The sequence below is a fragment of the Calonectris borealis genome, chromosome 1 (assembly GCF_964195595.1).
Source record: "Calonectris borealis chromosome 1, bCalBor7.hap1.2, whole genome shotgun sequence".
NCBI classification, from domain to species: Eukaryota; Metazoa; Chordata; class Aves; order Procellariiformes; family Procellariidae; genus Calonectris; species Calonectris borealis.
In genome coordinates this window covers 81,608,562-81,896,919 of record NC_134312.1, presented here as the reverse complement: position 1 = coordinate 81,896,919, position 288,358 = coordinate 81,608,562, and the positions used below count along the sequence as shown (strand labels likewise).

General features: G+C 38.2%; 1 protein-coding gene and 1 pseudogene across 5 annotated transcripts; one reads left to right on the top strand and one right to left on the bottom strand.

Annotated features, from left to right (window-relative positions):
* Positions 1 to 89,248: 89,248 nt before the first annotated feature.
* Positions 89,249 to 260,709, bottom strand: CCDC91 (coiled-coil domain containing 91). 5 transcript variants are annotated; one of them, XM_075162664.1, is made up of 13 exons: positions 260,061 to 260,709; positions 231,366 to 231,426; positions 231,178 to 231,256; positions 220,944 to 221,101; positions 214,648 to 214,836; positions 212,548 to 212,652; positions 174,869 to 174,946; positions 162,053 to 162,160; positions 145,508 to 145,600; positions 145,259 to 145,327; positions 144,775 to 144,945; positions 126,299 to 126,412; positions 89,249 to 90,442 (listed from the first exon to the last, which is right to left on the bottom strand). In XM_075162664.1, the coding sequence occupies exons 2-13, from the start codon at positions 231,393 to 231,395 to the stop codon at positions 90,290 to 90,292; spliced, it is 1,347 nt and encodes a 448-aa protein (XP_075018765.1). In that variant the 5' UTR covers positions 231,396 to 231,426; positions 260,061 to 260,709; the 3' UTR covers positions 89,249 to 90,289. The 5 variants fall into 5 exon arrangements, with proteins under 5 accessions (XP_075018765.1, XP_075018774.1, XP_075018791.1 ...); XM_075162673.1 differs by lacking the exons at positions 144,775 to 144,945; positions 260,061 to 260,709 and having other exon boundaries at positions 231,366 to 232,515; XM_075162690.1 differs by lacking the exons at positions 220,944 to 221,101; positions 231,178 to 231,256; positions 231,366 to 231,426; positions 260,061 to 260,709 and adding exons at positions 215,155 to 215,309; positions 216,208 to 216,341.
* A 21,837-nt stretch (positions 260,710 to 282,546) lies between these two features.
* Positions 282,547 to 283,270, top strand: LOC142089355 (NFU1 iron-sulfur cluster scaffold homolog, mitochondrial pseudogene; annotated as a pseudogene).
* The last annotated feature ends 5,088 nt before the right edge of the window (positions 283,271 to 288,358 follow it).

The window sequence follows — 288,358 nt, the reverse complement described above, 5'->3', positions numbered from 1 at the left end:
TTTCACTGATACCAACACCAGCCAACACAAAAATACTGAATTTATTAGGAATGCTTCATAAATAAAAATAAAATACTTCCCCACAACAACAATGAAATGGAAATGAACATTTAATTCTACCTTTCACACTCATAAAATGCCATCCTTCTATCAATCATTCTTCCTGCCTCTGTTTTGTACTTTGCTATGCCTAGATATGAGGCCACACCCTCACAAATGTGGCTCCAGAAAAAACTGGAAGTAAAAAGGGGTAAGGAAGAGGAGAGGGAAGATAGACTGCAAGGAAATAAAGTACCAAAACCTACATTTTTACTGAACATACTTATTTGCAAAGAGTTTTTCACACCAACGTAGTATTTAAGGAGACAGGGCAGGAATCTTGGTCATGAAGCCTGTTCATAAATCACCGCAAGCAAAGCAGTGAATGGCTAATCCGATTTGCTAAACCCATTTTGTCCTGTACAGCTCTTACAGCATTCATTCTTCCCCTTATCCAGATGGAGTTCAATGAAAACAAAGGATGAAGGTGAGCATCTACACTTTGAGATTGCTTTTTTGTTTAAGCTTCGGTTTGTGATTCTTATTCTCTCCTCCTCATCAGATGGACGGCTTGCCTGGATCCTCTATCCTCTATTCTCTGCCCTATCCCACCCCCGAAGTTTTCACTTTATTTAATTTCTATAACAACTTCCTTGTCCGTCTCCTCTACCATTCTCCGGCTCCTGCCTTCCTGAGGGTACGTCTCCTCTGGCTTATGCTTCAGGCAGGCCAGAAACTACTTTGGAAATATCCTCCCAGCCCCTCTCCCACAAGGAGTTAAACATAATGCTAAAGGGAACACTTCAATTTTAAATTTAAAATTCTGTGGCATTCTGCCTGCTTCAGCCAAAGTGCCTGAAAGAAAAAGTTTGTTCAGAGGATGAGAGGTAACATGTGATAGTTTTTGATTTCTTGCTGGGGAATGCATAAACTAGGGCTGAAATGGGAAGCTGCAAAAATGTGGCAGCAAAAATGCACCCCTGCGAAAATCTTGTGTTCACTGAAGAGGAACTGAAGGGATTGCCAGGAGGTCCCAACAGCCTATTGATATGCCGTCAAACTTTTCACCCTCGCCGTTCCACCACACCCTATTTTAAATCCCAGCTCAGATTATTTTTATTTTTTTAAAAATAGCTCATGATTTCGTTGGGCCTACAGTTCACGGAGATTGTGTTGCCACTAAAAACACATAGCTAAACACAAGCGGGTAGAATTTAAAGGAATGAAGCAGATATATTTATTTATAACTTATTAAAAAGCTCTGAATACAGATTAATGTTCCTTACTCAATACTTTTTTTATTGTTTCACCTGTTATACAGTAATAATTGAAAAGACTGACCGGTCATCTAATCTGGCTGTAGCTGCTTGAAGTGTCTGAGGATCCTCTGAGGAAATATGAACTAAGAAACCACCCACAGTAATACCTCCCAGCTGCCTTCTGAAGGTTAAGGCTCCCTGTGAGAGACTCCAAGCTCTCCCAAGTCACAAGTAAGCACCTTCCCGTGCACCCAATCTCATTCACCCCTTCTGCTAGCTTTTGCCTGGTTTGATCAGAGAAAGAGGCACAGATGTGTCCTGCCATTCGTGCAATGAGCCAGAAGTCTTACTCCACACTCCCCATAACTGCCCTTCAAAGTACTCACAGCATTTTTATACACAGGTTTAGTGTTGGATGCTCTAATGAATCTTCTTGCCATTCTCTGTGCCGTGAACCTGCCCTCAGAACTGACCATCTGGAGGCCAGAAGCAGCAAGCTCAAATATGGCATTTTCACTTGTCCTAGCAGGCACATGCAGCACACAGTGCAATGTTTACTGAATCCCAAGAAGTGGGCTTCGTTTGGAGTTCTTTGTTAATTATCCTGTGTTATGTTCTTGCATCTTTTCTCCAGGCTCTCTTTCTTTTTTTTAGGTCTGTCTCATGTAGTTAGATGATGGTGGCTCCTCTACGGCTTCTTTCTTTTTCTAAGACTGTGGTGAACCTTATTTTTGTTTTTTTCTGGGCCTTCTCTTTATTATCAAAGCTGTATTCCTAAAACCAAAGTACCCAGAATGAGATATACTGTGTTTGGTAGGGGAATCTTAGTATAATATTAAAAAGCACTGCATGCAGCGATTGTTTTGCTTCTGTGAACTCAGGCTGTCAGATTAATATTTCACTCCACAGTGATCTCCTTATTTCCCCCACCAAAAACATCCTGCAAACTCATTGCCCATTGTGCACACATGAAGACTGTATACTATTTTTGTCTCCTGGTTTCAAGTGCCAGCTGTCACCTAGTAGCTGACCTTGAGGTTGGCTGAACATTCTTGGCTTTGTCTGGAGAAGAATCATTCATGTCATGATCAGGCTTCCAATGGTGAAGAATATTTCTTAATTAGAGTAAGGAAATGTCAGCAATTAAAATCATTAAACCTCATTCCACTGAAGAAAAAGAATGGCTAGTAGAATTACACGTTGCATACCTCATGCTAGCAAAGCCAGAATTTTTGTTAGAAGCAAGCAGTTCCCCTTTTCCTTTTGCACTGGGGCTATAGACTCTTATATCAGGCAAATGAGTCATACAGAAAAAGATTTAAAACTATAGCACAAAAACTAATGAAATGTCACTTTTGGGTTCAACATGTTCTGTAACAACAAATTAATCTATGGACTGTCCTGCCTAAGTAGGAAATTTTTTTTTTTTTAATACAACAGAAAAAAATCTCTTGTGAACTTTTGAACCTTTAAACTTTTTTTTCAACAAAATATCTAAGTTAACAGGGGAAAAATAAAGTTTCTAAATAAAGTCTTCCCCTAGGACGGCATTTTTGTCTTGCCAAATTAAACTAACCAAAACTTTTGTTTCTCTAGCAATTTAGCTTCCCAAGAAAAATACACCTGCAGCTATCAGGAGCTTTGCTTGAGCATGCAGACCTTCTATTTCATGAACAACATTAGAGGGCACTTCTGCATTGTGGTAGGCTTAAGGCAAAGAAAGGGACAAGCCTGACCTTACCAGCTGAATTGCACTTGAATTCAAAGGCAACCTGAGACCTGCTCCAGCCTTACCCGGATTAATAACTTATTCTGCAGGCAGCCTCTTTGATCTCATCAAAGCTGATCCTGCAGTAAGGCATGACCTGCTGTGAGGGAAGGTGGGACCTGGTGCTTTATAAGTAGGTCAGTGGCTGGGGAGGTGAGATTGAGACGTGGGCTCCCATCCTGCCCCACATTCCTGTGTTCCTGCACCAAAGTGCCTCTGCCCTTGCGAGCTCCCACCCAGGGCTGGGGGTGCTGGATCAAAGGCAGGTGTGAGATCTGCAATGCCGGGTGCAACAGGCAGATGTTACAGTTTTGACAGCTTCACCGATTTTGTTTTGAGTCTTTCTACATTTGATGCTTTTACAGTTTCAGTTGACAAAGGCATGTGATTACGTTATCATCTCTGCTTTCACTGAAAACAACCCACCAAAAAACCCTTTCCAACCTGTGTAATTATTGAGGAAATCTTGAAAAGGAGATCTAAAAACTTAAAAATCAGAAGGTCGTTGGGAGGGAAATTAAAACTCAAACTATTTTTTTTTTTTTTTTAGAAATGCCATGACTTTTAAACTAATTTCCTTATTTTGAGGGTGCTGACTCACATTTTATAAAAGTTTCAGGTTAGCAATGCTGACATAAGCAAACAAAAGTCATCAAAGTAATTAAATAGCTCTAGTTTATCCGAAAGCCTCTAAGCAGCCTTTTCAATATGTGTTTTTCTTTAAGGACATGATGTCTTCAAAAGAGTCGCACAAGATTATCAGCACATGCACAGAGGGCTCACTGGGCTTATTTTCCTGTTTACCATTTTTCAAGCCTGATCTATGGAACTGAGCTCCTGAACCCAGACTACCAGTGAAATGTCATTACAATTTATCCTAAGCCTCTATCCCCATTAGGAGGCAGGATTTTTCAATACGCCTCAAGAGCAATCTTCAGTGTTTATTATTGTACAGAATAACTAGGCAAAGCCTGCTTGGTTTAGGCATCAAATTCCCCTGTTTGCTTTGAACCTCCCATCTCTCACTCATAAGGTTGTAGGAACTGTTTTGATTGTTTTCTCCCGATCTCACCTCAGGGGCAAGGAAGAGAAAAAAGACAGAGCATCGGCAGGGCGTTATGAAGACGTCACTCATTCCTTTCTGGAGTGACTGACCATGACCTCTCCCTGGACAACTCAAAATTTAGACCTAAAATTCAGTTTGCACAGTCCTATCCAAGAATAAGCAGCTTCTTACTGGAAATTACTTGTTCATCGTTCAAGCCAAACTTAATGCTTAGCCTTCTCTCCAACACTGCAGGTATGCCTAGAAATCAGGAGCCTGCAAAGACTCCCAGGTAGGCTGTGTTTTCTTGTGTGCTGCCCCATTTGCTGTTGGGGGCTGCATCCCACCTTGCATTACTCGTGCCGCATCTATTGCATAAACAGAGAGCGCAACTTGGTGTGACAGCTATCTGAGTCTGTGACTTTTCCTGGGAAGAGGTACAAGCTTCACTATGGCAAGAGTGATTCAGATTTAAGATTTTTCCTGTCCTGGTCTTGAAGCTATCATTCCATATTTAGCAAAATTTGGAAAGCACAGTGAAGGGGAAATATGAAATCTCTCATAGAAACAGGTCAGCTCTGATGACCTTGCTGTCTAGCTGATGCCCACATTCACCCACGAGACATGAGCAGCAATCCTACCCAAGAAAGAGGAGCAGCAGTCCTACAGAAGAATGGGGATCTGTTTTGGCCAAGCTCAGAAGTGAACAACAGTCTTGTAATTGTGTCATTAAAGTTGCCTGGTACAATGCTCCCTTCCTCTGAGGGATCGTGAACACTTGTACATTTGTTCATCTCCTCCCCCCGTTCAGGAACATGTCTGCCCCTCGTCTTGGCAGCCACTCTCTTCAAGTTTCAACCATCTGATTCATGCAGCAAAAAGTCTCCCCACAGAAAACATACTGGCTGAACCGCTTTGTTTTTCCTAGAGCAGTGCAAACAGTTATTGCAAGGGGAATTTTAGGAAGATTGTGCCTGGCAAGGAAAGCTCACTAAATAAATAAGTGATGTTAATTATCCTTTGCCTATTTCAAGTGAGCATTTCAAAGTGCTTTGCAAACCATTAATTAAGCTGCAATTTAGTACCATGAGGTAGTTAAATATTATTAACACTGTTTTCTGCAGGTGGGAGACTATGACACAGAGGGTGAAATGACCTGGATGAAGTCTGTCAGCAGCAGACTTGAGCCCCAAACCTACAAATTTTAGCTCACCAGCTCCCTGCTTCATTAGACCTTTATATCATGAAAAGACATGTTTACCTCACAGAGTATGATGAAAGCACATGAAAATTTGAACAGCAGATCCAGAAACCGTGTAGCGTGTCACCCCCGTGACAGAAGCGTGGCTGGCAGGAGGACTGTGCTGCTAACACAGCCTTGTGCCGTGTGTCCCCCAGACCCTGGAGCAGCTCTTGACTAATTGCAGCCTCTGAAGTTAACTACAGCCCTGATTCTAGTTTGCCCAAGTACTCTATTGCTAACACCTCTGGTGCCAGATTTCACAAACAAGCCAGGCATTTAAGCCAGCTCTGTGCTTTTGACAATTTTTTGGGTCTAGTGTTTCTTTGAAAATGCTCTATGTTTCAAGTGCCTCACACGGCCTTTCCTCTCCTGCTTCCAGTTAACTCCTTCTTCCAAATAAGCGGCCGTGGTGATGTGTCTTAGCTGAAATGCTCGCTGAGTGCCAGAAGCCAAGGCACCGAGGGCTGGCACTGAGAGATGCTCCCAAGATTGCCTGCATTGGCCAGCGAGTCCCAACCAAAGGAGGTGAAGTCTGAAGCTGAAGACGACTCTTCAGAAAGAGGTGCTAAGCATCGTTTCCCAAAAGCAGGACTTGGGTAGCAGGGCTGTTTCACCAGCTTCTCATAAGACCTGTGTTTCATTATCTGTTTTTAAGTCCTGCCTTAGACACCACATCTCCCATAGATGCCCCACCAGTTCCTATATTCTCCTGCCATCTTAGCTGACCATCTTCCTTTGTTTAATCACCTTAAGCCTATTCTCAATGGAAACTCTAAATTAATGAAAGAATAAAAGAACAAGAAAAGTTAAGAGAGAAGCATTCAGCTTTGAGTGTTCATCTTTGGGATGGACATTTACAGCAAAGAAAAGTCAAAGTGCAAAAGCTGGGGAGCTACTTCCATATTCAACCGTCCCTCTTTTCCCCTGCTGGTATGTGTTATACTGTTTTGGTACGTATTAACTTTCACTCCTTTTAAGATATATATAACCTCTGTGGCACCTTGGAGCCACTCATGATCTACTGGGCATGAGCTTTCTGAAAAGTCAGCTCCTTTTTGAGATGAGTCCATGCAGCAGTGGTGCAGATGGCCCCTGAGCTGCCAGCCTCGCTGGCCAGCTCTGAGGCAGCCCCAGGGGGTGACAGCACTTCCCGAGCAGCCTGGAGCTGTGCCCGGTACGTACACCCAGGGGATGGCATTTTCCATGTATGTTATAGACTATGCTACCTCAGCTATAACCCTCCCTACCACTGCAGGGCAAGTTTGTTGTCTATGCATGGCAGCAGCCAGTCATCCAAATGATGCCCAAGTGATGCTAAACACCTTTTGAAATCTGCCCCATACTGTATGCATGCGGGTGAAGATATGCATTTGCTTACACGTATTTCTACACTTCTATACGTGTACCTCTATTTACGCATTTCTCGTTCACATACATATGTAGAAAGGCAATGTGGCAGATGTACAGATGTAGCGAGCCGCTAGATGGGGCTACAGGAGGAAGAAGATAGATGTGGGATTATAGGCAATCCATCAGGATCAAGCCGAGATGCGTGTTTAGTATCCTGGCCTGTGTGGGATCTTTCTTGAAAAAGATCAACCATAATAGCAGCGTGCAGCACCTGTAATCTCACCACGGGAAGGGAAGCAAGCATGCTTTTCAAGCCAAAATGCACAGTACTTTACCAGGAAAAAAAAACATTGTATCCCTTCAATTGTAAACTCTTGGTGAATGTGCTTATACATTCAGAACATGAGGCAGATGGTAACAAACCACATGCTTGTGGATTATCCCACTTTTTCCACATTTGCATTCTCAAAACCACTTTTGGTGCCCGTGGTTTAACCTCTGTTTCCCTAACTCCTGTTTATGAGTTGAGTGGTCACATGTCATCATGTTGAGTGGGAAAGTGTGTACAGGGGATAAGGAGGTAGAAGTGGTTCCATATGGTGAAAGAACTGACTATGCCAAAGTATTAAAAAAATATAGAAAGAGGGAAAAGCAAGAGTAAAATCTTTCGAGGAGATTGGGAATCTCAAATGCTTGTGACCTCATATGAGGGAAACTGTCTGCATGTGAAAGGGAAACTTACGATTTCAAATGCTAATAATATAGGTTTTGGTGTTTGGAGCAGGGGTGAAGGTTAGACAGATTTACCTTCCTCTGCTCTACGCACGATTCAGGCTGAAGGCTGAAAGATTCCAGTCGGAGGACGGGAGGCTGCTGAGAGACTGTGAAACTGCCAGCTTCAGTTCTTCTTACAATTTTAAACTGTTGATCAGAATGAAAAAAAAATGCATCAAAACACATTTTAGCTCTGCTCACAATGTATTATGAAGTTGCTGGCACAGTACTAAGTACATGCTTGTGGTTTCTTGAGACAATTCATCTAGCAAAGTCAGAGTCCTTATGCTTGATGGAAAGGCGAACAAAACACAACAGATGCCCTTTATTCAGAGTGATTAGCAAGGGTCAAATTTATTATAATAGTAGATAATAAATGAAATACCACAAAATTTGGAAAAAAAAAAAAACAATGAGAAATGGTCTTTTGTATCCCAGGTTTGAATAAAAAGCAGACAATAATGACAAAAATCCATTATTGCTGGATGGGGATATAGTGTTCTCTGTGCTGGCAAAACCAGCTTACAGAACTGCTTTTGCTACCATAACCAGTTATCAGTCCTGGTAGTTTTATTTAGAAAGATCAACCAAAGAAAGATGAACGGGAATTCAACCCCAAAGCATGCTTGTACAGTTTAAGCATTCATTGGTGTTGTGTGCTGTAAAAATTTGATAAATAAAAGGATGTTTCAGCTACCTAAAGTGTCTGAGGTATCCAAATTTTTATTATATACCATGAAGCAATTTGAGAAGTCAAGATTTTTAGATGCAGGGACCCTTCTGAAAATCAGATGTCTCTGACAGATTTCTATCTGGGCACCCAAAATGTAATATATTTCTGAATATTTAGGTCAAAGGTCTTGGGTTTTGAGAGTCAATTATGTAATCATAAACCAGTCCCAAAATGGGGTTCAAAGACAAGCTTACTGGCATTCATACCGTTCATTATTGGTGGTCCTGAGGATTGCAAACTCGAGCTGGGACTGGTTTCAGAAGTGAGACTAAGAAAAGCTGCATGTGGTTCAAAAGCACTTAGCTTTGCCTTCAAGGGGAAGCGGACTTTGTGATAATCTTTGCCAATACAGCAGATAATGCATAGACACTGGGGTGAAATTCTAATTTCTCTTTGCCGTCAGCTTCAGTGTGGCCAGGATTTAAACCCAGTTGTTTTAGGGACACATCCAATACTCATTTTATCAACTCAAAGACTTCCATTGACTTAAATGGGAGATGGATCGTTCCCTCGGAAGTCAGTTTACACATAGTCACAGCTCAGGAAAAAGTGCTCCACTTCATTATTTCAGAAGTGGAAGTAGAACGGATTGGACTGCAGGGGGGAGAAAGCAGAATGACAGTCACAGGTCAAGACTACTCCAGCTAGCACCAGGGTGGCAAAACCAAACCTGTTTCATCCTTGTGAAGGAGAATTGGATTTCTCATAGCAGGTCTGAAACTTTCCCTGAGGCAGGTTTAAACCTGCAAATTGTACAAAAACACTTTCCATCCGGCTAGACATCCTATTACAAACCTGTTCTATATTCTGTAAAGCTGGCGGTGGGTGGCTTTCAGCTGACTTCCTCCCCACACACACACTCACTGCCCTTTGCTGCCAAGTCAGAAAGACGAAAAATCATATATACTTGCATTCACCAAGTGATCTCCAAAGCAACTTAATACTGGTTCAAGTCTTCCTTGTCTTATAAATCGGATTCTTTCTGTAGATTGTTTACCTACCACTTCTAGTGTGTCTCCAATAAATTAAAATCTGCTGAAGTGGTAAAATGTACGAAAGATATAGTGAATGGTCTGCAGGCTGTACAGTGGAGCCATTATTCTAAGAGGAAGTAGGAAAGGCAATCATAAAATTTTGAAAAATTATGCAATAACTTTGTAGTTATTGCCCATCTGTATTCATTACAATGATCTACTTCACAGGCATATAAATAGAACTGGCAAGTAAAAGATGTGCTGTTTGCCTCCAGACGTGGCACTGGGCTTCAGCAAATGAAATTCAATTAAAGACTTTAGAAAAAGTGTTTTAAGTGTTCACCAACAGATGGAATCTAATCACCTCTCTCTCCCACCCCCCATTTTACATCCCCCAATGCTTGCTCTTACCCCTGCTCAGGATATCTTTGGAAGAAAGATGACAAAGTTTAATTACTTCGTTTGCAGGGCAACCCTGATACACTACATGACTTCATTCTCACAAGGCAACAGGTCCCATAAATCACACCTACTGAGTGCACCCATTAGAGCTCCAGTATGACAACTTTATGCCTAATACTCTCCAAACAAGGACCACACAAAACTAAGACTGTAAAATTGCTGTTGACTCACAGCGGCTTTTATAACATGCACTCAGCTCAAAAAGACTTAACTTATATGTTTTTTAATCATGTTTGGGCATGGGAGACCTCTCACTGATTCAAGACAACATACGTTAAAAAAAGAAGAAAAAGCAGAATATATTTGGCAGAGCTCTTTCCCTTGCAGTTTCCACAGAGAAATATGTCAGTATAATGGAAAAATGATTGTTTCATTTTGTAAAGAAAGGGGATCCTGAGAAGTGCTTCTTCCTAAAATTAAAAAAAAAAAGGTATTTTTTCTGTCACCATGGGGAGGGAAAGGGGTAGGAATGGTGGTATTTCTTGGTTAGAACCTCAACTCTTGTACGTCTGCACAAAGCCATGGAAGCAGCTGGAGCTACACACACTTGCTTGGGAGTCCCAATGCTGTAGGGGGACATCGTGCCTCCAAGAATATTTGCACCATCAGGCCAGTGAGCAACCTACTCGTGCAGAATGGAAACACAGGCACAATTGCATTGTGAAGCTGCAGCAGTGTGCTGACACCGAGGGGTGCAAGCCCCAGCTGATGAGCTGACTGGTGCTATTCACAGAGTTAGATGTGGATGAAGTGTATTCAAAAATATCCTGGCCGAACTGCCCCACGATCCTGGGAGCCTCCGGTGCAGAGGCTGCCATTGCAGGTTCCTGCATGAACAAAGGGTGCAGAAGGGACTCGCGAGTGGATCCAAAGATTTTCATGTGCTTCAGACCAGGGCTCCCATTGCTTCGCTCCAACAATGTGACATGCATCACCACATTTCACTGAGAATCTCTTATTTCTTCGCACAATAGCTTTTTTTTCCCCACCCTCCCTACGGCTACAAATGAGACCGAGGGGGTGAACCTTACATGCTGTCTAATGGACTTCCTTGCCTTTGGAAGGCAAAAACAAGGGGTTTATATAATCAGGCTAACATGCAAACCAATTGAAATTACAATGGTATGTTAGAGTATATTCCTTAAGTACTCAAACCACAGCAAAAAAAAATCCTCTCCACTAAACTACAAGGGGCTGACTGAAACCCACAAAAGCTGGGAAACACGGTAAGGTCTGACTGAAAGCCTGTCCTTACTTCACCCCTGAGGAAAAGAGTAGAGTGTATAGATAATATTGGCTGCTCTTCGGTGGGCCCCAAATACACAGCAGAGCTATTAAGTCCCACAAACTAAATAGGAGGCTTGCAACCGTATCCTCTCTCCCATTCCCACACAACCAGACCTCTAACTCATATGCTTGCAGGGCAGCTGCTTTCTTTCTGTCCAGAACCTTCATGGCCACAGGCACCAGCCTTGGCTCTGCTTTCCTGTTTTATAAGCTTTAAGTTAGCACCTGCCATGCTTTTCTCTCTCCTTGCCCTTGCCCTTACAGAAAGAGGTTTTGATAGCACCAACACAAGAGAAAACAACACAAAAAAAGTAAGCAGAACAGCTCTGGATGCCTGGTTTTTGTGCCCTGTCCCCTGTTCTCATATTCCCCATTCCCACCATCTTTATCACATCCACAACATCTCCCCCCCTTCCCCTCTCCACAGTGGCATGCCGTACGCCTTAGCAGTCGGCTGGGGCAGTGGTCCCAGCTGTTTTAGGGCAATGCATGTGGTGCTGCCTGCTCAGCTGGTTGCTACTTTTTCAGGTTGATAAGGAACTAAGCTATAATTGCCTTTTCCTCAGTGAAAGCACTAATCTGAATCTTCTTCCTCTACCCAGATACCCCTTTTAATGAAAACTCACAGGCACTTCTACCCTGCTGCCAAATTGAGCTGAAACGGACTAGTGAGTTCAAAAGTTATTAGGAAGCTTGGATGGACAGACTGTATGTTCACAGAAATGTTATTTCTTTAGAAAATTAGCCTAAAAATAACCTTATCACAGAAGCCTTTAAGACCGAATCAAAGTTACGGTTATCCACAGATGCACTAATGAGTCAACTGTGCAGATCCAGTGGGTTTCATTTTCACCTAAGAGTCACATAACTGAAGTTACTAGCCTGTGTAAGGCTCATCTAAGTTTCTCTGAGTCTTCTGAGGTGGCTGCCAGGGTGATCAGTGAAGAAGGATTTAGATTCCTCTAAATATCTAAAAATACGTTAACCTGTACACACATATTCCTCATATAGGTGTGTATGTAGAACCTTCCATCCCTATTTCTGCATAATTGCAGGTTCCAAGCTCTTCACCATCTTTCATGTGTTTTCTACAAACCATATTATCTACTCCGTAAGGTAGGAAAGTAATTTTATTTCTGTTTTTCTGGTGAAGAGCTGAAGACTCTTGAAGATCAGGATCCTAGTAAAGTATCCAGTTTCTGTGGTTTTCAGGAGTATTTAATTACTTATGTACCTCTGAGAAACTGGGATCACAGGTCTCAAGCAAGGACTTACCAGAAGTTCACGGAAAAGAAAGGAGCTGACTGTAGTTCCAAATCCCAGATTAATGACCTAGTTCCATCCTTTTCCATCCATCCCTTAATGACCTATAATATAAGTAGCTGAGGGTGAAAAAAAAAAACCAAACCCAAATATATAGGGAAAAGAGTTAAAATGAAGAAAGATTTCAATTTTACTTGTACAGTTTTCCAGTCCTGTGTTACCTATAATCTAGACTCAACCGTATGCTGAGGACACTTTAAATTGCAGTAGTAAATTAGAGACGTCTTGAAGAAGGCAAAATCTCTTTTTGCCTCCCAACCCCTCCCTAGCTACTACTGCTTAAAAGATAGTTTTCTCTAATGAGAATCATCTTTTAAGTCTCAAATACCCCACAGATTAACACTATTAGAATATAGGTTTTTTCCATAATTCTATCTTCTGGAGGAGAAGCAGCATGCTGTAAGGATGGAAGCAGCTTCAAACTCTGCTTGAAGCTGGAGAACAAAAGTTTCTCTGCAAACAAAGAAACATAAATTAAATTTTAAAAGCAGTGTTTCACATTCTTTATGGGTTGGCATGAGCCTGCATTCTGATGGTTTGGGACATTAAAGCCATGGGTGCACCCCATGAAAGACAACCCAAAAATTCTGACACTGAAGCATAATGGTTAGGGCTATTCAAATATTCCATCTGCTTTGCTCTGTTTTTAAATAAGTACATGTGAAATACTTGGGGGTTTGGGGTTTTTTTTTCCCTCAAAGCAAGAGAGGGTATTGTTCAGCTGTTAGACAACAGAGCTGGGCAACCTGAGGACACATGGAATAAATAATGCAGAAATTGGTATAAAGCCACTTATATCACATGTGGTCTTACCTATAATCTGCTTTGCTTCAGCAAAGATATCAGATAGTTTCCAGGTTTGGAAAATTAGTGCAAAAGAAAGGACTTCTGCACTTTAGAGAAGAAGTAAATAACAAGGGACAAGAGAAGAGTATACAATATCACAGATTATCTGAAAAGGGAGAATAGCCACATTCAGGGAAGTTAAAAGGTAAGTCACTTAAATATGGTGAAAGTAAACACTTTTTAGCAGAACATATAAGTGGTCATTGCTACAGGATGTGCTTGAAACAAAGAATTTAGCAAGATGGTGTCGTGGTTTAACCCCAGCCAGCAAATAAACCCCACGCAGTTGCTCGCTCACACACACACACACACACCCCCCTGGTGGGATGGGGGAGAGAATCGGGAGGGCACAAGTAGGAAAACTCCCAGGTTGAGATAAAAACAGTTTAATAATTGAAATAAAACGAAGTAGAACAGAAATAATAACAATGAGAACAACAACAATAACAGAATATACAAAGCAGGGATGCACAATGCAACTGCTCACTGACCGCCAACCATGTGTCACGAATGGGGGCGAGCCCCCCCACACACCTGGTTTTTATACTGAGCAAGACGTCACATGGTATAGAATACCCCATTGGCCAGCTGGGTCCACCACATTTAGAAAATTTAAAAGCCACAAGAGACCACTGAGTCATCTCCTGTATAGTGTTGCTTATTAAGTGTCACCCAAATCCCCTCTTATTAAACCCAGACACTTGAGCTGAAAAGTTTCTGTTCCCAAGAGATCAGTCTGAATACCGCGAGTGGAGACCAGGAGAGATTGAATTGTCACCAGTGCCTGAGGCCCTTGCAAAGACAAGGAGCTGAGGAGTGAAACTGTATAAAGGCACAGCTGAAGCTCTAAACCACAAGACAGGAGCGAGTCAGTGGGTACCTTCTCTTTAGGTGTTTGCCCTTCAAAAATATTCAAGTAAAGTGGGGAAAGAGATGTATCAGGAATATGCTCTTTTCTAAAAACTCAGCATTGATTCGAGACAGCCAGCATGGCTTCACCAAGGGCAAGTCCTGCCTGACCAACCTAGTGGCCTTGTATGATGGAGTGACTACATCAGTGGACATGGGAAGGGCTACAGATGTTGTCTATCTGGACCTCTGTAAGGCCTTTGACACAGTCTCCCACGCATCCTTCTCTCTAAACTGGAAAGGTATGGATTTGATGGGTGGACTGTCCGGTGGATGAAGAATTGGTTGGACGGATGCATCCAGAGGGTAGTGGTCAATGGCTCAATGTCCAGATGGAGATCGGTGACGAGCAGTGTCCCGTAAGGGTCCGTACTGCGACCGGTACTGTTTAATATCTTCATCAATGACATAGACAGTGGGATCGAGTGCACCCTCAGCAAGTTTGCACATGACACCAAGCTGAGTGGTACGGTCAACACACCCGAGGGACGGGATGCCTTCCAGAGGGACCTGGACAAGCTTGAGAAGTGGGCCCATGTGAACCTCCTGAAGTTCAACAAGGCCAAGTGCAGGGTCCTGCACCTGGGTTGGGGCAACCCCTGGTATCAATAGAGGCTGGGGGATGAAGGGATTGAGAGCAGCCCTGCTGAGAAGGACTTGGGGGTACTGGTGGGTGAAAAGCTGGGCATGAGCCAGCAATGTGCACTCATAGCCCAGAAGGCCAACCGTACCCTGGGCTGCATCAAAAGAAGCGTGGCCAGCAGGTTGAGGGAGGTGATTCTGCCCCTCTGCTCTGCTCTCATGAGACCCCACCTGGAGTACTGCGTCCAGCTCTGGACCCCTCAGCACAAGAAAGACATGGACCTGTTGGAGCGGGTCCAAAGGAGGGCCATAAAAATGATCAGGGGGATGGAACGCCTCTCCTGTGAAGAAAGGCTGAGAGAGTTGGGGTTATTAAGCCTGGAGAAGAGAAGGCTTTGGGCACATCTTGTTGCAGCCTATCAGTACTTAAAGGGGGCTTATAAGAAAGATGGCAACAAACTTTTTAGTAAGGCCTGTAGCGATAGGACAAGGGGGAATGGTTTTAAACTAAAAGAGGGTAGATTTAGACTAGATATAAGGAATAAATTTTTTACTGTGAGGGTGGTGAAACACTGAAACAGGTTGCCCAGAGAGGTGGTAAATGCCCCATCCCTGGAAACATTCAAGGTCAGGTTGGACGGGGCTCTGAGCAACCTGATCTAGTTGAGGATGTCCCTGACCACAGCAGGGGTTTGGACTAGATGACCTTTAAAGGTCCCTTCTAACCCAAACTATTCTATGATTCTATGATTAGGATCTTAGGAGAGTTCTCAAGATAAACACATTCTGCAGGCATTTGATGCTGACTATTGTTTGTGTACTGTACCCATAACTTCTGGAAGATGAGAAACAGGGCTTTATGTGAAGCTTGCTTAAGACCCTGCTTCTAACCCCCACCCTGCCCCACTCTATGTTCCCCTGCAGCCTCAGCTGCTGTTTTTAACTCTGCCATTAAGAGCTGCATTCTTTAGCAACTCTTACATGTGAACTGGGAAAAAAGAAGGAAAGGGAACACCACTGTTAATCCAGCACACTTATCTAGAGAGGAGGAAGCACCCCAGCATGCTTGCTATGTAACAGTGGATAACACAGGTCTACAATGACAACTCTTGGCTACTGAAGAACTTCCTATCAAAAAGAAAGCAATTTGAGCACTCTCTTTAAGTCAGTCTTCATTGCTTCTTCTTCTACTGTACTGGTGCAAAAGGGGCTTAGTGAGGACTCAAAACTGAGCTCCACTCATGCTGGATGCCTTTACCACTACCTTACAGCATATCAGTGCAAAGACTGACTTGCATGCCTATGTTCATTTACTGTACTAGGGCAAATTTCTGCCTAAGAGCCATGAAAGAGGTGATGTACCTCCATGCATTGATTTATGCCAGTTCAGCTATATCACCTGTAAAACTTCTGTCTCAACTGAATCAGGGATGTTCTTACAATCAAGCAAGTATGCAAGACCTAGATCCAATAAAGAACAAAGTGTTTATGTTACAGCACCTTGACTCCTAAAGGGAAAAACAGGGGTTTCTGTTAGCCACCTAGGCCTCCACAAGACTGAATGAAGAGAATTAGGCACCTCCACATAAGAAGAGAAGATTGCTGGTGGGGAGCTACCTAGAGATTCTAGACAAGAAATGCTGAATATGGGCTGTGTATCAAAGTTTGTCTCTTACCAGAGCTTAGATGTGTGACTTTGCAGCCTAGATTTAAAGTCCTCACCTTAAGAAATAAATATCCTAGGTTCCGCAGGCCACTTGTCTACTCTTTATTTTAAAAAAGATAAAAACAACAAAAAAAATCCATAATTTTTAGTTAAAGTAATAAAAGAAAGAGAGAAAGAGACTGAAGAAGCTCTCCTTTCCACAGTTTTATTACTCAAGCAATTCTAAGCTTTGGTCAAATTGCAGTGCCTCTGCATGTGTCACCAGAGGAATTCCAGGAAGAAACCTTATCTGAATAAAGTGCTCTCTGTGGCTGTTCTTCTCCTTTGCCACTGGTTTATGAGTGCAAAGATTTTGTTTTTTCTTTCTAGAACTTCATGGCACAGGGTTGCAAATACTTAAGATGACATTAACATGATTAAATTCAGTCAGGAAGAAACGCCTTTCCTAGAGGATTTTAGAGTTCTCAGCCTTCTCACTTTTATACTGAATTTCATAATAAAATATTTCTCTCACTCATAGTCTTGGGGACACTTGCCATTTTCTGACTTTTACTTTTTTTTGTAGAGAAACTTTGATATGGTTCAAAACTCAAGAGACGTAAAAAAGGGACAAGCCTTTACCACACAAGAAAACTTGATTTGAAAAAAAACTTCAATGCTTTAAGGAGACTTGACTTACTATATGGAAATATTTAAGGGTAGCAATACCAAGACCTCATTACATATAACTCTTTGAATACCACTTAGTCTCTTGAGATTCCTAACAAGAATGCCTGCAGGGGAAATAATTTTATATGAAGGACTCAGGCCCTCTGAGCCCTTCCTCATAAAGGAAATGTCTATACATACACCTTGATTTGTTCTCTGCATGTGCCTTACAACTGGCATGCATGCACATGTAAAGGTCTCTAGTTCCCTTAAAAGTCCAGTACAGTGTGTAAATTCTCATTTATCCATAAAATAGCGGGTGCTAGAGTCCCAGCACTTCACCATTTATCGGTGACTTAGAGGAGAAGAGGGAATGCAGCCTCACCAAGCTGGTTGAGGACAGTCGATATAGTCCTCATGCAGAGCTGTAATTCAGCTGGAGAATGGGCTGGAGAAGCTGGAGGAATGGGCTGACAGGAACTTTAGGAAATTCAAGAAGGGCAATTGCAAAGTCCTGCACATGGGATGGACAAACCCCATGTAATTGTACAGTCAGGGGACTGATTGGATGAGTAGAAGTTCTGCTGAAAAGGACCCAGAAGTCCTGGGGTTCAGAAGGGTGGACAGCAGGCTGGACAGGAGTCAGCATTGCACTCTGGCAGCAATGAAGGCTAACAGTGTCCTGACTGATAGCAACAGGGATTGAGGGAAGTGATTATTTCCCTGTACTCAGCACTCAACTCCCTATCTCCTCAAACAAGAAAGATAGTTATAAACTTGAGCAGGTCCAGTTGAAGGCCACCAAGATAGTCACAGAGCTGAGACCCATCAACTATGAGGGGAGGCTGAGGGAGCATGGCTTATTTAACCTGGAGAAGAGAAGGCTTGGTGGGAGGAGGGGAGACCTAATAACTTCCCACATCTACAAGGAAGTTATTCAGAAAATGGAGCCAAGACTTTAGGAAGGTGCACAGCAGGAGAATAAGCAACAGTGATCATAAACTGAAACAACTGAGGTTTAAGTTGTGTATAAGGAAAAAAAAAAAGGTAAGGACAACTAATCACTGAAACAGCCAGATATGTTGTGGAATATTTGTCCTTGGCAGTTTTCAAGATCCAATCAGACAAAATCTTAAGCAGCCTCACCTGAATTCAGTGTTGATTTCGCTTTGAGCAGGAGGTTGGATCAGGTGACCTCCCGATTCCTTTCCAGTCTGAACGATTCTGGGATGTCGTGGTTTAACCTGGCAGGCAGCCAAATACCACGCAGCCACTCGCTCACTCCCCCCTTTCCCCCGCCCCCGGTGGGACGGGGAGAGAATCGGAAGTGTGAGAGTGAGAAAAACTCGTGGGTTGAGATAAAAATAGTTTAATAGAACAGAAAAGAGAAAATAATAATAATAATAATAGAATATACAAAATGAGTGATGCACAATGCAATTGCTCACCACCCGCGCTGACCGATAACCAAGTAGCGATCGCTACTTCCTGGAACACACCTACCATTCATATACTGAGCATTACGTCACATGGTATGGAATACCCCATTGGCCAGCTGGGCTAGCTGTCCTGACTATGTTCCCTCCCATCTTGTGCACCTAGGTCAGTCGGGAGAACATGGGAGCTGTCCTAGATTAGGAGAGTACTTAGCAACAACTGAAAACATCAATGTGTTATCAACATTCTTCTCATACTAAATCCAAAACACAGCACTAGGAAGAAATTTAACTCTATCCCAGCTGAAACCAGAACATGGGATTATGACTGCAATGCACAAATGAAACAGGAAAAGGCAAAGGTTGTAAGCAGAAACATCTAATCAGTCTGTGTTCATGAGAAAGATGGCCATGGGAGCCAACATCTGGAAAAGAAGCTATTCCAACAGTTTTCCAACATACATTGTCCAAATTCTTGACTCAAACTTCCACTTAAATTTCCAGTTTTTCAGACCACTTCTGGTTCTTGTTGCTTTCTGAAGTAGAGCACCTATCCCTGGAGTAGAAGGTGAAATGGTACTTTTGCTGGAAACAAAGCTGAAGCCAGAGAAGAAACTCTCCAAAGCTTTTCACTCACAGAAAGGGAAGAAAGGAAAAAATCTAGTGCCAGGCTGGGAAAAAGGGAAAACAACATTCTTTTTTCTTATTCTGTAGTTCTGTCATTTCATGTCCACAGAAATTAAAGCATTTGCATATAGTAGTTTCCCATCCCTCTTTCCCTCCCAGGCTTAGCATAAGTGGGAAATTCAAGTTCTTCAAAATAGCAACCCCTGCCCCCCTTACCCCCCTGGCTAGAACTGACACTTGAAATACTGTTGGGCAGCCTAGTAATGAGCTGTGGATAGGTCCCCTTAGCAAGTCTGTCTTCTAGACAGCCTGAAAATGTCCCTTATTTCTGACACACTCCACCCTGCCTGCCCTAGCTTTGTCAACTCTTCCATCTGGCACAGAAAAGTCATCTCACTTTGGTGATCACTAGAGAGTTAGAGAGTCATAAGATCAGGACTGAGCCACATCTCAGAAGTGCGTACTAGAAAGCTAGGAACTACATCTGCTTCTAGAAAGTTTTGCCTTGTTGACAGGTACAGAGATATGTGTGTCCCTTGGAGCAACATAACCTCTCACTCTTCTTGCAAGTGGTCGCAGGACAATGAGAGAAGTAACTAGGGAATTGACTCCAGTACTGTGAGAACCATCCTTCGAAATCTAAAAGGGAGTGCCTGAAGAAGGGAAGCAGTTCTGGCAGACAAGGTTCAGGTATGAGTGAGTTTGTAAAACCTCATGAATGGCCCTGAGATATTTTATGCCCTTTGGCAATGAACATGAACCTTCTGCATGTTAGATGATAGAAGATCCTTCAGAACCTGGGATGAGGCCCAACTATCTCTCACAGGCAGGGAGAATGCACAAAGATCTTATAAACAGGAAGGAGAAAATAATGAAACCAGATGATTTGCAGGCTGACTCAATGAACTGTGCAGAATATGTGCCTCCTGAAGAGAATGGCATGCTTTTAACTACACTGCCTAGACCAGTTTTCTCCTAGCATTTGTCTTCACAGCTATCAATACAATGAATTAGGTGAGAGCCAAAATTTATTAGCAGATGAGAGTTAAAAAGTGTCAGTTTCAGCCATAGAGACATGATTTTCACATTTGAACCATTTTCTCTCTGTTTGCAACATTCCTAATGTGATGGTCAGAGCCATGTCACAGTGTGCGAAGGGGTATTATTACCCCATTGTATACAATAAAAGATTTGCAGCAAGATTTACCCATTTTTCCCCTTGGCATACATTAGGACTTCATGACACTCTGGAATGATCCTTCCCTGAGACTTTGCCTAACCACTTTTGCAGTGTACAAGGGTTGTGTTTTTCCCATTGAAATACTGTTGGGCAGCCTAGTAATGAGCTGTGGATAGGTCCCCTTAGCAAGTCTGTCTTCTAGACAGCTTGAAAATGTCCCTTATTTCTGACACACTCCACCCTGCCTGCCCTAGCTTTGTCAACTCTTCCATCTGGCACAGAAAAGTCATCTCACTTTGGTGATCACTAGAGAGTTAGAGAGTCATAAGATCAGGACTGAGCCACATCTCAGAAGTGCGTACTAGAAAGCTAGGAACTACATCTGCTTCTAGAAAGTTTTGCCTTGTTGACAGGTACAGAGATATGTGTGTCCCTTGGAGCAACATAACCTCTCACTCTTCTTGCAAGTGGTCGCAGGACAATGAGAGAAGTAACTAGGGAATTGACTCCAGTACTGTGAGAACCATCCTTCGAAATCTAAAAGGGAGCGCCTGAAGAAGGGAAGCAGTTCTGGCAGACAAGGTTCAAGTGTGGGTGAGTTTGTAAAACCACATGAATGGCCCTGAGATATTTTATGCCCTTTGGCAATGAACATGAACCTTCTGCATGTTAGATGATAGAAGATCCTCACAGACATCTGTCACCTCCTGTTTAATACCATGCTGAGATACCGCCCTTCCTTTCTGTGGGATACTGGAACAACAGATGAAAAAACCCTACCTGTTTAAATCCTAGTCCATTCAGTTTGTTATAGGGATACTTTCTGATACCTCTAACTGCATTCCACCTTGCATAGTAAGGGTAGGATTCTTTTAATCAGGTTTTAAAAGCAAGGTGCCTAGTCAAAACATCATGCCTTTGTGTCAACAGACACGTACGTCCCAGAGCCCTCTTATCCCAGACATGTATTCTACGAACCTCTCAAGAGTGACCATTTCTCTTCAATGAGCATAGGAGAACTTTAGACAACTACTCTAGAAAAGATTCCTAAAATAAAAATGGCAAAAGTTAGGTCATACGAACCACATCTTTAATGTGTAGTGTTGTTTGTGCATTATATATTACAATGCATCTCATCTCCTGGTGGAAGAAGCTGTGGCATTTTTTGCACAACCATCATTTCTTTCTAGGTGGATTTTATGTTGCCAGGAGAGCACTATTAAGATCTGTACTGCCTTCTGCCAGAGCACGTCTGACCAGTGGGTAGAAGGACCAGCTGTAGTGGCACAGCATGAGAACAGTCACCAAAGTTAATTATTCAATACTGCCTGAGAAGTATTCCCTCGCCTCTGATGCAGCAAAGGTCCCTCCCACAGGAGGAGGAAACTAATGGGTGGAAATAGCAACCTTGCTACAGCCTCTAGAAGGTATTTACCAGTGCCCCTGATTTAAGGTGACAGGCTTTCTAAGCGTGTGGATTTGGTGGGCATCAGCACCCTTACCATGCTCTGCGCAGTCGTGCTGATTTGAGGACTGGTGCAGAGTGCAGGGAGAGCCCCACTGGGAACTCTGGGGACTTTTCGTCGAATAAGCCAACTTCTTAAGGTACAAGTCAGTTCAACGTGCCTGCTGTCAAAGTAACCAGCTCAGTAGCCAGACTGATGAAGGATTAAAAAGAGCACTGGTAACTGAAAAAACATTTGGAGCAAACAGTTATCAAAGTTTGAAAAAATCCAAATATTTATGAGACTGGTAGTCTTCTTTTCTTCTCAGTCACGTCAGTGGGAGTAAGGGCTGCAGGATCTGGCCCTACACAGGTAATAGCCTTTTTAATTTCCAAAATTTTTTTAGGAGGATTAAATAGGTTGGTCTTTCTCTCCCTATGTAAAACCACGTCAATAGCATCATATTCATAAATATACCACCGTGTCTGGTGTTTTCCACCGAAATTGGCAAATGTACTTAGAAAGAAGTGAAATGAAAATTTCAGGAATTTCCAATTGGGCTTAGCAAGTTGTGAAAGAAGAGTGATGACTGCTATCGATGTAAAGAGTTATGAGCTGCCTGGTTCTTCTGTTTTACGGAACAGCTTAGCCATAGAGCATACCTACTTCACTGCCACTGTGGCCTGGTCCTGGCTATGGCCTTAATTTTTCTGAGGATGTTATTCATAAATGTTCTCTTAATCAAGCTCAGGCCCAGAATTTTACTGTAGAGGCCAGACTAATTGCCAGGATACATGAGATGCCAAACCCTAGAAGGTAAAGCTAAAATTTGTGTGTCCTGGCTCAGAGAACCACTATGTTTCAAACCTGAAATAAAAAGTGGTTTTTTACATTTCTTAAATAGTTGATTTTTCCACTCCAACAATTAGATCTCTGTGCTTCTCAGAGAATTTACACTGTGAATAAGTACATCTTCTCCATTTTTTAATTTGACCAAAACAAAAATCTATCTCTCTTTTTAGAGGATTTTTTTTTTTTTAAAGAGAAAGAAGTAATGATTTATTCCAAAATTATCCCTGGCTAGTGTGCATGGTTACCACACTGAAAGACACAGCAGTTTTCTGGGTGAAATGGCATTGCCCCCGGTGCCAAGATCCACATGGAATGTAAGCCAAGGACTGTGAAGATTTTTATGTCTCTCCTGCCATCATAAACAGGAACGTTATATCTTTCAACTGGGCAACTGGCATGTTCCCCATTGATTACACCCTTTTATTGAGAAAGGGAGAAATGAATGATTTTCTTTATTCTTTTCACATGTAAAAGCTTCTACAGGGTTAACAATCTCTTGGTTCTTGATCAAAGCACGGGCTCCAACACAAAATGTTGTGAGATCTCATAATATCTTAATATTATGTTCATAATATCATAATAATCTCATACTGGAATAATCTCACTCATTGTTAAGGAACTGAAATGCTATTCAATAAGCAACATAACAACAATGCTGGGGCATTTAAGTTCAAAGTCTGCTAGCCCTCACTTCTGTGATTGTGGGAAACGTTTCACTTTACCATTCTCAATCACATGAGTAGGAAGAAGTGAAATGAGGTGATGTGAGATGCAGTGTGTGGACAGAAAAGCTGATGAATCCGAAAACCTGTACACTTTTTAGCTTTGTATCACCACTTTGTTTGATAAAAGAAGGCCACAGTTCCCAGCAAATCATGCATCGGGTCCCTGAGTGCATGTCCCCGTCCCAAAGAGTTTTGCTGCCTGGGCCCACAGCCTGCTCTCTGATATGGCACAGCCACGCTATCCACTGGTTCAGACGGTTGTGAAAGAGCCGCTTTGGAGAAAGAGCTGTCTGCCTTTGTGCGGCTCTGCCCCTCCTTCGCTCGGGGGCCACTTTTATGCTCAGGCCCTTGCCACTCACCTGAGTTATGTTGCTGGTGCACCTGTGCCTGGTTTAAGACCTTTCTAATTTTGGACCTTATCCCAGCCCACTGATTTGACTTTCTGGCTTGATCTCAGACCCGCCTCGTCACCATGGACTTTTTGATCAGTACTGTTGGCTGGCTGTGGTTACTGTCACTGGACCGGTTTGGGTATGGTGGCGCACCTCCCTTGTTCGCGAGGTCTGTGCCCCTGCCTACCTTGCTGTGACTCCTTAAAGAGCGGCCTGTCTTTGCTGCTCCATGATGCTTTGCAACACTTCATCCTTTGGTCACCATGGTTATAAAATACTGCTATGAGAGTGTATGGAATTCTGTGACCTTGAATAAATGAATATTACTGATTCAGTAGGAATTCCATCCTATCATCAGGAAAGATTCACAACCCAGCAATCTACTAGGCAGTTGCATTAGATAGACATCTTCAACCTGAAGGAATTACTCCTACTCATCCCATTCCCCCACAAGGTAAACTTGAAATATTTCACTTGTCCTCTGGAGCCCTGAAGAAGACTCTTTTGTGCTGGGCAGATAGTTCAAGACTCTGAAGGCTGGGTCAGATGAGGAAAAGCTGGAAGAGCTTAGTCAATGAAGGAAAAATTTGTAAAAAAAACCTTACCAAAACCCAGCAGAAAACAACAAAAAACACTAATTCTATTTCCATTAATATCAAAGCCAAAAGGAATTTTGCCATAGACTTGACTAAGAACTGTTGAATGTAGAAGTATGTTCTCGTCAGCAATTCTTAATTTATCCTTGCCTGTGTTCCAGAGTAGTCATCTAACATTTTGACACTAGGTGCAGGACTGGATATGACTGAGTATCATGAGCCATTTGCAGCAGGCATGAGTTAGACTTACTGTGTGTCAGAAGCAGGCCATGTCTGAGTTAGATTCAAAGCACTCATAGTGAAAGTTATGTTCTTCTACAAAAAAGTCCACTCAATGCAGCATTGCTTTTCACTGCCCTCTATCTTGAGAAGTGTCCAAACCTAAAATATAAGTTTAGCGGTGATTTTATATAAATGAATATTAAAATTGCACCTACCCTTCCCACAAAGGGTCTAGAAATGACCAAAGGTTAGTTCTAGTGCCTTAAACCAGTGTCACATCACACTTGTACTCAGCAGCAAAGCCAGGCTCTTGCTCAGCTCTACTTCACTCTTTTTCTTTCTGCCCTTATTCTGCCACCTCAAACCCCCCCTCCCACTGCTGCAGGGTCATAATTAAACAGAGGAACTAAATTACGGAAAGCTGCAGATTGAAAATAATCCATCAGGGAAAAAAAAGAGTTGACTAAAAAGCAATCAAGAAAGTCCACAAATAATTGTGCCACAACAATTGAGAGGGCAGTCAGGGAGTGGAAATGAGCAGCTGGTGTTGGAAGGAAGGGCGAGGAACAGCTTAAATTGGTTTTGTCACTGAGAAAAATACCCATGGAACTGTGACACAAGAGCCTAAGCATCGTTGACTTCTTCAGGGTTTGCAACTTCAGCCACTGTTTTCAAGATAAAGCTACAGCTCCTTGTTTTCTTAAAGGGGCCAGAAATGTTTCCCTCTCGTCACAGAAGTAAAGGTATACATTTGAGCTCACTATGCAAACTGCAATAAACCGTTTAAACAGTCAATTTTCCTCTTTCCATTTTTCAAGATGCCTGAAAACAGCTTACAAAAATCCTCATTTCTGCTTTAATTCAAAACACTTGTGAATATCATCAGTAGACTGTTACCGCTATGGAGTATTGCATGCAATATACATCATTTCCATGCGCATTTACACAGCTAATTAGTGACAGCAGACACTACAAACTGCATGGCTGAATGGAAAATTTAAAAGTCACGTTGCTTTTGGCTATGCAGTTAAAGATTCTGGTGGACAGTTCAAAATACAAACTATGATACAAAGAATGCATTTTCCATGAGGATTCTGCTAGGAAAGCTCAAACATAAAAGTACATGAAGTGTCCAGTGAAGGAACTGAAATACTCTTTTGAAGTTAAAAGAATAGCTATATGACAGATACCAGTTTATTCACTCAAGTCTGTAAACATACATGATATTATAATAATGGATGAATATAAAAAACACTGTCTTGTGATTCTGGATAAGCACTCAGAACTGTCAGTTCTTGTCCAAGTTAGCTGGATCATTTGGGCATGGAAAAACTGGGTGGGGAATTGCATGACATCAGGGAAGAAAAAAGGAAATCTCATGAGAATAGAGCTACAAGGAGTGCTGCTTATGGTATTTTGGCAGTTTCTCAACCCAGAAGCACACAGCAAATGAAAAACAGCAATAACAAACTCCAGATACTGTTGGGAATTAACTGAACCTCCAGGAACATGGCAGTTTCTGGGATCCTACGCACAGATAGAGAGGGCTTGTGGCATGCCACCCTCCAGTCAGCTGCTTACAAAATTGTACAGGGATGGTGTTTACTGCTGACTCACGCTGGCAGACAGGCCTTATTTATTCCAAGCATGATATAAGAGGATTTGAAGTGTGTTGTTGGAACAGTGGAAACTTGCAGCTGCAACAGAGGAATCCCCCAGAGAAAGCTCCAAGAACAGTTAAGCTTGAGAAGAATAGTTGGGCTCTGTCCTTACTGTGGTTATTGAAAAGCCAGAAGCCAGTAAGGGGGTATGCCTCAACCTGCAGCATGTAGAGTCTGTTCAGAAAAGGGTGGTAGTTTTAGCTGCTTACACACTTTCCTGACCCATATCACTCATGTCTAACAAACAGATGAATAAGAAAGAAGAGTCTGCTTGTTTGTTGTCTACTCTAACCTTCTGCATCATGCCAGCACTGATTTTATTAGCTTCAGTTGCTCTCTCTCTGATGCAACCTTTTATAATGCTGGAAAGGCAACTTTGAATACACACACACACACACACACGCACACCCCATATTCTCATGTTAATATTGTTTTACACTTGTCCTGCATTGAGTACAAATTATGAAGAACTACAGGTCAAGGAGACTCAGAGTCCGAAGGTCTCCCCTGGCAATCTACTAACCTTCCACATCTGGTCTTCAGGATCTGCTGTGGATCCCTTGATAAGTATCCTTTGCAGAAGGAGCTGGCATAAAAGGAATTTGTCCTTACATTGGGTCATATTCTTAAGTGGCACAGGTTGGCACAGCCCCATAACTCTGATGGAGCTACCGGATTTACACCAAGTGTGCAGGAACCCAATGGGTTTTCAAGGAGTACGTTAAAAGAAACCCTCCTACTAACAAGGTGAGATCATATGTTGGCATAGTCTCAGAACATAAAAGATCTAGAAGACCAAGCTGACATGTTACACCATGTTACAATGAATAATAGAACTCTTGTAGCACACAGCTAGTAAATCCATACTAAAAAAAATGGACAGACCTCCACCAGCCAGCTGTGTGCTCTTCTGCCTCTACCACCAAACATCGCCAGCAGAATCAGAGTTCTTGGTTTCAGGGATCAGCAAGACTGGGGCTGCTCCGCAAGGGAGAACAAGCCCAAAACGAGGGACAACCCCAGCACAGGCACGGCACTGTTCCAGAGTATCTGAACAACCAAGTCAGGGTGCTGATAACACGGTCCATCAACAGCCTAAGGCAAGGCAAGACAAGACAAGGTGATGAGTCAGGTCCGTCCATTTATCCACAGTCAAAAATAGCAAGATAAGGCCAGAAGCAGGAGTGGAGATGAAGCTACCTACAACATTCATCTAGAGTCCTTCAAGAAAGTCCCATGAGTAAGCAAGCACAGACAGGACTGGACACACAATGGGACTAGGAGTTTAAATGGAGCTGCTGGGGCAATGGGCAGCAGGAAGGTAGGTGGAAGTCCCAGGTGAGGAATTGGTGCCCTCAGAGCATGGACAATTGGTTACAACAGTAGACAAATCTTTATATGAAACTGTGACACAAACCTAAAGCAAGCCAGCAAAAATATGCTTCTAAAAATTTGTCTCTCTCCAGAAAGGGCAAGATGTTCTGCTCCTAATTTTATTGAAAGATTCACAGTTCAGAAAAACTTAACACAAAAAAAATTGTTAATTTGAAAATTGTAGGCACAGCTAAAACCACATTAGTTTTAGGCTATGCACCACATTCCCAAGTCAATCAGCACATAAATGGCATGGAGCAGCAGACAGGGACTGTATGCATTTAGTCTAAGCTTATAGTGTTTGGTACTTTTTTCCCCTTTATAAAACTAAAATCAAGTACAGCTTAATGAAATAGTCATTTGATGAAACTTGACAACCATTTCTATTATTTGGATCTAAAATGAAGTTTTTCTCGTGCTTATGAAGAGGCATTACAGTTTCTTTGGATGACAGAACAATGGGCTGCATCTTCATTATCACTATTCTTAGACGCACAGTAAATTAATTTATTATTAAATAAAACTTGAATGCTATCTCATGATATACCTATCAACTTTAAGAGTCGCTTGGATTTGAATGAGAAAGATTCTCTTCCTTGTCCTTCAAAGACAAAATTATCACAACATGTATTTCAAGCAAATGGAGACTGTCATATAAGCTCCTGCTGGCAGGTGATTGCAGTACTTTCAAATAAAGACATCTAAATCAAAGGAGCAAGGAGAGGGAGAGGAATAATCTCTTAACCATTGTTGCTATATAATATTGATATAAAATTATTGAAGGCATAACTCAGAAGAGCTAAATTAAAGAATACATACTGCCTTCAAGAATGCATTGTGTCAGAAGCAAAGCTGAAGACAAGCTTGATCAAGAATAGCAGGTTTTACTTCCATTTGTAGCTCCTGGAAAGGATTATATAAACCAGGACAGACGATCTAAGGACTTGAATAGAGTTCTATGCAGCTGGAGCCTGGCCGTCATGTAAAATGCCCCTGAAATATTTATTTTAGGTTGGATGGAAGGAACTATGCTTCACCTTGCTGAAGTGGATCATAGTTTGTCTACATCATCTGGAAACATCATATTGTAACCAGATTTAATAGCAGCACAAGACGTGTGACCCTTGATTGAACTCATGACTACAAGGCAAAAGACAAAGAGCTGCTCTTGGAAAGGGACAGGCCCCCAAAATCTCCTCTCAGAGATACCTGAACAGAAGTAGCAAGGAATTTAACAATTAAGTACTTTTTTTGTTGACAAATATCTACACATTGAAACCATATCAGCTTTCGTGAAAATTTTCACAGACATTCTAGAATAGAATTTCTGCCCAAAATAAGTAAATGAACAAAACCAGCCAGTATTTAGGAGACACAAGCCCAGATTCAGGTTCTGTTTTCAGGCAAGGACATAATACCAGACTCCAATGTCAAACAAGATCCTCCAAATAACAGCGGAGCAGGGAATCAACTGGGGTCTACTGCATCTTGTGTGAAATCATTCTCTCCAACAAACTACAAAGTCATCCTCTCAATCGTAGTAATCTCAATGTTTACTCAGCTGTCTGTTACTCAGGGGTCTCTCTTTGTAAAAAAATTAAAATTCAAAAGATTTTCAGTCTCTTCTGGCATGAAACTAAATCAAATGCCAAAAGACTGACTAATTTTCAAAATGAAAATAACTGTTTATCAACAAGTACTGTTACAGGAGAAAGTCTGTTGCTTCTGCTTAAGACAGAGAGGTGTAAGGGCCGAGAGAGCTTCTCTCCTGCCGGAGGGTGGGCTGCCTGGGCTCAGGGCTAGCCTAGAGACAGCACAGCTGAGGGCGGCCACCTTCCTTGGGTGATGTTGGGGAGCAGCTCCCAGACTACTTTGCTGGGAGGCGGCAATCGGGACTGGTCCCCTTCCCATGGGAAACGCTTTTAAGCTGAAGCTCTAAATGCCTGGACCCTGCCTGAACTACTGCTCCAGCTTAGGCATCTTCTTTTCCAAGCTCATTTTTAGACACCCAATTTGTGAAAAACTACCATCCCTCTGCCTGAATTTAAGACCCTCTAGGAACTGACTACAGACAAAATGCTAACATAGATTTTCATTTCCAAAGTGATTCTACCTACCAAGCATTTATATAACTCTGAGATGATTTGGCATATCTCTTCTGATATCAACATATTGATATGGTGTGGGGAAAAAAATGGCATTGCTGCTTTGTTCGTTAATTTAATGAATTAATAAATTAATTTAATTGAATAGCAATTTTTCTAATGAACTGTCGCAGCTGGTGTCATTTCAAATAAAATTGTGATACTCAACATGTTTATCGTTTTGGAGACAGAGTAAAGCCGTAGAAGCTGTTCTGTACAGGACATTAAGGAGATATCTCCTGCTCTGTCCAGCGCTGGTGTGTCTCTAGGAATACTCACAAATCCAGCTGTGGCTGTTTCCAGAGGAAAGACTGATGGACCTCTTGTGCTGTTTCTAAGCCATCATCAAACTGTGACTTTAACCATTGTGTTTCCCCTGAGGTGAGACAGGTACATTTGCTTCAAAGAAACAACATGTGGGGTTTTTTTCCCCCTTGGAATAGGTCTGCCCAAACAAATTCTATCTTGATTCAATAAAAAAAGCCACATATACCAACAATTTAGGGGAGAAGAATAAAAAACATAACACTATTGGTTTTTACACTTTCTTACAGCAAATCACAGCAAAAAAACACTGCAGAATTAGTGACTGTAACTAGTGATTAGTTACAGCAGTTCAGCGCTCAGCCAGTTATGTATGTGATACCTTGTGCTTGTAGATGGATATAATCATCCCTTTGACAGGACCAGAATACAATTATTTCAAATATTGCAAATATATTGTGGCACTCTCCACCCATGATAGCTGAGACTATGACAGGTCAAGATGCCTGCCATGCAGATGCTTTTAAAGTGGAATTGACATTTGATCTGAATTCTCCTACCTCCTGGTAGATTTCTTTCTCCCTTTGATTACTATGCTTTTGTGCTCTCACATCTATTGAAAGAAAAATTGATTTTGTCTCTCTTAGGAATACTTTGGAAATCTCGAGCATTTTGCCAGGACAGGAATACCACTTTCTACCTAGCTTTACATTTACCTCTTTCAGTTTTACTTCCCCATCTTTTTTTGAAACTGGCATGTTTTGCTTAAAGCATTGATATGGCCTTCCCAGACATGATGACCAAGACTGCTTTGCCCTCTTTCATTGCCAGTTGCTGCACCTGGTTGAATTTTGTGCTTCTACTGAATGCCTGGCCTAGAGCCAAAAGACCCACTGTTATCCCTCCCCTGAGTGGAATAGAGTTAATTACTAGTCCTGCAGAATAACAGGAAACCCACAGAATTTCTTACAATGAGAAATCATAATAATTTTACCATCTGAGGAAGTTTTTTGAGCCACAGCAGTCCAAATGCAAGATTTCTGATGTAAGTCCACCAGGTATTCACAGTTTTTATTTAATTAAAAACCGTAAAAGCTTTTACTCCACTGGGTCTGGGCATGAGAAAAGCGAAATTATCCATGCTTTCAAAACATAGAAAGATCAAATGAATTTCAAGTTGTCATGGAAGCAGATTGTTGTGCCAATAGCAGACCTCTGTAGTTGCAGATAATTAACCTTAATTACCCTGACGTACTGTTACTGAAAATATTTCGTTACCTATGATGCTTGTAGTGCATAAGATTCACAATTGCGCTCACTTTAGGCTGTGTGGTTTGATAGCAAAACATATTTCACTAGTAGAGTTGACACAGAAATTTGGTTGTGTAGCATGATAGCATTTTAGCAGCAGCTCAGTCTAACTGTCCACCTTCTAATATCCCTGCATCTGAACAAACTGAGGTCTACATGCTGAGGCAAAATATTCAGAAAAAAACTGGTAGTTTCATTTAATATTCTTGAGATACTTTGCCAACAAATATACAGTACTCATCACCTAATTCTTCTTCTTTACTAGCCTGGCAGAATGAGGAGGAAAATAAATTTTCCAAGTTCCAAATACCAACATGAAAAGCCTGACAGTCAAAACGCTTTTTTCTTCAATATGAAAAAAATCAATTTTACATTTAGATAATAGTGGAATAGTGACACAAGAACAACAAAAGCCGCAGAGCTCCCAGCTATGGTCAACAGCTTGCCTACAGCCATTCTGAAGATCTCATTCTTTTATTTTTCCTTTTTCTCCCTTTGCATAATACTGCATTTCAAAGGCTGGCATGTCAGTCTTGACCCCAAATTTTTCTGGCTTATGCAGAATTGTAACACAACTTTTATGTGAAATAAAGAGGTTTGGGAGAATAGAGTTAAAGCTACTTTTTTAGTATTTAATTTCCTTCTTTTTCTTGGGATGGGAGGGATCCAGTAATAGAAATACCAAGCTTGGGATTCATTCCTGATATTGACTTTAGACAAAAGATGGAGCACCTACTGATGTTAGTGGGGTATTTTGGGTGTTTGGTCTCTGTTTATGTTTTCCTCTGCTTTCTAAAGAGTTCTGAGCAGCGACTGAGATTATTCTTTGTGCTGCATTCTGTAATTTGACCTGAGGTTATTACACCCCAGGTCATGCTCCCCTCTCTGCTTGAGGACATTTATTAAAACTTTTTGTCTTTTCTTGCAAAATAAGCAGTTCTGAGCCCCTCCTGGTGGGTGCCGAGATAACTTATTCCTTCTCATGACCACAACACAATTGTCAATTGTAACATTCAGGCCCCCAAAATACCAAAACTAATCTACATCTTTAATCTTAATGAGAGGAGGATCAGCCTTGTCTTAGAGTGCCTATCAATCTTTTAATGCATTTCAGGACATTCCTCAGATAGTTCTGATGAATTTGTAAAGAATATAGTAAGTCTCTGTCGTGGTTTAACCTGGCAGGCAGCCAAACACCATGCAGCCACTCACTCACATCTCCCCCCCCAGTGGGACAGGGAGAGAATCGGAAGGGTGAGAGGGAGAAAAACTCGTGGGTTGAGATAAAGATAGTTTAATAGAACAGAAAAGGGAAAATAATAATAATAATAATAATAATAATAATAATAATAATAATAATAATAATAATAATAATGATATACAAAATGAGTGATGCACAATGCAATGCTCACCACCTGCGGTGACCGATAACCAAGTAGCGATCGCTACTTCCTGGAACACGCCTACCATTCATATACTGAGCATGGCATCACGTGGTATGGAATACCCCGTTGGCCAGCTGGGCCAGCTGTCCTGATTATGCTCCCTCCCAGCCTCTTCCAGAGCATGGAAACTGAGTGTCCTTGGCTAGCAGGGTACTTAGCAACAACTGAAAACATCAGTGTGTTATCAACATTCTTCTCATACTAAATCGAAAACACGGCACTAGGAAGAAATTTAACCCTATCCCAGCCGAAACCAGGACAGTCTCAGAAATGGATTAACTCAGAACTTTCTTTTAAAAGTTGAGTTTTTAATATGCTATTAGTTTTATGACATTATGGTAAACCCTAGTTAAAGGTTTCAAGTTCTGAAATCAAATCAGAATATGGGAAGAATGTTAGAAAGATTCTAGTAAAAGCCTTGTCTTAGAGCAGAAAAGTTATCTGCCACTCGCTATTGGCATGAAAATGAACACAGCTGACAGCTGGCTGCTGTTTAGATAAAAGTGTTGATGAGACTAAAACATATTTACAACTGTGCTCTGGGATAAATATTGAATATGGCTTGCGTTTGTCTATGCTTGCAGTGAAATTGTCTTCAGTGTTGGTTGCGATGTAATTTTCAAATCCAGGCAAAATTGAGAAAGATAGATAGTAAATAATGGTGTGAAAAACCTGAAATACATCCAAGAAACTACACTAAAGCAGTACTCATGCCATTTTCATTTTGACCTTTGATACTTTCATGGGAAGGTAACACAGAGTATTGTAGCCAACCACTTCTGTGGTTACATCAAGTATTTTATATGAGGAAGGATCATTAGGTCACTAGGACCAAATCTTTTAATCCATTTCTCACATATTTCTTCCACAGAAACAAATGGAGTTAGAGTATGAAGAACTGGCTGTAGAATTTGACCCTTATTTAGGTCTTCTCCCTCCTTGTTCACCAAATTTCCAACGCTCTAATCCACAAGACAGCTCTTCAAGGAAGATTTTCAATGATGAACTACAACTACAGATTATTTACAGAAAGAGGAAAAACTGAATGGTTTAAAGTCTTAAGGCTGAGTTCTGACATAAACAAAGACGTCTCATTTAGAGAGGAAAATTAGTCAACTATTGTGACGTAAATTATCTGTAATACCAGAATATCTTAAAGTAGATATCATTCTGAAATGAATGCCCCAGAATAATTGATATACTTCTAAAACAGAATAATTATTTGAAAGAAAAGACCTCTAAGCCAGAATGGCTCAGAAATGGTCTTTGAAGAAGCATTTTTTCTTCTGTAGTTATTCCAGCCAATGTCCTATGAAAATAAACTCTTCAGTAAATTAGAGTAGTGTTTCCAGTATTCAATATAAGCAGAGATCTTTGTTTCTAACTTTCTCAGACATATTCTTTGTTCTGTTACAACAGTGTGGTTGTAGAGACTCAGGGTTCCTGTGGTCTAAAAGCAATAAAACAGATTGACAGACATATGTCAGAGAATGTAACATCTTTGAGGCAAGAATCTTGTCATTGTCTAACGTCGCTCAGTATTGGGCAAAAGAAGTTTTTGGATTGTAATAAAACAGTGTTATAATTGAAACCTGAAGCAAGTAGTATTTATGCAGATAAAATGATTTGTGTTGGGTGTGGTGCTGCCCATTTTTGTTCCTTTCACATGAGTATCCATATGAACATAATTTGCTGCCAGGAACATTCTCAATAAATTATAAGGAACTCTAAAAGAGTATTGATGAGAAACAAACTCCTAATTCAGACAGGCTGAATGAATTCAGAATGAATTCAAAATGCTCATTCAGTACACACCTACCTGAGACCAAACGATGCCATGTGACTCATGCATCCAATTAAAACTGGACAATAAAGATCAAATTTCAGTTTTTAACAGGGAGCAGCTATCTAAGCAATTTATGGATGTGGCTTTACAAAACAACTAAGTAACAAATGGAAGAATGTCCAAAGTTTCTCATGGATGTGCCACAAACATTAAAAGAGACTAAATTAGGTTATTAGGGATTGTTCACAAAGGAATAACAAAACACTTTACAGCAAGCTGTTGATTCAGACAAATAGGAGAATTGGAGGCTGATAAAAAGGTAGATTTGGGCAGAGTGATACAAAGAAAGCCTGGTTTCCAGCAACCTTGCATCTCATGGTTGAATACCTTGGTATTTAAAGAGGGAGGAGCTCATAATGCATCCCTTTCTTCAGAGAGGCTTTTCCTAACCATTGTCAGGAACTTAGTGCAAAATTCATGTGGTTAAGACTGCTACTCCATGTCTATGTTCAGCTCATGATTTTTTCTCTGAATTAAAAGAGCACTGGGAATGCAATGGATGAAAAAAAACACACACTTTTGAAGCTGTACTCGGATGCACCAATGAATAGTGCACAGCATAGGAGAGACCCGGTTTAAATTATATTCCTCCCAGGGATGCTTAGGGCCAAGGCAGACTTCAGCTGCTCTGCATTTGCTTGACCCAGTTCTCATTTGTGCTGACATACAGTCATCCATGAACCCTCCACATGTTTGTTAGATTTCTTTTTGAGAAGTACAACTCATTCTAAGAAAGAGCTGAATTAAGGTGTAAAAAATGTGTGTTTCAAACAGATAAATTTATGGATCTGAACTCTGAACTGGCATGACCACAAGCCTGGGAAAGAGATATTACTGCTCTTGGGAAAGAGAGAGAGTGTGTTGATTTTCTGTTGGGTATTTCTAAGCATTGATGTTCCAGGCAGGAGAGTCTTTCATAGTTATTCATTAGGTTGGTTGCTTCTTGGGAGGGCAGTTAATCCCTCCCTCACCTCCACATTCCCTCACTTCCTCTCAGCCTCCCGTAGAGCTGTCTCCAGCCAGCCAGAATGCTCTGCCTGGGTGTTACCAGATGAAAAGGCATGGAATTCATCCACACACTTTCCTGTAAAAGTGTAGAGAAGAGCAGGCATGATGGAAAGGTTGCAAGATTACAGCTCTAGAAAGGGAGAGGCGTGCTGGAGCAGTTTTGCTCATGGAGGTGGTTAGAAGCATGTTTTCTACCACCTACCAGAGTCATGCCGGGTATCCTGTCGGACAGGTTCCATGTTCTTTAATATGTGCTTCCATAACAAATTTATAAGGCCACCAGAGGCCTGTTAGCTAGAAACAAATCTCATATCACTATGATGCTACAGCTATTTGCTCTTTATTATGGAAATAAATCAAAAGCAGGTTTTCAGCAAAAAAACCCATGGCTGGAGTAACCACTGCCAGGTTCCTGAAAATGCCAATGCCCCGATGTCTTTAGCATTTCAGTGTATATTTTGGCCACTGGAGGCTCAGTTTTTCAATTAAGGATCAAAAAAACAGCTTTGGGTTTATTATTATTTTTTCCCAACCTAGACAATGGGATTCTTGTTCTTCACGAAAAATTGTATTTATTTAAGCTTTAAATTTGTGTTCATATTTACTTTTAAAGAGCACAGTGGTGCTGGAACTGGGCCGTATCATGTTTAAAAAAAAATTATGGGAACCTGATTGAAAACGGAGCCAGAGACTCACATGAAGATGCTGACGATTATGTATCATAGGACAAGTAGCCCCAGGGAGAGGGGAAGTTCAGCTCAGCTGGAAGTGAGGGCTTTTTTGCTTTTCTGCTGTCTTGTTTGCTGGGTTAAGGAAACACATTCCTTGATCTACTCCAATCACTAGCTCTTACAGCCTATGGGGAACGCTTTGTCTCCCTGTCATTGGAAAATAGAGAAAATAATGGGAGGTGGGTTTTTTTGCAGCAGGTAATGGGGCAACAGGAAGAGTCATCCTATCAGTCAGAAAAGTAAGTATCTTCAGAAATCCACATTAGAACAGCTCTTCATGCTCATATGCTGCATTCAGGAATAGAAAGGCTTCACTGTAGTATATGTAGCTTTTAGTGAAGCAAACCAGGTTTTAGTTACCTCTGCTGTAATGAATGCAGGCCACCTCCCTTCATAGGAATGTTAATAACGCACTATGAACTGCAAACCATTTAGCTGATTTTGACGCATTTTCAGGATGGCTTTTCCAGTTTACAGAGAAACCTCTGGTTCCCTCCCAAGCCTTTACCAATCTGCAGCAGAAAAGCTGAACCAATCATCTCCCTTTTTTCACTTTTTGTGCAAAAGTATTTTTCCAGTCATTTTCCAGCAAGAACTGGAAAACTGCAGTGCCAAGAGAACACTGTCTTACACAGTGGTCAAAAGTGGAAAAGACAGAAGCTAATTTATTTACAAATATATGGGAGTCCATGATATCAGCAGAATAAGGAAAGAATATTTTCACCTCCACTTTAAACTCAAGAAATCCGAGTATGCAGATGCCTACCAGAACCAAATAAAAACACACAAAAAATTGTGTACTGGTTAACCCTAAGATTTATCAAAGCCCATTAACCCTTTCCAATCTTCAAGTATTCAGCCTGCTTATAAACAAAATGCTTTGCTCAGCTTTGGTAACAAATATTGTGAGACTCCACTTACATGGGATTTCAAGCCCTGCTTCTTTGAAGCAATTACAGATATCTCAAATGTCTTAACATATAAAATATAGTTCTGATTTGTAGCCACTCAGGAATTCCAGGTTCTTTACATACTTTCCACTATCCATGTGAAATGTTCCCGTATTCATATGAAATAAAGCAAGAGATTGGTGCTGTGGAGAAATTGGTGTTGAGTGACTAGAAGTAGATAGTTAGCCTATATTTAATACCTGACACCAAAAGAAAATATCTGATTATCTGTGTCATTGATTGCACATTGTCTAACTACTATAGTTAATGAGGTGGGCAGGTTAATGGGTACCTTGCTACACTTTAAGAAACAAGAGCCTTGTAAAGAGATGTTAATGAACATCGAAGATGCTAAAACATAAACAAGAAAGGTCAGAGTTTGGACTATACAGACAAGCTTCCTTTCGTTTCAGATTTTTTCAAGGGGGAGGAAGCTTGCTGAAGTTTTTTATTCTTTAGAATAAAAGTTCTTCAGTAGAATACTGAACATGCTGAAAAATACTTTTTTCAGCATACTGAAAGAAAGTTGTGCCTTTCAAAACTGTCTGCTAAACAGAAGCAGAATACTCAGATCTGTACAATACACTTATTCAATGATGAGGTAATTCCCTTCTCTACGTACAGTGTCCTCTCACTTTCCAAATCATCCTAATTTTCTCAGCTTTTTCAGAACAGCAGATCATTTGCTAGAAAAAAGAAAAGATCTATACAAAGGATGTACAGTATCCATAGTGTGACTTTAAATGTAAAAACTGAGCAAGGTCAAAGAAATATTTTCATTATGTTACAGTGTAATTGCCTGCATTAAAAAAGCCTACACCCATAGTTTCAATACAGCTTTGATGGATCTTCTTAACAAAAGCGATGGCAAGCATGAATTTGCAGTCAATGTGGATAGGAAAGCTAGCATTAAACAGACTCTTAGTTTCTATAGTAGTTTAGGTTTTCTTGATATAGTCTGCTTCAGTTTTTTCAAAGTTTTCTACAGGGTTTAGATTCCGAATATTTCAACCTTATTTTTGAAATTTGTAAGTCTTATTTATATAGTATGTACTGTAAAGAATTATCACACGCTGACTATTTTATCCTCTTTTGCTCTCATTTCCTAAATACAAACCCAAGTAATTTTTTTTACTAACCTGATCTTATATTGACTTATATTGACTTATACTGACTTATACTGACTAACCTGATCTCCTTCTATGACAAAGTGACCTTCTTAGTGGATGGGGGAAGGGTTGTGGATGTTGTCTACCTAGACTTTAGTAAAACCTTTGACACTGTTTCCCACAGCATTCTCCTGGAGAAACTGGCTGCTCGTGGCTTGGGTGGGCGTACTCTTCGCTGATTAAAAAACTGGCTGGATGGCCGGGACCAAAGAGTTGTGGTGAATGGAGTTAAATCCAGTTGGCGGCCGGTCACAAGCGGTGTTCCCCAGGGCTCAGTATCGGAGCCAGTTCTGTTTAACATCTTTATCAATGATCTGGATGAGGGGATCGAGTGCACCCTCAGTAAGTTTGCAGACGACACCAAGTTGGGTGGGAGTGTTGATCTGCTTGAGGGTAAGAAGGCTCTTCACAGGGATCTGGACAGGCTGGATCGATGGGCTGAGGCCAACTGTATGAGGTTCAACAAGGCCAAGTGCCGGGTCCTGCACTTGGGTCACAACAACCCCATGCAACGCTACAGGCTTGGGGAAGAGCGGCTGGAAAGCTGCCCAAAGGAAAAGGACCTGGGGGTGTTGGTCGACAGCCACCTGAATATGAGCCAGCAGTGTGCCCAGGTGGCCAAGAAGGCCAATAGCATCCTGGCTTGTATCAGAAATAGTGTGGCCAGCAGGACTAGGGTAGTGATCGTCCTCCTGTACTCGGCACTGTTGAGGCCACACCTTGAATACTGTGTTCAGTTTTGGGCCCCTCACTACAAGAAAGACATTGAGGTGCTGGAGGGTGTCCAGAGAAGAGCAACGAAGCTGGTGAAGGGCCTGGAGCACAAGTCTTATGAGGAGCATCTGAGGGAACTGGGGTTGTTTAGCCTGGAGAAAAGGGGAGACCTTATTGCTCTGTACAACCACCTGAAAGGAGGTTGTAGCGAGGTGGGTGTCAGTCTCTTTTCCCAAGTAACAAGAGATAGGACAAGAGGAAATGGCCTCAAATTGCGCCAGGGGAGGTTTAGATTGGATATTAGGAAAAATTTCTTTACCAAAAAGCCTTGGAACAGGCTGCCCAGGGAAGTGGTGGAGTCACCATCCCTGGAGGTATTTAGAAGATGTGTAGACGTGGTGCTTAGGGACATGGTTTAGTGGAGGACTTGGCAGTGCTGGGTTAACGGTTGGACTTGATGATCTTAAAGGTCTTTTCCAGCCTAAACAATTCTATGATTCTACTTAGATATAATTCTTATTTCCATCATAGTCTCTTGATTCTTGATGATTTAAATCCCACCACTTTTAAAGATGCTTAATATTCTTACTCATTGGTATAAATCACCATTTTGTTGGTTAAGTTGAGTAAACTGAATATGTTCTGTACATTGAATGTTTATTGGTTATTTATAATTTAACAGTAATTCAAATTGAATGAGAAGAAGCCTCAAGGAAACAGATACGTTTTCTTTTTGAGGGGTAAATAATTTAAGAATGAGTTCAATGTTAGGTCATTTTCTAGTCATTAGAAAATTTGATGATTTAAATATGTAAACATTCTGATTGTGAAAAGCTTTATAAGACTTGCTGTCAAGTTGTTTTTTTTTTTTTTCCCCTCCCTCTGAATCATGTAACTACATATTATTTAGATATCTTGGAAATAAGGAAGAAAAGATGAGAAAAGTAATGAAATACCTGACATATTCTTAAAATAAGGAGGTAGTGGTAAATGTAACATTAGATGTAAGGTATATGCAAACACTACAACTGTTTGTATTTGCTTTGTTCTTTAGCAACTTTCACAGAAGGGTGATTGGCAAAGAAGCAAACCACAAAAAAGAAAGCATATTTTATACACTTCATTATAAAATTTACAGCTCTGTTCCTCAGATATGACAAGTCTCTAACAGCTCTGCTACCAACCAGGATGCCTAAGAGGTTGGAGCAATGCTGTTATTTGCTTGGAATCTCATGGATTCAGTTTGTGGTTCCCATCACTTCTCCAATCTCTCCATTTGACAGGATAGAGAAATAAATCAGAAAGGCTTGAAAGACAAGTTAGCTGAAAATTTACAGTTTAACACTGGAGTCCAGCAAATCACTAGTCAAAATTTCAGTTTCTTTAAACAAACAAACAAACAAATTACAACATAAAATAAACCTATGAATATTAAAAAGGTTGGAATTGAACAGCTAGGTGATATAGTTCACAATATAATACTTTTCTGTTTATTGTGCTTATTCGTGGTAATAATAGTAGAAGCAGTGGTAGTATTTTGATGGTGTGTTATAAAAAGGGGCTAACCAGTATGAGAATGCCATTGTGTAACATACTGTACAAACAGGGAGGGACACAATAACCTATTGCCTCATGCTACTTACACTGCTCAACAAAAATTATTTCTATGCTTTTCTTTCTTCTGAAAAAGTGCTGCTGAAGACAAATGGCTGATACCATGTGCTGGCTCTTCAAACTGAGGCACAGATTTCCAAAGCAGTATAATCCTGAGCCCACTAAATTATGAGAGTCCAAATTTACATATTTTCTCAGTATAATGTGTTGACAGAGCATTGAAATAGATTTTAAGAATAAAAATGAAGTGATTGTGTTGCTAGGTTTTACACACGTTCATTTTGTGTCATAGGCATGGATAAATAGGTCCTTAGTGTTCTTATTTTTGACTTGTGGCTGAAGCTGATGAGCATACAGTGGTGCCTGATTTTATGATGCACTTTAGCTCCTGCAGCCATGGGATATTTTTTGTGTTTATTGCATTCCAAGCCCTGCTCCCCTGCCCTGTTATTTGAAGGTATTAATAATAAAGGTCAAAGAGCCAAAAGACAAATAAAAGAATGGTAAAATATTTCTTTAATCTCATGATTCATAACTCCATCCTATGATTCTGGGAGGATAGACTTCTAATTTTTTGGACATTTAGATTTGGCCATACCAAGAATAAGAAAGAGTGTCTGTATGTTGCCATATGGAATTACATTATGTTGGGATGGGACACTGCATCTTTCTGCAGGCTGGAACTTATGCTGCTAAAATGCCACAGGCTGCCTGAAGGGAATCTGCACCTCTTGATCAGTGCCTAGAGCTAGCTAGTTATGAGAAAGAAAAAAAGCATGCATGTGTGTGTAATTTTAGTGGTGTGTGCTGAAGCAAGTAGGTGCATAGAGTATGAAAGGGAAATCCATTGGTCACCCAATTTCTTTTCAGAATGTGCCTGGAGGAAAGTAGTAGAGGTAACTGGGTTATTTGACTAAATAAATGTGAATGGAAGACCCTATAATCTGGAAGGAGCGGAAGGCTTTCTGGCTTTCTGTTATACAGTGGTTTGCAGCTATGGAAGTCAGGACTCGGTGTCCTCCTGGGGGTTCCTCCAGATGTTCTGTGGAGAGTCCGATCCCATCTGTCTGTGGAGTTGGGTGCTTTCGCCCACCAAGTTATAGCTGACAGAAGGCTTGCCAAATACATCTGATGAGCAGCCCGAGTTCTGCTTCTTCCAATCATTAAGGTTTTTGTCTGGGGAGCTGTACTAACACCAGACTGAGAGCCAAGTGACTGAGCTTTTAAGAACTAGGGCTGTGTTTCAGTCTGAACATCTGAGATGAACTATGGACTCTCTTGGTTAGCCTGGTGGTCTGGCAAGTCATGGTTATAGAAGCAGCTTCTTTCCAAAGAAGGCAGTTCATCCTCTGTGTGTTTCTGGTACTGCTCCATGTATTGCTAAAAATGTTTGAGGCCCAAAACCCTCTTAAAGCCTTTTTGGGGGAAGAAGAGTGATAACACATCAGGGACTATTAATCCAGCTATTAAATACATGATCAATTTTGTTTGAACCAATTCAATGTCCATTCATTCAGGTTTCATTGTGGATTGACAACTGACTGCACAGTGACCAACTGGAAGCTGTTGGCCTCAAAACATGACCAAAAATAGAAGTTTTTTTAAAGAAGATTTATTTCCACAAAGGTAATGGAGTATTTTCGTGATTTCGTGATTTAATAGTTGTTAAAAAAAAAATTGCTTCCCAGTATCTGAAATCCAGACCTTGTAGCATTGAGAAATCAAAGCGAAATGGCCTCAAGCTACTACAAAACTAATTGGGTTGAATTTTTCACTCAAATCTATGCAGACACAAAAACAAAGAAAAATCTCAGTAAAAAAAAAAAAAAAGCAGCCTTTTAGATGGTCATGTTGGCTAATTTAAGTAGTTACTGTGATAAACACAGATGCCTTTTAGTTGTTTTCTTGTATGGCTTTGAACATGTAAGAATGTATGGGTTGAGCCACAGTGACACATGGACCCCGCTCCATATGTGTTCTGCTCAATGTAAGATCAGTGCCTATGACTTATACCTATAATACCTCTCACTCATTTGCATTGTAAACAGGATCTAAATTCTAGCTTTGGTAACAAAAAAATGAAATTAACTCTGAGCATTTGCATGATTTTTTAACTAAAATCATTACTTTTCTATTTAGCCTGACACCAGGCCAAGTGCTACATGAAGATGCCTGTTTTGTGCTCCTAAGCAGGGGTGGGTTAGCTTGGATCAGGGATGTTCAAATTTCATGTCTCTGAGAAAAAGAAAATAATTGTTTACTGAAAATGAGAGATATTTGTAATTCAGAAGAGCTACCATTCATTTCTCCCAATAGTTTAGGGTCAGGCAAGCAACAGTGTACCTCACCAAGTGGGCCATAATATGAACATCAGTTCAAGCACACTTTTCTAACTTTTCCTTGTATGTATAGGTTATCAGCTCAAATAATGAAACGGTCAACAAGAGATAGTACATTAACAAAATAAGCCTCTATATTTCTCTGCTAATAGCCCCCCACCTATGCCTCTTCATGCAAAATAACATCCTCTCCAGCCAAAGGATTCTACAGCACACATGTGAAGACATCTGTTCCGTGCCCTAAGTAGTTCTGTATATTGAGTTTGCACAACTATGGAGCAATACAAAGCATTCTGCCTCACTCCTAGCAAGCATCAAGTACTATGCATCACAAGTCACATTTGCATGAGGTTGCTTGAGTACTCACATATAGGAATGATATCCTTGTTACAGGGGCTATAAAATTCCCAGACAAAAAGTTTCCTTATCCCAACTAGCAACTATGCAATAATTACTTGTCTATTGAAATGAAACAGCTTCTGGGGTGGGAAGGCAACAAATAAGCAAACAAAGAGATGACAGATTATCTGTATTAGCTGATAAGATTTTTGACACAGACACTGTGGCAAAATTGTTGGTGTACCAAGATTTTTAATCCTTGTATAGATTACTATTGGATATTTGCTCTCTGTACTTCAGTTAAAAAAAAATTATTCGGACTATGTGGCCAACTGAATGGATTACTTCTTTTCCCTCACTTTCTCTCTCACTCTTTAAAAGATGAAAGGTTGAGACAACCCTGGTGGGATTGGCACCTATTTCTTCCAAGTAACCTTTTGTTTTGCAGGGGATGCTTAGAGAACTGAAGTCAACTCTTTAAGTGTGCGGTTTGGGATAACTTACATGATCTCCTAGGAAATCGACTCTCATTCTACAACCATCGGCATGCAGCCTCAAAATTTTACTTACATGCTTGGAAACATGTGGATTGTTCCTGGAACCATCCTTCTCAATCTCCCTTGCTCCCCCTTTCGGTATAATTGCTTTTGAGAAACAGAATAGTTTTTAAAATGACCCAATCCTTTGCTCAACTACTAGCCAATTCTGTCTGGTAGCAAGATGCATACTTCAAGTCAGAATTGTCCAAATGTAAATAATTAATTCAGGAGTGTTTTGTTTGTTTTGTTTCAGAGGTGATTTTTCAGTTGTGTATATTAAAAAAAAAAATCTTGACTCTGAACCCAATCAATAATTTCTTTAGAGTTTTTCTAAACTAATCATTTTTATAGACAAAAGAGTCAGCCCTGCAGACATTCAGGGCTGTATAGCTAGATGTTCCTGCTCATAGAACATACTGTAATGGGTCTCTTTCCTTGGCCACAGAGCCACAGCATGACACAAAGCAGACCTTCTTTTTGCAACCTAGAGGGACATGTTAATTATTTATATCTTTCTTTAGTGGACCACCACCGTGGTCAAGCTATGAACCAAGCTGTGAAAACAGCATTGACTCATATTAAACTCATGTTTAGACAGTGGAAGATGTAATTTTTAATAAGCCTTACCCTGTCTGTGTTTTTTATTTATTAATGTCACTTTAGTACCCATAAGTCTATCACTTGGAGCTGTAGAAGCTGTGCTCTGTGTAACTTCAAGTGAAACACTGCCTCCACTATCTGCATTTCTTAAACTCAATTTTTAAAAATAATGAAGTATTTCCGAGAAAATACAAAACACAGTTGGTTATCATCTAAAAAAGGCTTCCCCTCTGGATTTATGGCTTATTCTGAGCATGAAATTGTGCTGGCACAGGCAGCCTGTAAGAGGAGGACAGGATGTGAAAGATCTCCTTTCATTACAAATGGACTTGTCTGTCTTCTAGCTGTGGAATGCCAACAATGAGAACAATTGGGGTCCCTCTGGCCAGTTTTCAGGCAGGGACAGATGAATGGAAGCAGCAAAGAATTTCCTGAGTGAGGAGGAATGAAGAAAGAGGGACCCTGAATTTGGAAGTTGGAAGTATGACCTAAACACCTGTTTTCAAGCCCAAATCTCATTAAGAAAGGAAGCTGCAGGGAAGAGATGCAATAAATGGAGAGAAATTCCCATTCACTGCAACACTTTCAAAGACAAGTCTAGGATGGCAAAACTCTCTAAGTAAAACTTTGGCTCATATGAGGTCAAACAGTAAAAATCCCCTTACCTTCACTCCTGGAATATTGCCCCTCTTGGACAATTCTAGGACTGTAAGAGCTGGAACAGAGCAAGCTGAGTAAAACTTGTGCGAAAGCCTCAAAAATTTCACTATAATAAAATATTAGCTTCGTGACTCTAGCAGACCTACCTCAAAGGAATTTTAAATGAATTTGCCTTCCCTACAGTAAAACCAATGGATAGCAGTGGAGAATTCCCTGCCCTTCCTGCAGCTGGTGTGACAAAGCAACTTTTTAAAATGGGGTATGTGCCATAAAGGCCTGGATGCCAGAGGTTAGGCAGAGCGAGACTGCTGCCTACTGGCCCTTGGATTTGGTTAAAAGAAAGCCATCTTGTTTTATTCACTGTCGCTGGGAATGAGTGCATCAGTTTGGTTAATAAAAGTATAGGCCTGAACCTTAGCCTAAATGTCAGCCTCCATATCACTGTCATATCTCTGAATTTCCAGGCTGAAGCAAGAAGCCAAGGTCCAAAGCTCCCAGACAAAGCCCTTCTTTGGAAAGCTCTTCATGTTGAAAGCCCAGTGAGAGTGAGCAATACCATAAATTTGCCACTCAGTTAGGGTGCTCTCGAGTGATCTCTGGACATATTTTTAGAAATGTGTACTGGGTCTGGTTGGGATGGAGTTAATTTTCTTCAGAGCAGCCCGAATGGTGCTGTGTTTTAGATTGGTGACAAAAACAGTATTGATAACACACGAGTGCTTTAGCTGTTGCTGAACAGCCCTTGCACAGCCTGAAGGACCATCTCTCTTTCTCACTCTCCACCCCCAGTGAGGAGGATGGGGGTGGGCAAGAGCGTGGGAGGGGACACAGCCAGGACAGGTGACTCAAATTGAACAAAGGGATAGTCCATACTATATGACACCATGCTCAGCAATAAAACGGGGGGGGGGAGGGGGAGTTTTTTCAAAGTAGGCATTGCTCCGAGGATAGCTGGGCATCAGTCTGCTGGTGGTCAGTGACTGCTTTTGCACCACTTGTTTCCTTTTCCCCTTTTCTCCCCTCTTCACTTATTAAACTGTTTTTCTCTCAGCCCACAAGGTTTTTTTCTCACTTTTGCCCTTCCGATTCTCTCCCCCATCCTGCTGTGGAGGAATGAGAGAGCGACTGGATGGGGACTTACCTGCCAGCTGGGATCAACCCACCACAAAACGGAAAGTTTATAAAAGCTTCTCTTAATGATACTGAATGAGTTGGGTGTATAAAACCTTGTTTATCTGGCCTCTTATTGATTTAAGGTTAGGTTAGGCAGTGAGCTAAACTGTACAGACCATAAGGTGAGAAGTGCTTTAATAGGACCTGGACTCATTTCATCAGAAGTTCATCTGCCTATGGATTTTTGAGGATGACTGGGAATTATTTCCATAGATGTTGTTAATGTTGTTATTGCTATGCAGCTAGATGACCTCCAGGGCTGACTCATGAATGACAATATTCAGTGCAGAAATCTTCCTTTCATCATAAGTTTAAAACAGTGACAACTCCAGTGCTGAGTTCAGAAAAGGTCTTTCAATTTGAATATACATCTTGCTGAACTGGACAACCAAGTCCTTCTCTTACCTACAGAACTGACAAAGCAGGGATAACACTTGTGCAAGTCATCTCTTGTTTCAGTACATTTTACTGAATGGAGATGTTTCAAAGACGGTAGGCCAACCCCATGCATCAGACGGAAGCAACTTTCAGTTGCTCTCACCTGAACCAGAATAAAACCAGGCACCTAGAGTTCCTTACCTCATAGCCAGTCTCATGACTTGTGTGATCCCATTTAGTTTTCACCCCTTTGATATTAGCAACATCAACAACAATCTCCCCTCTTTAAATCAGAATTAAAACTTTTTTTTTTTTTTTAATTTTAAGAACAACAAAGAACATGTGCCAGCAGTGGATAAGACACGGGCCAAAGTCTACAGGCTTCTGGCACTGCGGCTCTGTTTCTTCCAGCTGAGGAGTAATAATTTGACACCTCTGAAGCAGCAGGACCTCATACCCTGACAACTGCAGCCTTGTTCTACAGCTCTAAGCCATTCGAACACATGACAAAAATCACAGTCAGCAACATCCATAGTGGATTTTTTTCCCACCTTAGCAGTTCTTTCTCTCCTCTGATGTGGGCTTGGAGATATACTCTGTGGTATCACTGTTAAGCTTTTCATTTATTTTTCCACGCTTACCTACACAGAATGAAACACTCCCTTTTAGACGCCAGTCCAAATTATTCAAGAATACTTTTGACAGCTGCCAAGTAATTTAGAACGATACCTCCTTAACACCTTCTCAAAACAGACCTGACAACCCAGAAGAGTGAAGCTTCCCCCCCCTTTTAACCATTCTGTGCATGCTGAATTTACCAAGGCTATTAATTTCATTGAAGCACAGTTTTTTATTTCTTAGTTGGGTGAAAGGACTTCATGGTACTCTGGGCTAGAATGCACATCGCCATTTACAAATTACTATAGTTTTCCTTGCATCAGTCCAGAATAATCTACCAGAAAATAAGGTGTGATGCTGGCTGACTCATTTTGCAACACTGAGAAGCGGTCCATGGGCAGAACAGGAAAAACCTGGTACATGTTTAGACTGAAGGCTCTACAAAGGGATCTGGACAGGCTGGATCGATGGACCGAGGTCAATTGTATGAGGTTCAACAAGGGTAAGTGCTGGGTCCTGCACTTGGGTCACAACAACCCCATGCAACGCTACAGGCTTGGGGAAGAGTGGCTGGAAAACTGCCCAAAGGAAAAGGACCTGGGGGTGTTGGTCGACAGCTGGCTGAACATGAGCCTGCAGTGTGCCCAGGTGGCCAAGAAGGCCAACAGCATCCTGGCTTGTATCAGAAATAGTGTGGCCAGCAGGAGTAGGGAGGTGATCATCCCCCTGTACTCGGCACTGGTGAGGCCGCACCTCGAATCCTGTGTTCGGTTTTGGGCCCCTCATTACAAGAAGGACATGGAGGTGCTGGAGCGTGTCCAGAGAAGGGCAATGAAGCTGGTGAAGGGCCTGGAGCACAAGTCTTATGAGGAGCGGCTGAGGGAACTGGGGTTGTTTAGCCTGGAGAAGAGGAGGCTGAGGAGAGACCTCATCGCGCTCTACAACTACCTGAAAGGAGGTTGTAGCGAGGTGGGTGTTGGTCTCTTCTCCCAAGTAACAAGCGACAGGACAAGAGGAAACAGCCTCAAATTGTGCCAGGGGAGGTTTAGATTGGATATTAGGAAAAATTTCTTTACCAAAAGGATTGTCAGGGCTGCCCAGGGAAGTGGTTGAGATATATATCCCTGGAGATATTTAAAAGACGTGTAGATGTGGTGCTTAGGGACATGGTTTAGTGGTGGACTTGGCAGTGCTAGGTTAATGGTTGGACCTGATGATTTTAAAGGTCTTTTCCAGCCTAAACAATTCTATGATTCTATGATTCTGAGGCTGTCAAAGAGGGTGGCTCACTGTCATTAAATATTAATAAGACACGTGACTTCAAATGGAACTCTCACAAGGGTCCAGTTAAAGGGCATATAGCCAGGAACACTTTTAGATATGTGGCCTTCTTTTAGTGCATCTGGCCATGAGCAGAAACCCTTGGTGATATGGGTATTTGATTCAGGATACTCCCCCAAACATAAAAAAAAAAAAAAAGCTGCATGACTTACCTAAAACAATATATCCCTGTGAAATACATGGATATATAATACCTAGGCAGCATAAACCATGTGTTCATCATTATGGATAAATGCATCTCTCAGCACTAGACATTTTAGAAAGTAGATTAAAAAAGAAAGCCCCAAGCAGTGTTAAAAAAAAAAGCTAAAACAAAACAAAACAAAAAGCAGGAAGGACCTGTCATTGCTGAAACAATTAACCCTTCTACCTTCTCCCTCACTCCTAAGCCCCTGCTGACTATGAGTCCAAGAAGTAACAAAAAAAAAAACAAAGAGAGAGAGAGTAATGAGGAGCAGAACCAGGCAGGCTTAGGTTTAATTTTTAGCATAGTCGTTGCTTACCGAATAGGCCTCTTCCCTGAAGGAAGCTGACAGCTGACATGGAGGTGTTGGAAGAGTGAGGCAGTAGCTTGCACTTCAGGCGAGGTTTCGAGAGTCTCCCATTCTCAGATAGGAACACAAGTCTTCATTGTTGCAAAGGGTGTTACAACCAGAAACGCGCTCCAAATTGACCAGTACTCCCACACTACTAGTAATGACAGCTACAGAAAGACCAGAGACAGATAGGAAACTTTGATTGCTCCATTTGAACAGATGTGACAGGTCTCTGGGATCTGCTGATGACCTGTCCCTCTTCCCTGCTCTCTATGTTGTGTAGCTGTTAGAACTTATGGGGTTTCTTTTGTTTCAAGCATGTAGTGTGGCACAGGGATCTTTTTAAGAGCTTTGCAGCATAGTTGGACAAGGCTGGTACTTGACCTTCGCAAAAAGATGAGTCAAGATGAGGCAAGGAGTAGGGTCAGCCACAGCAGGTGGCAGCCTTCCCTTCCTTATTCGGTCCTCAACCACCGTTTCAGCATGGCACTTGGAGGCATGGTGTTGTCAGCCTACAAGGCATGGTTTAAAGGCATGTAGAGATCATGAATATTAGCAAGTGGGAATTTGCCTCCCTTTCTAATCTCACTCACAGGTAAAGTCGTAATACCTAATTAGATTGCTCCTCTCATTCAAGAACCCAGAGAACGTGACTGAAGAGGCTCTTCACCATCACAGTCTCCCAGGAACATTGCCTGCTTTTCCAGTAACTACTGGAGTGACAAAAGCCAATCCAGGCCTCTTATTCTTTCATTATGTCAAATATTTTTTGTTTCTTTAATTTTCAAACTGTGAATACGAAACCTCGAGAGTACACTCTTTGGAAAAGCAAAATTTTTGTTGTTGTTGCCTTTGGCCAACGGTAGCTCACTCTCCCTATCTACAGACACATGTCCTAGTCTATGGCTACAAGCCTTTAGAGGTTGCAGCTAGGTGTACTTGCCCTGACATCTTGGTTGCATCACAAGTTGCCTTAAACTGGGTAAGACGTTCTTTGCTATATGCTTCCATATGTTGCATTCACATTGGCTCTTCATGAAAACCCACTGATTTCAGTAATATAATGAATCAATTATTTTTTACATATATTCTTATTCTTCCTATAGCAGCAATCCGTCACTACTGCCACACACAGACACACCAAAACCTGACACAAGGTGGTAGTGGAGAGAAGGGAAAGAGGAGGGCGAAAGTATTTACAAGTATTGTAGATATCAAATATGTCATGTGTTTTCCCTGTGGAAGGCTCACAGCAGGATGGAATTTAAGAGTCCAGCAATAGGAAGAGTGAAAGTGATATATGACTTTTAAATTACGGTGAAAATCCTGAAGAGGTTGAACCAGAAAGAATGCATTGATTAAGCAATAGAATGGGAGTCCATGTTCTGGACATTCCCAAGAAGTGACTTCGGGGTAGGATGAGAAGCATGATCACAGAGAACTAGGAAATGAAAACTGAATCCTTACAGCTACAATTGGTATAAGAACTCCATGATCCTAAAGCTGGAATCCCTTTGTTAAAAGATCATGAAGGGGAAAAGGGGAACGAGAGGTGAAAGGATATGCCATCCCCAGCAGAAGAAGGGCAGTATCTCAGCAATACTCTAAGTAGCTTTCCCAAAATAGTCAGCACCTTGGAACAGCTACATGCTGCCTAGAACTGGGAACCAGTGCAAATGTGACAAGTCAAAACACACTATCTTCACAGAAATCCAGGTAAATTGGTGTGAAAGAGTAACCTCTTGTATTTATGCAACCAAAGAATGAATTAGGGAATAGGGATACCTGAGGCTGAGGGTACAGGCTTTAGACTTTAAAAAAAAAAAAAAGTGATGGGACTGACATCATCCTGTGCAAGGTAATGGGGAAGAAGTCCTCCTGAAGGGCATTATCCAGTGCTCCTCCAGCAAGGAACAGGCAAATAACTTATGGACTTTCTATCCTTTTGTTTTCAATACAGTGCTGTTATAGAAGAAAGATGAAAGCTGGGGACTTTGCACTTGAACTAGGATACAATGAAGTTAACCATGTTCTTTGGTTCATCTGATGATTAATTTACTGGCTTGGGGTAGGTTCCAAGAAAACTCTACCTCCTGCTTAAACCAGCTATTTCACAGCAGAACTGCTGAGCAGGTGCTACCAGAATGACTTCTGATATAGCTGTAAGCTAGCTTAAACTAGTTAACTTGAGAACAGCTAGTCATGTAGCTCTGGCATGCCAGAGCTCCTGATGAGCTATCAGCAGATTATTTAAACAAAGTGGGGTTTGTTTGTCTTTTAACTTTTCCCAGCCAGTGCTACAATCCTTGCCATTGCAGATGCCCTGGTAGCAGCATGCATGCTGACTATTTAAAGGCAATTAAAGTGCATTTACAATAGGTACATTCTTTGAAGTGAATTTGTTTAAGTGTTCCCTTAGATACTCACTTTTTTTTTTTTTTTAAATATGACTGGAAATGTACAGGAAACCTCAAGAATAGGCAACAGGCTTGAGCAACTCACCGTAGCCAGTTGCTGTGGAGCATCAGCAGTGCTTTCTGTGCAAGTCCTTATTCAGGGAGTGATAGACATGTGGAACTCCTTGTCAAAGAGGATTGTTGATGCAAAGAGTTCAAATGAACTCAAAGTTCATGGGTTCAGAACAAGACTGGACAAATGTACAGAGAAGAAGTCTGTTACTAACTGGACAAAGTGCATCAGACTCAGGAGCTATCTTAAGCTGGAAATAGTCAGAGACTGGGAGAGCATTTGGAGAAAGTATAGTACAATTTGATCTTGGCTTGGCTACAGTTTGGCACCTGTTATGGCCACTGTTGGAGACTAGGACCTTGCTAGACTGTCTCAGATGACCTTCAGCACAGCCATTCTTAAGTGCTCAGGCAAACTTGAAAAGCAACTTGGATTCTCTGGGAAGGAAGTTGTGAAATTACTGTATAGACAATGCTCAGGGATATGGGATTTGGCTTGAGACTGAATGGAGTTCATGCAGGAACAGTCCTCAGATTGTGTAAATCTACAGGATCTCACTGGCATCAAGGAGCTTCACTAGTTTACGACAGCCCTGTGCAAAACAGATAAAAGTATGCTCTTAAAACACTAAATGTTCTGAACTACACTAAGTAGATGAATACATTTAATAAATTATTTGATTCATGGCTTTGGCATCCCCAATAAACATTTATAATGGTTAATGGAAGTGCTCTTTACTTCTGGATAAAAACTACTAAAAGGGCTGACTCTGAAATATTTGAGAAGCTTGGTTTGTATTAATGTTTAAAGGTTGGATTCTTATCCCAAACTTTTTGGATATTTTTGGGCAGTGAATTATATGTGAACAAGCTTTCCCGTGTGGTTTGTAGGCCTTATGCTTGGCAGTGTTAAAATTACCACAGGAAGAGCTTTTTCTCATGGCATTTTGGCTTCCGGTCACAAGCATAGCCTGGAAGTCAAGAGGCGTGGGAAATTAAAATAAGAGGGGAAACAGTTAACCAGGATTCTGTGAAAAGGCTTTAGATTCACTGGAAATTATGGGAAGGTCAATCCTTACTGTATCCAGATCCATTCTCCCATGCCTAATAAATTACAGGATTAGGTCAATAAAGTTAGACATATAAAGAGACACTAAAATGTCTCAGGTTTTCTGTTTGCCAGCTGAGGACTTTTCTCCCACTCTGTAGCCTCTAAACTAGGTGAGACGAACTGTTAATTCCCCATTAATAGAATCCTGATTGCTTCTCTTGGGAAACCACGTCATAGTGGTTATATTAATAGTAACAGTTCATAGTGACTCAATGCTTTTTTCCTGGTATTTAGCAATATTAGTTAATTTCATTATTGTTTAATCTAATTACTCCTATGAAACCTTTCTGATTTTATGGATTTATCCTATTTCATGTCTCTAAAGTAGGATAACATAACTAATGCCCCTTTACAAAATGGCATAAAGTGAACATATGACATGCCACAGACTATACACAGAACCTGAGCCAAATCAGGCAACAGAACACAGTTTCCCAGGTTTTGGACAAGTATTTTAACTCCAAGTTTACCCACGTTCTGTTGGAAGTGGAGTGGTCCAGTGTCGCCAAACAGTCATTCAACGTCTGATTTGGAAATCAGTGGCCTGGAAATGAGGTGTTCTGCTCCATCCCTAGTGTAGCCTCAGCCCAGTAGCAGTTCTTTCCACCGTGCTGCACCTTCAGGCCCTGACCCGTCTGTGTGGAGATACACAGCCCCTGATGCTTCATCAACCCTGTCCCACTCCCGCCCTCCTCTAACCAGTTGATAGTCCCTTGAGAGTGTACCCTTCAATTCTACACATTTTCCTGAGAAAAGATTCACTTTATCCTTAGTGTCGATTCTCTTGGTAAATTCAAAGGTTGCTGCAGAGTACCTTTTCCATCAGGGCTCAGATCTTTCTGGGTCTTTCCTCTGCCTTTTATTGAGAAGGAGAACAATCTCATGCTAGAAAGAGAGAGACAGAGGTAGCTCAACCATCAAGTTTAATTGAAACTTGAAATAAAATGTGTGAAAGTTTCAGTCACATAATCCAGGTCATTTGACAAGCCTGAGTTTTCAGTCTGAGGTAGGAGGCCATATCAGAAGGGATTTGTATGTTAGTCTGTGTGTATGTGATTATCTGTTCTTCAGCACCCCTGGCCTCAATGGCATGGTCCTACTTGTTTCAATAAAATCAATCACCTGAATGAAGCGAGATAGCTCTTTTTGTATGGAGGGAGTTAATTTTAGAGAAGTGGATTTTAGGTTTGGAAAAGCATACCTTTGATTTAGATTCACATTTACTGCCACAAATATGTAATCTGAAAGCCCAGCAAAGAACAGCTGATTTCACCTTTTATCATCGATTTTATTCTGTAGAGGGTAATGCTTTAATAGTATTTGGAAAAAGAAAAAACCAACTGAGTAAGCGATAAAGTCACTATTTTTCTCTTCTGCAAAAAAAAAAAATTATTGTGTGTTATGTTAGGGAGAGCTAACTGATGTGAAATATTCAAATGCCATAAAATGGGTTCAAATATAGTGAGTCCACCTCCTATATGAGTCGAAAGAGAGTGAAATCTAAAGGAACATTTCAGTAGAGCTGACCGGATTTTGGGCTGCATCCAAGGGTTTCTGTTCAGTATAATGAGCTAATCAGATCCTATTCAGCCCTGTACTTCCCCACATGAGAGGCAGCATCTTTCTGTTATGTCCCCAAGCTACTGAAATCAGCATAAGTTCCTGCCTGCGAGCTTCATTGGCCCAGAAGAAAAGGAAGTGGTGGTACAGTATCATGCAATGACTATTTTGCTTGGGAAATATTTAGTCCTTTTGATTCAGACTAGTTAGCATTTGTCTGTCTCCTGGATTTATTGCAACAGCCATCTTTTAAGAAAGATTTTCAGGGTGATGGGATATTGCTCACAGAATACAGGTGAGATAAGTGGGTGTTGGGGAGAATGTGAGGGAGAGGGAGGGTTTGCTATATGGTTTGTTTCATTCCAGTGACCCACAGCAGCTGGAACTATTGGTGTGCGGGGAGCACTGTTTAAGTGAGATTTTAATCTTTGACATGGCATTGGCTGTTTGGGGCAGGCATCCTTTTAAATTGATTTATTATAAATCAAATATCTGTATATGGAAATCGCATTTGATTGGAAACTGTCTACTTTTCTTCAGCAGACATATGGGCTCTGGTTTCAGAGCATCTGTCTTAATCTGTTTATCTTCACAGACATCCAGAAAGTTTTACCACAGGAAACTGATACAAAGAGATTAAATGACTTTCCCAAACCCGTGTAGGAAGTCTGTGGCAGAGCAAGGAAATGAATCTCCTGAATCCTTGGCTACTATCTTAGCCACTTTTTTTCCCTGCAAAACAAATCTTATGTTAGAATTTAAATTGCTGGGTATACCTCAAGTGTCACTGGGAGTCCAGATCCATACATTTAGTAGGGCCACTGTAAATTTTCTCCAAAGTTCTTCTGACTCAGAAAGTGGAAAAATAAAGTAGGTCTTTTATGTAACTGTGTCAAGAGGCAACTTAGACAGCAGCCAAGCCTTTCAAGGAAAGTGGATTTCCCTTGTGTGTTCTGGCTTATAAATCCTGTCTCTTTTATTTTAGGAATATAATTGTTGCACCTTCCAAAACAACACACAAGAAGCCAACTGCAACAGTCAGTGTCTTCTGTGCCTGTGAATGACCTCGGCCAATGCAAGGAAACAGGAGTTGGTATCAAATTAATGAAAAGGAAAGACAGAAAAAAGCAAAACAAATGGGTTTAATCACTACAGATAACTCACTTTTGGCAAGAAATCATCTGTTGGGTATACATAAATGAGTCATTTTGTCTCCATGATCTCTCTAATCAAAGGGGAGAATTGGACCCTTCCAGATGCTGATTCAGTCCTCCTGAGATAGGTTTCTAAAGTAAGTGTGATGACTCATTTTCTAGCAGCTCCTGTCTCCCTTCACTGACTATAGAGGAGCTTACAGTAGATACATGACTTAGACACACGAGAAAACCCAAATATTATTTCTCTTATGCATGTGCCAGTGACAAAGCTTTTCCTAAGACATAGGTAGAGAAGTTAAGGCATCTTCCTATTTATTTGCTCTGATTTGCTCCAATCACATGTTCCTCTGTGTGTATTGCCTAAGGTTTGCAAAAGAAAAGCTCGTGAAGGACCTTCCAAAAACTTTAACATATGCAGGAGACATTTTCCTATACATAAATATCACTTCTTGTATCTACGTACAGTTAAAATTCCTCATAAAAATAAAATCTTTTGAATCACTTAGTTGTAGTTCTTCTTCAGTCAGCTAATGAAGGAAACTGACAAAGTAAAATCAGAATCTTCCCTGAAAAGACACTGTGTTGTAGAATCTTTTCCTTCTCCAGAAGTTCCTGTTTGTCACTTGTCAATACAGAAAAAGAACAACAAAACTCTTAAATAGATGAAGTGTTACATCTTTTTACCAGGACATCAGTGTCCAACTGCTTCTGCTGCCTAATGTAAAAGAGTTCTTTTAGGTCACATGATCTGCAAATGAAAGGAAGCAGTTGCCTCTAATTTCCTTTTGCTTTCCAATAATTTCTTTTATCCTCAGGTCAGCTTTCAGCCAACATAATCTTTTTTAAGGTGTTCATTTAGCACATTTTTCACTTCAGAATCTTTTTTCAGCTGCGTGATTAGAGAAGGAATATTTTACCATTATTCTGTCTAACATCTAGCACAACAGCACCTGGATATTTCTGAGTGCCACCTTTACATAATTTATTAAAATAAAAACAGCAAAATAAAAGATCTACTTCTGCTTTGAGTTAGAGTTTCTGCCTAATTTAGAAATCCTTCCAATCAAATGATCAGCATTACATTGGTACACATATGATGCAGGAGAACCAGGCTATGAGTATACAAGGTTCATGCATCAACGCATGTGCACATGTAGCAAAAGAATAAACAATGTCTACAAACATAAAGTAAATGACAAACCTAACTGATAACAGTACCTGCAATGCAAAAACCTAACTGTTGCAACACCAAAAAACAATACCAGGACTCTCATTCCTGCTTTGAAAGTCTGCATGTTTTTGTAGGGATCTAATATTAAATTAATCTTTGAGGAAACTTCTGCAGAAATGCACTAAGAAAGAATTCCAGTTTTAATTCTAGAAAGAACTGAAAAAAATCATACTTTTTCCACAACGAGTGTATAACTGTAGAATAATCACATTGTTCTTTGCTCCTAGTTATTTCTTTTGCAATAACCCTATTCTCCTACAGAGCTCTTTCTGCCTATTTTTTTACATTGCTTACATTTTTTTACTTCCTTTCTTAACTGTTCTACTGGGTTGGTGCAGGTTCTTGCACATGAGCAACACTGGGAGCCATTGGGCTATCCACACTGCCTCTGATGAACTCACCAGTCAAACTGTTGACCAGAAAACATTCTCCAGCCTCAGGATTCCCTTCTGGCAGGGCAAGAGCTGAGCTCATATCATTGGGCAAAGACAAAACAGGAACCCTGCTTAAAACGGTAGATGATTACATTTAGATTGTCTGGATTTTATTTTTAACTAGGTCAACCTTGTGTCAGTGAAAGTGTTGGCCGAGATGTCCAGTTAAAGTCATAAAGTGATTTGGGCTTGCTGATGAGGATCATCTCCTTCCAGGCTGTGCCAGGGTAACCCAGTCCAGAGCTACTTCAGACTCTGACCTTCCATTCATTCTCTAATACCTCTCCATAGGTTACTTTCACCATGTCTGCTATTGCCTTTGCAGCATACCTCAGTCCCAGCTCATCTCTTCTGCCTGCTGTTCCTGTCCTGGCTGTCTCCCATATCCCATCTATCTCCTGCTAATTCAGCTCATGTAGTTCTCTTTTTCAATGAAAATATAGTATGTGCCATTTCTTCACACAACAGACATTAAACTGTGGCGACTAAAGCAAACCATATTTTTTTACTTGCAGGAACAGATCATTTGCACCTAAGAATATTAAAACGATTGTCCAAGGAGATCTCAGAAACCTTAATAATATTGATTTTTAAGAAAGACTAGAACAGCAAGAAATTCTAGAGGCTTGATAAGAAACAACCACTGATACTATTTAAGAAGTCAGTTGGAGGAATCAGGGCAATTACAAGATGAGCCTGACACTGATCTTAGGCAAAATCACAGAGAGGCTGCTACGCGACACTATCCAAAAGGAATGAAGAAATTGTAACATCAAGATGAAAGATATGTTGTCATAAAAGGCTTGGATTTATTTTCTGATTATTTCCTTTCTTTTCAAGACTACAGGGTTGATGGTTAGAGATAGTTGTGTAGACATAATGTTTTTAGCACTCTATAAAGCACTTGATACAGTCCTGTGTGACTTATTTTTTCATCTGAAAAGCAAATAAATAATGCTAGCAAAAGTGAACGTCAGTGTAGCTCATGTTAAATATAGCCAAGGTTAACAGATTACAGTTTTTCTGAAAAAGAGGATCATCATACAGTACTGTTTCTACTGGTATCCTTTTCCTGGCTGAATGCTACTCAGTGTCTTTATCAGAGATCTCAAAGACTGGCAGCAAAATTAAAAAATAGGTACATTAAAAGCTATTGGAACTGCAAGTGATATCAGAAAGAGATCATATTAACCTGGACAAAAATTAACACAGATCATATGGTAAAATGGGCTTACTTAAGACGTGCGTTTTAAAACCCGTGAATGAAGAATGGAGATAATGCCTTTAAAATAGGCAAGTGAGAACTGCAAATTAGTAGCTCTGAAAAACATGAGGGTTCTAGCAAATGATCATTTGTGAGTTCTGGTGAGACGTTAAGACTGTCTTTGTAGAAATAATTTTTGGTTACAAAAGGAGGAGTCTACTGAGTAGAAAAAGAAAAGGAATATTACCCCTCTATCTGGTACCAGGGAGAGCTTTTGGGGAGTCATCTACCCAGTTTGATGTCTACCCTGCCAAAAGAATGTAGAAAAATTGGAAAGCGTTTAGAAAGCGCTATGAGAATGACCTGAGATTACAAATACGTGTCTCACAGTGTGAGACTGGTTTGGAAATATCACAGTCTGAATTAATTTCAGATAATAGATAGCTTTCTAATCTAGCAAAAGAAGATGCAAATAAGATTCAGTGACTAGAAGCTGCAGTTAGACATAATCCAGGCTAGGAGTTTGCCTTTTTTAACAGGGTGACAAATCAGCCATTGGGATTATGGTGTTTTCTCTCTCTGCTAAGAACTTAAAATCCAACCCAGACCTGGACAGATGGGATCAGTCAGCCAGAGCTCTGGGCTTGAAATTTCTGGGTGAGATGCTGTAGCCTGCACTATGTAAGAGCCAGAGTAGTTTATAATTTTCCCATGCGGTTTTTGAAACCTCTGAAAAACTCAGTTTTCTTGTTGTGGAAAACAGGACCAGAGTTCTTATGTCTCCAGAAGAGATACGGCCATCCACTGAAGTGCAGTCTGCAGAGTAAGAAATGTGGAATAATTAGACAGGGAAGGTGCCCCACTGGATTGTTTATACTCACTATATCTGTGGCAGACCTGAATGAGGTTTTAATGTACATTAAAATTATTCCGTAGGCAGTTATATACTGTGAAGCCAAAACATTTCCTTTCCGCCACCTCCCCCCTCCCAAGCCCTAAGGCTTTCATTTACGGTAGAAAAATGGAGCCAGTAAATCTATACTGTTCTATAAACAGGGCAGCACAATGTCTGTTAAAATTCTGGGCAATTTCTTGTAATCATATATACTTAAGTAAAATTTACATGATCATTACGAGCTGCTCTTGGGCAATGGCTCTTTGTCAGCCTATAGTGATTAGCACATCAGTGCTGCCAGGACAAAATTCTGTCAGCACCACAAGAAGCAATTTCATCAGGTTTCTTTTTACACAGACTTGCAGCTCGCACTGGCCCTGCAGCCTAGTAGACTTCCCCCCCCCCCCCAGCCATGCAGTCTGACTCTTCAGATGGAAATTAAAACAATTTCAAGAATGAAGAGTTCTAGCCTGTTTCTAAAAATAGCCCGGATCTTCAGCAGGGGATGTGATTCCTTAGCCATGTGCAACAAAGATGACCTCTTTGTCAGGTCTAGCCTGCAGCAGGAGGTGTCTGCTCCTGGTCTACTTTTACATTGGTTCAAAAATAAACAGCAAGTTCCTCTGGCTGGTCTCCCTCGCCAAAGGCAGGAAAGGAACATTCTGTACAAGGAAGCACTCACAATCATTTGAGGGGCTAAGTCTAATGAAGTCAATTGGTGCATCAACGGCATGTGTTAAGCATTAATGCTTTATTAATACATTCATGGGTTGCACACCTACATACTATATCAGTGCACAGTAAACATAGTACCATACATTTGGGATATCCTACGGACGTGAGTTGAAAGAGAATGCATTTATTTTTGCAAAATGGAGTCTTTGTGCTCAGATCTGAAACTTATGTAACATGCCAGGGACACCAGAATATATCACCTACTTTTCTAAAAACAGTTGAATAAACCAGAAATGTGTGTGATATTTTACAGAAAAAAAAATCCCAATAAACAAAAGGTCACTTGAGTCCTGTATGAATTACATCTTTTAGAAAAACAAAACAGAGAAGGGAAAAATTTAAAGTTAAAGCAACATGAGAGTCATTGCAATGTGAGCATGATTGAAAATTAACCCCTGTTTTAACAGTCTTTAGTATCCAGGAATTAGAATACTACACTACAGTGCAGGCACATTGGGAGAGTGAAATTTTAGGTAAAGAACAGGGTCCCAGTGCCCCATTCCAGCAATGCGAAAAACTTAGATGGGATAAAATGTATACCAAAATATGTTTTGATCGTGAGAGAGACGCGCAGTGCTGTTAGGACAAGAATCTGGACCTCTATCTTTGACCTTGAAGCAGCACATACGCCAGGGAAGCGAGTGAAGTGCAAACACCGCACACGCTTCACCCTGTCCCAGCTGTACCGCCGTGTTGTGATTAACGAATTCGGAGACATGGAATAACACTGCTGATAATGTCTGGGCTGGAAAGCCAGCGTTTGGGTTTAGGAAAGAAACATCAGAAGAAAGACAGTCTGTCTCTGATGGCCTTCCCCTGACACAAGTTATCAGCAGTTTAGCTATGTACAGTATGATGATAGCCTCCATAACACTGGGCAAAGAGACAAAGTTGCTCGAGAGACAGAGCAGGATCTAAAGTCAGGGAAGTATTTCACACACTGGAGCCGTTAGCTGCTTTAAAGTGAATGGTAACATTATAAATGTTTTATTCCTGTTGTTGGCTTATGTGATAAAAGCTTATCTCCACACACTCAAAGGTGCACAAAGAGGCAAAGGCAGGTAGGGGAAACCAACTTATACCCTGATATGGCTACTATCCCAGGAGTCATCAGCCCACCAGTGGCTTATCTCCACACTCATGAAGGAGCAGAGAGGCACGATGGCAAGTGGGGGCACCCCAAAAACCTAGTCAGAGGAATGAGTCCCCCATCCTGGCCCCCTCCCAGGGCTGCCACAGGGGAGCATCAGCCCCATGGTCCACCAGTGACACCCATTAAGATGAATCACCCAGAACATCTCTCCAGGTCCCTCGCAGACTGAGGGGGTCACTGCCTGGGGGTATGGAACACTTTACAGGATGCAGGGGAAGAGCATCTTGGGATTGTAGAAAATTTGCTATGGGATGTTTAGTGGAGGAAACAAAAGCTGGAAAAGGGAGAGATCAAGGTGGTTTGGGAAGGAGGAAGTGTGGAAAATAGGGAGAAAAGGGGACAAAAGGGGCTGGTCATGTGTAAGCAGTTGCTCATCAGTACACTTGTCTGGTCATGCCCTATGCCTGATCAGCACAACCTGTCCCGTCTTCTTAATAAATACCACTTCTGGGTGACAGACGACTCTGTGTGCACGTGTATGTATGGATGTCCAAGTGCCAGTTGCTGGAGAGAAGACCATGGGTCGGAGGGCCTATGTATCCATGGTGCTGGCAAACTCAGCAAGAGAGGGTGTGCTTGTCAGTGTGTGATCGCTAAGGAGTATCACAAGCCAGATTAGGCATCGAGTGGGTGAAGTGGCCTGGGAGCTGGGGGGGAGGGGGTGTCTGAGTGGAGGAGGAGGAGGCACCTCGAGGAATTGTCTATCAGAGCATCACTTTTGTGTGTGTGCGTGCCTCTGAGCAGAAAACAACAGGGGAGATGGAGGATCCAGGACCAGCTGCCGGGTGGACTGTGAGAGAAGCTGGTCTAGTGAGAAAGTCTGTAAAGATAGGGTAGGCACACATATACACAATCAAAAACTGAACAGGCAAGAATAATGTTGATCTATTCTCAGAATACATGGACAAGAAGACATCCATTGAATATGAAATGAAACCTTTTGCTGTTAAATACAACACATTTCCTTGGGGAGCTCAGAGTCACAGTATATTATTGAGAAAAAGCAGTTACCAAAGAGCCAAAAATAAAAAAGAACAAGGTATTAAGACTACAGATTCAGTCCTCAAGGTTAAAAGCTAACCTTTAACTACCTAAAGTCAGAAAAAATATTTTCTCTTTCAGTGTGGTACACTATAATTCTCCATATGGACTTGACTAGCTCTCAGGACTGCTTGGTACTTCTTCTGGTGAGAAGCAAGGTCTACTCTCCCTGTGAGTAGCGGGGTATGTCTCAGATGCCAATAAAGGTTGGCGTCACCATTCAGACATTTGTACAGAGAGACAGGGGTAGTGAGTCTCTCCTTTGCCACAGTCTTCTAGTGTGACCTTAGGTCTGTTGTCTAATTTCTCCACACTGTGGTTTTCCCATTTGTAAAGGGGAGATGTTACAGCCCTTCCTTAACTCACAGGCATTTTTTTTGAGCCTAAAAAATGGCACGGTGAGTTGTTAAAATGTATGCCACATTAAGAATGACCCAAGTGGGTAGGTAAAATGACAGTCTACACAGAAAGCAAATTCCTTACTAAGGAACTTTGCAGAGGGAGGTGCTTGGACAGATTGGACAGATAGAAAACTAGCTCCTTCATTGTTGATTGTTATTTCATAGATTTTCTTACCACTTTTTCCATTTAGGGGTTCTATTTATCTCCATGTTTCCTGTCTTCTCCTTCCCATTTGTTCTGGCATTGAAGCCACCATTAGACATGCATTTGAGCCAGAGAATCCCAGATCTAAACTTCTTCAAAGACTGGAAGATGGAGGATGAAAACAGAGTTTTGGCTCCCAAAATGTAAGTTCAGCTGGGGATTCAAATTCCACCTAGTTTGGGGTTGTGTGATTGTGAGATTCCAGTTCAAGCCCATCTCTCCAGTAACAAGGAATTCATGACATATTAAAATTCTTTCCACAGCACGAAACGGATGTCATCATAAACATTGCATTATGACTTCCCTACAGGTTGCTGCAGAAGAAGAAACTAACCCAGGAACAGCAAAGACCTTTAAAAAACTTCATGACCTTTCAGTAACAGAAAACATGGGAAAATCTAAGTCTTAAAGAAACTCATTCGATTCTGGCTTGGCACTCCGTGCAAATGTTGTTCTATATTCCTTAACTGCAGGCACAGTTTTGCACAAAAGTATTCTAAGCCTGAGATCTTGATGTATCCTAAACCAGGCACTGATGCTTCTAAAGCGTGGAGATTAATTATGAGAGTGTCATTGTGAGAAAGGCAACCACAGCAACATCTAAGCTCTGAATCTGGACATGGAAAAAATAACAAAGTAGAAACAAAAACAAAGTAAAGAAACAGAGTCTGTTTTGGAGTCTTTCTAAAAATCATATGCAAGAATCCAGATGGAGAAAGCTCTGGATGCTGTTCATGCCTAACATGATCAGCAGATAGATGAGTGGCTTGGAGACATGAGAAGTGAGCTAGAGAAAGTGCCAGACTGCTAGTTGGGATTTCAAGGAGTGTTTGTGGTAAGCCACACTTCAGATCTTTTTTTGCTGTGGCCTGAGAGCTGTCTTAGAGACTGTGAATGGAAACTTAAGGACCAAATATTTTGGGGCTGGTCATGATTTCATGATAGTGATCCCATTTTCCAACCTGTAAGCCATTTCCCTCTTAAGGCTTGTGAGAACTATTGGATCAAAAAACCAAGCCAGTCTCACTTCACCAAAAGGTTCATAGCATGCAGACCACAGTATTAATAAAGGAAAGGGTTATACAGGTATCTTCCTCTCCCTAAGCTTTAAACTAGCCTTGCAATTCCCCTTCAATTCTCCTCAGCCTTAACCACTCCACTTTTTGGTCTGGGGAAACTCTCTTTCTCTTTGCATCTCCCTCCCTTTCCCCCCTCCCTGCTGCTACCGACAACACCCTGAGCCTCCCATCTTCTTCTCTTTGAAAGAAGTGGACATTTTATGTTTCAATGGTCACTGTCAGTCTGTGAGATTCAGCCCAGGCTTGTCCAAGTGGTTTAGACTCATTCCTTTTCCCTTTCACCACTGCTGTTATGTAAGGAGGCAGCGCTTGCTGCTTCCCTGAAAGACAAACCCTGTAAAATTCCTGCTGTGAGCATGTGTGGTCAGGCTTTTGTGGACAAAAGTGGTGGTTTCCTATTCTCAGACTTATTGGAGTGCAGAGTAAAAAAGACGAAAGCCCAAGACGACATGCAGTGTTTATGCTAGGCAAACCATCTCAACCCTTTTGTTGGTGTCAGGTGCAATTGACTCAGCAACAGACATTTTTTTCTTATTTGCTCAAAGGGATAAGATGCAATTACCCTTTCAAAGATAATAATGATATCTCCCTTTCTTTCTCTATTCTCTGGAATATCCAATACTGCTCCCTTCAACCATAAAAGACCTGACTTACCCATCCCTTGCTACACAGTCTGTCCCAGTTTCTCAGCACAAGAGTAAGGTCTGGAAATAATTATTTGACGTTCTGATTTTCAGCAGAACCTGAACTATCCCAGCAAGTAAGGATCCAATTGGCCTGCAGCTTATGCTTTTTAATCTGTTAAAAAACATATATCAAATGGGAAACACCAGGAAAGGGAAGGTTCCCAGATGTTGGAATGGTGTTCCGGAGCCCTAGGGAAAAAGGGTCATTAAGGCCCGAGTAAGTACTGCAGATGTCAGGTTGTTTTATAGGCTTGATTCAAAGCCCATTAAAGTCAAAGAGAATCTTTACATTGTCTTTGATGGGTTTTGGATGAGGCCTATGGATATGGAGGGGTCTTAAGTGACAATATTAGCCTGAGCAGGACTGATAGAAAGTCATTGGAAAGTGACTATCATGTAAAGGGATTTTCAAGCAAAATACCCACAGAGTATTTCTGTCTCTATACTCACGCTGCATGTTAATATATAAGCTACTCCAGAAGAGTGCCCGGCATGCTGTGCCTCTTACTGCTCCAGCACAAGCTACAAGCTGGATAGGGAGAAAAGCCCTTTTCCAGTTGGATTTCCCCTTTAGCACAGCTTTATATGCTTGTATAATATGAAACAGCCTTTTCTATTTCTGTTCAAGCTCTGGAGGCTTGGATTTCCCCCAGACTTTTTGATTAACAGCTGAGCCTAAATCAGAGCTGCCTGGGGTCTCCTTTGCCTTACTGACACATCGTAATATCCTTTCATCTGCTATTCCAAGCCAGTTCCTTGTTCTGTCAAGCAGCTCACTCCCTCCAAGAAAGAATATGTCGATCCCTCTCCCTTTCTAAGATCTTACTGAGCTGTTTCATCCCTCTCCTTTTCTAAGACCTTACTGAGTTCTTTCAAAGCAGGACATCCACCACAGCAGGGCAAACCTCTCTGTTTGACTGACTCGGAACCAGACTGCAGACAACACTGGCTTATGGACTGCAGGCCAGGAGATGGAGTTCATGCCCGCTCCAGGCTTTACCCGGATGATTCAGGGACCAAACCAGTAAAGCCACACTTTTCACAGCATCTCATGTAAATTAAAGCACTCTGACAGCACCAGATAGGATCTGCATGTTACTCCTTGCCACCAGTCATACGGAGAAAAGCCCTCCATGTGGCTTGACTCATGAATAGATTCAATTCCTGGAGGTGGAGGAGATGAAACTAAAACCAACAAAACTAATTTACAGTCTTAAATGGACTGTCATTTAACCATCCCTGAATTAACTGAATCACAACAGGCTTTTTTCTTCTATTTCTGGAGACTCAGTGTGGCTTGATAGCACTGGTAATGTAAACAGCAAAAACTGTAAATGGTAAATGGCAAAATGGTAAGATTACACATGCCGTGTCTGCATGAGCTGCATGAGTAGGAACGCAGTCAGGCCAAAGCCAAAGCTCAGCTAGAGTTGAAACTAGCAAGGAAGGTAAAAATCAGCAGATTCTATATGTACATTGATAGAAGAAAGGCCAAAGACCATGTCGATCCATTACTCAGTGGGTTAAGGGACCCTGTGACAAGCTATAGGGAAAAAGATGTGTTTTGTAGCTCATATTTCACATGTAAGGCTTGTCCTTAGGCCTCCCAGGTTTCTCAGCCTCCTAATGCAGTCTGTGGGTATGAAGCAGTACCCACAGGAAAAAGAGTTGGGGATCACTCCACCTAACTGGATGTGCACAAGTCCATCAGACCAGATAGGGGGCATCTGAGGGTGCTAAAGGAGCTGGCTGATGTCATTGAAGGGCTAATTTCTATCACCTTTGAAAAGTTATGGCAATTGGGGAAGATTCCTAATACCTGGAAAAAGGCAGATGTTGCACCAACCCCAAAAAGGGTAAGAAGGATCCAGGGAACTTGTGGCTGGCCATCATAATCTCAGTCCTTGGGAAGGTTGGGGAGCAAATGGTCTTAGAATCCACTTCTAAACACATGAAGGATGAGAAGGGGACTAGAGGGAACCAGCATGGATTTACCAAGGGAAGATGATGCCTGGCGAACTTCATTGCTTTCCATGATGAGGTGCCTGACATTGTGGACAAGGGGAGGGAGAGGGATGTTGAATGCCTTGATTTTTGTAAGGCCTTTGACACAGTCTCCTGTAGTCTCCTAATCATCATCATTGGTGAAAAATCCAGATGGATGAGTGGGGTGAAAAATTAGCTGAATTGTCAGGCTCAAAGAGTTGTGATCAGTGATGCATAGTCCAGCTGGTGGTCAGTAACTAAGGCCATCCCTCAGGGATCATTACCAGGAGCATATTGTTTAGTGTCTTCATTAATGACCTGGATGACGGGATGGAGTGTTCTCTCAGCAAGTTTGCAGATGACACCAAATTGGGAAGAGTAGTCCATATCCTGGAGGGCAGGACCACTATTCAAAGGGACTGGAATAGCAGGAACAGTCTGAAGAAATGGGCTGATAAGAAGCTGATGAGGTTCAGCAAGAACAAGCACAAGGCCTTGCATCTTGAATGGAATAGCTTCATGCAATGATGCAGGCTGGTGGCTGACTGGTGGTATGAAACAGCTCTGCAGAAAAGCATCTGGGGGTCATAGCAGAGAGCAGGTTGAACATGAAGGAGCACTGTTCCCTTGAGGCAAAGAAAGCCAGCAGCATCCTGGGCTTTATTAGGAGGAATGTAGCCAGCAGGTCCAGAGAAATCCTTTCCCTCTATTTGACACTTGTAAGACCATATCTGGACTATTGTGTCCACTTTTGGCATCCCCGCTACAAGAAGGATATTGACATATGAGCTCAAGTTCAGTGGGGGCCCACAAAGCTGGCAAAAGGGCTGGAGCACATGGTGTACAAGGAGAGGCTGAGAGAGCCGTGTCTGTCCAGCCTGGAGAAGAAAAAGTGAAGGGGAGACCTTATGGCTGTCTGCAACTATCTGATCACAGGGTTTAGAGAAGATGGAGACAGACTTTTCTTGGAGGTGCACAGTGATAGGATGAGGGCAAAGGGCACAAGCTGGAATGTGGGGAATTCCAAACAGACATTAGAAAACAATGTTTTTACCATAAGAGTGGTCAAATAGTGGCATGCAATTTTCCAGTTTCAGGCAAAATGGAAAGAAGGTTTTGAAATCTAAGTGCCAGGGTTTACCTCACATTAATTTTTGAGTAAGTGTGTGTAATGCTGTAACTGGATGTTTACACTCTGCTGATGTTCTTAGGAGATTCTCAATCCTTTCAGTAATAGCAGTGTTTAATCAGATGAAGCAAAGACTCAAGCCCTCTGTAAAAAAGAGAAAAATTTGCAAGCTTCATACTCCCTTCACTATTGCTATGGTAAATTTATGATTCTTCCTCAACATGACCCAGCAACGTGCGCTCGCAGCCCAGAAAGCCAACCGTATCCTGGGCTGCATCAAAAGAAGCATGACCAGCAGGTCGAGGGAGGTGATTCTCCCCCTCTACTCAGCTCTGGTGAAACCCCACCTGGAGTTCTGTGTCCAGCTCTGGGGCCCCCAGCATAAGAAGGACATGGGCCTGTTGGAGCGAGTCCAGAGGAGGGCCACAAACATGATCAGAGGGCTGAAGCACCTCTCCTATGAAGACATGCTGAGAGAGTTGGGGTTGTTTTGCCTGAAGAAGAGAAGGCTCCGGGGAGACCTTATAGTAGCCTTCCGGTACCTAAAGGGGGCCTACAAGAAAGCTGGAGAGGGACTTTTTACAAGGCATGTAGTGATAGGACAAAGGGTAATGGCTTTAAACTGAAAGAGGGTAGATTTAGGTTAGATATAAAGAAGAAATTCTTCACTATGAGGGTGGTGAGGCACTGGAACAGGTTGCCCAGAGAAGTTGCGGATGCCCCATCCCTGGAACTTTTCAAGGCCAGGTTGGATGGAGCTTTGAGCAACCTGGTCTAGTGGAAGGTGTCCCTGTCATGGCAGGGGGGGTGAAACTAGATGATCTTGAAGGCCCCTTCCAACCCAAAACATTCTATGATTCTATGATTCTATGATAACATTCACTCCCTCTTTAAAAAAAAAACCACAACATTAGAATATCTCTCCATAACAATTGCTGAGAAACATCTACTGGATTTAGGAGATGCAATGGAGCAGGGACTGCCTTTAGAAATTGTTTCATACCTTGTAATTGTGTTCACCACTGAAAATTTCAGCTGAAAGCTGAAGCTGAAAACACGTTTTTACAAAGCAGGCAGATGTTTTGGTAGGCAGTTTTTGGGCACCATTTCATAATATAATCCATAGCCTGTCATATTTGCACTCTCTGTCTTTGTTTGGCCAATTGTATTAATTTTTAAACTGGGTAAAACTCCATGCACTGGAGCAAAGGTCCTTAGAATCAAACTTTTTCTTAAATTATTCCCTATAAGTGGGAGTATATTTTGTCTAATTTTAAATTCTCCTAATTTCTTCTAATGCTGAGAAGATCAGAGGTTAAAGCCAGTTCCCTGGAAGTGAATGGGAGTTCCACCATTGCCTTCAGTTTTTCTCTACCTCTCTATCTTGCATGCTAAGCGTTTTCTCTCTGCTTCCAACAGGGGTTTTCTACCTTGCCCGTGCAACTCCCTCAACCATTTTATCTCTTGCTGAGATTTTTAGACAACTGTCAGCTCTTAATTTGTTTCCTTATTTTCTACAGCATAAGGGCAAGGAGTTTTCATGCACTTTCTATGGCTCTTTGAAACAGTTTGGGAACCATTACTCAAAGACATCTGAATTCATCTCTGGACATGAGATCATTCTTTAGATTCCCATCTTAAAACCCAGAGATAGCAATACAAATGTCAAAATGAGTTACAGAGGTATTAGTGAGATACCACTGAGTAAGAAAAATAAGTAAGCTTTTACTATCGCTCTTTACCCTTGCTGATTTCAAACTCAAGCATATCAGACCCTGAACCATTCCCTAAATGACATACCAGAACTGTGCCTTTTCACTGTTGAGAAACGGAAGAGTGCTAAAGCACATTGCCCTCTGATCATCCTTAGTGAAGACATCAGTTCAAAACAGCATTTGGGCCAGAATAATTTAGCAAAGCATTTATTTAAGCTGCTGTAAATGTCACCCAAACTCATTCCTACCTCCAAGTAAGCACCAGTTAAAGCTGGAGGGACATAACGATGAAGGAGAGCCACCTTCTTCCCACTCCAACATCTCAAGCTCAGCCTTGAGTATAGCTCAGCCAACTCCCAAGCTGTTATCTCCATTGCGTATTTTTCCAGAATGTCAGATTTATGCTTTAAATGACACTGCCCACATTTTCTGACGTTTTTTCCTAAGTGTACAGAAAATGGTAAGTAATCCTGCAGCATGCGTAGGATACATCTTTCCACCCTGCCTGCTAATGATTCTGGGAAGCTTCAGATCTTTCATTAATAAATCTGTAATTTACAATTATACTACTGCTTTTACACAAAAAGGACAATGAGGTAATTGACTTCAACCATCAGCTAGCTCAGATTAACTGGAATGTAAACAACAGAGACATGGAACAAAACTATGGAAAGGAAAAGAGGAGTAGGGCTTTACTGTAGTGTTAAATTTTGTCTGGGTATGTAAACATAAATAGGGGGTTTTAAGAAAAAAATCTGACTTCTCACTTCCTATTTAACAATTCCATTACATAATGTAAATATGTCAAAACATCTCTAGATTCCTTCATGCTGAAAATCAGGTTATATTTAAACAAAATTTGTGTGTGTCCTTCTCTGGCAGCTACCAATTAAATGTCACTGGTTTAAACACCATTTTTAGAACCGGCTTTTATATGTTGCCAGATGAGGTCACAACTGCTTCCTGTTAATTGCTAGACGTTTTACTAAAACGCAGAATTGACAGCACACATGTTTTCTGTTGTTTGCTTGATTGTTTGATTTAAAAAGAGGTGGGGAGAGGGGGAGCCAGGGGGACGTTGATCAAGAGATTGGGAAATGTTCATCCTCTAAGCAGTCCCTCCAACACAAGACAACTTCAGCCACTCCATCCTCCCAAGCAGACAACCCTTTCACGTCAGGTGTGGATTTTCCAGGATGCCAGGGTGCTTTATCACCGATGACAGCCCTTGCCACAGCACAGGCTTCACACAAGTTCTTCATCCAGTTTCAGACTCCTCTATAATTCCCAACTTTATGCCCGGAGGCGCAGTACCAGAGGAAGGTTGTAGTCCTGTGCTGCAAGTATGGCCTCGCGGCGTGACCCTGGGATGCTGCCAGGGGACGCGTATCTCCCCTTCCTGGCAAGGCTGCTCATTACTCTCGGAGCGGACAGCAGGAGAGATCCCGGCATTTTCCCACTGATACTTTCCAGGATCTTTTCACGTCAGGACCTTCTGTTTATTCTCCAGAGTCCTTGTGTAAACCGACACTAACTCATGATCTCCTGTAACACAGGCAGCTCATAACTCTAACAGGCCTCCGAGCGAACAGCATGAGAGCCTGTGCCAGCTGAACCAGCTGATATCCCCCATCAAGCCCACGCTGTAACTCTGACTAGGCTAAGTGTGATATTGGCATCCGCTACACCTGCAAAGGTTGACACAGTGCTTTAAATTATCTGAGCCATCAAGATTAGATCCTAGTCAACAGCATAAAGAAATAGCATTTTTAAAAGACACAAGAAAAATGAATCCCTTAGAGCAATTTACATTGTTTTCACTGGGAGAGGGACTATTTCTTTCCCCAAAACTTTACTACCTGAAAAAGACAGTTAATCAAACACACCTCCTGGAATAAAGCACAAATCAAAGCTTCTCTGAAAGCAGTGACTATCAGATCGATTCTGTACGCAGAATAACCTGAAGTAACCTCTCAGAAGCAGAAAACTGCTTAAGCCAGTAAGTGAATGGAAATAGCACAAACTAATTTGGTGACCACCTGATCCAAATCAATCCAACCAGATGAGATTTTGTGGGATGCTATTGCGGAGACAGAGGGTTTCCTATCTGGTCTCTTTGCAGGTGTAGCATATAATCTTGAAAAAATCTTTGCAGTGTAATTGCTCAGCATCAGCATCTGCCTTCGGGCAGGAAAGCTTAGGCCACATTCTCCTTCGTTCCTTCTATAATGGTGGTCTTTGCAAGAATGAAGCTGAGGAGCTTTCTAAGAAATCAGAAGAATCAATTTATGCCATGAGGGATAGCAATGCAGTACATTCCCTCAGAGTCCCCTGCACACAATTAATCTTGTTCCCGAAACAGCTACCAGACCCAGTTCCATACATTGAAGAGGAGATCATAAATCCAACCTCGCTCTGAAGGCAGAAATAACAGAGGCCTGGTGGGACTACAACAGCCAGCTCTTCAGTCCTAACGCCTGTCCAGCAGGCAGCGAGCCGTGTACGTTAGCCTTTATAGGAGGATTCTGAGTCTCAGAGGCTGCCAGCTAACTCAGGACGATACCTACCTCTGTGTAAGTCAAAGAACATCCCAGGTCTCGATGCTGGAGCTCTTCTCTTCCTCAGTTCAAACAGGCACCGTGCAGCAGCACAAGCTCCAGCTCACCAGCACTTACCAAAAGGATTTGGCAGTGCAGGCACTCTGAAGTTTTAGGTCAAACACACCAGCCCCATGTTCCTTCCAAATCCCCTTCGGTTTCAGACTGCATGGAGTGTGTGGCAGGAGTACATCGGCTGTTTAAGGACCACAAGTGGATGGCTGTGTGAAGATTTAGCAACTGATAAATCACATAGAGCTTCCTTTGCCTCAGACACATACCAGGCTTTTCCAAAACCCCACTGAAACATGTTTACACCTCGTGAATCTGGGATTTTGGGAATATCAGAGATATTGTTATGTCAAGGCTCTTTACTCACTGACTTCCATGAGAACATCTCCTACAATAGACCTGGACCTCTCGCTGACCCCTTCCTGTGACCAGTCATCAGAAGCATTGATCCCTTCATTTTTTTGCAGGGCTTTTGGTTGTACTGGAAATAATACTTTTTTATTCTGAATATACTTGACTCTGTCTTTCACTTAGGTCACTTTTAAATCTGGCCCTGAATTCACCTTGGAAGCATACGCAGTGACAGGGTGACTGAAGGAAACACCCCTGCTTGTCTGAACATCTGCGAGATGTAGGCAAAAAAACAGAGCGAGTTCAAATTACCCCTCCTAAAAAAGTAACAGATATGAGTAAGAGGTACCGCTCATGAGACACCTCTATGGAGTAAACATTTTGGAATAATATTCCAGGCAACAACTACAGAGGCTCTAACAACAGATTGACCAGCCATCTACTACATTTCAAACAAAGTGACTCAAAGGAAAATGTTCCAAACAGGCACCACTGGGCATTTGACTCAGCCCAAGCAATGTTTTAACTATTGCTTTGCCACAAAGCATACACATGATTTCCGTAAACCATGCCCTGGTAGCCACTTCTGTATAAATGCATAGCACATCTGACTGTTTTTTCCACTAACTTTCTAAAGCGAGTAGCCATCACAGCATGCTGTTGTTTCCTCTCAGTGTGTGATGCCAGGTTCAAATTAATTATAAAGCTATTTTAAACCTTTTTTTTTTTTTTTTTTTTTTAATTTTTTCCTTCCCTTCCTTAAATAACGTTAGCGTTCTGGGTTAGCTGAAGGCCTAAAAGCTGGTTTTAATTTAAATATAAATAATACCCAGAGTGACTGTGTGATTGTACTAAAAATAGATTGTTTTCTGTTCTAAATGTTTCACTGATGCTAAAATCGGGGGCGGGGGGAAATGGGACAGGATGTCCAGGTCTTTTTCAGTTTGAGGGTGCCTCAAATCCATGGCATTCTGTCTCTAGAGAAGTGGGTCATTTCTGAGATACCATTAGTTTATCTGGAAATGTATTTACCACAATTTACCAGCACATCTATTCAGTATGTCGTTCAGAAATCACGAGGGGAAATCACACACTGTTAAGACTAAACATTCTTGAGTGAGCCTCAGTTATGGCAAGTTCAGCAGCAGAAAAAGAAGCTGTGGTGAGTGCAGTTACTGAAATTTTCCAAATAAATAAAGCAAACAAGTTGCTCCAGGAAGAAACTCATACCTATATGATTTATAATAGTGGGAGCTAGTCCATGAAGGCAAGATGAACCCAGTGAACCAGCAGTCAAGGCCACCCGTGGGCTGCAGTGGTGCCTGCAGTGCCTTCGCTCCTTGTAACCCGGTCTGTGACAACTGGTACGGACCTCATCTGTTCCGAGGTGTGTGTGGCTTCTAGCAATGCTCAGCAACTTCTATTGGCTTAAAGGTTGCTGATGAGCTCCAATGTGGGTTAGTATCAACAGGGAAAAATATAGGGATCCTATTTACAGCCCGCTGGCAGCAGACAGGTAAAAAAAATAAAAAACCCTTTCTCCAAAATCAATGTTTGCTTTACTGAGGGCCTCCTTAGGTGTACATTGGAAACAATTCTGTCTGTCTTCCACCACAGTTAAGTCACCCTACAGTTTGGTGTGCCAGCCAGTAGTAGTTAGCAGTCCAGAATCAACAGGTTTCTGCTGTTGAGCAGTACCAGACCATATTGGCCAAAAGCAGATGGAAACTATTAAATGTGACATGGCACCTGATGAACGGTGATAAGAACAAAAAGTAAAGTGAGGACTGGTGGCCATCTTGGCTCCTTTCCATCCTTGTGACATGACATAATGGCCTGCACCACTGACGTGCGGAGTGTTTTTAGCAGCAGGACTCCTCCCATCCAGCATGAGCCAGCCCCTCCTCTCGCGCCTTCTCATCACCCACTCACAGCTCAAAGGAGGTCATGTCCTGGGCCTATTCTCTAGTCTAGTCACCGGCACCCTGTACAATCATTTCATCCTGGGCAAAGTCACTAAAACAAAATAAAACAAAATCAATGAGAACTCTCAATTCCTTTGATAGGAGGAACATTATCCCTGCTGTTCAAAACCATGGCTGGCCATCCAATGCACAAAGCAATGAGAAAGAAGTGCAGCCTCTGAAGGCAGGCTGAAAGCAAGAACCACGTGCTTTGACCGCTTTCTGATTATCCTGTCTACACGTAGTTCTCTACGGCTTCATCTCTGCACATGAATTTTTCACTATGGGGGGCTTCCAGGTCCAGAAACGGGGTGTTACTAACTCTTGACATTTTGATTTAAGACTAAAATCATTCCTTTTCTCTTTACCTCTTTATGTCAAGTGATGGGATTCAGGTCTTACTTATTCCATGTCCCTTCTGACCCTTATGGATCTTAGGTGCTAATGGAAAGGTATTAATAAAGCCCTTGCTATGGGGTATCTGGTTTTTCTCATCAAGTCAGTGGAGTGACACTTTCAGAATCATGAACTCTGTTGTGTTGGATTCACCACCTGGCTTTCGAAGCCGCGGATAGATAATGTTCCTCAGACATTGTAGTCCGTAACAAAGCGTTTCAGGCAGGCACAGCAAGGTCAGTGGCTAACACAACACTAGACCAGCAAAGCGCCTGAGAACCAAACAGCTCTGACACCGCTGGAGATGGTGTATTCTCCCTTCTGCTGCACAGTTCGGTGAGGCTACCTGTTATTACTAGCTAGACGTATACAAGAGACAAAACAGATGATGGATTTCTGTAGCAGATCATGAAGCCAAGCAGCACTGGGCAGTGAAGGCAAGTATGGATTTTGATTGACGTGATTTCATTAAAAGCAGAAGGAAAAACATTTACTTGCTACCTAAAAGCTATTTGCCAGTATTAGCTCCCCAGCCCTACTGCCTTCTCTGGGGCTAGTGAATATACGTGCCATCTTAGAGACTGAGTGAAGTCAAAGGGATTCTACTTCAGCACAAATCCGTCCTCAGGCAGAGCCAATTGCAAGATCGGGCCAAAAGCGTGGTAGGTTGTTTATGCCAGTGGGCTTTCAGTGCAGGAGGTTGGAACTTAAGTCCCTCAAGCAAGGAACAACCCATGCAATGCAAGGTGTCTATTAGGAGTAGATTCCTCCTCTGTACTTGGAAAAACTCCTCCCTTACAATGCACCACCAAAGAAGCAAAAACGCACTCCTGGGGACAGAGATGCTGTATTGCTTAAATAGTTATTTCATCTTCAGCTAACTGGTGGCACTGCACCCACCAGTCCCTTGATGTTCTGCTAGAGCTTTTGCTAACAAACAACATGCACTTCAGGGCTTGACCTTCTGCAGGCTTGCCAGTTCTGCCAGGGTTTCGTTTACACACTTGGCACATACTTCAATGAGCCATACCGGAGCAGACAGCTAAAGTAGGCTTTTTTGGTCCTCAAAAACAGAAGAAAGGGTTTGTTGCAAATCATTCCAGTACTATCAGAACCCCTTCTCCCACCCACCCCCACATCTTATTAAAAAGAATGTGCATAATTATTATAGCGATTCCATGTTGTCATAATTATATCCTGAAACGAGTGTGAAATGTGCTTTTCCACATAATTTACTGTTTTCCTGTGATTCATGAAGCCTCTTTTCACATGAATAATTGGTCACTTCTTGTTTATGTATCACCATGGTACATAGCTCCTAGCAGGCCAAAAAAAAAGACACAAAGCTAACATTTAATCATTACATCCACATACAACCTACTCACCCCCCAAAACTCCCTGCTTTTTACCTCTCCCCATAATAAGAAGGCACAGATTTTTTCGATGGAGGAAATGTTTCCTAAAAAAGATCCTGACAGTTTTACCTTTCTTAGCACTCATTAGCAATTTTTTTTTGCCTCATGCTTGTTTTGTGCTTCACATTTTCCAGTGTGAAGAAAACAACCAAAAAGTCCCTTACAAAAAACCTGAGATGATGGAGGAGGAATGTTGTGAGTGCAGGGCTGCTGGGAATGGCAGCTTTCCAAACACCAATTTGTTTATTTCTCAGGGGAGATACAGTCAAAATGATGCTTATCGATTGTCACCTGAATTAGAAAGCACCACAGTATGTTCTCAGAATAGTGTTTCAACTTCTAAACACTTCAGCGACACTTTGCTTTTACAGTGCAGTAAACTGAGGCACAAATTCATTTGTTTACAATGACTACTCACTGAGTCACTGCTCAAGCAACTCTGCAGTCAAGCTTTGATTTGCAAAATTCCTCCTCTGCCTTCAAGCTTCCTAAATGGACTGCATGATTAGCTCAATGTGACATCTGTGACAGATGGGTGTGTATATTTGTGCTTCCTGCCTTTAAAGCTGAGGGCCACCTTGTGAAGTATTTTGACAGTAGATGAAAAAAAGTCACACAGACAATTACATTTCTGCTTGACAGCGTCGTACCATGGCAATCCAAAACCACGTCAGAAAACAGAAGTCAGCAGGAACACTTAAGAACATAGGAAAAAACATGTTGGCTTAAGACCAGCTATCAATCTAGCCCAGTAGGCTGTGTGATTCTGCAGGATCAATGCAAAAACTGAATGCAAAAGAAAAAGAAAAGAAAATGCTTGTTATTGGGAATACACGAGGACATTAATCTCCTTTTTACCACAAACCCAAAGCAACATCAGGTTTTAAGACTGGGGAAAAAAAAAAAGCTGAGTGGTTTTTACCTCATATAGACATGAGTCAAAACCAAAGCCTCAAAATCTGATCTTATTAAAAAAAGGAGGGTGAACTGTGAGGTTTTTGTTTTCCTTTTTTTTGGCAGCAAGGTAGAGACAGGAGGCAGTGAAACTTTGGCGAGTGGTGGGGGTTAGGACATGAGAGGAGAGAAGAGGACAAAGGAGAGAGAAAAACAACTGCTTGGAGTCTAATCTTCTGATGCAAATACACCTTAGCAGCACTGGCTGGAAAGCAGACTCAGAAGTGGAAAGAATTTCTGGATCCAGATTAAGACAGCAGAAATATCTTAATCTTTGCAGGGCCATAATCTCCTGAGAAGGCTTTGTGAGAATTTGATCCTGTCATTCCCAAACTAGAATCTTAAAACTCATTTGGACCAGAACTACAGTTGGTTTGAAAATGTTATTACTTCTTCCTGTGGAAAAAAAAAAAGGAACAAAAATGGAAAAAAATTCAGCCAAACCCAAAGTGCATGGACTCATTACAAGCTCAGGAAATCAACTCTATTTAAATCTCTTTCAGCACCACTCTCCAACTTTAATAGTGCGTGTGTGGAAGCAAATATCACACAGAAGTTCATTCTCCCCTCCTGGTCCCCCGCCTCCCTGCCCCCACCCCAACCCTAGCTCTACATCTGAATGGTCACTATTTGTTTTTTCTTTCTGATTAGTCTTGCCAAGACTTTCTCTCACTAACCACCATGTTCATTCTTTTCAGAATACTCACTCCTATATCTGTTTGTGATCTTCATTATCGCAACCTTGCACTCTTGTGTTTAGTTCAGTCCCTGCTTTGTCGACTTCTCTGGTGCCAGCTCCCAATGCTACTCGTTCCTTTCTTATCAGCTGCTTTGCTGTTCCCTTATTTTATCTTCTCTCATCCAGTATTCTAACCTTCAGGATGGAGTATCTCAATGCTAGTTGAGTTCACCCAAGTTTGTTTGCTATTCTCTCGCAAATGCGTGCTTAGGAAGGAAGGACTTCCTCCGTCCTGAGAGCAGTCTCTTCTCACCACTGGCACTGCACACCAACACCTTCCTCTAGACTATGTTCCTTCTCCCTCTTTCCCCCGTTCTTATGCTTCTAGTTCTTGCTGACAATGTAACAACGTTGTGAGATGAGGAAAGACCTATTGGAGACTTGCATTGGTTTTCCGTCCCCGTTGACATGACTGGAGAAGGTATCCACTTAAACAAGTTGTCACTGAGGCTCCAATGTCAGTGCATGTCTGGTGGGTTGACCTTGGCCAGCTGCCAGATACCCAGCCGCTCGCTCACTCTCCTTCTTTAACAGCACGGGGGAAGAAAAATAAGATGAAAAAGCTCATGGGTCAAGGTAAATACAGGGAGATCATTTTACCGTCAACAGGCAAAACAGACTCGACTTGGGGAAAATAAATTTAATTTATCATCAATTAAAATCAAGTTGGATGGTGAGAAAAAAAGATAAAAATTAAAACAACTTCTTCCCCCCCTCCCCACCTTTCTTCCCCAGGTTCAACGTCACCCCTTCCTACCACGCACTGCAGGAGGATGGGGAATGGCAGGTTATGGGGTCAGTCCATAAGAGCTCCTCTCTGCTGCTCCTTCCCCCTCACACTGTTCCCCTGCTCCATTGTGGGTCCTCTCCATGGGCTGCAGTCCTTCAGGAAAAATCTGCTCCAGTGTGGACTCTCCACAGGCCTCAGTTCCTTCAGGAAATATCCATCTGCTCCAGCATGGGGTCCTCCAAGGGCTGCAGTGTGGGTATCTGCTCCTGTGTGGGCCTCTCCATAGGCTGCAAGGGAATCTCTGCTCTGGTGCGTAGAGCTCCTCCTCCCCCTCTTTCTTCTGACCTTGGTGCCTGCAGGGCTATTTCTCACACTTTTCCTTACTCCTCACTGCCCCATGCAGCATTTTGCCCTACCTTAAATATGTTTTTGTCGTGGTTTAACCTGGCAGGCAGCCAAATACCACACAGCCGCTCGCTCACTCCCCACCCCTCCTTGGCGGGGCGGGGAGAGAATCGGAAGGGTGAGAGTGAGAAAAAACTCGTGGGTTGAGATAAAGATAGTTTAATAGAACAGAAAAGAGAAAATAATAATAATAATAATAGAATATACAAAATGAGTGATGCACAATGCAATTGCTCACCACCCGCGCTGACCGATAACCAAGTAGCGATCGCTACTTCCTGGATGACGCCTACCATTCATATACTGAGCATGATGTCACATGGTATGGAATACCTCGTTGGCCAGCTGGGCCAGCTGTCCTGGCTGTGTTCCCTCCTCCCAGTCCAGCTTGGTAGCAGAGGGTAGTTGTCCTTGACAAGATTCTTAGCAACAACTGAAAATATCAGTGTGTTATCAACATTCTTCTTATACTAAATCCAAAACACAGCACGAGGAAGAAATTTAACTCTATCCCAGCCGAAACTAGGACAGTTTTCCAAGACACACCACCATCTTAGCTGAGGGGCTCAGCTGTGCCCTGCAGTGGGTCCATTGGAGCTGGCTGGAACCGGCTGTGTACAACATGGGGCAGCCCCTGCACAGCCCCCTCCTCACAGAGGCCACCCCTGCAGCCCCCTTCACCAAAACCTTAAGCCCTAAGTTCCAGCATCTGGAAGTTCACCTTTTTTCTGAGTCACCAACTATATCTTCTGCAGGTGGATTCACTGATCTAGTTCTCTGTATGTTGCCAAAAGAATTGAGGAGAATTTGCAGAATTGCAAAAATATTGAGTTGAGGGCCTTTTTTTTTTTTTTTTTTGGAAGCCTAGCGGCATGTTTCTTATCTTGGCTACAATTGTCTAACCTTGCTATTTTTATTTCACATTTATTGCAAACAGTTTTGGCCTGTGCCATTTGTTCAGTCTTGGATTGTCTTTATGTCTAGGCAGATTTTTTCTTGGAAGCTTTTCATTTCTCTTTACTGCTTGGTATTACTTTCTTGTGGGAAATAAATAGAGTTTTCACCAGCCCTGAAAGTGCACCCTGTACATTGACAACTCAAGACCACTCTTTGCAATCATCGCTTTTTGCCTTGCTTAGGTAGGTAACCCTAGGCACTAAATTCACTTTGAAATGAGTGGACCTCATACGTGTGCAGAATTCACATGGCTCAGAATTACGACACCTGTCCATAGTCTGATCTGGAAGTAGTGAAGACAGGCCTTTCCCAGGGGACACTGAAAGCCTGGTTGTTCTGAGCAAGTTTACCTATTTTTTTTTAATGTCCCTGTAGGATCACTAATGATGATGGGCCATTTGCTCCACCTTCCTTCTGCTCGCTGCAATGCTGCTGCCCTTGGGAAATGCATAGCAGCAGAGCTTTTTGACATGACAATAAAAATGACTCTCCAACAAGGCCATTTATTCATTTGCAATGCCTTACATGTCAAACATCATAGGGTGGGACAAAAGAGTCTCCGTACTTAATATTATTAACTCAGTCTTATTTCAGTATTAAATAATTATTTGTTTACAGTATTAAATAAGAACTTCTTACAATGCATCCCACGCATGGCTGCTCCCCTGGTGATTTTATCATAGGTTTTACAATGTTTTCCTTAACACCTTACCTCCTGGGATCCTGTAAATCTTAGACCTCATAAAGGGGAAAAAAGGCTTTCTAGAACTTGCATTTCTAGGGGAAAGCTTGAATGTTAAGCATTTCAAAACAGTAAGGCACACTAAAAGAACGTAACTATTTATTATTAAAATGACTAAAAAACACTCTATGACTTTCAAAAATATCTGAAGATCTTGGGATATGTTATGATAATATTTGATTATTTAGGATTTTATAGCATTGTCAAGCACGTACATATTGGGGCACTAGTTTACTGGCCATTTAACGAGAGGCAAACACAAGGGTTGAAAGTAGTCAATCCCTCAAACATGTCGAAAGAACTGCATGCATCACCTCTCTACCAAAGCTGAACCTAAAGCTGAATGATACGTGATGTCGTTTCTGCAAGATATGCTGATACATGCTGGAAAAAAGTGACCAAAGCTTGGTAGTAATGACAACAACTATCATTTAGCTCATTTGCAGGTATATGTGAGTATCTTGTTAGCATCCTGCTCCCTATTCGTAGGAGTCTGGGACAACATGGTATGGGAAAGCATGAAGGGAGAACTGAGTTATATAGGGATTGCATTATATCTGCCTATGCAAAGGTAAGCAAAGGCCCTTGTTTTGCTTACTCTTATGGGTCAGGCTAAAACCGATCCTCAGGACTTCCATAAGGAAAGGAACGAGAGTACTTCACTATCTTCTCTGTGTGAACCTGGAAGTGGTTGTGTTATTTGTTCTTTTTAACGGGTACTTGTTTCACATGCTTTAGAGGTAGTCAAACTTGTCTTTGAAATGAAACAAATCCCTAAATTGAGGAGGAGGATGAAAACCAATCTTCTGAGTAATTCCGTCTCATCAGCCAATTTTAAGTGCTAAGGGCATTGGACTCGCTTGAAGACACACAGTAAGATACACATACAATACTTTTCATTAAAAGAATGCTGAAAGTCTTTCTGTAATAGCAATCTCCTCTATGTAAACACGTATCAGCAGTTTTCACTAGTGAAACAGAAAACAAAATTCAAGATCTCTTCATACAGTCAGTTTCCTTTCAGTATAGTATCTGAAGTGTCTTTAATACACTGCGTAACAGGCAGCTATGTGAAATTCAACATTAAAAGGCCAATACCGTAGCACAGCATGTCAGGTACCACTGCTGAGTACAAGACGTATTGTCACTGTGAAAGTGTGATAAAGTATTTCCCACCAAGACTCAGAACACATTATAATCTATAATCTAATAAGTGGGGGAGTTCTCCCTGCAAATTTTGAGTAGGCTGGTAGATTTGGTGAGAGAAATTGGCAGGATGACGTCTTTGGAGATGGAAGCACCATGTTCCCAGCTGGACTCCAGACTGGAATGCTTTTTAGTGTTTTTCTCTTTCCTTGTCAGAGAGTCCTTTTTGAGGGTGATACAGCTGATTTTCCCTCAAAGCTCCATTGTCAAGAAGGCAAGGCATTAGCTAGAAACCATGAGAAAATCCTGGTCTTGTTGATTAAGAGCAGGAGTAATACCCACTAACAAATTTTGACTTGCAAGTCAGCAAAGAATACGTCTGTTCTGGTTGATTTCTGGACTCTCTCATAATAATACATATTTTTCAGGGCACTATAAAAAACATTACTGACCAACAGGCTTTCTTAATTAATAAAACCAAGCAAACTGGCACCCCAGTTTTGTCTTCTTTAAAGGAAAACAGTATCTATTTCACTGAGCTCAACAACAGAAAGTCTAGAAAGTGTGAATCAACTCTCACTATAATGTAGAACATCTTTTTTAAAGTTTGTAATTGACATTTCTGAGCTTTGTCCTGGAGGCAGCCATAATTAAATTATTCATGACACCAACAGTATACAAAGCCATAAAAGACTTTAATCCACTTACCAGCTTGATTTATTGAAGCTTAACCAACAGGAAAAATATGACTAAAACATTTAATTGGTACAGACAATTGTGCTATATGATTACTCTGTGAAAATCAGCACGCACTTCTGGATGCTTGAGCATCAGAATAGGTATTAACATTTGGCCCCAACATACAATAAACCTATCAACCATCTATTTGTATCCTTCTTAAATACAGTGGAGGATGACCTCGTCACCCCCTCCTTCAACTCGATTGTTCTTTGAAGAATTTATTGAAGAAAAATTGTCTTGAAAACTATGCATACACATTATGACTATGATATTTATATTGCATAGTGATATAATCAAATCAAGTGCAATTTGATGCTGATCCTGCTTGTAGTTATTTGTATTCTTCTGAGTAGTCTTGTCATTCATGAACTGTGTAACTATCAGTCTTTTGTAGACCTTCTCTGCTGCTGTCTTGAGCTTATAGGAATTTTTATTCCAATCTCTGCAAATGAAAAATTATTTAGTCCGAGACGTAAACAGATTTCTTATTCCCAAGAAGATGAATAGATGATATATTATCTTTGAACACATCTGGATCCCTTTCCATTTTATTTGGCAGACATTTAAAGACATCTCCATTGTGTATATAACTTTGTTTTTAATATTAGCGTAACAATCAACCAAGAATATGTTCATCACCCTGATACAGTATTACCCCCAGCGAGCACCATTTCTCCAGAGAAGCTCCCAAAACATTCTGTCCAGGATGCCCAGGAATCTCTATTGACATTCGTCAGACTAACATATTTGGGTCTCAACATGTCAGCCTTGCAATGCTTTTAAGCTTTACAAAGCATAAACTTTTATTTTATTTTATTTTGAAGTTTTGGATGCCGTTTTGAAGTACAGATTCTCATGTAGTAGTATTTTCTGAGAGATGAAACCTTCTGGTTAAATTGTCGAGGTCCTGACAGAAACCACTGTTAAGCTTGAGAAGTTCTGAGTCCTGAAACCAATTACTCTTTAAACCGCACAGGAAGTATGTGAATCTTCACCTTTCTTTTTTCTTGACTCATTTTGCTGTTTACATCTGAGAAGTTTGTAGGTTTAGATGAGTACTTTCTAAAGGATTCAGAACCTCCTGTCTGAACTTCTCATTTGAACCTGTCACCCCTCTCTGTTCTGTGAAATCACATCTTTTCTTTCACTTAATATACCACAAAGTTCATATTATAAAAAAATACCTTTTTGTCTCTTGTTCCTCACCAAGTCCCTCTCAATTCATAAACCACAATACTATCATTCTGTTTTTTTTGCATCTAGAGAACTTCTGTTCTTTCAAATATCCTTGCCCTCACTATCGAAAGAGTATGGAGGAAATAAATTCCACCTAGCTTACAAGTGCTCCTTTTGTTTCACCATCATGCTCATAAACATTTATGAAAACACTGTTCCTTTTGCCCTAGGGCAAGGAACATGTGAAAAACACGCAAAAAAACCTTAAAGACACAAGAGTTGGAAAATTGCATACGGACAGTTTTCTGAAATAATCATGCTTTCCAATGTCAATGTTATTGTTTCAAACAGACCAAATGCAGTTCTGTTGTATTCAGGCAACCGCTGAAATTCTTGGCCGCTGACACTCCAGGACAGATTTTGACTCACTCTAACAATAATCCATAAAAAATCCCAAGATGCTCTCATTTGTATGACTCTCTGACCCTGACAAACTTATTAAGATTCATCCAGCTTTTTATCAAACTACTATCCAGCTGTAAACTTAGTCAGTCAGTTGAATTTGCAGGAGATAGAGCACTTCATAATGACCCCATTTTCTTTGTCAAGTAAAACTAGTAGTCAAAGGGATATATGACCAATAGTAGTACCTTATATTCACCTTGATGTTTCCACTACTGTCAAGCCCGATACTAAAATGGACTGATTTGTATCTTTGTGATAGTGATTTTGTTGATATAACTGAACGTGTTTTTTCTAGGCGTTTCAGTAGAGAATACTACAGAGTCACTATCAGTTCTGATGTACCATGGGAGAAACAACATATTTCAATGAGAGTATTAAAAGACATTCTTCTTAGCAGTAGTATAGTAATAATGAGACACACGTATCCCCTCACCAAGGTCTCAGCCAACAGCTTATCCCCCTTCCCCACTATACCATGAACAGAAAAAATGCTGACATTTTCTTCAAAGAACTGATCATGAAATCTGCTTTTGAAATAATTTCTTGGTACATTTTCAGAACCATACAAAGACAAAGCTGTGTGCATTATATTCATTGTAGTCATAATTGCAAAAAATGTGAGGAAGGATGAAATTTTGAGCTGGAAATAACAAACAGCAGAATTCCTGCTGACTTCCTAGGAGCCAGAACTTCACAATCACTCTCTAAATATGTAATCTATGGTCACACTAAAGGAGCAGGATGTTTAAGTAATGGAATTTTTAAAATTATTGCCACAAAAATAGAGACTGGCCATGTATCATCACGACCAGCTATCTTTCAGAAAATTTATGTAGCGAGATCGATGTGAAGTCTTAATTGATGCCCTAATTTGGTAGTAGTACACGAATTGAAACACCCTTCAAAGTTCACTCAGCAAAACCAATTCTGTTTCTCCCTTGGCTAAAGGACCTCCTACCATTATACTGTAGAGCGGATCAGTTAAGACAAGCTTCTTTTTAAACTCAGAGAGGTCCAAATCCCTTTGGCTTTTGTGAGAAGACAAAATACTTTAACTTGAAGAAAGAGAATGAATGTCAATGACTTGCCATCTAATTGTGATCTATATCTGTTGATACAGATTTATTACCAAATCTGAAAAAAAAATCCAAATAAAAAAGATAAATTTGTAGCATTTTGTTGATAATTGTATTTTTAGGATATGTGTATTAATAAACAACTTATTGTTTTACTAGTGTTCGCTGTCAAACTGTTTCAGAATGCCATCTGAAAAAAATAGAACAGTCTGAGTGTTTATTCAATAATACTTTCTTTGTGTATCATATTATCCATGCCGGACAATGGAAAGCATCTAAAAAATGCTGGTTTTCCAAGTCTGAAATGTGAGGAACTACAGGCAATATAAACAAATGTAAATCTCTGACGCATATTAAAGTCGTTATAATTACACAGCATGTAAGACGTGGATAAAATATTGATACCACATCTATCACAGGAAATTATTGTTATTATTACTGTTATTATCACAGGATAATAATAATTATCAGAGGAATGTTGTATCACACATTCATCACAAGGTGATACAACAAGTTTAAAATACACACTATACAATAAACAAGATAAATCAAAAAACATTAATCATCTTTATTTTGTGTTGCTGAATACTGCACTGCCACCAGCACCTACAGTTGACTCTCACCACTGTCAGGACATTACTATAGGTCTTTATAACATAATGCTAGCAATGCTTCCCATAGAGATGTAAACACCATAACCCACCATGTGCCATGTGGCAAATGGCATAAAGCAAGACTGACCTTTTGCTCCATGTATGAGGGAGCTTGATGAGGGCATTTTTAGCTACTACATCACCATGGCAAGTGAACTGCTTAGGTAATGTCTACAATGAGAAGTCTACACACCTCAGTGCTTTCCTTTAGCTAACGAAGCATACGCTTTCAAAGGCAAATACAAAATGTGAGCCAAAGAGAGTGCAATTCAGATGGTTTCCCCATGATGTTCAACTGTTCAAATGTGACCCTAATTCAGCCACAGTATTATTAGTTTTATGTAGGCTTAAAAATTAATAAAGAAATCTGTGCTTAAGCTATACTTCAGGTAAGCCATCGATTCTTGAAGCCTTAGAAGAATAATATTCTTGGACAGATCACAGAAAACATTTTTTTCATCAATTCCTGCAAGCGCATTGAATTGAATTGAGTTGAATTGAGTTGAATTGAATTGAATTGAATTGAATTGAATTGAATTGAAGGCCCAAATTATACCCATGTAAAAAATGTTTTCCAGACCAATGTTCCTTTGGCACATTTATAATCCATCGCTGAAAAAGGAATGGCACATATGTTATAAAATCTTTCTAGTATTCAGAATTTCTAGTATTCAGAATGGCCATGTAAAAATTTTTAAAACAATCTCATCCACAGGTTAGTCACTCCTGCAACAGAGTTTATAGTACCCAAACCAGTTGAAGCAAACTATGTATTTCAGGTAGCTCAGTGTAGGCTGCAATGCAGCTGGGGAAGCAGGAAGATACAAATGGCTAGTTAGACCATGCTGTGCTCTACGCTTTAACACCTACCCATCTAGCAATAAGAAAGCTAACTAGCTGTAAGCTAGATTGGGTATGCCCTGATCTAGCTCATTTTACATTTGCACTAAGTCCATTTGATAACTGCACTATACATGATCTGGAAGTGAGCATAAATTATATCTGTCCCCTTGATGAACAATTTTTATCAGTGGCTATTTCCTGCTAGGAAACAAAATGAAATCTTATCACATTTTCCCTCCATCCAAGGGGTGGGGAAAAATCTGTAAGCTCAAATATGTGGACTTAAAAAATATACAGTGGAAGAGTGCTATAAGGGAGTTTCAGTGTGAACAGGAATTAGGTTCTTTAAGGTCATGTCTACATGGATAATTTCAGACAGTCAGGAATTAACATTGCCATTTACTGAGCTGGCAGGACATGAGGCAAGTTTTGATCAGACGCCAATGTAAAGATGCACAAAAATCTCAAAACACTAACGCGATCTCAGCCTCTGGAATGACTACTGCTTTTTCTTTGTTCTGCCTTCTTATGATGGAGTGAAGGAATTCAATGCTTCAAGGAATTCAAGTGTCATTTGTCAATGAGATTCTTAGAGCAAAGCAAAAATTCAAATATTCCTAAATCTTAACTAGAGACAGCATACAAAAAGTGTGTGGCAAATGATTTCTTCTTCCATTCTGTAATGGAAGCAGATAGGGAGACAACAGAAACATACAGAAATATAACACGAATGTGTAGGACTGTATGATATCACAATATTCAGTATTAACTTAGTAAACTATTAGATACAAATCCCACTGTTCAGGTCTTCTCTGTTCTAGACCATCAAGTAGAAGTGTTAAAATAGAATGGGCCTGACTGACACCAGTGAAAGACACCATTACATACACTGGATCTACTGTTATCCTGTCTTTTAGGTAACTTTCAATACACGCAGTCAATTGTTTAAAACACATCTTTACATAATGAGATTTATGGTTTATTTCTAACATAAAGTATATAATCATATATATATAACATGTATATTGTATGAGCTTTGGTGATGTTCTACACTGCAGACTCACTAGCTTGAACATTTTATCTCTTGCATTTCCATTCTAAGGATTAGTTCTAGGGCTTCTTGTTCTTCCCATTACATATCAGTCTTGCCAAAATTATTACGCTAGCAGCCATGCCTCAGAGGCAGGCAAAGGTCTACTCTGTAGGCCTTGAACATATTATTTTCTCTTTTATGTCATTCTTCAGTCTGTATGTAGGAATAAAAAAAATAAAATACAATTGTGATATCACCTTCTAGGAGCTAGACTGCGTTTTGCGAACTTCTCCCTGCCTTCCCTCCTCTCATATTTCCACAAACTGTATTCTCCTATGGATAGTCAGAAATAATGAAAAACAAAAATAAGCTTTAAAAATTTGAATGTGATGTGGAGAACATGGAGGTTATTGCATACCCCAAAGCTTGCATACTGGATAGGTCATCTTCTGCTGGATAACAAATTTCTTCTCTGAGACTTGGAGTTTTGAATGTAATCCAACCTCCCAATCTGATCTTGTATGTCTGTGGTCTAATTCTGCAGTTTTGCTTGCAGGATAGAGAGAAAGATTAAAGGACTAAAACCGTGAAAGGTAAGAAAAAAATACCTACACTTCTCTGTGACAATCACAATATTCAAGAGCTAAGATTAAACAATACATGATGTTCTCATGGGAAAGATACACCATAGTTACCAGTGAAATCTTACTGACTCCAATCATAAGCTTCTCCAACAAGTGCTTTTACATATTGTCGCAAATAAGAATACAAAACTCTTTAATAGGAGAATGCTGATATACTGCTAAGGCTCTGGCTTTGATGGGGAACACTTTGAGGTCTTTAGTAAAAAGGAATACTATTCCATGTACTGGCCTAGAAGTAAAAACAAGAATATTGAAGTTCATCTAGGAAACTGCTCATACCACATTTCCACAATTAAACATAGATTGTGAGACAGCACTAGACAATCAATTTCATTTTACACTGCCTCTACTTTCCAAAAAAACCCACGTAGACATCTGTGTCATTTTTGGTGCAGTTGACAAAGACAAGAATTTCCCTTGCTTAGGAATGATAAATAAGTAGGCAATTCATTAACACTAAAGTATTTTTTTGTCTGCCAGAAGAAATGGAAACTGATCAGTCAATCAAGAAATATCAAAAAGACGACTGGATTTTCATCCATTTGTAGGGTGAGGTCATCATCTAGTAAAACCAGCATTATTTACCTCTTCAGTGAGCCTTTGCATACAGAAGACAAAACCTTTGGTTTTGATTACAAAAATGAAGCACAGAAAAAGATTTAAGTAAAAACCTAAACTGTCTGCAATACATATTTCATACTGCCGAATACATATGCAACGATTTGGTGTTTCCTTATTGCTATAAAAAAGCAATTTATGAAAAGTGACTGTTGATGCAAAAAACCAACCAAACAAAAAAACCCTCCACACTACTGAATAACAAGAACCACACTAAAAAATGTCCATAAGTCCCCCATTGAATCACAAGCTCACCATAAGAGATATCATTCTCAGTTTATTTACATTCCTAAGCATGGACATTTATTTTCCTGTATTTCATTCAGAACTCTTTTATAACTAAGGCCCCAAATCTACAATCAATAGAGTGTAGGCACAGAAATTCCCCTCCATGCTGCAGTGAGCAAGACTAGAAAGACCTACGACCTGATCCAAAGTCCAATAATGTCAGTAGGGAGTTTTTCTACTTCCTTCAATGGGTTTAGAAAGGACATCTGAGGTCAGCAAGCTGCACGCCTTATTCTGTCAGAAATTCCACTGAAGCAGTGCAGTATCAGTCTCCACATAATTACATACATCTTCTTCCTGAAACTGAGGCCAGTTACATTAATCGTACTTTCATGAGAAAATGACTTTTGGAATCAACCTAGCTTTGTAAAACAGAAATAAAATACATAGTATACATCGGTTATGGTAATGTTTTGCCCTACTCTAAAAAGATGCACTGTTTAGTTTTTAAACTTTTCTATTACTAGAGCTGGAGTTGTTTATAAACGACTGAAGAAATGCCTGCCAACACTCTTATGTTTCAGTCCTGATTCTTCTGTTATACATCAAAAGTAGTAAGAAATAATAAGCTCCTCAGGCGCACCTGAGGCAATACACTTGGGCATATACTTTGGAAATAGAGATGAATTTGTATCTATATTCAATTAAATGTTTTTCTCCGTTTTTTAAAATACCAAAAGTACTGATAAATTACATCAACACACGATGTCAAATTTAAAACAGACATAACAGGGAAATGCTTTCATCATTGCTGCAGTTATCTAGAACTTCAATCATGGGCTACTAGAAAATATAATGAAAGAAAAATCATAAATAAAAACAATTTTTTCCAGGGATTTTTTCCCTCCCATATTTGCAATCTGATAATAGTAGTTAAATAAATAAATAAATAAAAGAACATAATCCACAAATACTTCTATCAAGCATAGCTTCAGATCAATCTTGAATCAATGATACAATCCCAAATGATTAGAATATATTCATCATTTGCTAGGTTGAGATTTGCAGCTTCAGAAATCACATTCTATCAGCAGTACTGAGAATGTTAGTCTCTCTGTTTTCCTCTGTAGTGGTTGGCTCTTCCTTTAATAAAACGCTTAACTGTTTCTGTGCACATGAGAGGAAAAGTTCCAAACTATACAGATTTCTCTGTCGGACAACTTGATCAAGCTGTTGAAATAAAAAAGAAAGATAGATCAACTTCAAGAAAACCTGGAAATAAATGCCAGGGTTTGTCAGCAAAAATTCAACCATATTCAAAAACAAAAATTCAACAACCAAATGCGACAAGAACCTAAGTAGCTTCTATGCGTGCAATTTAGTAACAACTTTTTAATGAAGTATTCGAGTTTCTTCAAAATAAAATGTACATAAGGCTAAAAGTAACTTTCCAACAGCTGTCAAATTCTACAGAAGAAATTTGAAAAGCTAAACAGCCACACTAGATAAATCCTCACAGCATCTTTTAAAATTGCAGCTATTGCTTTTATAAAAGATACTGCTTCTGCTTTAAAACGAACACTATATACAACTGCATATTCAAAAATCCAAAGTCTACTGTTAATTTAAATGGAAGCACATTTAAATAGTTCCCAGAGGAAAAGTGGTAATATTTTCTGCTTACTTTGTTTATTCCAACGTTTTATTGGAGTCCCCTACTGTCAAACAATGTGAACTATATACTTACTTGCAGTAAAGACAATGGCCCTTTCTTCCCCACCAAAAAAGATAAGAACACAATAACAAGACTGGGTAGGTTATGTCAGATAAATGGCATAAAAATAGAGTTTACCAAAAGGTATTTGAATTTTCTTAATATCATAATATTAATAAATAATATGTGCTGCAGAATTCCTTTCATTTGAATTTTAAAGTTCAAATGCCAAGCAAATAATATTACAATTGAGAGATGTTTTCAACTTGACTATCCTTTAATCAGCCACAAATTCAACTAAATACATATATAACAATGACATAGGGTGAGACGGAAAGGTAGTGGTACAAGGCTAATAGGACATAAAAGTTATGCCACTCAAGAGAAAGGAAGTAATGGAATTTGGAAGAAATCCAGCTCTGCACTTCTGCCAAACTGTTGTGCGTAAGTCCATAAGCAATGTCTCGAACTCTGTAACACCAGCAAAATGCTAATGTGAGGCCACGCGGCCCTAGCAGATCACAGAAACTTGTCTAGTAGACTGGTGGCCGTATTTTTTCAAAAAATATACTGTGCCTCATGTATCTAGCACTCACAGCTTTAATTATAGCTTTCAACTAAAACTCTGATCCTATGGTATCTCTCTGCACACATATGCTCATCATTCAGCAGTCAGTCAGCTGCTTTAACAATCACTTGAATGGACATTTTGTTTTATAACAGATAGACTTTTTTTAAAATATTAATACAGAATACAAGGCAAAGTTAGTGATACCTTCCCACTTCACTTTGAAAATGCACTCAGGGTAGAGTTGCAGCGCTGTGATTGAATACACAAAGGGAAACATTTTTATGACCCTGTGCTTTGCTGCTCTTTAAGTTCCTCTAACATACAAAACCAGGCTCTGGTAGTTTGAATATTTTGGCATTTTGTTTCAACAGAGATGAATGTGTCAAATCTAGTCACAAGCAGAATACACACATATTTTCTAGAAGCCACACAGTCATAAAACTCTCATTCAGTAATATATCTGCTTGTACTTCTACTTCTGCAAATTTCCAGCTGTCGTGCAAATTTTTGCATCTCTTAGCAAAAGCAGACATTAGTGTTCCATACATAGCCTGATGTGAACCTAGCCCACTGATTTACAACAGATTTTAAAGCAGATCTAGTTCAAATAAATTTCAGAAAAGTCTGCTCTTGATATATTTAACAGCTGCTACTGACAAGAAAATGAAAGACTTGGAAACAGCAAACTAAGCTTTAAAGGAGCTGTATCTAGAAAAGACAGTCCGGAACAAACGAACAACATAAACACACTGTTGTGATGGTGCATTTCTTCTGATTTGAAAGGTATCTTGCCTCCTTCCTCTCCTCTGGTCCAAAATATAAAGAACATTTTGCATAGGGAAGCTTGCAGATGTTTTTGTGCTTGTGACCCTTATTTCTCTGGGGAATGGGCAGATATAGTGCAATCCACATAAAATCATCTGTAACATCTTAGGAAAGAACATGAGAAACCTCTTTTTCTAAACATATTATGTCATCAAATTCTGTTGCTTCTGGTAGATATATCAGTTGGAGGAGCTTAGCATGAAACCGATTTTCAATGGTTTCCTTTCATTGCATATCATATTATCTATACTCCTAGATAGTTCTTTATTGAGCTTTGACCTAGAGCTTTGGCTAAACTCTCCATTTTCTTTTCTTGCAGCCTTTCCTTGCAGATTCTGCTTTAAAAAGATCAAAGTAGCTCACCAGATGTGTGTTCTGATATGCTGCTGTTAAATTCCTTTACCAAGGCAGCAATCTCAAATTGTATAAGGTTAAATCTATTTCACCAAGTATTAATGAAAATGTTTAATGCGTGCAGCGACTGGCTGCAATACGAACAAAACAGAATTTCTTCAGGCTTGAGAAAGATTTTAAAAGTCTCAAATGAATTAAGTACACATTTGAGGACTCTTTGTTGAACTCAAGTGGTTAGATGGTAGTCTCCCTTTGTGCATAAGAAAAGTTTATTGCTTGTTAAAAGTTTATGTAAATTCAATAACAAAAATTCAGAATTCAGTTGCCCCTTGTCTGCTCAGTTTATGTGTAAGTTTTGCCTTGAGCAGTACATTTTAAAATTCTTCCATGCTACAGTAAATGACAAAACACTCTGAAAAGACTTGGGATCTTCACATAAGACAAAATGAGAAGCAGCAAAATGATGCTGGCTTTGAAAATGGTACATTTGAATGGATTCAGAAGGAGAACATTCCCATTAACGGAGAAATTGACTGGGAAATAGAACCAAATCCAATGAAGCTTTGTTATATAATATATTGTTTAACGAAGTGTTAGCAACGGAAACTTTTTTTGAAAATGTGCCTCAACATTGCTGTGCTTCTGCTTGCGTAATATACCATGAGATGTGAAAATATGTAAGTAAGGCATTCTAAATCTTGCTTTTCTAAATAGTCTTCCCTCTATATTTTTAGGTCCTGTTCACTTCATGGAATGATCTCATTATTTAAACAAACATAAATGGACATCTGGCAAATTCAAACCGAATGTGACTCATATGCAAATGTAATCAGTATGAATAACGTCTTAGGGATGGAGCATTCGCACAACCAAACCAACCCAACTATTCTAATTCTATAGATACTGAAAAATGCACCATGTTGGTCCAGGCCTATCACATGAGAAGGCAATTTTCTACATCACACCATCACTGTTATTACTAATGAATGTTTCTCTTCCGCCATGCGAAATCCATCCAGTTCAAAGTTCCCAATTCTGTACATTGTATCCTATTGGCACAGCTTTAATTAAGTTTTAATGTTCCTGAACTTCATTATTTTAAGTTACTCAACAGTATCTTTTTAATTCTGTACAGATTTTTTTTTTTTTTTTTTTTTTTTTAAGAATCAGAGATTGCCTCTCTATGTACTCGTATAGAACCTACTGAGGAACTGGCTATGAAAGATCTGGAAAAGCAGTTCCTGAACTCCATAGGGTCTATACCACTCCTGAAATTCCCACAATCATTGAGACACATTCATTTGCTAAAAATGAGCTGATTCTTGCAGGACGTTTTAACACATTCACTGCTGTTTTTTCCCTCTGTTTAAACCTTCAGTCCACTTTTGAGGTCTAAGTATGATTCCACCATCCTTCTGGCCAAAGATGACTGGGTGAGACTCACTGTGGGGTCCCGTCTCAGTCATATCCCTAGACTACCCAGAATGACGTGCCTTTGAGCCACGCAAGGCACGCTCTGAAGGGAGGCATAGGCCTCAGCAGAACTCTTATCACTGGATGCAAGAATTTGACTTGGGAAATAAAAAGAAAGGCTCACACATAACTGTGCAGAATACTGCCACCAGGTGACTGCTTTCACCCCAGGCTGCTCTATTTTACTTTAAGTCAATCCATCTTCCCCTGTATCACTTCATAAATCCATAGCTCAAACCAAAGTTAATAATTATTCTTAGCTCTACATTTTCTTAGCTTTTATCATACAGCTCAAATTTTCTGTAAAATGGAATGGAAGTCTACATGGTCGATGCCTAAAGTAGAAAATAGTTTCTTACACAAATAACTGAGCACGCACATCCTCCATATTTTCCCCTTGTAATATCTACCTGCAAATAGATATATTTTCATGGCATATGTGCCATTCTATTGAATATTCTCCAACCTGTTAAATATTTCAAATTGCTAGAAGAGAAACCCAGTCAGAACTCTATAAATAACTACTATATGTCAGAGTTATACTATCCATTACTAGTAACTAATAAAATATCTTATAGAAAATATAATTTTAGGTTTAGCACCGAAGATTTAAGGATTAAATTCTGATCTCACCATAGTAAAGATATGTTTCATTATTAATCTCACTGTGGCCTGAAGTTCACTCAGAAAAGTAAGAAAGCAAAATTAATGTTACATATGGCTCTTCAATTTTCCCTTTTGTATAAACATTAAGATGTTTAAAAGTATATTTTTCAAAACTGTTTCTCAGACAATACCATTTTTCAATACCAATTATATTTGTAGCTGTAGAAAATGGTAGCTACATTTACACAAATATATATTGAACAGTTTACCTGTACTTCAAATGATCATGTGATGATTAATGTATTAAAATGCAGTTCAGCTCACTATTCTGGCTCTGTAATACTAACATGAGTAAAAGTTGCAATCTTTTTTTATCATGAGATTCAACAAATACAATGACCAGAGATTAAAAAAGAGCAAAGATGTTGAGTAAAAAGTTTTTAATTTCACTTTTATTACTGGCATTTTTCATAGTTGATCACACATATGTACACTGTAAAATAAACAAAAAATAATCATGCCATTATAATTTAATGAAGCAGAGCAGCTTCCCTTAAAGATTGTAAAATCAGGAATCAGCTTTTGAGTCCTGCTGATTTCTTATGGAAATCATGCAAAGTAGTACATCAAGAAAACATTCCAGCACAGTGATATATATGTTTATATTTGTCCATAAAGGGGGGGGGGTCAGTTGGGGAAGACTTCAAATCCTGAAAACTGTCCTTGTCACTCAAAGAAAATCATGTTCATGCAAAGACAGGAAATTTCAAATGCAAAATGAATGTTTTGGGGAATTGAAAAAAAAGAGATTGATGTGTAAGAGAATGTGTTCTGAAGATCGAGTTTGGCAGGTCTAGATTAGTGAGGCTGATATAAAGGCTCTCCATTTATTTAGTGTTTACAAGTAGCTGCTTGTTAGCTGTTGAATAGGATTCATAGTCAAGGTAATGCTTTGAAGTTCAATATTGATTAGCCACGAGTAATTATTTATAGACATCATCATAATAGTATGAGCAATCCTACATATTTCCTGTCCTCTTTCTAAGTAATGTTCAGTAGAAAGGGGACATTTTAACATTGTAGGTAAAAGCAATTGAGATTTTGTTGTAATATTTGTCAAAGTTTATCTTCTTTTATTTAGTCTTCATTTCTTTACATATTTTCATTAATGATAAATATACCAAAGCTTTGTCTATTCGCTGTTTGTAAACTAACTATAACTAATTTCTACTTCTTATTTTTCTATATGGTTTTGTATTATATGAATTTACTAACTAAAGAACTTTTTTTAAAACAACAGTAAATACAAATTAAAGAATAATGATAAATGTACTTCAGATTATGATTTTTTAAGAATTTCATTAAAATGTCCTCATTTTTGCAGAAAACTAATATAAGCCTAAACTAACAATAAAGTGAACTTACATTCTTCCATGAAAAGACTCTGGAGTAATTTTTCATTTTATTCTATAGTTCTAACTTAGCATTGTTTGATCAACACTTAGATGGATGTGTCCATGGAGAACAGAATACTAGTCAAAAGCGTTGATGACGAATGACTGCTTTTCTAAATATTTATGTACTTAATAATTAAGGACTAGAGGAAAAAATTCAAGTCCCTTTGAAATCAGTGGAATCAGGAATATCCTTTAGTTAAGTATAAGGAAGAACTTATTATGACTCTTGATTTGTTCATGCATGTAAATAATTTACTAAAAAATTCTGTCAGTGGCACTCTTTCCTCTGTGCAGGGACTCATTCCACATAGCCAATATGATGTTAAAAATACACTGGATTGCTCATGGAGCAGTTAATCCAGATGTAATGCAACTGCTTGCTTAGAGACAACCATTGATGTTGTAATTGCATTCACATTTAGGTATTTCTGTTTGGCCTAATTATATGTACATATATATAATACTGATATAAAATATCAGTCTGCATTATAAAATACAGTTATGGTCTTTCCGAACAATGGTCTGAACTTCAGTGCTAAGTGGATAAATGACTGCATTTTAAATCTGTAGCCACTTTCTAAACATTTTTAGAGAAAAATTATTTCTGAAAAATTATGGGTTTTCTTGTATGATTAAAACCTTAGCTTTTGCAGACTCCTCCTGCCCCCATTCATGGTGCGCAATAATCCGTTGAAATGGACTATTGCAACTTAGCGTTAAGATTCTTTGCATATAGTGGACTGGATATTGGCTAACAAACCCAGTGTTCAGCAGAACATTACAGTGTAATTACAGACTCAGAAATGTCTTCTCATATTTTGATTGGTAGATGTCCCTCTTTCAGGAAAAGTCAAAGATGAGGGGTTTGTTTGGTACAATTTTTATAATGTATAGGTTTTGTTGTTTTTTTTTCCCCACAACTAACCCACACTAGTGAATGAGCCTGACACGATTCTGAAAAATTCCATAGTCGCAGAAGTTCGGCTATGTGATTATATTTTCTAGTAAAACTAAGGGCTCAGAAAGCTTTCCCAGTGCACTAACATGAACTTCTCCCAACAGATTCAACAGAAGGCTTAAAAAAATTCCCTAGCACATTAAATAGACCATATAAAAAAATTATTGCCTTGAGGAACCTGCAAATCTGAGAGTTGGATGAGGAAACAATGAACTACTTCCTCTCATTTCTATAATGGATGAGAAGGAAAACAGATCCATATGGTACATATGTGCAGCAGAGCTTATTTTAGAGTTAGTCCCAGAACAGGACATTTTTGTCTGTCCACCTGTGAATTTCTACTATTGATAACACTTACTAAGTGTATAAAAACAAGGTTCTTCATGGCTATAATTTATACAGTATCTGCTACACATTAGAAAGCCATCAGTTTTCAAGACTGAACCTCTAGGAAAGAGTGATGTTTAATAAATTATATTGCCATGTGAAAATGTTTCTTTCTCCTTAAATAAATAATGCTGCAACTTCTAAAACTTAAGGATTTTATGCTCTGAACTTGATCAGTGAAACCATTAAAATAATCCCATATGTTGGACATATCTTTAAAACAGATTTGCCTAGTCTGTTGAAGGTGGTGGGAAAACACCCTGTCAACCCTCTCAGAATCTCCACTGTCTCCCAGCTGGACACAGGAATGTAAGAAAACAGTAACTTTCCTTCATCTAAATAAGAGAAGGAAATTTGCTTTCAGTCAAGGAAACTAGACTAAGTGCATAAAGGAACTAAAAATGGTTGCAGCACCTGCTCAGACTACTGCAGAAGGTGAAAAATGGGCATTATCTAAATGCACAAAAATAACAATGGAAATATTTATGTGTAGAAACACATGAACAACTCTGGGGTGACCTACCTACTTAACAGATTAGGAACATAGGATTCCTCGACCAAGTTGTTTATAGACTATTGCCATACATTAAATATATAGAGTTACCATGATTGCTACTATAATTGCTGCTTGGTCTAGCAATCAGATTCAACATACTTAAGACACACAGAAATATAAGCAAACAGTACTTAAGCATCTGAATATCTTATACAATTAAATGCACTTGCATAATCTTACAAGTTGAGGCCCTGAAGCTGCAAACTTTTGGATGCAGGCAAAAGTTTGACCACAGTAGGGCCTTTCCCACTATTAAAGTCACCCATGTATATTATGCGGACAGAAATATCATAAAGGTTTCCAAAACAAAAGCTTTTGCAAAAACTTGTTGAACATGTAGAAAACATGTGTCTTCCTTATGGCTTAATATCAGATGCATGGAAAATGCTGATCAAATATAAGAAGGAAGTCAGATTTTTTTTAATACTGACCTTTCCCTTCCTCCTCACTGTTGAGAAGTGACATTCCACTATGCATCTATTGATATGCACAGCCCTTGACTGTTCTTTCCAAGATCACAGGATTTTATAATGTGGATGGGGGACTAAGGTCCCATTATCGAAGAGTGATTTTTGATTGGCTGACATCTGAAAAACTGCCCATTTCCATCTGAAAGCTACAAGGAATTGTGAAGTTGTTAAAATTCACTTCTATTTACAGGCATTGGAACAAAGTGCACTCTGCCATTTCTGGTTCCCTCTTATGAGGAAACCTCTACTAAAACACACACTATCTTTAGTGTCAATACGTCCTGCTTCTCATTCTAAATAAAAAAAAAAAAATACCTATATCACCATCTTGTGTCCTTCTCTTGTTTAATGACTGAAGAGTATTAAATAGACTACTTAAAAATTAGGAAAGCAAAGATCAATTCCATTACTGAAATAAATAACAAAACAATTAAATTTGGTACCTGTACATTAAATGAAAAATGCATATATTTGAATTATAAGAGTAGAACAGGGAATTATTTTGCAGACCGCTTCTAATGTTTTATAGACTACAGGCTGAGTAACACTGGCTTAGACTGGGCTGGTTTCAAATAAACCCAACTTCCCATGTGTTATGCCGCACAGGACCAATTCATATTTTCCTCTGGGCACGATATTTTCTACTGGTTGTGAGAATGAAAAAAAAAAGCAAGAAATTATTTGAGAGGGACACAAATCACAGAGATTCTGATCATCCCCTATTTATTCAAAATACTTTTATGTTATCCCTGTTGATACTCAGCATCTTAACTCTCATTATACTTCTGTGAATGCTATTATGATTGTTTTACAAATGGAGCCATGTGAGTGAATCTATGCTGTACATCTTCCTGAGCAAGATCTGATTCTACCCAGCATGGAACTCAGCAGTGTCCGCAAAATCTCTGAATGATAAATGGTTAGCATTTGGTTCTGGCAAGTGTCTGTATAGCTTCTGATATACACTAGATTACAGTCCCCATAAGGTAGGCCTAAAGTAGAAGACTAATCACAACGTAACTAAGGGCCAAATTCATCAGATCACCTCCTCCGATATGGAAGAAGGAACTAGAGATATATAACAGCACCTAAATAAAGGATTTGTAAGCGAGACAGACTGCTTTCTATCCAGGCTTGTCAGATCCTGAGTCCTCATAGAGGGTAGAAGTCCCTAATAGTTTTTTTATCTTGAACTGTTTTAAATACCCAAGTCAGCCTCATGCTGTTTTAATATGGCTACAAATGACTTGGCAGAGATTACACAGGGCTTCTGTGGAGCTTCATAACTGCAAATTACCATCTCTCCAGGAAAGTGCCTGAAAACTATCAGACTATGCTTCCTGAAAAGCCCTGAGTGCAGGGTTGGGTGCTAGATCTGGTACCAAAGACCTGCTTCATTTGTCAGTATGCATACATATTCCAAATTAATCCAGGGTAAGCATGTTTGGTTAAAAGCAACAGCAATTTTCCTACTTATATAAATAGCTATTGTTATCAAATCAAATAAAAAAATGTTATCTGATGGGCTCATGGTGAGTCATGCTCACAGAATCGCCTTGCAGTATTAAGATGATATCTACAGAACTGGATTAATTAAGCCTAACTGAAAAGCAAACAGCAAATAAAGGCATTAATAAGAACAGTATTTTTTATGTAATTTACACTATCAGGGCATAAGTATGTAAAATAGAAATAATCGTTGCATCTTAAGTGTTTGCAGTGGATACAAACAGAAAAATCTACCCTAATAATGTGCACAACTGGGCAACCATAGGGTAAATCCTTCCACAGTTGTATAACTGCTGTTCCATTGGAATGAGTGCTTTCTAAATAACTATATCTAATGTGATTCTTCATTAATAGGAGATTCACCAGGAGCACAATTTCCTTGCCTCTAAGAAGAAATATAACAGGTGGTTAACAACACACATCACAGAGAATCACAGTTTTAGACTGAGAGGTGAAAAATGTTATATACAAAGCTGAAACTACAGATGACATAAGGAGTCAGGCTGTAGTTATTCCACTTAGATGTCAAGGAGACTGCAGTTATAGCATGATTATCTGAAGGTTCCTGTGAAATTGTGATACCATATGCCACTAGCTATCTCTAAAGCAAAGTGTCCCCTAACAACACACTGGAGTTTGGTACCTACTGAAGTAGCATAAGAAAAATCCTACCTCTTAGTTTTGAGGAACACTTGATTTAACAGTCAGGTTTTCAGTTTTCATTTTAATGAAACTTCAATTATAAGATCTGACAGGATGAAACAGTATATACTTGAAGGCATAGGCAAAGATGATATCACACAAAATACAGATATCATTCTAAAATTACCATTGTAGATTAAAGCTGATGGATTCACATGAAGAAATTCAACAAGGAAAATCAGCCTGCAGTGAATCTGTGATAAATTCAGCATTAAATCAGTGGTAAGCATATATACGCATTAAAATAAGTAATTAAGCATTAAAATTCAGGGAACAGAAAATTAAATTTCTACTATTCATACGCATTTCTGAGACCATACTTACTACTGGACTTCTTCAGTAGTGAGAGGATTGCAGCTTTTACTAATGCTTTTTACTGACAGACACATTTTACTGGAAACCTCAGTTTGGAATTTGAAGCCAAACTACTACAGCAAAATTCAGGACAGCTGCTGGAGAAGCACTTCATAAAACTGCAGCTGCAACAATGTCATCAAAGACAAGACCTCCTTGTTTCAAAACATACACAGATTGAGTACCCATGGCTCTCAGCAGGTCATCACTTACAACACCACAAGCAGAAGATTCTAAAGGAGAAGGAAAAAGCCACCAGACAAACAATAATCTGCAGGCTTTATGCTCTACACAACTCCAAATTACTTCTGCAACTGCCAGCCACCAGAGACTTTTCAACAACATGAGTATAGTAAATTCCCCAAAGCAGCTTCCTTTGGTTACTAGACTAGCTATTCTGCTTCTTTTCCAGATGCAGATTTGTATTAAGGCTTTGGAGTGAAATAACAACGTCAAGGACATAAAACTGCAAATAGAATGGTAGCTTTTTACCTTGGCAATACTTTATTTTACATTACTAAAAAAAAAGACAAGAAACCATTGCTAAGCAGCGTGGGAAAAACATCCCTGACTAAATAATGAGTCAATAGTCTGCAGCCAAAGCAGAAAAATAGTATATATACATATTAACTATATATATATATCCCTTTAAGTCACTGAAGCATCTTGTTAAATTTCTAACACATGGGTAAAGACTGCTTAGTCTTTTTATTATCACACTGACATGAATACAAAAAGTAAATACGAAACCACATTGTGTTGCTTCATCTATCTAATCTTACTATTTCTGTAGGTAAGAAAATTTACTTCTTTACATGATTCTTTAGCTTCATAGACAACTTGATTATGTCTCAAATTCTGAACCCACTGGCTTTGCTGCAGGAATCCAATTGCAGGAAATAATCATCGGAAAGATCCATCAAAACACATATGGTAAGGCCAACTTTCCCATTTACTTTTTAAAATCAAAGTTCAGCAGAAGGGTAAAAAGAATAAAAGAAAAAGACATACCTGAAAAATAGAGCAAAGAAGCTGCAAGATTTGGGATAAAAATAGCTTGAAAATTTCTGCATATAACCAGTTCTGAAATGTTTCCAATAATTCCCCAGCTAAAAACTCAACAAAAAAAGTAAGCAGATAAAACTACTGAGGTTAAAGTATCTCCACATAAAAGGACTTGGGTGTAAAGGAGAAGCAGTACAAAAAAACCAAACAAACACTGAACTCTGAATATTCCTCAGCTGTAGCAAAACACATTTAGGGACTGAATAAACCATCCTTATGCACAAAGTTATCTACTCATTTTATTTGTGCAGTGAACAAAAGAAAAAATTAATTCTCTCTCAAAACTGTACAGCCAAGAGAATCTGTTACATAATAAGACTTGGTGATGGCCCTGCAATTACTCTAGGCTTATCCTATCTTGGTACATGGATGGAGAAATTCTACAGACCACAACTTTTTTTTTTTTTTTTCTTTTCTTTTTAAAGATGCATGTGAGTTCTGGATCCTCACAACACAAATCCAGAAACTAGAGACCACAAGAGTGTCCTTGCATGTCATGGAAACACAACAGAAAAAAGGGCCTTCTGTATTCTGTCCTTGTCTCTTTGGGGCTCAATTCTAACGTAATTACAATTGTATCACAGAAATCTAGGGATGGAAGAGACCTTGACCCACCTTCTGATCTTTATACTGAGAACTCACAATAATGTCAATCAGAGTGGAACAATTGCCTCTTCTCTCTGGCAATTTGACAGCCTCGCAGGTGCATGCCAAAATGCCTTTGCTGAGCACGTCCATCATTAACTTCCTAAGACTCTTTAGGATCCCCTTGGTGCCAACAGAATGGTACACCAGGGACTTATAGAAAGCCAAGAAGTTGGCCTATGACTAAGAAAATAAAATTGCAGATGATTTGCTTAGCTTTAATTAATCCAAGCTGATCATATTGAACTGATTAAATTTTGCATCTAGTACAAAGTAATGTGGATTACACTAATTTAAAAAAGAAAATTTATAACTGCTGCTGTGTCACCAAAATACCTAATTAATATACACAAAAATTCTGAATTAAGAAATGTCAGTGAAATACTAACCATTGGAATATGAATTTGGTGACAAGCATATAGATGACTTTGAAAGAAAAAGACAGCAAATGAATAGAAGTTTTATTTTAATAGGAATGACAAAATCTTCACGAAGTCCTTCTCCTCAAAGCATTCAGTTATTCAGTCTAATAGAATATTAAATGTCTAACCTCCAAAATTCAGCTGACCTGTCTAACTTTCTCACTAGGATGGTAAAAGAAGGGTATTCATGTTCATTCATACACAAGGTTCCATAGTTTTTTCTGGTGTTTTTATTAGCTTCTCTTAGTCAATCTAAAGCTCTCATGAAAATGCCTACAGACAAGAGTCACAAGTCGCATTAAAAAGGAATAATTCCACACTTCTAATTAAGAACTTTGAAATTTTTCTCTACTTAATCTCAAAACAGATTTTGAGAAAGTTGTACAGAATGCAAAATAACCAATCTCAAAACAAATGAACTGGTTATAATTCTCAGATTTCCAGAAATACAGTATAAAATACTTTCAATTGTAACACTGAAGGATGAATCAGGCGTAATACAGGAGACCCTCAGTTACAGAGGACAGGAGGTGTGTAAGGATGCATCACTTCCTCCTGTCACACACAGCCCTCCTAACGGACAACAGAAAGAAATATGGAAGTCTCTTCTGTTTCCGCATCAAATACTTGCAGAATAGAGAGACCCTGGATGACAGATATCGCATTTCCCTGGACCTCAAGTGTTGCTTAATCACCTAATGATGTGAAAAACACCACCACAATCCAGTGATGGATACATCTGGGTGACATTAGCACAGTGTACACGGCAAATCTTTATTAATGTGAACAGTCTAGAACACAGAGCAAGTTGAATGATCATGTGATTGCAGACCAAATCCGAAGTTGATATACCTCTTACAGTAATTATAATGATACACTTTGGATTAAAAACACAATACATCTAAATCACAAGAGTAGTTTTGAAATAGTGTAGTAACCAGTCATCTCACTGTTGAACGTTATAATTCACCCTGTTATTTTTTCCCCTTTTGGCTTTGATAGCACAATATTTTCTTAGCAATAACACCACTTGATTTCAGTTTCAACTGGAATCTCGCCTGACTAAAGAGTACAGGCATAATCTCGGTCTTTGTAGATTTACACAGTGAGGCACAAAAGGATATATGAAACAGTTTTAACTTAAGTAAAGGATTTCAAGCTCTGGCAATTTTACTCTAAAGTAATTGCAAAAAACATTCAATAGGTTATGTATGCAGTTTCAACTAAATTGCTTTCATCAGCATAAATGATTACTCAAGGAATTTGAAAATTATAATTTTGGTTATTTAACAATTTCCTCTGGATTTTAATGAATCTAAGTAAGTGGCAGATAATTGTATTTTTTCCCCTTTCCATTTTTAAAGACAGAGTACTATAACTTCCAGGAAATTAAAAATTCTCTTAAATGCATGATATTTCAGTATTGAAAAGTGGCAGAAAAATGCCATAAGGCCCTCTGAAGAAAAATGTCTAACAGGATCTATAGATTGAAATACTATATTCCTCCATCAGAAACTACCATTTCATTTTAATATTTAGAAACAATAATTTCAAAGCTTATAGAAATTTAAAAGTTCAAGAAAAAATGCTAAGCTCATTTCTGTATCACATGCAGTACACTGCTTCAGAGGAGAAAAAGGAGAGCCAGGTGGACCAACTCATCTTACACTACAAATTTACATAAAACCCTTATTTAATCCTTTGGATTTATACTGCTCTTTGAGTTGTGTAAAGGAGCAGTGTGAAAATGCTCCTAAAGCCTCAATGTAAATGTTTCTTTAATCCTATTAAAGCCACAAAACAGGCCCAGCTGAAGGAGCAGGAAACTGAGCTAAGGAACTCTCATTGACCCCATCACCGCTGTCTCTCTTGGCACTGACTTGTTGGTCACAAGTTCATCCTAGGCATGGCACAGATGTTCTGACATCAGGCTGATTCAGAACATCAATATGTGGACCTCTATAACACATATGTACATATCAGATGGTGGTGTGTTTTGTAGTAACATGAAGTTTTGCATCGGTAACTTAAAGCTGAATTATTAAAATAGTTGATACAGAAATAGAAGATAGGATTAAATGTTTTTAAATGCAAAACATTTAAAATGCAACACATTTAAAATGCAACATTTTTGTTGCATTACACAGAACTTTGTGTTCCCCAAACATGACATTGAATTCAGCCAAAAATGATACAGGTTTATTGCTTTTCTTTTAAAGTCAGAAAAAGGGGAAAAAGTTAAAAGAAAAATACTCAAGGTGACACCACACTTTAAAAACTGGGAAACTGGTCTGTTAAAATGTGTTGGTGGTAACATTTAGGGTTTGGATTTTCATTAATGTGGCCCCAGGGAAAATATAAACACTCTTTCTGAAATTAAATCTTGAGTTTGCCCACCGCAGTCTTGTTTTCAGCTCCGGCTGCTGGCACTTCAGCCTGCAATTGAGGCCTTGCATCAAATGCCAAGCCAAACATTCAGAAACAAGAATGGTAATGACACCCTATTTCGTTCTAAGTAATATTAAAATATAGCAAGTATTAAAAAAAAAAAACCACACTCATTTGAGATTAATAACTTAAAAGAAATTGATTTTCATAACCTCTCCCACTTGCACTTGCCTTCAAATAATAAACCTTCAGAAGAAAGCTGTGCTTGATGCTTGACATCAAGCACACTTGCAAAACAATAACACATACCAAAATTCCGACAATAACTGGCTAACACTGAAGGGTATAAGTTTTACCTACAGGAGTTCAAAAAGAAATTCTTGGTTTTGATGCATGATTTTGCAAGTGACTTAACACAAATGGATCAATAAATGAAAGTCACCAATGTGTAACACAAGTTTTTCAAGAAGGGTCCTTCCTATTCGCAGTGATAAGATACGCTAATATCATAACTCTGCTACTGAAACATTTGGGATCTCTTGCCCAAGAAGGGAATGATCAGCCCTGCCTATCCTACCCTCAGCTTCTGTAATATCACATGGCACATAGATACTATCCCCTATATGGGAAAAATTGCAGTTTGAATCTACATAGGAGGTATGGAGCGTCATATAACCACTGCTCTAATACACTTCTCCCAGATGGGAATCTGGGTTGCAAATGAATCTGACTCAAAGAGTAGAGTGTAAATGTGACTCAAAGCAGTGATTAAAGATAGCTTACCTGTCACTGGAGAAATGGAAAATTTGAAGAATGTGAAGTTACTGATTTACCAAGGAGACAGAGGAAAGGATGTGCCAGGAGTTCTAACAGGATGCATTAGGAAATGTTGACTGCTAATGCACAGTGGTCGCTTGAAGAATATGAGATTATGGTATACTGTAGACTTCTACCCAATATACCGAGTGAATTCCAAGCTTTTTTTGGTCTTTACTTTGAAAAGTAATCATTAAAATCAGCTCCACAATATGAATGACAAAGTGTGACCAAGTAGGTACCAATTCATGGCTTAGCCTACATCACTGTGTAGAAAGCCCCCACTTTTATTTGCAGACTTCCTGGGTTTTGGTCTGAAAGCATTGGATAAGCAGATGCTGTGTGCTTGTCATGCCTTTCCTGAAGTAAGTAATTGGAAAAAAGGCAGAGTGCTGGATCCTTAATACTGTTCTAAGCTATAGCTGAAAAGGGTTGGCAGAAAACACTTTTTAACCATGCAAGCACATCAGTACTCAATATGAACAACATCACCACTCTTCTTGGAACCATGAAGTCAACTATATATTTTAAAAAGCTGCAGATTATATGTGTGCAGTCTAGTTACTGAAGTTACTGTAGTAGTTTATAGTAACAGTTATTTTCGTTTCAATCCAAGATATCAGTGGTAGGTATTTCAGAAGCCTTTCAAAGTACATCATTTCACATTCACATGCAGTACATTTCTGAAAGGCAAGTAAAGGGTTTCTTCTTTTACTTCCTCTCATCATCATGCCAGCCAGTTGTATATACTTTATTAGAAATAATGAATAATTTTGCAAGTTTACTTAAGTGTAAAAAAAAAAAAAAGACTGGATGAGCACAGTTGAGAAGCTTAGGCAATATAAATAAAAGAATTAATTTATAATCTAAACATGATTATCTCCCCAAGAAGCTGAGCTCTTATAGTAATTATAATGGATTGTAAGCCGCATTAGGATTCAAGTTTCAAGAGGAGGTTTTGCCGAGTTGCATGGTTACTGCCAATAGATGTATCACAACAGTAGATACATCATGCATGTATAGAAGACAGACAGGAAAGCAAAGTGCAGCCAATGAGAGAAGGTCAAGGAATTCTCAGCTAAATAAAGCTGAGAGATGTTACCTATATAACAAATGTCTAGAGGGCAACGTATTTAATAATTTCAGGAAAGACAAAATACAGATAAGCAATAGCTGAACTCTATGTCAACTCTTAGTTGGCTAGAAAGCCAAAATGCCATAAAAATTGCTTTAATTGCAATGTGCCACAATTACGATAATAAGCTTGAAGACTGATGTATGGGTAAGATGAAAATGGTTCCAGCCTTGTGACATTTCCTCAGTGGCAGAAACACCAATTACATATATAGATTTTTATACAGCGATAATGTCACCTTCGAAAGTAGAAAATTAAAACTCATTAACAGAAATAGCGAGAAAAAAACCATAGACATTTATCTGTCTGATAACAAGGCCCATAAGTCATTGTTATTTTCTATTAAAGTGATGTTTGGAGGTGTTTTCTGGTAATAATATTGTTTTCAAATGACTTTTTACAATCACAGCCAGTTTCAGCTACCAGACAGACATCTTATTTCTCTTCTACTCTGCTGATTTCCCCCATTAATTTGATGTAATTCTTAATATAAAAAGGGTCATAAATTACAAGGTCCTTATGAAGACTATATGACCTATATGCTAACTAAGGCATTTTTGCCAATATTGTAAAAAACTAAAATATTATTTCAACCAGCACTAAAATAGTAAAGGGAGAACTTTTAGTCTGATTTGTTTAAGGAGAACTTAATTGACCATTTTCTGTGATAATTTTGATGGATGAATAACAGAGCAACTATGTAGACGTACACATATCTTCTCATATGGCCAGCCTTTAGAAGTGAATTACATGCAGTTCCTCAGACAATTTGAATAACCCAAAGGAATTTGCTGCCTCTCCTCAACAGGGTGGATAAATCTAATTAACGTGAGCATTTACCCTGAATTTCAAGCATTCTCTTGCAGTCTTTACCTTCAATAATTGAATGCAAGATATTAGTTCTTATCACAAAATCTTCTCTTAAAATATTAAAGAATGATGAACCTTGTAGACAGAGGTATCTTTCTCCATATTTTCCAAAACTATCTCTCTCTGAAAAAGTTTGAGATGTCTTGTCAAAAAATGTTGTCATCATCACCATCTCAAATTTTGTTTTTTTTTTTTAATGGATTAATGTTATTTCAAAAAACAGCTTAGCCCTTAGAAAATTCCCTAACAAACCGTGGCCTGCGCGAGTATTAGTAAAATGTGCTGATAAGGAAGACCAACTCTTCCCCAGGGAGTATGAACAGAGATAGGAAGTAAGCAAATCTGAAAATCTAATTTACAAATGAAGAATGAGTGGGCGTTTATACTTAGTGTCTCTAAAGATTATTTTGAGAGTGATTTTTATGTAAGGTATCATTTCTTTAGTATCAGGAGAAATACCAGCACTTCTTTTCAGATCTAAGTCTTTTCATTACTTTTTTCCATTTCTATTATTTTACTTCACTAATAAAAGTCAATTAACATTGGTTAATTCTTTGGTCCTGAATTTAAACAAAGCTAAAAATGCAAAATCAGAATTGAAAATACTTGTAATAATTTGTTTCATAGTAAAAAGGAACCCCAAAGATATGCAGATTACATAATAAAGGCACAAAAAATATTCACTGCTCTGCTTTGTTGGACAAGTTCACAATTGTTAATTAAAAGCCAGATACTCTGTGGGTTGGGGTTACTGTAAGTTACTTTTGCAACAGAAGTCAAAGGCATAAACCTAAAACAAGATTATGTTTGACAAAACCATGACAGTATCTGGGCATTCACGTTTGACTTTAGAGACTTTATATGTTCTATACTAACATATCTCAATGTTCCACCCTTAATAGAACACGCTTTTCTGAACTGATTGATGATTCAGTATACCAACGAACATCACCTTTAAAAAAAGGCCTGATTTTGTTTTGTTAACTGAACATTTAACAAAGTTAAATGAACTGGAAATCTTGGTCTGAATACTAAATACATGATAACTTTTCTGCATGGAATGTTTGTCCTCATCCATTTCTATGATTTTTATTGCTCTTAGTTAGCCTGTTTCCTTTATTGCTTTTGTAAAGAAATCCTCTTCCTTTTTATTCACTTTCCTTTCTGCACTGTTATACAATTTTATTTATTGGGGAAATTCTGTGTTAAGCAGTAAAAATAAGACCTGTAGTTCCAGACACAGTATTAATAGAATCACCTGCTTATAATAACCTTATTCAGATTTTAGAACAGTTACATGATGTTGACAGTACACATGGAGAATCATTAATAAAAACATGTAATTGATCCTTGGGTTTAGATTTTTCTTTTTATAGAATACTTTTTTTGTTTTGAAAATATTAGATACTTCTCAATACTACACTCCTCTAGAAGTCCAGGTTTTTAAAATTTCCTCTGATCTTCAAGTAATAAAAACAATTATCTGTGGGGCCAGCAAACAACAAGTATTGAACATAAACTACTTTTACACTCTCTTTTATAAGCATATGACTCAAATAATAGCCAGGTGATGGGAGCTGAGAACGCAGATAGCTTTGCAAAAAAATATATTTCTGATTTGAAAGAATACAATAAAGATATTCTCTGTGATCACTGCAAAGAAAATACTTCACATATTAGGAAAAAAATCTACATAGATAGCAAGGGTTATAGCATTGTAACATAGATCATCTTCCACAATATATATTGGTAAAGATGCTTTCGAGATAGATTTTATTTTATAGATCTACAAAATCAAAGGTAAAAAAGAAAGTCCATTCTAGAAATGCATTCATGATAAATCAAATCTGTATGACTGTACATACTTATGAAGTGTAACACATGGAAATTCAAAAAAACTGAAATGGGATTTTGTACCATAACCAAACCCAGAAAACAGTGTACCAGATAGAATACTACTCAAAAGGCCAAAACAAAGGTCTAGTTGTTTTCTTCAGACAAAATAAACGTACAAAATATACTCCACAAATCTAGCACATTATTAAAAATAACCCTGATACACAAGAATGGCCATGCAGGAAATTAGGGGTGTTAATCTGACTTACTCATAGATACTTCCTGCTCTCTTGGGTATAAGTTGATCACTATTTTTCTTCTCTTAAAAAGCTTTGTGACTACAATTCAACTGTGCACAGAGTGAAATGCACAATTCCCTCTCCAAATGTTAAATACTTGTTTCTTTCCAGAATAATCCCACTGAAACTGGGCAAATGTATGACTTGCACTTTAAGGTACAGCCCAAGATGAGCTGACCCTCTATAAATGTGTATTATTAGGGTAAACTCCAGTATTGTCCAAATATTCCAAGCCTTTTTCAGAAAAGAGCAAAAATATTTCCAGTTCTTCTAGTTACATGGTAAACAGCCAAGCTGACTGTCCTAGCACATACCAAGCCCCCATAGAGGTAACCTCCCACGCATGCCGCTGGCTGGACAAATCTGTACAGAAAACACCTGGTCAGGGAAGCAGGAAATGGGCCTGGAATTCTAGTTTCCAAAAGTAATTGTATTATTACCAAACTAAAGGAATAATTTCTCTATACAAAGCCAGAAGAGAAACTTGCCAGCTTTTTCTTCACTTTACAGTAAGACAGACATGGCTTCTACCAGCTTGCCAGTGATTCTTAAATATAAATAAAATACTGTTCTTGAAATAGGTCTTTAGTCTCCATAATATTGGAAAAAATGGTCTATGAAATACTAAATCCAAAAAATATCTCATTTGGATATTCGCAATTCTGAAGTGTGCACTTACATTTTGGTAAATATTAGTCAGAGAAACGCAATGTTTAGCTATGCTTTCTTCTAAAGGTTATAAGGCACAGCTGCACAAATCATATGGGAACACACAGTAGTACAGTGGATTTCATTACAATGGTTATATCTTTGCTCCCAGCTTCTGTCCCTTAAATCAGGATGGGAGTGCATTTGTGACAAGTGTCTGTGTCTTTCAGGGAAACACGGGCTGCATAAAAACAAGCTTGTTATTCAAACGATTACTCAAGTCCTAACACGTATGCTTTCCCTCATAGGCTAAAATATGCCCCTTAAAGTCAATGAGAGCTGTGTACAACGTAGCAGACAGAATGTGACTGCTTAATGTAATTAGTTTTGTTATCAGAAAACAAGCAGTAAATTTTCCTGAAGATGAACATCAGTGTAAATAGGAAAAATTAAAATTTGCTTGCTGGCTGGCTATGTGGGTAGTAGTTCAGGAACTACAAATATAAGAAATGCTTACTCTAAGTACTTATCTCATGAGTAAAACTTTGTCATTCAGAAAATTTCTTTAAATAACCTATTCAGCACAAGACTTATCTGGTAGAAAACCTCCTTTGTTGTGGCTTACTTTCTCCTAAGTACGCCAACTACAAGAATTCATTTTTTTCTCTGCACAGCTAATGGTCACAAAAATTAAAAAGTACATAAATAATAGGCACAATATTCAAGTACTGCATTTTTGTCTGCTATAAGCATGCAAACTATAACATTGAATGAGTATTTTTGAAGCACTCAATAGCAATGAATAGGCAGTAAGTTACTGAACTATGAGATTTATAAACAACTTTCAGTCTGTAGCACTGACAATAAAAATACTGGAATTGGACAACAGAATACTTTTGTAGACCTCCACTCCACAAAACTTCCTAATATTTGTGTGACTTTAAGAGTTAACAATACCTAGTTTTTAACAAAAAGCAAACGACATTTGCAGATTACGTAGAAGAAGCCTGAACACTGTCCAATTTTGAAAAAAATATGAAACAGAGCAAAGAATTTCTTGACCTTTCTAACAACAAATAATTGGAAACAGATCTTAGTTTGAAATACAGTAGTGACCAATTAACTGTTTTGATCATTTGAATTTTTATAAGACACCTGGAAATATTTTGGTTTTTTACTTTTATTGGCTTCAGCCTTACACAGTTTCTGGACAGTTTACAAGGACGCCGTCAACATGAAAAATCACATTTCTGTCTGAAAGTTTCATATCTACTTGTAAGCAGCTCTTAAGGTGACTAAAAATGAAGTGCATTTGCAAAATCAACTCAAAACACTATGCTATTTCTCTCAGTTTGCCTACTTTTCACTTACCAAAATGAGTGAAGGAACAACATGAGACTGGAAGGTCTTACTTTCCTCAGTTCAGTGTGAGTCAAAAGAGTGGCTAACTGCTGCACAATATATTAGTTAAATTCTTCCTTTCCCAACTCTACACCTTCACTGATGAGGCAGGTATTTTAGAAGTTGTGAGACTTTACTTACTCTGAGGTAGCCACTGGCAGAGAGGCAGGCATACACAAAACAGGTAGGAAGCAAGTATGATGGTGATATTCTTGAACTTTCTCATGCAGCTGGGAGTGGTAGATATTAGGAGGAACTAAAACTCAGCCTGAACTCCCTGGGTGGCACTCTAGTCTGTATAGATGTCTCCTCTGGCAAGCAGACATATACATGCTTAAGTCAGTGTTACACAGCAACTTGAAATTGGTAACGCTTAAATGATCTGATGTCCTTAGTTAGGAGCCCAGAAGAGCAGATTCTTTGAGTGACTGTTCTCCAGGGGGAAGATATCCTTTGGGAGCATAAATATTCTTTGAGTCCACCTCCTGATGTCATAATAAAAGAATTTTACTACTTTTATTTTTTTTTCTTCCTTGTTCTTTCTAAGGAAAGCTCAATGCAGCACTGTGTATGTTCCTCTGAGTCAGGCTGCCTTCTGTGCAACTTTTGGATCTCAGAAAGGAACTGTATTTTTTCATTTGTGGCAGTAAGCTTATAATGAAAGTGATTTTGAAAATGGTTCCTCGGAGGTATTTTTTATCCTAAAAATATCCTCACTATTTTCCACAAAAAAAAAAGAAAAAAAGGTGTAACACATGACAGCTATGTAGTTTGTGGGATCCGCAGCATGGGTAGCATGAACAGGGAACGAAACAGGGATAACAACAGCAAGCTCTACTTGCTGCTGCAGCTGCTGACCAAAAAAAGAAAACAGCGGTGAGGCTGACAACTTGGAATAAAACCAAGTGCATTTACTCATCTAATCTTGCTATGGCTCTGTATCTTCCACTGAAAATATGCAAAGTATACAGAGTAAAATTATTGAATTCATAGGAACACTTAGGTTAATTCTCCCAAACACAGGTTCATAGAGTTGGTAAGAGATGTTATCTTCTGTTTCAAAGTAAATCGCATTTACGTTGCCTAACAAGATGTATGTTTCATGATAAAATGTATCACAGGAAAATACAATATTTAAAACAGGCTGTCAAACTGATAAGCTTTTGACATCGTTATTTGGTTTTGTTCCTAAAAATGTTTACAGAAATGCTTTAAAGTAACATGTGACTCTCCTGGCCTGGATGATGTGCTGAAGGCATGCATATCACAAGTAGTTTTCACTTTTAAGTACCAGGTTTTAATTTCATAATTTCATTTTAAAAAAGCCTTAATGAAGTCCATGTATGTATTACTTCATGACATGAAAGCATAATGGATTTATTAAGAGCTCAGTTCTCCAAGCTTCCTGAGACAATTAAAATCAGAAATATTTGGAATTAGATCTTGAGTCATAATTTAATTTTTAGCATCCTACCGCTTTCTACAAATCCTTCTTTTTTTTGCTTTTCTGGTAGACACAGAAGAGTTGATTGCACATACGCCAAAATAAGAGCTCAGATCAGAAATGTCCATATTTAGTACTGAGGCAACAAATGGTACATGAGCCACAGGTAGGTCCTACAAACGTGGTAGCTGCTGCTACTACACTGGTCCCCTTGAGGAAATGGAAAACAACCAAGTCCCTCGTTTTGTACTTCCCCATGATGTAGCACACAGCCAGTGGACATGGCATTTCTTACAGACATTACGTTGTTTTTTGAAAAAAAAAAAAAAAGAGCCGTGTAAATTATTTTTACTCTCTATTCATCTTTTTTTCATAATAAGAACATAAGAATAGGCTGTACGCAACATGTCAGTACATGTCAGACCAATGTCCATCTAGCGCAGCATCTATCTTTACCAGAGGCAAACAGCAAGTATGTAGAAAAGAGTATAACAGGAGGAGCATGCACTGACTCAGTTACTACCCAACCAGAGCAAAACACGTTTGCATTTAACAGCTCTTGATGGAATTTTCTTCCAATAAATTTGTGTAGTCTTTTTTTTTTATTATTTTATTTTTAAAAAGAATCATGTAGGCTTTTAGCATCTACAACATCTGGTGGCAAGGAGTTCCATATTATGGGAAGAAGTATATCTTCTTGCTTGTTTTGCAGATGACATCTTCTAACTGTATTTACTAGACCACTTTATAATCATTAATGTCATATTTTAAGTATTGTCAATTGCAGGATTTCATGAATTAATCGTATGATGCAGTGTTTGAATGCAAACATGTGTTTGCATGCAAACAGAATGAACTGTGTGATCAGAAGACTCTTTTGTATTGACCACGTTAGAAGATAGCAGTTTTGAGGCTTCCGGTAAAATAAGATCATGGGAACCTCTTGGAACAGACATAATACAGCACCTAGCTTAAGAGACAAACAGTTCTGAACGTTTGTATTTTTCCTTGATTTTTATAAAGAATACTTTTACAATATGATAGGACAAAATCTATCAAGATGATGAAGGAAAATTCAACCATGTCCACAAAGCAAGTAAAAAAATTTATAACTTCTGCTTAAGTGTTTCAACTGCACAAAAGACCAGGTCAAATACAAAGTAGGGGGTAAACCCAAGACATGCTCTTGTGTACTGCTTCTTCATGAAATATGCAGAAAACAAAACCATATGATGATACTTTTTTTTAACAAGAAATTCCAATAAAATTGAAACTAATGGAAAATATTAACTTGCATCTTTGCAAGTGCCAAACATCTGTTTCAGAGAAAACCCGGTTCAATTATTTATTTGACAGTACTGGAAATAATTATTTTAAAACACAAAATGCACAGTACTGTAGACATTAAAAAGTCAACCACAGGAATGAGAAAAAAAAATTAAGCACAAAGAGAAAACATTGTATAAATGTCTTGCACAAAATCTAGTATGAATAAGTAACCATCAAGAGAAAAGAAAATCCAAGTAATTGAATTATTTAAAATGTCAAATGACCCCACAGTAAAAACCCAAAACGGATAACTCAAAGAGTAAGAATTCCTGTAAAATACCTAGGAAAATTCAATTAAAGTTCTACATTCCAGAATAAAGCTGACATTTTTGAGGCACTTGTATTCACACTAAAATCAAATGGGACTTTTACTGTTTATTTAAAGGGGTACTGGATAAAGCTCCTTACACAAAAAGGCCATAAAATTCTTCACTGAAGATTACAGAAAGAATTTCCAAACAATTCCACGTGCAAAAAGGATGAACAATTACACTAAGACCACATTACAGAAGAGAACAAAACTTAGAAGGGCAAAAACCTCTCAACTTTGTGACCACTTTTTAATTGGTCTGTATGGATGCAGAACGAACTAAGACAAAACCATTACTACCGTTTTATTTTGTCTCCTAATACTTTTACAGATATATACAATGGTCAGAAATATCAACTATTGGGAAAGTAATAACAGCACTGCTAGGACTCTACTGAAGACACAGTAAAGAAGCAGAAGTGGTAAAGTGGTTGATCTTGTGATCAGAGGACTAGGCTAGAAAACACGTTAGGCAAAAAAAAAGGCCCACACTGCCAAGGATCATCCTGGCCCCTATAGTTTCTCCATTTGAATGGCAAATTTATGAATTGACTGATTCCTAACACAGCTCATGCCATAAACTTAGCACTCTAAGTGCTTCAAAATGACACTTCTATGACTGCTTGGGAAGTGAATTATATGTAACAGCAAAAGATTGGTTTAATAACCCAAAAAGTCCATTCCAGTCTTATAACCTTCCTATTCCAGAAAATCCAGTTATAAATAAAAGTGCTTTCAGAAGTCAATGTGCAAAATCAGACAATCTGACACGAATGAATAGAACCCCCACAATCATCACTGCATGTTTTTTAAACAAACCCTGGACTTGTGAAATATCATATTTTAGTCAATAATTACTAAATTGCTGGGGCAATTTTTGCGGTGTATGGCTAAGCCGTGCGTTCTGGCTTCAGTTCTCACTGATGAAAGACTAATGAGAAACTGTGATAGAAACTTCAAGTTCTCTTTTGAATCCCAGGATGCAGTAGGTTAGACTGTTTCAGAACATGTACTTTATACCCGTCAGAATAAAGACAGTTTGAATTTGACCTTTTAAAAAAAAAAAAAACCAAAACCACAAACCTCTCCATATTTCCTACCGTTCCTCCATTCTCCTACAAGACTTTAAGTTTACTAATCTCCATCAGGAATGTGTAGTAAAAAAAAAATAAAAATTAAAAAAAATTAGTAGACTTATACTGGCAATAGTTTTACCACAGGTTTTTTTTACTGGACTCATTTGGTACTTTCTGATTTTGAGAAACAATTGAATTGGTCTTATTTTGTTTGTTTTTTAAATACACAATACTGCCAGAAGAATGAAGCCTACTTGAATTTCAGTTGTCAATCTTAAGATTTGATACACCCTCCTTAGAATTAATAAATTTAACAATAATTTTAACTTACCTGCATACAAAACCATAACTGGTCTTTTCCTGGAACTCACCAAGTTTACATCTGTAGTTTGAGACTTGAACCGAAAGTAGCAATTTAAACATTAAATATATAGCAGTGAATTGAGTGTGAAACCACTTCTAGGTTTTCTTTGTCTGATACTGAAATAATTTTCATGCCAAAATTTTACAGTTCATGCCACCTGAAGTAAACAGGATCAATTACAGTGCATAAAATAAAGTATACAAACATATTTTTGCATGGTCAGGCCTACAAGATATTTTCCACTGGATAGTCCATTTGGACTAGACCAAAAGGTAACAGGTAATTTACTTTTCTTTCATATTTATTGCAGGGCAATACAGCATGAGGTTTTTCCCTAGCTACTGTACAGCAGACCTTTGGCTCATTATAAGTTTAATGATTCTAGTATATGCAACCAACAGGAAAGAAAACCAAAGAACACACAGAAGCTAATTAAGCTAATTAAATATTAATAACATACTAAAAGCCCATCTTTTTCTTCATTCAATATGCAATTATGGTATATAAAGCCTCACAGAAATCAGTAAAGGAATGTATAGGCAGTTGGACTAGGGGCAATTGGACTACATGATCATTGTAGGTCCCTTCCAATTGAAATATTCTATTCTATTCTATGATTCATATGGAAATATTTACTTCCCACCATGTTTTACTGCTGGAATGCAGCTGGATCCATGCACCATTTCACCTGCTAGAAACACAAAATGTTGTGTGACTACCTAGCTAAAATATTATTAAAAAAAAAAAATCCCCACTTATTAATTATTGGCATTGAAGACCTCAACTATTTCATTTGAAAACACTGAATTGACCAAAATTCACTGAACTGAATCTTTTCAGACTTTTTGAAGTATTTAAAAATTGTTTTTATTAAGTTGCTTTTCTTGCTATCTAACTGCAAATTAATTACAAAAAATCATCTCGGCCAGTCATATAAAATGTAACTATCTTTCAGGAATTGTCTTCATAGAACAGCAGGCACTAAACTCAACTGTGTAAAAAGAAAAACCTATAGTTCCACATTGTGAATACAAAGAAAAGGCCAAAACATGGCCTTTAGGAACACCTTCATTACTTCAAAGTAAGATTAAGAAGCAGGGGAGATTACTGTACTCCAATACTGATTTTATTTTATTCAGATACTACTTTCCTGCTATTTTACAATTTATTTTCAAGCTTATTTCTTGTTCAGAAATTAACCGTTACTCCTGTAAATCAACTGGCTTGGCTTCACTCAGACCAATGGATTCTGCAAATTCACCTTTACTACCTTATAAGAATTCCTATCTTCCACTCTACAGCTTCATGGACTTGGTGCATATGGTGCAGGCTGCACCTCATTTTCTTCACATCTTGGATCAGTGAAAGGAGACAGAGCGTAAGCAAATGGACCAGAGCAAACGTGTTGTCCAAACATTACTTTACACAGGAAGCTAACATACTTCTCTTGTTCTTCCACTCACATATTTGGAATACTTTTAACATACCTCCAAAATTTCAGTCAATCTTGTAACTACATTGCACACTGGAGCAAACAACAAGCATGGAAGTTCTACCACTTTGGGATAAAGCTATGTTTATATTCACATAATTCAGCGCTAGCGAACTGAAGCAAAGAGCATTCAGTGAGTGGGCCAAAGCCCCACATGAAGTCCATACAAACTGGAGCAGGGATGGGCCTAGCCTGTCTTTATGTTCCTAACAGAATATCATGTACCCATTAATCAAGTCTTTAACCAAAAATATTACAAAAGCAATACAGATCTACAGGTCACTGCTATGCCCGTCTCATAGTCCAGTTGGGATCACAGTTTGGGAATTGTAATACTAGGCCATAGATTACATGCCATTAGGCTTTACTTCTTGCCCTGATCTTCAGGTAATAAATACAAATATGAATGTATACACACACACACAAAGAGCCTACATACAGACATGCAAATGTATGCTACCACATCAGCGTGATGTTTTAGCAAAACAAAACAGTTAATCCTTAAAAAAACCCAGAGCTGTTCCACCTAATAATGGGGAACCCCTTCACCTACATTCAGTATAAAAACAAACACTAGAATTTTTAAAGAATTAATGCAAAAAGCTGGTAAATGCTTCCCAGTCCAATCAGTAACACAGGCACAGTGAGCCTCAATGGCTGGCCTATGTGATTTATTGCATCTTGGGGCACTTAATGTGCTGGGGCCTGTCACAGTACTGGCTGTTTTCAGGGCAATCAAATGACCAGAGACCACAATGCAGGGCCAGAGGTTATAGGATTATGAACATCAGGCAACAAAAGATAATACTAACAAATGAGTCAGTGAATCTTGAGCTTACATCAAAATGGACAGACTTTGATACTCACGGACAAGTGCTTCCTTACTCTTTACTCAACTCACTCTAACCAAACTGAAAGATTTTGCTTCCCTCTACATCCGTGTCTCATGGATATAGGTGGCACACAACACTGCGCTGTATCCATGCACTGGATACAAACCAAGTATAACATTTATTTTTATGACAAAAGTGAAAGTAGTGCCTTGCCATTTAATCGTACTTCAGTACCTATCTCCTTGTTACTTGTGTGCTACACTTCACCTCTCTCCCCTCATTTCCCACTCCACTCACTTCCTGATACTTACATGCAAACAAGGACATATCAATATTACAAGGCCAAATACACCTTCAGGAAATTATTAAAAATAATTTTCTGGACATAATGTGGATGCACCTTTGCTGGAGAAAGCAAGTCTGGCTAATAATTGTAGCAAGTGTATTCAAATTTGACTCAGAAGAGTTCTTCAAGGTGTTACGAATGTTTATATAGACCTCTACAAGTTTGATAGCTATGGAAGATGTCTTTGAACAGATATGACAGTCTTATTCTATTTCAGTTCTGAAACATGCTTCGGAATGGTGGTGGTTATGAAATAATCATGATCTAATAAAGAGTCAAATTCCTGATTGAAATTTCCTTCACATTCTTAAAATGTTACCTATGGCAACATAAAAAACATTTTTCTAGTATAAAATTCTTCATTTAATATAGAACAGGGAAAACAAAATTAAGATTGCAGTACATAAGTTGAACTGTTGCCAATATGATGCTATATATCTTTAAAAACTTGGGATTATATTTGCAGTATGAAAAAGGCATAACCACAATGCATAGCCCATCTTTCATTTATTGCGTGAAAATATATGTTGCAGTTCCATTTTTTTTTTGTTTTAGCTTGCAGTGTCCTTTAATCAAAGGTGAAGAACTGCCAAGAAATTCTCCACTAGCTTTAGAGATTTTGTTTGGCTTGAATACAGAGCAAGTTACATTTGTTCTTGTTTTATGTTGGGCATTTTAGCATGATGATATTGTTGCATTACTTTCCATTTCCTCCTCTTAATTTTAATCTTACAAACCTCTCATTTTTAGTATTAAAAAAAAAAGCATTGAAGTTTGCTTGTTTGTGCATGAGAAAATATGAACAAAGAGACTATAAATCACTTTTTGTTTCACTGATACTGAATGTGACTCTTTTGTGGGTAACAATGTCAAATGTGTAAAACTACTTAGCTTAACTATAGTATTTATCTGTGAAAGGCTTTGAAATATGGTGGATCTATAAACACTCTAGGTATGGAAAAATTTTATGCATAAGAATTTTATCAAAGGCAGGATATTTAGTTTCCTCAGCTCTAAAGAATTCCCATTGAAAGATTACTGATCAGGAAAGAAAAGGGTTGAGAAGTGCTGTGTAAGGACAAAGGAACATCAATTTCTTGCTTTTTGCTAAGTAACTTTCTACTAATTCAAATAATCCCATGCATATGTCCCATATACTAAGTGACTGTTAAACTGTACATAGGTTTCTGATATGCAGGATTTGTGGTTGGTAAGTCTCTGAACACTTAAATCGTATAGCATCTTGGCTCTCAAAAGTAACCACTGTTCACATATGCTACAGCAGTAGCATAGCTAGTATATAACTGAAGTCGGTTTTGGAACTGTAAAAGGAGATTTCTACAGTTTACTTTCAATGTATATGTTATGTTGACACAAATGATTTCTACAAATAATTATCAGATCAATCTATTTTTAAAAGGACTCATTCACAATCAATTCTTTCTAACTCAAAGTAAATATTTACTATTATATATAGTACAGTACAATGCTGGACTAAATTGATAATGTACTGCAAAACTTGAGGGATTGCCAGATCCAACTTTTATAAACTGTTATAGAAATTCTTCTAAGAATCCAAGTACAAATACAACTGTAAATGCTCATTAATATTTTAAAATATTTGTAACAAATACATAACTGGCCAAATACATAATTGATTTTCTTAAACTGTTATCACAACTATTATACTTTTACTAAAAGAAAGTTTTAATGGAATAAATTACCTAGCAAGTTACAAGTTACTTTGAAAACTGGTATATACTACATTTACCATGAGGGATGAAATGTACTTTGTATTATTACAAAATAAGCTGGATAAGAATCTGTTTATGAGTCTTTTCCTGAAGCGCCTAATCACTGCTAACCAAGTACAAATACTGTTGTGCCCATGTCCCGTGGTTTGAAGGAGTCTACAAACTTATTTTCAAAACAATGATGAAACATATATGGTGTACACTACCTTTGCAAGCATGTAACTGGGACTCTGCCTTTCACTCAAAAAAACCCACCCCATCACTGAATCTTAGCCAGGAAAGTGAGTGTCCTGGTTTTGGCTGGGATGGAGTTGATTTTCTTCCTATTAACTGGTATAGTGCTGTGTTTTGGATGTAGTGTGAGAATAATGTTGATGACACACTGATGTTTTGGTTGTTGCTAGGTATTGTTTACGCTAGTCAAGGACTTTTCATCTTCCCATGCCCTGCCAGATGTGCAGGGGGCTGGGAGGGAGTGTGGCCAGGGCGGCTGGCCCAGCTGGCCAATAGGCTATTCCATACCATATGACGTCATGCTCAGCATATAAGGCTGGGTGAAGAAGAAGGAGGGGGGGCGTTCGGAGTGATGGCGTGTGTCTTCCCAAGTAACCGTTACGCGTGATGGAGCCCTGCTTTCCTGGCGATGGCTGAACACCTGCCTGCCGATGGGAAGTGGTGAATGAATTCCTTGTTTTGCTTTGCTTGCATGCGCGGCTTTTGCTTTCCCTATTAAACTGTCTTTATCTCAACCCACGAGTTTTTCTCACTTTTACCCTTCTGATTCTCTCCCCCATCCCACCCGGCGGGGGGGGTGAGCGAGCGGCTGCGTGGTATTTGGCTGCTGCCAGGTTAAACCACGACAGTCCTTTTTGGCGCCCAACGTGGGGCTCGAAGGGTTCGAGATAAAGACAGGTTTGATTGGAATGTGCTAGATTGAATTTATAGCTGTTACTGCTGTTTAGCTATTAATTCGCAGGCTCTTGCGCTTGCCATGGGGCTTGCTTGCCTTAATGTGTATTGGAGTCTTGTGCTCGTTAGTGGCTGCTTTTTCTGCTCTCGCTGCTTGCTGTACTGCTGCACTGCTTATCGTCTTACTGTGCTGTGCCTGGGAACATTCTGATAACAGCAATGGGGATGCGCCTGGGCCGGCAGATGGCCAGGGCATCGCTGCTGCTTCTGTGCTGCTGTGCTGGACAGGCTGGAACTGCAGCGTGAACTCGAATCAAAGGGACTGTGACCTGTGGCTGAGTCCATGCGGGACAGGACACCCCGAGGCGTCTGTGACTGTGGATAAGCCCATGCCCAAGCAGGTACATCTTGAAGCGTCTGTGGCCGTGATTATGTCCGTACCGCAGCAGGTATACCTCTGAAGGGATTGTGGCCTAAGGATAAGTCCACGCTGGAGAAGGTACACCTCGAAGCATCTGTGGCTGTGGATAAGTCCATGCTGCAGCAGGTACACCTTGAAGTGTCAGTGGCTGTGCATGAGGCCATGCTGGAGCACCTCAAAGCGTGTGGCTGTGGATAAGCCCATGACAGGGGAGGTACCCCCCTGGAGAGATTGCAGCCATGGGTAAGGCCATGTTAGAGCAGGTTTACTTCTGAAGGGACTGTGGCCCATGGAGAAGGTCACACTGGAACTGGTACACCTCGAAGCGACTGTGGCAGTGGATAAGTCTGTGCCGCAGCAGGTATACCTCTGGAGAGACTGTGGCTCATAGGTAAGGCTCCACTTGGAGCAGGTACACCCTAAGGGACTGCAGTCTGTGGATAAATCCAAGCCGGAGCAGGGGCAAGGGGAGGAGTTCATTGCAATGTTAAACCCTATGGTCTGGCCCAAAGGGACCAGGGGTGGAGATTGTAATGGATATACCTTTAAATTGTTGTAACCCATGATTTGAGTTGCATGTTATAGGAATTACTATAGCAGGAACCACCTGAACCAACGGAGGACAAACTTTACAAGAAGCAGCGCAGGTGCAGCAGTGACCCGACCTGAGCTGGCTTTGGTGCCCAGTAACTCCATGCAACACACCACCTCTGCTGACCTGAGTGACCACCATAACAGATGGAGCCCAAAGTCATGGACTAAATGAACTCAGTGGAAATTTTGTGGACATTTATGGATATTTTATGGACATTTTACAGGGGTGGTCCATAGACTAAGGGAATGATATCTGTGTATTATATCAAAGGATGGGAAGGGGGATGGTGGGTAATGAGAATGTATTGGATAGTGTGGGACCTGAGCATGATGTAAATGGTATGGAATAAGGGGTGGATACTGTCCTGGTTTTGGCTGGGATGGAGTTGATTTTCTTCCTATTAACTGGTATAGTGCTGTGTTTTGGATGTAGTGTGAGAATAATGTTGATGACACACTGATGTTTTGGTTGTTGCTAGGTATTGTTTACGCTAGTCAAGGACTTTTCATCTTCCCATGCCCTGCCAGATGTGCAGGGGGCTGGGAGGGAGTGTGGCCAGGGCGGCTGGCCCAGCTGGCCAATAGGCTATTCCATACCATATGACGTCATGCTCAGCATATAAGGCTGGGTGAAGAAGAAGGAGGGGGGGCGTTCGGAGTGATGGCGTGTGTCTTCCCAAGTAACCGTTACGCGTGATGGAGCCCTGCTTTCCTGGCGATGGCTGAACACCTGCCTGCCGATGGGAAGTGGTGAATGAATTCCTTGTTTTGCTTTGCTTGCATGCGCGGCTTTTGCTTTCCCTATTAAACTGTCTTTATCTCAACCCACGAGTTTTTCTCACTTTTACCCTTCTGATTCTCTCCCCCATCCCACCCGGCGGGGGGGGTGAGCGAGCGGCTGCGTGGTATTTGGCTGCTGCCAGGTTAAACCACGACAGTGAGGCATTTTCCCTGAGTTCTTTCTAGGAATTCCTTCCATAAGCTGCTACTTTTTAGTATAGTCCATAACGTATATTTATTACTTTGACAGGTGCATGGGCTTTAACCAAGGTCCATTTACTCTGCCTCTTATGTAATCATATAAAAGCTATTACGCCAAATGATTTGGAGTTAAAAACATCTTCCGCTCTCAACTTAAATACAGTCAGACTTTATAAATCTCATGCCAGAAAAAGCTAACTGTCCTTACATATGATTTTTTTTTTTTTAAATGAATAGACATGTGTCAATTGATCAATAAGGGAAAAAAGTTGACTGAAATACTTTGATATTCAAGAACTCTATGGAAGGAATCGAAATGATCCTCCTACTAGATAAATCAAAGAGGATTTTGTTTCTTTGAAAGTTATATTTTCATTGTTTCACTGATTTGTGAAAACTTCACAGGGACAAGACAGACTAACAGTAGTCAGACAATGGAATAATGGCAATGAGCTCCAATTGTGTGTAGGTGGAAAGAAAAAGGAAGTAAGTCTCCACTCCTGATGCAAATGGAAATCTAAAGAGATTAAGGACAGATGAGTTGCTATTGAAGTGCCTGAAGGAAATTACTGTCAATTCAAAATGGTGTGATCTAGCTGTCAACAGTGAGGAGTCTGCATTAGATGGACTAGATGATCTGCACTAGAGGTCCTGTTGACCAATTTATTTATGATACAAGCTATTTTAATAGTAGACCTATTTTCACTTTCCCCACAGCTTATCCTTTGTAAATGACCAACTTCAGATATAAACAAGCTCAAACATCCTGTTTTCCCTGACGTGCTAATAGCAGTTTCCCATACTTCTCCACACACAGCATAATGGAAGACAGCTCATCCAGTACTAATCTTAACTAATAGTAGAGTGAAACTTCTGAAGTTAAATCCCATTTTCCATAAAACTATTCAGCCCATAAAACCAGGGAATAGAAGAGGCCAAACACATTATTTCTACTTCCTTCTCAGGACAACATTACCAATTGGATTCAAGCTTAGTGATTTTTTTAGTTTACTGAGAATACTGAAATAACTGAATTTGATCTTGGGCTGCTACCGCCATATGAAAGAGGGTTTTTAAATTATTTTTTTGTTTTTATTTTTATAAAGAGCCTTAAAGGGGAGAAGTGTGTTCAGTTTTTCTCCTCTTACTGAAAGCAAATCAAACTGTCTTTTAAGTTAGATTTTACTGTTTATACACAAGCATTAAACTGCAAGTATAGAGCATTTACAGAATACCTGAAACCAAGTTTCAGAACATTACATTTCATAACAAGACCAGTGCACTGGCCATAAATCATGCTCAACAGAATACCAATATATTTTCAGGCTGTCATATAATACAGGTTGAGAGGAAAAGTTAATAACCTTTGTGTGCATGCAAACTGCACAATGAAGTTTATTTGTGAACTTAAAATAGCATCTGTTATTGATACTGAAATGCTTTGAATGAACTGAACTCAGATCATGATTTGAATTTGACAGACTGCATTTATGCCCCATCTTTACATTACTGTAATAAGAAATACTATAAATTTCAACCAATGTATTCATTTCTGCTTTTCTGCTTTTTGGCTTGTGATGAACTTAAAATTCTGTAAATACACATGAAGAAATATATCGTAGTAACAAATTGTTTGAAAAAAGGAGTGACAAATCTGAAGACATAACTCCTGCTTCTGTTTTCTCGTGCATTTTAAGACAGGTTTCAGGATTAATAAACTACACCAATTTCTCATTGCATGAAGTGAAACCCATTAATCACTGGTAACTCACCCTTTTCTGCTCTTTAATATATTCCAGCAGTTCCTCTCTTGTCCTTTTCACTGCTTCTTCGATTGCCTTTTCACTTCGTTTTTGCTCCTCCATTAATGCTTCCTTGACAATTTCCTTTTAAAAAGGAAAATATGTAAGTGTAAATATTAAAAGTATTTCACAAATGTAATACGGGTCATCCCTTTCCTTCCTACTAAAATTTTATCATGACCACACTCCTTTCTCAATGATAGTTATCCTAAATGTATGTAGTATCTTTACAAAAATTTATAAATTCAGTACTTTGACCACTAAAGGGCCTAAAGAAGAGCAACATAATCACTTTACATCTGTGTTAATAGATACATAATGTTCCCTGAAAGCAGAAGAAAAGGAAGCAATACAGGTATTACATTCCAACAAAGCAGGGATGTACTAGTACTAGTTTGCCCCTGTACTCGGCACTGGTGAGGCCGCACCTCGAACACTGTGTTCAGTTCTGGGCCCCTCACTACAAGAAGGACATGGAGGTGCTGGAGTGTGTCCAGAGGAGGGCAACGAAGCTGGTGAAGGGCCTGGAGCACAAGCCTTATGAGGAGCGGCTGAAGGAACTGGGACTGTTTAGTCTGGAGAAGAGGAGGCTGAGGGGAGACCTCATCGTGCTCTACAACTACCTGAAAGGAGGTTGTAGCGAGGTGGGTGTTGGTCTCTTCTCCCAAGTAACTAGCGATAGGACGAGAGGAAATGGCCTCAAGTTGCGCCAAGGGAGGTTTAGATTGGACATTAGGAAAAATTTCTTTACTGAAAGAGTGGTCAGGCCTTGGAACAGGCTGCTCAGGGAAGTGGTTGAGTCACCGACCCTGGAAGTATTTAAAAGATGTGTAGATGAGGCCCTTAGGGACATGGTGTAGTGGGCATGGTGTGTTGGGTTGACGGTTGGACTCGATGATCTTAGAGGTCTTTTCCAACCTTAATGATTCTATGATTCTATGAGTTGCTATTAATAAAATAGAATAGAATAGAATAGTTCCAGTTGGAAGGGACCTACAATGATCATCTAGTCCAACTGCCTGAGCACTTCAGGGCTGACCAAAAGTTAAAGCATGTTGTTAAGGGCATTGTCCAAATGCCTCAAACACTGACAGGCTTGGGGCATCGACCACCTCTCTAGGAAGCCTGTTCCAGTGTTTGACTACCCTCTTGGTATAGAAATGTTTCCTAATGTCCAGTCTAAACCTCCCTTGACACAGCTTTGAGCCATTCCTATGCGTCCTGTCACTGGATCCCAGGGAGAAGAGATCAGCACCTCCCTCTCCACTTCTCCTCCTCAGGCAGCTGTAGAGAACAATGAGGTCACCCCTCAGCCTCCTTTTCTCCATATTGCATGGCTGTTCAGAACTTACATAAGGGCTGTTCTAACATCACAATAACCAGAGTCCTAATGACAATAAATTTGTTTCCAAACCTTGGGAAATGCCAGGTCATTCTGTACACAGCAGTAAAAAGCAACAATGGATACCCACCCACCCCCCAAATTAGCATTACCCTACATCAAATCTGATTGAGTACTAGAAATGCATCACAGTACGGAAAGCCAGGAACCACTTCTTAAAACCTCTATCACCTCCAGTACAACTTATCTATGTAAGTTATCAGCTCAAGAAACAACTTCCTGGACCAAAGTCACTGCCCTAAAACTTAAGTCCCCAAAACTTACACCCCAAAGGCACTCGTTAAATAAGTAACAACATTATTTTGCCAGGTGTTTTGTTTCCAAAATTCAGGAAAATGAAATGACGAACATAAGGTTTCTGAAAACAAGCCATACAAAAATGTAACATTTTCAGAAAACTACAAAACATCCAGTAAAAATAACCACAAAAGGTTAAATGATTTGGAGGGGAGACTGAGAGGGAGACCGAGAGTGTCTCAGAAATCAGATAGTGGCCTTTGCAATTCCTATGCTTTTGTGCTAGATATTCAAAAGTGGAAGTAGCAGAAACACTAGTGGTGCACCTGCAGAATGAAGCAGGGATTTGTGACACACGCTTCTACTAACAGTACCACCAAGCTTGCTTAGTGCATTCACATTTAGCATAGTAAGCTGTAATCAGAATTTCATAGGATGAAATTTATTTTTCTTTTTAAAGAATAAAAATATAGCATATTTGTTTTCTTTTTAGCCATTTAGAAATATTACTTCTTCAGAATAAAAAACAAGGTGGTGGGGTTTTTTTGTTTGTTTGTTTGTTTTGCAAGAAGCTCCATAGTCCTTCAAAAATACATGCATGAAAATTGGAGGAAAAAAACTGATAACTGTTGCAATACTCACAGAAATTGTAAATAATGTTTTTACGTTTTTTTTTCCTGGGCCAAAATTCACCTCCCCTATTACTGCCCCACAGCCATGCAGCACAGAGGTAGCTGAACTGAGGAACCAGTGCATAATAAAATAAATGGGTAAGCAAAACAGATAGCCATTGAGGTCATGTTGCAGTTGCTCTGACAGAGGGTTTGGAGGGCAGCGTATGGAAAAGAAGAATTTCAATTTTCCTCTAAGTGCAGATTTTCACAAAAGCAGTGCAGCCATGGGAAAAATGGAAATAAAAAAAAGGAAATAATGGAAAAAACAATGGTTCAAAAAGGAACACTAGGACTTCTAGTGTATTTATTCACATATATGATTTGTTTTTTAATCAAAACATTTTGAAAATGAGAAGTAAATATACATGGACCATCTTCCTTATTACTGTTTACTGATTAGACTTAACATTGCATTACTAGCAGGTACTGAAAAGATTTGTCTATAGGTTTGCTTGACTGCAGAGTAATACAAACACTTTATGACACATATTTATAACTTGGATTTGTGGGAGTGGGGAAGGTTGGTCTATTCTTTGTTTTTTCCTTTTTTTTTTTTTTTTTTTTAACCTCTTCTTCCTTTTCTTCCCCCCTCCCAGTCTCCCCTCCCCCTTCCCACCCCACTCCCCTAATCTCTACTGGCCAAGGACCAAAGATCTAAACAAAGATCAAACTCTTTAGTTTGCTATAAGCTACACTATCAGACATGATCCATCATCCATAGAATCACAGAGTCATTTAGGTAGGAAAAGACCTTTAAGGTCATTGAGTCCAACCATTAACCTAACACTGCCAAGTCCACCACTAAACCATGTCCCTAAGCACCACATCTACACATCTTTTAAATACCTCCAGGGATGGTGACTCAAACACTTCCCTGGGCAGCCTGTTCCAATGTTTGACAACCCTTTCAGCAAAGAAATTTTTCCTAATACCCAATCTAAGCCTCCCCTGGTGCAACTTGAGGCTGTTTCTTCATATCCTATCGCTTGTTACTTGGGAAAAGAGACCGACACCCACCTCACTTCAACCACCTTTCAGGTAGTTGTACAGAGTGATGAGGTCTCCCCTCAGCCTCCTTTTCTACAGGCTAAACAACCCCAGTTCCCTCGGCCGCTCCTCATAAGACTTGTGCTCCAGGCCCTTCACCAGCTTCACTGCCCTTCTCTGGACACGCTCCAGCACCTCAATGTCTTTCTTGTAGTGAGGGGCCCAAAACTGAACACAGTATTCGAGATGCGGTCTCACCAGTGCCATGTACAGGGGCACGATCACTTCCCTGGTCCTGCTGGCCACACTATTTCTGATACAAGCCAGGATGCTATTGGCTTTCTTGGCCACCTGGGCACACTGCTGTTATTAACTAAGTATTAAATTATTATTGCCATTATTAACTAAATATTAAATCAGAATAATGCCTACTAAGCAACACAGTCTGTACACAGAAAGTAAAACTAAAAAGCATTTTTCACCACTTCAGTAAGAAAAAAGATAAAAATCAAGGATAGCTTAATTTACTTTTTTGGATTTAATTACTCACAGGCTTTCAGGCTCAGCTCAAACTGACTGAGTCTACCTTGCCAGGCATAGAAGAAATCGGTTACTTTGGTGCAGTACTTAAAGCATTCTATTTAAAGTATTCAGTTAAAGCACCATACTTATTTATATGGGAATAATGACTAACATAAGGAGAAATACATAACTTTACAAATGTTCATGAGATAGAATGACAACCATTTTATTGCTTTGTTTACTGGTTTAAGAAACGTTTGTCAACCTATAGTGACACCTGCTTTAAATACAGAATCTCAGAATACTAACATGCATTGTTGGTGCTTTACAATTCGGTCTTCTATGCAGAAAGTATTTTCACAGAAACTCAATAGTATCGAATGGATTCACTCTGGAGAACAGGTGGAATGCTAAGGTTTTGGAAGCAGAAGATACTTATGAAGTTACATAATTCATATCTACATATAAGGGTGGCATTTTACCATGTGCTATTAGTTTACAAAATGAAGAATAGCACCACTGAATTGGACCAAACCCCAATTTTTTTAAAGACTCTTCAGTGGAAGTGTTTCAACTGAAAAAGAAAGTGTTATTTCTTACCTTTAGCTATTTACTCCTTTTCAGCCAAAACTGAATAGTTCTGCAAAACTTTACTTTTGCAATCTTTATGACAGAAAAAGTCTAAAATCCCAAATTTGAAATGCGCCACTATGTAGTCCCCACTGTTCTAGAATACAGCAAATATGAAAACCATAGTTGTGAAAAGTGATTATAGTTTTTTTCTATTTTAATTCAGTTTACCGAAGAAAAATCCTGAGACAAAGGTCTCTCTCACTACAGAACTCTAGCAAGACTAACAGAAAAAGTAGCAGAAATTTACATATCAGAGAAATATGCTGTTCTTATAGTTATATTCTCATGTCAGCTTAATTTGCCAAAAGGTCCCAGAATACTGTCCTGTATTAGAATGAAAAAAATCCCATCATTTACTCCATTAAACTCTTAAGTGCAAATTACAGAACTGACAAGGTGCTATATCTGAATATGTAGAAAATTTTATATCAACAAAATACTTACAATCAATTAAAGTATGCTAACTTTCCTTGATGTCATGCTACTTGAAACACTATATAAACAAAGGTCCAAATAAAAATACAATTAAATTCTACAAGTCTATTAAAAAAAACACAAGAAAACAGAAACCACTAGCAATACTCTTATGGAAGATTATTTTATTATACCAAGATTAAAACAGAAAAAATAAAATTGGAAAGAATTAATTTCCATTTACAATGGCAACTTCCCAAAATTAAGACCAGTATTAATTCTCTGAAGAATATGCCGTTACGGATAACAGTGAAAGCAAAGTTGTATAACATCCTGTTGAAGCAAAGCATACCATAACTATGCTAGTTTTTACTTTGGTATCAATACTTACTTCAAGAGCAACAGGTTGATAAAAAAATGTTATTTTCTAACATCATATATCCTTATTTGTTTTACCACAAGGAACAAAAGATTACTGATTAGTTCTATACTATTAAATAAAGAAGTTGCCTTAACTTTTTACTTACTTTTTTTTTCCTTTGTCACATTCATAATGCTTATAAAGTAAGAGTTTTATAATAAGGAGATCTAAGGGTCCTCTTAGCTTCCACAGAAATTCCAAAAAATGGAAGATTTAAGAATTCAGCCAAGTCCCCCATTGTTTTTCAATGCCTCGCCTCTAGCATAAGTGTTGGTTTTTCTATATATTCTCAGCATCCAGCAGTTCAGAAAAAATTGAATAATCCTGAACCAGTGGATATTCCAAAAACCCAACAGTTCAAAAGCAAATACCTATTCCAAAAGGTACTGGGAATAGCTAGTATGTTGAACAGCTATTCCCAGTTCTTTAATCTCTGTGCTTTCTTTATTCTTATATAGATTTTCTAATTACACAGTGGGTGACTCAAAATTTGAATGAGAACAATTGCCATACCACATACTAAGTTCAATTTTAAGAGAACATAGTAAACAGAGCTTTACTTTAGTAAAGCCTTTGACACTGTTTCCCATAGCATTCTCCTGGAGAAACTGGCTGCTCATGGCTTGGATGGGCGTACTCTTCACTGATTAAAACACTGGCTGGATAGCCAGGAACCAAAGAGTTGTGGTGAATGGAGTTAAATCCAGTTGGCGGCCGGTCACAAGTGGTGTTCCCCAGGGCTCGCTATTAGGGCCAGTTCTGTTTAATATCTTTATCAATGATCTGGATGAGGGGATCGAGTGCTCCCTCAGTAAGTTTGCAGACGACACCAAGTTGGGCAGGAGTGTTGATCTGCTTGAGGGTAGGAAGGCTCTGCAGAGAGACCTGGACAGGCTGGATCGATGGGCCAAGGGCTGAGGTTCAACAAGGCCAAGTGCCGGGCCCTGCACTTGGGTCACAACAGCTCCATGCAACGCTACAGGCTTGGGAAAGATTCCCAAAGGAAAAGGACCTGGGGGTGTTGGCTGACAGCCAGCTTAATATGAGCCAGTAGCGTGCCCAGGTGGCCAAGAAGGCCAACGGCATCCTGGCCTGTATCAGAAATAGTGTGGCCAGCAGGACCTAGGGTAGTGATCGTCCTCCTGTACATGGCACTGGTGAGGCCGCATCTCGAATACCGTGTTCAGTTTTGGGCCCCTCACTACAAGAAGGACATTGAGGTGCTGGAGCGTGTCCAGAGAAGGGCAACGAAGCTGATGAAAGGTCTGGAGCACAAGTCTTATGAGGAGCGGCTGAGGGAACTGGGACTGTTTAGCCTGGAGAAAAGAAGACTGAGGGGAGACCTTATCGCTCTCTACAACTACCTGAAAGGCGGTTGAAGCGAGGTGGATGTCAGTCTCTTTTCCCAAGTAATAAGCGATAGGACAAGAAGAAACAGCCTCAAGTTGCACCAGGGGACGTTTAGATTGGATATTAGAAGAAATTTCTTTACCGAAAGGGTTGGTAAGCACTGGAATAGCCTGCCTAGGGAAGTGTTTGAGTCACCATCCCTGGAGGTATTTAAAAGATGTGTAGACGTGGCGCTTAGGGACATGGTTTAGTAGTGGACTTGGTAGTGTTAGGTTGGACTTGGTGATCTTAAGGGTCTTTTCCAACCTAAATGATTCTATGATTCTATGATTCATCTACCACATTCTAGTTAACCAAAAGAAGTACTGATTAGCTTCTAAATATATAAACATTTAATACAAAATTAATATAGGGTACATAACGAAACCAAAACTGAAATCTCACTATTTCAGATACATATTCACGATACTTACAATCTGAAATTTATCGCAACAGTCACAGTCTGCCATGACAATGGTAATTCAACAGACAGATCATGTAGCCATCAGACTGGACAATCTCATATGATTGTAGGTAAAGACTCGTACTTTTGTGGGATTCATCCCAATATTTGTATTTACCAGACTCCCAGTAATACTCCAGAACACTTCTTATTTTTGGCGATTAAATTTCACCAACCATACTCTAGGATGAATCATATGGTTCTATTTCTCTGTGACTTGAATGTCTGTTTCTCAACTGTGTTTAAAAATTATCCTGCTCGCTTAATTCAGGAGAAATGAAACAGTACAAGAAAACACCCAGCTTTCTTCCCAGGCTTGTCTTAAAAAACAGATATTACAACTACTAACAACACTACTGAACTGGCTGATTTAGTTTGCACTGTCCCTTACTCGCAGCTCACAATGAGCAAACATAGACCGCTGTGTAACAATGGCAGACCACTCAAGACTACCAAAAGACAGCTTTGCTGTGGTATCAATGAACTGGGAAGAAAACTCTTTTATCCTTTCCATCCAGTTTTCAGAAGGCTTCAAAGAGCAAACATCATACAACACCCAGTCCCCTAGCCAACTCAGTCACGTATTTTTGCCCTGCCCGTCGAATTAATCAGTGATATTAGTTTTCATCATCATCTGTCTTCACTCTACTTCTGTCAGTCATTACAGTAAATTATCAACTGACATGAAGATTATTGACATTCTGATATTACCTATTACTACTGTTTAACAAAGTCTTAGCTGCATGTACGTCCTGTCAGCATATCTGCTTACTTTTCCTTCATTTCTTTCATTGCTCTTTCCTGTTATGCTATATCTACCTTTAGATTTTATCCTAATTTAGATTTTGATTGCAAAGGTAAAAATTGGCCCTTATTTCATTGTTAGCTAAAAAGCATACAGCATTATTTGAGGCTCTTAGTGTTATTTTAATAGATTAAGAAAATGGGAAAGCCCAGTTTCCCATAAGAAGCTGAGGAAGAACACTCCACAAATTGCACTTGAGTTTTTTTTTCCTTTTTTTTTTTTTTTTTTTTAAATATCTGATCAGAGGCTGGAGTACTACATTAGAGTCACAAAGTTAGCTTCTTTACAGGACTTTATATACATGTGCTTGACACCAGTTAGAAGATTAGAATACCTAATAAAAAATTAAATAAAGTTATTCAAGTACTCAATTGACAAACCATATATTAGGAATCACAATCATGTAATCACAATATATATATCTAAAGGAAGACAGAAAGAAAAAACAGCATACTGTATATACCAGAGAACTCCAGTCAGTATTTAAAAGGAAAAAAAACAAAAACAAAACCAAAACAAAACATAACAAAAAAACCAAACCATATGATGGTTTGGAATTTTATAGGAAAATTCTTTTGTTTCCACACAAGGATCAGGTGGCAGTACTAAATTTTATCTAGGAAATGCAACCACAGACTGCAATGTTAGTGGTTTTTCAGAAAATAGTAACCCTCAAATTATAATGTCTGTGGTTATAAACTACTACAAACTACTTCTGAAGTCAGACATGGTTAAAGTCTGCATGCAGTGGCCTACTCCTTTTCCAGACTTTGCAAGCGTATTAAAAATAAACTGATCTAATGGCAGGGATCTCTTTCCACTCAGTGCTACTAAGTTGTGTGCTTCCTCACACACTCAAGATTATACTTCTTTTTTTTAACGAAAAATGCTTTTTTGTGTCCTCATGGAATCACCATGGTCTCCATAAACACTGGACACATTAATGTTTCTGCAAGAAGGCGAAAGAAGAAAGTGAATCTGAAAATATTGGTTGGATATCCTCTTGAGGGAAATGTAAGTAAACTCTCCCACTGAAAGCTGAAAATATAGTAAAGGCAATAGAAATTGGAGATGATGTCCTTTGAAGAGCAAGTTCTTCTACAGCACATTACATGATACTATATTACTAATAGCCTATTTGGGTAGGAATCATGATATTGAGAAAAAAACCCCAACAACTTCTTATATATGAAACCACAAGATATTGAACATGAACAGCAATGTTATGATAGCCACGCCTGTCGCTGAAAAAATATCTTTTTTTCTTCCAAAGATTAACACTTTCCCACCCAATGAAAATCCTACAAAGTCTAACAAAGTTATTCCTGGAACTGCAATACCAAATATGCCATTTTCCTGGGTACTTCAGAATCACGGAACAAATGGAATATTTCAAACTCTGCCTCCCCCATAGGAATCTGTAACCTACGTAATAAGATGAAACAAATAACAAATGGACAAAGAAAGACTGATAAACTGATACTATTTTGTATTCCCTTAACTGCCAACACGCTCAATGCTTTGTATATCATAGATGAGAAGAGTTTTGAGGATGTATTTAAGGAAATGAAATTAATATTATATGTCACATGGAAATCCTTCCAAATACAAAAGCATCATAAAAGAAGAGAAAGCGATGCCAGTATCATGAACGTTTTATAGGTAAAAGCTGATCTCCTAGTAACAAATACTATAAATAGAGTGAATAATGATGAGAAAGAGACAAAAGCAAACCCTGAAGCAGAGACAAAAAGCAGTTTGTAGCCTATTTAACAAAGAAAGAGGATGGAAAGGCCAAAGTAAAGGGCTGGAGAGTGATCATTACGGCAGTATTCTGAAAGGACAAATTATAATTGTCAGGACAGAAAAAAAAAGATGTATTAATAAAAATACAGGAAAAGTGGGAGCTTGGATGAAGATTGTCCCCATGTTGTTAGATACGATATGTCATCTCTTACAGAAATGATGCCTAAATGACCAGCAACATGTAAACAATTATATTTACAATTAGATCGGAAACAAAACGATGATACAGTCCAGATCAACAAGCAACATGGTTGGTGTTGAAGGTACCAGGAAGTATTTGGAGAGTGGGAAAGAAGAAAGGAAAGACTAAGAGACCTATTGAAATTCAAGTGATAGTGATGCATTCATAAAGTGATATCAAAGAGATTTACCAGTGTTTTTAGCGCAGACAGAAATACTGCTTAAAGTGGGCATGGAGGAAAAAGTGAGTTAGGCTTCCAAATTCGATATGAACAAAGAGGTAATCTTGTACAGAAAGCATAAAGCAACTATCTAAACCTAGGGAGGCAATACTTCCTGATCCTGCTAAAGAAGCATAATATCATGGAGTACCACAGAAAACTACGGCCAAGCAGCTACCCAGTGGTATCTTGCCTCTCCACAACATAGTTCCCAAACTAGCCTATCTCCTGCCTTGCCAAAATTACCAGATCACCTGTTGCATCACACAGAAACAAGATGCAAGTTCTACAAGTTACAGGAGGCACAGATCATTGGAAAACAGCCCTACTTTAAAAACAGTATGATGATTTCATAATAAAGTGTAGGGAATATCATAATACTATGTAGCACATCACTTAAAGTGGTAGAAGAAGAAACAGATTTTTGCACCATCATCATGGGAATAGCAGTTGAATGCGTGTTTACACATAAGCAGTTAAGGAGAAAGTGTATGCATGAAAGAGATGAACAGATAGGATAGAAGGAGATTACAGCAGATCAAATGAGAAAAGTTCTGCAAGGACAACCCTGAAAACTACTTTGTACAACAAACAAAGAAAGTAAGGACAGATAAGTGGATTCACAATATGAAATTCATTCACAAATTTCAAAATCAGGAAAGGGCACGCACTTGCACTCTATGTTCTCTATTTTTTTAAGGCAAGGAAACTGTGGTGCTGATAAACAAAATCCCATAGTTTTGACACCTAAAAAAGATATGTGGGGGAATCTATCTGCAAAAGTAGTCTTACTGGACAATAAAAAGATAAGACAAATGTATAATCCCCATATATTTTCTTTTTTCCTCATACTATCCTCCAAAATATTCATTATACACCTACTGATTTGATGCACGAGAAAAAAAGAAGTGTTTTTTACAGATTATAGGGTTAAGAAAGGGCCATTCTACAGCTAGTAAGTCTGACTGAAAGCTAGAGTGGGAAATAACTTTTTATACAAACTTTTTTATTTATTAGCTCTTCCAACCTTCTCAAATACAGGACAATGAGGAAAAATATTTAGACAAATAATAATTTTCAACAAAAATAAGTTAAGCAATAGTAGAAAAGAAAAAAAAGCCAGTTCTTCAAGTATACAGCCAATGCCTTTATGTTTTCACTTACATATCTTTTGTTCACTTACATATGGCTAGGTGTGGAAATCCTTAAGACACTCAATACAAAATTGATTCAGGCTTGCCAAAACTATCAATAGAAGCACTTCCTCAAGCAGATGAGTATGAGCACCAAAAAAGTTTTAATAATGTAGCAGGTAAGTAGCCATTAATTTGGGGGGATTAAGCACCATGTGTTCTAGACATTTTGCTTTTACCTTCTAAGCAATGGCATATACTGCTATTCATACACTCATGGAAAAACATTTGTATATCATAAATATACTTTAAAGCCCATACAGTACAGAAGAATCAAATTTTTTTCAACTATTTAGATGTTTGCCATTATATTAATACATTCCAATATAATAAATTACAAATATATTGTTCTGCAAAGAACACCACCACGTGAGCCCTCAGGAGTGTGAACATTTTCAATTGTCTTGAATGTTTAGAGATTTACCCAGCAAAGACTATTGGGAAGTTCACATTTTTTTCTCCATAAGCCTTTTAGTTAACTTTTGTTGCAAAAATATTTGTTCTTTGTATATCTCAGTATATCTCAGTTGTGGCTTGGCTGAATGAAACACTGCAGCCTCAGTTTTCCTGAAATACTTTCCCATTGGTAAGATCATTTTGCCTTAGTGCTTTTGCTCATGTCCAAGAGGAAGCAGAGTTTATGTTAGGTTTTTTTTTTTTTCCTAATTATTTGCAGCCTTCAGAACACTTGAGTCTCTAATGTATCTGCTGTGTGGATTATGGCAATGCTGAACTCAGGCTCTTTCTCCCTTGAGAATTAGGGTAAACTAGGGTAAAAAGTAGATTATACACAGTATTTTAAATTTAAGCCTTCAGGAACTGACAAAGGTGATTCTTTTCTTCGAGTGCTTTAGGAGAGTTATTAATTTCAAGCTATGACATGGACCTAAATTTCCAGGGCTTACCCTGCAGCTGCCAGCTTTCATTTTAGTTTTAATGAATTTTCTTTAAAACAAAAATTGTGGCCTATAAATTTTCTTTAGCTTCTTTTGCTATTTCTCTCCCCCCTATTTCACCTCATTTATGTAACTGGGTATTTAGCTTTGTAAAATGATAACAACTACCATGCAGAGAGCTCTGTGCATGACAGCGTTATAGCTACGGTAGCTACTGCTATAGCTACTCTGCATTGCCCACTAATTATAAATACAATATATCATCCTTCTATTTTATCCAAAATTGTATGGATGTCATCATCCTATATCCCCAATGAATTTTTGGATTTTAGTTTTTTCAAGGAGTAAAAATAAGTGAAAAGAAGATGACAGTGGAGAGCACTGTCCACAGTTTTTTCACTCAAGTTTATAGTTGTACCCCAGGAGCTTCACTGCAATTTTGAATTCAGGGGAAAAAGCTTCTGCTTCAGCCAAATTACCTGTTATAGTTTCTCCTTATCTAGAAGGCAACCACTTCTTTATTCAAATAAGTTTTCTAGAAAAAACATTCTAGTGGAAGAATTTCACCAAGCATTCATCTCAACATTGACAACTACAGACGTATTAAACTCTCCTTGCAGGGAAGATGCCACTGTAAAAAACACCATACAATGCACCAAAAATAGAAAAAAAAACCCAAAACTGGAGACATGCCAGGCTACATCTAGCCTCCTGAATATATGAGTTGCTCATCTATAATGGCTTTTCAATGTGTTGTAAAAGGAACATGAGGTTACTGTGCAAATGAACATTATCTTTAATCAAGAGAGTACTCACTTCTTTCAAGGAGAGCTTATTCTCCCTGATTTAAAATGCAAGCCCACCCCCCGCAAAACTAAGAATCCTCTCCTGAATAAAAAAAAAAAAGATCTCTTTCATAAAAGCACTAACCACCTGGACAGCATGTGTATAAAACCTGAAGATGCTGCCAGTCTCAACTAAAAGGAAAGCCTTTTGGACTTCTAATACCTTACAGCCTCTTGAGACAGTGCTCTAGAAAAACTTTTACCATTTCCTTGGTGATGTAATACACCTCATTTATCCCTTCAGAGTTATAAGGCTTCAAAGAATAATATATTCAATTTAATTAAAAATCATGTCTCTAAGTAAAGACCCCAAGTCACTGGAACAGTCAAAGCTTTCATGAAAACAAATGCAATATTCATGTTACTTTAATCCTTTAATTTCTTTAAAACAAGGAGAAGGGGGTATGTCAAGGTTGCTCCATCAAGCCGAAATGTTAACTCAATATGTCTTAGTCCCTACTTTCACTGTAAGTTTATCTTTACTCTGCTGTTTCTTATTTTGTAACAAAATATTTTATATTAATCATGAGTTATCTATTTAACTGTCCTCAAGTCCCCTGGCAATGTTAAATTAATAAAATAAATCTTACATGGAAGTAGCATCTCCTTATCTGCAGACTCAACATCTATCTGACTGAGGACAAACAATTTTTTATGACAAAGTTTTGTCAAGCATGAATATCTAACAAGTAGAACCAATCTGCATAAAGCTTCCAGATTTGCATCCACTATGGCTCTCCTTCCTGGCCACTCTGCAACAACAATAAAAACAAAAAAGTCTAAAAAAATACCTGTATCATCCCTGCAGAGTAAACATTAATCTTTTCTTCTTTTAAACAAATTATTTAGAAGATGAAGGGAAATCTCACCACCTGATTCAGCAAAGTTGTGATCTTCAAAGATGTATTGTTCTTATGCTAAAATTGCCTGACTGAAGAAATGTTAACTAGCATACTTTATGTTTTTTTCCAATTGCTTTCTCATATATAACCAAGTTCTACAAGGTTCTTCTAGTGTATGTGTTTAAAAACTGGTGAAAAAATAACAACTTTTATTTTATAAAGAAAATCAGTGGATAGTAAATTTCTCCTTTAAAACAAAGAATCAAAACTCCTAAACATATTTTCTGGTCTAGAAGGCGAAGGAGAAGCCAAGAAATTCATACCATTATGACACGGAAATTTATTTTCTTTCATTTTCATCATTTAAATGTTTTACAGATACACAATGGTGCTGCAGTTTTTAAAATACGTCTTTCCCACCCAGTTTATCAGTTCTTGCCCCATGCCTATGTGTGTCTTCTCTGTTCTTAATTTACAGCTATTTGGCAGAAATTCTTTTTTTTCTAAGGCCAGGGTTGTAGGTTCTTGGTTATGATTCTCAGTGTCTGCTGACACTGTACCCCAGCTTCTACTACCAAATTCACAATTCTCTTGAGGTGCCGTTTGGCTGTCAAATTTGGGGTCTCAATTTCTTCTGTTTTGTTCTTATTCAACTCTGACCCAGACCAAAATATTTAAAACGCATAGATTACAAAGTGGGTTTCTATCTCAAAGAAAATTATAAAATTTTGAATGTCTTCAAATTTTTCCATTAATTATTCCTAGAGCTACTTATGGGTGCTATGATTGGAAGCCATTCTGCCTCACTTATTTGCAGAAGACTACACTGACTCTTTTTGATCTTTCTCTTTCAATTTTGCAGACTTACAGTATTAGTGAAGGAAAATTCCTTCTCTTTAATACTATGCTTAATTTCTTCATTTTAGTTCAAATCAGTAAAGCAAATATCTTCAAATTAACTTATATCAGAATAAAATTAGATTTTAATCTAGGTTTTTATGACAATTACTAGTGTGATACAAGACTAAAAAAGAAAAAGAAAAGTAAATATAAAAAAATCTTTTCTTTCTCACACACAGATTATTTCCTCTGGTGATAAATTAAAGAAGATAAATAAGAGAAGAGAGATTTTGTTAAAAACAAGTCAGGCTTCTCTTTCCTAGTATTATGTTCCAAAATCATGCATTATTCAGAAAGAAACTTCTTTTTCTTGAAATAACAGTACTGGTCTTAAAGCTCTTTTTATATGTCTGATACCAAAAGATTAATTTGCGTGTTCACTTACATTCAACTACACTCAGTTGTTTCGTTACTTGGTACTAAATATAATAATAGTATCAGGTGACAATTTTGAAGCAGGAAGCATAAAGAATTATACAGCACAGCATAAAAAATTAAATGAGGCAAGTGTTACATGGCCACAATTTTACATTTCATTGTCTAAAATGTTAGACTATGTTTTACTTTTGGCCATTACAGAGCTGACTTGACAGATTATGTTGTCTGAACAATAATTGCAAGAAAGTCAATAGTGCAGTTATAGCTCTTGAAAGAGAAATTTTATAGTAAAAAATATAGATAAGAAACAATTCTGAGTGGAAGGCTCTACTCAGAAAAATTAACGTCTGCATACAAACTGCCTGTAATCCCAAGTGTTTTTCATTGCTAAACGAAAGTCATATCTGACACCATATATAAGCTATCAGTTGGCACATTAGCTCTGCAGGACTTCTTTTGTTGTCAGAAAATTTTAGTAGTTGTCGTATGTTTATAATAGCAATGCCCTAAACGCCCAGAGGAAAAGGACCTGGGGGTGCTGATTGACAGCCGGCTGAACATGAGCCGGCAGTGTGCTCAGGTGGCCAAGAAGGCCAACGGCATCCTGGCCTGTATTAGAAATAGTGTGGCCAGCAGGACTAGGGAGATGATTGTGCCCCTGTACTCGGCACTAGTGAGGCCGCACCTCGAATACTGTGTTCAGTTCTGGGCCCCTCACTACAAGAAGGACATGGAGGTGCTGGAGCGTGTCCAGAGGAGGGCAATAAAGCTGGTGAAGGGCCTGGAGCACAAGCCTTATGAGGAGCGGCTGAAGGAACTGGGACTGTTTAGTCTGGAGAAGAGGAGGCTGAGGGGAGACCTCATCGTGCTCTACAACTACCTGAAAGGAGGTTGTAGCGAGGTGGGTGTTGGTCTCTTCTCCCAAGTAACAAGCGATAGGACAAGAGGAAATGGCCTCAAGTTGCGCCAAGGAAGGTTTAGATTGGACATTAGGAGAAATTTCTTTACTGAAAGAGTGGTCAGGCCTTGGAACAGGCTGCCCAGGGAAGTGGTTGAGTCACCGACCCTGGAAGTATTTAAAAGACGTGTAGATGAGGCCCTTAGGGACATGGTGTAGTGGGCATGGTGTGTTGGGTTGACGGTTGGACACGATGATCTTAGAGGTCTTTTCCAACCTTAATGATTCTATGATTCTATGATTCTAAAGGAGGCAGGCAAGTTCTTGGCAGAGGTAATAAGTGAAAACTTCTGCAAGAAACAAATTTCTACATAACAGTCCATCCTCCCCAGAGAATCTGTACTCATTAATCAGAGAACAGAGTGTAACTTCAAGTATGTTATACATTTATGTGAGAGAATTGTGGAAATCTCAAGAAAAATCTGCATTTTCCTTAATTGCAAATAGATTCTCAAAGAAGAAATCATCATATATTATAACTGAATGAGATAAATTACTCCTGTTACTATCAAAGTTGTCAGAGCTATTCAGTATCAAAAAAGATGGAATTAACTAATGCCACATGACTACATAAAGAGCAAGATATTTACAGGAGAATTAATCACAACACTCTCCAATACCTCAGTGCTACTCACTGTCACAACAAGTACATCACTAGATACTCCAACAGTATCAACTACTTGATCAACTAGCAGCTTGAGCTGAAAAACCAGTCCTTTTGAAAGGCCTGAATTTCTTCCTCAGAAAGGTACTGACATCTCAGTATATTTAAGACTTTGTCTGAAAGAATACATTCATCAGTATTAAACTACTTCTAATATCATCCTGTTCTGTGACAACTTCAAAAGCAGTATCAACAACAAGAAGAAACTCTGGTAGAACACTCCACAGGGAAGGTAAACCTACCCTTGAGTCACTACGTCAACTTAATCTGCCACTCTCCCACCCCTGGGACATTTTACATGCTCCCCAAATCCATAAATACAGAACCCTGGCCGGCCTCATGCATCCAGGTACAGGACTCCTTCACCAAAAATCTTCAGGATTCATCAAAAACTCTCCTCAAACTTCATTACCATAGTCATCCTCCTATTAATCTTCATGTGCCACAAGCTATAAAATTGCTGTCGTTTACTACAGTAAAGAAAAAAACTACTTTATTGCTCTCCCTTCTATTAACAGATCCTCTACATCACTGATACTGGATAGTCTAAATGATTTGTATCTAACTAAACCCTGACAACTGTTCTCAGCTTGAATTCAGCTTTAAGTCAGCTGTTTATCTTTTTGTTGTAAAGAAGACTTTGAGGTTAATAATTCTGTTTAACACTGGAAAGGGAAATGGGGTCCGTTTCCAAAGAGTTGATTTTTAAAATTCTGTGATATGCTATTTTATTTCTATTTTACTTCAAATTCTAAAGGTCTTTTTTTTTTTTACTTATTCAGAACATAAAAAAAATAGAGTAATATCAAATTCCAACACTTGAATGAAACATAACTTGTTTAAAATTCTTCAGACTATAACATTCAAGTACGCCACCAGGAAATCAGTGAATTTACAGACTGTTCCCCCAAATATTTCCAGCATCAGAGACTAAAAATTCAACTTTTGGAAGAGTAATTTAACTGCCATTATAATATATTTAATTTGTAATTCCTACAATTGTTAAAAGCAATGTTAGGAATGTCTCTCTCAATTTGTGTTAAGTGACGTACAATTATCCTTATAGAAGCACCTCTCTAAAAAGTAACTCTAGAAACATTTCTGGTTCATTACTGGTTTAGGTTTCCAATTTTCATAACCCTCTCTTTATTTTGTATCTATTCTATTTTTTGCCTTAGAAAAATATCCTTTTACTAAGAGAAACAATGGAATTCCAGCATAATAAGGAACAAATGTAACATCTCCACTCTTCCATAGGTATAAAAAATAAAAAGTCAACTGAACTGTCTACAACATAAATGCCAGTATCTGAGCTAGTCTGGGCTCCTTTTGAAGTCAGTGGACAAAACCAGGCACTTACAGGGCATGATTCATTCCATTTCAATATATGTACCTGAAAAGGTCACAGGAATTTTGTTCTGAATGTGCCAACTTCTCTCCATACACATAGTCTAGATGAAGATAAACTAACAAGATCGCTGGGCATTACAAAGATCAACTAGGTGCAGTGATGAATGATAGATGTCACAAGAAAATCTACCACAACATTAGGAAGACATTCAAAAGAAAAAATAAAATACACAAAGCAGGTCCACGGAAGGATAAAATATACTAACTTGATTATGCTTTCTTTGCTCTTGCATGGCTTCCCAAACAGCCTGGGCAATCTTATGTCTGTCATGTTCTGCTTTCCACATTTTTCTCTCTTCTGCATGAATCTTCTCTATATTTCTCCTCTCCTCCTCTACTGCTTTGAGAACAGCCTCCTGCACTATTTCTTTTTCAGCCTTTGAAACAAATCAAGCACACATAAATGACCAAAATACCAACATGGGTGCCTAATACATATTACTTCTCCAAATGAGATTCATGAGCTGACAAGATATAGGATGTGAATATTTTCACTTCTGAATTATGAGCTTAAATTTATTCTTAAGGTGCTACCAAGCAGGTATTACCACTGGACAATGACTTTGTAGTTACAGAAAGAAAAAGAAAGTTACAAGCAAGGATCTTAAATTCCCGCCTATTGAAAACGCAATATATCATAACTAGCTTGCTTAATGCCACATTGCATGTCTACTACTTAACAGGAGATACCTTTGCAGCAGCTGCCACAGCCTCCTTACTTCTTTGTCTTTCTTCATCCAAACATTTGTCGAGCACTTCCTGTAAATGTTATGAAAAATTAAACTGCAATACACAGTAGAGGAGTGTCTAAAAATCATTTCAAACAGTCAAAGTGCTTGAGAAAGCTTCCTCTTCCTGTCAATGATTATGACAGGATCATTCCCAATGAACTCCATGGTGCAGATCAGACCTGTTTTTTTTGATAAATAAAAGCAATACCTTGTGTTTTTGCGACTGCTGCATCAAAGCTTCTTCTATCTTTTCTGATAACACTTCCTTCTCTGCTTCCAAAATGTTGAGAAGTCGCTGATGCTATTGAGAGAAAACATCCATATTATGGTAACCACAGTCTGCTAGTAAAAGACAAAAAGAACTCATCCGAGACACTTAGGTTTGTCGGTTGCTTGCTAATGACTTAAAATGTAGATTCAGTTCAATGACATATACAGCACTCCTTTAATTGATTTCATGACATGAAAAAAAATTACAATAATAAGAAATGTTTAGCTTCCTTGATTATCTAATATTTCCTCTCAATCTGAAGACTATTAGGAAAGAAGTTGAAAAAAAAGTCGCTATATAAAGGTAACACTTACAAAATTTATAAAGATGATCTAAGCAACACCACACTTTAAACACTTCATTTAAACAGCTGCAGATTTTAAATTATGCTTGCACTGTCTCTCAGTTATACGTATAGAGGACAGAAGGCAAATGTATTTTTTTCAACCTTTTGTGACACCATGAACTTTGAAAGCCAGGAAATGAGAGCAAAAGAGAATGCTGCTTTCTAATTTTCTTGCAATCCGAAACACTTTTTCAGGGAGAAAATTAACGCTGAAATAAAGTTACCAAGTAGCCTGTATGTAGATGTATAATCTGTCACTGTTCTTAATCACAACCCATTTATCTGTTTTTCACTAAACCAAGTAAACTATTTGAAAGATGTGGGTTTTGTCTGTAAGAGCTAAGTTGTTTTCCAAAACTAAAAATTATTACTGGAAATTATTGATGTCGGGTATTTGTCATGAGATAATTGCTAGCAAATCAGTACACTTTTTTACGTGTTATTTAAGAGATGATATATTATATCCTTAAAGTATAGTATCCATACATAATAGTATTTTACAAGATCACCAAAAGGAAAGTGTAACAGTAGAGTTTTATATTAATGAAAGTGTATATAACGAACATAAAATTTTTTACACAACACTTATTCAGGCAAATACCCCTTTCACCAGAATTTCTAAGAAACAGTCATTTCTGTTTCATGAATTTTATTATGTTTTAATTATAAGTGTCTCTAATGGCAGCTAGAAATACATTACCAAACTGCAATACTATGCTCTGAAAAATATTTTTTCATTTGAAGAATAGAATACAAAACTTCTAGACTGCTTTAAAAAATAAAACACCTATCTGCCCTTCCAGGATAAACATCTAAAGAGGCATTTCCTTGTGAATTTACTTAAAATAGGTCTGAATGGAGCAGACATATTCTAATGGAAAACACCTGTGGAAGGAGTGGTGAAATTCACATCATGGTTATACTTAATGATGTGTAACTAAGTTTTCTTGTGGACTCAGTATTTTCAGACATTAGCTTTAACTATCAGGGTACTTACAGAAATTATTTTTTCCCAGTAACTGAAAGGTAAAACAATAAATGGATTTTATTACTTAAATGATCTCCATGACTCTTCACTTGAGTGACTGCACAGACTACAAATCTGTTATTTCACTTTTATTTGAAAGAATGACACAATAGAAGACAAACATATGCAAATTTTTTTCAGACATATGCCACAAATCAAAGTTTATTAATGTTAGTTAAAAGACTGAAACTTTATTTGCTTCAGTCAAGTATCAGCGAGAGACTTTCTAAGGAGAGTTCATTCTATCTTTAAAACACCTATAATAGAATGACAGTCAACTTGTTCAGCAAGATTAGAATTTCTAGTGTAAAACTTTCAGGCATTTAATTCCAGTTTGACTCTAATCATCAGATTTCTAGCTTAGATATGAAAAGTGTGTATGCATATTTCAAGTTGCCATAATAGGCCAGCTACCAGATGTATTGTACAACATTCCCCATGGGACCACAATTTTCAGCCTTTAAACTTCAGGGCAGTTTTAGAAATTTTATTTTACATATATGTATAAGAAAACATTCAAGCCCATCCTGGAAGTCCTGAAATAATGCAGACATTTGCATTAATACGATACAGAACATGTATACATGGCCAATAGAGGCAACTAATGTCTATTCTCCCTGCAGACAAAATATTTTCATGACTACAGCCTTCTACATGATCCTAACATCACTACACAGCAGTTTACTTTTCATAAACCTGTGGTAGACCTACAATCCTGAAAAATACAGGTATGGGGACCAAAACTTTCTTATCATACAGAAACCTGAAAAGTTCTGATCTCTGAAGTGAAAATTTATCCCCCTGTGGTGCATTCCTCTCCCCTCCTTTCCTCTGGGCTACGATATGATCTCAGAACCTTCTGTTAAGCTTTAGCCGTTGTGTATGAGTTGGGCGGTTAAGCGTCCCTTGGCCGTACCAAGCACTCTTGCATGGCTGAGGTGGGGAACAACACTGATCGTACCAGGGACACTAGCTACATGATCAAGATAGGGAATAGAAACAAGAGATAATTCGTCATCTCTGACAGCTCTGAAGCTTACCCTACCTGGATCATAGCTCAGGTGGAACAATACCATAATTACTACCCTGGACCACCTCGGATAGTAGCCAAAATGGAAATTTATTGATGACTAAAGCCAATCATCTTGCAAACCTATAAACAGCAGTACCAAGTGAGACCCTTTGAGCTCTCCTGGACCGCAGCCGGCTGCATCCAGAATCTCCCTCCGAGTGGGATGCTTCTCAGAGTCCGCAAACTCGAATTTGCGATACTCGGAGGATCCCTGAGATTTTGGGCTGAGACACTCCTTGGGGCTCAACTCTTCGCCCGTTGGGAAATGCCACAGCATTTAACGTGAATATTTCACGGGACTCGAGGGGAATTTTTAACAAGTATACCTTTATAAATTAACTAACTCTAGGCCTTTCATTTAGCTTTGGTACTATACCCATATGCATATATATATATATATGTATTGATTGATCTAGATCTTTTGCGCGCTTACAGTTATAATCTGTAGTTATATATACATGTACTGACTGATCTAGATCTTTTGCGTGCTTACAGTTATAATCTGTAGTTACATATATAGGTATTAATTGATCTAGATCTTTTGTGCGCTTAGAGTCATAATCTGTAGTTATATATATATGTATTAATTGATCTAGATCTTTTTGCGCGCTTATCTATATAGTCACTAACAAGTATAACCTGTAGTTAAGTTGTTTTAATCTTTGTAGTATCTTGACTAATTCTTTGTGCAAACTGTCAAATTGATCAATGTTTAAGCATTGTAAGACTCTAAGTTGCTGCTAAAAAACCCTTAACCCTTTAGTCATAAACCATTGTCCAGGTCTGAGACTAAGGGTAGATCCAGACGCACCTAGGCTCCTTTTTCAGAAGGAGTTTAGAAAACAAAGGGGTCTACTCTGAACCTCGTGACCCAACAGGAGGTCCTTCCTATCCTTTTCTGTATTAGACATAAACCGTCGTCCAAGTCTGAGACTAAGATTGGGTCCAGTTGGATCTCTTCTGAACCTCGTGACGCAACGGGAGGGTCCCCCTTTTACCCTTTTACCTTTTAACCCTTTCACTCTTAATCTCTGTACAAATCATTCCAACACAATTCTAATACAATTTTCCCCTGTGTAATTTAATCCATGTAATAAGTAATAGAGTGAACCTTGCCATCGAATTCTGTTAAGTCACATTTCTATAAATTTCTATTAAAATCACCCTTTGCCAGTACCTTTGCCAGTGATTCTTTACGCAGCCTTAAAAGAACCCATTTGTGACACCCCTTTACTGCAAAGAAGAGTGCACAACTAAATCCAGAGATCAACTCTTTGTACAAAACAAGAAAATGTTACTCCAGCTGGTTGTTACAGTAATAAGGAGTTTAATAACACCTGGACTATCTGTCAAATTCAATCAGTTTCATGGAAAGACAGCATATCAAACAAATGGAAATACAGACAGCAGTATAAAATAAATCAGTTTGCTTCTTGTGGAAGCATGAAGGGAAATCTTTAAAATACAATATACTGCTTTTGCTTGCCACTTTACCAAAAAATGAGTAGACAATGAGTATAAATGAGTAAACAATTACCATTAAAATGAAGGCTACTGTGAGTGCCATTTGCAGTATGATCACTTGAATTGAGCTTAGGATCTCGTATTTCCTTGGTAGATTAGAAAATCTACATGGTATTACATTTTGAGTTTTATGGAATTCACAGAAATTCAGTAAAAACTGTATTAAGAATTGTATCTGTGTATAAAAACACACTAGTTCCTATTTTTCAAGATACTAGAGGTAACTGTGAGCACATGGAGAATGCTTTCAAAATAAAAGCTAATGACTTCTGGCGTATTTCAATGCAACTTCTTTTACATTACATAGCATCCCCATTTCTCATGGAAACATAAAATTTATAATTTCAAGATTATAAGCCTCTTGTGAATAGCTTGGCATGTCCTACTGTAATATAAATGTTTATTCATGTGGAATAAACTTTCCATAAATGGTTACCTTCATACCTGAACTTCCAAAAGTTCCTATATCATCACAAATGTTGCAACACTGCCCATACAACCCAGTAAAGCAAATTCTCTTGTACTAGTCCTAGAGAAATACCTTGAAGAACTGTTTATTTGGCTTCAGAATTTATATTTGGCCAAATAGTTTTCTTTTTCAGAGAGAAACGTACCTTCAGCTACTAAATTACATAAATTATATGAAAAGAAATAAGAAACTGGAAATAGACAAAGCAGAATAAAATAATGTGAACTGCTTCTCCCTGAAACAGATCTTGAGTCCAGAAAGCCCATATTGCATAGTTAGCATAGATACAACAAAAAAGATGAAAGCTTCCATTCTGCATGTAATTAATAAGCAATTTCATTACTTATCAAGAACTTTTTTTTTTTCACAGTACTGTGCCCCACAGTAGTATTAGCCCTCACATGGAGCCATGGAATCTACTTGAAAGCTATGCTTATTACAATGATGTAATCTGAGCTTAGTGGTATTATTAATCCATTTTATAGAAAAGAATACACCACCTTGTCATCTGAATTCCTTTTTACAGAAGCACACATCTTTCAAAGGCATACTTAGGTATCTAGGTTATGCGTAACACTTGAGCAGAAATGTGGGAAGTGATGGATAGTAAAGGTTTCTGTGCATTCCCTCTTCTGACAGCAATCAAGGAAATTTTAGCTATTTCTGTATAATGACAGCATTCTGACAGACTTTGAAAAAAAAGCAGTAATGCAAAGGAAATGATTAATGAATGTATGAATAAAATACCAAGCTATTAGTTTAAATGCCTCTGCACACCAAGCTACCGTAACCCCTCTGGAACTAGTCTTCAAATTAGGGCAGCTTGCTTTGTACTTCAGATTTTAAAATAATCCATATACCTTCTAAGTAGAAGTTATTATATAGAAGCATTAGGTACATTAATTTTCTAGATGTATGCAGAATGACTTTGGACTCTGGTACTGCATGGCCATGATGAAATTTATATACAGTCAGTGCTTCCTCAGTTGGTCTTTCAGATGAAGTTATTAAAGGGAGTTGAAGGTTAAAAACATATAAAAGGTGACAGTTTCACTTCAGAACTTACACATTTGAGAGCTTTCAAGTGCTCTCGTATTTTTAGCTGACAGGAAATAATAGGATGTTTTAGGTTCATTTACTTGGCTTGTAGATTTTTGTTCAACTATAGTTGAAGGTCTCTTAACAATACATACCACTGCTGAATTAAAGATCACATATGTGGAGACAAATGCCTACAGCTAAGCAAACTTATCTCATAACCCTCTCCCCTTCTCAACAGGAATAAAAGTTATAGAAAGGATGTGAGTTGAATAAATCTCATTCAGCGTTTCCAGTTTCCACAGGTAAGAATTATGAACATGTTCCTCTCTCTGTTAGACACTATTAAAGGAATAAAGGAAGAGCGTTGAGACTTAAGGCACCACTGTGAGCTATCTATACACTGAATTTTTATTCCCAAGCATTGTAGAGGCCACTTTCTCTTCGGCTTATCTGGACGTCAAAGTTGGAGGTCTCCCGGTAATTGTACCACTCAAGAGGATATTGCCCATGCTTCAACAAGTAAACCTAATAAATGCCTTCCAGAAAGATTGATCAGCCTCCTGTAAGTAGGCTAATGAGTTCATCAGACCTACCAGTCCTATGAAAAATAATCAAGTCTATTCCAGTTTTCCTGTGGAAGTTATGATGAAGACCTACTTACGGAGCCTTATGTTTGGAAAAAAGCACCTAACTTGTGTGGACTATAAGACAGTATCCATGAAATTTCTAAATGGAAGTTGAAGTGAGGTTTTTGCTTTATTAATTAACAATCCAAGAACCAGAAAACAGGTAAGAAAATTCTAAATGTGTTGGAGCTTTGAGTCCAATCATCCAGCTGTTATTAAACAAATACACCCTACTGACTCTCTGGACTAAAGTGCAAAAATGGAAATTGATGAAAAGTTATGGTTACAGACAATCTTAGGGAAAAAAAAAAAGTCCTGAACTGGAAATATGATGGATGAATCAGCATGAGGCCAAAATAAAACTCAGTGAAAACTCCACTTTAGTGCAACAAGAAAGTTTTCAACCAGTGTAAGTTTGCTAAGGCTTCACATTCACATTGTGCATATTATGTATAAGGCATAGTAGACAGTAGAACACTATGCAGAGATACTCAGCCAGATCTAAAAGCCTTTAGCTTAGGTACAACAAATAGTATAGCGTTTTAATGCATCACTCTGCCTAAACTAATTTCCATAGCCCAGCACCCTTACCTAGCCCTCTTTCTGATAAAGCTATGATTTGCTTCCTTTTATTCCTTAGACAGGGAGTATAGGGTTAAGAGTGCGAAATTCTGATGTGTAAAAATTCTGAAGAGCAAATTGTAGTGGGACATGATGGCCCAATGAGACACAAGAAAGTGTTTTCCAATAAAAGAATAAAACCAAACTTTTTAGAAAAGTAGTATTCCAAAGTGGAGAGAAATATTATTTCTACCCTACTCTCTGGAAAGTAGCAAGAGAGGGTCAAGAAGAGTCTTCTGAAAATCAACTTAAAACAAAAGGCATTAAAAAATAGGTTATAATGTTTTCCTCCCTGCAAGAAGTTCTCTAGGCAATGGTTCCAAAAGAAAATCGTTTGATGTAGATTCAAATATAAATACAGAGGTCCTGTGGTTTTTCTTGATTCCTGTAAAAAAGAAATCAAAAAAATCTTTCTTTTTTTCCTGGAATGTGAGTCACAGAAGACATTGTAAACAGATTTAATCACAATAGCAACTAGTCAGTCTTTTTTGTTATTTTTATATATTAAATCTATTTCTGAGGAATCATGACATTTTTCTTTCAGGTAAGCATCTTTTGAAGGATTACATAGTATATATTATAATAACTCATGGAGTGAATGAAATAATGCAGGATATGAGCTATTTTACAGCTAAAACACTGTATTAAAGCTATTAATAACTAATTCTAATTTAGTACAGTTATAATTCCTTGCATATTCCTATTGATCCTAAACTGCAAATTTAAAGAAAAACCAAAAATAGGGTATCTTGCATGAACTGAAATGCTTTTTAAAAATATAGATAGTTTCTTCCTTGGCCCTGTACTGTTAAAAGGAAACGAATACAGGATTTCATCCACAAATGAGGATGCAATTCTTTTGCTATAACTACTAGGCATCCAATTTATGTTTGTGCAGTTTGGTTCCTTCACAATATTGAGTAAATCATCATGCACAGATCACCAAATTCAGTATGGATAAATTAATTTTGTTAGCTGCTATTTGTAGCTTATGTAAAAGTAATCAGCTAGATAATCATTCAAAAACAAAACAGCAAACAACATCACAGAACAACCAAAGTTAACATGAATATCCTAATACTAAAAAGAAAAAAGGCTTGCATTATTTGTAGTATTACTGCAACAAAATAATGATATTTCACACCTTCACAGATCTTTTGTGAGAGGAAATGGTTTTCACACACTAATGAAATGACACTTGGAACCTTCTTTTAATGGCATCATTCTGAAAACCAGTATATTAAGACACATGTATGTCTAATTCACCCTCAGTGAATGACCAATTTTTCTTATAACAAAAATCTACTGAATTTTTTAATCTAATGAAACTGCATTGTAGTTAGTAGTTTAACAGAAAAAACACATGCATAATAAGGCTTTATCTCTCATCTCCAATATAATACTTTTTTTTCTACCTTCATTACATATGGACATAGAACAATCTCTGTCCCTCAAGATTTGGGAAAAATTATCTTCAAAAACATTTAGCAAATGTTTCAGTACTTCATTCACCAGCAGGAATAATAAACCACCGGATTGGGCTTTTTATGAATCCACCAATTCAAATTTGTTCACCTATTTTAACAAGAAATCTTCTTAACCCACAAAGTTCTACTTTTATTTCTGTCTCTCATGAAGGAATCTAACAGGAGGAAGAAATAACACAGATCGTGGGAAACATTATCTCTATGTGAGAGGGAGATGACATAACAAAAATACACAGTTATAGCATCATGATTCTGTAATGTTATCAAAATATGTCCATTTCTACATCCTATTCAAGATATTATCCTGAGGAAAAAAGGCAATCTTATTAAAAAAATAGTAATAGTTTTCTGCTCCTGTAGAAGGGCTAGCTGTATTTAACAGCATATTCTTTTATACTGCACCTATTCTTCAGCACTGCTAAACTATGCCCAAGTCAAATGACAAGATTTGGTAATCATAACTGGTTTCCTACACTGTCCTCACTATCTGTGGCATCTGAGTGTTTGGCAGCGCAAGGTGGAAAATCTGTCTGAAGAATTCCAACATCTGTTACATATTTCCACTTCCTCAAATTATAACTTATTACTGCATGGTTGAACTGTATCTTTTTGCCAGTTTGAGGTCCAAGTGGCTAACAAAGCAGCAAAACTTTTCTAAGAGAAAGCTCAGGAATCAGCAAAACATTATTAAACCAGAAAAGTTAAAACAATGAAAATATAAAGAAAAATTATAATAGCGGTAATAAAATAACTAAGCCTATACTTGTACTCAGGGTTCCACTCAGCAGTATACAGACAGCATGTAAACTGTATCATCTGAGGCACATCAGAGGCTGAAATTAAGCTTAAAACATTTTGCTGCATGTGTGCTTCCTTGTTTTTATAAATAAATAAGAAGCTATACAAAGTCATCTAATAATGAAAATACTTTTCTCAGAAAGCGTACATAGTAATACAGATTATTAAAAAATCCACAAACTTAGAGGTCCGAAGAATACAGAAATAAGGAACTTCAGTAAAAGTACAAAGGAAAAAAAGTATTAATTAGTCCTTCTGTTTTTGTGATCTAATTCATTTCACAGCCTGTGAAATCCTGGAATTGCTCCATCTATCAGGAAAAATAAAAGAAAATTAACTCCTAAAATACGAGCAATATAAACAACAAAATGTTCAGTAACGGAAGACAGCAAAATGGAGGAAAAAAAAAAATTTTTCAACAATAGCTGACAGAAAAATAATTGAGGAAAAAAATCATACTGTATTACTTAGTTGTTCAGTATTGACAAGAGTTGATGATATAAATTCATAACAAGTAATGAAGTTTTTAAGGAAACTTGTTATATGAGCAAAAGGCACAAAGCAAAAATCACACTAAAGAGCTACTTTCAAGTGGAACTTGACAAATCCAAATGCAATTTCCAAATAAGATTTTTGGTTGAGACTCTGTAAGTATCCTGGCTGAATTAACAGTGCAAAGGGACTGCAAGATCATCCTTTAACTATCTTGCGATAGTGGGCAGGTTCAAATGAAGTTAGAAGACTCTGGTAAGGATTTACATTTTTTCAAAAAATAGATATGCCTTTGGATCTTAGCAACGTAACTTTTACTTTGGGAGGTAAATACTAAGCAATACTGGATACAAAGTCAACACATACAAAACCAGAACATAGAGTGAGGATAAATCAAACTTTTTCAGGAATTAAGGAAAAAAAACCACAACCAAACAAAAAAAAAAGCCTTCCCAGCACAGGAATAGCTGATTCTTGATCTTTTCACTCTAATTCTCTATATACGCAGAAATCATAGAGGTATTGTCAATTTAGGAATAAATGACTCAAATTGACAACAGGATTCTAATAAATACTTTTTTTCCCCTTTACATAATCAGGAACTACCAGAGAATAAAGAAGTTCTGAGAAAGTCTGACTTCGCTTTTGGCAGAAGAGCGACAGACCTGAAAAGACACATCTAGATGAACTATATTTAAAGTTGAGAGGTTAGGTGCAAAGTGAATTAGATGAAAACATAACAGGAATGACTGATAGGAAGTATTTCATTTTGGAGGGAATGAATGAACAATTATTCCCACAGCAGCAAACTGCAAGATTTCTGAGAACTGAGAGGAAATGCCCAAAGAAGGGGACATGATAAAGACTCTCAAGAATTTCCAAACCTATCACAGTTGGAATTAATGAACCAGAAAGGTTGTGTCCACTGCATTCTTAATTTTTTCAGTCTGCAAGTCTTCAGGATTATTCAAGTACCTACTACTCTCACTGCAAAAATCGGCTAATGTCTCCTAAAAATGCAAATATTCAAAATTCTCTAAGAATCTAGTTTGCATAGGCTCCCTTCAAGATTAGGCATTAGATTTCACAATTACTACCTTTAGATGGGAAAAACATAAAACCTCTTTTGTTTACAAGCGGGGAAGAAATAAATAATAAAAGTTCATAGAATAAGCATTATTATATAAACATGCTGAACATTATGAGTAGATCGAAATAATAGAAAGTTATATTTCCTGACTGTGGAACTGAGTTGCTAAATGAAATAAATATTTTCTCTGGCAAACAAACAATCACTTGCTATACAAGACAAGTACTTTTTACATTTGACATTTTAGGAATTGTCGGAGGACTTACTGGTACCCTTCACAGAAGGCTACGCAAAACACATCAAAATGCATCATCCAAATACTGGATAAGGTAAGGTATCTATCACATTCCAGCAGCTCATTGCTATTGTCATACCAGTCTTCTGCTTGTCCACAAGCTGTTCTTGGAAGCATCATACACTTAAAAAACCTGAGTTCTAGCAAATGGAACTTCTATTCTGACTGACCTTTCAGCAAATTGTTTTCAATTGAAGCTAAACCAGTACTTTTCTGAGCGCATCTCAAAAAAAGGGCACAAGATTTCATGCACCATCCAACAGATTTTTGAACTGCTATTTGTCATACAAATGACAGCCAACATTATGATAAAGTAGAGTGGAAAAAGAATTAAGGACATGGGGCTAACTCTACTTATCTTAAACGTTGTTGCATCTACAAATGCCAGATTTGTTTCATAGCTTCACATAAAATCATCACCAAAAATATCAATATGCAAAAGTGCAGAGGAAGTATTTAACTGAGTTCTTTCCTTTTTGTGTGACACTTCGAGTGCTTTTCTGACTCAGCAATTACACTAGCAGCTCCTTCGGCTTCTTAAAACTATGGAAAAAAATTCAGCATAATATACTCTATGCAAAGGAAAACTGCAGGCCACACAACCTTAAGGCACATCCTTAAGGGTTTACTGAGTAGAAGTCATCCAGCTCAGGAAAGGAATATGCATGCAACTGAACTACAAAATTAAAGACTTCTATTCCTTGTCTTTCTGTATTCTTTTTTTATATGAATCAAAATGGAAAATATGTAAAGACTGCAGTAAAATATATCCCCCTTAATTACATCCAAACATGAAAACACTACACAGGATGTCCAGTTGTATCTCTTTGATTGATACTGTTTCCTCAGGAAGACATAGAGAAGATGAATATTGTCAAGTCATAATTTAAAGATGGAAATGTGTGATCTGAGCCTCACTTCACACATACTTTAATCCCTCCCCATCCAAGAATGCCTGTTTCACACTGTTTAGAAGACAGTAAGGAAAGAACATCGAGGTAAGGAAAGTGCAAGATAAAGAAATAGAGGGAAAATGATTTCTCATAATTGAGAAGTGATTTGCTACAGGTATTTAAGATTTTATTTTACCTTAATACACAGATCATTGACTGTTTTAAAAAGAATATAAAAATCAACCTCAATATAGTCTACATTTTTAACACCATTTACTTTGAATAGTGAGAGAAATTTCTGATACTTCATAATTTCTAGGGCTTCCAGTGAAAACAAGTCATTCCTTTTACACTATCATGCTCATGGTCTACCAACCTTAATAAGAAAATTATTTAGAATATACTAGTACTACACAATAAATACTTTTAAATAAGAGATGCTTATTTACTCCATCTTTTTATAGTGCCTCTTACGGTCTGTGCTTTTTAAAGTTACTCAGTCTCTTTGTCTTCTCTATGTTCAGAAGAAAAGCCTACTTTGATGTTTGAACAGACTACTTCTATTCAAACATTGGAAAACAGGGAAAGCTGAAAGACACTCCATTCCACATATTGAAGTATGGAACAGCAGAATATTGCCAGCGATACCTGCCTCTGCTAGCTGCATCCAGCCTAGGCAATTGCTTTGTTACAAAGTCTCATGGTGAAATATGATGAAATCATATTTATCCGTAAGTATGAGATATATTTAATGAACTTAAATTATATAAATATATATATAAAAAATTGCTGCTCTTTCCCGCTAAAAATCGAAGTATGCATAACCTGTAGACCTTTTCCATGCCTCATCTGTGATGAAAGATTGCTAGCACTTACTAAAGAAGGTAGAACTATGATGTGAATTTGTCAGTAATCTCACAGAGAGATAAATTTTACTGTCAAGATGTCTGGTTTGTTTTTAGGTTTTGTTTGATTTTTTTTGTTGTTGTTTTTGTTTTTAATATTCATACTTTACAAGATATATATTGTTCTACCTCATGTGGCATCTCATTTCCAGCACTGATCACAATACCTGACTATACTGAAACACTTTTATTAACTTGCTGTTATATATGCCTTCATTTTCTGAGTATGAAAAGTTTCTGTTCAAAAGTTTGTTGATCATGTTTTTCAGTATGTATTTTCATAGAGCACATGAGTTAAACCACAAGATCAAAGTTGGTGTTCATTTTCAGGAACCAACATCAAATATGTTTGCCCCTCAGAAAATGATAAGGATGAAATTTGTGTTTTTCCAACTTGTAATAAACTGACATATGTTTTCCAATGACATTTTCTCTGATATCCTCAAATGCTAGAAATGTACAACTGACATGCATTGCTTTCCTAAATATTCACTATATGACGTGACTGATTCCTGGCATAGAGGAGGAGAGTTCTCATTGTCCTGTTCATTGATGAAAGGCACCATGACCCTGGTGCCCCTGAATATGCCACAAGAATGCCTGGTTTGCTTTTTGAAATGTTGATGTGAGGGTGTATTTCCTTGAAAAAAAAAAAAAACAGCAGCCCTAGAGATTGTTTCCCAGGTAGCATCCCTTACAATGATCATCAATTTCTTTGAGGGAACTGGTCCTTTCAACACATTCCAGGAAAGGGGGAGGGGAACCCATAAGCTCCAGACCTAGGGGACATTTGAGATTGGATATTCAAGACAAGTGACATTAATGGACTAAGAAAACGGTAAATGTAGAAATACCTGGCATCTGTGGGCAGTAACTGAATAGTAACTGATACTGCCGGCCTCTCTCTCAAGTGTTTGTTTCAAAAGCAACGGATAGGGATAACAATTAATACAGAGGGACATTTCACTGAGAGGCAGTTCAGTATAGTATGTCAGAGAGTATATTGAACTTCAAGCTGATGAAATTAAACTAGAAGATAGACCAGAACTTTCTTATTTTAGGATCGGTGGGGAAGGCATTTGTCAGAAGGGCCAGAATAGAAAATGGCTCAGAATTTTACTTTGGAGAACTTTCTGTAATTTTAGCAATGTCCTAAACCGCAGACCTATGGAATTAGATTTGGTAGAAGAGCACAGTGAAGAGATAGCTGACAGACCTGAAACAAGATACAGAACTGAAGACAATTTGTGTTGATGGGCTAATGGTTCTCTCCTCTAGATGGTGATGATGTTACCTATAGCTAGCCAATGTGCTGCAAAATCTCACATGTAATGATCGAATATGAATTGCAGAAACTTGTCCAGGATAGAACTAGGCCTTTCACATCTTCCCCTATCCTGGAAGATACAGCCTTGTACACTGACCGTATCAGCAGTATGGTAACTCTCCAGACAGACTTTTAACATGCACCTCCATCACAGGCACAACACCCTGATAAAATACAGCTTCAAAATCAGAAACTTAAATAAACTCTAATAATAAATTAAAGACAAGCAGAGAAAAACAGCCTTTACTCCTTCTCAAAGAGACATTTTTGGGAGGGAGGGGTATGGGAATTTAGGGGGAAAATGGGATTAGAAGAAAGCATGAGGAAGGAGTTATTACATGAGATAATCTTGATTTTGTGGAACTGGAAATAAAACAGCAGAAAATTTAGAAGGAATGGCAAATGAGGGTTGATAAAGTTTTATGTGGGCTTAAAAGTTTGAAGGCAAAATACTGCTTGTAAGGCAAGAATATTAGAAGGGGGAAAAAAAAAAAGCTATTTGTGTACAGAACATACTTGCACTGTGTGATTACTGCTGCACCAAAAAAAATTCTTTACAGTGATATAGATACTCATAACTCTCCATGTAAAGGTGGATATGTATGTACAATCCTGTAACACTGAATATTAATCAACTCGGTGTATAATCATTAGTAATCATTTCAGCAATCTTAACTGTTAGCACAGAAGAAAATAATTTGAACAAAAACAAATGTTAAAACAAACACCAAAACATACATTTAAGAATAGATGTATTCAAAAAGAATAAAAACATACTCCACATTTCTCAGATCTCTTCCAACAAAGATTTATGAGTGAACAAAATTTGCCAGTATAAATCCTATTTTATTAAACCTGGTACTTCTACCATAAGCACTCACACTTGTCTACTTGATTAGACTTCAAAAATCTCAGTTTTATATTACAATTAAAGGTGGTAAACCTTGATTGAGTTGAATGAGAAATGACTTGGAAGTTTGTGAACAAAATGTAAACCTCTTCTGGGATCCAAAAGGGGTGTTAAATTGCATTAAATGTAGACATGTTGTGAAGTGGGCACTGTGTTATGTCATAAATACTCTTCTGTCCTACGACCAAGAATAGGTCCCTTACATTGTTGGGTTCTCCCCCAGGTAAATCTGAAACTCTTGAACATGGTTTCACATTTCTGTCCCCACCTTTTAGTTTGTGATGCAAATGTAACAGATCACAGGAGCAATATTTTTGCTCAATCTGTAAGTACACCCTCAAAAAATCTTCCCATAATTCTTCCAGATTTCACGAGATTCACTCCTTTTTAACATTCAGAAAATGATATCAAGTCAGTAAACAATACATTCATTTAATTTGCTTAAAATTCATTTTTAAAGCTCTGCTTAAAAAGCAATTATGGTAAGCATTAAATAACTGTAGTTCTGGGCAATAAACTCCTCATTCATGATGGAATCAATTTCTCCAAACTATTACATCTTTCCTTCATATTGTTTATATATTTAATACGTTTGCACTAAGTGTTAATTGATACAGTCAGAACAGTGAAATGGTCATAAAACACTGTTGGAAATGGCGGAATACTTCAAGTGGACTTTTGATGTATTTAGGTCTAATATACACCAAGAAAATTAAATAAACAAACTATTATCCTTTGTATTTTTAGCAGAATTGTTGCTAACAGTACTTAAAAGGTAACTGCTAATACCGTTAATTGCAATGTAAACAACTTCAGGATGCTATTAGCAAATTAACTTTTTTTTTTTTTTTAAACTTATATACTAATGTTCATTATTATTTTGATTCAAGAGCTGTACTTAAGTCAAATCAAGATATTTTGAATAACAAACCAGGTTTATGCTGTTCAGATACTCATCAGTAATTACTGTGATTCCAAATACTTGCTATGCAGTGTGCTTTTACTCAAGTCATATTAAATGAGCCAATATAGGCCTATTTATGTATCTATTTTTGAATATTATGTAATTCCTCATAGCTAGTGGTTTTTTTTTTATGTAAGATTTCTATGAAATAAAAGTAGGTTTGGACAACAGATGTTTGTGTCTACCATCTAAGAAGCATCAAAAATTTGGACCAAAAATTTGTGCAAATCACATACAATCAAATCCTGCATTTAACTACATAAATTAAACATAATTGCATGTTTTCTCCAAGACTACAGAAAATGGCAGCTGTTAAAGGAGTATTAAGTTGCTCTGAGACTTTTTCTCAGTGCCACACTCTTCTTGAATCTGTTCTAAGCTGGTTTAAATGTTATAAAACACCTCCGATACCAACAGACGAAGAGTCATATTTATTTTGTATTTTAAAATACTTGTGTTTACTGTTATGCGGAGGACACAAGATGAAAGACTGATTATTTTCTTTGGTGATCGCATACGTTAGTATTTTTTCAAACAGAAAAGAGCTGAAACTAAAAGAAAATCACAAAGATTTTTGTATGTGCCACATCCATACCTGAGCATTAAGAAGTTCTTCACATTTATGAGAATGTTTTTCAATTGCTAGTATATACTGTTTTTCAATAGCTGCTTCTTGCTGTTGAACAGTAGATTGTAGCAGTGCCTGCAAAAAGAAAGCACAGAGTATTCAACAAAGATAGAACTGGGATGTTTATTGGTAACTGCAGATCTACTAATACTTGTGTATAACCAGAATGTGGAATGCTGTTATAAATTTGGAATTTGCAGCTATTAAAATACATTTCTATGTAACACTACCTTGTTTTCAGTCAGGACTAAAATTTTTTGGATCTCAGATTTCTTATACACAGTCTGCTTAAAAGAGAGCAGCACACAGAAGATAGAGAGGGAGAGTATTTCTGTTAAATATACTCAGTTTAGTGGGACCACACAAGAAGAGAAGCATATGAAAGCTGCTGAAGAAAAAAAAAAAAAAGCCAGACATATTTCCCTGGCTGACAAAACTCCACATCCTCTCGGCACAGTGTAAGATCCCATGGGCCAAGCATGATCTTCACAACCACAAGTCAAGTAAAAGCAGATGGAAATTCTGAGTAATTTAAAACATAAAAGAATGCCCCCCCAGGAAGTTCACACTCAAATGTGAAGCAGTGGAAGTCAAAATACCAAGACAGTAACAAAAAGATGATAAAATTAGGAACTCTCTGTGTGTGCGCACGTACGTGTGCGCATGTGTGTATTCACATGCACTTGACTGAATTCTGCAGAATTTCCAGCATCTGAACGCAAAAAGAGAAATAAAAAAATTTTAAGATACGTGAAAAACCAAATTACCATTTGAGGAATTAAATTCAGGCTTCCTTAAACAAGGATGGTATTTTAACACGGAATTTACTTAACTCGTGCTATGCAAGTCTTTTCCCCTAATATTATAAAATATTTATGTCACTTTCCAAATATTCATTGGGCTATTTATACACAATGTAGCAAACTATTTTTAACTAGTAATCAATATAGTGAAGTAGTTGAAATTACTGTGTAAGTTAAAACAGACTTAAGTTTTATAGAAAACAGACCTTTGGCCCAAATGCAGACAAGAAAAATATCCCATCTTTCAAACAGTCTTTATTTTAGAGATATATTTACTTCATGGAACATAACACACACATTAAATATAATTTTGAATACTTTTAAAAAAACCCAAAAATGTATGCAAAAGAACCATTCTGACAATTTTTGAACTACCTTTCCAAATTTTCCACTAATTAGCCTCTTATGCCAAAATCAGTGTTCTTCAGTAATGCTATAGTATGGTAGTAGTTTTCAGCACAGGTTCAGAAAGATTTAAAAGGTAAAAAATGGTGCTTAACATATACTTTAATGGAAGTGTAAGAATACGTTTACTGGTGTTTGCAGGGGATTTAGCCACAAGTTTACTTTCATAAAAGCCAATTTCTTTCCAACTAAATTTATTTCTTTTATTGATATAAATTCAAGCAATCACAAAAACTTAACTCTCAAAGAAGTATAACTTCTGCATGTGAAACTTTATATGCTAACTCCTACTGTGTATAAACTAGAATTGCCACATATCACTGGCAAAAAAGAATTCTGTAGTTTGGGGTATGGCGTTTTCTTGCCTAAACTATTGTAACAAGAATTGTTTCATATAACTGGCACAAAAGGAAGAAAAAAGTCAAATTCTGATCTTAGGGAAAACAGTAACAGAATGGTCATTAAGTGGCAATGCTGTTTCTCGGATAGCTTCTTGCTCACACCAAGGGTTGAGTCATTTTATGCACTTTACTATGCAAACTTAACTGGCGACTGTTAAATTCATATTAAATGGTGTAAAGAACTTTCAGTTTTCAAGGAAATAGTTATTATTCATTGGATGGCATGTAGAGGTTGTTAAATCTTTTAATTTATTTTATTATTATTATTTTCTTTAGAAAATACATAAAATTCCACATTCAGAAACAAAAGCCTTCCTTTTCTATAATACACACTACTAATATAATTTAAATAGTACCACAGAATTGATTCTGTATTTGACTATTCCACTAGTTGGCCAAGAAAGGAGACAGAGAGAAAAATCCTCCTATGCGCAACAGTACTTCAGAGATAGCTTCCACGTTGTGCCATAAAAAAAAAAATCTCCAGACAAAAATCTTTATTTTCTACGGAGAGATGCAGCAGATCAGCCAGTCAAACAGATATTTAAAATACAGAATAAATTATTTGTGCCAAGGCCCAAATCTTTTCAAGTATCTTAAAAGAAGATGAGGTGTGTCACATAATATCCTGAAATCGCAATAACTCCATATTATAAAAATAAGATTTCCCCTTTCAAGGGGAAAAGGATTTCGAGGAATTTGAACCTTATGGTTTTAAGATATGCTTACAATCAAAACAGAATGCTGAGCTCTAATTTATTTTAAAGTGTAGAATGATTTTATTCTCATGAGAAAATTTTAATGGTCAGGACTGATCATAATTGTTAGTACTATCAGATAAGGCACTTCTATAAAACAGGAAGTCTACTCTTCTGAAGTATGAACAGAAAAGTGTCATAGAGAATTGGCATGACTAGACAAATGTATCTTGCCCTTTAAATTAAGACTTTCGTTATTCTTCATTTATCATTGAAATCATGTCCCATATTTAATAAATTATCAGAAATAAGACAATTTTTAAAATAAAATAAAGGTCAAACTTGACAATTTCCTTTAATTCTAATCTAACACGCAGTTGTTGCCTAGGTCACTACTATGTTCATTGCATATATCCTATATCTGCCTGGCTCCAGCAAGTAAATATGAACATAAAGATGTCATAAAACAGTGTCTTTCCAAGACTGTAAAAAAAGACAAAAAAAAAGAAAAAAACCATACAGTTAAAAAATGAGGTCATTTTCTTCTTTGTCTGATCACAACCATCATTTAAGGTTTCTTGATATGGTAAATACAGCAGAGAAGCATGATATCTATCCAAAGCTTTTGCAAATTTCAAGATAATCAACTACTTAAATTACTAATTAAAAAAACTACTTTACTAATTAACTAATTTACTAAACATACATTTAGCTATTTGATGATAGGCATCTCTAACTCTTATAGTTACATACCTCCTTCAGTACAATAACACTAAAAGTCTTTTGACTAATTGGTATTCTGGGCAACTACTTATCACTGTTGAAACACCACTTTCTTCCTTAATTTATTACACAATTACCCTGATGGGCTAATGTTCCATAAATCTGTGGCCACTGACCTAATATCAAGCTGGCATTCTTGAAGCAGTCTCCTTTTAATAGCTCATTGAATCATTTCTAGTAAGGTTGCAGCAGAATGTAGCTTATGGCATCTGTTGCATGAAGTCAAATGGCAGGATTTCAATATATGGGTCCTCTTGGTACTTCATTTCTCCTTCTATATATTGTGCAATGAACCTCCTTGACACAGGGTGGCAAGGGTCATCCTGTACGAAGGGCCAGTTTCAGGACTGTGATGGCAAGAGGCGTCAGTCTTGATGTGGATCTGTTTCCACACTCCCATCACATTTGTTGCCTCAGTCTACACTTCATACAGTTATAGAGGAAGTGGTGGGTTCAGATTTTCAGGATTTCTTTACATTTATCAACTAGTCCTTCCCGCTTCTTGGCTTTTTTTTTTTCCTTCTTCAGCCCAACACACTTAGAAGGCCTAACTACATCTGCCTTTAACCACAAGTGAAGTTGCCTTTTAGGTCTTTACTAGAGCCAAAAAAAGCGTCATCTTTTGCAAAGAGTTACTAGATCTTCTTTTCCCATTTGTAATTTCCTCTGCTTTCAAAGATCTTCTGCCTCCCAACCCCTTATGTAAGTCGTTGTATCAGGGAACAGTTTAAAGGACTGTGGTACCTTAATAATAAACAACTACTTAAAGCGGTTTGCATAAAATTCAAATACAAAGCCATTTATGCATATAAGAACAAACTGCAGCCACTACAGTGGCTGCATAACCATAGTTACGATCATAAGGACATCATCATTTGAACTGACACCTTTCCACTAATCAAACAAAGACAGAATTTACAAGGCTTATGTACTAAATAACCAAAGTATGTTTAGATAGAATAAAATAAGAATAGTAACATCTTCCCTCTGACTCCTGAAAAGAGAACTAAAGATATCACCACAGCTCCAAGTAATCAGACAAACATATACGTTGCCTTTTACATTTCCTTCTTCCCCGTATCTCATATTACATTTTCACCATTACTAAACTGGACAAAAAAACATTAACTGAGAAAACCAAGAATTAATGTCTACACTGACATTGTTTTACTAGGTTTGGTTCAGTTATAATTCTTTTTCAACTTGGCATAACCTTCTTAGCTAATCAAAGCCAAAATTTGGTCACGTTTTAAGCCTCAAACTTTAATCTATAGCTGTTTTTGGCTTATAGATCAGGAAAAATAAGTGATAGTAAAAAGTAGCACTGAGAAAGTTATTAGGGGCAGAAAAGGGTGCCAAATTAACACATCTAGATTTAATTCCTCCAAAACCAGAATTACTTCCAAAAATTACACCGATTTAAGTTATTCAGTGGGTTTTATTTGGTCAAAAAAATAGTATGGACAGAATAGTATTCTGGGACAAGAATAAAATAGCTCATATTTTAACAATCTAGCTTGGCACCCTCCCTGTTCTTATCTCAACCCACGAGCCTGTCATTAGATTTTCTCTCCTCTGTCCAGCTGAGGAGGGGAGTGATAAAGCGGCTTTGGTGGGCACCTGGTGTCTAGCCCACCCTGGTGTCTAGTCAACCCACAACATCATCTTAATTACTCTATTATATGCTTTAGCAATGGCCAGAGAATTAAGTAGTCCTGGAATGTAATTGACAGCTCACTACATGTACTGTGGGAACACTAGATAACTGCATCACAGCATACAGATTAGAGACTGAAAAACTGTACTGCACAATCTGAGAAGAAAAGTTTAAAGATCAGAAAATACAAATGATCACAAAATTTTATCCTGTATTTCTACAGGTTGTGTTATGTATAGAGTACTAGATGCTTTCTAAAATTTGTCTTCATCCTTGGAAAGGTAAAGGTGCAATAATTAAGATTTTGCCAAAACCATAGCACAGACACACCAGCCCATTTTTAATACAAACCTGTTTGCCCAGCCCTAGTGCACACTGTCTTAATTCTACTGGTAATAGAAACGACAGCTGCTTGCCCAGAACAGGATTTATTGTATGGCCAAAAGCTAGAATTTATGAGAATCCTTCTTGAATTATATAGCCAAAATATAGACTGTTACCCCCAAATTTATCCCAAATTCCCTAACAGTAACAAACTGCCAAATCTCTTTCTCTCAACTCCTTCTTTTTATAGGAGGAAAAAACTAGTCAGGGAGAAAAAAAGCAAGAGGAAAAACAGAGCAGAGTTTATTATCCCCTCTCATCTCTTCTGAAAAACAGTATAAAAGCAATTCCCATCCGGGCAAAAAACAGACTTCTCAGATGTGTAGCATTGTTTGAAAATGTTAAAATAACTCACATGAAACATGCATCATGATGTACAGGCTGCTGCATTATGTTCTATAATGTTACTCAAAAGCACTACATCAAAACCCTTAGTCAGTCCAAAAGAATATCCTCCCTGGTTTCTTTCCCCTGCTCAACCATTGTTAACTTGCTATGTAACTATGCTATTGTTAACTTGCAAGTAACTATGTACTTGCTTAAGTACATCAAACATCTTTACTTAAAATTGCTCAGTTAGGATGGCCAAAACAAGTCATCTTCACTAGTGAAAAGTAAAGTTACCAGACTACTTCAAACATATGAACCGTATTAAATACCAGTATTGATTTCAGCAATAGTAGCTAAGAATTTCTATGCTTCATAGCATTAGACAATGATTCATCTAATTCAGCATCCTGTCTCCACCACTAATTAATTTCTACCACTTTATTTAAGGGCAAAATATAAATAACCAATTGTTGAATGATAAAACAGAGCAGAGGACACAATCAAAATTCTTTCCTGACTCTTGGAGAAGATACATTAACTCAATAAAATGTACTATTTGACTGGTTGTGCTACAACTCCGTTATTAGCTAGTACATAGACTATATAAATAAAGCTATTTAAAAGTTTTCCAAAAATGTCTTTTTCAACAGAATCCAATTTATCCACTTCAGCCCAAGATACTGCATATTTTCATGATCAGGCTATTGTCAGGTGAGCCTCCCTTTAAGTGAAAATGAAACATGTCCATGTAGGTGCTATGGAATAAAGGTTTTTTTTGTACCAGTGAATATTAACCAAAATGAAAGCAAATAAACTCCTGCTTAGGTCAGAGTCAACTTGCAATTTACAATGAAGTAGGTTCTAAATGAAATAAAACAAAATGTTGAGTAGAATTTCTTGAATTGTTTCCACTCATAGTCATAGCATGCTACCAAAGCTTTAAACAGAGCTTGTGCTGTGAAATTTTGCATATCAAGTCAAAAAGTATTTCCTGTGGAAAATTCTTCTCACAAGTTATTCTTTACAAAAGCCCAACACATTTTGATGTGCGTCAGGGTATGAAGAAACTTCATGGTTTCACTCACCACTGTCCTGTTTACAGTGTGAACTAAATTTTAGTCAGGTGTTTCAAGGACATAACATAAAAGATATTTGAATCAAATACAATAATAGGACAACATGGTTTTTGTAAAGTGGTATAACAACTTCAGTTTCATTTTCAACTGCTTTTCTTATACCAGTAATGATCAACAACTTACAGTTTGAATACTATGCTCAGTTTATCCAGATATCTCAGTTTTACTGGCATGTGAGTTTAAATGATTTATTTTCCACAAAACACTATTCTCCTAGACTCCTGCCAGAAACAAACTGCAAACTCACTCTTAATCAAACCTTTCAATTATAATATTTAACACTCTATTTATTGTTCTATAGTCAGAACCACATATAAAAAGTCATCCTTACTAAAAAAGGAGGTAGAGATATCATGTAATTTTTACAATTACTTTTAAAATATCAAGATGCTTTAATCAATAACAAAATATTTTTGATAGCCAGATCTTCAGAAGATTGAGACTTGATTGTACCTTGCTTTTATCAGAATTATGTAGAAAGATTTTTATAGTAGCATCACTGTTGTACATGAGTACTCCTATACTGTAAAAATGACAAGGAATCTCTCCTTTTCTAGCCATCAGCTCTTCATGTCAAAAAACAATGTTGTATTATATTTAAGGCCCACTTGAATTCTAGTGCAACTTACACATGGACAAGTATAGAAGTTGGAAGTGAAATACAAGCCCTCACAACAACTTTTTAATTTATTCATGTGTCAGGCCTTTCTGAGCCAGTATGTCATCTTGGAAACCTGATAAGCTAAGTTGGTGTTATAAGGTGCTGAGAACTGGCCACATTTCAAGAGTTTTCCCTCCTCACTAGGAACAAATTATGTCTTAAAAAAAAAAAGATATCCTGATTCTAGATTAACTTCCTTTGTACTGAAATCTTTTACATTTTCCTTTGTTTATTAGAGGGTAACCTTTCAGTTCAGAGGTCTGTTATTGATACAAATATTTTTGAAAGACAATCTGATGACCCCCATATATCCCATACTTTGCACATCTGTCTGTTCTTACATTCTGGAAAGCTGAAAAAATCCAACCACCTAACACTGAAAACTGATAGACAAAACTCTCACTTTAGGAAGGGCTGGAAAGGACTTTGCATCTTGAAGTTAATTTCCATAGAAGGAAACACACATCTGATTCATGCAAGCTGTCTTTCAGAAGACTAATAATTGCATAAAATAATCTAAGTAAATAAATACCATCAAATAAATATACCTGCCTGTAACCTCATATTCTTTAAAGCTTATATTAAAAGATATTTTATATGGTGAGAAATATAAACAAAACAGATTAAAATCTTAACTCGTCTATTTAGAGAAGTATGACAATTTCTGAACAAAAGCTTGATCAAACAAGCAGAAGAAAAATCCTTATGTTGATTGTGGTAAATATCTTAAAATGGGACATGATCCCACAAGCATCATTTCCAAGATCTACATTTACTTTTCTTTACCATAGTTAATTACCAGGGATAAAAGTTTAAAAACATAATGACATGAAGGACAGAAATTAGGTAAACATGAGAAGGGAAACTTGGCCTACACAGAACACTAAGTTCAATTTTAATTTGTTTTCCCATGTTTTTTAATACAAATTTTGTGATTGTGTTGTAGATGGTTTATTTGTTGAAAGGAAGAAAAGAATGTGACATGCTTAACAATGGCCAATGGTCTCTGTTAATGGCTTTGCCAGCACATTTGGCAAACTAATATTCCAAAGACAACTGCAATAATTCTAAGGGCTTTGGTATATTCAGGTCCTTGAAGCTAAATCATTCAGTATTTGACTTCTTGTGTAAGCTCCATTTTCAACACTATTGCCGTATTAAAAAGGACCAGTCACAACAAGGGTAGGAATTGAGAGGGTTTGGTCTTAAACTTGAGTGCCTGGTCTGCCTAGGAGTAACATACTAATGAAAGATCAACGTGGAGAAATAATGTCCCTTTTACAACAAATAATTCTCCAAAATATAGGAGAGTGATTATCAGAAAGTGTAACCCTTTTCAAGCATAGAAAGATACAAGAACAACAACAACAAGTCTGCTGCAGTAAGTCTGCAAGGAGTAATAATTAGTTCTAAATGTAAGAAAAATGTGAGCTTTTGGTTACTAGCTTGGCAACCTTGTAGACAGAACTGAAAAAAAATGGCAGCGCTCTTTTCCTTTGTACACCAAAATAAAGGCACTTTCACAAATCTACCGGTAGGAAGACTTATCTATGCCAGGAATACAGAAAAGGCAAGTAGTCAACTCTTTGCCATTGTTGTTCAACCCAGAGTTTCAATACCTAATTTAGAGGATTTTGGGCTTGAGAGATTCTGGGGATTATTTTCTGGGGCTAATGATGAATGGTTCATATTTTTACATAGCTATCCTTAAACAACCAATGTTGGGCATTACATTCACTCATGCCACAACTCTGCTTGGTGTGGCGTTACAAAATTATAATTGGCTGGTATCAGAGCAGATTAGTCATAATTCCAACAGTTATGACTGCAACAGAACCTAATTTGGGCCATGAGCAAGCACTTGATTGGAATAATCTGTATCAGTTCATTTTATTAAAATCCAAGGAATGCAAAATAGGACTGTACTCATTGTAAGAAAGATTTTCCTTCCTATGCCTTTTAAACAATTCAGTAGACTTGCTTAGGTGAATTTCCACACTCAAGGTAATTTGGGGATTAATTAGACAGTACTTGCAAAATCTACTGAAAACGGAAATCACTTCTGCATATAAATGATATGTACTACTGTAACACAGTCTTAAATCCTAGAGAAGACATATTTCAGCACAAAATTAAGCATGGCTAATCATAAGTGAATTAAGAGAGTCAATGAATTTCACAATTCTTTATTTCACTGAAAGGACTAATCATATTTACTTCACATTCTTAGGACTCCTTATTTGGTTATGTAGGACTCCTTATTTGGTTATGCAACTACTAACTGCCAACATGTCTGATAAATATAATAAATTCCTAGAAATACGAGTAGTTAAAAAGTCCCCAAAGTGTAAAATATTACTTTTATAATTACAAAAGCACATTTGACTCATTCACTTCAGAAAAAAAAAATCTTAACCCTTTTCCATATTGAAATATTAACCATGCATTAACATTTTAAAAGAATCCATGAGATGGTTTTCTCAAACAAAAGTACAGAACAGTTTTTGCCTTCACTGAATTCTCTGATGATTCACTGTTATTCCTTTTTTTTTTTTAAGTACATGGTAAAGGGTTACTAAAAAGGTATTTAAGCTATAAACAAACAACCAAAAAAGCTTGATTTTTTTTTAAACCTAACAAAGTTTTTTGGTTTTTCCTGCTACCCTGAAGAATAACTTGCTGCACGTTTCCAGACAAGGTTGGTTGCAGTATTTTACTCGGAGGCTGGCATATCTGATGTTATTTCTCCTCAGAGTACTGTGATCTCATTGACCAAAATATGGCAACTAACCACATGAGGCAACAGGAAGACTTGTATGAAGTATATTCATGCCATGGTTCCCTGGTATTAAAGAATGTCTTTATATAACTTGAATATAAACACTGTATGAGAAATAATATGCTAAATATAAATATTGCTTAGAATCACAGTATTCAATTAAATTCCTAGTTTTTTGTGCCAAATCATAGAAACTGATAAAAATAAATCTTCTTTTCCAGATGGCATATTGCCTGTTGACTGGTAAAATAGTTTGCAAAAATCAATATGGCACATGAGTATATTCCTTTACCCAACTATATATAAAGAAATTATTCCTTAAAAGGGACAATATCATCCATGCAAAACTCTCCTTTAGCTCACACAAAGGCACTGACATGGTGAAAACTGTATCTAGAAAACATACAGAACTTTCATTCAATACTATAAAATTGTTGCATTTCACAGTTCGTTTATATTTTCAGAAATAAAAAGGAGGAAACATAAGTATAGCAATTAACAATAGCTCACTGGGTTTTTCAAAATATAAGTTCACACAGAAAAAGCCAGATATTTTATACACATCTAGCACAAAACAGAAATGAAAAATGCTGATACGCAACATGTTCAGTGGCCCATCCAAGGTGGGACAATCTGAAGAAAATTCCCATTTGAGAACTTCTATTGCAAAGTGGTCACCAAAGAAGTAAGGGGAAAAAAATGCAATAATTCTCCTGCAGAAGTGAAATGAGGGAGGTATGGAGAAATGGGACATCACCAATGGGAACTTTTGAAACTTTTTTCTGGATAGGTTCCCTTTAGATGAAATTAGTGTAAGTTGTATTGATGGAGACAGACATATTTCTACAGCTAGTCCAATTTCAATATTAGCTAGAACACTAGTAACAGTTATTAGGAAAATTACTAAAAGGCTTTCTTATTATGAGTTGTTGCAAACATGAGTGATGACTAGAATTATTTTTTACTTTTCTGCAGCCGACAACATGGGCTGCGTTCAAGCAGAGGGTCCTAAAAGCATCATCAGGTCCCCTACAGAGTGGTGCTCTCTCAGACTTGGAACTTGGTAGGCCTACCTTACACGTGAGGAGAATCGTCTACAAGTCCCATAGAAGCTAATTTAAAAAAAAAAAGTTGTGCATAACATTAAGATTCCAAATTTTGCAGCAGACTTGGAATCTGGCACAGATAGCTCTCCTGGAGCTGCAGATCCTGACACGACCAGAAAGAAACATACGTTGCAAGTAAGTTTGGGGTATTTGCAGAAAACAAACAAACAAACCTGCCTACCCTCCCTAACAAAGTATTGCAGGCTTCTTGACTAGTCTAGCAGGTCCTAGACTCAAGCTTTCAGCTTATTACCTGAATCACAAGACCCAACCTCAATCCTATCCTTTCTGCCTTGCCAGTTCTACTCCAACCCTAACTAATGTTGGGGAATTTTTATCATACCCCTTAAGGCAAATTAAACATGTTTGTGCTTAAATGTAAAAAGACTTAATGAACAATGGATTGGACAGTCCTACCTCCATAAGCAGCTCTATAAGGAGTCTGCAAAGATGCAACATGAGACAATTCCTTATATACACTTGCACCAGCACTGACCATGTGAGCATCGGCATGGGGCACCCTAGCCCAGTGTTCAGTTCATCCCCCAGTGTCAGCTCTGTTTACAAACAGTGGCCCCTGAGCACTCACATTCCACGATGGATTGCTACAAGACAATGCTGCAACATTTCTTATCACATTATCAAGGGAAACCTCACTCCTTTACACGGAGTCCTTCTCTCTCTGGCAATTCCTGCTTCCATCAAGTTTATACCATTCTGCAATTGGGCCTTCTTGCCCTCCACGCCAGATCATTCCTTGGTCATGAATTACTGTTGCTGAGCAGCTACAATCTGAATTTCCCCTTCCCTAACTAAATGGTCAGATTTGTGTTCCCAGCTCACAGTTGCCTACCACGTCTCATGTCTCCCTTCTCATCCTCAAAACCAGCCTTCTTTTCCATTTCCCATTATCAGTTTTTTTTCCCCTCTCAGATCTTCTTTACCTCTTTAATTAGAATTAGAAGCTAATTAGAAGCTACCTCTTTAATTAAATTTAATTAGAAGTTAATTAGAATTCTTAGCTTTACCTACTCCTTCTCCTAACTTGATTCAGTTTTTGTCCTCTCTGCATTTCTTACTAGAAAGTTTCCATAACAATACAAAAGACACAGATTTATCCTCCATGGTAACATCCAGCTCTTTCATCTTACCAGCTGAGAGGAACTAGGAACAACATGAGAGAAGAATTACAGATTCAGCCTTATTTCATCCTTAACTCCTTCTCTTAGTGCTGTGTAGATAAAAAACCTGCTGAATTGCTCTGTGAGGATGCTTTCCTGCAAATCCAGTTTGTTGAGACTGAGGAGGTCCAAAATGTGGATATGTGATAAATAATCAAACCCGAAGTTTACCACAATTGACTGAGCATTTTTGTTTTGTTCTGGTTTTAAGTTTCATTACTGAAAATGGCTAACCTACTTTATCTGAAGTTTCCCAAAGTGCAGAGCGAGAAAACATGTCATGCAAAATTTCAGGCCAAATAGTCTAAATTGAAAGCAACAGAAAAGACAATCTTAAAGTGAAAGAGGTTGAGCAACGAGAACAAGCAGTACTAAAGACAACTGCCTGCAGTGCATACTTATTATATACTATTACGATAGTATTATTTGGAAATTGTGTTATCTTGGCAACTCATTTACCTTGAATTCTTCAACAATAATACTCAAGGCTTCATGTCCAGCTTTTTTCATGTCTTCTAACTCCTGCTTATGCTTTTCCTGTACAAAAACATGGGAAGATTATATACAACATAAGCATTTGACATAACAATTTTAATTAGGAAAGTAAAGACCAATTATTTTCTTCCTTTTTGGTATCTTTCATGAAGAAATGCAAACATCTTGGCTCTTTAGATATTATATATATACACACTCAATTCAAGTTGGTCCTAGTATTAAACTTATTTTTCTTTATTTCTTAATTTTACTTTATTAGTCCCCAGATAATTCTAAATGGTTCTCCAAATTTTTTTAAAATTTTCTTTGTTACTCTGATTTTTCTGGTTTCTTGGTATACCTGTGGATGGCAGGACTTCCAAATCACTCTCTTAGTAAATGTTACTTACTGCCTATACTAATAAAAATGTTGAAATGGACTAGTATCAGATTCAGCTTCCTCAGAAGAGCACACCCTTCTCCTACACATTATATAGCTCCTTTTTTAACTTTTTTTAATCTTAAGGCTCCCAGGAAAGTGTTCTTGCATAAGATGTCCTGAATATCTTTTTCAAATAAAGCTCTACTGTTTACTTTTTATTTTATTCACAGTATTATGTAAAAATAATGTGGACAGGAACATTCTAATATTTTTGCCTTTACATAACAGTGCTTGCCTGTGGTTTGCTATCTGAGTCTGCAATGTGAACACCTCATTAGATTCTCATCAGCATTTCACACTTATCAATGAGCAGCACCACTTTTTCATTGAAAAAGAAATTAGTAAGAAGATGAAAAACTTTCCCTCCTCCCTCATTTTTTGCTTCAGGGATCTGTTCTTAAATCAGCTAGTACAGCAGGTCATAGGTGCTTTAAATCACCATGAAAAACTGGTGCAGAAAGCAGTAAGACATTGTCCTGGTTTCGGCTGGGATAGGGTTAAATTTCTTCCTAGTGCTGTGTTTTGGATTTAGTATGAGGAGAATGTTGATAACACAGTGATGTTTTCAGTTGTTGCTAAGTGCCTTCCTAGTCCAAGGACAGCTCCCGTGCCTACTGACTGAGCTAGGTACACAAGATGGGAGGGAACATAATCAGGACAGCCAGTCCAGCTGGCCAATGGGGTATTCCATACCATGTGACGTCATGCTCAGTACATGAATGGTAAGCGTGATCCAGGAAGTACCGATCGCTACTCGGTTATCGGTCAGCGCGGGTGGTGAGCAATTGCATTGTGCATCACTCGTTTTGTATATTCTATCATTATTATTATTATTATTTTCCCTCTTCTGTTCTATTAAACTGTCTTTATCTCAACCCACGAGTTTTTCTCACTCCTACCCTTCCGATTCTCTCCCCGTCCCGCTGGGGGGGCAGGGGGGAGTGAGCGAGCGGCTGTGTGGTATTTGGCTGCCTGCCAGATTAAACCACGACAGTCCTTTTTGGTGCCCAATGTGGGGCTTGAAGGGTTGAGATAACGATAGATCTGACCAAAGTGTGTTAAGGCAAAATTGTTATAAGCATCCATTATATTGATTGGTCACAATGTTGATGTATTGGCTGTCAAAGTTGTGGGGCTGGCTCTCAATGTTGGGTCATGTAATACCTTGCTTGCAGTATATGTTCCCTTTTGTGCTGTTTATCATTATTCGGAACTGGGCCAAGATTATCATTTTGCTGCTGTTTTATGAGGTGATAAAATCATTGGTCGTAAGTCTAATCTGGTATCTGTACTCGGCACTGCCGTCATTTCTGTACCTCGGGAACCACCTCTTAGAAATTATTGGTAATTGCACTTTTTTCTCCTTGGAGAATGAATTTAAGGGGGAGACGGGATGGGACACTCTCTCCCACTTGTTCATCTTCCCTTCCATATCGTCAGAAACTCCTTTTTCTTCTATCCTCTTCACAAAGATGTCCACAATATTCCCTGAGAATTTTGAATATCCTTGGGATGTTCAAACAAGCATGTTCATATTGCTACTATGTCTCCTGAATGTGGTTCAGGCCTTGCTTAGGGTTAAACAACTATTCAGGAATACTGTCCAGAGATCAACCCTCAGGAACAAGAGGGAGGGCAAGCAGCGGTGCCTTATCGGGGCGGGCGGAGCGGCGAGTCTCGGGGGCGGCTATAGACACGGTGGCTACTCAAAACCCCACAACAGGCACTGCGGCTACTCCAACCCCCACGACAACCCCTGTGGCTACTCAAACCCCGGCAACAATCACCGTAGCTTCACCAACCCCTGCAACAGGCACTGCAGCCACTCAAGCTCCGGCAACAGGCACTACAGTTACTCCAACCCCCATGACAAGCACTGCAGCTACCCAAACCTCAGCAATAGGCACTACAGCTGAACCAGAGGACCAACCCTTGCTGGTATCCGTTGCCCCTGTACAGAAGAGGAAATCTTGGAAGCGGAGGTCAGGTCGTTTAGAAAGGGATGGTGGAAGAGCAGGGACATCACAAGGAGAGGAGGAGGAAGAGGAAGAACTCATACACGAGACGGAAACTACCCGATCCCTATCCCTGAGTGAGCTGCGAGATATGCGGAAAGATTTCAGCCGACGTCCAGGTGAGCATATTGTTACCTGGCTGCTCCGATGCTGGGATAATGGGGCCAGTAGCCTGGAATTAGAGGGGAAAGAAGCCAAACAGCTGGGATCCCTTGCTAGGGAAGGAGGCATTGACAAAGCAATTGGAAGAGGGACACAGGCCCTCAGCCTCTGGAGGCGACTGCTGTCAGGCGTGAAGGAAAGGTATCCCTTCAAGGAAGACGTTATATATCGCCCAAGCAAATGGACCACTATGGAGAGAGGTATCCAGTACCTGAGAGAACTAGGTGTGCTGGAGGTAGTTTATAGTGACCTGGACGATGTCCGAACACCCAAAGATCCAGATGAAGTCCAGTGCACGCGACCCATGTGGTGGAAATTACTACGGAGTGCACCAGCATCATATGCCAATGCGTTGGCAGTACTGTGCTGGAAAGAGGAAGAAGCACCAAGGGTAGATGAGTTGGTTAGCAATCTCCAGGAATATGAAGAAACTGTCTCCTCCTCCCTTGTCTCAGCTGCGGAGAAACTGTCCCGGGAGGTCCAGCAACTCAAAGACGATAGGTCCTATTCTCCACCTGGTATGGACGAGTATCTCAGCCATTAAGGGTCAGCGTTCTTCTGCTCAAGAGAGAGGATATAGAAAGTACACACCACGGGGCACCCTGTGGTTCTACCTGCGTGACCATGGAGAAGACATGAGGCAGTGGGATGGAAAACCTACCTTGACCCTAGAGGCACGGGTACGTGAGTTGCAAGGAAAAAAAATCACACAAGGGGGTTCTCCCAGGAAAAATGCTGCTCCAGTTTTCAGGAAAAACCTGTCTCATGACGGTCCAGTTTCCAGTGAACAGTTCCCCAGACAGAGTAGAAGGGCTAATCTTACCTTGGATTGTAATGAAGGAATTCTTGACTCATGTTTGCAAGAAGTGAGAAACAGATATTATGACCAGGACTAGAGGGGCCCTGCCTCCAGCCAGATGGAGGAAAGGGACAACCGGGTTTACTGGACTGTGTGGATTCGATGGCCTGGCACATCAGAGCCACAGGAGTATAAGGCTCTCGTAGACACTCGTGCACAGTGCACCCTGATGCCATCAAACTATAAAGGGGCAGAACCCATCTGTATTTCTGGAGTGACAGGGAGATCCCAAGAGTTAACTGTATTGGAGGCCGAAGTGAGCCGGACTGGGAATGAGCGGCAGAAGCACCCCATTGTGACTGGCCCAGAGGCTCCGTGCATCCTTGGCATAGACTACCTCAGGAGAGGGTATTTCAAGGACCCAAAAGGGTACCGGTGGGCTTTTGGTATAGCTGCCTTGGAGACGGAGGAAATTAAACAGCTGTCCACCTTGCCCAGTTTCTTGGAGGACTCTTCTGTTGTGGGGTTGTTGAGGGTTGAAGAACAACAGGTACCAATTGCTACCACAACAGTGCACCAGCGACAATATCGCACCAACCGAGATTCCCTGATCCCTATCCATGAGCTGATTCGTCAACTGGAGAGCCAAGGAGTGATCAGCAAGACTCGCTCACCCTTTAACAGTCCCATATGGCCAGTGCGAAAGTCCAATGGAGAGTGGAGACTAACAGTAGACTACCGTGGCCTGAACGAAGTCACGCCGCCACTGAGTGCTGCCGTGCCGGACATGCTAGAGCTTCAGTACGAACTGGAGTCGAAGGCAGCCAAGTGGTACGCCACAATTGACATTGCTAATGCCTTCTTCTCCATCCCTTTGGCAGCAGAGTGCAGGCCACAGTTTGCTTTCACTTGGAGGGGCGTCCAGTACACCTGGAACCGACTGCCCTAGGGGTGGAAACACAGCCCTACCATTTGCCATGGACTGATCCACACCGCACTGGAACAGGGTGAGGCTACAGAGCACCTGCAGTACATTGATGACATTATCGTGTGGGGCAGCACAGCAGAAGAAGTTTTTGAGAAAGGGGAGAGAATAATTCAAATCCTTCTGAAGGCCGGTTTTGCCATAAAACAAAGTAAGGTCAAGGGACCTGCACAGGAGATCCAGTTTTTAGGAATAAAATGGCAAGATGGACGTTGTCAGATCCCAATGGATGTGATCAACAAAATAACAGCCATGTCCCCACCAACTAGCAAAAGGGAAACACAAGCTTTCTTAGGCATTGTGGGCTTTTGGAGAATGCATATTCCAGATTACAGCCTGATTGTAAGCCCCCTCTATCAAGTGACTCGGAAGAAGAACGATTTCAAATGGGGCCCTGAGCAACAACAAGCCTTTGAACAAATTAAACAGGAGATAGTTCATGCAGTAGCCCTTGGGCCAGTCCGGGCAGGACAAGATGTGAAGAATGTGCTCTACACAGCAGCCGGGGAGAATGGTCCTACTTGGAGCCTCTGGCAGAAAGCTCCAGGGGAGACTCGAGGTTGATCCTTAGGGTTCTGGAGTCGGGGATACAGAGGATCCGAGGCCCGCTACACTCCAACTGAGAAGGAGATATTGGCAGCATACGAAGGGATTCGAGCTGCTTCGGAAGTGGTTGGTACTGAAGCACAGCTCCTCCTGGCACCCCAACTGCCGGTGCTGGGCTGGATGTTCAAAGGGAGCGTCCCCTCTACACATCATGCAACCGATGCTACGTGGAGTGAGTCGCACTGATCACACAACGGGCCCGAATAGGAAACCCCAGTAGCCCAGGAATCTTGGAGGTGATCACGAACTGGCCAGAAGGCAAAGATTTCGGAATATCCACAGAGGAGGAGGTGACGCGTGCTGAAGAAGCCCCACTGTATAATAAACTACCAGAAAATGAGAAGCAATATGCCCCTGTTCACTGATGGGTCCTGTCGCCTTGTGGGAAAGCATCGGAGGTGGAAAGTTGCTGTATGGAGTCCTATACGCCAAGTTGCAGAAACTGCTGAAGGAGAAGGTGAATCGAGACAGTTTGCAGAGGTAAAAGCCATCCAGCTAGCCTTGGACATTGCTGAACGAGAAAAATGGCCAGTACTCTATCTCTATACTGACTCATGGATGGTGGCAAATGCCCTGTGGGGGTGGTTGCAGCAGTGGAAGCAGAACAACTGGCAGCGCAGAGGTAAACCCATCTGGGCTGCCGCATTGTGGCAAGATATTGCTGCCCAAGTAGAGAACCTGGTTGTAAAAGTACGTCACGTAGATGCTCACGTACCCAAGAGTCGGGCCACTGAAGAACATCAAAACAACCAGCAGGTGGACCAGGCTGCTAAGATTGAAGTGGCTCAGGTGGATCTGGACTGGCAACATAAGGGTGAATTATTTATAGCTCGGTGGGCCCATGATGCCTCAGGCCATCAAGGAAGAGATGCAACATATAGATGGGCTCGTGATCGAGGGGTGGACTTAACCATGGACACTATTGCACAGGTTATCCATGAATGTGAAACATGCGCTGCAATCAAACAAGCCAAGCGAGTAAAGCCTCTTTGGTATGGAGGACAATGGTTGAAATACAAATACGGGGAGGCCTGGCAGATTGATTATATCACACTCCCACAAACCCAGCACGGCAAGCGCTATGTGCTTACCATGGTGGAAGCAACCACCGGCTGGCTGGAAACATACCCTGTGCCCCATGCCACTGCCCGGAACACCATCCTGGGCCTTGAAAAGCAAGTCCTATGGCGACATGGCACCCCAGAAAGAATTGAGTCAGACAACGGGACTCACTTCCGAAACACCCTCATAGACACCTGGGCCAAAGAGCATGGCATTGAGTGGGTCTATCACATCCCCTACCATGCACCAGCCTCCGGGAAAATCGAACGATACAACGGGCTGCTAAAGACAACACTGAGGGCAATGGGTGGTGGGACATTCAAGCATTGGGATACACATTTAGCAAAAGCCACCTGGCTAGTCAACACTAGGGGGTCTGTTAATCGAGCTGACCCTGCCCAATCAAGACTTTTACGTACTGTAGATGGAGATAAAGTCCCTGTCGTGCACATAAGAAATATGCTGGGGAAGACGGTCTGGGTTACTCCTGCCTCTGGCAAGGGAAAACCCATCCGTGGGATTGCTTTTGCTCAAGGACCTGGGTGCACTTGGTGGGTGATGCAAAAGGATGGGCAAGTCCGGTGTGTACCTCAAGGGGATTTGATTTTGGGTGAAAATAGCCAATGAACTGAATTTTATGATGTCAATTGTTATATGATATTGTATATCATTATTTCTATGGTTGCTATCAATGGTATAGCAGTGAAAATCACCCAGATTAATGAAGAATGAACTAACTCTGATGAAACCGAGCAAAGTGCAACGATGATATAGAACTGAACGAGTGCAGCAGTACCGAAATGAGAACTGGCTTCAGGATGCAACAGCCCAACACCACACACCATCCTTCTGGCCCTGAAAGACTGTTATGACAGATGGAGCCCAAAGTTGTGGACTAAAAGAACTCAATGGACATTTGTATATATTTATGTATATATATGTATGTATATGTATTATATGTATATATGTATGTATATGTATTATATATGTATATATATATAAAAGATAGTGGTGATTAATTGAAATGTATCGAAAAATGTGAGACCTAAGCATAACGTAAATGGTATGGAATAAGGGGTGGATACTGTCCTGGTTTCGGCTGGGATAGGGTTAATTTCTTCCTAGTGCTGTGTTTTGGATTTAGTACGAGGAGAATGTTGATAACACAGTGATGTTTTCAGTTGTTGCTAAGTGCCCTCCTAGTCCAAGGACAGCTCCCGTGCCTACTGACTGAGCTAGGTACACAAGATGGGAGGGAACATAATCAGGACAGCCAGTCCAGCTGGCCAATGGGGTATTCCATACCATGTGACGTCATGCTCAGTATATGAACGGTAGGCATGATCCAGGAAGTACCGATCGCTACTTGGTTATCGGTCAGCGCGGGTGGTGAGCAATTGCATTGTGCATCACTCATTTTGTGTATTCTATTATTATTATTATTATTATTTTCCCTCTTCTGTTCTATTAAACTGTCTTTATCTCAACCCACGAGTTTTTCTCACTCCTACCCTTCCGATTCTCTCCCCGTCCCGCTGGGGGGGCGGGGGGGAGTGAGCGAGCGACTGCGTGGTATTTGGCTGCCTGCCAGATTAAACCACGACAGATATTCATCACAAACCTTACCGTGCAGTGATTACAGGGCAAAACCATACACAACTTACACTACATATTTATTGCTTTTTGGATGGAATTCAAGTTGAAATTAATTAATACAATTCTATGTTTTCTGAGATCTGTATGTTTGAAATAAGCAAAACCTAGTGTCTAACAAAGCATGTTCGATTTTATTATGAAAAGCCATATAATACCATTAAAAATAAATTAATTGGTCTGTAACTCTGTATTTGGTTAGAAGTTTCTGCTCTGCCATTCAGTTCCCTTCTGAAAGGGCCATCTTAGCAAAAAGTTTGAAATTATAGCTATACAATCTTCCTATCGTTAGCCCAAATATCATGGGACATCCCGATTCTCTTGAACAGAACTGTTTTTTTTGTGAAGCCCTACAAGAACAACTGATATGAAGAAGAAGAATCGAAGATGGAAATATTTTGAAGCGTAAATAAACTACTACATCAGATAACAATCCACATCATCTGGTTACATCAGTTTAATCACATTGTGATGCATACATATCATTGACACCACAAACTAGCTAAACTAGTTGTCATATACAAAAAAAAAAAAGTGCTGAGCTAGAGATATTTTTACTGTATAAAACTACAGAATTGGTATAAGGGGGAAAAATGTGATCCAGTGCTTAACTCCGAAACTTCACAAATCATTAACAAATAAAGTTCCCCGTGAAAAGTGAACATGGGGGGGGGGGGGGGGGGGGGAAATGAGAAAAATGTAATTACTATAGTAGCATATCCTGGATTCACAAATATGAAAAAAGAATTATATAGAAAGAAGTAGTTAAAGGTCATCAATTATTCTAGCTGAAAAAAACCCAAAACAACAAAACGAAAACTGAGGAGAAAACATTCCATGTTGAGGAAAGCCTTTAAATGAGAAGAGTTAAAACGGTAAGATTTCCATCTAAGATCTGTCAGAATTACCTTGAATGCAACAATAAGACATAGTGAATCAAGTGCGTTGACCAAGGAAGTAACATATTTCATTCTGGTAAAAAGTACAGTGCCTCTCACTAGCATTACCAGGCAAATCAACACACAAAGCAAAAAATGCAGTTTGTCCCCTTACAATAAATCTCTCAAGTTTTTCAGAATCAGTGACTTGTTCAAAGTCATATACTAAATGCGAAATGACAACACAAGTTGAAGCATCAACACCAAGGTGTAATTACCAACGTGAAGATTCCATCCAACACATTTTAGAGTACTTACTTTCTTAAAATATTTCCTAAAATAAAGGTAAAAACTCATTGGTAAAGAACTAATAGTAAGGCATCAGTTTTGCTTGGGTCAGGACTAGCAATCAATTTCTACAACAGAGGTAGAAGAGAGAATGGAAGGGCATTATTACAAGCACACAGATGAAAAGTTTAAGGTCACATTGCAATGCTCCCTCCAAGTAAGAGCTTCATCTAGTCTGATGAACAGTACACTGACTTTTTTCTGTATCTATCTGCAAGATTTTTCAGCTAAGACAGCAGGCCTATAAGTTTATTTCTTTTAACTTGTAAGGGTGAATTTCAATTCTTTTGAAGATGGCTGTATCATGGTTTAATCCCAGCCAGCAACTGCCACTTGCTCACTCCCCCCACAATGGGATGGGGGAAGAGAATCAGAAGGGTAAAAGTGAGAAAACTCGTGGGTTGAGATAACGATAGTTTAATAGGCAAAGCAAAAGCCGCGCGCACAAGCAAAGCAAAACAAGGGATTCCATCGGCAGGCAGGTGTTCAGCTATCTCCAGGAAAGCAGGGCTCCGTCACGCATAACGGTTACTTGGGAAGACAAACGCCATCACTCCGAACGTCCCCCTTCCTTCTTCTTCCCCCAGCTTTATATATTGGGCATGACGTCATATGGCATGGAATACCCCATTGCTCAGTTGGGTTAGCTGTCCTGACTATGCTCCCTCCCAGCTTCTTGTGCACCTGGCCGAGCACGGGAAGCTGAAAAGTCCTTGACTAGCGTAAACACTACTTAGCAACAACTAAAACATCAGTGTGTTATCAACATTATTCTCATACTAAATCCAAAACACAGCACTATATCAACTACTAGGAAGAAAATTAACTCTATCCCAGCCAAAACCGGGACAGGCTGGCCTTTTCTTCTGAAAGTCTGTAAAATACTGTTTCAAAATCTTATAGATCCACATCACTCAAAGGAATGTGTGCTTGGTCCTTGACATATCTGATAAGGAGAAGACCCAAAGTCACTTTAAGGAACACATTTTGGAAGTATATGCATTTATTTACTGTCTAACAATGAAGATACATCAAAGTTCCTGAGTTTCATGATTTGCCTACGAACACAACAGAAACATTCTAAGAACAGCAGCATACGCATTTGATGAACAATGGTCATGTTAGTTCTCCACAAATCCTCAATAAAATGTGTACTTTCCATAGGAAAATCAGTTTTATGAATTGACATAACTACTCTTAGAATTATTACTCTGCTTGTAAGAAAGAAAAAGGAAGCTCTATGAAAAGTTTTGAGTGGTGTAGACCTGAAATTAAATGTGATATTCAGATTTCCTATCAAAGAAAGAAGAATTTTGTGTTTTCTGGCTCTTATAGAATTCTCCTGCATGGTTTGCAGAATGTTGTTGTTTCCTTCCTTTATTTAATAAATGCTTTTAAGAAAGGAATCAAACATGAGTTAAGTAGTTTGAAATTTAAGTAAAATTATCTTCAGAGGACTTTCATCCCCTCCCCTTGTGCTCTGTGATGGACAGAATCTCACATCAGAACGCTGACAGTAATTAAATTTGGAAGACAGAGGGATTTACTTTGTAATCAAAATTTTGATGATCATTCCAGAGGGCATGAGGCATTCTGTGTGGACACAGTATGAAAGTAACAGGCAATTCATTGCTCAATGGTAATCAATGTTTCAATTTTTTCCATTTTGTGACTCTTATATGAGGAAACATGTTATTGCGAACAATTTATGCATAAGAATACATGCTTTAATGCTACCAAATATATATGCCTTCAGAAATATATAAAATAAAACTTGGATGATAAGGATGAGAAAATGGGAACTTCAAAAGTTTTCTTAAAATCTAAAATCCAAGTGACTCCAAACTCTCCTTTGCTTTTGTTAGGCCCTGTGAATCAAACCACTGTACAGGCAGATGGATCCAAATGCCCGGTGAGCTTCCGAGAGATGCGGTTCCCAAGGACGTTGCTGGGCAGAGAAGCCTTCTGAAGTGGCTGTGACAGCAGGAAAGGTTACTGACCACCTGCCATACAGCTGCCTGTCACTGCCTACCAATTGCATTAGCATTTCTTTTAGATCTTTTAGCTGAATTGCTTCCTAAATCATTTCAGTCTAAATGAACCATTGTTAGCATAAACAGTTTAAACAGGGTTCTTCGTTAACATCCAACATTTCGACAGAAATGCAAGGCATGTGTTTGCGCATACTGGGAAGTGTAAGTGTAACACCTCTCAACAGAGTACTATGTAAGATCTGCAATAAGAGGATTTGTGAGATCTGATGGGGGAAGAAGAAAGAGTAAAGACCTCAAACTTACTTTATTTCATTATATTTACTTACCCTTAAGTTCATATATTTTTCTGCTAACTTTTTAAGAGGCAGACTGTCTTGAATTGTTGGGGGAAAGTGCATGCCACCCACAGACTCTGCACAGATTCCCTACTAACCTTCCACTCCGGCATGCCTGCACATGTCACACATATTGTAACAGCAATAAGTGAAAGCATATACAAGAAGGGAAGAAAAAAGTACTCACTGTCTCACTTTCTTCTCATTTAATTCAAAGCAACTGCAATTCTTCTTATTATCAAAAGCAGATGCTTAGAAAAATTATTTTGTGTCAGTGCTCCTAACACGCATCAAAAAAAAGAGACTTGATACTGCAAATTAGGGCCACCAAACACAGCCACCTGAAAAGGAGTCAAATGGCTACATATCAAAGTATCTTTTGATAATAATCAGTCTGTAACAGTAAACACCATAATAATTACACAATCCCAGTTCGATAGCAGGCATAACTAACACCAAAAAAATTCAAAATTTTTGAAATAACTGAAGAAATTAATTTATATCATGTCTTTTGAATTTATGACATTTTCTCCACAGATTTTTTTTCCCCACTGATTTTTCTCTTGTGATCAGACCAAAAGAAATTTAATTCTTCCTCTTTTTTTATTAAGTTATCAATAATCACAATTTATAACATTAAAAAAGATCAGAGCAGTAATACACACATAAAGCAAAAGCCAGTACTGCAAAGAAGCACTATGAGATCACATTTATATGTGGGGAAAAAATGACAGAAGAAATAAAATCAATTTAGGAAAAGATCCCAAATTTTTGCCCACTTTCACAAATAATCAAATATGATCCATAAAATAAAATCCTGTATTTTGGGGTCAACGGATATTATGTGCTTTTTATATTTCACATTACTTATAGTAATAGTAAGTTAGAAAAAAGCACCCATGTTTTAACTGTAGAAATGTTTCTGTAATACCTGTTAAGAGTCGTATATTACTATATATGATGTGCAAGCCAGTTATCTGAATTGATGCTGACTGCCTATCCTCTGTAAAGCTGTGGTATCTTCAGAATTAGCTGCAAGTCCGAGCCAACATCTTAGAAAGTGATGTTCCCTCCTAATTTCTGTGCTAATGCAGAAAGGCAAACTGTAGTTCCCTGCAGGCAACTAAATTATATCCCTCACTACAAGAAGGACATTGAGGTGCTGGAGCATGTCCAGAGAAGGGTAACAAAGCTGGTGAAGGGCCTGGAGCACAAGTCTTATGAGGAGTGGCTAAGGAAACTGCGACTGCTTAGTCTGGAGAAGAGGAAGCTGAGGGGAAACCTCATTGCTCTCTACAACTACCTGAAAGGAGGTTGTAGCGAGGTGGGTGTTGGTCTCTTCTCCCAAGTAGCTAGCGATAGGACGAGAGGAAATGGCCTCAAGTTGCGCCAGGGGAGGTTTAGATTGGACATTAGGAAAAATTTCTTTACTGAAAGAGTGGTTAAACACCGGAATAGGCTGCCCAGGGAAGTGGTTGAGTCACCAACCTTGGAAGTATTTAAAAGACGTGTAGATGAGGTGCTTAGGGACATGGTTTAGTGGGCATGGTGGTGCTGGGTTGACGATTGGACTCGATGATCTTAGAGGTCTTTTCCAACCTTAATGATTCTATGATTCTATGATTCTAAATTAGAAGACAAATTTCAAGTCCACCTTACGCTGTTTTGCTCTATACAATTAAATTGTTAAAACTCTTCATATTAGACTCAATTCCTCCATTACATCAAAATTTTCCTCTCCACAAAAATTATCAGCTCTTTTTTTCTTTCAAAGCATCATTTTAAATAATAATAAGTAACATTTAGTATCATAATGATTCTGTTAAGAAACTGGTAACTTCTGATTTGAAGATACACATTTCCTCCAATTCACCCAAGTATACAGAAAAAAAAATACTACAGAATACAATAGAAAATAAATCACTGAAAAAGAGAGTTAAACATGATGAGAATCAGCCCATAATGGCTAATTAATATACACACTAGAGTATGCTATTGTATATAAGATTGGTCACTATTTCTGTTCATGTGAAATAAGAATGTGAGCTCTCCAGAACTAAGACACAGGATTCCCTCCAGGTCTATAGCAAAGCAAGTATTTTCACTTTGGTCATATCACCAACATCCTAGTGAAAGATAGAGCTGAGAACCTAAAGATAAGGACAAATATTTTTACAGGGAGGAAAGAAAGATTTCAGATATCCCTATATAACCAAAAGAACATGCAGTATATGCAACCTTAAACTCACCACAGGAACCAAGGAGATACTATCATTTATTTCAAAGAAGTAAATCTCATTGCTACCTGGACTATACAATAGAAGACTTAGAGGTGAATAATGAAGTGAGGTAGCCGACAAACTTTCATGAGCAACTTCCTAATGTAGTGGTGAGGACATTTCCTGCTGAGTTAGAACTGAGCTGAGCTGGAGCTGAGTGAGTGTGAATGGACCACTCTGCTGGGAGATGTTATGAACTGATTAAATGTGAAAAACTGTGTAAAGGAAATAAGATAGAAGAGCCTGTACATGCCCAAAACTGAAACATAATTATAGTTCCCATACCACATGTAACTAAACTCTTCAAGTATTTGCAGTGTATAACATGGATCTTTACCCTGTCACATTTAAGACATTAATATTGTGTTAAGAACAACTACAGTTTATATCTGCTCATTTATTCTACAGGATGTAAATACAGAGACTTTCCACTGAGAAGGACTTTAAACAAGAAAAACAAGAGCTAACTCACATGCAGAACAATCTGTTAATTAATACTAAGTGTTCTTAGTATTAATATACATTTTGCTAGCAAAACTGTATGATATGGTAAATAGCACAGTATATTTGTCTCAGGAAGCCTTCTCTGACTGCCTTCAGGTTTCTAAAATGTTATATAGATAGTTACTTCTTTGGGATAGAGCTAAAACTGTGCCAGGGCATCTTATGCTACTGAAGCTTTCCTACTTCCGCACATAATCTAAATGATGGGACATAATAGCAAGAGAAAGCAAAGAAGAAAGAGCAAACAGGAGAACAATCCCAGGGAAGCTGACAAAAAAGAATGCTTCCATTAAACAACACAGTAAGCATGAAAGGAATTCTTATCTTCATTAGGACATTCTCATGCCTTTTATCTAAAGTGCATCAGTCTTCAGATTAAATTAAATTCCACCATTGTTCATAAAGAACAAAATATTAACTTGGAAAGGGTTGCCAGCTGTCATCAATAGCTACTGATACTGAAGGGATAATACCCAACACAATTTTACACACTACATACATTTATAAACGTGTTAGTATTTATGTATTACTCTACTATAGTATATGACATTACTATATACAAATATGTATGAAAAAACTACACAAGAAGAGCTTTCCTTCTTTCTCTAGATAGGAAACCTGAAGATTGCAAAGGGACAAAAAAGACTGCAGATTAGGTTAATCCAGCAAGTAGGAAGTCAAGCAAAACTGCCAGGAGGCCTGCGTGGATGAACAAGGAGCTCCTGGCAAAACTCAAAAACAAACAGGAAGCATACGCAGGTTGGAAGCAAGGACATGTAACCTGGGAGGAATACAGAGACATTGTCTGAGCACGCAGGAATGAGGTTAGGAATGCTATAGCGCAGCTGGAATTGAATCTGGCAAGGGATGTCGAAGACAAGAAGGGCTTCTATAAGTAGAGATGACAAAAGGAAGGCTAGGAAAAACGCCGGCCCGCTGCTGAAAGAGATGGTGGACCTGGTCACACAGGACATGGAAAAGGCTGAGGTACTGAATGCCTTTACTAGCAAGACTAGCCTTCAGGAATCAGAGCCCAGTCTGGAGCAAGGACAACTTACCCTTAGATCAGGTCAGGAAATACTTAAGCCAACTGGACATAATTAAGTCCATGAGGTCTGATGGGATGCACCCACAAGTGCTGAGGGAGCTGGCTGATGTCATTGCAAGGCCCCTCTCAATACTCTTAGACCGATCATGGCAACTGGGAGAAGTGCCTCAGGACTCGAGGTAAGAAAATGTCACTCCTATCTTCAAAAAGGACAGGAAGAAAGACCCAAGGAACTACAGGCTGGTCAGCCTCACCTCAATACCTGGGAAGGTGATGGAGCAGCTAATCCTGGAAACCATGTCCAGGCACAAGAAGGACAAGAAAGTCACCAGAAGGGTGACCAAGGGGAAGTCATGCTTGACCAACCTGATCACCTTCTGTGGTGAAATGACTGGCTTGGTAGATGAGGGGAGAGCAGTGGACATTGTCTACATAAACTCCAGTAAGGCCTTTGACACTGTCTCCCATAAGACCCTCACAGAGAAGCTGTTGATGCATGGGCTGGTTAAGCAGAAAGTGAGGTGGATTGTAAACTGGCTGAACCGCCAGGCCCAGAAGGTAGCAATCAGTGGCATGAAGTCTATAGCTGGAGGCCAGAAACTAGCGGTGCACCCTAGGGATAAATGCTCGGTCTGATCCTGTTTAACATCTTCATTAATGATCTGGGTGATGGGGCAGAGTGTATCCTTAGCAAGTTTGCAGATGACACAAAACTGGGAGGAGTGGCTGATATACCAGAGGGTCAATCTGGCATTCAGAGAGACTTGGCAGGCTAGAGAAATGGCCTGGCAGGAACCTCGTGAAGTTCAACAACGGGAAATGCAAAGTCCTGCACCTAGGGAGGAACAACTCCATGCACCAGTATATGCTAGGGGCCACCCATTTGGAAAGCAGCTTTGCAGAAAAGGACCTGAGGGGTCTCAGTGGACAAGTAGTTGAACATGAGGCAGCAACGTGCCTTCACCACAAAGAAGACCCACAGTATCCTGGGCTGCATTAGGCAAAGTATTGCCCCCGGGTGGAGGGAAGTGATCCTTCCCCTCTACTCAGCACTGGTGAGGCCACACCTGGAGTAGTGTGTCAACCTCTGGGCTCCCCAGTACAAAAAACACATGTACATACTGGAGAGAGTCCAATGAAGGGTCACAAGGATGGTGACGGGACTAGAGTATCTTTCAGAGCTGGGATTGTTTAGCCTGGAGAAGAGAAGGCTCGGGGGGATCTTATCAATGTATATAAATACCTGAAGGGAGGGTGCAAAGAGGACGGAGCCAGGCTCTCTTCAGTGGTGCAAATGACATGACAAGAGGCAATGGGCACAAACTGAAACACAGGAGGCTACATCTGAACATCAGGAAACACTTTTTTACTGTGAGGGTGATCAAGCACTGGCACAGGTTGCCCAGAGAGGTGGTGGAGTCTCCCTCCTTGGAGATATTCAAAAGCTGTCTGGACACAGTCCTGGGCAACTGGCTCTAGGTAGCCCTGCCTGAGCAGGGGGGTTGGAGTAGATGACCTCCAGAGGTCCCTTCCAACGTCAAGCATTCTGTGAACCACAATCATATTTACCAAGCCCTAATCTACTAGGTATTAATCATGAGGCTACTTGTTTTTTCTCACAACTTTTCCACAGAAAGTACTAAAAAGAACTTGCTATTGTATTACAAAGCAAACAACAGTGGAGTGCTGCATATTTATGGACCTATCACAGGTGAACTCTTCCAAAGGACCCATTGCCTACAGTTCACTACAGCATATATGCCGTTTTCCAATATTTTTTCTGGATACAACCTTTTATTCCTAGTTTCAAACATATGAAACTTCAAACCTCACAGTGAATAGTAATCAAAACCACCATTTATAATAATAAAACTGTAATTGAACTAAAGATACCTTCCGTGCCAAAAATTGGTAACATTTCCATCTGCAGCTTTGTTAACCTTTGAGAAGTCATCGTGGTTTAGAAATATAACTAATTGAAATAATGCATATTGAATTTTCATAGAGTTGTACTATTCGTAACACATAATGATGTTCATAGCACATTCCTAGAGGATAGCTTTAGTCTTTTCATATATGTTCAAAAACCCAAGGCGACTACAAAAAAACTTGACACTCAGTCCAATAGCTTCAAAAGAATGCAGGCAGGAATTCCACTTAAGCATGAATAAAAACTTTCTAAGATTTAATTCTAGAAGATATAAAGTAACAACCCATAGCATCATTGTATGTAACGACTCTAAGATTAACATATCTTTGACATTTTTCCAATATAATAAAAGGACAAATTGTTTTCTTCCTTCCTTGTTTTTGTAGTATAGAAAATAAGTTGAAGTATAATGTAAACAATCCTATTTACTACAAAAATCAACAGAAAAAGAAGTTACATCTTTATATTTGAATCTCCTTTTCATTTTCAGTACCTGAACTATTTTATTTGGCTGCCTCTTGATACAAAGCTCAAGAATCAAACAATGGTGGTAATACTTACCTATTATTCCAATCTTAACTCCTTTTCCGATTTGGAATACATTTTGGAACACTAAAAACATTCTAAATCACACATGCTATCTGAAAACCAGCTGATCAACAGCTATTTTCCCATCAAAGTACAAGCAAAGCAGCTCCAACACAAAGTGGTTGCTATATTTATTCAGGGCTATAAGTGCTTTTTTGTTCGTTTGTTTCCTGAAGACAATGAATGAAGGCTATGATGTGCAAGTTGAACAAAAATGACAGAACTTGTAGGACAACCAGAGAGACAAATAATCATCTTTTCATCAAGCTGTCGTATTTGTTCCATTAGAAAGGTGACAAGAATATAGATCAGAAGATGAAATGAACAACAATTTGAGAAACTGAGCATCAAATCAAGGATTTTGGGATAATACAAATGCCAAGAAAAACAGGTACTGAAGAAGATGACAGAAAAGCCTTATACAGACTCGCTCAGTTGAAGATCTGCAAGACACGCTTCTCTTGACCTTGTTCTTCAAGAAAAAAGAGGTTTATGAAATAAAAAACTAACACTTGTCAGTTAGACCATATTGCCCAACCCATAATGCAAACTGCATCTGCAACTTACTCCAACATTTTGCTTGCATCCAGAGAACTGCTATCAAATTGTAAATTTCTAGATTAAATTGTTGGTTATTTGTTTTACATACCTGACAAATTCACAAATAATCTGAGCATGTAGGAAAAAAAAACCCACACAATCCAAAGAGACACAAGTTACACCTTTGCCAGAGACAACAAAAAAGTAAATCAAGAAAGCAAGAGAACTATCTTCTCCCTTATTTTAAGATACTATACTACTACTATGGTTTCTGAAGGAAAGGGTTTGTTGCTTAACCTCAGAAAAATTCCAGCTAGAAGGAAGCATCTCCCACAGTCCAGAAAAAGGTACCCAAATCACAGATACACAAATTTTATAAGACAGCCTTCTCACTTCTTGTTGTGTATCTTAGGGAACTAGTCATTCAATTCCATATTTTGAATGACTATATTTTGCTTACTGTAAAACCTCACACATATCTATGTTATGTTGCATAGTATTAGCTCCTACTCTAACAAGGCAGATGTATTTAAAAACACCAAAAATGTTATATTTCATACAACAGTGATTTAAGTTTACAGTAACTGATATTCTGATTAATGTAGCATTTCAAATACTGCATTAATCAGATTTTTGGTTCAGGCATTCCTGGCCCTGCCCTTAATTGCTAATGTCTTTTTGCTGGCAATGAGGTAGGCCAGATTGGAGTAAAATATTCCAAATAATTCAGCCTGGGGAGTATCCCCTGGATTTGAGGTATGACCTTAGTGACTGGGAGTGGGCTATTTATTTTTCTCAGTTTATGACCAAAGTATTAAATCACAAAATCACACAATCATTCAGGTTGGAAGGGACCACTGGAGGTCATCTAGTTGAACCTTCTGCTAAAAGCAAGATCAACACTGAATTCAGACCAGATTGTTCAGATTCTGGTCCAGTCGGACCTTGAAAACCTCTGAGGATGGAGATTTCACAACCTCACAGGCTAAAACATCCCAATGCTTATCTTCATCACAAAAATATTTTTTTTCCTTATACCAAGTTGCAACTTCCCATGTTTCAATTTATGACCATTTCCGCTTGTCATCCCACTATGCATCTCTGCAGAGCCTGCCTAGCTCCATTTTTCTGACAACCTTGTAGGTACTGGGCATCCGCTATTAGGTTCCCCCTAAGCCTTCTCTTGTCCAGGTTGAGGTCAAGATATACATGTCCACTGGATTCCTCTCATCAACAGTCTAGGTGTTTCATCACAGAAGGCAATCAGGTTGGTCAGGCATAATTTATCTTTTGGTAAATCCATGTTGGCTATTCCCAATCACCTTCTCCATGTGCCCAGAAATGGCTGCCAAGAGCACTTGTGCCATGATTTTCCCAAGGACCAAAAGGCTGGCAAGCCTGGATCCATACATCATCCTTCTTGTCTTTCTTCAATAATCAGAGACTTTCTTCAGTCTCTGAGTTGATACAGAACTCTCTCATAGCGACAGCCAGCTCTCTCATCACCTAACTAAACCAGTCTGCTCTCCTGCACTCCGTGGTCTGTCCTCTCCTATGCTGCATCCGAAGCTGCTCATTTTTATAAATGACAACCTCACCTCTTCTTCTTCCCTGCCTTTTTAAGAAGCTGATATCCATCATCCATACGAGACATGCAGCTACACAAATTACCCCAACACATCGCAATTATTTCAACAATGTCATAGTTCAGCCTCTGCACATGGAGCTCTAGCTCCTCCTGCTTGTTTCTCAGATTGCATGTTTGTATATGCACATTTGACATAGGCCCCTGAAAATTGATTCAATTTTTGTGCTGCTTCATGAGTGGGAGTCTGGTTTTGGTTATTGCTTTTACCACTTCCCACCTCAGAGGCGACTAAACTCATACTTCTTAAAAATAAACAGACGTTAAACTCATACATGAGAGAAGAAAGATAGTCTTGCTTCCCTCCTTTGCAAGCAACACATAAGATAGACAGAAGAGATGACAGTATTTAGTTCATAAGTCTGTGTTTAAGAACTTTGGCTTGATTAGCAAAGATGATCACAACCTCTAGTTGCCTGTCATCAATGAAGTTCCAGTTGTACAGTATCTGTAACCAAAAAAAAAAAAACAACCCCACCAAAAAAAAAAACCACAAAAACCCCCTCAATACTTTGGAGCCTAGATACAGACCTAGACATCTAAAGAGCATTCCCATGTGAAAACTGTAATATGCATTTATTTCTTTTTCAACTTGTGAGCTAATGGAAGGAGATACAATCCAAAGAAAAATGGGATTTCTCTATTTTACTTACTGTGAAACACTGATGTCATTGAACTAAGAGCAAAACTACTTACTCCAGAGGAGAAAAGTTACATTTCTGGGGGTGGGGTGGGTAGAAAATCTAATCAATCTATTAAAAGGATGATATACTTACTCTATTCTCTTTTTCTAAGCAAAGAAGTCTCTTAAATCACCAAAAAAGCAACATTTTTTTTTTTAATTTAAGCCAGAACACATCAGATGTAACATTCTGAAAAAAGTCAGCAAAAACTGATACCGCATTAAGTTACTTATAGGTAATTAAAAGCTATAATAATGTTGAGTTTTAATTGGGTTTGTTGTTTGTTTTTTTTTTAAATTTAATTGCAAATTGAAAAACACATAGACCTGCTAGATTTTAAAAACTACAGATCATTAAGCTATGTCATACCTAATGCATTTTTAAAAAATGTTACTATTGTAGAAATTGACCACAAAAGGCAAATGGATTCATATAGATAAATATTTAAAATTCTAAATCTATAGTGAAAACAACAGAAATAGACATATACCTGTGCTTTTCAAAAGACATTCTAAGAGGAATAAAACTCAAGATTCCTGACAGTGATGTGGCTGTTTTATTTATTTTACACACTCCATTTACTTCTCGATCTTGATGATATCAAGACTTAAAAAAAGAAACTGTGAGAAAGATTCTTTGAGAAACAATACCGTTTCTTTCATAACAGGAGTCAGTGTGTCTGAAAGCAAAACAGCAGAGTATTAATTGAAGGATGAAACGTGAAGTTGGGGACAATGTTAGAAAAAAAAATTTAAGTAAAATCTGGCCTTCAGCTGAAACTTTTATTTTCTTCAGTTGAAGCTGTTCGTGAATATGCAAAGAACTTTCCCACTATAGAAAGTCTTCAACAAGGAAAGAACTGAAAAAAAAACCAAAACCCTGCCCAGCAACTTCTCCCCTGCCCAAACAAGGAACAGAGATAAAGTGACATGAACAGAATTAACATGGATAAAATTTTAATTTTTGTCTTCTTAGAGTCTTTCCTTTTCCCATTGTCTCAGTTTGAGATCTACACTCCCATCCAAGACTTGCACATGCATACCTTTGAGCAGTGACTGACTTTTCCATTTCTGTATCTATCACCCATTCACTCTCTAGATCTTTTTCTCTTTGCCATTATATTGTTTCTAGAATACACTCTTCCCCGCCACACTCTCACCTTTCCTCCAACGATGGTAAAAACATGGTTCTTATCTTTGAAATTTTTTCTTTGGACAACAATAACTTTCTCCACAGCTTCCTTCTTTAATATTCAATATGCTGCAGTTAAAAAACCAAACCAAAACAAAAAACAACCCCCCTGCCAAAAAACACCAAAAAACCCCACCCAAAACTCCAAAGAAGAAGAAAAAAAAAAAGGCAAGAACAGAGATCACACTTCCCCCCCCTAAAATCAAGAGTAGAACAACATAATAACAGCAAGAACCCTCCTGTTGCTGGAAAAGTGAGAGGGAGAAGCAAAGGGATTCTAATTTGGAAACAAACAAACATCACTTCCTCTAACTCTACAAACTAAGGCCATACACACTCCGCCCCTTTTGAGATTCCCTTGGCTCCTTTCTACAAGCCAGCTGGCAGGGATGCAGAAACAAGCTCACGCTCTCTTTGTTGTATAAAACAAATTAAAATATAAATAGATTTTAAAAGGCTGTAGCATTAGGACTGAATTTGATGGAAAGCTTTAGCTGTATTTTAACTTTGTTTGAAACTTCTTGGTATTTTACACTATGTCAGACCTCCCACAAATTCGCTAATCCAGATGACAAAAATCACGATTAAGACACGTTCTTGTTCTGAGCAGCTCCCCTCTTCAGAGGGGCACAAACATTGCTTACAGTAAGGCTCTTGGCTAAGTCTTTTCAAAAAGTGAAAGCAAATCTTGCTGGATATAGCCTTCCTCAACTGGATGCATGCAGATTTATTAAGCACATGTAAAGGTATTTAAAAAGACTAGAGGCCACATTTTAAAACCTAAAGTAGTGCAGCAGAGATTAAAAATACAAAATATCAAAAAATGAATAAAATATTGTTTCTTCCTTAAAGAAATAATACTGGGTTTCTACTGTGCAATGGAAGATTCATCAGCTATGGCAGTGATTGGTATCTGATAAGATAATTTAACTGGTGGTGACAGAATAGGAATGTGTTGAAAGTTGATTAAATACTGTCATAGGAATTGCAGCATGTCTCAAAGACCTGCTATTTTTATTTAATAAATATTCAGTTCTCAAAAGAATGTGCAAGACAGACAACCTTGATGTAAGAAGGGGTCAAGTGCCACTAGACCCTCATCCATGTGAGAACTATCTCATGAAAATATTATTTGAAATATGAGATATCTGCAAACTACTCCTGTAGTCTTTGTTACAGGAGAGCGACAATATCCTCTTTCTCCCTGCATGCAAGATGTCCACTGTATTTTTGGCTGAATACCATAAAGCCCTGAATAATTTTCGTCAGTTAACACTGTCACCATATTTTTAGTAAATAACAACACTACAGGATATCTAAGACCTGCTTAATCTATCTTAAAACAATAACATTGACTGCAGTAAAACGATACATGGCTAAAATGAATCTTTATAAGCAATGGGTCCAAGTCCCATTCATTGAAGCAACTTCTCCCCACTCCAGCTGCATGCAGCTGCTTTCTGGCTGGTCATCGGGGGATTCTGTGCAGATAATGGAATTCCCAGATGGCAGAGAGATGATCACACTCCATGAAACACAGGAATTGTTTTCCTCTACTGACAAAAATTACATTTGTCTCTATTTGCAAGGGGGAAGTTTGTGAATGAGGCAGATCCAACAGAAGTGTTAAAAAAATGCGATAAACACTGTCAGACTCAAGAAGGAAGAAAGGAGAGCAAAATCTCCCTAGAAGGAGCTAATTTCATCATAATCTTGTACAGATTTTCTTGTGTTCAAGCCAAAGTGTTTAGCGCAACTCACAATTAAAACTGTCAATGAAAATTGCAACTGCTACCTAAAAATAAAAAGCACAAGATTAAATATTCCTTAATGGAAACAAGCATCAAGTGTCTTCTTACTTACAAAAGTAAGTAATAATAAAAATTACACTATCGTAGAACTGTAATAAGAATATCTTCTTAGTAGTTTTAAATAGTAGTTATTAAATAGTACAAAGACTTGTTTCTGGGTTTTGGATTTTTTGGGGGTGTGGTGGTTTTGGGGGAGGTTTGGGGGGGGTTTTTGGTTTTTTTACACAAAATATTTCACAAAATAGTGCCACAAAAGCAGGCAACAAACTGAAACATTGCCTGATTATGGTTCAGTTCATGAAGATGGAAATGGGTATCTCCTTTTCATCTTTATAACTAACAAGAAGGCTTTTCAATCATAAAAATTACTTTTCCAGTTATATAGTTTGAATATAAGGGAGGTCCAGAATATTTTTCATTACTTCTTGCTTATGAGCTCAAACTATGTTTTTCCTTCTTAGCTTCCCTGAAGTTACCTAGCCTTACTTCAAACTCTCTACGTAGCAGATGAATGGAAATGTACTTTTCAATGACACACTCACTTCTTTCTATATACTTATCTCAAAACTCAGACTATACCCTTAATCCTTTGAAAACCTAGCACAGGAACTTGGATTGTCCTCCCTACATATAAAGCACATTAAGTGCAGAACTACTAGCTGAAATGATTCTTAATATATGGAAAAATATTATAATACATGAAGAAATTTAAAATTGGTCTCAGTCCTTTATCACAATATCTTGCATTATTTTTTAAGCATTAATCAGACTTGCATTTTCATATTTTAAGTTAAATTTCATTATGGTATTTATTTCTGGAAATTAACGTTGAGCATCCTAAACAATTATTTGCTTGAGGATGCTTAAATTTTTAATGCATATCCAAAACCAAAATATTGTCTGTCTAGTAATACATTTAAGTAATAGGTTTATTTTTAAGGAATTGCATAGGACTAGGAAAGTCTGTTTTATCTCAACATCCTTCAGGTTTAAGAACAGATGTTTTAGTTTTCATTAGTATCAGTTTTCTTTAAATGATAAAACTTTAGCCAAGAAAAGTAAAAAAGAGTTCTCTAGTTTAAGTACGTGATTATTTTAAATGTCACATGCTGTTCTGGACCTTTTAAGCCATTAATGAGGAAAAAACTTACACAAGTCTCAGCAGAAAAACTTTTTTTTTTTTTTTTAAAGACCAGTAACAGTGAAGTAACTAAAAGTAATTAGTGTCACTATGGTTATCTACAAGCAGAATCAAAAATAATTAGTGTAAGAATATACACTAAAAAACTGCTTTGACCTTATAAACACGTATTTTTATTTGAAGAAAAAAAAAAAGATGGAACAGAAATCTAGTTATGCTGGTATGTAATTAGAGCTGATCCATCTCCTCCATCTCCCAAACATTATTTTACCCTTTAAAGTTTCTCATAATCAGATGGTAGTTTTAAAACATTGATGATATAAAGCTGCTATATTTATATTCTATTGTGATCACTGCAATAACTAATACTTTACCACTGTAACTGCTTTCCCCATATCAGGAGCTATATAGAAATTACCTGTTACACACCTCTGCAGTAGTTTACAACACTAGTTATTTGTTGAAATTAAGATGCTATGCATTTTGCCTGCATATTAAAATTTTGGCAGTTTACTCAAGTAAAAAGAGCCTAAATCTTAAAGGCATAATTAATAAGGAAGTTTCCAAGTTAACAGAGAATGCATGAATAAATTTAACTTTGACATGTAAGTTACATGAGTTTTTCTTAGTTATGTATTAACATCCAGTGTATGAATTAGTTAGATTAGAATACTTTTATAGAAATAAAGTTGTTTAATACTTGACAAAGGATACATTTCAACTGATCAAACTGTTCCAACACCAAGTGTGTACTATATATAAATAAAATTTAATACAAATTGAAGAACTGAATTTAAAGGTGTTTAAGTAATAGGTTAATTAGGCAATAGTTCATAGTCCATTAATGAACTATAAACCAAATAAGATGATTTAGGAGTTAAAGGGCAATGAAGGGACAATTCTTCAAAACTGTTCCCAAAATATCATCCTAATATTTGTTATGCATCTTATTTCTCCCAAGTACATAAACATGAAATACAAAAATGTTGTTAAAAGTATTGACTCATTTTGACTAATATTAGCTAAGATTTAGTATTTTGAGAGTGAGCAATGGTGAAGTACTAACAATAATTACACTGTCTCAGATGCCTTACATTGAACACAAACAGGACTCAAGTGGACCCCAGAGGTATGGAGTTACTCTGGTACTGTTCCCCACATTTTTTAAGACAGTGCATGCCAAGTAACAGATAAATGACTTAAAAGCATTGCCTTACAGTACAATTATCCAAGTTCTACTCTACATGGGTTTCTTAATTTTGAGTACATTTTGCACATTTCCATTATCCCCCCAACAATCCAACAAGATACTATTTCTACAAATGCTACATCCAGTGAAAATCTTGATGAGACAAGCTTGGTGGTAAAGAACTCCAATTTATCAGTGTTAAATATATTTGGACATTTCACAACCGTCTCAGTTAGAATTTCCATATTAAATAGGAAAAAGAAAAAGATGAATCATCCTGAACACACTTACTATGAATGCACAAATGGAGATGTGCAGTAGCTGTCATGGACTTGTGACACACTGAACATAAATTAATCAATGCATTCAAATAAATCTAGGGTACACTGGCATAAAACAGGTCAGGCCAGTTAGAAAGCAGTCAGGACAGGAATCTTGCTTCCAAAAAAAAAATGTTTATTTCCACATTCTAACACACTAGAAAAATGAAAGTTGTCTAAGCACAATTTCTTGCAAATCTTTAAAATCAGAAAGCCAGAAGAGGCACATAACTGTAAAAGAATAAATGCTAGGCATGCCATATGACTGTATCTGAATACTATAGTACAAGGCAAGTTAGGCATTCAAAGCTGTTAAGTAACAGCACAATAGCGTAATAGATGTATATTTGAACACAGCGTATTTTTAAAATAAAATTAGTACGCTTAGTCTTATATCCACTCTAATTAATCATTCTGAAACAAGACAATAAAATGATTCATAAAAAAAGAATTCAAGTTTAAGTGGAAAACATAAAGGCAAGGGAGCAGAATCTTTTCCTAACAGAAATAAAAAGTTATTTTTCCTCATACTGTGGAAAAATAATTTAGAGGAAAGAAGACATCAAAAGGGGAAAAAAACAGGCAAAAAGATAAACAGCTCTGAAATTGTTAATAAAATAGAGACTTTGAATAAAAATGAGTGTCTGAAAGAGGAGTACATAGAATAAAATTTTTTAAAAATTTAAAAGGTGAAGAAATAAACTTGAGGTATCTGGCACACACTTGAAAAAAAGGTGGGCAAGGGATTGTTGCTATATCCATAAATACCTTTAACAGTTCAGCAAAAAGACGCATTGCTATCTGTGAAAGTGCTTTTTCTGAAATCCCCCATTTTCAGTGTTCCATAATTTAAACCCTGCTGTGACCTGTGAAATTTCCTGGAATCTCATTTATAAATTTAGTTGCAGGTACAGTAGATAACTTTTTTTCACACCTATTTTTCGTTATTAGCATTCTGTCTCCTCTATGTCTGCACCTAAAACCAACCTAAATATTTTCTTAGAAGATGCTATTTAACAGGATGTAAGTCATATATTAGTTTTGTAAGAAAACATACATTTTCTAGTACTCCAGCCACAAAAAGCACCTACCTCCAAGACCTGTTTCCAATCTCCTGCAGAACACCTCTTCCAGAATCATAAACGCACTTTTCTGGAAGGAAAGACCAGGGTGTTGCCTTTTTATGTGAGAGAGGAGTTGGAATGCATGGAGCTCTGTTTTGGGGTAGGTGATCAGTCAAGAACCTATGGGTCAGGATTAGCAGGCATACCAGCATAGTGGACATTGCTGCATCTGCCTGCTATAGACCAGACAGTCTACAGGAAGATGATGTAGATGAGTCCTTCTTCAGACAATGGGAAGAAGCCCCACATTCACAGGCCCCGGTCCTCATGGGGGACGATATCCACCCCAGTATTTGCTGGAGAGACAACACAGCAGGGCACAAGCAATCCAGGAGATTCCTGGGGCACATTGATAACAACTTCCTAACACGGGTAACTGAGGAGCAATCTCTGAGGCACTCTGTTGGACCTGATACTTAAAAACATGGAAGGACTGTCCAGGGATGTGAAGGTCAGTGGCAGCCTGCATTGGCTGCAGTGACCATGAGATGGTGGAGTTCAGGGAAGGAGCAGGGCAAAAAGCAGGATCACAACATTGGACTTCAGGAGAGAAGACTTTGGTCTCTTTGGGGGTCTGCTTGGAAGAATCCCATGGGATACAACCCTAGAAAGAGGGCTCCAAGAGAGCCGGTTGCTATTCAAGGATTATCTCCTCCAAGCTCAAGAATGGTCCATCATAACAAGCAGGAAATCAAGCAAAGGCAGGAGGAGGACTGCATGCATGAACAAGAAGCTCCTCACTAAACTCTGTCATAAAAAGGAAGTGTACAGGATGTGGAAGCAGGAGCAGGAAGCAGGACCCAGGAGGAACAGAGCTGCTTTCCAAGCATGTAGAAATGGGGTTAGGAAAACCAAAGCCCACCTGGTTTTGAATCTGGTTAGGGACGTGAAGGGCTACAAGAAAGGACTCCACAAGTGTTTTTACAGCTGAAGGAAGACTGCGGAAAAGACAAACCCGCTGCATGGGCCCTGACAACAAAGGACATGAAAAATGCCTTCTTTGCCTCAGTTTTTACTGGTAAGACTGGAATCCCAGGTCCCTGAGACCCAACGGAAAGTCTGGAAAAAGAAAGACTTAAACCCTCAGTGGAAGACAATAAGGTTAGGGAACACAAAACAAAGTGGACTTAAACAAGTCCATTGTGCCTTAACAGGATGCAGCCACAAGTGCTGAGGGAGCTGGCTGATGTCATTGTAAGGCCACTCTCAATCATCTTCAAAAGATCATGGCAATCAGGGGAGGTTCCCGAGGACTGGAAGAAAGCAAATGTCATGCCTATCCTCAAGAAGGGCAGGAAAGATGATCTGGGGAAGTACAGGCCCATCAGCCTCACCTCAGTCCCAAGGTGATGGAGCAACTGATCCTAGAAACCATTTCCAGACACATGAAATACAAGGGGGTGTAGTCAGCATGGATTTACAAAGGGAAAATCATGCTTAACCAACCTGATAACCTTCTATGATAAGAGTGGATGTTGCTTATCTCTACTTTAGCAAGGCTTTTGACACTATCTCCCATAACATCCTTAGAGACAAGCTCACAAAGTATGGGTTAGATAAGTGGACAGTGAGGTAGACTTCAAACTGGCTGAATGCCTGTGTTCAGAAGGTTATGATCAGTGGCAGAAAGTCCACCTGGTGACAAGTGGTGTATCCCATGGGTCGATACTGGGGCCAATTCTGTCTAACCTCTTCTTTAATGACCTGGATGATGGGGCAGAATGCACTCTCAGCAAGTCTGCAGATGATACAAACCGTGAGGAGTTGGTGATACACCTGATCACCCTGGCATTCAGTGGGTCCTTGGCAGGCTAGAGTTTAACAAAGGGAAATGCTAAGTCCTGCACCTAGGCAGGAATAACCCCATGCACCAGTACTCACTGAGGGTCAAATGGCAGGAAAGCAGTTTTGCAGAGAAGAACCTGTGGGCAATGGTGGACAATTAGTCCACTAGTGTATTGACTACACCACTCAGCTTGGTGTCAACCGCAAACTTGCTGAGGTTGCACTCAATCCCACTATGTCATTAATGAAGATATTAAATAGTATTGGTCCTAGTACGGACCCTTGAGGGGCAACCACTTGTTACAGGTTTCCATTTGGACATTGAGCTGTTGACTGTAACTCTTTGGATACAGCCATTGGCCAATTCCTTATCCATCTAATAGTCCATCCATCAAATCCGTATCTCTCCAATTTAGAGGCAAGAATGTTGTGGGAAAACGTATCTCAAGAGGTCTCTTCCAACTGCAATGATTCTGTGAATGAAATAAATGTTTTAGATGGAATTTTTCTACTTTATCACAATTATTTTTAGAATAGTATTTTTCAAACTAAGAACTGATATATAGGGGAAGCAAAGAGCTCACTATAAAGCATCATAGCAAAAATATAACATTAACATAACTGTCAAATACCATCACATTTTCTGTGAGTCACTAACCTTTTGACTGATATTTATTAATTAAACAAAGTAGCACTGAGCTTTTCATATGTGCTTTACTGCTAAAGTTGCAATCAAAAGCAGCAGTCGATCACAGCAATACACCGGATATCATTTACTCCAGGCCAAGACTCTGAATCAACTGTAAGTCTCTAGTTTCTGTTAAGAAATACAAGACATTTTCAAATCTGAGATTTATGAAGATTCTTATGTGAATTAGTTCATCAATTCCCATTTAAAATCCCAGGTAGATTATATTAAAATTGCTTACGTTATTTCTAGTGCCCACGCATGGCAAAACTGAAATAGTCATTAAACCAGTTCAACACAGGTAGTGTGCAAGCATAGAAGCAGTTATGTTTAACCTCCTTCAATAGTTGAGAAACAGAAATAGGAAAGACAGAAAAACAGTATGGTATTTTTGCTGTTTACACGATCCAGATATGTCAGTCACCCCTCAATCTCCAGAGCCAGCTCAAGAAGAGAAAATCTGTTTCACAATCTACGGTTGAGTCCATACTTTCAACCCTCCTTCCGCAACCTGAACTGAAGTTAAAGTGAAATTATTTAAAATCTAATTGAAACTGTAGCACCAAACAGGCTACAGCTATGCTTTCTTTTGCTATAAGCATTCTTATACACTATCATGTTTCAGTAAAGAAAAAGAATAACTTTTCTCTTAAATTCGTATAGAGATGTTGGGGGGAAAAATATCTCAGAAAAGCATAAATAATTTCTTCCTTTCAATTACCAAGTTCACAGATTTGTTGTAACAAACACATCAAGATCTACTTAGCTTGCATACAGAAGTAAATCGGTCAGCCTCTGCTTCATCAGTTTCTCTGGAATGGAGATAACCTTTGCAGTCAAAATGACACAAAATTAATTTCAAAGGTGAACTGCAGTTTGAAGAAAGATCACAATTACTCATGCTGTACTTTATTTTAGGTTCAGCATAATGGCAACAAATTCTTGGATGTTATCTTCCATCACTATCATCTTTTTTTTTCTCCCAAGAGCTATCCCCCTGTGGTGGTGGAATTTCTCCCCCCCTCCTGGGCCGCTTGTTGATCTCAGAAATTCCCATGAAACCTCAGCCTTGGTGTACTGAGTCTGGCGGTTGAGTGCTCCCTGACCGTATCAGAAACTCTGCATAGCTGAGGCTGGGAACGTACTCCTACTGCCACGCCCAGGTGTCATCTTATCTGAGTCGTATCTCAAGTGGAACAACACTGAAACCTTGAGAATTTTCTAGTAATTACCACCTGGGACTGTGGCCAGGATGGAAATTTACAGATGACTAAAGCCATCATCTTGTGAACCTATAAACGGTGGTTCTAAGTGAGACCCTTGGAGCTCTCCGGGACCGCAGCGGGCTGCGCCCAGCATCTCCCTCTGAGTGGGACGCCTCTCAGAGTTTGCAACGTCTTGAGCCAACAATATTCGGAGGCCCATCGTTCAACAGGACCTGGGCTGAAACTCTTCACTTCTCGAGGCTCAACCCTCGCCCATTGAGAAATGCCAAGACATTCTACGTGAATATTTCTTCACCGAACTCGAGGGGAATTTTTAACAGGTACCTTTTTTACATTTGTCTCTATATATTTCTGTCTCTGTGTGTGTGAGATAATAGTAAGCATAACCTGTAATTAAGTCGTGATTGCAGTAGACTCTACTAAAATTTACTTTGTAAATATTAGTTAATGATTGAGCACTGCTAAAACTGTGAATGAACCCTAGACTGCTGCTAAACACATATAATGCCTAAGATATAAGCCCTTAGACACAACACGATTTTTCTTTACATGTTTCATCCGTGTAGTAAGTAATAGAGTGGACCTTGCCATCGAACTCTGTTAAGTCGCACCTTTATAAAACTCTATTAAAGTCACTTTCTGCTAATTCCTTTGATGGTGATTCTTTAAGCGGCCTCTAAACCACTCATTTGCAACACCCCCAAATAGAAAAACTGGTCTCTTAATCCAAACAGGATAAAGACATATCTGTTTGCATGGAGGTACACTATATTTACTAGAGTATTAACACACAGGGAATACTTCCTCCATAGAAAGTTATATCTTCCAATACAGGCTACAAAATTTATTCATCATATGGCCAATTAGCATAAGGAAACATGACCATTTCACCCTGTCACTTCAACTGCAAGTGCTTCCAAGAGCTTGTTTTGCTAGATATCCAACTGCAAGACTGCTTCTTGAAATTACTTTAGGAAATGAACATTCATACAAGGCCAGGATTGCTTATGCACATTAAAAGCACAACACAGGGGTCTTCCAGAAAGGAAGCTTTCTCTCTGGGATCATCTGTGTTCATTCCAAATAAGCAAACTTTGACACCTTCCTATTGACAACATGAACAGGCCTATTATTCAAGGAAGATGTGCATTTCAGATTTCTCTCATGTGTCCTCAGGTATCAGCCACTGAGACTCCTCACAATATGGACAGCTGATGGATCACATATTGTAGGTCTAGCACTGGCTAGAAATGGACAGCATTCCTGTATCAACAACAAAACAGAGGCTGGGGAAGTTAGAGAGCCCAGTTTTTAATTCTCTCAAATGCTGGGAAGTACCCATATTAGAGGCAAAATTACACTCCCCAGTTGTCAACTGGAGAAGAAAGGAAGAGGTAAAGGCAGATGGAAGGCACAGAAGGGCTACGGTTAGGTAGGCAAGATCAGGAATAAGTGGGAAACAGAAGAAGGAATAAAAGCAGAGAAAGAGGAGGGGGCAAAAATCCAATGATGCAGGGAACTGGGAAGGAAGAGGTGACTTAGGAAAGGTGCAAACCAGAAGAGTTACCCCTAACTCACAGTCATCTGTATCCTACGCACACCAGCCATTCTGTGTCCAGATCAGCACCACATGGCATCACTGTTATAGGACAAGGTCCCTCAGAAGAAGTACTAGCCCTTGGACAAGATCACATTGGGAGTAGTGAGGAGGGGTGATATCTACAATTAACTTCCCGCTCCTCAATCCCTATTAGTACGTTCTATTCACTTTTAACTGCTGTCCTCCTCCCCCTTCTTGGAACACCACTGAACTTTCAGCCCTCAAAGCCACAACTCTCCAAAGCTGCTTTACCCTTCTCAGCAACCAACATCCCTACTTACTTCTGGAACATTTTCTTCATCATTGCAAAACTGAATTTTGCTATCATCAAGACAGAATTAGTTACCTTGTTTCTTGTTCTTGGAATTGCAAAAATGTAATGCCAACTCTCCAAGAGAAATTCTTTTCTTTACAGAAAGTTGAGCATGTAATCACTAGAGCTAGTATTTACTTATTCAGTCATTTATTTCATTCATATTGAGATTACTATGCCATTGTTTGAATCTAAAATCAAAGATTTTAAGATACATTATGAAATATTATGAGGCTTAATTCAATTCTGAAAGCAAGAAACTCCATGAAGTGTGGGGGCAACAGTTAGGACACATCATGTTAAATACTAAAAGAAAGAGGAAAAAAATCAGAAGGATCCATACACATAAAATCAGGTATAATCACATTAAGCCATACTATTTAACATTTCTTTTTCAACACTTTATGAATACAAGCACATTTTTACATGTATGAGGTGCAATTTGAGATTCATATTATGTTCAGTCCTAAATTATAAGTACATCAAATTCACTATTTGTACAATTCTACTTAATTCAAAGGCAAAATTGTATGATGAATCTAGCATTAATATAAAGTTTTAATTCTTATATACCTAAAGTATTTTAAAGTTTTGAAGCATCATCTCCAAAAACAAGGAGACAGACACAATGAAGTATGCATACTATTTTATATGAATGTGTGTGATATATGGGTCCAATATGTAAAAAAAAGAAAAAAAAAACAGGCAATATTAATCAGAATAAAAATAAACTCATCCCTCAGAATTAGGAGGGAAGAAACTAGCCCAAAATCTCAAGTTTACCTTTTCCTGTCTTTACTGAACTGCACTTAAAGTCTTTTCCTCATAATTTGAAGCTTTATAATTTATTGTGACATCTGCACAGGTACTCAAATGAAAAATTCCCCAAACATCAACAGTTACAGAAATAAATAAACGAAACAACATCTAATACCAGGAATGACTGTACTTAGGTTACCAGGCCATTTAATCCCACTAGGTGTTACTGCATGTCCTAGTGAAGTTTCTTTGGATCATTATGTACTGATCTGTCAATGTTTTCTTCACTATAAACTTCCTCTCTTACATCATTTAAACAGGGAGTCTATCTGACCTGCTTTTGAATGATATTTTTGTGTGTAAAAAATGAAATTATAGTACTAAGCTAATTCATTTTTAATCATGACTTTTTGCAACAACAGGAATATTGCTAAATAAAATAAGCACATTGAAGTCACTTTTTCAATAAAAATTTAAAAGACATTCCCTAAACAAAGGCGGAACAGAAACAAAGGATTCCAAAAGAAAACATTTTTGGTGCTTTCAAAACAACTATAGATTCGTTAAATTAGAAGAATAGATGACAGCTGGCAAAAGAAAAAAGAATCTATTTCAAAAAGAAGGATCGCACCACACCAACTATATTGTTCTTTAAGAAAACAGCCTCCTTAACTTCCAGAAAGGGTCGATGATGGGAAAAAGTACGTATAACCGCAACTAGAATTTTCCAGCAGCGATGCAGTATTACTTCAAATGCGACTGTGTGGTAAATCAAAGAAATAGCAGGGGAAAAGTATGATCCAGTTCTTAGTGAATCATCAAAAACAGTTGTCTGTAGACAGACCAAACATCAGAAGTCTTATCAGCTAAACAATCTGTCCAAAGAATTAAGTTCCTACTCATAGCGCTAGAACCCAGGCACTATTCTCCCTTCTCAAATTAAATGTTCCCTCTCTGATTTGCAAATAAGAGAACATCACCTACTAAAGAGGAGTATTCATTTCGCTATTGATGTTTTTTCACTATATTACAAATTAGGGTTTGGTAGTTTTAAAATGCAGCATTTATTCATTTCTACAACATATTGCAATGGGGCTGCAGCAAAATTTTAGATTTATAGGATTAAAATGACCACTAATTCTGCATTATAGTAAAAAACATGTATTACCTACTAGCACTAAATGTCTTGAAAATATGCAGCACCTCACATTTAGAGAAGAGCTGAGGTGTTAAGAGTTGAGGTGAATATATATATGACTATGTGGTCAAAAAAAGGGAAAAAAATAAGACTGACATACCGACAAAAAAAATATAAAAATCAGACATACATTTGCACCCGTTTCCTTCCTGTCTAAATAAGCAAGGTATTATAAGGCTAAAATTGCATTTATGCAACTTTATGTTTGCAACACTGCACACCAGTCAAGAAAACTAAAATTACACTTCCCACAGCAATTTTAACTCAGCTACATTTTGTATGCAAAGAAGTTAGAATTACAGTATGTTATTCTGCCTCTTAAATACTACAAACACTGAAGCAGGAATGTGGGAATCATAACTCTAATTTTACCAGCTTGTATGAATTCAAGATCTCAAAGAGACCATTGCATTAAATATCCAAACAACTCTATAATACTAGTTAATAGCAATTTGCTTATTCTATTTATGAACCCACTGCCGCCCTTTACCGTCTCTGTTGTTGTAGTAACATATGGAAACAACATTAAGAATGTGAAAATACTACACAATCTGTTCAGTCTTGATTTTTTTAAAGCCAATTTTATTTAGACAAAACACAGAACTTTTTACTTTTCTCTTTTACACAAGCATAAATGTGGCAACACTCCATTGTCATCCATTGGTTAAATGCTAACACTATACCAAAGACTTGGAATTCTGCCCCCGCCCCCGATTAGGAGCAGCGATTATCACTCCTCTTCAATTCTTCCATTTTCAGTACTACCAAATTAAGTATAAGGCTTTTTTCACAGCTAGGATAAAGAAAGTTTGTGACTAGTCCAGAACACAATTCACTTCATCAGCATGCTAACCCAACTCAGAAAACATCTGTAATATGTTTTATGTTCCTATGTTGTCTTTCAAAATATTTTTTTATATCAAAAAACCTGAAAGCATATTTTATTGAAACAATTTTGTGACAACAAAACTGTGGTAACATAACTGTCACCCTTGACTGAGGCAGAAATCAATAGGAAAAGATGAAAAAAAAAAAAAGAATTATTGGCTTAGTTGACACAGATTAATGAAATCTTCTCTCAGAACTAAGCACAATAACTTCACAAAAAAAGAAGGGAGTCTAATCTAAGTATCACCTTGGTAAAGATCTGACTAACTGACTGACTCTATTACCTCCAAACCACTTTTGAGAATTCCCTATGTCACAAGTGCCAGAATTTAGTTAATTAGTAAATAAAAAGGTGCATGAAATAATGCATGTTCATGTAAAAAGCAGTTAGAACCATCTCATGAGACACTTGTTTTACATATTATACACAAATATTAAAATAGAAATTTAATTTAAGAGGAATTAAATCAATGCACACCTACAGCTTAGGATGTCAGAATCAGTTCAGTTGGAAGTCTTATCCTGAGAGTTCCCAAAGCTATGCCAGAGTCACCACTATAGTCTGCTTTTAAGCTTTTCAAGTCAAAAACACTAATAACCAGCTGTTTCTACTCGAAAAAGAAATGCTAGTGAGACAGACATCTGTACTGCATAGCTGCCAGATTTACTCAGTGTGTGGCCACAGGTATTGACCCTAGTGTTGTAGGAGCCAAAGGAGAAAGACAAAAGGAATTGGCATTAAAAGCTGTACTCACAGAAGGCATCCAATATTCAAGTTTCACGAAAGTAATTTTAACTGTCAGCCCTTAGAAGCATGACTCGCTTTTCTCCTCTGATTTGATTCTGGATATATCCAGAAGACAACAAGAGGAAGTACATGAGTTTTTCTACAAAGTAAGTTAAAGGTTATGATCCTTTCATTGCCATTCTTGAAAACTGTAGTACCTGACTCAAAGAGGTATGATACAGACAGATGGATAGTTGCAAACCTCAGTAACATTTCCACTACTTAAATACTTCTGCTTGAAGAGCATCGTGAAAGTATTAAAAAATAAAATCCACTAATTCTATTGTCAGGACTTTATGATGATTGTTAACTTTAGCCAGTATGATACTCCATAAATCAGAAAGTTTTTAAGCAAAACTTATTTTTATAACATAGCTAAGCAAACATTTCTTTCATTGAGTATGTTACACACATAAACAAAAAAAAAATATTAGATTATTATATTACCATAAGTTCTAGGAAGTACTGCAGCCTAGAATTCAATACAAACTATTACAGCAACCCTTATGTACAAATGGGAAACAATGCAGTAGCTACTTAAAAACCATCCACAGCAGCAAAAAAAATTAAGTGAAGCTGAATTACCAACAAGAAACTTTTGAAATGTTGTAAGTCTATAATATTTAGTTTGTCCTACTACAACAGTGGAAGACGACTGAAAACTTCAATGAAAAATTTGTCTTGTATGTGAGACTTCACACGTATACTTAATGAACAATGTTGATTTTTGCAATGAAGCAATTTTAATTCCATTGTCCAGCATCTAACTACATTTTACGGATTTTTATTATGCAACACAAACTATTCCATATTCAATACTTTACAAATAATTGGCCATAGCTACTCTAGAACATGCTAAGTCATACTGCTAAACACACAGCTACTGTGCTAAGTGTTTTTCTTTTTGTCTGAATGAAATAAATCATAATAAGGATGAGTGATACAAGTTACAATAATGTACTTATGCAAGTAGGCTATTAAACCTATATTCCCACTACATAAAAAGTCAGGCTCTGATCTAAAAACTTTAGAAATTCTTTAAATTCAGAAGGCTTTGGAGCAGGCCTGTAGATACTTAACAGAGTATTTGCTGGACGTAAATATACTCTATACAAAACCCTCCTGGAAAAAAGTAAGAAGGAAATTACCTGGAGCATCTTGTAATGATCTTGATGTGAAATTACTTTTTCTTTTTTTTCCTTCAAGAAATCCATTTCTAGAATACTATGTTTTTCCAGTAAATATTCTAATTCCTATAAAGTTTACAAAATAAAATAAGTGAATTTACAAACGTTTGCGAATTGTGAAAATACAGATTCAGTTAATCATTCCAACTAATTTCATTTCTAAAGGCTATGACATTTCCTATCATAATATACACAGAGATAAAGGGCTGTGCAAGAAAACTCTGATTGCACTCTTTAAATTGAGACAATATTTTCAAGAAGTAGGAGGTATCTAAAATCAAAGGCACGTCCTGAAAGGCATGTCCTATGAGAAGCGGCTAAGGTGACTGGGTTTGCCTAGTTTGGAGAAAAGGAGATTGAGGGGCAACTCCATTGCTATCTACAGCTTCCTGAGGAGGGGAAGTGGAGAGGGAGGTGCTGATCTCTTCTCTCTGGGATCCAGAGCCTGGATGTGTGGGAATGGTTCAAAGCTGCATCAGGGGAGGTTCAGACTTGACATTAGGAAACATTTCTTTACTGAGAGGGTGGCCAAACACTGGAACAGGCTTCCTAGAGAGATGGTCGATGCCCCAAGCCTGTCAGTGTTTAAGAGGCATTTTGACAATGCCCTTAATAATAATGAATAATGCTTTAACTTTTGGTCAGCCCTGAAGTGCTCAGGCAGTTGGACCCGATGATTGTTATAGGTCTCTTCCAACTGGAACTGTTCTATTCCATTTTAATTATTTCCATATTTTTAACAGCTTGTTCTGTCTTTCTGCATTTGAAAAGTAGCATACTAAATGTACTTTTAGCAAATAGTTTCACTAAAAAGGCAGAAATCCCATTACATACAACCCTAATGATCTCTACCTACATCTCCAAAATGAATACAATTTTTAAAATATTCTGTGATCTCGTGGAGAGCCAGTCTAGAAGCCTGCCCAACATGAACCAATAGACAGGAAGGAGAATGACACTACTGACAATAAACTTCAAAATTATTTGCTATACAAAGAGCTAAAGATTTTTATTTTTTCTTTATGCAGCTGTTGCTCCTACCAAACTCATTCCTACTATACATAAGCTGTTGGCACCCTTTCAGTTGCTCAAGAACAACTATTTCTGCAGCCATGCAGGAAGCCAGCATAGAAACAAATGACCTGCCAGATCACTGTACAACTATTTAAACAAAGGCACAACTGAGAGGGTCATAAGGAGGACAGAAAGAGCAGGTCTGCTTAGTTCAATCCTGCTTTTGGATGAAATAATAAAAACAGTTCTTGAGATTCAAAGTCTTTGATTCAACTGTAGAGATAGAAACTGATTGTGCAACACTTCTTCAATTCAGAGCCTAGCTGTCAACCTTCTTACAGTCTGCATTTATGCTTCCCTTCCAGCCCTCCTCTATACACTTAATTCCTAGTAAAATCAATCCATTCCAGGCCTCCTCATTTTTGGTTATAGTTACTCATCCTCATTTTCATTTCCATCAAGCCATTTCCTCCTTCCCTAGCACACCTTGATAGCTATCAAGGAACAGTATTAAGAATAGCAGAAATTAAACTTACTCTCCCATGCCTCAGTGACCTTTTGCTAACTTAGACACATAACTACAGGCATAGGCCTGCTTGGTACTCTACCATATTCAGGTCGGAAAGAATACGAAGAATTTAGTTACCAGAGCTCCCAGGGGAAAAAAAAAAAAAAAAGAAAAAAGTGTTATGTGTTATGTTCACAAAGATAGCCAAAGGCACTTTCAACTTCAGTGATCACACACTCACTCCCCCTCCTCCATGGGGGAACCACTATACCTTCTAACCACATGGTTCCATGCTAAGAAAACCTGTCTTTTTTTTTTTTCCCCTTCAGGAAAATTTTTTTTTTTCCCCCTGAAACTTTAGAAAAATTCAGCCTAAAATAGACACCAGACATGGGGGGGGAGTATTTTGGCTAAATTTGACCAATTTCTCTGGAATTTGGCTAATTTCTACAAAAAATGCATCACAAATCTGTACCAGCTCCCACTATATTTAAATCCTATATAAATGCCAAACATTTTCATTAAAAAATTATTCATACCTTTTTAATTTTTAATTTTTCTTCTTCAGCAGTGCAAAGCTTGGTTTCTAGGTTTGCAACAGCTTGTTGAAGGTAGCTCTTCGGTTCATTCATCCTCTGTGTCTCAGCATCAACCAAAGCAATGGTTGATGTAACTAAAGTCTTGTCTTCAATTACATTCACAGAGGCAACTGGAACATCTGCTTGAACCTAATTCATATGAGAAACAAAACAGTAAAGGAAATGGTAAAGGGAATTTAACATTCCAGTCAAGTCAAATTTTATTTCCAGATGACATTACAGAACTTAAGAACTGTAAATACCAAGGTTATTTTTTTGAAACCACACTTCCCTGAAATTGGCCATGCACACTCTCATATGTAGGATGTGCTGGCCAAAAAGAAAGCTCCAACAATGGAGCAGTAGCTAGTAATTCTAGATGGATTCACATCAATCCCTCCAATCTCCTTGACTGCTTTTCAAGAATACTTTAGGAGAAGGCTTTAAGAAGGAGGATGGCACAGATACCTCAATTTCCAATGAGGTCAAAATACTCAAAAGAGGTGAAAATAAACAGAAGTGAAACTGAATCATCTGTCTCAAAGCATCAGGCTTACAGGGAAATAAACTCTCCTTGGATTAGTCACTCCATGTTTTCACTCGATGCAGACTGCAAACAGTAGCTATGGAAAGAGAATACAAATTTTTTGTGCTAAAACAAGTATCTTATCTTGAGGCTAGACCAACAGAATAAGAGTAATTGGGACACATCTACAACATTTAGTTAATGCTATTTCAGTGAACTGTAGAACTACAAAAACTGAAACGGAGGCTTCTAGACTACACAACCCAAAACAGATGACACACTGATAATAAGCCTGTATTTTCAGAAAAGCACAAAAATAAATTAAGTGAGGTTTAAAATATTTTGTGGTATAATTACCAAAAGCCAAAGCTTTTTTTTCTTCTTAAAAAAAAAAAAAAGCTGCAAAACCTTATTTATATTGCAGCAAAGGAACTTCAAAGGAAAAAGCTGGTAAATTAATTTCAGCTGCCACATTTCCAACAATAATTTGAAAGCCAAGAGTACTTGAGATTTGGGGAGCAGTGGTGAAAGGAACATCTCAATGTGTTTATTAAGAGATGCTTGACTGATCTGATTTAATCCATTCCCTTAACACCTTTTATTCCAAACACTCAAATAATAGATTGACTTTTCAATAAATAAGTATCTCTTGAAGGATGCAAAGAAACTAAAAACAAAAATAGCTGAGATCTTGACTGTACATGGATACGTAAAATCCAGTAGACAAAACAGCCAGAAAAAAACCTGCAGTTTGTGCTCTGAATTCCCCTTCTGTAAGAAGCAAAGAGAACCTAGATGGGCTAATTCTACTTCTGAGAACTACTCAAAATAAGAGCCTGGCACTGCCAAAAATTGTGATGTTGGAACCTGAAAAGCTGAGTTCTTTTAACATGAAACCTCAAGAGGCTCCGGAGACACAATTATAGAAGAATACAGTTCTCCTAACATCCTCCTCTAACAGGTGTAAGAATATTTTATTATAGTTTTATACCCACCATTTTCCTTTAGCTTTATCCAAAAGTGCCAAGTTTGATCTCCATTTCAAAATAATGTTAAAGACCTCCTCTCAGCTGCCCTTCTCCCTTTCGTAACACCTGCTAATGTTGTATTCTTTAGTTTGTATTATTTCCTGCATTAAAAAGAGTGTTTATGGAACCATGGGTCTGTCAGTAGCTGACCAGAACAAGATGAGAAAGACTGAAACATGGCCTACAACTAGAATTTGCACACATAATTATTCAGAAGTAACAAAGTATATTTCTTATTATTAGTAAGATTACCTAACCAAATTACTTTTTAGTTTTAAAAAATACACCTAAGCCTTAGTATTCTGGAATATCCAAAGTGCTCTTTCCAGAGAGCACACAAGTTAAAGTTGCTGGCCTAGCTCAAACAAGAAAGGATACAGCTTATTCACATTTCACCGTTAGCCAAAATCAAAAAGCATAGGATCTGTTGTGGCTGAATCAATCATAGAATCAATCATAGAATCATACAGGTTGGAAAAGACCTCTAAGATCATCGTGTCCAACCGTCAACCCAACACCACCATGCCCACTACACCATGTCCCTAAGGGCCTCATCTACACGTCTTTTAAATACCTCCAGGGATGGTGACTCCACCACTTCCCTGGGCAGCCTGTTCCAAGGCCTGACCACTCTTTCAGTAAAGAAATTTTTCCTAATGTTCAATCTAAACCTCCCTTGGCGCAACTTGAGGCCATTTCCTCTTGTCCTATCGCTTGTTACTTGGGAGAAGAGACCAACACCCACCTCGCTACAACCTCCTTTCAGGTAGTTGTAGAGCGCGATGAGGTCTCCCCTCAGCCTCCTCTTCTCCAGACTAAACAACCCCAGTTCCCTCAGCCGCTCCTCATAAGACTTGTGCTCCAGGCCCTTCACCAGCTTCGTTGCCCTCCTCTGGACGCGCTCCAGCACCTCCATGTCCTTCTTGTAGTGAGGGGCCCAAAACTGAACACAGTATTCGAGGTGCGGCCTCACCAGTGCCGAGTACAGGGGCACGATCACCTCCCTGCTCCTGATGGCCACACTATTTCTGATACAGGCCAGGATGCTGTTGGCCTTCTTGGCCACCTGAGCACACTGCCGGCTCATGTTCAGCCGGCTGTCAACCAGTACCCCCAGGTCCTTTTCCACTGAGCAGCTTTCCAGCCACTCTTCCCCAAGCCTGTAGCGTTGCCTGGGGTTGTTGTGGCCGAAGTGCAGGACCCGGCACTTGGCCTTGTTGAATCTCATACAGTTGGCCTCGGCCCATCGATCCAGCCTGTCCAGGTCCCTCTGCAGAGCCTTCCTACCCTCCAGCAGATCAACACTCCCGCCCAACTTGGTGTCGTCTGCAAACTTACTGAGGGAGCACTCGATCCCCTCGTCCAGATCATTGATGAAGATATTGAACAGGACCGGCCCCAGTACTGAGCCCTGGGGAACACCGCTCGTGACCGGCCGCCAACTGGATTTAACTCCATTGACCACAACTCTCTGGGCTCGGCCGTCCAGCCAGTTTTTTACCCAGCGAAGAGTGCACCTGTCTAGGCCGTGAGCCGCCAGCTTCTCTAGGAGAATGCTGTGGGAGACAGTGTCAAAGGCCTTACTGAAGTCCAAGTAGACCACATCCACTGCCTTTCCCTCATCCACTAGGCGGGTCACCTGGTCATAGAAGGAGATCAGGTTGGTCAAGCAGGACCTGCCTTCCATGAACCCGTGCTGGCTGGGCCTGATCCCCTGGTTGTCCCGGACATGGCTCGTGAGCGCCCTCAAAATGAACCGCTCCATGATCTTCCCCGGCACCGAGGTCAGGCTGACCGGTCTGTAGTTCCCCGGATCCTCCCTCCGGCCCTTCTTGTAGATGGGAGTCACATTGGCGAGCCTCCAGTCGTCCGGGACCTCCCCAGTTAACCAGGACTGCTGGTAAATGATGGAGAGCGGCTCGGCAAGCTCCTCCGCCAGCTCCCTCAGTACCCTCGGGTGGATCCCATCCGGCCCCATAGACTTGTGAACGTCCAGGTGGCATAGCAGGTCATTAACTTCATCCTCTTGAATTATGGGGGGTTTATCCTGCTCGTCGTCCCCGTCTTCCAGCTCAGGGGGCTGAGTACCCTGAGGATAACCACTCTGACTACTAAAGACTGAGGCAAAGAAGGCGTTGAGTACCTCAGCCTTTTCCTCGTCCTTGGTGGCAACGTTCCCCCCCGCATCCAATAGAGGATGGAGATTCCCCTTGGCTCTCCTTTTGTCATTAACATACTTATAAAAGCATTTTTTGTTGTCTCTCACGACAGTGGCCAGGTTGAGTTCTAGCCTGGCTTTTGCCTTTCTAATTTCCTCTCTGCACGACCTAACGCGATCCCTGTACTCTTCCTGAGTTGCCTGACCCTTCTTCCACAAGTGATAAACTCTCCTTTTTTCCCTGAGTCCCAGCCAGAGCTCCCCGTTCAGCCAGGCCGGTCGCCTTCCCCGCCCGTTCTTCTTTCGACACATGGGGACAGCCCGCTCCTGCGCCTTTAAGACTTCCTTCTTGAAGAACGTCCAGCCTTCCTGGACCCCTTTGCCCTTCAGGACTGTCTCCCAAGGGACCCTCTCGACCAGTGTCCTGAGCAGGCCAAAGTCCGCCCGCCGGAAGTCCATGGTAGCAGTTTTGCTGGCCCCCCTCTTTACTTCACCAAGTATCGAAAATTCTACCATTTCATGGTCGCTAAGCCCAAGCCGGCCTCCGACCACCACATCTCCCACCAGCCCTTCTCTGTTCGTGAACAGCAGGTCAAGCGAGGCATCTCCCCTGGTGGGCTCGCTTACCAGCTGCGTCAGGAAGTTATCCTCCACACACTCCAGGAACCTCCTCGACTGCTTCCTCTCTGCCGTGTGGTATTTCCAGCAGACATCCGGAAAGTTGAAGTCCCCCACGAGAACAAGGGCTAGCGACTGGGAGACTTCTGCCAGCTTCTGGTAGAATATTTCGTCTGCCTCCTCGTCCTGGCTAGGTGGTCTATAACAGACCCCCAGCAGGATATCTGCCTTGTTGGCCTTCCCCCTCATCCTTACCCACAAGCACTCGACCTCGTCATCACTACCATCGAGCTCTAGACAGTCGAAGCATTCCCTAACATACAGGGCTACTCCACCGCCTCTCCTTCCTCGCCTGTTCCTTCTGAAAAGCTTATAGCCGTCCATTGCAGCACTCCAATCGTGCGACTCATCCCACCATGTTTCCGTGATGGCGACTAAGTCATAGAAGAAAAGCATATTTTGATCATCCTGCCAGTAATAGGAATTTACTTATCAAAACATTGTCAGAAGGGGAGATGAAGAGCTTTCAACACAGAAAATGACCCTAGTTGGCATCAGTCAAAAAACAAAGTAAACACACACCCCTCTCAAGGAAAAAAAAAAAAAAAACACCCACAACTTTTGGATTTCTAAGAAAAACGCTTAAGTATTATTTGCATCTCGGCACATCTCTTCTTCACTTTTTATAGGCTTTCTCCATAACATTAGGCTGGAAACAAATACAAAATAGTAACTAATTCATTACTAAGACTGAACTATTGGAGCTATACTAGCCACAGTCTTTCTGAAAGTGTGAACATACAGATGCTGCTCAAAGGAAAAACAATAAAAGTCAGTTTAATCAAAACAAGTATTTTGTACACGTTGTTTAAATAGCTCTAGAGAAATGCTTTTAAATGGTAAGATTATGGTGGTCTGACCAGAAATGGTCAGACTTAATCATGAAATTCAACTTTCAACATGAGTAGCTCTAGGACTTGATGAGACTACTGAAGAATAATAAACCAAGTAAGTGCTGGAAATGGGAGGGTCACAAACTAGCCCAAAATATTGATTGGTTCAGAGAAAAACAAGAGCACTTTCTAATTCAAGTTTATACTACTATACATGCTGAAACAAGGAACTTTACAATCAATAAACTTGTTCAAACAGGTGTCACTGCAATCAATGGCAATAAAAATTCACTTGGGAGGGTAAATCTATTTAATTCTCGTCCACAGCAATCTTGCATTCTTGTGCTAATCTCCAGGCAGAAATTCTTTTCCCTCCCTTGCTCACCTAATTGTTTAGTCAAAAACTAAACACTTTCACCCCCAAAAAAGAAGCTAAGATCAGCTCTCAGCAGTATTGCAGCCACAAGGAGAGATCAAGATCACACAACTAGGACGCCATCAGATCACACCAAAAAAAAAAAAACACCAAAACACTTTAAAAGTAATGGGGGAACAAAAATAAAGCAAAACATAATAAAATAAAAAATAAAACTGGAATTAATTGAATTATAATTAAGTAAAAATTAAACATTAATTCTCTAATCCTAAAGCCACTTGAGAAAACATACAAGTATGACATGTATGTACAGCCATAATCTTTACAGCTTTAACAGTAACACATCTTTTTAGAGAACCTTCATGCTATTGTTTCCTACTTTCATGCCTAGCACTATCAGCACGCCTTTAACTTTTAAGAACCCTTTAACACACTTATCTCTCTGGCAGTCCATACCAAAGTAGTATGGTGTCTCCCAGTTATAGGATTTAAACATAATTTAAAAATTATTTTACTTCAAAGTCTGTATCACAGAAATCCAAGGACCACCTTTTGCTCTTAAAAGGCAATTCAATCTAAATTTGCACAGAAAAGATACAATGCTAAGATATTGAATACATCAAGTTCCCATACCGAAATACAAAAATTGTGGTTTTACCTGTTCTTCAAGAACAGATGGGTTTATAACATTGTTGGCTGTTTGAATAGCTGTTGCCACATTATCATTTGATAAAGTGAATGAGTCAGAAGGAACCAGGCAGGAAGAAGGCACAGAGTGCTCCAGCAGAACGTCAGGAGATGTATGGACTTCAGATACTAATGCAAGAAATAAAAACAGAAAACACACACACAATATGAAGAGGCATTAAAAAATTAATTCTGCTTCTGAAATCTACACCTAGGAAAACCCATCACAGTAGCAACAGGTATAGTCATACTAATGTAAGGTTATATACCTCTTACAATCTAATTCCACTGAAGAATAATTCCATACAAAGTTCCTGTATTTTTGAGTACTACCAACTTAGGGATATTTAAAATTGCAGTCACACTAAATTTAGACTTGTAACTCACACAAAGTTTTCACAAGACAACTGCCATCAGAAGCAGCAGCTTTAACTTTTGTCTCTTTCCACTCACATAACCTTTCAGCTTCAGCATGATCTTTAATCAGTTTCAGTCAACTGTAAAACCATACTTACAGTTTCCTAAGTTTTATAAATTTTAAAGGTAAAAAAAATCTTCAGCTGTCTTAGAAAACATATACAAACAGTTTACCAAGACACATGATAAAAGCAGTTTTACATCTTATAAGAGATCAAAAGATAGCAAAGTAAATAACTCTCTAGCTAATAAAACTTAAGTGTAATTAATACCGGAGTGAGAGCTCTTCCATAGCAATTTCCAGTTATGCCATAAAAATCCTGAACAGTGAATCATCATTATCAACCCAGCACAATAGAAACCTGAGCACTTTTATGAAAAATTCAGACACAAACTAAATAAAAAGAAAGGAGAAGAGAAAGCTTTGCATACATTTTTAATTTAACAGCAAAGTCCTGCAAACTTTGACATTGTCAGCTACGTGTATGCCTTTGCAGTAGACAAAAAAGTATATCCAATTGCTTTAGAAAAAGCAACTCACATTATCGTTACAAATCTGGTAAAATATAAAAGATGCCACTATCCCAGAGCAAGGCTCAGCCTCTCAGTATCACTGTTTAAACTGGACAAGTACGCACACATAGCACAAATAAGTGTATACACTGGCCTAAGGGCATCCAAAAGGACACACAAATCCTTGAATCCAGGTGCTCTGTGTCCCATCTTCTTCATCTCCCAGTTCTGGGATTCATAGAGGAACATGCAAACCTCATCTAAGAAAAAGAAGAAAGAAAATAGACTACAAGACAGAAAAATATCAGGATGCTAACTGCAGCAATAGTAGATTTGGACACATGGGGGAAAAAAAAAACCCACAGCTGAGCAGAAAAATGGAAACTTGGATGAAAAGCCTATAGGACAGCAACCAGAACAGGAACCAGTTTAGGTAACCAGGACAAAACAAAACAGGACTGGGACACAACTGCATCTCTAACAGTTCTCCAGAATTGGAAATGGGACTTTTTAAGCTTCCTTTATGGACCATAAGATATCTGTGAAACCCACCTAAGTATTCTATTCATCTCTCCCCTACTCTTCCAAATGTCTGCTTACATAAAGGCAGCTTCCTAACCATTACTTACTCTGAACAAATGATAGTGAGATGACAGAGAAGATCACCTTTTTGCTGCAAAAAAAAAAAAACACCAATAAAGTCTCAGTTTTATGCTATCACTTAATACCCTGAATTTCAGTTTGAAATCAATTTCCAACAGATGGAAAGCCAACCAAAATAATGTGCCAGGCAATTCTGTCTGAGCAGACAAGCTATTTCTCTGACTAAAACTGTCAACTCACAAGGAAAAACCTAGCGTGACACTGATCACTGTGGTGTTAGTGTTCATTCTTTGGTAATGATCACCATAGTATAGGCGTAGTTCCCGCATATCACAAAAGTAAAAAAAGAAACTGAGTCTGAATACAGATGAGGAATGGAGACTTACAGGGATTAAAGCATAAGGTATTAACACATTTTAGGGTATCCAATACTAGACATAAGACTTCATTTTTAAGATAATACAGTTTTATGTGGAACCTTCTACAATCAAATTGAGCTTTCAGTTATAGTAATGAATGCTTAGCATTTTGAGGGGGAAGAAAAAACAGAAACAAAAAACCCACCTCTTAAGTTGTCAAAATAAAGCCTAGGAAATGAGGAGCAACAACTGGTGACCACCTCTGAACACTGTGGTTTAAAATTATTCAACTAAATACATGACCTTGCAGAAGACAAGAAAAGGCAGCAACTCTCAAAGGTATCAGTCAAACATTTTTTTTTACAAAACCTTCTTTTCACTTTCAGCAATGTTAAAGATTCATAAATTAGACATTCCTAGAATTACATGTGCTATGTCTGTAATGCAAGCTCTCTTAATTCATTCCTCTTGTGTATATACTGGTGAAATTGCATTAGCATTTTAGTTCAGCTCAAAATTCGCTTATGAAGACGAGCCCTCAATCATTCCTGCTTATCATACCTTAGTTATCATAATGGAACAGTTTCAGAACACCTGAAACAAAAATTTGCCTCTGAAAAAACTGCCTGACTGGACTAGAAAAGTAGCATGTACTCAATTACAGGTATATCAAAAGTCATATGCCCAAGAAGGTTGAAATAAGATACAGATATAAGTTATTGCCAGAACTGTACTGGAAAAAAAAAAAAAAAACAAAACAAAAAACTGATCATTTCTGAACCTTTGACTTCCCAATATTGAGAATACTCTATCGTAGGTTTGTATGTAAGAACTGACAAAACCATGCAGTTTGTTAACACAAGCAGAGATCAGTAACAGCCTACAATCTTGCTCACGCAAGAAAAATTCTATATATTTATCCTAGTAATGAAGCTCAAACAATTATTAAAATCACTGGGGGATCGGAAATTCTGAAAACAAAACCAAGTGGATGAACATGAACTGTTAAATCAACATTCCACATTGAGTCGTATACTTTTGAGCTTCAGAATGAAGACATTAGATATGAAATACACCACTGAAAAAATAAACGGGTAACATTTACTAATTGGATGTTATTTATATCCAGCAATTAAGAGATGTCAGCAGGGATCTGAGCAAAAGACCATGTAATAATTCTTTGACATACTTTTGTAGAACGTGGCAACTACCTGCAGCACAGTTCCCCTACATGTAGATTTTGGTTATCAAAAATAAAAACCCCAAGAAACAAAAACTAGATTTCCATCCTCAACTACCCATGTCTTCGATGATACAATTCAATGACCCTTTAAATTATACTGTATACACTGTAAATTGTATCACTGAACATTTTCAGTTAAAAGTAACATTCAGAGAGAAAGTTTAAGACTGGTTTTGTGTGTCCAAATTTCAGTGATCTGCTTAAATCCCAGCCCCACATATGGTTGCTCAAGCACAACTGTAAGAGACAGGAAACTGTATTCTACAAGGCAGGAATTTCTGTCAACTGTAATGTCAGAGCTAGAACACAGGGATCTACAGCCTGTATAATGCTGAATAAGCATTATTACTGTATTTACAGACATAAACCAATTTACTTTTGCCAATACACAGAAAACTGGCACACAACAAAATATGTCAAATGCATTCTAAAACACATAAGTAACAAACACCCAATAAAATTAACCTATCATTGTCAGTGGAAAACAATTTATGAAAGAACAGAATCCGTTAAAAAAAAAAAATCATCTTTCCCTGTGAAACAAAAAGCAACAACTATAAATTTAATTCAAAATAGACAAAGTATTTCCTGTACTTACACTGCTTTTATCTCAATGTAAATGGATATTAGAAAGGGTTAAATTGCTTAAAGAATGAGTGGAGGGATACATTAATAGATATCAATTGACACCCAATATTTCCATAATAAATGTTGCAAGAGTCTCAGATGGCATGCATAGCATCTGCAAAGCTGTAGGAGTTTTAGTAGTTTCCTTAGCAATTTTTCCCTTCTAAAAACAACACTTTTAATCACTGTATTTGCAGATCACTGATTCACCAGAATGAGGTGCATACCTGTTGGGGAATACAGACTTCAAAAATAAGCAAAAATAACTCAGTGTTAATTCCAAAAGTTTAACTAGAATTAGGATCAACAGGTAAATGTCTACATAGCGCTGAAGTTGATAGCAATTTGTCTGTTGACTTCAATGAGTATGAATGTCCTCCTATCAATAGAAAACACTTGGCTGCTTCTCCACACATACCAGTTTACAGCGGTACATCAACATACAGAGAGGAAGAAAAACCACTCTGACGTGCTTTCAAGATGATTTCTTATCGTTCACAGCAGAAAGATCTTCCCCATGTTCTATTCTTCCAAAGCCAAACTATTCTAGAAAATAAGTAATTACATATACTATTCCAACATCTTAAATCTAAGGCCATATGGAACTTCTTATTTAAGTAAAACTTATATACAGCTACCAAAAGTTTACAACACTGCAACCATTTAGTTGAACCTCAGAAACAAATCTTTCAGTATTCAATGACTACACAACATAAGAAAACTGAGAACACATTCCCATCAGTTTTGGTGTGGTTTTGTGGGGTTTTTTTGGAGGGTTTTTTTGCTTGTTTGTTTGTTTTAAAGAAATTGGTTTCCAGAAAACTGCCAAAATACTCAGTCGGTATGACTGCCTTTTAAAGCAGTTTGGCAACTGTAAGGGAAAGAGAGAGGAGGTGGTATGTAATCTAATAAACATGCAAAAAGACAATCTTTTAACCATATGTAAATTCTAGATAGTCAAATCTGAAAAGTTGTATGACTCATTTTCAAAGCAAGCATACCCCAGGTAATGGAAATGTTAGCAAACGAAAAACAAGAGTTAAATGAGGCTGTATACCATTATCAACAAAGACCTTTGAACCCTGTCCAATCATGGCAAGGAATGAAACCAGTTTCCTCCAACCTCCTTAGGGATATATTAGTTTCCTACCACTATTTCCTACCCCTCCACTGCCCCTCCCAAGTCAAGATGTTAGTATTCTGCAGAAAACCAAAACTTACTGTGAAAAGAAACAACTGAAAACAACCATTTCAACACAACAGCTGAAAACAGCACCTTTCAAGCCATGCAGACGTCTGCTTACATGTCTGCACACTAGTACAGATCACCCCATCTCATATTGTATAGATTTTAAAACATCTGTTCTTTCAACGCTGCAAACAAGACCATCAGAAATACTGAGTTCTTAGTTGAAAAATGAAAAATAGGCTCTGCATACATACAGTCCATCTGCAGCATTAATGAAAGAATATTAGAACAAGGAGAAAAATCTTCTCCAGTAATTTGGAGGATGTTCTGTTATTCAAGTAGGCATTCTCACTATCAGACCAAACATAAAACTTAGACAAATTAATCCAAAAGGTAAATCAAGAGCTTCAAAATTATATATGCTACCTCCAGATCTTACAGAAAGTAAGCATATTGACATGACACAAAGCATAGAAAAGATTCCCAAAATAACTTAATAAATAAACAAATAAATAGAGCTCCTCTGACATACCTTTGCTCCAGGAAGTGCAGAAATAATGTTTCAGCCAAGAATTAATAAGTAAAATAACCTTGGATCAATACAGACTGGAGGCCACATATAAAAACTAAAAATTTTTCTAATGTATGTGGCCAAAGGATAGAAGAAAATTAAAGAAAAGTGTTACCCTGTAAGCAGCCAAACCAATGAAACTTGGGAATGCAATATGGCTCCACATTAAGACATGTAAACTTACATGGCTACGTGAGCATTACAGTCAGCAGACTCTTAGTACAACTGATGGACATAAAGCAGCTACTTAAGCTCACCCTGAAAGATGAACTAAGCTTTTGGGCATCTGAACAGCTCTCCAGCTCAGAGACTGAACAGATTACATTTCCATTAAACAAATGCAGGTAACCTAGGTGATGTCAAACAGTGAAATTAAAAAGTTTATACGTTAGGCTTCCATACAGTTGTGTTCTTGTCCCCTTTTAGTTCCGTCATTTCCCATGGTCCTAGATGGTAGCTATAGGCTATAGCTCTTCTAAATCTCCAAATTTGTTTCAACATCAGACAGCTTCTATAGAATCTACAGTGACTGGTTCCTTTTCTCTGGTGAAGCACCAGGTCAAGCTCTATCATTACTCAGTTCCTGATTATAAAAAGGAGAAGTGTAATTAACTGAGACTATAAACATTTCACTAAAACTAAGCAACATATTCAAAATCTATAACGGGAGAACACAGACTGAAAGCAATAGCATAAGCCTCATTTCCTCACAAAATAAATCTCAAAAAAAAAATCTCCACCTCATCCACAGTTAACACTACCATGAATCTGGTCTCACCTAACACCTGTAAACAAAATCATTCTGAATCCGCACAGCTTGAATCAGAAACGCCTGCTCAGACTGCACTTCCAACCCATTCCCAGATGGGAATTCTGTCTTAATTTCACTGAAAAAGCATCTCTCAACCCTGTTTTGTTTTGTCTTTTTTTTTTTTTAAACAACTTTTATTTTACTTAGATAAGATAACAGATAAGATTCATCTCAGCCAAAACAGTCCTTCTTTGGTGAACATCTGCTTGGTTTTTCTATCTGCTCCATTACATGAGCTCCTTCTGATGTCCAGAGAAGAATTCCTGCCAGAATGAAACACTGACACAGCATGTAAAGACCCAGATCCTGTTCCTACTATTCACTATAAGCAACAGACATATTATTGATAACCGTAGAAAAGCAGAGATAACACCAGAATCTGTTAACATGCAGGCACAGTGCTAAATTTCAAGATCCTCCTTACAGGCATAAAGGTACACAACTTGGCACCTACAGAAGTGCAAGAAATTTGACAGTTTGTACATCTCTTCTTCAGGAAGAAAAAAAAAACCTAAAACAAATAAATAAAAAAAAGTAGGCACTTCAATATTCCAGTACACACTTACTGAATTGCAAACTAACATTGCCCTTAAAACCTTATTTTTATTAGGTTGCATAACAATGCGTTTCTACTACTAAGCATCTAAAGAAGAAACAAAGCAAAACTGACTTACAAATAATCATTTCTTTCATTGAAGTATCTTGCTTATCAGTTGCAAGGACTGTTCTAGAGTCTAAAATACTTGAGAGTTACTTTCTTAAATAAAAAAGTGTATCAAGTTACGCCCACTAACATCTCTGAAGTCAGTAACACCACATTCACAGTTAGATTTGGCCACTGTATTAAAAAATAGCTCAGTTTAAATATCAATATTAATGTTCAATAAATGAAATTATTTGAGAACAGCATAACTCTTACTTTTTTTTTCCTCAAAAAAGTTAGTTTATGAATCCAAAGAGCAAAACCCCCTGAAAAGTGTCTTACAATAACAAACCAAGAAAATATCATGAGTTTTCTGGCCAGCCATAATAATTATACAATCAGCCTCTTTGAATCTCTTCTGGGAACCAGGCGGACTAGTGATAAGGCACTAGAATATTCCATAACTTATTTCAGAGTTCTTAAAAACTTAAATTTTTGTTTTCAGTTCTGAATTGTATTTAAGTGTGAGGCTTAAACATAAGACTTAGTACTCCATTACTGTTCTTAGAGAGATCTCATCTTTCCAAAGAACAACTTTGTATTCCCAAAGTGTTTTGTTGGTTTTTTTGGGTTTTTTTTTCCCCAAATAGATTTTTCTCTTTTACAACTTTATGAATACATTTACTGAATCCAAGCTAAGAAAACACAGATGTTTGAGTAGTTCCCTCACATTCCTCCAAAGCCCAGACACTGAGCATACAGTAGTGACTCTTTTTAGTACTTCCCCATATTAAGGCTGGAAAGAAAAAAGGAAATCCGTCACATATATAATGACAATAAGTAAGAAGAACTACTTGTTTCTACCTCAGTTAAACAATCAGAAGGAATAGACCCAATAAAACAGGCGGTTCTTCAGACTTTTCTAACAGTAGTAGCAAAGACATCTAAGTAACAGGACTGCACGTTATTTTTCTTTCACTACTTGCTCATCCCTTCATACCCATAATGCATACTTTCTCACAGAGCTAAGGTCTTTGGACCAGCCCTACTTTCTATTTCCATGATTATACAGCACCCAGTATAATGGGTTCTAATTCAAACTTGCAACCATGAGAGATAAAAAATAAATAAATTTGTTCTCACTTTTACCATTCAGAATAAAACCAGTGTTTTCCTATTAGGTGACATTGCTAGAGAAGCCTAACAGAAAGAGGTGCATGCTCTCTGGTAATTGTCCTGGTGGAAGGGGAAAAAATGGTATAATATTTCTGCTGTACAAATTCTTATTTTTATCCCTTTCTGAATCAGCAACCACAATTAATAAACATTTTCTGATTTGAAGTACTGCATGGAAAAGACTATTTGCACATACCAATAAACATTTTATCATACTGTAAGTCTATTGAAAAAGTGAAATCAACATTCAAAAAGATAGGAAGAAGCCTAAGACAAATTTCAAGGGCAAATTTGCTCACTGTAATCAACACTGGGGCCTTAGAAATAATTTCTGATTTCTTCTTGCACACTGAGAAATACTGCAACAGGTTTCACTGTTTCGTTTTATAACTTTTTATATCTTACAAACATCAGATATGGAGGAAATTGATGAGTAATGTACTCCTCCTTCGTAAAGTTCACCGAAAGATACCGATAATGGTATCACACTCCATATTTATCAAAAGCATCTCAATAGCACCATAATACATTTGAATTTCTGACATTTTTCAGCAAACCTTACTGACTGACAAATTTCTAGGGTAAGACAAGAACAACATATATAAATAACATTGGGCAGACAATTTAGTTATTTCTTTTACTAAAAGCATTAACTTACAAGTCAATGTCTAACAAGCATTTTGATCAATCCTATTAAAATCTTGTCTCTTGCAATAAGTTAATTTATCCACAGCAACACTTGTATGAAAAGGTCATGTAAAGATTTCACAGTAATAAAATATTCTGAATGCAAGGATTTTTCTTGAAATTTTGAATTTTGAAATGCTTAAAATACCTTGGTATAACCTACCCTAAGACTTCTGTGTCACTTACAAATCATACGAAAAACTTCTGTTACTTACAAATCATTTAAATTCTACACACTTATTAGATTTAAATTAGATTCCATGAGATAGTCACTGCACAGCTAAATTGGATTTAATTTAATTAAACACATTCAAATATGCTAATGAATTTGAGCAGTACTTTTGAATAACGGTCAAAATGACAAGATGAATAATAAAGTTATTTGGGAAAATATAGTGTCCTCATTATTTGTTTTCCTTTATTTCAATGACAAATAAAAATAATTATTCTGTAATGGATGAAAGCCAGTAGTGCCGGAAATAAACAAATAAAAACATCTGAAGAACATGAGTTATGGAGAGCTCATATTGAGACAAATCCCTGTCTTATTTTTAAAACTATGATTAATTGGCATAATTTATTCAACACAATAATATAGTAACAGGCAGAAATCTTTAGTTCCTGACCAAAGAATAAAATGTGCGTTGTTTTTTTTTCCTAATGCTGCTAAAGTGATGTTTCTTTTTGGGAAAGCAGTGAAATCTAGACTAAATTCCCACAACAAAATCAATTGCCAACCAGTAACACCTCCTCAATCTTTTAGTTCTACTGATTTGTACATTTTTCCACTATCAATGAGCTTTTATTAATTTCGTAAAATCCAGACCAGCACCAGGCATTTATATAAATTAATAGAAGTAGCTCTTCAATGTTTCAGCTTTCGCTTGAGATGAAGGATGTGTAATACATTTTCTATCTTTAAAAACTGCTTAAGTAAAAAAGATCATTTCCCCCACTCCAAGGCAACTAAAAGACTTTATCACAGTCAAAGAAATCTAATGGAGGAAGCAACATGTTCAAGTCCTATTTTTAAGTTTACTTTTTGTACGTTTTCCCATCATTTGCAACAGACCTTCCATACTCAAAAAGTAAGAATATCCTTTGAGTGAAAAAGCTCTGTTTCTTCTTCCCATGAGATGCCAATCAGCCTTTGAACTGGATAAACTGTACTTCTCTTTCAGTCCTCAAGGAAGTTTAACTTTGAGAAGTGCAGCTTCCCAAAATAATTACTGAGGAACATTCTTACGCTAGGTTTTCACTGTTGCCCGTTCTTTTATTGTGTACCCTTCTGGGTACTAATATTTACAGTGAATATAGAAGGACAGCAATACATTATTAAGAATTTTTAGAGTGATTTTATCAATACCTGTAGGAAATGCTGCCCAAGCAATAGCAGGGGATGTAGTCTGCTTTTCACCATTTCCACACTCATAACTCTCTGCTGCCTAGAAACATAAAAAAATTATAGTTACATATTTTACAAAATGCTATAAATTCCTGTAAAAATAGTTGAAAATAGTTACATTTCAAAATTAACTCATTCAAATAACATACCTCAAATCCTCCAAAGTCATCGTCATCCATCTTTCAACTGGTACTAGAATATAGCAGAAATCTTGATTTAAAAAAAAAAACAAACCCACTAAATTGTTATATCCCCTTTACTCATAAAATTGCAATAAATACTTTGTAAAACCAAAGGTATGGTGTTAGTTTTAAAGGACAGACTTGGGTAGAACAAGTCACTGTGGTCAAACCCTAAAAGCCCAGCAGTATGAAGTAATACAATGCTCTACACTGAAGGAAGATGGGTATATTCCATTGGCCAGTCTCATAAGAGAAATGTGCTGATTTTATGATCAACTAGGAGTCAAAAGACAAAATGATTCATGTATTTATACTTCAGTTACATGACAGATGAGTAGAGACCTTCACTTGGATACAACTGCCACCTAGCTCATCTATGTGCTCTTCATAACCTCATCACCTTTTCATGCAGAAATGAGTATTCAGTCTTTCATGCAAGTACTCGTCTCCACAGGTTACCTGAAGTCTTCCTGATTTACAAGTTCTACAAAAGATCAAGGGACCTAAATAAGAACTTTTTCACATAGAGGATGCAAGGGCTAAAACTGCAAGATCTCTGTTAAGAAGCACTTTTTTACTGATCAAGATAGATGAAAAAATTGCGTATTTTATAAGGGCATTTGAATATCTTCAAGGGAAAAGAAAAGCACTGCCCATCAATATTGTCAAAGATCTTTTGAAGGCAAGAATGTAGAAACAGCTTTTCAAGACACGAAAACAGAAAGATGGTACTTTAAAAGCTATATCTATTGCTCTCAAGTATAGCAGTCAAGTGCCCAGTACCTCAACAAATGGTACTGAAAACAGCAGATAACCTAGTCTGGATATTAAAAAAAAAAAAAAAAAAAAAAAAGAGAGAGAGAGAGAGAGAGAGAGAGAGAGAGAAGTCCAGGAAGTAGGATTTCTGACCATCAGATTCCAAAATGAAGAATTTTCTTCATTAGTAATGAAGATGATCCAATTTAATGCAAACATGATCTACCATGTACTTTATAGCTTTGTGTTTATGATTTAAAATATAAAAATATTTTCCATTGTTAAGTTGCTTTTCCAAATCAGCACAGTGATTAAATAAAAAAAAATTTCCTGCTTTTCCCATCTCTTCTTAGCTGTCTGGCAACATCAGCACAAACTACAACTTAGAAAAAGACTGTGGTGAATTTCTGGAAATTTTTCTGCTACCACAGAGGTCCTTCCCTTGGTTTCATGGAGGGGCTGATTTAGATTTTACAAACTGATCAGCATTTTTGAGTTGTAGCCCTGAATTCTGTGGCATTTTGATGTATTTATAGTTAAATTGCAGTTCCTTTTACAAAAATGCAGGATAAGTTATCCAGTTAATGAAAGTAACTCAAGATATACATGGCTGTTCAAAGAAGGGTATTGTATTTTATTATATAAAAAAAATATGTGAATGAAGGATGATCCAAAAAACCTTTAGGGTCTTTATAGTATGTCATAATGTTTGTAAAGTTAATTGACTTCAGGTAAAATAGTCTATAGGCTGGCGAAACTTTTAGTACTGTGAAAACACATGCTCAGAAACAGAAGAATTCAAAGGGTTTAGAGGAAATCTCCAAATTAAAGTATCAGAATGTCAGAAGGGGACACTTTCAATTTATATCCACTGCTGAAAATGACTACCAAGAAAGACTTCAAACACGCATCTTCTAAAGTTTAACAAATTAATTTCCAAGTTCTTATTGATGAACTTAGTTTAAATCACCACTATCACAGTGTAAGCAGACAGATTTAGTTTAACTAAAGAAGAGTATGGTCCAATATTCACATGTGGTGTAAGTAGTAAGTATCTTTTTAGGGACTGCAAGGGGTTTTGTTAATTTTGTGTTGGTTGGGTTTTGTGTTGTTTTATTTTTTAAGAAAGAAAAAAGGTAGTTGGGTATTTTTCCCATCAATGTTAACCTTAACCGGTCAAACAATCATGCATTCATTGACATTCAGAGCTTTAATATATAACTCAAAAAAAAATAACACATGCACACACAAATGATAGCAATGGAAGTTGTACAGATAGAACACTACTGCTAAAGCAGACAGCAATGTGCAAACAACTGAGAACGTCAACGTATTCACACTACCTACTATTAAACGCCATCCAAAACAGACTGGTGATTTATATAGGTACTACAAAATGCAGCATTCAAGTAGCAATCAGAGCAGTCAGTTGGAGAAAGAGCTTTAGAAAGGCAAATAGTTATTTTATCTATACATTATGTATCACATCAACAGGTCCTACAAGCTCTACCCAAAGTTACTTCAAAGGACCACAATAATTACTTCAAAGGACCACAGCAGATTTTCTCCCCGAAGAGCAAGAGACATTATTCCCATCATCTCAGAACTGGTTATGTCTCAACTGGAGAAAGTACATTCCATATTCAGCACTGTGTTTTAAAAAGGCAAACTGGAACAAGTTCAGAGGAGTGCAACAGGGATTAAAGCATTTTTGAAAAGGCATGCTAAAATGGAGAGGCTTTTTTTTTTAAAAAATTTTAAAAGGCAAACAAAAATATCCATAAAATAATGTTCTAAGAAGTGATTAAGTGCTTTCATTTATCATCAAATGCAGCACTGACATAAGGCAGTAAAGTACAGCAGCCTCTGCAGGCAAAATGTGTGTTAAATACTAGTGAGGATTTCCAGGAAGGCAACATAAACCCCTACGAGAAAATTTATAAGAACCTATGTATACATAGAACAGAAGTAACTTTTGATAGAGAAAAAGGATGTAGGGCAGAAGAAAAAATGGAGAACAACTTGTTATTGAACCCATCATGTTTGTTATTACATTTCATATACAGCTTTCATAAGTCTGGTAATAATCACAAAACTATTTTGACCTAAGATTACCTTACCTCACAAACTTTAACACAGACATTTCATGGCTGTATCAGCATGATTAATCTATGAATTATTCCACACATCATTTAAATGGAATAAAAGAGAAACAGACCCCAAGCAAGTCTCAATAGTATCAATGGTGCGTTCATACCTAACTGCTAATCCTCCAATTTCCATTTCTTCAGAGATCCCACAGGAATTCTAGGCTAAGTGATTCTCAAGCAGGTAGGAAGGACTGTTTACTATTTGTGTACGTATAATATATATTCATACATGTACACACACCTCTGTTTTCAAAGACAAAGCTAAGTTTCTAAAGAAATCAAACCAAAAAGAAATCCTGATTTGTTTACATGCTTTGTTTGCTGTAGGCAAAAAAAATTCTAAAAAAATCACAATGAAACTGGCAAACTTAGCATGTATCACAAGTAAGCAGGCAGCAAATTAGGATAGACAGCATGGATTAAGTCCTGAGGGACACTGACATAGGGCATTTCAAAAACTCAAAGGCTGAGGCGTTCTCTTCAGCCAAAGAGCGTTACTGCAAGAGCTCTTACTAGGAGATGTCTTTCCAAAAAGATGTTTCTTCTTGCATAAAATGAAAAGGGTGCTTTCTGCAAGGAGAAGGGAACAGGGCCACACCAATTTTTTAATAGAAAAAAAATTAATCACGACTATTTTTAGCGAGGGTCTTTCCTAGCCCTCAAAAGTACACATGCATTTAGCTCTAAAAAATGTTTGAATAATTCATTATAAACTTAACTGATAACAATGCTGAAAATATGACCAAATACACAATTTCTGAATTCCACCCCTTATTCTGGTGATGGAAAATGCCTTTCTGGCATATATAAACAGCAGAACTAGCCTAACACCTCACACAGAACTGCAACAATTTGGGGAGCAGCTTTTTTTAATCAATGATCTATTCCAAAATGGGTAATCAGACTTTTCTTTCCTCACAGACTAGGAACATTATTTGTGGCACCAGAATAGGAAGGAATACATTAAGTGCTGACAATCTGCAGAAGGATTTAAAAAATAACACAAAAAGACGAAACAACCCACACAGTCTTACCATGACTAAATGTGGTCTCTTAAAATATGCCTGATACTGGAATTAAGTAACTGTAAAATTGGGCAACAAGAAGTCAACCTCAAAATTACAGATTCATAGAAATTATGGTTGGAAAAGACACACCAGGTCACAGCCCAGGCCATTTCCAAAACACTACAGTTCTCAAGAGTCATGTTCTAAAAGGCTTGAGAAGCTCTCCAGTCACACTCCCGTGAAAAGAAGGAAACTTTTCATGGAGCACGAATATGTAAGCCACTGCATTTTCAGTACATTTTATCAACAAGTTTGTATTCATCGAATCATACAATAATTTAGGCCAGAAATCAGACCTTCAGGTCAAACAATCCAAGTTCCTGCTCAAAGCATGGTCAACACTGCGTTCAGATCAGGCTGCTCAAGACTTCCTTCTCTATGACTGATAACAATGCATGATGAATATATTCAAATACAGACAGCTGTGCATATCTGAGATGCTTGCAATCTTTCCTACATTAAATGCAGTCACCAAAGCCTGACCATCAGCTTAACATAGGTCATGAGAACTTTGTGAAATGCACTTACCTAACAGACATACCAAAATCATGGTTTTATATACAGGAAGATCAGGAGCTATTCACAAGGAGTAAGACAGAAAAATGTAAGCCCCTCTTCCCCATTCCAACTGTTAGGAGGAGAAGGAATGTTGTAATCCCACCAGAAATCCCGGCATTCTTCACATCCAAAAGGCAAAAGTAGTAGAGAGACCAAACAGTGAATTCAGAAGGATTCTTCATTCACTTAAAAGTATACCTCCAGTTAGTAAGAATTCAAATTAATCAAGTCCTGATCTATTACTTGATAAATCAAATACAAATTTGCCTCAGTAATAAAGACAACTAATTTTGCCAAATACATTCAACTGGACGATGTATTATCTGGCCTGTAATTTTGAGTAAGTAGCTAACTTACTTGCAGAATTTTGTACATTTTAAGGAACAATTTACAGAGCATTTTCCTGTTTTTTCTGTCAGAACAGTATGTGTGGAGCTGGCTGAGGGTGGGGTTGCTGCATTTGTATTTCTGGTAAACACTGTAGGTGGTTAACCCCCTATCTATGACAACGTATCAGTTTTACTTGCATGTTTATGCTTACTAAATGACTCATTCAATATGTTCAATCTAGGACAGACTTATTAGCTGTTTCTTCATCGGACATAACATAGACCGCATTATTTGAAGAATAAATCTTTGGCCGAAACTGCAGGCCCCAAAAAGCCTATCCAAAGTAAGTACGAGATTAAAAGTACGAGATTAAGTACGAGATGGCTCTTCTGCCAAAACTCCAGGCACCTCTCAGAAATTTTAAAATTCCTAAACAGGAATAAACTTTCTTCTTTTTACCCAGCTGATAAAGACTTTTCTCCTGATCTATACCAATTACAGCTGCAGGATAAGCATGTGGCATCTTAACACTTATAGCAGCTACTAAGTCATTAATTAGAAATTTTTGATTACAAAATACACATATCCCAAAGGATACATAGCCCAAGAAAGACCAGAATATTAATGTACAGTATAATGGAAACTAAGCATCTGTAAAATTTTCTAAAAAAAAACCCCCAAACATATTTCTCACTTCACTCCTGCTTCAGATCTCAGCATTAAAAGTAACCTGTTTAATTACACTTAGACCATAAACAGAGGAATACTTTTCATTCATTATGGCCAGGAATTCAGTAGCATGAAAAACAACATAAACATTACTGAAGACCACTGTCAAAACAAAAATTAAACAACAGCTACTAGATTTTGTTTGTTTGTTTGTTTGTTTGAGATTGAGGAATTCTAACTTCCCTTCCTAGCAGTAAGGCTAAATTCTTCCAGCATATCTGTCAGGTATCAATTTTTAAAAATGGTAGCTGTAACGAGGTACTGAAATGTAGGTCATTTTTCATTTTTTTCTTCAAAAAGAATGAAACAATATGATGCAGTAATTCTCAATCCTTTAAATCAATGGAGAGTTCAATCCTTTTAGTGTTTTATTTTTTTAACTTCCAATTCTGTAATTCGCCTCACAGCAATATCTTGTTTGCAATAAAAAGCTTCTGCAGACTTCCCCCCCCCCCCTTATTAAAGCAGCTCACTATACAGTAAAATTGAATGGAAAAATTTCCTACAAAGATAGCATGATCCATGTGGTTAACATTCACTTAGTGGTTTGTTACTTAATGAATAGAGTTCACAGTCTTGTTACAGAAAGAGAGTATTCTGTATTGGTTTTAACAAGAAAGCTCTTAACAGCTCCTAAATTCTGCATTAAATTTCCAGTATTTATCATCTGTATCTAACAAGGAAAGTATACAATTGAGCAGGGGCTAACATCACAAGACCATGAGCACTTGAGACCAGAGGGAAATTTAGGACTGCCTTTCAATTTTGAAAATTAGACTGCATTAGTAATTACAATAAACATGATTTTAAAAAAAAAAAATATCTTAGTAACAAAATTAAGTTACAGATCTAAGTAACAAAATTAACACAAGACTTCCATAAGAAATTAAGTTTGTGCCAAAAATATAATAAATTAGTTATATAAGAAAAAAATAGGCTAATTATTTCCTCAGAGATACTCAAAATTCTTCGACTATTAAGAAATATGCTACTTTGAGTGATCATTAATGAATCTTGGATAAGCTATAATTATTTAATGAGATATCTATAAGACTTCTGGCTAGAACTGAAGATAAACATTAGGAAGACCCTTTACGAAGAAATAGAAATACAAGCTTTTTATCATTTCAGAGAATGAAATGCCCAAATAAACTTGGAAATTCAATTAAGTTTTCTACTTTTAGAAAGATGGGGGGTTTTATGGTTCTCAATTTTTGGTTTCGGTTGTTCTGGGGTTTTTTTAAGTCATTTTTAACCACAATACAAGGCAAACACAGCTTCAAAATTTTAAGAAAAAGGAGAAAATTAACTACTTTGGAAAGTATCATTTAATATTATTCAAACCAATGAACTGTTGCCAAATGCATATAGCATCCACATCTCTCTATACAGAGAGATGCAAACTTCACTTTCATGCTACATTAGAAAAAAAAAAGCCTACAATTTTTTTTTCTTGAAGTACAGCATTTAAATCTCTGTAGGTATACAAACTTATGTCTGTCTGTACATGCCAGTTGTTAAAGAAGGTGGTTAGATGAGGGGACGGAGAACCTGTAATACCTAAGATGCACGGCTGAGACTGAAACGAGTATTTCGCGTCTTTACCCAAATAACTGCCCTTTTATCTTTCAATCAAACAGACAACACCACACAAAGTTGTTCAAGGGCTGTATGCCCTACCTCTATCATGAGATAGTGGAAATCAGGCATCACCAAAATGCCAATATTCTCCATCATGTTACAGTGTGTATTTTGTTATATAATGGGACATGTAGGAAATCCCCACCACCACGAAGCAGTATGCATATCAGCTCCATAATGAAAGGCACAATAATATGGCAGTTAGCATCTGTATTTTAACACACAACAGAAGCATGCTCAATCACATATTAAAGGAAGAGACTTCAAAGTTATGGGGAAAAAGACGACAACACTGAACATATCACAGCAATTTTCTCCTGGGAAGTGAGGCTGGTTCATTTCAATCCCAGTACTGACCTAATAAACAGTTATTAATTTTTTTTTTTTTATTAAAAAGGTAAAGCAAGCAGATGCAAAACATCATCTATTTTACAGGAGTAGTTGCTCATATTACAATTGATTCAACTGAAATCTATGGGACTCTTAAGAAAAATGCGCATCTGGCCCTTTGTAACTAATTCTTTTCCACAACCCAAGTAAATCAATACAACTGAATATATCCGAGGAATCACAGAATAAATTTAGTTTGGGAAGCATCTCAGGAGGACATCTGATGCAACCCCACCTGAAAGCAAGGCCACCTTAGACACTATATTAGACTGTTTAAGGCCACATACAGTCAAGTTTAGAATATCTGCAAGGACTCCAGTCTAACAAGGTGACAGCAGTCAAACACTAGAGCAGACACCCAGAGAATTTTCTTTTCCTGTTCACCTTTGTCATCTATTCATTTATCCTTTTATTTTGAAGAGTCTTCAGAAAGTTTAAATGCTTAGAGGTGAGAACAGCACATTAAGGAATGTGACAATAAAAGTCAAGGACTGATTTACACAAAATGGAAAATGTAAAATAAAAGTCAATAGCTAAAACTTTTCTATCAATTCCTGCAGTGAATTTAAGAATAAAAAAAAACAAACCAGAACACCCCCTCCTCCCTCCCAAAAAAAAAACAATAACAATTTTTTTTTTACCACTTAGTCCTTTTCTCAGGAGACACCCCCTGGACCAAAAGATCCAGATCCTGTAGGAAGCATGTAAGATTCTATATCCTATGATATGATATTACATACCTAGCTTCACGAGTAATTTTGAAATAACACTACTTACGTGTGAGTAACAGTACGTAATAAAACAGAAGCAGCAAAAGCTGTAGCATTTTTATCAGTTTCACGTAACAAGAACATCTTATGCAATCTGCAAGACTTCTATAACCACCTTTCCCACTTTTATTTAAAAAAGCTTTTTTAGAAGAACAGCGAACCATAGCATATGATTAAACACCAATAAATATACCTTTTATAAGCATCATAAAGGTGGCAAAATTTTCAACTGCATAAAATCACAAACAAAACAAAACTTCTTCCGGAAGTAGTTAGGATATAGTCCTTATTAAAGAAATTAGAATAAAAATATTCTTTACAAATCATATTCTCATCTGAAAAGTACTGAGGTAATGAGCAAAAATTTCTGAAATTCCACAAAAATAGGTATTAAGATAATCTGCAAAATCAATTCCACAAAAAATTGTGTTTTAGAACTTGTGAGTTCTTTTCTTCAGCATACACTGTTTTTTTGAAACAGTGCTTAAAACAGGAAAAAGCAATAAAGTGCAAATGCTAAGTCCATTTCACTTCCCTAGATCAGATACAGCTTCACAAAAAAGAAAGCGAGAGTTCCATTTTTACCCACAAGAAGAAAAGGGGCTCTGATAGCTCCTACAGAGAAGGCAGGTACTGGTTTTCAAACTTACCTAAGACATAGGAGAGAAAGAAACCACCACAGCCTTGTGTGGAAAATGCATTCAAGAACTGGCAATTCCTTAGGCATATCCTAGAAGAAACTAACATCAGAAAACGACCAAAACCATGTTCTGTGAAATCTGATCTCTGAAAAGCTATTCTGAAATGTATTTGTAAAAGGTAGTAATTTAGAATGGTATTTTGTGAGTGACAAAGAACAAAAGCATACAGACTATGAGCAAAAGAAATTACTAGTGGGGAAAAAAAGGTGCAATATTAGATCGAAAGTGCATGACTGTCACTCATCGTTCCAGAAATCCACACATGTAAAATCACCAAATATATGGTGTGCATCTATGTATAGGAAAGAATGAATATAAATTGAGGGAGAGGTACTTTCTCCTAGATCAATAAAAAGCTGCGAACCCTAGGCCAACATCTAAAATACTACTCTGCTTGTGATTGAGAAATAATTGCCGAGGTTGACTTCAGAGTATTTTCTGAGGTAGAGATCTACCACATGCATGTACCATTTTTGTCTCTATACCACACCACAAGCCATGGATCACATGGGAATTCCATGCGTAACTGTAAGTACTCAGAAGATAGCATCATTCAGAAGAAAAGACTTTGCAAGTATCATAGTGGTACTTTTAGCACATATTTTCCATTAAAAGGCTGAAGAGAGAAAAGGTCACCAAGATCTATCTATGGCCAGGAAAAAAAAAAAAAATCTCTAAAAGACAAATATTGATTTAATTCCAGAAGGTTACCTATTGACATAAATAATTATAGTAACACACGTACTTCTTGACTGAGGATCTTTTTTACATTTTTGCCCATGATTCTTTATCAGCTTCTCCCAACTTAAAGAATTTTCCACTTAGAAAATACCAACTTTTTCATTTTAGATATTCAAGGATGAGTTCAAATAAAACCTTAACAACTCCACCAGAAGTATTGTATTACCATATTACTCAGCCTATTTCTTTGTCTCCAGAATCTATAGACAATTCGTCAAGATTTAATTCTAACAATTTCAGTAACTCAATATTTTATAGAAAGTCCATCCAAGGTCTTCAGTCTTCACATAACTGGTTTCTTGTGACCAGAATATGGAAAGACTAGGTTTTGTTTCATTATAAACATAAAGAATCACACAGTTAACTGATTTTTAAATTCCTCTAATGTCCCTCTATAAACTTCCTCTATCACAAATATCTTTTCACTTCAAAAGCCACACACTTTTCCAAAATGTACATAAACTGCTGTGAGAAGTCTGACAAAGCTGATACAATTCAAACACATCGTGCTTTCTGGAGGGAAAACCTCTCCCCTCACCAAGCCTTCTCCCCATCTGCCCCCAAAAAACCCTCAAAAGGTAGCTTGACTTAAACTGGAATTAACATTTCTGTTACGCACAGCTAGGCAATACAATATATCTATAATTAATCAACATCAAGTCCAGATCAACAATCTCTGTAACTCTTATTCAGAATAATGATAATCAGAAGCCCTGGAAATTAGTTTGCATTCTACAAAAAAGGTAAGAAAAGTTTGACTTGTGATCCACTAATTAGGTCACAAAGATCAGACTCAAACGGCCCTGCAGATGCCTGAGCAAATGTGACCGCAGTAGGCTAAAAACTCACTTTCATATTTAAAGTATTCTTATTGTACTAGAGACCATAAAAGCGGACACAGTCCTCTAAAAGACAGAGCCAGGCTGTCTCAGAGTTGCACAGGGATTAGGACAAGATCCATAGGACAAAATCGGAATAGTGAAAATTCTGACCAGATACTGGAACAGGCTGCCCACAGACACCATGGACTCTTCATCCCTGAAGATATTCAGGACTCAACTGGACAAGGCTCTGAGCCACCTGCTCTAATTAGACCTGCTTTAAGCAGAGGTTTGGACTAGAAAACCTCCATATGTCCCTTCCACACATATGATTCAATGCTTTCAGTTTTATCCAGAATAGTATAGTAAAAAAAAAAAAAAAAAAAATCCAGAATCATAGAAGTAGGGGAAAAAAAAAAAGTAAAAGAAGTTAATTCACCTTCGGGATTGTTCTTCAGTTGAAATGTACTAATAACTACCAATTTTTGTCCAGGATCATTTTAGGATTGGGTTTGCTAATGACAAATGAACCAACTTCAAGAGAGAAGCATGAAAGAGAAAGAGTACCTCTAGAAATCTTCACTGTTGAAGGAGGGACAAAAGTAGCAAAAACCTAATGAAATATTTTCACCATGAGTTCAAAGAAAAAATATCTTACATAAATCTCTGTACTCAGAGATGTTTCTTGAAGAAGGCTGAGGTAAACTTAGCATTAAGAAAAAAATCTTGACAAGAAAGAAAAATTGCATGGGGATGTTTCTTCTCTGGAAGTAATAAAAAACTTAGTTGATTCATTAATTTGTTCAAAACCCTCCCTAAAAATCATTAAATTGCACGATTTGACTCTGAATATGGTAAGACATCTATAAATAGCAATTCTTTTTTCAAAAAGAAAAGTTTAACGTTTCACAATGAATGAATGGCTTTTTGAGCCAGCTGTAGCAGTCTCAATCTATTTCTTCCTCTTGGCCTTGATAGATACAGTGCTTTGCTATTTAGTGCTTCTCTCAAGAGAAGAGCTGGATATCAGTTGCAGACAGTTCATGCAACTGGGCACTCCCAACTATATGCTTAATTTTTGTAAGGTGCTTATTCATGTAACACAATCTTTTTACTTGGAAGCAAAGAAATTAATGGTACAAAAACGTCCACTGTTAAGGGTTTGGGAATGCTAGGACAAACAGTGGTCTTTCTTCTACAGCCTATGTTTGATACACTTTAAAAAAGGGGGTTTTAAAAGTAAAATAGAAGGGTCATAGGTATTTTAAATGCCTTTCCACTTAAAATATTAGTAAGCTTCAAGAACTTAGACCAACAATTGAAATACTTCTGCTTCTCTATTCTTTTCTGTTAATATCCAATGTTCCTAAATGCAATTGATTCTTTTTACTTGCAAATCACACTAATATGTTTTACTAGAACTTAGAAAGAAGTGTCTGTATGATGAAGGGAGAAGCCTTCCAAGAGTAGAAACCACCAAGTTCTGCCTCAAGGGAACTTTCTCCCAGAATTAGATATCTGAAAATAAAAGGTTTGACACAATCTTAGTAACAGTTAGAGCATCATAGCAACAATTTAATATGACAACATGTCAAACAAAAACATAAGTCTTTGAATGCATGCTCATATGTATGTGCACTAACTTGTACAAATAAATGTCATTAATGCTAATAAAAGAGTCCTCAAGTCCTTACATATTAAGAAAGGATATACCCCTTACAGAAAAAAAAAAGGAGGAGTTGGTTTTTGTGGGGTTTTTTTCTAAAAAAAAGCAAGAAACAGGATAATATTAGATTTTTGGCATGATGCACTGTCTAGGAAAATTTGATGCTGAGTGTATCACTGATTCTAAAAACCAACACTACTTCCACTGGAAAAAGAATCTTTCCTGTAAAAATCAAAGCTTAAAAATTCAGTGGATCACCTTGATATGTAGTTAAAATGCATCTTTTTCTCTCAATTAAAAATAAAATAGTTAAGGTCAAAATATAAAGGATGCTCAGTAAACCTGATAGTTAAATATTATGAAAGGGATATTGTTTTCCTTTAACCTGTGCGTAGGCATTTGCAAAAACTACAAAATGTCAGAGTTTACAGAATATTAGTCTATGACGGTTGGACTCGATGATCTTAGAGGTCTTTTCCAACCTTAATGATTCTATAATTCTACGATTCTATCTTTATGTTAGAAAAATCTTTATGTTTATGTTGGTCACTGACAGGTGACCATGGATTCATGAAAAAAAAAAAAAAACACTAGCACATAGTAACTCTATTATGCAAACCAGGATGTGATACCAATTATACTAAATAAAAATAAATAGCATTCCTTTATTATTACCGTATCTCTCCTAATAGACAGGAAGACTCACTTTTCCAATTAATAAAACTCCTTCCCTCAGCTTCCTCCAAGCCCTGGAAGTACAGTACTTCTCAGAGGGACATGATACTAATTTGAGGCAAGAAAAAGATATTAACCTATTTCTCTGACATGAGATGATATTATCAAAAAGAACAAAAATTATGTCTCAGATTTTCAATTCTTAGTGATTTTACATGCCTCAATTGCTAGTCTTAAAACAGGACACCTTAAATAACCATAATAATATTCTTCTGTCTCCTCCCTGCCACCCCCCAATCACCTAGTGGAAATGCAGATTCCATGAAAGTTTAATCCAAACACTGAAATAAAACATGACTGGTCATTTTAAAAACTTTTAATCCTTTTTTTTGCAAGCTCTGGATATAGTGTTAGAAGCAGAAAAGACCAGGCATTACTTCCTCCCACATGGAAAGAAGAATGCATCATCACTGCACCTTTTTCTCCCTTTACTAATACTTGAAAAGAAGACTTGATGACTTTTTGTTCACACACCAAGCAGATGAATTTGATTTTTCATACTCTCCTAAAGAGAAGTTTCAATTCATGGAGAAGCAACTCATGAAAATGAATTTAAAATCACATCTTATGACTCTTAATGAAGCAAACTGGAAAGGTTTCACATTGTCCAATTCCCAATCCTTGAACAAGTAAAACAAAAAAGCTAATTTGCTTTCCAACAGAAAACATTGTTGCCAGAATGTCTGGGCACATTATCTTTCCTTTTTTCTTCTTCATTTTTTGTCTACTCCTAAGCATGTAACACAACACTTTCATCACATGACCTCTGACCAAATATATATTATCATAATTGTATGTTCTTATTGCAATCAAGAAAAATACTTCTTCCTCACTACTTACTCCTTACTTCTCAAGGAAAAGGTTGATTACCATTGATGCCTTTGTAATATGATGAGGAAGCTGGCAGCAGAGATCACAGATGGGGCCAGAATGGAAATGGGATTAGGGCTCAACACCTAAGTCCTTTTCTTTTCAATCAGAACACAATGCTTTAAAATAATTTCTTTCTCCAAGCTGATTCTTTATACCTATTATGCATTTCTAGAATACTCTTCTTCTCTAGTCCCAAAGCTTTTGACAAAGATGGATAGGCACTACCGTGCCCGTTTCAGGAAGAGAAAGATATTTTCTAAGACGTCCCATATCCAGCAAGTTACCAGGACATTTAAGTAATTTAAGTACCAAGGATGTGAGGGCATTGATATCAAGAATATTACTGATCTTTTAACAATTAAGCAAAAATTATTTCTCATTCAAGAGGAATTAAAATCTCCCCGCCCCCAAACAAACAAACAGACAACAAGACACCAGCCGATTCTCCGCCCATGCTATAATCCATTCAATTTTGTCTCCTTCCCAAGCTAGCCTACAAAGCTAGGCAGGGAGCATGCCAGGCGTGCCCTAGAAGCACAAACCCAACAATTTTCTTTTCCAAGTTCTGCACAACTTTTCCTCAATTCTATTAGCAGTTAAAATATCATCATATAACAAGGCTTAGCAAGCAGATCCTTCCAGAAATAGAAGAAAAAAACATAATTCTGCTACGCCACTATGCAGGCATTGATCACCTTCAAAATGCCCTTGCCTTCTACAGTACTTCTCTTTGCAGCAATGATGGCATTGATGGCAATGTGGTATTAGAGGAGTAAGGATATCTGTCCCCATATTATACTAGCACGCACACACACAAAAAAAAGATAATTCATAAAACATACACTGCCTTACCGCTAAGACGCAGAATAAATTGGATGTGCAAAGTTTATGAACTATAGGCAATATATGCAGACAAGCCTCCATTCATCACAGTGTGCCTAATTCAAAACGCTCCACATCTTCCCAGTCTAACGGAAACTAATTGTTCTTTCTCCCATGTAATTTATTTTCAATCACAATTTTGCATATCCTCCAAGAGCTTTGTTAAACTGGACATAAATGCATGCCCTTGGAAATAAATGCATGCCTAACAGATATTCATCCTAAAGTATAAAACTACCATGCATGTAGAATACATATACAAGAACAAAATAATAACAAACTGTAGTGAACTTGTATATAATATACTTGAGAATTCATGGAATTATTTAAGTTAACAAGGACCTTATATATTCACAGAGATTAATAGCTTTTGAAACGGCACTGTTTAAAGAGAACTACTGAAATTTACCCAAAAATTGCTATGCAGAAGTGATCCCTTCTGGCAACACTGAGAAAGCAAGCAGAACATTCAGGTTCCAAAGACTGAACTACATCTAGAGTGATATCTTTTAACTACATTAATTAATGTGCAATTACATAGTCTTTAGTCAGCAAAATTTCCAATGAAGACAAGTTTTGCTTGACTAAAGTCAGCAAGAAAAAGCTTGACTATTTCAACAATAACCATTAATACCCTATACTTAACACTCAATAATAATAATAAAAACAATGCATTTGACAATTAAAAGTTTCAGGTAATTACTATAATTTTTTTTAGTGACTTTAAGAAGAAATTTATGTGAACAGACAACTTCAGCTAATCCAGCCATTTTCTAGAATATCAGATTGTTAAAAAAATATTAACAGAAAAATCACAACTATCTTCCTTCACTCATTATGAGTAGTATGTTAGGCTACTTCTATAATCAAATTACTATTTTCCCAGGACTATAAAAAGTTTTTTTTCCCATATTTCAGAAATATTGCTGAGTGCACAACTTATATGGAAAATTATTATCATAAACATTTCACTAAATAAGAACAAAGAAAAATCCTTTTTTTTATTCCGCCAAAATAATTTTAAGAAATTCAAGCCCAGGGCATTTAATGAGAGCAGCTCAGAACGCAGCCTGGCTGTCTGTCACTAGGATACTGAATGGGAGGTACAGTCTGCCAGAAGAATAACTAAATTCAACTCTGCAAACTGTTGGTCTTCTTTCACCTTTCCCTCACTTTTTTATTTAGCGTGTGGTTCTGTAATTCAAACCTAATGGAGGAACCAGGATTGGATTAATAGGCAAGAACTATGCAGTAGCCCCTGCTGTAAAAGATACTACCAGTGTTCTATCCTTCATCAGTTTTACTAACTCCAGATGTTCCACAATCATTTATAGTTTAACCAGGTTAAATACAGATGTGTGCATTTTTCCATGGGATCCAACGTTGACATACAATCAAATACATTTTCATTTTTTTTAAAATAAAAACTCTTATTTATTATCTAGACTTCTAAACTGTTTTCAGATTACAGTGTATTTCATGCTATGAGGAAATCTGAACAATTTAAGCATAGCTGCTAGCTGAAGATGACCATTTAAAATAAAAATGTGTTATGTTTTTGCAACAACTTTGTTAACTTTTTTCTTTTTTTAAGAAAACCAATTCAGGTACGTTAGAAAGATAATCACTTCATTTCTGAGTGTGTTTTAAATATACCATGTAGATCAGCAGTAATAAAAAGTGACTTAAATTTTTTTATAACTATTTTTGAGCACTCTCACTACTCAGTATTCGTTACTCAACTTTGATATGCATCCATTTTACTAAGATGTGTCTGTAATACAGTTCACATCACAATAACTGGATAAATTAACTTCCTAAATTCTTCTTAAACACACTCTGTAATACACTAGGCAATCCAGTAGGTCAGTATCTTTACCCTTGTAAAAATATTTTGAAACCTTTTCCTGATAAGTTTATTTTCTAACAGTATTACCTTGGCCCCTTTCAAATGCGTGACAAAGGTGTTTTACTTCTAAAAGTGTGCACTGGAAGTATTAAGGATTTACATTACATATTTTCTGCCTACTATAATTTAAAAAAAAAAAAAACAACACAAAACAAGAAAAAAAAACCCACAAAAAAACCCAACTCATAACTTTGCTCAACTGCACGCATACCACTGGGGCAACATGTGTGTGTGTGTGTGTATGTAATATATGGGGGGGGGGGGGGGGGAGAGAGAGAGAGAGAGAGAAAGCACGTGTGTGCACTTATTTTCAGATAGCAAAACAAAAAGGATCTATGTATACCAAAGTCTTCAGGGCACACAGGCAATTTAAATTTTATAGTTTCCAAAAAATAAATACAATTTGCCTCTATTTTTGAAATTTTCAAGCACATTAATTCCTGTCTCTTCTCCTTTTAAAGAAAATGGGGTTCTTGAACCAATACTGCTCTTTCAACCCTAACAAGGGACAAGTCAGGCCTCTTTATAAACATTAAAGGCAGTTCATGCATGTTTTTATATGGGTATCTCCACCAAATCTCAGGTACCTTCAATATCGATAAAGTTAGCTGTATCACACACTTTTTAAGCACTCATTAACTAGAAAAAAAGATCACAAAAGTATTCACAAAAATCCTAAAGCAGAAACTATTTTTTATCTTCTAATAATACAATGAATCTGATCCTGGAGTATCAATATCTCATTTTGCCATTCATCATCCAGTAATTCATATTAAATTTCTGTATGAATTATTTTTAAGTGGACTGTAACTTTTAAACAAAAGTGTTTTTAAATTCAGTTTCTGAAACCCTTTCCACAGTCATTTTACAATGTTACTATACATTAGGGCTAATCAAGCGTGCAAGAACTTGTCCAGAAAAAAAAAAAAAGAAGAAAAAAAGAAGTAAACCAAACTGTTTCCCATAAGTTTCCCATATAACAAATAGAAATATGAGAAAAACTTGAGAACCCACCAGCAGAACATATCACAGGCCACAACACTTGACTGAAAACCAGTGTTTCAAACAAAGTACAACTTTTCTTCAATTTGTAGTTGATCAGGCGAAGATACTGTTTTTCGCTGCAGCAGCTTATAAAGTAAAGGCAAGTCGACTGTGGCATGTATATCACATGGAAACCTCTTTAGAAGCTCTGCATTATTTCAGAAGTTGCACCCCAGGAAAGTCCTTTTAAAAGCTTAACTGGCAAGTGTATGCTAAAATATTTTGTTTTCCATTTAAAACTACACTAAATTCCAATCCTCAGAGACAGGATTTCCAGTTTATTTCTCTCTATACACACACACTAAACTCAAGAACTGTAACATAGGAAAGTGTTGTTAAAGTTTTGAAAAAAGAGTAAGCCTAATGCAAATAAGTTGACTGCAGGTCTCTTTTCCTCAGAAATTTAAAAAAAAAAAAATCACTGGCTTGTGTTCTGCCATAAATAGAAGATTTTTCAGTGAAAATGTAGGTATTTCATATAAAAGCATACTAAAAAAATTCAAAGTAATGCGATTCCAATCTTCCCCTCAAGCCCCACCTCAAAAGACAAATAAAACCAATTCTAGCAGTGTGTCCTAGCGAAGTATTTAATGAAGAAAAAGTCAACTGTAAAGAACTACAAGACCAAGTTTTGGCAACAGTACCTAGAATATCGGATAGCTTTTACCTACATTCACCTTATTCAAAAACCTTACAGAGACATGGAAGGAACTTACAATTATTTAGTACATTATTTAGTATATTTAGCAGTTATTTAGTATATTTATTTATTTTCAAGCTAACAGAACTTCAGAATCTAGAGCATGTACAGAAAGCACTGTAAGCAACAAATTTTTTTCATGGTACTAGATGACAGGTTTCAAACAGGTCAAACTCTATAATCAATATTTTCCTAATTACTTTGTATACGTACTTATTGGTGTCCCCCATTCTATGAAGACTTCAACTGTAATTAAAATAACGAAAGATGGTTCTTTCTTCTTCTTCCTCTCACAATTTATTGTGTTTGAAACTGATCTACAGCTAAATAATTCGTCTGATTAGAAGTAGGCTCTTGCATTGGCAGCACAGTTCAACACCACCTTCTTACTAAACAATCAATTCTGTGCAAGAAATAACACTGTGGCAAAAACTAAAGCAAATACAATCAAGAACAAGCACAGTATTTAAGTAGTCTGCTGACTTTTTTGGGTCTGAAACATCTGAAAATAAACCATTCCATAGGACCTCTAATGGAAAGCAGAAGAGGAGTGGTTTAAGAATTAATTTAGCATTCGTCTTTACTTGTCAAGGGCATCTATACATATTTACATAGATACCAAGACTATTTCAAAAGTATATTGTTAGTATGGACTTCTAAATCAATATTCAAAGCACTTCAGTTTTGGTTTAGCAGTTTTGTATCTCAGTCTAAGTTTGCCATTACCACTGCAAACTGAGCTAAGGACTCATTGTCACATCCACTAAATAACCTCTAGGTGCAAACTGCCTCAGAGATTTTTCAGAAATATTAACAGAAAAGCACAGCCAGTACTATTTTCCTTTGTATAAAAAACTACCTTTTTGCTGGCCTGGAAGAGAAAAGAATTGACTTGCAATGAATAAGTACTATTTATATGTCTCGTATTTGAAGTTCAAATTAGTTTGGTCCCTCAACTTTCTACAACAACCTACCGTTACAAAACCATTTCCAAACCTTTGGAAGTTTTGTATTTTGAATCTTCAAATCCGATCTGCAGCCTAGCTCAATTAATCAGTGTCATCTATTACCTAGCCTCTACAGTGTCATGTTATTACCTACTCTCTCACACACATTAATTCTCACAGATAACACTTACTTAACATCCAAATTCACTTACTTCTCTGATCTAGATGGTACTCTGAATATAAATTTCACCAACTATTATACCAAGGGATGTCTTCTAGCAAACATAATCAGAACTGTTCATCTCTTCAACACCTAAAAACTTTAGATATATCACTCAGTAAACAGTGTCTTTTAAATACGAGCTACACTTCTTGTAGCAAGGCATGGCTTTCATGTGCCTTTCAATGGACTGCAATCAGACACAAACACCTGTAGGAAGTAGATGGTAAAGCATGATACACTGTAACTTAAATTACTTATACCGTTCTTCACAGCTCATACATTGCAGATACCATCACAACCAGAAGCGTATTACATCAGCAACCTTTTAGTCCCTTCCTCTACTGCAGGGGCCAGCAGTCAGAAAAATAATACCCACATATTCAGCCTGAATACACAGAACTAAAAATGGAAAAGTAGTTTGTTCCTTGGAAAAACTTCTCAAAGAAGAGCATGAGAAAAAAAGTTGCAACTGTAGCAGTGATACTACCTGTTGACCAATGTCCTCTGTCCAGGCTTAACAGCAGCCTAATGACACAATAAACAATTTGCTGCCTAACTTAGCACAGACACACATTAACTAAAGATATTGACAGTCCCCTGCACAAACCATCAGGAAATTGCTGTAGAGAAATAGAATATGTAAACAAATATGTTAGATGAACCACTCAGAAAATGTTTTTATGTCATCCCCCCCCAGCATAGGTCAATAGTTACCTATTTCTACCATATGCAGGTTTGTTTTATTTTATTTTCCTAACAGGTCTATTATCACTCAATGTATTTAGATTCCTACGTTTCACCCATTATAACCAAAACCATATGCAGAAAATTAGGCTAGCTTTCTGACATCTCCTTTTCCCTTAACTTTACACCCAGTAGAAAACAGAAATCTAAACAATGTACCAGTGGAAAAAAGACTGTTTCATCTTGAATTATTTCAATTTAATACAATCCCCAGGGAAGGAGACAAAAAAATTGCTTATGAAATTTTAATTTTAAGGCTTGTAACACACTGTTACACAGAATCCCCTCATAATCTTGTATATTGAGTTCAAATTGTTTATGAAGTCGCTGCAATGGGCCATTAGTTTCTGCTTCTCAGATGAAGGAATTTTATTTGTTTGTTTTTTAAATGTTAAGTTACTTTCAGGGCTACGTTAAGCAACCTGTTTCACTCTGCATTTAAATGGAGTAGGAGATTATATTCACTTTTCACAATTGGGTTAAGAGAGTAGCCACCATTAACTGAAACTGAAGTCTGCTGCTGCTTTCAGAGTAAAAGGCAAAAAGCCCATTTCAAAGGGGCACCAATTGTCCTCATAGTTTTTTCCGATCAGAGAAGACTATGCAATGTATTTCTTCCCTTACCTCTTAACTTAAGATGTTTGAGAACACAGGATCTTTATCTTACTGGAAAAAATAATTCAAAAAAACTCCCACCATCTTCCTTTTCTTTGTTAGCAGTTTCAGCTGCTTTTCTATTCTAAGTCCTACGTCACGTGTGCCTGGAGTTCTTCACCAAAATATACACAAAAAGACAGTAAAAATACAGTCTTAGTCCCAGCTGCTATATCACATCTGCCCAATTAAACATGTACCCAACTCCAACATCTTGGCCATAAGGAAGTGACTACTTCAAATAATGACACCCCCTCACAAAAAAAAAAAGCCAACCAACCAAAAAAAAAAAAAACCCCAAAGATAAAGATCACTGAACAACCCTGAAATTTATCTTACAGCTACTGACCAAGCAGCAGTTCGATCTTAACACAAATTAAAATCATAGGTGTGTATGACCTGGTCAACACCCCAGCTCATTTTACACAAAATAATTTGTCTGCTAACAAGGTGAACTGAATTTGGACCACTGATTTTGAAATGATAGATTCTGGACCCCCATCACTATGTCCCCCAAAGCATTCTGATCTGCCCTACCCTCACTCCTTAAGAATGTCTTTATAAACATTTTTAGTAAAAAACATACAAGCTGCAACACTTCTAGAAAACTTCAGATGGACACCAAATAAAAATCAGTGATTTGTGCTAACAGATCAGAATGCATGTTTTGCCTTATTTTTTTTTTAATGAAGAACTGTTTGTTCATTGTCACTTACAGATTTTGCCTTAAAACAAAAAAATAAGAAGCTGTGAGCAATGAAAATATTTTCTAAAGTCATTACTGTCTTAGAAAACACTTCTCTCTAAAGTCAATCTGTAACTCCTCTAGAAGTGAAGCACAGAAAGTTTTCCCTACCACACAAAAGATTATTTTTTTAAACAGGACTGTCACTGGCCACAAGCTCCTACCACATCACAGATCAAATCCTTTCCATTTTCTTACTACTACTCATGCAGTAAACGCAAATCTAATGTGGAAAATGAATGAAAACTGACTTTCAAAGACCTCAGGTAAAAACACTGCCTTTCTGAAATCCAGGCATTCCAAACAAGGCTGCTGTACCAAACAAGGCAAAAGGTATACCTACAAGAAGATAAAGACCTGTCTCAACAACAGATACAACCCAATCTGGAAATCTAATTATAAAATCATACTATAATCTGTTCTCACTTTTGAATATAATACATGTACAAAATTCCAATATAAAATTATTCATTCTATTCCATAAAAAAGAACTTCCATTTGACAGAGAGATATTTATACTTTCTGCAGTAACATTTATCTGGTTTTAAATACTGAGAACATTTTCATCACAATCATATTATAAAAACTCAATGAGCATCAGAAATACAAAAAAATCAACTTAGAAAACAAAGACTCTTAGAAAGATTTGAGTCCCTTAATTATTTTTCAGAACAGGACCTGCACGAGCACAATGACGACATGATCCTACTAATGCTTTCTCGTATCTCCATGGACTGTTAAATGCAAATTACAGTCCGTATCCTGCACTTTTCTAACATGAGTGGTCCTATAAGTTTTAATGAGTTTGTCAATTGACAGAACATTTTTTTACATTTTTTAACATTTAGTTAAAAAAATAAATTAAATAAATGTTTTAATAAAAATTAATAAAATGTTTAAATTTTTTTGGCTTACATTTCATTAATTCATTATTAGTAACATTAATGATGCATAAAAACATTAGTAAAGCAGAGTGGAAACAGTGACAATAAGTACAAATTCTACAATAACAAACAGAAAACTGAAATCTACCAGACTCTCAGGGAACAATTACTAACTCTGTGGGACTCCACAACCTGTTTCTAAAATGGAGTCAGCTCATCTCAGAATGAATTTGTGTGGAAAAAAAAAATTAAATACATTTTGCCTCTTCTACATTTTTCCTAATGCTTTACCCTATAGCCTGAATTAAACTGGGACCAGTTTATATAATCATATACTGCAGAATCACATTGCCCTGATGTTACCGTTCCCTTTAGAAGCTAACCTAAGGCAAGAAGAAACTCCATTTATCCACTGAAATTTCCAAAGCATTAAGCTTTGTTCCGCATTACAGAAGATATGTCTCATGTAAATATGTGGACAGAGAATTCCGAAGCCCAAGTCTTCATTTGTAGGAGGCACCTACACACCATAATCTTTAAGAATATACTTCGCTCAGTGAAGGCACAGGGAAATCCCTGAGCAATTCCCAATACTTTAAAAATAGCCTTTACAGACTGTAACAGTAATTCTCTGGAGCCAGGCTCAGGAGGTAGTTCTTGACAGAGACACCTCTGGACATTACGAAAAGCCCCAAATAATACCAGGGAAACATGGACCCCAACCTCAGCAAGGATTAATGACAAGATTTTTCCAGAAAGCAGGTACCTATGCTAGGTACGTAACAACAGATGAAGCGTCTCTAAACCAGCTCACCTTCTTACAGATTTCTCCTACCTTCATTCAGTGTGCCCAAAAGAACATGTGCAACAGCAAGTATGTCTACAGCACTTATTTTCTTGAAAAGTCCATAGCTTAGAGCAAATATTTGTCGTTCCTTTCAGCTCACCTTTATTGAGTATCCTCACCCAGAGCTCCATCTCTTCCTCAGAGTGTTCATAGAATAGAATATTTCGGTTGGAAGGGACCTACAACGATCATCTGGTCCAACTGCCTGAGCACTTCAGGGCTGACCAGAAGTTAAAGCATGTTGTTAAGGGCATTGTCCAAATGCCTCTTAAACACTGACAGGTTTGGGGCATTGACCACCTCTCTAGGAAGCCTGTTCCAGTGTTTGGCCACCCTCTCGGTAAACAAATGTTTCCTAATGTCCAGTCTGAACCTCCCCTGATGCAGCTTTGAACCATTCCCAGACATCCAGGCGCTGGATACCAGAGAGAAGAGATCAGCACCTCCCCTCCTCAGGAAGCTGTAGAGAGCAATGGGGTCGCCCCTCAGCCTCCCTTTCTCCAAACTAGACAAACCCAGTGTCCTTGGCCACACCTCATAGGACATGCCTTCCAGCTCACAATATTCATATTGAAGTAAGGATGAAATTTTCATTACATTTTCATACACGTTTATTGTCACTTGAAACAGATGATTGCAAATTGTGTATTTTTCTGCTTCTATTCAGATCAAAAGACTATAGTGCCTTGGCATGGCTGTGTTGTCACATAACAGCTCTTAAGAATGCAATACTTCATAATCAGAGTACAATACTTCAGTACATACAAAAACTGAAACACAACCAATAAGCATACTCAAACATTGATATTCTCTGTGGTAATGCCACCGTGAACTGCTTTTATAGAATCACATTAAAACACACTTTTATAGATCACATCAAATCCCTTTTTAGGTCCTTTGCTGAAGTAAAAGCAACAGCTCTAGTAATAGATTCAGGGCTGCAGCCTTGAAATTAGTAGTTGTCCAACTGGAAGAATTTGGGTTTGGATGTTTTGTACCTTAACATGTGCTTGCACACTCTATATCCTCAGTTTTTAATATTGTCAGCCCTTAGTGCCAGTTTCCAACTGTATTCAATGGACTACAAGCAATCGACTCTCCAGTACAGATTGCTTTGCCCTGTACAATATCTGCTACAGCCTTAAAATCCAAAGGGAAGATGAATAGAAGCAAGAGTCACAATTTGGAACTACCCCTGCTACCAGCATAATTATTTTAACTATATTTTCCTAAAACAAACAAACAAAAAGGCCCAACCATTATTATTGCATAGTCACCTAAAATTAGTTTACATATGTGCACAAAAACCTGCCATCTTTTCCAGAAGGACTGCACTAAAATAAGAGAAGCAATATTCCTGGAGTCTAAAGGTGGAAGAGTTGGACAAGACCCAACTTATGTTTCACTGCACTTGCCTGACTAGTTAATACTGGAGTATTACAATGCCATATGTTATCAGATAAGGAGATTCATAAAAATTAGCTAAAACATTCAAATTTGGTTCTTTGATCAAGAAAAGTGCTGAATAGGTGAAAACTTTACATTCTAAAACTATTACAGGAGTTGTTAGTGGGAACCTTAAAAATCAGAATTTAATCCTGCATCATTTTCAGTAAGTGGAGCTTTTGAAAACCAGCGTTCCATAAACTGCCTGAGATTTTAGATCTTTTTTTACTGAGTTAGCACTGTATTTTGGACATGCTTGATTTTCTTAAAACTAAAACTTAGAACTTTGTGCAAATATAACAGAAGACATATTTTAAATCGACTGAAATTAGCAACTTAAACTAAAGCCATTTCCAGATTCTTCTCTGAAAGACATACAAAAACTGAATTGTGATCACTTTAATGACAAATAGCAAAAACTACTTTTCTTATATAGGCCTTATACAGGCATGAGAAATACTTTTCTTTTTGAGGATCCAAAACACCTTTATAAGTATTATGTCCATTCCTATAGCTCTGTTTCAAAGGCTTGAAAAGTTTACTAGACAGTATCTGTAACAATGTGATCAATAGGAAATATTAGCCTCATGTATGCAAACAAACTAAGGCAGACAGATGCCACATCCAGCTGCTGAAAAACTGCAAAAGAGTTATATAAAAATGCCATCCTTAAAAATCTCTTTAGGAATATCCATCACCACTTAACAAACAAGGACATGTAAAGCAATAATTTAATTCACTTTCTTTTAATTCAAAAAGTCCTCTGTTTTATGGGTATGTAATTCTGCTCCTCCAACTATACGCTATAATGGAATTCACATTTTTAAGTGTTGGTTTCATCGAAAGAGTGGACAGAACCCCCGGAATTCATTTCAGTCACTCCAAAAATAAATCTGTCAACTGAACAATGTAAAGGAAAAAAGTCTCCTATGTCAGAGAAGCAAAATTCTTCACATTGGTCAATCCCAAACTCTTCAGGAAGAAAGAATATGAATCCTACTTCACATTAAGACAGTCTAGATACTATGTTATTCTACATTAAGAAAATTACAAATCACTTAATTTCTTTCTGTAAAAATAGCCCCACTTCTGGAGACTCAGGTCTGGAGAGCAGGTACCATTGCTTAAGGGACACAAATGGATAAAGGAAGATTAAGGTTGCAATAAGTGTTACCAGAAAAACTAAATCCAATTTTAAAATTTAAGGTATTTATTTTTACTAACACAAGCAAGGGCTATTTCCACATAAAGCTTAAGTCTTTAGAAGCGTGAGATAACCAAAACAGAAAAACAATCCCCGCCTTGAATTTCTGATGCATTATGTTTACAAATATCAAAGTAACAAAGTAGCGAAATGTAACAGATGTTGAAATACAACGTTTGAAAGTCACCTTGCAACACTTTTTAGGTAATCTATCACTTGCAATGCACTTAAAGATAGATTTAGTCTGCATGACTTAAAATTTACACTGTCTGCAATCTGAAACCTCTAGTGTGCTAGGGAAAAAGCCCTACACAAAAGAAAAAAGATAGCTGAAAAAGTATCGAGACTGGTTTAACAAGAGTTTTTTTCCTTCATTATTATGATCAAGTTAGTTTTACATAAGCAGAAAGAGACATCTTGTAAGGGCATTTAAGCATCAAAAACTGCACAAACAGACAACAGCAGATTACAAAACACACAAGCCTATCACACCATTGCAGACTGAAACAACCACCTTGTGAGCCTGAATGGACTCAGATGAACATGGGCAAGAAGGTATTGTGCACTTTACATTTAAAGATTCACAAAAAGCTTTTTTCCATCATACCACAAACTTTTTTCCATTTGGTGTTGCAAGCTTTCCTGGAAGTTGGTTTTCAGTACGCCAGGAGGAATCAAGCCAACTGCTCAGATACACACCATACTTAGATGTCTTAGCAGTTCTGTAAACATTTGGAGAATGCCAGTTATTGCCCTTAAGGTTGCGATCCAATTGTTCCTCTGGACCAGAAATTTGCATTATAGCGTAATAGTATTTTGGCACCTACAAATCTATGTAGCTCTCATCATCCTGAACGTCAGCCTGACACCACATAAACAGCTAACGTTGTCTAGACAACATATATTCTTCACCAAGTTCTGGCAGTAGTTGTGTCACTTGGAAAGAAACGTGAAGGAGCTGGTCTAACAGTCCATGGTATTCAAAAACATGCAGAAAACAATCAAGGAGCACGTAATTAAATGCAAAAGTACTTAAACTGCATTGAGAGTTCTAATGAGGCACTGACTGATCAATATGTCCCAAAATCCTTGTGGAGGTTTATGTATGAACATCACAGATGTAAATGTGTCACCAGGTATACTCAGTTTTCAATGATTTCTACCTCTAGGTAGAACTAAACTGGAAGGAAGCCTTAAACCTAATTATAGCAATGGTCTGAATAAAGATTTGCATAAAAATATGCCCAAAGGTGACAAACTCTATTTTAACGTCCACTATCTCAATCTGGCGTGTACAAAATCCACCTACCTCCTCAGATGAGCTACAGTAAAATACCATCTCAGCTTTAAGGTAGAAGGAATCAGCATGTGGAGGCTGTGATGTCCCAGACTAACAGCAGAAGGCATTATTGGTGAAGCTATTCATGACATGTTGAGGCACACAGCACATAAGCTACTCTCCTAGTCTCCTGTATTTAATCGTCTTCCTTTCAAAACAGCACAAAATAAATTTTCACCAGATTCTCAAGAATCTCTTTAAGACATTCTGAAAAAGGCTCTGGGATTATCTACTATTCATTGAGCATCCAGACATCACCTGTTTGAACACTGCTGTGATTTTTTTCTTTCAAATCCTACCAGCATGGAGTTCACTACTGCACTTGTTAACAGACATTGTCTACCCTGCAAACTCTGTTTGAAAATGGTCAGCAGTCTGCTTCCTCTATTAGTAACTGAGAAACTGACATCCCCGAAGAAAAAAACAATTAAGTACTAGAACACTAGGACCAACAGTTACTTAGACCACATATTCAAACCATAGCTATGGAGGCACTCAGAACAAAGTCGTAAGTTTAAGAAATGTATGCAGAAGAGGAAAATCTGAAGAGCAGGAGAAAGCAAAACAGACAGAAACCGCTGAGGACAAAAACAATTAAGCACGTCTACAGAAACAGGTGTTCAAGCACTATGACAAAAACTACCCAAAGCTCCACTAAAATGCTGCAATAAGACGGCAAAAAAATGCATTCACAATAGGTAGTTGATAGGCAAAAAGAAATGCTAAGATAGGAAAGGAAAATTGCTTTTAAGAAAAACTATAGTCTCCTGAGAAGAATCAAAGCTGCAGAGAGTTCATCAAGGGAGTATATTCCAGAGAAAATGGTTAAGCTCAGGTCCTGAGGTATCAAAAGGATATAGCCAACCCTATTAAATATATGAGAAGCCTCAAAACCTAAAATGTTTAAAGACCACATTTATAGAAAATGCTTTTGATGTCTGAAGATTCAGATGGATTTTCAGAAATACTTCAACACCTAACGCCATTTATAGTAACAGATATTAGGCACACAGGCATCTCTGAAAAATAAGACCAGGTGTTTCACCACAACTTAAGATTCTGGACAATGTTTGAAAATTTGGCCATGCACAGTTTGGCCTCAGAGGCAGAGAAGCAGAGAAGTCATAGCCAAGATTTTCAAACCTCTGGGCTAGAGAACTACTCACAAGGTTCTCCTTCCTGTTGACAGGGATCTCAATTTTCTGGTGCAGCAAAGGAAGGCTCCTGTTGTTCCTCTAAACTACTTTTAAAACCCCCTTTTGTAGCAACCCTTAAAGTCACATCACTAAGAACAGCCACCACAGCACACGGATATCAATACTGGTGGGCCGTAGCTGTGGCACCGGTAGGGCCTGGACCTGGGGGCAGCACCGGAGGAGGAGTCAGGCACATGAAGGCAGGCCTCGCAGAGACAGTCACCTGCAGCAACGGCTGGAGCCAGGCTCTACCGCCGCCGGTACTAGGCCAGCGCCACGCACCGCAAACCCGGGGAGGGAAGAGCGGTGAGCCAGCTGGAAACAGCGCCTGCCTCCCCCTGCTAGGCTTATTCGGCGGGGGTGGGCAGCCTCTACGGAGGAGGGCGGGAGGCGGCTTCCCACCCTCTACTTCAGCCCGCTGCACGGCTGCCCCTGTCAGAGACCCCGCGGCCGGTGGGGCCGTTGGCGTTCCGAGCCCGCCGCCACCAACCGCCGCGCCTCGCTCCCGCGCAGGCAGTGCGCGCGCCTGCCGTTCAGGGCCGCCCCCACCCCGCCACGGGAAAACCGCCCCCACGCGCGCGAGCCGGACACGCACGCAAGCCCCAGCCAGCGCGGCCTCACCCGGATGTGGATTTCACACCGCTCCCCCCTCCCACCCCCCCCCCCGCGGCACCCCACGAGTCACATGGTGCCCACCCCGCACGCGCGCATTGAGAGCCGGCGGTCGCTGATTGGGTGCCGGCGAGGGCCTGCGCGGGCGCCACCGCCTGAGGCGGGAGGAGGCGCTCCCGGTGCCAGGCTGCGGTAACCGCCGTAAGCGCCGCTCGGGGCCCAACGCCGGGGCACGGGGCGCCGCTGACGACGGGTGCCTCGGGGAGTGGCTGGTCATCCTCGGACGGCTCCCCGGCTGCCACGGCTCCTTGTTCTTCCTTACCGGGCCAGTCACGGAAACCCGACGCCACTGGAATCACCGGCTGGCGCCGGTCTCGGAGCAGCCCCGGCCCCTGGATGGAGCCGTTGCCTCTTGGCCTTTGGTTCTGCAGTCAAAACGTGGTTGCTCGCCCTGCCTGCGTGGTAACCTTAGGCTCGTTGCCTCAAGCTTTGTCCTCGGACAGCAGCGGCATGTTTAGTTAGCACCAGCTGCCACCCTTTGCGTCATCACAGAAAAGGAATGAATTGACTGGACAGTGAAGATCAAACCTCCCCCCGGTGTGGACAGAAGGAGAAGATAAGCTTTTGGGCAGTTCTCTCTGCAGTCACTGTAAGGTGCTGAGAGGACGTGGCGTAAAGTGGCAAAAACTTAAGGCCGAGCATCCAAGATGTGAATGGCATGCCATAGTATGATGAACTGGGGAAACTTCACTGGTTATTTTTGCTACTGAAGCTATTCTGTGGACAAAACAGTTTCAGTATCTAATAGAATAGATACTTATTTAATGAACAGTGCATTAAAAGACATAGAATGGAAAAAATTTAACATTATGGCACAGGAACAGTACACTGCAGTAATTTTCATATTCCATAGTACATGAAGAAACAGAAAATATGATGGTTTAAGCTATGTGTCCCATTACACCCATGACTGCGGTGTTCCCAAAGGTGGCGATAGAACATGAATTCTTTTTGTAAATAACATACGCACCTTTATCAGTCTTTACAAGTTATGCCATGCATTTAAAAAACAAAAAAAAGGCATGTGCCTGAATCACTGTAGAAGTTGAAAGTTTGATAGACATTTCTGAAACATTTCTCCTCAGCAGACAAAAACAGCAATTGTAAGGGCTCTTGTTTTCTACATTAGTTAATCTTCCACTGCAGTATTATCCCAGCTAAAGACTGTTGTATAGGTCAGTCAGGTGGTAGAGTTCCTTATTGGATGTACAAGGGGGAAAAAAAATCTTAAGAGAACCTTTTGAATATTCTGTATTAATATGTGGACATTCAAAAAGTTCTATAAAGTTTTAGTCAGTAGTTATCTCATTGGCTTCTATAATAATAAAAGTGAAAATTCAGATTCGCAGGACTTCAGGAGATCCTTTCCAGAATGGTGTTCAAACGCACTCTCAGGCCAGGACTGCCTGCTCCTGTTTTGTCAAGAAACTGAAGATTTCACTTTTTTTACTATCAAGGTATTATTCTCTTTATACAGATTAATGCAAATTTCTGTTACTGATTACCAAAGGCAGTAATTCTTAAGTATGTTATGTTTATAATGAACATATTCTGGTCTGCCTCTCTGTAACATGTTCCTTTTCTTTTTTAGTTTGCCATATTGTTTTTGCAGAAGGAATAAGCATATTCTGGGCAAAAAGCCAAGAAAAAGTAGCTCTTACCAAGCTTAATTAGGTAATTACATTTTCACTGTGTTTTTAAAGCACAGCTGTATCTTCTGGGTTATGGGAATTAGTATATAATATACTTAACTTTATACTTTTCTTCTTATGTAAGGGAAAATGTACCTTCAAAATGCACACTTGTCTAATTAGCTCATTTTCTCCATTTTGAAAAATCACTAAAAGTAAATGCATTGCTTATTATAATTTTAAATTTTTTTATTTTTCTCTAGTTTTATGGTTTATAGTGTCCATTATCAGATGTCTCTTACTTTTTTCTGTGTCAGAATTTGGTAGATGAGAAAAAAAATGGAATCACGTTTGTTTTGATTTTCCACTAAAATGATTACATTAATATTGTTTCTCAATACTTTTCAGTACTATTTTAATGACAGGTAATAAGTATCAATGAAAGATAACATGGAGTTACTCAATTTTCTCTGTGCTAAGAAAATGACACCATTAATGCTATTCTCTCAGTAACTAAAGAAGACTGATAAAAATTATGCCGTGATTTTGTTAAGTAGATATGCAGTAAGATTACAGTATCTTACAGTATTCCTTGAAGCCTACAGTCTAAATAGTCACTAATATTCTAAGACTTTTTTAGTGTCTGTAAAAATTGTGTATGTACCTTCTATGTGCATGTATAGTAAACTGGAATAGAAAACAAATTCATAAACTATGAAATGTATGTTTCCTTAATTTAAAATGCTGAAAAATTTCTTGAAACAGTATGCAGAAGTATCTTCTATCCCTAATTCATGCATCACGGGAGAGGAAAGTGTCCCTAGTATACTAAAACAGCTCCAAAAAGAAATCAAATATTAGGGGTTTTCATGTACGATAATGTTTAGCTTGTCCAAAAATCAATTTCAACATCAATTCTGCACAATTTAGATTTTTGTAACACAAGCCTCTATCTCTGGTTGTTTATTTTTTTTCCCCAAATTAACTCAAGTGGGAAAAGTCCTTTAAGTCTATAATTTTCTAAATATCTGTATTTTATGGTTTCCTTGGGGTCTGATGTGGTTTTGTTTTGATAATCATCTTCCCTGCTGAGTTGCCACACTGTAGCCCTTGAAATATGCTGCTGTTGGTGAATCTACTTCAACTTTTACTTCAGCTGAACTGTCTCAAGGCACTTGTCAGTTAATTTTTAAAATCTCCCTGAATGTTTCCTATTGTAATGCACCCCAAGGAAACAGAACAAAAATTTTCTTATTGTCTAACACTGCAGTTCATTGAATACCCTGATTTGGACAAACCATCAGTATAAATTGTTGACATTCTTCCAAAGTAGTACTGATTCTTGACAGCCACCATATTTTGGGAAACTAAAGGATGAAGAAACAAAAGGAAACAAGAAAATCCATTTGTCTCACTCTCAGACTCATTCCCTGAAGCCCGAAATGGACAATTTAATAAATGTAAATTCAGCAAGTAAAGAAAAAGCAAGAGGAGGAAACACATTGCAAGCTATACACTGATTACAGTTTTTAAAAGGAATCAGAAAGTAGAAGCTGTGTAGCAGGCTTATATTTTGACTTAAGATTGAATGTAGCAATTAGCAAAAGGTTGATTGTTTATGTTTGGTAGCTGTAGTCAACTTTAAACTGTTTTTCTCTCTAGAGTTTTATGAAATATGAAAAAAGACCTTTCATAATACTTAGATTACTGAAAAACAGAAAGTCCAGGATAATTGCACCCAAAATAGTTTGAACCAATCTAAGACCAGAAACTTCTTAATTTGGGCTGAATGTTATTGTTATGTCTCCTAGAGAGCAAAGTTTATAGAGATTCCTGTCAGTTCTGGAACTTTTTTTTTTAATTGATTCAGCCTTACATGGTAACATTAGGTGGTTATAAATAAATGGGTAATACCACCCTTCAGTATAGCAGTTTGTGTGGTATGAAGCCAGTCATATTTGTGGGTCTTCCAAATCAAACAACATTTGTAATGTTATTGGACTGGGTGCTTTTTTAAATCTTTGTAGAGAAATAAGAAAAACACTGTTGAACAAGCATGATTTATAAAGTAGATACGGATTGATTTACCACTATTAAATGCCATCATTAACCTAAAGAGCTGACTTCCTTACTGAGGGAAACTGGTGATATAACTGACAACAAAATGAAGTACTCACTTTTCTTATTCTGAAGCAGACTGAGACAATGGGACATAGGAGAGAAAGCTGCTTTATATGAAAGATTACCACTATTTTAATACTGTGTCATTCAACATTTTCAAATACAGTCAAGGCTTATAGCATCTAAAGTCTTTATGATCTGTTGTTTGGTGATCAGCAGGAAAAAACAGACCAAGTGCAGCTTGTTAGCAAATTATCGCTTCCATGGTAAGAACCAACATACTGTCTCATTCTTGTGCTCCTAAGAGCAAGATCCAAACAGTTAAATAGTTTGAATGTGCAGGAGAAGAAAATACTGTGTCAACCCTGAAACTAGCCATCATTTGTAGAATAATGTAGCCTGTTTCATCAACGTAAATCTCTGATTTCTCCCATATTGAGGTCACTACTCCCATTCACCACCTAGTTCAGTTCTCACTGGTATTACCAGACTTGGCAATAAAGCAAAAAGCATGTTTGTTGCTAGACCACAATCCGCCTGCTTAGAAAAATTCTGCCACCCTTTTCTACCCACTAAAAAAACCCACAGTCAAAGCATACTATACTTTTTTCCCTTTTAAGGTTTTATAGGAAAAATCATGGTATAGAAATCATTACGATTTCCTTTCAAGAAAATTTACTGAAAAGTAGACATTTAAAACTCCTGCTGTTAAACAACAAGCCTGCTATAGAGTACCTTTTTTTCCCAACCTATTGTAATATATTTCTCCTTGTGGATGACAGTAGCAGAATCCAGAGGCCAAGTTCTAAAGTATTTTTTCCCGTTTATAGGATCTGTCTATTGGCAAACTCTTTAGGCAGTTATAGGCAGAAATGTAAAGTTTTCTCTAGGTTCATCAAGTAAGCATTCTGATAAAGTATTGTACCGTACCTGCCATCTCAAGTCATGCAATCCTCTGCGTGCAGTGAATTAGTAGTATCCACTTCACTAACCTTCTCTAATTGTTACAGCTTATATGAATCTAAATAGACACTGTACTAGGTGACTTGGTGTTTTTCTGGGTTGGGTGTTTTTGCTTTAAATATTTGGTCCTGCTGTTTTTTAAATCCTGTGGAAGTACTTTTGAATTTGCAATCAGTGATCTATTTTTCAGCTACCTTTTTCCAGGTTTACTTGATTTGTATGTTAAGTGCATTTGTATAAGCAGCTACACTGGAGACTTCTTTGTGAAATCATGTTAAAAGGTTTAAGACAGATCTTTGATTTACAAGAGCAACTCTTTTTAAATCAGTTTTTGCATACATCTGCAAGAGCAATTTATGAACAGTGCTTTTACTTCAAGTGGTATTTTCCTACAGTATTTTAGTTTCCCTTATTTAATGTTAAAATAAATAAATATTTGAGTTCATAGAAATTCTAGAGAAAACAATATTGCACAAAGAAATCACCTAGTTAATCATGGAAAACTGCACAAGTGCTGGGAGTTTGGTTAAGCTGTGAGGGAAATGTCCAAGTAGTCCTTTTTAAAGCCATTACAAGCATACTTGCAGCACTTTAAATCAGTCAAACCTCATCAACAAGAACTAGGGCTGTATTCTTCAGCTGGTAGCTAATGTACACACATTTTGTGGGGATTCGAAAGAGTGGACAAACAAGGTCCATAAATTCTCTCAACACCGAGTTCAAGAACTCTGAACTTTACCCAAAACAAATAGTTTCTGAGGACAAAAGTATTGCCATTTGAAAATAATTCTATTTTTCCACTTAGCTTTCTTAGAACTTCAGTATTCAAGACTTCTATGGATCATTCTGAAACATAATTTTATTTCTAACGTAATCAGTACCTTCTCCGCAATGTTGCCAAAGTACATAAAGTTAAGCATATGTTGTGGGTTAACCCCAGTAGGAGGTAAATTCAACGGGGCAAAAGTTTTCCTAAAGCTTTTGGTCCTCTTCCTAAGTTTTTGCTGTGGTGTTGTTTTTCTGTATTTATTTTAATTTTTAATAAATACATAAAAAGAAAAGGCCAGGCTTTGCAGCACTACTGGATTTATCCCATCAACATGGTTTTGTGGAGACTACCTCAAGGAATGAGAGAGCAGTTAAATCATGCCACTTCAATTACTTTTAGTACCTCTACTCAGAGTACCAATATTTGAAAAGTAGAGCTTTATCATAAGGATTTTGTTTGTTTATTTCCATTTTGCTAAAATTACTGAGAAAATTTATAATAATAAGTTTGCTGTATTAATAGCAACGACTTGATACAGACATTAAGTAATCTAGGAAGTCATGCAGTCAGTCCTGAACTTCCCTTAAGCAGGAACTGACACAGTTCTCTCTAAGCTATGGAAATCCAGAGCTGACAGTGTAAACAAATGCATCCTGTGAGGCATCTGGGAAACTGTGGTTTCGCTTGCAGTTTTACCATAGGTTTAAATTCTGGCCTTAGGACTATAGAATATGAAAAAATACAGCCTTCAGAATCATTCCAATATCATGGTACAAGTATTGCTTTACAATATCAAGCACTTTCTTAAACGATGCGCAGTAACGTGTGTATCTAGCCTATAATCATTATTGACCTTAGACTCTTTGGCAAGATTTGATATCTCACTGCCCCCTAACCCAAACCATAGAAATGGTTTGCAAAATTTTAATCGATAGAATCTCAGAAATCTCAGGTGGATGGTCAAACAACTAAAAGCTTGGCGCAGAATTTTTCAGAGAACTTGAGTGAGCAACTGTCCCAATTATTGCATCACGGGCTGAGCTGGAAGGCTACAAGTGGGCAAAGAGAGGATTCTGTAAACAAGGTCATCATCTGAGCACCGAAGAAGGACAAATACTGTTGTTTTGGAATGGCTACATGGAATTGCATGTCATATAGTGTAAAGCATGACTCTAGTACAGTAGTTGAACCAGATGCAGTACCACATTAGTCAGTCCTGGAATCCTCTCTCACCAGATTTGCTGGAACCAGGTACTGCATTGGATTGGACAGCATATTAGCATATCATTCCTTATGAGTAATTTAATATCCACTCTTAGAAATAGCTTGCAGTAAGACCTAATTGTATTGCAGGTCAACTCCAAAAATTATTCCAAGAAAGTTCCTTACTATCTCACATTGAAGTCTTCAGACTAGCCTCTTCACAATCCTAGAGTTATTTATAGTCGACTATGACTTTGTTATGTTTGAGACAGATGCAGGCAAACAGCCAGAAATGTTCTGGAACAAAAATTCCTCAATTAGTTCTCTTTGTAAAAAGTGTGCATCCTTTTCTGAGTCCTGGACTTTGTCAGCAGTGGTGGCTGCAGCCATTATTGTTGGACAGCTATTACATACGGAATGGCATTCTTTCCACCGGCAGTCAGAGGGGACTGACCATTCCTTTCTTCAGCAGTAATCCAACAGTGTCAGACAATTGCACCGAATGGGAGCCCGGAAGGAATTTCAGTCTGGTTTTATGTATCCATGTCTAGATATAGTCAAAGATCGAGTTTGAAATTACAATACTAAAAGGAACACAGATTTCTGTTCCATTCCTCTTTCCTGAATGAAGACTTTTTTTTTCCATCTCTTCACACTAAAGTTGAGGGAGAATGATCCGTCTCCAGAATTAGAAGTGATCGATCATTTTTGCTGGTTGACCACTTGCAAAATAGCTACAGTAGGGATTCTTCATATTAAAGTTCGGAATGCTATATTTAAAAATGCAGATAGCTGAAATGTAGCAATGGACAATTAACATTTCTTTCAGTCCTAGATAAATTAATCTCTATTTTATTAATTAAAGCAGCTTTAATGCTGCCAATTGAAGTGGTTTAGCCAAGAACTTATGTAACCCATGTAGTTGTGTTTCATTATGGAAGGAAAATACTGTGGAATGAACACCTGAAATAATAATTATTTCTTATATTACTGTCTCATACAGAAAAATCATGACATGCACATACCAAATGTTTTGTATAAATTGCATCTTCTCATTGTGCAACTACATGATAAGCCTGTCTTTGGGATAGCATTGTGGTAATAATCATCAAGCAAATAGGCAATTGCTATCCAAATCCTGATTTTTCATCCATCTACTGGAGCTTGTTTTTCCATTAGGAGCATTCCCAAGTAATCCAGCTGCTATGCAAAAATTTAATTAAAAACATAAAATGATAGTTTGACTAGGTATTTTTATTGAAAATAGGTAAAGCATCAAATGTTTGCTAATGTGAAAGTGTAGCAAAGAAACTGCCTGACAAGCAAAGGAATAGAAGTAGCATTGAAGACTTCTCACATTCATAAAATACATTATCACCTCGGGGAAATTATTACAAAAAGACGCCCCTTATTTTTCTTTAAAAAAAAAAAAGTTCATTGGGCGAACCTGGGAAGTTGATGAGCAGGTTATAAGCGGTCCCAACTCTTACTGCTTTCAGTGGAACAACTGACTGTTAAACACATTAAGATGTAGTATTGTCCTGTGTTTAATTTTCTTATATTGATTTTGCCCTTTTTACCTCAAATCATAGAATCATAGAATAGAATCATAGGATGGTTTGGATTGGAAGGGACCTTAAAGATCATCTAGTTCCAACCCCCCTGCCATGGGCAGGGACACCTTCCACTAGACCAGGTTGCTCAAAGCCCCAGCCAAACTGGCCTTGAACACTTCCAGGGATGGGGCATCCGCAACTTCTCTGGGCAACCTGTTCCAGTGCCTCACCACCCTTACAGTAAAGAATTTCTTCCTAATGTCTAATCTAAATCTATCCTCTTTCAGTTTAAAACTGTTAACCCGCATCCTATCTGTACACTCCCTGATAAAGAGTCTCTCCCCATCTTTCCTGGTGGCCCCCTTTAAGTACTGGAAGGTTGCTATAAGGTCTCCCTGGAGCCTTCTCTTCTCCAGGCTGAACACCCCCAACTCGCTCAGCCTGTCCTCACAGGAGAGGTGTTCCAGCCCTCTGGTCATTTTTGTGGCCCTCCTCTGGAACTGCTCCAACAGGTCCATGTCTTTCTTGTGCTGGGGGGCCCAGAGCTGGACACAGTACTCCAGGAGGGGTCTCACAATAGCCGAGTAGCGGGGGAGCATCACCTCCCTCGACACTTCTTTTGATGCAGCTATCAAGCTATTGTCACTCCAGAAAAAACCCTTGTTGACTATTTAGCAAGTATTTTAATTACAAAGACAAGATAGTTGTTACAATATAAACTAAGACTGCTTGCATCTTATCCTCAAAAAATGCCAATATAACATTAGAAATAAACCTGTATTTATAATCTGCCAATGGTACTTTAAATGCTTAGCAATTATTTTTACCAAAACAAGCAATTAAAAAAATGGACTGATGGCTTTCTGGTGAGATGTTTCAGTTGGAAAAATTTGATGGCCACTACTGTTGGTGATTTTTATTAACCAACATTTTCATTTCATAATAAGCAAAGGAACATTCACAGCACCAGAAAGTTATGTCCCAATATTTTGTATTATCATACCCATTAAAATGCCAGTATTAGTTGCATAGAATTACTTTGGGCAATCACGGAACTTATGAGAAAGTACTGAACACCTGGTATGGCCTGAAATATTACAGACTGAGAGTTTACTTGCAAGATGTTTGTGAAACAACTTATGCATATATACAAAATTTGCATTTCTCAGTTGCACAAACTATTATTAAACCTCTAAAGTAGTGGAAACATCTGTCTTTTGAAAATATGTATTAAGAAATGTGTCCATATTTTGAAAAAATTAGATGAATAGTCACAAAATTACTCAGGAATATTTTGACCTTAATCCGTGGATCCACATTTTAGTATACTAGAAACATTAAAAATAACATTATTTATTGGTATATTATAATGGAATATCACAACAGTATATTATTTGCATGAGTGAAGAAAGCAAAAACATAATTCCAAAACTAAAGATTTCTGATTTATTGTGAGTTACTACATATGAAGGAGAGTAATTGGTTTTACATTTAAATAATTTAGGCAAATATGTACATTTCTTAAACATGGAGAAGTTAGGCCTGTATTGACTTTCTTTTCCAGATTGCATATTTGTTTAGAAATAGAATTTCTACTTGGTAAAACAGTAAAATGACATTAATACTCAATGTAAATAACGATTTTGAAAAGTTAATTTCTATACTGCAAGTATCTTTTAAAGATACTCATTTTGAAAAAACACAAAAAAAAACAAAAGAAAAAAAAGTACTTAGAGGACTGTACTTGTGAAAGTAAATTTACATAGTCCCAATACAACATGACAGATTATTATGGCAGAGATTAAAAGGAAACTAGTTTTCAGTTTTATAATTTTGTGTATTTTGTGGACTTGGTAGAATTCCATACTTAATCAGTTTTATTATCCTCAGTCATTGGCCTTGCTGTTTGCATGGCTCTTATGCACAGTGGCCAGCAAAGAAATATTTAGACAAAGAAACTAATAGTCTGGAAGAATTGGTAAACATGCTAAATTACATTTGTAAGTCATTTTTAATCCATTGCATTGACCAGACATCAGGATGCTCCTGAATGATATTTTTCTCTTTTTGATAGATAAAAGCACTGTATTGCCATATCTTCTTTTCATGGCCTTCACACAAACAGCTAGAATAGAAAGTTCTAAACTATGGTCTGGTGATAATTGGTGTCATCCAATGCTAAATCCAATCAATCCAATTGTTTTAAAATTGATTAAAGCCTTTCCACTTCAGTGCACATGGAATTAACCTTAAACTCGAATAATTTAGATGGAAGATCTTGGAAAACATTTTTAAATTATATGATAGCCTGTATCATAGATATATTAAAGGCAGTTGTCATGTACGTTAGGTACAAAAATTATCCCTTTTTTTGTTTCTGACAAGCTCTCTACAAGTATCTGAAAGGAGGTTGTAGTGAGGTGGGTATCGGTCTCTTTTCCCAAATAACAAGTGATAGGATGAGAGGAAACGGCCTCAAGTTGTGCCAGGGGAGGTTTAGATGGGATATTAGGAAAAATTTCTTCACAGGCTGCCCAGGGAAGTGGTTGAGTCACCATCCCTGGAGGTATTTAAAAGTGTGTAGATGTGGCACTTAGGGACATGGCTTAGTGTGGACTTCCTAGTGTTAGGTTAACGGTTGGAGTTGATGATCTTAAGGGTCTTTTCCAACCTAAATGATTCTATGGTTCTATTCTATGACATGGTTTTCAAAGATTATATAATAAACTGAGGTGAAAAGAGTTTTCTAACTACTACTTGGGCCAAAAGTAGCAGATTACTGTTGGACTGATGCCTTTTATGAACAGTTGGAACAAGCACAAAGTATCTAGTAAAATTCTATGTAATCTCTCCGTTGCTGTGGAAGAAGTTGTTTGGCCAAAACAGCTTCCTATAATGCGGTGGGTACACACTCAAGCTAACAGCGCAAAATTTTTTTAACTGTTTGAGTAATACAATGAATATGTTAAGATTTTAGGAGGATGAGTCTCATGCGTTGCCAAAACCTAATTACTAGAAGTATTTTATGAATTTAACAATATAAAATATTTTAAGCAATTACCACATTTTGTATTTATCTTGGTAGGAAAACCAAAATAACGTGTAAGAAAGACAAAAATGCTTGTCAATAAGACAAAAATAAAAGATTACCCTAATTCCAGTTTAACTGAATAAGTAATAAATCCTAAAAAATCTAAGTAGTGGCAAGTAATTTAGTTCTAAAACATTTTCAGTTTTGACCAATTCAAAGTTCCTGTAGTACAGATAAGGCAGGTTTTTTTGAGACATTATTTTGAGACATATCTTGATAATGACAGTTTCATTTAATAAGCAAAGACAGACCAACAGTTTCCATAAGTGGAAAACTAGACTAGCTATACAATAGATAAAATAGGAATCTTCTGACAAGTGGAAGTCCTATACAGATATCATCTTTCAAATACCTTTGTCAAAATGCCACTAAACAAGTTGTGGCAGCCCTCACAGCATGTAGATTTCAGCCAGACCATGTTGCTAAGTGTCTTTTGTATTTGTATTTAATGCTTATACTTTTAAAATATTGCACTTTGTGTAATTTATTTATGTGACTAATTATTAGATGAGGTACAAAGTAAAGTGGAAATCATATGTACAAAGTATCTGCTGAGCAACTTTTTTGATATCTGAAAATACTTTCTTTCAATGTTCTACCATCTGAATTTCGATTCCTTACCCACTAAGAGTGGAGTAGAGCATGAGCAAAAAACTTTCAGTTGCTGCCGTGGGGTTCAAATCTCTCTCAATTTTCAATCAGCTTGACTTGACTGTTATTCTGTACTGTGGACCCATTACTGTATCATTGCATAGCCTCAGGGAAAAAAAAACTCATTTTATGCATCTGTGGTCCAGTCAAGAGCCATTCTTGTCACTGCACAACTTTGTTTGTAGCAAGGCTTATTGTTATCAATATCATAGTCCCACTACTGTCAATTACATCATTCTAAATTGTCTACAAATCTGGCCTCTACGGTACTATGTGGGGAAAGCTGACTTACAGAAACTTCAGGATTTTTTCCTCAGTTATTATCAGAATAACTGAGGTTGCAAAGGACCTCAGGAGATCATCTAGTCTAACCTCCTGCTCAGGTCAGGATTAACATCGTTTTCAGAGCAGGTAGGTCAGAGCTTTATCAAATCTGACCTTGAAAATCCCCAAGGACAGAGATTCCACAACATGTTCCAATGCTTATCTGTCCTCTCATTTTCTACTGTTCTACTATAAAGTTCTGGAAATACCTGTTCTCTTTTATCCTCATCTGTCAGCTTTATAGTCTTGAAAAGCAGAAATGCTATTGGAGCAGATAGGCTTTTAAAAAAGATGCACCAGAGAAGATAAAATTTATAAAACAACTGAGGTGGAGCATTGCTGCAGACATTAGAACATAGTTAACTGAGCTGCGTTCTGAGTTTTCTCCTGCTATTGCAGTCTAAGATCAGTACAAGCCACTCATTACCAAGGAGAACAGAGAGAGTCCAATCTGATATATCCTATGCCAAATCACAGCCTTCTTACAAAAATGCCACATCACCAAAGATTTTTTTCCTCCTGTGAGTACTGTAAAGTGTCCTTCCTACCCAAGAACAGACAGGCAAGAGTAGGAGGAAGTAGCAAGAGGGAAGCCAGAGTCTGCTGCACAAGAAACAGAGAGGAAGGCAAGTGGAACATTATGCAGGGGTGTCATTCATTTTCTGAAACAGCAAAGTTGATTGACCACAAAATTCAAGCAGTCTTCTTCACGCTATACAACAGCTTTAATCTGAGGACAAATTTCCTTGCTGTGCATTTTCCTTGCTATATCTCATACATAGATGCAACAGCCACTCTTCAAATTTCAATTTCCTTTGGGTTTTATATTTCTCTTAGATTCTTTTATTGTTCTCTCAGGATCCTTTCTCTTTTCTGTTGTTTGATATTACTGTTATTTAAAATCTGTGATCTCCATAACAAGGTATTTCCATAGGAGTGTGCTTCAGTTTTGGCAGATTACATATACATTTAAAAAATTTAAGTGCATGAGGCACAGGTAATGGTGACATAGTGACATCCTCAAGACTTCTAGAATGCTGGGACGGAAGGGCAGGCTAAGAACCTCAGAAGGACTCTCCCAGTATCACCTACGTATTGGTCAAACAGCTTCTGTATCTCAAACAAAACCACATCTAAGACTGCCCAATATTAGGCAGATTGCTTCAAGGGAATCAGTGCTACTTACTATAGTGCTAGTTTGTGCAATACGGACTTCCGGAACACTAATGTCCCTTCTGTTGACAATGGTTCTGTCAACTTTTGCAGATTATATATTAAGTTACTTGAAAAAGGGAAACATTGCACTTGTTTTTAAAAAAGGTGGAAAGGAGGACCCTGGGAACTAGTGACCTGTCAGCCTCACCTCTGTGCCTGGGAAGATCCTCCTAGAAGCTACCTTAAGGCATATGGAGGACAGGGAAGTGATTCGAGAGAGCCAGCATGTCTTCACCAAGGGCAAATTGTGCCTAACTAACCTAGTGGCCTTCTACAGTGGAGTGGTTGCATCAGTGGACAAGGAAAGAGCTATGGATGTCATCTACCCAGACTTCTGTAAGGCCTTTGACACGGTCCGCCACAGCATCCTTCTCTCTAAACTGGAGAGAGATGGACATGATGGAGTGTTCGGTGGATATGAAATTTGTTTGGATAGTTGCATCCAAAGAGTAGTGGTCAACGGCTCAATGTCTGTCTGGATGGAGATCAGTGATGAGTGGTGTCCGTCAAGGGTCCGTATTGGGGCCAGTTCTGTTTAATATCTTCATCAATGACATAGACAGTGGAATCAAGTGCACCATCAGCAAAATTTGCAGATGACACCAAGCTGAGTGGTGTGGTTGACACACCTGAAGGACGGGATGCCATTCAGAGGGGCCTGGGCAAGCTTGAGAAGTGGGCCCATGTGAACCTCCTGAGGTTCAACAAGGCCAAGTGCAAGGTCCTGCACCTGGGTCGGGGCAGCCCCTAGTATCAATACAGGCTGGGGGGATGAAGGGATTGAGAGCAGCCCTGCCGAAAAGGACTTGGGGGTACTGGTGGATGAAAAATCGGACATGAGCCAGCAATGTGCCCTTGCAGCCCAGAAGGCCAACTGTATCTTGGGCTGCATAAAAAGAAGTGTGGCCAGCAGGTCGAGGGAAGCAATTCTGCTCCTCTACTCTGCTCTGGTGAGACCCCACCTGGAGTACTGCATCCAGCTCTGGAGTCCTCAGCACAAGAAAGACATGGACCTGTTGGAGTAGGTCCAGAGGAGGGCCACAAAAATGATCAGAGGGATGGAACACCTCTCCTATGAGGAAAGGCTGAGAGAGTTGGAGAAGAGAGCCTGGAGAAGAGAAGGCTTCGGGGAGATCTTTTTGCAGCCTTTCAGTACTTAAAGGGGGCTTATAAGAAATACGGAGACAAACTTTTTAGTAGGGGCTGTTGCGACAGGACAAGAGGTAATGGTTTTAAACTAAAAGAGGGTAGATTTAGACTAGATATAAGGAATAATTTTTTTACAATGAGGGTGGCAAAACACTGGAACAGGTTGCCCAGAGAGGATGGGATGCCCCATCCCTGGAAACATTCGAGGTCAGGTTGGACAGGGCTCTGAGCAACCTGGTTTAGTGGAAGGTGTCCCTGCCCATTGCAGAAAGGTTGGACAAGATGACCTTTAAATGTCCCTTCCAACCCAAACCATTCTATGATTTTATGCTTCTAAGTACTGATGCTATTGTTATCTTGTGCAAAAGACCATCAGTCATGGTACTTTAAACAGCTTTTTATTCTTACATAAGATTCTTATTTAGATCACCAAGATTCAGAATCTTTTTCTTACCACTTCTCTGACTTGAATGGAATTTTAGAGTTGTATCGTTACAGAGATAGGTCCTTTGCTAGGGACAAAAACCATACCAACCTCTGAGATCATATTCATATTTTTCAGGCCTTAATGAGTCTCATGGAATGTATTTCAAGCTACAGGGTTTGCTTCCAGCACCTGGCCAAGATCATAGGATTTCCATTCCCTCAAGGTTCTGAGGGTGATCCTATAGGTATGTCCATATTAGCATTTTAGCTTAGATCAGGAGTGTGCTTTTGAAGTGAATCTCTCAATTGTCCCTACTTACAGTACTTCAAGTCATATTGTGGAATAGTCTTGGAACACATGAGCTTGAACACATGAATTCCTTTGGAATGAAACTAAACTGGAAGATGTCTGCCAGGTAGTGCACCTAGTATCCCCAGCTGTTAATAGTTGTTTGGTGTATAAGATCAGATAGAGCTAGTCATAGAATCATAGAATCATAGAATTATTTAGGTTGGAAAAGACCCTTAAGATCATTGAGTCCAACTGTTAACCTAACACTGCCAAGTCCACCACTAAACCATGTCCCTAAGCACCACATCTACACATCTTTTAAATACCTCCAGGGATGGTGACTCAACCACTTCCCTGGACAGCCTGTTCCAAGGCTTGACAACCCTTTCGGTGAAGAAATTTTTCCTAATATCCAGTCTAAACCTCCCCTGGTACAACTTGAGGCCGTTTCCTCTCATCCTATCACTTGTCACTTGGGAAAAGAGACTGACACCCACCTTGCTACAACCCCCTTTCAGGTAGTTGTAGAGCGTGATAAGGTCTCCCCTGAGCCTCCTCTTCTCCAGGCTAAACAACCCCAGTTCCCTCAGCCATTCCTCATAAGACTTGTTCTCTAGACTCTTCACCGGCTTCATTGCGCTTCTTTGGATGGTCTCCAGCACAAAGTAAACACCCTGGTAGTAGTTGTCTGAAAAAAAAAATCATGGTTTTGGACCTCTTGCCTCTACTCTTAAACAAAAGCCTCATAGAAGCAGTTGTGCTGAAAAGGACCTGGGAGTCCTGGTGGACAACAAATTGAACATAAGCCAACAGTAGGCTCTTGCGGGGAAAAAGACCAACTGCATACTGGGCTGTATTAGCAAGAGTGTTGCCAGTAGACTGAGGGGCACTTTTAACCAAATCTGATTTTATTAATTGGAATTAATGGAATTACTGAGAAGTTTCATATAATAGTGAACTCAGACCATGAAAAGACTACACTAGCTGCCACTGCTGACATTCAGTAGGTACTTTTGTGTTATGTAGATTATGAGCTAAGTATTAGGCCGAACCTGAAGTTTTCTTCATTGTGACAAAATGGCTCCACTGCTTTCTTTGCAGCTGTGGATGGAAGATTTCTTCTTCCAATGCCCCTGAGCAAGTAATGCAGCATAGTGGTTTTGTGGCTTATAGCTGAGATGGAAACAGGATTGAGTCTTTAAGTACAACAGAATCAGATCTTGTAACACATAATCACCTCAAATATTTAGTTACTATCAAATGTCTGTGTATTGCTAAAGGAAGGGGATTTCTGCTCATTTGTTAGAGAATGAATGAATGACTCTATTGTTAATTAGAATCAGATTGCAAAAAGTGTTTGCATTTGTATGAAGAAACTTCAAATTGAAAAGTCACTGTTCGGTCTTGCCCACAGTTGTGTGCACATACTTTCTAAAATCAGCAAGTGTTGGCTAGCATTGTAGCAGATAAATGACACATACACGTGTGTCTAGGGGCAAGATTGACCCCACAGGCTGTAAGACTTGCCACCACCTAACTTTTTACATTCCATAGACTCCATATCGTGTGCATAAACCTAATTCACACTAATAAGCATGCCTGTATGTTTTAAAATTCTGATAACAGTATTATAAATGCTCTTCTACATAGTTGAAACACCTATTTATAAAGCAAAATGTGACTTCCATTTCTGTGTACATTTTCTATTCACTCAGGTTTACTTTCTGAGGGTTTTTGTTTAATAATGGTATTCTAACTAGAATTACAGAAAATTCATTTTCAGGCACATGTCAAGGAAATTAACAAAGGTATGTAAGATAAGGAATTTTCACCAGATGATAGGTTTTTAAATACCTGTTTTCTGTAGTATGATACCTATTCTCTTTTAATAGGTCTACATTTTTGTGTGTTTCTCAGAGATGTGAAAGGTCTGCAAAGGTACAACCTCTGGAGTTGTGCATAGACTGCCCCAATAGCTTATGTTTAGACTCATCCTAGGCTCAAACAGTTAGAGAATTTTCACAGTAGGAGCTTGGACTTGCCAGTTATTCCATATGTACTGCACCTTTCATGACAGACCCTTCATCTGTGCTTGCCACTGCAAACCTCTACATTATGCCTGTGTAGTCAGCCAGATTTGATCTACAAGACCTTCAGTAATGGTCTGCAACTGAAGCATGTATAAGATACACATCTGTGGCAAGGGGATTTCCAAAATCAACCTTCTGGCTGGGAGGTTAGGGGCCGATGCCCTATGGCCTCACACCTTGAATGCATCATGGAGGCTGTGGCCTAACTTGCCTGTTTCACTTGCAGTCATGCAAGTGAATCACAGGTGCTCAAGAATTACATCATATAAATTACATCCAGTCTGCTCATCATGGATCAGGCAAGTGTGTCCCTGCAGGGCTATTTGAGGTTCCGTATATACAGGTATAAATTCTTTGGGTTTTAATCTTGTAGTTGTATTCTCCTGTTGCATCCAGGTCGGAGTCATATTCCCTCTGTGGCCTTCTTTGTATGCTGGCTAGAGATTTGTTAGAGGAAAACTTTTTCTTCCTTTAACTATTTCCAGAAATTTTATTTTTCTCCTAGGTCCATATTGTTATTTATCTCCTAGGCCCTTCTATATTGTTATGTACTAACCCATTTCACGTAATAGCTACGTAATTATATAAAGACTCCCCCAGGAAGCAAAAGTCTGCTTCATGCCTAACAGATTTTTAGTAGATTATGTTGATATTGAGTCATGGCGGAAGGACATGGCAAGCTGATACACTTTTGGAGGACTGGAGCCAGAACAACTTAATTCAGCCACGCCCATTACCTTCTGCAACAATAGAGCTGAAGCATAAATCAGATCTCAATCCTTTTTCTTGTTCCTTCTCCAGCATAGAGTTTCTCTGCCAGTGAGCAAGCTGGCATATGCTAAAGTTGAGTCTGGACATGCATTAACGTGAAGATAATAAAGGTGTTACAGGGACTAAATTGTAAGCTTGAGATTGTGCAAACATGACAGTGCAGATATATCCTGAGGAAGCAGGAAAGTTTATGCTCCAGAACAGAGGCTACTGACAAAAAACATCCTTTATTTAGGAGATGACTTTCATTCTGAAGTCCACTGACACATTTCGGGTCTATTGCTTTGTTATAGCAGGTATTGGAAGAAGCCATGAGGGTAATTATGTGGTACTGATAGAATCTATCCAGCTTCAGGAACACAGGACCAAACCTGTTCTTAGTTTTGGGAAGGGGTTCATTCTCAGGGATTCCATTTTGTTTAGGGTGGGTTGGTTTTGGCTTTTCTCCAATAAATATCCTGAGGTTTGACTGAAGTTTCTCTTCTGTCAAAATTTACATTTAAAAAAAAAAGACATTCATTAAGCACATTCTTTTGAAACAAATTATGAGACTACATGAACAGTGCCAGTTACAATTCTTTGGTGAACCAAAAGATGAAATGAGAGAAGATGACCCTCATGAATCATGCGTAAGCGCAGACAGTGTCTGGTTGTAAAAGATTGTCAAAGGCAATCATGGCTTCTTATCAGGCCTTTGAAAGGAGGGGAATTATCAAGTTATGATAGTCATACCATGGACATTCCCAGATAACTGTCAAAGGCATAAGGCAGGATTTTTACTGAGAAATTGCATACGATTTCCAGAAATGGGTAATAATCTTACTCTACTGAAATGGAAAATTCTTCAAATTACTCATGTTCTGTATGGTTTACACTACTTATCTACAATTAGACTTTTTTTTTTTAAAAGCTGGGTAGTTGAAAGAGGCCTTTCCCTTTACAGGAAAGCAAATACCCTGCCCACAATCCTTCAAAAGATGCTCCTCTTCTATGTAAGACTTATAATAGGATGAGACATTTGTAAGACAGACAAATGGTGGCTAATGATGCTAGAACTGCTGTTTTTCTATAATCAGTTTGTCTTAACAGGATGGAACCCAGATAACATTATGATTAATTAGTGACCAGCTGATTATGCTGCCCTGATCAACCTGAACTATCAGTGGTTTAGTAGCAAATAACATAGTGCTGTAATAATGATTATATCTGCCTACACTTTAAAATGTTTATTTACCATTAGATATGTTTCCTTACAAATTACTTTAAAAGAGTGCTATTCTTGTAGACAGCTAGAACAGCAAACATTTTGATGTGTGGGTGTGCCATAATAAAGATATTTTATATTATTAGACCATTCTCTAGCTAAACTCTAGGGTTTTTGAGCTTAATTAAAATAGATAATAAAATATGCTGCTGCAACACTAATAAAATAACTTCATTTTTTTCAAAGTGAGGGGAAAGGCTATTATATTAAAAAGGTATACTATTATTCATAATGCATTTAACATTCATTTGTATGTAATTACTTTCCTTGATTTCCTTACTTTCCTACAAGCCTTTCAGGGAGCAGTAAAAGAGAAAAACACTATCAAAACATGGTTATGAATCATTATATTTAACTACTGGCATTTTAAGTTCATTTTAGAAGCACACTGAATTTCATTGGGTTTTGCATATGGCACATGTAGCTTTTTGTTTCCCCTGGAAAACAAAATAATCAGTTTATTAAATGCTTTAAAACAAATCTGAATTGTAGTTTCCTTTTCTGAACTTGCTTTACATTTTCAGTGGATGTGTTATCAAGTTACATTTCTTTTTGGATGCATGAAAACAATTTTAGCAACTGCTTTCTACCAAAATAAACAGCAGTAGAGCTAATTTGCCATAGAATTATCTACTTAGCCCGCCCTGTTATCTGTGTAGATGATGTGTCTGAATGGCTTCCGTAGAGCTTGAGAATACAGCATTTGTCTGCAAATGTTTTAGTTGAGGTTTTAATTGAATATAAACATGAACTGCATGAACTTTGGCACTTGAAGGACTCCTGAGAAAAAGCTATCACTAGTAATACAGGACTGTAAGTACTCATATATTGTAAGGATATTGCATCAAAGCTGTCACTTGGTAAGCATATCAGCCTTTCACTTCTGTCTTAGAAACCAACAGGATGCTATCTAAGTGTGTTTAGCCAGCTGAAAGCTATCAGAGAGTTCCTCCAAACAAACATTGTTTGAATTAATACGTTATTTCCAAACGAGTTACTTTGGCAAGGTGTAAGGTAACATGTGGTTTAGAAAAATAAACCTAAATAAAATGAAAACAGAAGCAGCAGAAACTCTGTTTGAGTCTTGTATGAACTCTATGTGGATTCTATTTCATATGGAGAATGACTGAAAATTAGAAGTAATGTTCTAACGAGAAAAGGTCAAGACACAAAGGAAAAATTTGAATATAGTGGAAGCACCCATTAAGTCTTAGTTAAGTGTGGAAGTGAACAGTTGTTAACATGTCTGTTTAATTGCTATACCTTGTTATATAGGTATTCAGTTCTGATAGTGCTACTGGCATCTGTTTAAACAAATTCCTTTACATGCGAGACCTGGTCCAAAGGCCAACAATAGGCTAGTTATCAATTCTGTGATATCTAAACGGACAAAAGTGAAGATTTGGAGAAGCTGGGAGTATTAGCTGATGATCAAGAATGACTGACTGAAGAGCTCATAGAAGAAAGCAAGCCAAGCATTGCTGCAGCCTAGTCACCTGGGTTCTCAGCAGATTCTCCAGTCCTGACTTTTCTAGTTTTATTTGATACATGGTATTCTCCGATAAAGAACTTGTTAATCAGAGACTACTCACGCTGGTATCTTTGAGGTATGAATAAAATGGGACTGTGATAATAACAGGAAATTGCTTAGGTGAAGATTACAGATTTTTTTTTTTACAAGGCTCATCACGACAGGATCTGATCATGTTCAAGATCTATTCTCAGAACATTCTGTAAGTTAAGAAAATGCTGCCTGTATCTTTCAAATGAAGGCATAAGACTCATGAAAAAAAGGTGAGGATGCTGATAGGTGAGGTATAGGCATAACTGGGGAATGAATCTACAAGTCCACATGTCCTTCAAGGTGTTTATTCTAAGCAAGTACAACTCATTTAGAAAGACTTTGAGCTGCGATCTTTTGAGCTGCAACTTGCAGAATCAAATCAGTAAGTAGTGCAAGAAGTATGGGAGGTGAAAAATACAACATATCTCCCTTTCTTATATAAAAGAACATGAATGTGGAAGACATTAATGAAATGAGAAATTTCACTGGACTTAACTAATTTTCTGTTTGCCTGTAAACTCACATTGACACTAAACATTATTTTGTAAAACCTGTACAAATACTTAAATTTTGAAAGGTTCACTGAAAATCATTGAGGTTCTCTGAAAATCACTACTCAATTCTTTTTAAGAAAAACATTAAGTAAGGGATGTTTTGTGATCTAGCTTGTGAGCTTGCTACGTTACCTGAGAGGTTTAAGGTTCTGTCGTACAATGTTAAAAGATCATAATTGGACAACTCAACAGTCTTTCCACCAACTTGCGCAAAAGAAACCGTTTTTTCCGTCTGCAGTATGGCATAATGCAGACAATTATTCAAAATCGAAGGAGTTAAAAGTATTTTCTTTGGACCAGACTTCATCACAATCACTAAGGAGAGTGAAGACCTGGATTGGAACTTACTGAAACCAGATATTTATGCAACTATAATAGATTTCTTTGCCTCTGGCTTACTTGTAGTTACTGAAGAGGCACCTAGGACTGATACAGCTGCATCAGAAGAAGATGATGAAGTTGTATGATAATTAAAGAACTGCTGGATACAAGAATAAGGCCGACAGTGCAAGAAGATGGTGGTGATGTTATTTATAAAGGCTTTGAGGATGGGATTGTGCAGCTGAAGTTGCAGGGTTCGTGCACCAGCTGTCCCAGTTCCATCATCACCCTGAAGAACGGGATACAGAACATGCTCCAATTCTACACCCCTGAAGTAGAAGGTGTGGAACAGGTTGTTGATGACGATGATGACGTGGAGAAAGAAGTAAATTCTACCTGAGCTATCATCGTCTGTGGCCAAATAAGTATTTACCTCTTGGTGTACGTGAACTATCTTTGTGCTGAGGAACAACCAAATTTGCCTTTCTTTTCAGAAAAATAGTTGCACTTATTATCTGTGAAAATGTATCATCAGTTTAAGCAGTTTGACCAGTAATTTATTAAATGCCCTGCATTCAATCAAACAAACAAACAAACAAACAAAAAACTACCTGAAAGGAGGTTGTAGAGAGGCGGGTGTTAGTCTCTTCTGCCAAGTAACTAGCGATAGGACGAGAGGAAATGGCCTCAAGTTGCACCAAGAGAGGTTTAGATTGGACATTAGGAAAAATTTCTTTACTGAAAGAGTGGTCAGGCCTTGGAACAGGCTGCCCAGGGAAGTGGTTGAGTCACCATCCCTGGAAGTATTTAAAAGATGTGTAGATGAGGCGCTTAGGGACATGGTTTAATGGGCATGGTGGTGTTGGGTTGACGGTTGGACTCGATGATCTAGAGGTCTTTTCCAACCTTAATGATTCTATGATTCTATGATTCTATATTATTTTAGTATTTTTCATTTGATGGAACCTATTGGTCAATGGCTAGACATCTTTAGCATTCAATATACACTCAGTGTTCAGTTGCTGATAAATACATAAAAGCATGTTTGTCAAGAACAAGTCACAGCATGGTCTTCAGGACCTTTTTGGATTTTAATTCTATCTAGTAGGCCACTAATTTTTCCTCTTCTCAATTTCTTTATGAATTACATTTTTTCATGGCCATGAAAGTAGACAATACAGATTCATCCTCAAAATGATCTGTAAGAAAACCATCTGTTAAAAAACATTTGTGTTTGGTTTTCTTAATTCACAGACCTGTACAGATCAAATGGATATTTGTCATTTTTTAAAACACCTGTGATCTTCTCCATATAGCATCTCCTACCATAAATAGATGAAACTTAGATACAAAGCTGTTTCCAGAAATTATTAGGATCCCTGGATGAGAAATTGTGTTCTAACATTCTTAAGCTATTAAAATCTATTGTAATCTGTTGATTAAAAATTGCTTCTTTCATCTATCAAGAACTCAAATCAGTGAAAGTATGTTTTATTTTGTTTTGGTTTGTTTTTTAAATAATATTCTTCCTTGTTTAATAATACCACAAACTGGTAAAGGATTAGGCCAAAAAGGTTGAGAGGGCAAGTTAAAATAAACAAAAAAGAAAGAGGTATAAAGTTGTATAACCCAATTTCCTTAAAGTTGTTTAAACACTGTTATGCCCCTTTAGACCTATGTGGAGTTATACAGCAGGTACTTGAGAGGATTGACCCCTCAACTTCAGATTTACACTGATCTTTAGTCTAAACTGAAGTCTAGAGGGAGCCCAAGTTTCGTTTAGACATTCCCTTAATTGACCTTATCTGTATTTATCTAAAGAATATCTCGTTGTCCAAGTTATAGGCCTGCCACTTCCTTTCCCTGCCACATTTTTCCCCCATGAAATTCTAGGAGCTCAAATTCACTGAATTGGAATGTATGCTCACTAAATTTTCAGCAAAACTGTCCCTGGGAACAATCTTAGTATAAAATACTATCAGAGGGATAGAGAATAGGTTTTCAGTGTCCCCTTGTCCTGCCAGATAGTATTTCCATTATTTTTTATACTTTCAGTCTTAAAATATCTCTCTTGTGTACAGGCTAGATAGCCATGATCCAACTACTGGAGAAGCCGATTAAATACTTCACAAGCTGAGAAAACCTTATAGTTTCAGGTAATGGCAAAGGAAGCTGTTCTATGCCAATGCTGTAATTATTTATCCAACCTTTATAGACATGATTGTATGTTCACACAGATTTTACATACCACTATTTTTCATACCATCTGCAATTTAAGAATTCTCTGGTAACTAATTGTACACAATTTATCAAGCATGGCATGTTTATAAAATCTCCTTCCATTCTGGCTTGAATTTAGTATTCACTCAGTTTCATCAGCTGTTAAAAAATAAATTTTGGAGAGATCTAGGTCAACCAGGTAAATTCTATTAAAATTTCCAGCATCTTCTCACTCTAGAACATCTCAGTTTAATACTGTTGCATACTATAATCTCCCTTCAGTTACTGTGGAAGGGGAAGTGCATAGGTAATTCCATGGCATCTAGTATATGTACTGTGGTAACAATTTGCATCTAATATTGAAGAAATAAAATTATTAGTCCTTTCCTGCTTATGCATGACTCCCCTGAAGATCTCTGGGAACTGCATATATGTGAGGCAAATTTTGACGTTAAATGCTTATCTCTGCATTTAAAGAGGTAAGAATGGCCTTGGAATGAATGAACAGAGTCTTTAGAATTATACTTAGAAACTAAAATTGTGGCCGATCTTTATTTTGTAGTCAAAATTGTGAAAGCTTCAGTTTGAACGTGATATTTGACTGCTGCAAGTCTTACTCTCAGAACACTGGTTTGAGTCGTATCTTTCTTTTTTAGACAAGTTAAAACATATTGCATATTGGAATCCACATATTTAAGCATATTGCTGCCATCATATGGTTATATACTTACTTGTCAGAATGGAATAATGAAAGCAGTTCTCCATTTTAAAAGAAACATTGTTATGTAAGGAAGTATAAAGTTGCACAGTGAAGTAGTAATGAGTGTAATAAAGTTTCTAATCCTTTTTCATGTTTAGGCTGTAACATATTTGCCTGTCTCTGAATATGAAATAGACTGTCTCCTGAAGCTAAATGAGTAAGATGATGTTCTGTGTGATCCATACAAGACGACATAAAGATAATGTACTTAAATATTAGTCAGAGAAAATACCGTGGGAGAGAAGTTAGTGGGAGTTTTGCCTGAGTAAGGAGTGAATAAAAACTAGGAAAAGCTGTCAGAATGTATCCCAGGTGGGGTTACAAAAGTAATCATATCAGTGTGTTACAGTATGTTAAATCAAATTCAGTCTTACACCTTTGTCTCTGATCATCTACTTTTTAGAGCTTCTCATGTAACCTTCATCGATTAATATGTTGGCTGTCCTTGACTGATTTTTAAAAATGGCATAAATTGTCTTTTCAATCTCAGGCCTGTATTTGTGCTAGCGGGCACAAGTCACATTGAAGCAAACGCTCTTTCCTTTCTGCTTATTTGTCCCATAGAGATCATAAGCCTAGCCAATCTGACAAACACACAGTAACAATGTGGCTAGTAAGAAAAAAAAAAAAAGGAAGGATGGGATTGGAAAGGAAGAATATACCCTTATGAATACATTATTTAAAAACTTTGCTTGAGAAAACTAGTGCTAAAAGTAATGCAATTTTTGAACATTTTTGGAAATAACAACCATCAGTATGATGAAAACTGATGCAATGTTTTCAGTATTTGAAGACAAAATTGCTTTTTTCTTTTAACTTTCAGTAGTATAAAATCTCACATGATCAGACCTGTTCAATTTACCTCAGATCATCCAGCCTGCATTAATTTCTACAACATATTATTTACTTTGAAATAATTTTACAGGAAGTGACAAATCTGACTTACATATTTGTACAAGGTTAACTTAGGGTTAAAATAGATGATTCATAGTGTTATAGGAAATATAGCTAAGACAGCTTACTCAGCCACCATAAAATGGATTCTGACCCTATAATCATTATAGAGGAAAACAGCGGAAGAAAAAGGGATAGAAAGATGATAATTAAATATTCTGGTCAATCAGTGCAATGAACTTTACTAAGTTAAAAAAGATGTGTATCTTCCTCAGCTATAAAACAAGGACGTATCATTTCCAGGTGAGCTTCATTGTATTGGTCCAAAATTTCAGAGAAGATCAGCAAAACGGTATATTCAGTAGAGATTTAATCCTAAGTAAAAGTGCCAGACTGCACTAGACAACAAAGATAAACCTCGTCCTCATATATATTGGAAACAGATGTTGAAGGGATGTAACAGTTTTATAAACATGAGTTTGGAATTACTACATTGCTCATAAGTGATGAAATAACAAGTGCAGGTTCTCATAACTATGCAGGGTTTTATTGATCCAAAGGAAGAGATGACAGAAGAAAAAAAATCTCTGTAGTGGTCTTCTCTCCCTATAGAAGGATTTCTTTCACCTTTTTTTTTAATCCATGGGGATGCAATACAAAGTTGTTTTCGCACCTTCCATTGCCCGCGGATGCTCATGTAGTGGCACAGGCCAGAAGTCGTCTGTTTCACAGGTATCTTTAACATTTGTGTTTAATAAGACTTATAGAAAAGCAGAAGAGGAAAACTCTAAAGTCTCTGGCTATCCTTGCCATATATTATAGAAATAAAAGTGAAGTCCCAAATCTCCCTTGAAAATCCACTTCGGCAGCAGCCAGCTGCGTGCTACTTATAGCATACAATGGAGGTCAGTAGAAGAGGAAAATAGGTCATTCCAAAGCTGAAGCATGCTAACAGAGGATGTTCTGTGGCTAGCCTTCTGTCTTTCAAGTCAAGGAGGATTTAGTTAGAGTATTTCCACTGAGACAACCTTTGGTGACTTGGCACAAAGAGACAATGTGTTTAGTCAGGCCACAAGAACCCAGGCACTTGGGACTCACTACCAATACCTTAGAGCCAAAACCAATTTCTTATATTCCAGTTAGGAACCATTCCACAGCAAGGAACACCAGGCGCATATATTGCTGCTAACAACAGCAGCTCTTCTTTTGGTATTCTGTGTTTTGTAGGATTTTGTATTGCAGCCCGTGTAGTTCACTTTGAAGTAATCCAGTCCTGACGTATGAAAGCAAGGATCCTAACAGCACATTTCACAGTCAAAGGTAATGTTTTAAGCACGGACAATACAGCATTTTTGGTAGCTTCTGCTGCATGACCAGAGAGCAGCTGGTATCCAACATAACCGCAAATTTGCAACCATAAGTAAGAAATAGTGAAACAATGAAGGATGTAGTGGTTTTACAATTCCGTAACTATGCCCAACCATGCCATCAGTTTAATCCCAGTTGCACTGGATGAATCAGCAAGATTTCATCCTACTGCAGTTTCCCCAGATTTTTGGCAAGACACTACTGCACTGATTGTGAGAGGAGTGATAAAATTGTGATAACATCCTAGAAACAATACCTGGATCTTATTACTCCCACTCACCCAGCAGTCTCAAATACACATTGAACAGGAAAGATGACAAGGCAGATCTCCAATGTAGTCCCACATCACAGTGCCTTAAGGGGAAGGAAGTGAATTTCACACAAGACATTCTGGGAAAA

Bases quoted from the DNA above. Each gene is read 5' to 3' on its own strand.
- CCDC91 (XM_075162664.1), bottom strand. From the start codon at position 231,395: ATGGATGACGATGACTTTGGAGGATTTGAG. The intron at 214,837-220,943 runs GTAAAACCACAA...CATATGAATTAG, and splicing joins CATCTGTTCTTGAAGAACAG to GTTCAAGCAGATGTTCCAGT. The intron at 162,161-174,868 runs GTAAATGAGTTG...TTCTTTTTGCAG, and splicing joins TTATTGTTGAAGAATTCAAG to GCACTGCTACAATCTACTGT.